We start from the raw sequence: 288,358 nt of genomic DNA, 5'->3' as shown, positions 1-288,358 counted from the left end.
GGGTTGATTTTAACCATTATATGCATTGGTGCATGTCAAATAATAGAAAAGACTTGATAAAACTGTGCCCCCAAATTAACTGTGGGATAGAAAGTTCAAATCAAAATGCATTATCTCATGGAATAATGAAAACCACTATTTAAGTGGGGTTTTTTTATGGTTCATTTTACAAATTAATTTTCAAATTTAACAAACCCATTTTATTAATTGTTTTTAAAGCATGAATTAATTTCTTTTTAATCCCCCTCTTAATGAATGAAAAATAATTAGGCACTGAATATAGTTTGTACTATGGCACTCGTCAGACTCCATAATTTCCACAAATCCATTTGTGTGACTGTACATAATTTGCATTTATTAAACGTTTTCACCAATTTTGAAATGATTCAGGGGTTAAAGTTGAAAAAAATAATAATTCAAAGGCTTAAATGTTTTCTGCGGAGAGGGTCTTCTACTCAGGATGATTGTCCGTAATTTACTCTGAGGAATTTGTTCACCGTAAACCATTTTTAACTATAAGAATAATCATCTCCCAGCATTGCTTTATACTATTATTGCCCCTTTTTTGAAAATAAAGAGGTCAGATTGGATATTTACATTCAGGCAGCTGTCTACACTTGTTGGTGTAGCTACATGGGCTGCTATATGATATCTGTGTGGACATGCTGAGTAGGACATGTTTTCCAGCAAGCTCGTGTGGAGCAAGAGCTCACATTCAGAAATCAGCTATCAGGAACATTTCTTTGTCATTTCATTTCATGCACTTGCGTACATGAAATGAAACAAAATATCGTTTCCCCCAGCCCACAGCAGTGCAACACAAAGACAAAAACACATATATCTAAACTACAAAAAAACTACAAAAACACATATATCCAACATATATATATATATATATATATATAAAAAATCTGAGAGCGAACGCCAGGATGAAGTGCCTTGGCATTCATAATAATGCATCGGAACTGCCGGTCTGCATGGGCTAGCAGTTAGCTTAGCCTGCCCCTGCCCCACTTCCACGTCCTGTCAGACCGCCCTCGGTGTTGTCATATTGTCACCACATTCACCATAGTCACTGTGCAGAACATGTGTGCCGTGTGAGATAATGTCAGTGACCGAGGAGTATGCTATGTGTGACGTTTCTGTTCAGCGTGAGGTATGGCTGCATCACAGAACCAATGACTGGTGGAGACATGTGATTGTGAGTTTAGTAAATGGTTTGGCCTGCACTGAGGCACCCCCACACCCCCACCCCCACCATGAGAGCAAACATGGTATCTCTGCATTTAACCATGAAAGGCTGGCCTCCTGGCTTCCTGTGTGCTTTTTCCATGGTTTGTTTATGTAGCAGCTTTGTGATGTACTGTCATGCTCCTGTCTGATTGATGCGGAGGAATCGGGAAAACATGCTTGTAATCTAATCAGAGAGCTCAAACTGAGAATCTCTGCAGAAATGTGATTTGAATCAAATAGGAAACCCCATCCAAATGTGGTTAGAATATGATTTGAGAAAACTCAGAAGCTATACAGACAACAGAAAAGCAATCAAATTAAAATCAGCTGCAAAAAAAAAAATCAGATTTGGGCTGCCAATCTGAACATCGTCCAAGTTTATGGTACCAATTAAGTGCCAATTGGTTTCCTGTCTCTACCCGTTTCCTCGAATCATTCCCATCACCATTTTTCCAATCTTTATTTCATGAAGATGTCTGTGAATGTTCTCATTCATCCAGGTCATGGTTATCCAAAGGAGTTGAATCAAGTGCAACTGGACTTGGTATATATCCGTGAAGACGTTTCGCCTCTCATCCAAGAGGCTTCCTCAGTTCGTGCCTTTCTGACTAGACCAAGCTAGTCTGACTGGCTGGTGATGAGACTCAGATATTTATTTCATGAAGTGTGGTCCAAACCCTTAAAAAGGAGTGCCTTGTTTGTTCCTCAATGAACACTCTTTTTCATGAAGTGGTTAGCGTGCACTTTTGTTAGATGTAATCTGTGCTACACAAAAAAACGAAATGCCTGGTTCTGGTTAGCAATAACATAGCTGCCTCCTACAACTACCCTATCTCTGAGTCAAGAAGCAAGCTAACATTTTAGATAGCTTAGCTATAAATTTAAAACTGTTAACTTGAAATGTGGTTAAATATCCCTTTTGATTTTCAAAATTCATTAATTTAATAAAATGTTGTCTGTAAGTAATCTGTGAAAAGTTTTTCTTTCTTTGACACCTGATGTTAGAAGGAGTTACAGCCTGACAAAACGACAGTAACAGACTTTCCAGGGCTTTACCAAGCTTTCTGAGGGCAGTTTCCTCGGGCTGGTCAAAAGAATAAAATGTCTGGGGCGTCCGGATGGCATGGCGGTCTATTCCATTGCCTACCAACACGGGGACCGCTGGTTCGAATCCCCGTGTTACCTCCGGCTTGGTCGGGCATCCCTACCTGTCTGCGGGTGGGAAACCAGATGTGGGTATGTGTCCTGATCGCTGCACTAGCGCCACCTCTGGTCAGTCGGGGCGCCTGTTCGGGGGGGGGGGGGGACTGGGGGTTATAGCTTGATCCTCCCACGTGCTACGTCCCCCTGGTGAAACGCCTCACTGTCAGGTGAAAAGAAGCGGCTAGCGACTCCACATGTATCAGAGGAGACATGTGGTAGTCCGCGGGCCCCCCCCCAGATCGGCAGAGGGGTTGGAGCAGCGACCAGCACGGCTCGGGAAGAGTGAGGTAATTGGCCGGAGAAGGGGGGAGGGCAAAATGTCATAAGGTGTAAATACAGTCCATACTGGAGCTGATAACAGAAACTGTAACTGGGAACTGTTATCCCCATTACATTATGCAAAAATGTGATTTACATCCATGATTTAACGAGGTAAATAACAATTTTCTGTGTTACTCTTGTTTCTGGAACGTCACTGTGGGAATGACACTACTCCACAACACAGAGGTGTGGGGATTAAGAGGATGTGATACCAGAGCAACTAATGGCCTTCTCACTACAAGCAACCCCAATACGCCCATTTCATGCCGTGGCCATCTTGGATTTAAAAAAAACCAAGTGGTGGGAATTTAGCCACGCCCCCTTCTTACTCAATCCCAAATCAATGCAGCCGGGGCCACCAGCAAACATGGTTTGGACTACCAACCTCGAGCACCTACTGTCATTTACCACAATATGAAAACTAAGCTGGATCTTTTCTTTTTCGAGTACTTTCTGCCTCTCCTGTGCCAGTGAGGAGAGACACACACACAGGGCTGTATTCAAAGAAGCTGTTTAATCACAATAAAATAAAAAATAAGATACATTTCATTTTTATACTGTACATTCAATATTTATACATTAGATTGCCCCATCCACAATATTTTCATTCTTTGTCCTTTAACTTTAACAAAACTGTTGGTTAATTTTAAACTAAAATATGTTCGGTCAACTGTCATTCTGTTGTAGCAATAAACTGGAACTCGCTACCAACTCAAATCATCAATTGTTTACTAAACTAAGATAGTGATTGCTCATCTCAAGGTGTGGGCTAAAAAATGGGACTGTACTGAAATGAAGTTAAATATGTTTCAATCTATCTAAGGTTTGTGTGCACTATTTTCTTGTCAGCTGAATTTAACAAAGGTTTAAAACAGTGGTCCCTGAAAATGTGTTAGGAGAGCACACACAGTCCACAGTTGGTTGACTGTTCCACTTAGTGAAAGGGGTATGACTCCATCAAAAATGTGGTACTCCTTTATGCGTCTTATTGACCGTTCGACGTGTATTCTCAAGCCAGCAACACTCTGTGTGTCTGTGAGCTCATCACAGCTAAACTGTCCACTTGGGCCTAAAAATGCAGGGATGACAAGTTTTACATCTATTTCATCGAGCAGGTCTTTGATAAGGAAGCCCTTATCAGCCATGACCTCATCACCTGACTCTAAGAGGTTCAGAACACCTGACCTCTTAGTTATCTCCTTATCAGAAATACATCCTGTGTATAGTTTACTTACCAGGCTAACTGACCCTGAGGGAGTGATCCCAATTAGGGATTTCAGTGTAGTGTTACTTTTATAATGGGAGTATGTCATGGTGTTCAAAACCTTCGAACTAGCTGTCTCGATGCGGATCTCTGTGCAGTCTAGTATCACTCTTGTGTTTGGGTAGAATTCCCTGAATACTGGTGGCATTAGCTCGTCTACTGCTGCTCTACTAGGCCATATTGGGAGGGTCCCTGACATAAAGAGCAAATAGTTGGCCCACGTCGTACAGTTCCTGCTGACTGTGGCCGGCGACACATTGAATCGTACAGATAAATCCAGAGCAAAAAAGCCCTGCCTCACACGGCACAAGACCAGGAAAAACTGATCAATCAGCGATAAATGCTCTGCATGGAAGCCAGACACAGAAATGTGTTCTAGGTTATGGCTGTTCGTTTGCATTTGAGTCCATCGCACCATGGACTCTGCAGTAGGCTCTAAAGCTAGGAAGAGTGCTTTGAGGGTGTGGTAATCCTTAAAACCAGTGTAAAACCTGATCAGATTGGGCGCACACTGGAAGCGTTCTAGACCAAAATGCTCACTTTTCAGCTTTTTATTTTCATCCTCCAGGAAAGTGATGCGTTTCTTTACTGTGTCAAGCTGGTCTTCCACAGAAAGGGGCTTCACGTTATAGTCATGATCAGGTAGAGTTGCCCAAACCTCACTGGACACATGAGGATATGTCATACATGTGGGAAGCAATATAAATCCACACATTTTCCTGTTATCAAGATGATGTGTCAGAACAGAGCTATCCACTATTGAAAGACTAGTGAATATATATATATATATATATATATATACATATTATACAATGCAGTAATCTACATGTTTGAAAAATTGTATTGTACTGACAGTAATAACTCACCTATCTCCCTCATGTTCCTCTTCATGTTCCTCTTCATCTTCTTCCGCTATGAAGTCACCAATGCGACTGCAAACAGGAGCAAAAATTTTTCAACGTCAAACTTCTGTCTCCCTTCTAATGTTTTAGTCACAGTGAAACTGGTCACCCCAATATTATTTAACTGGCTGTACATGGTGCAACCTCTGCAGCTCAATGCATACAGTAACGTTAAATGTACATGCAACCTCTGCAGCTCAATGCATACAGTAGGCCTACATGTACATAATGTCTGTTGCAATAATAGCAGGAGGAGTAAACATTTAGCCGTATGGCATCTTAATGTGGAATTTAGTTGTAAACATGAGTGCACAACTGTAAACGTTACTCACTCATCTGCTGACTCGGGTGTCACCTCCCCAGCAGGTTGACCACCACGAACAGGAACCCTAAAAATACAAGCTATTAATGGCAGGTATTATGTTTCATTTCATCAGCATCCTAAATCATTTTCATGACAACATCCAGCTAACGTTATTATAGCTCTGCATGACCTACCGTGATGTCTGTCTGCTAGTAAAGTTAGTAAACTTAGCTACCTCCTCGGCGTAGGTTGATTTGACCATGGGAAAATGGTCGGTAGAGTTCCGGGTTTCAGTTTCGTCAGCCCAAGAAACGTCTTGCGAAAACAGTCCTCGGTGAAGTGCTTTGAGCACAACCTGGTGTTGTCTGTGATCTATAATGACAAATGATATCTGACGTTACTGTCAGCAACATGTTAACTGTTATGGTTGTAGTTAGACCAGAAAGCTAGCTAACAACGTTGCTAGGGAGCTAGCTAGCTAGCTATCCAGCCAGCTAGCTAGGTAAAGGTGAAGGTATTGGTTACCTGAAAATGTGGCCCTGTATCCCTCTTAATTTTCACCACCCATGCCTTACGGGTGTGCAGGCGTTTGGGGAAGCGGTGAAACGTCTAGGATTTATCTCTTTCCCTTCTTTGATAGGAGTTTCAGGATGGTACACAGCAGTACGACATGTTGCTTCCAGCAGTGTTTTCAATGAAGTAAGAAGGGGCGTGGCTAAATTCCCACCGCTTGTTTTTTTTAAATTAAAGATGGCCGCGGCGTGAAATGGGCGTATGGCGTCTTCCCAGGCCATAGCCACATGACCTCAGTCTCCTTATGTGACCCTTCACTGCAATGCACTTTGGAATAAAATGCCAAGTGTACAAAGAAAACATCTGTTCGTTGTTAGAAGACTAGACTAATACTTTGTCTATCTCTGCGTAGATGAAGTGGATTATTAAACCGTTATAAAGAACCGTACTGACTACCGAACTTCTGCTGGAGGGAAAAATGCAGCCTACATTTATTCGGTCGTTTTGGGAGAAAAAGAATGAACAGCGTCTCAGTGACGTAATCAATCCCCGCATGCAAGCGCAACACCGCCCACTTGTGGACAAACAAAGTCATCACTGACTGTAAACAAAATAATAGTACACAGTAACACAGAGTCATACAAATACACTGGTGTCATATCTCAACACTCCCACTTATGAATCATGTGCTTACTGTATACCTTTTCATATTCATAGAACAAAATCCTCAGCATCTCTGTGCTGCTTGATGCTATGATAAGATCATCTACCCAGGTTATAATGATCGTTTTCCCTTCCTTTGACTCCTTGGAGTACACACAATGGTCTGATTGGTTTTGTGTAAAACCATCACCTGTCAAACACTCGTGTAACAGTAAGTTCCAATTGCGGCCAGACTGCTTGAGGCCGTAGATTGACTTCTCTAGTTTACACACTAGTTTTTCTCCCTTCTCAATATAACCCTCAGGTTGTTCCATGTATATGTCATAGTCTATGGGGGCATGAAGATAGGCCGTCTTTACATCCATCTGGTGTAAAATCAAGTCATACTGAGCTGCCTTCTGTAGAAGCACTCGAACACTTGTTAGGTTGGCTGTCGGCGAAAATGTCTCCCCATAATCCACCCCAGCTCTCTGGCTATATCCCTTTGCTACAAATCTAGCTTTGTACTTGTCGTGTCCGTCTATATCTGTCTTTATTGCATACACCCACCTTCCTCCCACTGTTTTCTTGCCCTCTGGCAATTTCGTAAGGGTGAATGTTTTGTTGTCTCTTAGAGACTCCATTTCTTCGTCCATTGCCCTGGACCACTTTTCTGACTCTGGCGATTCCATTGCCTCTTTAAACGTCAGAGGGACACCGCACACTGCCCTGTATGCATAATCTATAGTAGTGAGTGAGCAGTCATCACTGTCGCCCTGACTATAGTCAATCAGGTATCTCAGAGGGTTAAGTTCCCTTTGGGGGCACCTCCCACTGGCTGAGGCTTGTGACGTCACCCTTGGGTGTTCCTCGTCATCATCCTCGGGTGCTGACTGTGTACCGTCAGTCTGTACATTTTTCTGTACTCTAGACTGAGTTGCAGCTGTCTCAACAGACTTTCTCTCTCTTACCCAGTCTTCTGGGTGCAGACCTGGTGTCTGAGTATCATTTTCACTAGTTGCCTTGTGTACAAACTTAACTAGTCTGTGTTTCTGTACTTTCTCTTGGTCAGGGTAGTAGACTAGGTAGGCCGGGCTGTTCTTGTCATGTCCTACAAAACGCCCCCTCTCACATCTAGAATCTAACTTTCCCTTGTCCTGCTGGTAAGCATAGCATTCTGTCCCGAACTTTTGCATTCTAGCCATGTTGCACTTTTTTCCTGTCATTGCCGTGTATGGCGTAGTGCCTGTGTGCTTGTTGAAGCATCTGTTTCTGATGTGGGCTGCCTCCTGTACAGCATAATGCCAGAGGCTCTTTGGTAGACCACTATCTATTAGCATACACCTTGCCATCTCGAATAGTGTGCGTCCTTCTCTCTCTCTGCAACACCATTTTGATGCGGCGAGTATGGGCAGGACGTCTCATGTCTTATTTTGTTCCGTCTCAACAGGGTTTGAAACTCCTTGCCTGTAAACTCAGTTCCATTATCCGACCTTATGCATTTCACTGTCTCATAGGGACCTACATCTGCCAGAAATTTCTCGGTCGCTTGCACTGTGTCACTCTTTGTTTTTAAGAAATAAACACACACTGCCCCTGTGCACACATCTGTAAATGATTGCATGTACCTGAAACCATTAATGGACTCGTTTGCCACAGGACCGGCTAAATCAGTGTTTACCAACTCCAGTTGTGTCTTGGCTTTGTCTGTAGGTTTCCTGTTCCTGTTTTGGGTAAACTTCCCTTCTATGCATACTGCACACTCTTTGTCAGGTTTACACACTTTACCCTTTATATGCATACCATCAGTGATATCCTGTAGCTTTATGATATCGTCATAGTTGCAGTGGCCCATTATCTCGTGCCAAGTTTCTATATCATGGCTCACATGGCACTTTTCAACTACACATTCAGTTTGCAAATAGTACATTTTCCCCTGTACAAAAATGTCAAACCTGGTACCATCCGGTAACATCAGGACATCTCTGCCCTCTTCGAAGAACACACTGGCTCCGTGTGCTGTCGCAGACTTCACAGAGATGAGCTCTTGGGGGGTATGATGGAATATATAGTGCGTTCTGCAGTGTCACTCTACACCGTCGCCCCTCACTGTCGAGCAGACATACCGTAGCATCTCCCCTGCCCTGCACCACACCAAAGGTGCACTTACCGCCCGCCAGCTCCATGCAGTGTTTCTCTGGCTCGAACGAGCTGTCAAAGCTCTTGAACTTCTTCTTATCATTGACTATGTGGGAAGAAGCCCCACAGTCCACAATCAATCCTGGTTTGAACTGTTGCTGTCGTCCTGGTCCTGCTGAACTGGTCTCTCCAGCCTGCACTCTGAAGATGTAGTCCTCTTCTTCCGCAGCATTCCCCGGTCCCTTAGCTCGACCTGCTCCGTGACCACCACCGCCGCCGCCACCTTGCTCGCATGCACACCTGGCTCCATCAGTGCGGTCCTTCTTCTTGCACACTTTGTCCGTGTGACCCTTGACCCGGCAGAAGCTGCACCACATGCTGCGTGAACAGTCCGTTTTCCGATGGCCTTTGTCACCGCATCGCCAGCACACCGTTTGTTCATCATCCCCCTCACAGCGTTTCACTGGCTTTTTCTTAGGCGCTGCGTGGGCCTTCATCACCCTCTCGGACGTCTCGTCCGATACTGTAGCATTAGCTACATCTTCAGCAGCCTCAAAGTTTCTCAATTTGGCCTTAAATTGTCCCAATGTCAACTCACTGTCGCCATGTGTCACCATTAGAGTGAATGGCTTATATCTCTCGGGTAACCCCCTCATCACCATGGCGATCATTAGTCCCTCACTCGGTGCTTCTCCCGCCCCTTTGAGAGCCGTAATGATTTGTTCAGCTCGGATAATGTATTGGGTTATCGTCTCATTATCAGCTTTCTTTAGCCCAGTCAATGTTACATACAGAGTGACAATCCGGGGTCTGCCCTTACCAATGTAATGTTCCCGCAACACCCGTAGACTCTCTCTACCTTTGTTCTTCGTTTCTCTGAAGATCAGTCCCAAGCTTGTGTTGTCCAATAAAGGCGCCAATGCGCAGTAGGCGTCCGCGTTCCGCTCCTCGTCTAGGGCCTGCTCTTCCGCTGTCAAAGATCCCACGGGCTCGGTAAGAATGGTGGTTTTCAGCCCCACACCATGCATGCAACAGAGCATTCGCTCTTCCCACAGTTCATACTCATCGGCCTGTCCGTTGAATGTGGGCCACCTGCTCTTCTTCCGCTCCATCTCCCTAGGTAGCGTTAGCTTAGCTTAGCGTTCCGTTAGCTTCCCGATAGGCTCTCTCGATGCTAACTAGCTTCACACTTGCTAACTTGCTACTCCGTGCTAACCTGCGCGCATCCCGCCATCCGAGGTTATCACACTTCGTGTACTTCTTTTATCAAACTACTAAATAATCCAACGTTATCTGGGCCCATAACCTGTTAGAAGACTAGACTAATACTTTATGTCTATCTCTGCGCAGATGAAGTGGATTATTAAACCGTTATAAAGAATCGTACTGACTACCGAACTTCTGCTGGAGGGAAAAATGCAGCCTCCGTTTATTCGGTCGTTTTGGGAGAAAAAGAATGAACAGCGTCTCAGTGACGTAATCAATCCGCGCATGCAAGCGCAACACCGCCCACTTGTGGACAAATAAAGTCACCACTGACTGTAAACAAAATAATAGTACACAGTAACACAGAGTCATACAAATACACTGGTGTCATATCTCAACACGTTCCCACCTAGCACTTCTGTATTATAAATGGGAGACTCATTAACATTCTTTATCATCGTTTGTGTTGGTTCTGTGGTTATCTTGCAGTCCTCCCTTACTAGTTGTTTTAAATATTAGCCAGGGAATATACCAAATAATTTTACCAAGGAATTTAATGTTCCAATAATGTATTAATTTGTCTTTGTCCAAGTCACCTTGGAGAAAGACATTGAGTAGAAACGATTGTACTTTTACAATTGTAATCTTAAAAAATTAAATTGACTGTAATGAAATGATAACTATATGGAACAACATTCAACCTCAACAAGAAGGGTCACTATGTACATCCGCAGACACGCGCACCAGATTGAATGCATGCATATGCAATTTCCAACCAATTTTTTGACCACACTGATGGTAATACAATACATATTGACTGTTATCCCCAAAGCCTGTTCAGCTGTAAAGAACTAATTATCCTTCAATGGTATTTTTTGAGCTGAATTTCCCTATGGTTATAAAACTGATTGCCTTGATAAATGCAATAAAAAATTTTTGATTATATGGCCAATTTAAAGGAGAAAATCTATGTTGGGTTATTCTTCTGGGATGAAATGCACATTATGATCAACCCACCTAATTTTCCTACATCAAATGGGAGCATCAAAGATACTGAAGCCCTTATTAGGTAGGTATGACATGTGAGGTCCAGTGCATTAGACCAATAAAATGTTGAGTAGGAATTCAACACGCCAGTATTTGCCAACTAAGCTCTCTTGGTAGACTTGAGAACAGCTGGGATGAGGTGTTCTACTAGAGCACTGTCACCTTCAGTCTAACCAACACCACCATCACTGTCCTCTACACCTACATCCAGTGATGGACTGGGACTAAAAAATGGCACTGGACTTTTTTACCCAGACCAGCCCACCACAATCAGCCCGCGGATATGCCACCACCCCGCCCCATCGATGCATATACAAACACACCAGCCCTTAATACCACTACTTATAAGCACAATGGATGGATACTACTGTAACAGTAATACAGAGCTATTTTAAGAGCAGGCCCCACACACACACACACCCAGATAACTTTTTTTCATTTTCGTTTGATGCGCTGGACAGCCGCCATCATTCACTCAAAATAAATATATCACTTGCTGATATTTTTTGCCAACTGGGGCTATGTCTACCAACATTAAGTTTGTGCAGCTATCCTTGTTAGGACATTGCATTGACTTCCATTCATTGGGAACAGCCTAACCCAAACCTTAACCATAACCAATTCATGCCTAACCTAAACCTAACCTCAATTCACACCTTACCCCTAACCTTAACCAGGATGCCAGAAATTACCTTTTGCCTCAATAGGACCAAGCTTTGGTCACCGTGAGGACTACTGGTCCCAACAAGGTTTGTATTTACACCGGAAAAGGTCTCCAAAAGGTAACAAAAACAAACACACTCCTGTAGCCTAGGCAGAAATCACAGAGAAAATCAGGTGCCCGTCCAAGACCGGGTTCTGAAATGCATATGTTAACCAAAATAGGCCATTACAACTATACTCGACTTAATGCACCACAGTTTAAACATATAGGTCTTATACATTATCAGAGGTAATGTTACAGGTACCAAGGCGAACATTAACAACAGCATCGCATAGCCTGGCATGACGGCCACATATTCACACACACACACACACACACACACACACACACACACACACACACACACACACACACACACACACAGCTGACAGATGCAACAGCATCATTAATCAAGCACATGGATAGATGTACACCGGCACCCAATATGCTCAGTAACATTAAAGACAACACTTAAACATAGCCTGGCATGGTGGTCACATAAACCACACACATGCAGCATGCGAACCCCCCTGCCCCCCCCCCACACACACATATATACACACACAGCAACATCAGCATTGAATCCAATTGTAAACCCAAAAAAACTGTAGCACCCAATAAACACTAATATTGAAATGGGCAATAGGCTGCTACAGTCCAAAATTGTAAATTAGCTTACATTTGATGATTACAGCAGGAGACGACGGGCTTGGTGAACGCTGAAATTATTTCATTATAGTCCGTTGATTCAGCCCTGATACCAGTTTTTATCCGACAGAGTTGAAAAGAGTCTTTCAACAGTACAGCTGCTGATGGGGAAAGGGCTGAATTAGCAGCCACATTAATACGTGGCACTTGAGGAGAAACTGGCACACGAGTAGGTATCTGGGTTGAGAATGACTGAACTTGAGCTGAATTCTACCTCCTGCTTCTCATGACGTCTTTTTGTGACAAACTTGGGCAAACTGCCTTGTTTCATCATGATTCAGCCTACATTAAAAGCAGCTTGCTAGTGGAAAGTAGGTGTTTCAGTATAATGAATGAAGACAGACGCGTGGTGTCAAGTTCAGTAACCATGTTAGAACAGATACAAGTCCCTGTGGGTGGGGTCAATAGCTTCCTTACTGCTTCTAGCGTATGACAGCCTGGCTAGTCGATTACCGATCGCCTAGACCCCATAACATTATCCTTTTCATTAGAAAGTGCAAACGCAACAGCATTACATTAACTCCTTAGGATACAAATACATTATGACATAACAATTCTAACATGAATACAACCCAGCCACTGAGGATGCACAAGCCAGTGCATCCTTAGTGCCGGTCCCAAGCCCGGACAAATGGGGAGGGTTGCGTCAGGAAGGGCATCCGGCATAAAATCTTTGCCAAATCAAATATGCGGATCATAAATTACGGATGATCCGCTGTGGCGACCCCTAACGGGAGCAGCCGAAAGTAGTAGTAATTCTAACATGAATACAAACATAAGAACCAAACAACTGTTCCATGAATTGTCATCTAACTTTTCTTTCTTCGTCTCTCTCTCTTTTTTTAAATTAAGTCCGGGTCCCATAATAGAAAACAATTCAACATTTTAGAACAGTCCTTGCTTACAAATTGAGCCTGTCCAGTGGCTTGCACAGCCGTCCCACTCGAGAGTAAGTGTGGGCTCTGGCAGGGGTAGGGTTAGGGCCGTGAGCTGGTGAGCTTGGTGGGGAAGGAGTCTCACCCCCAATTTGCTCATGCCTCAGTTCTGTGCACCTTGCCCTCAGGTCTGGACTATGATCTGGCTCATCCGGGTGAGTGCATGGTGTGTTGTCCTGGTTTGATGTCTGCTCTGCTATGCGCAGATCCATCCTGTTGTGGCGGTAGAGAGAGCCACCAACGTCCACTGGGTAAGAGCGTGGTGTGACTTTTTGGAGGCACATGCCCTGCCTCCAACGTCCTGTGTGGTCACCCGGCAGCAGTTTCATCCTGATTGCCTCACCCACCTCCAGCTCTGGTAGGTCACGGGCAGTCCGGTTGTAGAAGCACTTGGCAAGCTGTTTCCTGTGACGCAGTTTGTCTGTGACCCCGACAACAATGCAAGGCTCAAGTAGCTTGTTGGCTACAGGGATGCAAGTCTTCAGGTGCCTTGACAGGAGGTGCTGTGCTGGGCTGCTGTCCATGTGTTTGGTTGGTGTGTTCCACCAGTGTGAAATGGCCTGCCAGGGGTCGTTGCCATCACGTGCAGCCCTGCATAACAGATTTTTAGCAATCTTGGCGGCTGACTCCACCTTGCCGTTTTCCTTTGGGTGCCTTGGAGAGGAGGTCATGTGGCCAAACTGCCATTCCGTAGCGAAACGTTTGAACTGGAAGTTAAACTGTAGCCCATTATCTGTGATGACCTTGTTGGGCTGGCCGTGCCTTGTGAACTGTGCCTCGCAGCGCTTTATGACATGACGGCCTCTGCAAACAAGTCGGGGAGCAGTTCAATCTCCCAGAAGTAGTGATTAACGATGAGAAGATAGTCCTTTTGTTTGTGGCTGAATAAGTCCATGTTGACAATCTGCCAAGGCCTTGTGGGTAGCTCGTGCGACAGCATGGTTTCTTTTTGCTGTTCCTGAGCATACTTGTTGCAGGTAGTGCAGTTGCTGACAAAGTCTTTTATCTCTGCCTGCATGTTTGGCCAGTATAATATCTCCCTGGCCTGGCGGTAGCATGCGTTGCCGCCAGTGTGACTGGAGTGAATGCAGGTGAGCATACACTCCAGTTCTGTATTCGCAGAGACACAAACCATTTCTTACCTTTTGACTGTACAGCCCCTATGTTTTCATGCATGTAGATGTCATCCTCATTGTTCTGCTCTGAATTGGCATTCTCAACACAGTGACGTTTGCCCTCACTCAGCCTTCTTATGTCCTTCAGACACACTTTAGCAAAGTGTGTCCACTGATGTCAGGACAGTGGAGTCGCTGCCCATCTTTCGGCGCAGGTTGAAAACTCACCTCTTCAAGAACTACTACCCTGGTACTTGCTCTTAGCACTTATTGTATTCACTTATTTAAAAAAAAAATCTCTTACTTGCGCTTTTACTTTAGCACTGGTTTTGCTCTTAGATGCTTGTTTAGAGAGAAGGTGCACTTATGACCTCTGATGACTAGTAATTCTGATTTCCTACGTTAAATGCACTTATTGTAAGTCACTTTGGATAAAAGTGTCGGCTAAATGACTGTCTTGTAAATGACTGTAATGATTATTGGTTCCACAGGATTTGCATTGTTTGCCATACGCAGGGCGGTGCTCTTTGCCTCTTGCGTGTGCATTCCGTTCAGCTTGCTGTACTGTCTGTAGGCGATTGCGGTGAATAATCCCGCCTCAATTGATTTTGTCTGAATGGTTGCCTGGCAAGAGCGTTAATGATGTCGGCCTGTGGGTTTTCCGTTTCCCTTGCTCTCATTTGCATGTCCATGACTTCAGCAGCGCAGCACATTTCAATGGCAAATGGTAAAGTTAATTCCTTCTCCCTTAGTAGCCACCGCAGCATGTCCTCGTTTGCAATTCCCAGCACAATTTTGTCACGGATCAGCTCATCTTTCAATGCTCCGTATTCACATGTAGCGGCTCTTTCTCTCAAACGAGTTATTAAATTGTCCGCTGACTAACCCTCTTCCTGTCTACAACTTCCAAAGACGAACCGTTCGTAAATAACGTTCCTGGCAGGTTTGAAGTAACTCTGCAAAGCATGGAGTATGGCCTTTGCGTCCCCTTGTTGTTGGGCTGTGAGAGTGAGACTGTACCAATAGATATGCCTGCATTCACTGCCCATTAATCTTCTCAAAGTCGCCGCCTGGTCTTCCTTGGGTTTCTCCAGTAGTCCAGTTGCCAGCGCATAGTCCTCGTATTCAGCTCTAAAATTGTCCCAATTAGTATGCCAGTTCCCTGTAAGATTCATGGGTTGCAAGGGGGAATGTTCATCGCCATAGTTATGGAATGTGAGGTCTCGTCTGCAGACATGTTAGCGTTGGCTGGCTAACAACTTAGCCACTTGAACTAATTTAGCAAACAACGGCGTTTGCTCGCATATGGTACGTATTTCACCTGTGATGTTACTTTTCGTGGTTACAAAAATAACAAAAGTGTAGTTTCCGAGCCACTTCTGACACCATGTTTCAGTATAATGAATGAAGACAGATGCGTGGTGTCAAATTCAGTTAACCATGTTAGAACAGACACAAGCCCCTGTGAGCTGGGTCGATAGCTTCCTTACTGCTTCCAGCGTATGACAGCCTGGCTAGTCGATTACCTATCACCTAGACCCTGTAACAGTAGGCCTCTGTTCCTCTGTACAATGTGCAGACTGTAAACTGAGTGAAAGACGAGGAGCTTCTCACAATCTGGTATTTGCAAAATGCACTTCCACTCAAAAAATCTGATCTATCAGCATCATATGGTAAACAAGAAACAAGAATTATTTTATTTTTATTGGTTGCATAGTCAGATAGTTTTCCTCCAATTTTGCCTTTCGTGCTTGGCTGGCTGCCCAATTTCTATTGGCCCTGTAGGTATTCATCACAGTGCGCAGCTCAAACGTTTGCTCAACGCAGCGAAAAGCTGTCATGGCACAGCGCAAGCCACTGGGGGAAAAAATGGGTCTCAGAGTACAGTGGTGCCATTGTGTTGTGTCTGAAAGCCCCATTTGCCCGTCAGTGAATGAACCTGTCCGTTCCTTCATGATTTTCGACCATGTGTTAGGGAAGCATTTTGCCCAGCTGCTCTAGATAAGTGCCCAACAGTCTGAACAAATTATGTCCGTGGTTGTAGGTGTTTTTCAGGTAACGAATGAATTCAGACATGTTACTGAAGACTGAAAAAAGCCTGCGTAGTCGGGCCTTAGAACTTTGAAACTACTGTTCTGTTTCAAATACAGTTTTATTGCCAGTTGACTTGACTGTGTTCTAAGCTGCTTATCCTTTGGCGCTCTCAGGCCAAATTGTGTCCGGGCTGGCTGGCAAAATGTGTCTGGGTGACGTCATCGCAATGCAATCGCGACAGCTCGCATTCCTGACGTTCCTCTCTCGCTGTAGTTCGTAGAGTCGTAATATTGCAGGCAAAAGCGGTTTAATACTGTACTCTTTTTAGCTACATCGTACAAAACATGTGCAGGGTCACCTTTTATATTCGACTTGCAATTGTTTATATTGGGATGTGTTTTTCGAAAAGCACAAAAAAGCATACTTTTAGGCAAAAGTTATCTAGCTAACGTTATGTAGCGTGGACAAGATTTTCAATAAAGATGTTCTATAAACCTATTTTTCATGAAAACAAAACGTCCAATATTCGCTATTATGTTTTTTGACATCAATGACAAGTTAGCTAGGTAGCTAGCAACCCATAAACACAATATTGCGATGACGTCACCCGTACACATTTGGCACACAATTTGGCCTGACAGCGCCATCTCCTGGTGACTAGTAGGTCACAGCAACACCTTCACGAATCTGTCCTTGTTTAATGACGTCATCAGTCGGGTCCACTATTGTTTTTCTTCGGGAAGCATTCTGCTCTTCATGTTTTACAAATTCTTCAACTTTAAGCTGGTCTTTGAAGTTATTGTTGGTATGTAATGTGAATTGTAACATTTATTACTGTTAACGAAGAGTTTTCAGAGTGTATGTGAGCTAATTGTTAATTTAGCATAAATGTTTTGTAAAGGAAAAGGTGACTTGCATTTTGGCTAACAAGTTATTTACGGATCATATTTTCTTTCCTGCCAGACAAATTGTTTGTGGCTGTTTATTGTTTCATTTTATGCATTGTATGTTTGTTTCTCAGTTTTACCCTACTCCATCTGGCTTCAGTAAAGAGTGATCTTGAGCCCTCTTGTCAGAGTGGTCATTTTGGAGAGGAGCTGAATCTGACTGTTGACTCCAGCAAGGTGCTGGAGGTAGAGGACAGGGCAACTACAATAAATTCGCCTATTTTGTGCCAAATTTACCTTTTGTTTTGCAGTGTTTTAAACACCCCTTGGTTACCTTCTAGAAATTTGCATGTAAATCAGTGCATTATTTTCTTTTCTGTGAAGTAACAAATCTACTTGTGGTTGCTCTGGTTCGGGGTCACCACTGCAGATCAGCCGTTTCCATCTCTTCCTGTCCTCTGCAACTTCCTCTGTCATGCCAACCACTTGCATGTCCTCCCTCTCCACATCCATAAACCTCCTCTTTGGCTTTCCTCTTTTCCTCTTGCCTGGCAGCTCCATCTTCAGCATCCTTCTCCTAAAATAACAAGCATCTCTCACAGATGACATCTCAAAGGCTAATCAACCTAGAATTTGGGTACTTGTGAATGTAGACTGCCAAAAGGACAGTGCCCTTACATTACAGGACCAGTAATATAGCTGAAAATTTGGTAAGGCCATTCCACCAGCTTCACGGGGTTACTGAAGGACCACTTTGCGTATGCGAAGCATTTTTTCCATTCCAAATAAATGATGAAATAAATGTATCAAGCGAAGAAAATAATATTTTAATATAAACTGGTATAGATTAAAAAGAGGTATAAAACTTTGGGTAGGATATTCTTTTTAACTGCATTAATACAACCTGCGAGAGACAGTGGGAGCCCAGACCAGTCAGCATACCAGATCAAATTTAGTACGGCCTAGCAGAGTTAGAAAGTTATGTTTAAAAAGATCATTATATCTCCGTGTTACAATAATGCCAAGATAAGTAAATTTGCTATGTAAAAACTTGAACGGAACAGAGCTAAGCTGACATTTATTTGCTGCAGAGTTCATTGGGATAAGTTCACTTTTATGTAAGTTTTTATATCTGGAAAAGAATCCAAAAACCTTCAATAATGTCAAGATCTAGGGAAGTAGATCAAGTGGTCAGATACAAAAACCAACAGGTCATCAGCAAAAAGTGATGCCTTATGTCGCTGGTCTCTCTGAATACCATGGATGTTGTGATCGCTACGCAGGGCTACGGCCAGAGGTTCTATTGCCATTGCAAGGAGCAGGGAGCTAAGAGGGCACCCCTGTCTAGTTCCTCTGTGTAACTGGAAAGAGAACGAGATTATATGATTTTTATGGATTGAGGCCTTCGGGGATGAGTACAATAATCTAACCCAGGGTATAAAATTATCATTATTATTAATTAAACCAAATTGTCGCAAAGTAAAAAAAGGTAGTCCCACTCCACCCAGCCAACAGCCTTTTCCGCGTCAAATGATACCATTACTTCTGGGGTCTGAGAAGGCTTAGAATAAAGAATGTTAAAAACATGATGAAGATTAAAAAATGAGTGCTTGTTTTTGACAAATCCAGTCTGTTCTGGGGAAAGTATATCTGGAAGCACTGTGAAGATACTTCCTTCACATCAGTATTAAGTAGCAAGATAGGTCAGTAAGCTGCACAATCAAGGGGGTTCTTACTGTTCTTGAGTAATATAGAAATTGAGGCCTCACATAACAATTGAGGGAGAGAGTGAGCACTGAATGATTCGCCAAACATTTTGGCCTATAGTGGGGAAAGAAGCATTGAAATTGTCTTATAAAATTAAGTTGGGAAACTGTCTGGCCCCGTAGACTTGCCACTCTGCATGGTTCCAATTGCTTGCATTATTTCAATTTCAGAGATGGACTCCTCAGGTCTATCTTTAACATTCACATCAATGGAGGGGATCTCAGGTTTTTGGAAAAAAGAATCCATTAATGATTGATTTTCAGGGGCACCAGAAGCATAAAGTTTTGAATAAAACATACCCTATGTTAAGTACACAACAAACATGTATGCTTCAGGCTATGCAAAGCCAATTTCACACATTGCTTTCTGAAATTATATTTTAAAATGCTTTCATCTGAAATTATTTTTATTATGTTTGGTCACACACGTGTGTGTGTGTGTGTGTGTGTGTGTGTGTGTGTGTGTGTGTTTGTCTGTCTGTGGCTAATCTCAGAAAGTACTGGACTTCTCAGTCTGAAATTATTTGTGCACCATTATGACTGTATGATGAAGAACCTCTCATGGTTGTTGTGATTCAAAACTTTCGAAAAACATTTGTTCTCACTATCGCTGCTCCCTCTCTTCATTTACTCTCTAGCTTGCTCGACCAACACTACTTTCTGTGAAAGCCTGATCTAAGTCAGTTGTGCGCATGCATGCGTATACACGACTCACATATATGGTTGACTCGGATCAGGCAGAGACATGATCAATTAAAGAGATAAAGAGGGTAGGGTTAGAACAAAATGGTCACATAGCAAAACTTTTCTTTTTGGAAAGTGCAAGTTCATATTGGTTACATTTGTGCGAGGGTCCACCTAGGAGGCTGGGCATCCAACCACGCTTGACGTAGGGGTGAGGCCTACCACATCACTGGTTAATGCCCCATCCAGCTGCACACACCAAGCATGGCCGAATACACCTGACCCAGGCCACCCAATTGCCCCCCCCTCCATGGACAGGGCACTGACAACAGCTGTGGACAGCCAAACACGCGGTCCCCCCGATCATTCCCGCACCTGTGACAACTGTCACAGAAAAGCCACTCAGTGGGAGCAAGTCCAACAGCTGCTTCCCGCTCCTCGGCCCACACCCACAACATCTAGCTGCCACCCTGGGGCCCCGGAAAGCACCTAGCCGCACTCACAACAGCCCTGCCAATATGCAGCAGGAAGGACACCACCCAGCATTGAGGACAGAGCGATCCACATGAGCAGGGCTGCCCCCTACCAACCACCCAATCACGCCAACCTGCCAACAAATGAAATTCTTAACACAAAGCAGTCGTGAGCTGCAATCTCAAGCATTGCAGTGAAGGTTGCTATAGCAGACAACAACAGAAAGAACTTGTCTTTGATTTCAGCTCTCTTCCACTCTCTGTCTTTCATAACTGTCATGGCACACAAGAGAAACATGGCAGAGAAGGTGGTACACGCAGGTCTGCCCATAAGGGGGGGGGCTTTTTGGGGCCCAGTTGCTAGGGGGGCCCATGGAGGCCAGCAATAACCATGTTAATCCTAAACATAAGCAATGATAATGGCAACACTTGCCATTGAGTTTGAACTGGTTAAACAGATGGACTTAAAAGACATTATAAAGGCCTTTGCATGCAGTAAGACAAGGAAGGTGGCTGTATAAGAGGCAAAGACGAAGCCACAAGGTAAGAAATGGCATATTCTGCTAAGAAATGTGTGGTGTAAGTGTAACAGATTTTGTTGCCCTTGGTTTGTTTAAGTGTGTCAAAGAGTTCGATTATGGTGTATGTTAGGGGTCAACCGATATGTTTTTTTGGGGTTTTTTTCCAGCACTGATAATCAAGGAGACCAATAACAGATATTTGGTACTGATTTCCATTTGAAGTAAAAATGAAAATCTTGGCGACAGAATTTATAATGCCACAAACTCCAATACAAAACTTTTTTGAAATGTCTTTTGGCATATGTTTATCAATCAGTAGGATACTTCTATGATATGATACTTCAGTTTACGAATACATTGTATGCTGATGCATTATCCTGCTTGCCACTTTTTCTGTCATGTATTTTAGAACTGCAGCATTTGACTGGAAAACACAGTCATCCTAAGTCTAAAATCTTAAATAGAACCATACCAATCAATATAATTCTATGATATGATACTTCGAATTAAGAATACATTCTGTGCTAATGCTTTGCTTGCCACTCCTCATCCTGTTGTGCATTTTAGAACTGCACTTGACCTAGTCTTGCATGAACAATTATGTACAATGACATTTTTCATAAATGTGTTGTTCTTGACTGTTTCCTTGTCATCAACACTTTGCTAGCCAAATGAAGTATGGAAATACATGTCATGCACACAGGTTAAGGTTTAATGGTAGTGGTGTAAGTCAGATGTTGACAACTACTTATAATAGTTCAAATTATGTGTGCAAATCGGTGGTGGACAGTAATAAAGTCCTTATAATCAAGTACTGTAATTAAGTACAATTTTCAAGTATCTGTACTTTATCTGCACTTATAAGTAAATACTGACAATGAACTAACAATAAAACATTTCAGGCCATTTACCTTCGTAACATCCCATGTTTTAGAACAAACAGGTTTTTAAAAAGTGCAACTTGGAAAAAAGTAGAACAGTAATGTGCAATTGTTGCCCCCAGTCTATGTAGGTTGATGACGGCCCAGGACTTGAATGGCGTGTCACTTAGGCGTTGCAAATGCAAGTTCTGCAGACAAGACAGAGAGAGAGACAGAGGGCAACACTTTACAACAGTGTTAAACAGCTTCATCTATAGGACTGCCAACATTGTTACAACCCTACTGGAAACAATAGCTACGTAAGAAGAAACGCTAGAGCTTGACATTAACAGATCAACAATAAATCATGACACCAGCAAAACAGTCCATCAGCTAATACAACGGATGCAGTTTGGGGTGAACATTTGGAAATCAAATTCAGTACAAATTTAAACCAATTTAAGAGTGGGTATGATTTTTTTTATTTTATATATATATATATATATATATATATATACACACATTTTTTTTGAGAGGTATAATACACAAAATGACAGTTTCTAGTTTGCTTTAGCACTACATCAGACATTGGTTTGTTTCATGATGATGACATGCTCTTGTTTATGGTAACATGCTGAATGGACATGTTAAAGCATATAGCGGTACATAACTTCAGGATGCTTGTTGTGTTATGTGAAAAAGGGGTACATTAGATAATATTTTCTTCTCCCTACTCCTTTTTGAACATGTGATTTCTTTATCATCATAATGTACTATTCATGACTCTTTTATGTTCATGTTTGAAATAAACAAAATAATTAGACCATAATCATGGTATGGACTCAATGCAATGGGACAAAGCATAGCCCTGATGATATGCAGTAAAACATGACTGCATCATCATCACTACAGCCCAAAATGTAATATATGTGTAATATCTTGCTTCAATGGGGGCAGAATTGAATGCATGGGGAATGCATGTGAATGCTGCTATGCTAAGCACAAGTTTCCTTGATTACAGCCAACTTTGCTTACCTTTGCTGTTAGGACTGTGTTGTCGCAGTCCTTCAGTGGAAATATAAGTAAATCTTGCACCCAGCCATTGGTAAAATGTCCATAGGCTTGAGATGTATGGTTTCTGAACTGCTCACTAGTGTACTCACTTATACCATAAACAAGATAGTTGATAATATCCAAGTATGAGGCTGAAGGCAGCAATGCGGGGTCGGCACTCCAACTTTTTACTGTGAGGTCTTATGGATGACTGTTGTTAATAGATAAACATTTAGTCAAATAGCAGTCCATGGAATCCTTGCTGAGTTTGTCTTGGTATGGTATTCTCTCAGTTCACTTCTGTTTCTCCGGTTTGATAATTTAATGGGTTGGATAAATTATTTGAAATCTCGTGTTGTTTACTGTACCGCTCACTGTAGCTATACCGTCAAAATGGTGCCTCAGTGATGTCACAGATAATACACATACATAACTGTCAAAGACCGATACAAGATGATCCCGTATTATAAGGCACGGGATTTTCTCGACAACCCTTCATCTGATCGACTTCAAACTTGATGGGTGTATTGCTAAGGACCCAAGGAAATGCAGTGTTGAGTGTGGAGTTGTTTGGATGAGTGGTTCTGGGGAAAGCTGCAAGCAGTAAAGTTTTCAGTGAAGTTACTCATAATAAATTCTGTTTCTTCGGGCATCTCTACAGACACAATTGGCCATGCCTGCGGGTGGGAAGCCAGATGTGGATATGTGTCCTGATTGCTGCACTAGCACCTCCTCTGGTCAGTTGGGGCGCCTCTTCAGGGGGTAGGGGGAACGGGGAAACGGCGTGATCCTCCCACGCATTATGTCCCCCTGGTGAAATGCCTCACTGTCAGGTGAAAAGAAGTGGCTAGCGACTCCACGTGTATTGGAGGAGGTATGTGTATCAGCTCGGCATAGGGAGTGAAGCAGCAACCGGGACGGCTCAGAAAAGTGGTGTAATTGGCCAGACACAACTGGGGAGAAAAGGGGTAAAAATCTTTAAAAAAAAAAAGAAAAGTGAGGGGTGTACAATAAACTGTCAACTCAGTGCAGAAGCACCTCCTGTAGCACCTCCTTGAGAACACAGGTTTATTGCCGTCACAGGGACATAAGTACGCACTTTGAATATGTACAACTGAGCCTTGCGTTTGTAGTCCTCAGGCAGGGCAGTGTTGCTTACATTTGCTTAGTCAAAGAGATTAAATTTGATATCAGTTTAGGTGATATGCTGTGGGAACATTTGGTAACACAAATGTGAATAGCACTGTAGTCCTTTTAAGAGCCATTCTGAGGAGGTGGCATGCAGAAACTGGAGCTTTGTCAGATGTGAAAACAGTCCCCTCTCTTTCTTTAACTCTCCTCTCTGTTTCGCTCTCTCCACCTCCCCCTTGGGTAGTGCAGTCAGCACAGCGACAGACGGGTGGTGGGAGCTGTGGAGCACCAAAGGCACATTCATAACGAAGTGGAAAGGAAGAGGAGAGAGGAGAGGAGAGCCCATCTCTCTCCTATACCCCAGACAGAGTTATCAGAGTCTTTTTTACCCTCATCATGGGTCTCTGGAAAAATGGACTCTGTGGGATTATTGCACAGATTCTTCTGTTACTCTTCGGCTCGTGTGGGACAAGTAGAGAAGGTGAGCATTGTGCGCCTAATAAAAAGAGACTGATGTGGTCTGGTGGACGAGAGATGATGTGATGTGAGCAGCTGGTGATTTATTTTGGTTTCATCCGCTAATGGCAAATTAGTATCTCATTTGGGATCCCATCTGACTTAAAACCAGACACTTTTACTTTCGGCTTTTACTTTTCTCAGTGTTATGACGAGTAGGATTAAGCAAGTTCCCTCTTCTATATTGTGACTGAAACTAATCCAAACGATGTGTCTGCCTCAATCCATCAGGGGATTTCTAAAAGCACTCGTCTATTTTTTATTCTTTTCCTCTTCTTAAGGTGGTGAGTCTGTCCTAGATGGATCATTCTGTCTTTCCATTTGTTTGTTATTTGGTATGCATTTAGAAATGCACTCTCTATGATATCTGTCTTCTTCACCTTTTCATTTGTTTTTTGGGGTGAGATGTTATCATAAGTCCCATCTATTTTTTCTCTATCCTGCAGTCTTTGTTTATCTACTTTTCCAGTGTTTTGTTTTTGTTTTTTGTTTTTTTTAGATTACTTGTTTACATAAACTGTACCCATTAGGCTTATTTGTGTTTGGTTCAATGTTTACATAGTAGCTACATATAAAAACCGGGATAGAAGTCAATAGTTAATTTGAGGCGTTTAAAAAGACATAAACCCATAATGATCATTTTGATTGAGCCGGATTTAGTTAAAGCTAAAAGAATTTATGGTCAAATATTCTCACTCATTTTTATAAGAAATCCTGACCATTACAGTTTATGGATCATGTAAATACCAAGAGAGAGCTTGTGTAGTCATTTGAGTCTTTATTATTATGAGTTGTTTGTGTACTGCTATGATATTTGTGCAACTCTGTTAAGAAACTCAACCTTCCCATCCAAAGTGGTCAAAGTACAGATTTCGCTCTAGTCTAGTATGCATAGTGATAGTGTTTTATTCAAGGACACTTTAGGGCTAGAATTTGGGTCCTTCAGTTGAATACAGTCAGCCCATTTAACATATCACTACTGTAATAATATGGCCAACATAGCCCTAAAAAGCTAGTAACAGCTATCAAAAGGTGAATGGCATAAAAAGGGAGCATGAGTTCATGGAGAGAGGCAGATCAGTCCTTTTGCAGGTGGAAAGATGAAGGGAGTCAAAGAGGAAGGAAAATAAGTAGAGGAGGGAAGCAATATTAGGGATGCAGGGTAGGTGCAACATGGGCGTATGGCTTTGAACTTTCCAACCCCCCAAGGTTTCCCTATAGCACATTATCCCCACTGTTCACTGTACTGTCTTGTATGTATGTATGTATGAATGTATGTATGTTTTATCTATATATCTATCTAATCTATTGTTGAGAAAAAAGTAAGGTATATCTCCTTGCTCACTTGAAGTTATTCTATATAGGAGTAGGAGTTAAATGTCTCTTCAGTTAATTAACATAACAAGTGGGCGAGAGGTAAATGACAGTGTAGAAAAGTATCGTTGTAACAGGTTGTTGGTTTGATTCTCTGGACAGAGTGGTGACGTGGCTGGAGAAAATTAATAAATGTCTGCAGGTCTACACTGGTCGTGCTTTTTAGTCATGTATCTCTGGCAACATAAAAGGTCTCATTTAAATTAATGCTGGCGTCTAGTTTTGGCCTGTCAGACACAGGAGACTAACTACACAGGCTAGGCACACATTAGACGGATCAAGATGGGGTATCGCACATTAAACAGTTACACTCAGGATCAATTAGACTCCTAATGCTCACACCTTGAATCTCTCAGAAACTCACACAGCCCAGTGGGACTCGTGACTCTATCAAACATTGAATTTTCTGCACTTGTTTGCATTATTTTGCACTGAAAAGCGGAAGAACAGCAAAAAAAATGATCTGGATGAAGCTGCGGCTGGGAAGACAGGGTCAGTATCACACCTGGTCTCCCATCAGCTCACTTTGAGTGGATATGGTGGGTTTTTGTTCGACATTACATTGCTGTTGACCCCACACTACCTCAAAAACTGTTGTTTAATCTCCAGATTGTGAGTTGTGATGTTAAAAATATTAGCAGTTGTTAGTGATTAGTATTAATGAGTCGTTATCATTTTAGTTCGTTTTATGGAAATTTGATTTATTTATGATAAAAACCCTGCTAAAGGACAATAAAACTATGCTGTGATCAGACGAGTATGGCCCGCTAGCTAAACGGCACTTACAGTCATGATGAAGAGAATTTTTCGTCATCATGATTGTAGGTGCCAAATCCAATTCATATCATAAATCAACAGGCAATTTCAACCATTATTGAAAGCAGGCACGTAGCCAGGTAGGTGGTTTTCGTGTCTGAACCCCCCCCCCCGAAACCCCACGGCACCAATAATTATTTAGTTATCGTTTTGATTATTTGTCACCGCCCCTCTAGCCTACTCATACGCTGCATCTACCGTGACTGACAGGCGTTAAACCTATCAGTTAATTTGTTTCCAAACATGATGTATCTTATTGGTCTGTTTCGTAAAACAAATAAAATCACACGCTTTTGATTGGCTCAGGGGTCTGACGAGTCAGCTAAGCAACCTGCCACTGGTTATGCTAGCTAAATGGTCGATCTATAGTTTGCTTTTCAAAAGCAATGGAGCCGCCGAAAGCTACCTGTAAATCAGGCAAGAGCAGTAAAGTTAATATTCGTAAAATCAGTGATTTTTTGTTTCAACGTGTCCCGACTCAAAAAAGAAAAAAAGAACATTACAGATGATCTGGCCAATAACGTTACCGATTTTCCGGAGCAAGTCTTAGCAGACCCACTGCCCTCCTCCTCGGAAACGGAGCCAGAGTTAGCAGACCCGCCGTCCTCTACCTCGGAAACGTTTTCACACGGCTTTGTGGATTATATTGGTGGGAAAATATCAGACGAACAGAGAAGAGAAATATACTCACTGGACTGGACGGCCAATACCGGACAAACATTCCCTACGAAACTAGGAGGTAAACTACGTTTCCAACGTCATTGGATTGACCAGTGTAGCTGGCTAGTATACTCAACAAGGTCCGACGGTTGTTTTTGTAAGCACTGTGTTGCGTTTGCAGTCGAGCATGTGGGCAAGGGAGGGCACAGAAAAGCTGGCAAGCTAATTAATGTCCACTTCTCAGACTATAAACATGCTTTAGAGACGTTCAAAGACCATGCACAAAAGGCATATCACAAGGACGCATGTTTGAAAGCGGACAATTTCCGAATGGTTCTCAACAATAAAATGGATGCAATTTCATTGAGGCTAGATTCTGAGAGAAAAAAGCGAGTCCAAGAAAACAGAAAAACTCAAAAGCATCATTGCAACGCTGGTTTTTTGCGGTCGCCAAGAACTCGCCCTGAGAGGTGATATTGATTCAGGACCAGTGCCATTGAATGAGCCAACTCACAATGACAGAAATTTCAGGGCTTTACTCAGGTTTAGGGCTACATCTGGCGACACAGTACTGTTACAACACTTGAGTAAATGTGCAGCAAACGCTAGCTACTGCAGTCCTGATGTACAAAATGAAATTATCAGCATAATTGGAGATGTGATAACAAACAAACTGGTGCAGAAAGTAAACTCCGCGCAGTGTTTCGCTGTGTTGGCAGATGAAATTGTGGTGTATGGAACACTAATATTGTTCTAAACTGTTTAAGTAGATAACTGGAAAGTGCACACGGCAGACTTATGACAGTAACGTAGTATTGTGGCAGGAATGAGGAAAAACACATGAGACCAAGGCGAGTTTGATGTTTATTCCTCAACTCCAAAAACTAACTGCCGCAGGAACAACCCTGCCCCGGCGAGCCTGGGAACGTAAACCACGCCCCCAGCTCACAGTCCTGCTGGGTGAGAGGCATAGCCCCTAGTGTCCGCCACAGTATATTTATTATTACGCTGTAACAACCTAGCTATCCCGAGTAGAACGGAGCACCAAGAGAACGCCCTGGTGGCGATTCTGCCTTATATACTCTTCAGGAACAACCAACAGCTGACCTCCACCTCATTCAGCACCAATCACATTTGAATGTGCACATTCAAAACCAACCAACCCACACTGGTTAATATTCTGTGTTGGGAACACCACAGCTCCTCCCCTATAAATTCAAACTTCTTCTTTTTTTTTAGGATTCTAACATATCCTTTTTGCTCTTAAGCTCATAACCATGTACAGTATTTCTTCAACAGTAACCATACATTACATTACAGATTTCTTTTCTCTTTTTTTTTCCAATAACCAATCTGCATGTCAGTCACAAGTTCAGTCTATCAGGAGGACGTCTGTCTCTCACAGGACGAGTGTTCCTTTCCACAACTGGCGGTGGTGGTTCTACAGGTCGTTCTTCCACAACCTGTGTTTCAGGATGTTCTGACACATCAGTGTCTACATTGAAATCATCAATCTCCCAAGAAGCTCTATCACAAGAATCCATTTGAGTCTGATTTGGATTTCCCTTGACACCCAACATCTGGTTCACATGTCTTTTCACACAATTTCCATTTACTTCAACACTGTATGTGACAGGACCCAACACTTCACTTATAACTCCATTCAACCATTTCTCCCCTCCCCTGTAATTTTTTACCAACACGTGTTGACCAACCTTAAAAGACCTAACACGGGGAAGATTTGGTTCAGACTCGGTCTGCACTCTCTGAGAGAACTTTGGTTTGATAAGACAACCTGGTTCGCACCTGTCTTCTCAGAAATAGCTCAGCTGGGGTCTTTCCTGTCTTAGTATGGGGTGTGTTTCTGTACCCAATCAGAAAATTTGCTACACAGTGCTCAAGCGTCCTACCACCAATGGCTCTATTCTTTGCAAGGGATTTCTTAAGATTTTGGACCAATCTTTCAGCTAAACCATTACTTGCAGGATGGTATGCAGGTGACTTGATGTGTTTTACTCCATTTTTAGTCAAAAATGACTCAAACTCTTGCAATACGAACTGAGGCCCCTTATCAGTTACAACCTCTTTAGGCAACCCATAAGCTGCAAATAAATTTCTCATTGCTTCAATTGTCTTAGATGAAGTAGTAGTGGTCATGGGAACTATCTCTGGCCATCTAGCATAGGCATCCATCACTACTAAAAACATCTGCTTGTGGTCCTCAGCAAAATCAAGATGTACTCTTTCCCATGGACTCGAAGACCATTTCCATGTATGTATCGGTGCGGTAGCAGGCATACTACGCTGCTGCTGACAAATAGTACACTGATTCACTTCACGTTCAATACTGTCATCTAATGTAGGCCACCAGAATAAACTTCTGGCGAGGGACTTAATTTTAACTATTCCCCAGTGGTGCTCATGTAATTCCGACAATAGCCTGTCTCTTAGTTTATCAGGCACTACCACACGGTAACCCCATAATAAACAATCATCCTCAATGCTAAGCTCTAATTTTCTCTGAAAATAAGGCTTCAGTGACTCATTCTGTACATGTTTAGGCCATCCAGTTAACACCAACTGATAGTTAGGTAATGTCTTGAATTGTCCTCTAACAGAACTTGCTGATAAGCCTGCGACAAGTCTAATTTGGTAAACTGCTGACCTCCTGCTAGTTTAGCAAATAAATCTTGGGTTTTGGGTAGTGGATACTGTTGCACATTCAACCATGGATTGATTGTGACCTTGTAGTCTCCACATATTCTCACACTGTCATCCTTTTTAGGCACACAAACTATTGGAGCTGCCCACTCACTGTAATTAATGGGTGAGATGACACCTTCAGCTTCCACTTTTGCCAGTTCTCTCTCTACGGCTTCTCTTAATGCATAAGGCTTACAGAACTTGGGCACTGCATCTGGAACTACATGTAGTCTGGCTTCAATACCTTTTAACTTGCCTAGCTCAGGTTTGAACACTGATGCATGTCTGGCACACACATCATCCACTGTATCAGGAGCCACTCTGTTGACTCTTGACCAGTCTAGCTTTAGTTGACTTATCCAGTCTCTGCCCATTAATGCAGGACCTCTTCCTTTCATGACTAGTAGTTCTAGCTTTTCTGAGCGTTCCTTGCATTTCACCTTTGCTGCGAATTTTCCTATCAACGGCAATGATTCCTCACTGTAGGTTTTCAGCACACAATTTGCAGGACTAAGTTTCACATCTTTAAACCTGCGTTTAAGTAGAGTTTCAGATATCACTGACATGGCTGTGCCAGTGTCTACCTCCATTTTCACCCTTGTACCATTTACACTGACATACACATAGTAGGGTTTCACAATGTCACCTTTACCCGTGTCCATTGCAAAAAGTTCGGCCCCTCCACTGTCCAATATCTGACCAGTGTCAATGTTCTGTACCTGCATTCATCCGGTCTGTGGCCTTTTCCATTGCAGCGATAGCAGGGCTTTCCATTAGCTGTAGACTTTACCGTAGCCTCTCTATGCTTTAGGTTAGCCTTCTTTTCTACCACCTTAGCTTTATAGCCTTTCTGTACAAACGGATGCGCACTGTTGCCTTTTGTTACCTCAAAATAAAGCGCCATTTCAACTGCGAGCTGTAACGTTAAGTCTTTTGTGTGAGCCGCATTGAGTAACCGATCTCTTAGCTCACTGCTCTTAACTCCACAGACAAACCTATCACGCAGTGCTTCATCTAAAAATGTTCCAAATTTGCATGTGGCTGCTAACTTTCTCAGACTTGCAATGTACTCACTTATTGTTTCGTTTTCCTTTTGGTTTCTTCCGTGAAACTTGCATCTCTCGGCAATAAAGTTGGTTTTCGGGATGTAGTGCTTTTCTAGCATTCCCACTAGTACTTCATATGTTTTACCCGATGGCTTATCTGGTGCACACAAATCCATCAGCAAGCTATGTGCCCTTTTTCCTACTACCGTAAGAAATACCGCTTTGGTTTTCTCCTCTCGAGTGTCCAATCCATTTGCTGCGAAGTACTGCTCTAACCGCTGGCGATAACTATCAAAACGTTCCTCACTTTCCTCGAAGTGGAAATCTTCTGGCTTACCGAATGCCATCTTCTGTTCGACGGTCCTTTCACTCACCGAACGTCTCCCTGGTTGTTCGTCGTTGACTTCTGCCTCGCTGGGGCAGCTTGACATTCTAACTCTGTGACTTCCAACTTAAACATCCCATCCTCATCGCCAAACTGTGGTGTATGAAACACTAATGTTGTTCTAAACTGTTTAAGTAGATAACTGGAAAGTGCACACGGCAGACTTATGACAGTAACGTAGTATATTTATTATTACGCTGTAACAACCTATCTATCCCGAGTAGAGCGGAGTACCAAGAGAATGCCCTGGTGGCGATTCTGCTTTATATACTCTTCAGGAACAACCAATAGCTGACCTCCACCTCATTCAGCACCAATCACATTTGAATGTGCACATTCAAAACCAACCAACCCACACTGGTTAATATTCTGTGTTGGGAACACCACAGAAATGAAAGATGTTTCAGGGCGGGAGCAGCTTTCTGTGTGTTAGATACGTGAAACCGCATGACAGCCAATATAGCATCAGAGAGGATTTTTTGTCCTTTGTTGATATCGAGAAGTTAACCGGGGAGGCAATCGCCAATTCAATCGAAAGTCAGTTGACAAATGCAGGCGTTGATTTACAGTTTTTATGTGGCCAGGGATACGACGGCGCACCTGCCATGAGTGGCCGTTTAAATGGTGCCCAAGCTAAAATCAAAGAGAAGCACAAGCAAGCAGTTTATGTGCACTGTGCCAGCCACAGTTTGAATTTGGTCCTAAACAAGTGCTGCACTGCACAAATGGTGCGACATTGCTTTGGAATTGTCTTGGAAATCTGCACTTTTTTCCATGATTCGGCTTTGCGGTCTGCATGCAGTCTGCGACACGAGACGGAACGTCTTTTACCCGACTGCAAGAAAACGCGACTGACGAAGTTGTGTAAAACGAGATGGGTCGAACGCCACGACGCAATATTTACATTCAACGAGCTTTTAGACCCTGTGCGATCCAGCCTGCAGAAAATCCGTGAAACCTTCACAGGAGACACATCTGTCAAAGCCACTCAGCTCTTTAATTCAATTGACAATGCAGAATTCATGCTGTCCATGAATGTGAGTGAGAAGATGCTTGCAAAAACCTACCAGCTATCCACCTTCCTTCAGAAGGAAAATTGTGACTTGGTGAGTTGCGTTTCAGCTGCTGATGCTGTTATTAAGCAGGTAGATGAGATGAGGGCTAACTCTGAGATGGAGTTCAGGCAGATTTTCCAAAAGACCTCTTCCCAAGCAGCCAAGTATGGGGTTGAATTTCGACCACGAAGAGGCATGGACTGCAATGAGGATCCATTGAAGGCCTGTGAAAATCACTACCGGCAAAAGCTTTTCATAGTCATGCTTGACTTTTATTCATCACAGATGAAGGAACGCTTCAGCAAACACAGAAATGTGATCTCCAACCTCTGCTCCTTACTGCCATCTAAGGTCAGCATGCTGAACGACAGCTCAGCTCAAGCGCTCTCCAACCTGTATCCTGATGAAGTGTCACCGCATCTGGAAGTTGTAAAGTCAGAAATTGACACCTGGCGGGATAAATGGAAAGATGCAACTTATGTTCCACAAAATGCCACTGAGGCATTAAATGCCTGTAACAGTGAGTTGTTTCCAAGCATCTTCCAGCTTCTCCGCGTTTTGACCAGAAGTTTTTTTCCGTCTGGGAAGGATCAAGGACAAAATGAGCAGTACAATGACGGAAAGACGGCTTAATGGACTGACATTGCTCTCGGAGCACAGAGACATTGTGGTGATGCCGGAAGAGGTACTGGACATCTTTTGCAGACAAAAAAGACGATTGGACCTGCTTTTATAAGGTAAGACCCACTTTTATTTATCAATGCATTGATGATTATCTATGGGCCATTAATACGTTGACATTTACCGTACGGTTGGGTATTAGGCTATAGTATACAGTGTGGGAATTTTATTTACCGGTAGCTTTCGGCAGTGTTGCCCGACCCCCCCCCCAAAATATGTTTCTGGCTACGGGCCTGATTGAAAGGTTACTAAATAGGCTAAATTCTTACCCTTCCTTCTCTTTTTGAAAAATCTAAAAAGATTGAGTTGTTTTTTTTCTGCTGTGCCCATTTCTCCTCTACTCGTCTCTTCCCACTTTAACTTGGGTCACGTCACTCAGTGCTGACCATCAGACCCTCCCACACATGCACGGCGCAATCACACACACACACACACACACACACACACACACACACACACACACACACACACACACACACACACACACACACACACACACTTGCTTTTGCTTTAGGTTGTCCGTCGTGTCCGATGATGACAATCCTGCCTCTGTCACTTGTGAGTCTTCTTATGGCTGTAAAGCCCAATCCGCGATCCACAATGTCTGCCACAGACAGAGCAGGTGAAATCACTGACTGGGGATGTAGGTGTGGTACTGGCTTCATGTCTCTACAGACGTCTTCTGGTCCGTCGATCACCGCGGTCCTTCTCGAGGTTTTGCACCCCTTGTTGACAGAGCTGCCGCCAGATGGAGCGTTGGGCGGCAGTGTCTTCCAGCTGGCTTGGGTTCAGGCCGCACTTTTTTATGATGGTCTTCAGCTGGTCTTTGAACCGTTTTTTCTGGCCCCCTGCCAAGCGGCAGCCAAGATGTAGCTGGCCATACAGCACTTTACGCGGTAAGCGCTCCTTTGGCATCCTGATGACGTGGCCGAGCCATTGAAGTTGGTGCTGGGTGGCGGTAGCCTCCATGCTGATGCAGTTGGTCTTGCGGAGTATTTCAGTATGGGGCACTCGGTCACGCCAGGTTATCCTCAGGATGCATTGTAGGCATCTGATGTGGAAGGCCTCAAGCATCCTGAGGTGGTGGCTGTACAGGGTCCACGCCTCACAGCTGTAGAGGAGAGTCGTGATGACAACTGCCAAGTAGACAGATATTTTGGTGTGGAGGTTGAGGTCTTTGTTTTGAAAGACCCTTCTCCTAAGTCTGCCAAAAGAGGAGAACGCTTGTTTATCCATATTCCGGTTGCTGGTCTCACCAAGGCAGAGGTGGATACCTGCGCAAAGAGATTATTTACAGTGCTGCTGGGGGTGCGCATGTCCCAGCAGCACTTCTTCACTGTGAGAGGGTGGGATCCGGTGGCAAGGGGGGCCCAAGACGACCAGCACTCTTCCACAGCTGCAGGAGGCTGCCGGAGCTCCAGTCTGTCAGAGGACCGCCTATCATGCGCCACCATGCACGTTGCTTTTCTCTCAGGGTGTGCTCCCTTAGCCTTTGTCGTCCTACACTTACCCACAAGGCAGTGGGACAGCGGTTGGTCAATGCCAGGGCGTATCCACTTCACATGGGCCTGCGCATTAGACCTCTGGGGACCACTGTAGCTCCGAGATCCCCTACAGTTTAGCCAGGGACCGCAAGGTACCCAGTTACCGTGTGTGCCCACGAGGAGGCACTGCAGGAGTCTTGGCGGTAGAGAGGTTATGTACCGGCAGGGGAGACTTACACACTCGGCTCCTCTTTTCACCCCCGCAAAGAGGGCTAGCCAGCGGCAGTAGCTGAGAGCAGAGAGTAGCAAGCAGAAGCAGCATGCAGCATGCACTAACTACAAGCACTACTACCCCAGTATTACTGCACCGACGCATCACACACGCCCTGTGCTGCACACACACACACACACAGAGTTAGTTTAGAGACCTGCATTTATTTTGACAGGCTGTTATGTTACAAAGACTTGGATATTCACACAGTCACACACGTTAAATTTTTTTGTCAGGCTTCACATAGGCTTAAAAATAAAATTATATTCAGGGCTACACTCAAAATGTTAGGGGCTTAAGCCCTGGCAAAATGATCTCCTGGCAATACTGATGGTCAGTGTCATGGTGTACCTTTTAAAGTTACACTGAAACAATAAATGTTTTGATTTTAGCTTATTTTATCATGCCATGCACCATTTTGATAATTTATGTCTGGCGGCCTGTCCAGGGTGTCTCCCTTCCTGCCGCTCAATGACTGCTGGGATAGGCTCCAGCATCCCCACGACCCTGAGAGCAGAATAAGCGGTTTGGATAATGGATGGGTGGATGTCAAACAGTAAAAATATATATATATATTGAAATTTTTACTTCCTGAAAAATATATAGAAATTAAACTCTTTTGTGGTGACTTTATTGTAGTGTGTATCACACGATACATGAAAATTCCTACCAGAGTAGGACTAAACAACAATTTTTGTGGTCCACATTTAAAAATTTCAATGATTAAGACATTTACTTTGAATGTAAATAAGGTGCCAGAGTGCATAAAAGCCATCAAAATAGAGCTTGTTTATCAAAAAAATTCCGGGGGAGGATCCTGCCGGACCCTAATACAGAAGTCCGGGCTAAGCCTTGAATGTCCTCAAATACTGGAAACGCCCCTGACCTGATCACTTAGTTAAGGTTATCAGGAGCAATAATCATCACTTCAGTTTTATCTGTATTTAAATGTGGAAAATTATTGGGGATTCAGTTCCTAATTGCATTTAAATAGTTGTTCAGCACAGAAAGTCTATCAGGCTCATTCGATTTGAAGAAGAAATATAACTGGATGTCATCAGCATACAAATGATAGGAGATATCGCTGAAACCACTGATAATCTGACCTAGAGGAAACATGTATATGGAAAATAAAACAATCCCGAAGACCGATCCCTGGGGGATGCTGCACGATAAAGCAGCAGCATCCACACAAATTCACCTACAGACTGACTGACTGACTGAGTTCTATCTGTGAGGTAGGAGGAGAACCACTCCAATGTAGTCCCAGAAATGTCCATCAGGTGATTTAGTCCACAGAGTAGTATGTGGCGGTCAGCAGTATCGAATGCTGTGCTAAGGTCCAATAAAACCAAAACTGAACACTCTCCAGCATCTGCAGCCATTAAAATATCATATGAAACCTTAATATGAATATCATATGGAAGGTTTCATATGAAATATATGAAACCTCCATTTCAGTGGAGTGTAGTTTACAAAAAACAGATTGAAATTTGTCAAACACCCTATGCAAATCCAGTGCTTGAAAAATGTGTATTTCAAAAACCTTTTCTGAAGTTTTAGAAAAGATAGGAAGTTTAGGAATAGGCCTATAAATCTTTGGCAGGGAGGGGTCCAGGTTTGGTTTCTTCAAAGGTTGAACAATGGCCTGCTTACAATAGCTGGGGAAAAACATTGCTAAAAGAGAGCAGTTTAACATATTAACTAAACAGGGACCAATGAGATTAAAAACCTTGAAGGACATGGGGGTTGGTAGGACATCTAGTGAGCTTGAAGAATGTTTCATTTTTCCTAACAAAGTTGTAATATCAACTATAGAAACAGGAAAAAAAGGAATCAAAGATGGATGAGTTGGAGAAACCACTAGTGAGTGGAGTGGACGAGGGTGAGATGTTTGCTCTAACATTAACAACCTTATCTATGAAATATTTAAGAAAGTTATTGCATTCACTGTTAGAGAAAATTGGCAACTGTGGAGTACCTTGAGAGACAATATTGTTTATTGTATCAACCAGGATTTGGGATTTCTCTTAATGGAAGATATTAGATTAGAGAAATAAGAAGGTCTCTCAGCCTTCACAATGTCATTGAGGATACCCATAAGCTCTGTGAGATGCAACCTGTATACGTCAACTTTTGTGGCTTTCCACAAGCACTCAGTCCGGATAGTTTCATTTGAGAGTCAAGTCAAGTCAATTTTATTTGTTGCAGCCCAATATCACAAATTTGCCTCAGTGGGCTTAACAGCAACACAACATCCTGTCCTTAGACCCTCTCATCGGATAAGGAACAACTCCTTAAAAAACAAAAAAACAAAAAACCCTTTAACAGGGAGAGAAAAGAGGAAGAAACCTCAGGGAGAGCAACAGAGGAGGGATCTCTCTCCCTAGACGAGAGAGAAGAGAGGAGCCTCTTCATCCAGCACCAAGGAGCAGTGATTGTTAAAAGACTGAACTAAAGTCTCCACATTGCCATCCATTAAAACAATATTGCTGTCACACATCATAGAGAAATTAACAGCTGTAACCTTGTTTATGAAACAGGTGCTGCGTCTCATCTGCAAGGAAGGCTGAGACTCCAATTTAAAACATATATTTAATAACATGCATTTATGATCACTGACAAGTAAATCCTCAGAGCCAACAAGTGTAGAGTAGGTCCACCCCCTCAGTGGTCAGGAGGGGCAAGTCATGCCTAAGCATCTCAACTGTGTCTTATGCACCATTGCTACTTGTTTTGCCTCTTTGTTTTAAGTCTACACTGTTGTACATATGCACATAAATGCAGCACTGATATCCAGTATATAGAGTATTTTCAAACCCCTCATTTGTAAATATACAGTGGTATCTCGATAACAACACAGAACAAGCAGATTAAACAAAATAATTATCCTGAAGAATCTGGGTATTTGTTTGAATGAATGCCCTGTTACGTTTTGGAAATCAAAGGCTGCAGCTCTGTATGGGAGCCCCGTGTTTGTCAGTCCCTGTTATTCTAGTTCAAGTAACACGTTTTCTTTCTGTTCTCCTATATTGTACTTGACTTCATGCTTTAGAATGTAGAGCTAATAATAGAATCGGTATGGACACAAACGGAAAGGTCATGTTTAGAAGGTTTCTGTAGCTTACATACAGCTAATGAAACATGACCATTGTAGACTTAGAAATGCGTCCCTCCTTACTCAACACCTACCATTGGCTGAACATCTCTGCAGCCAATAGAAGACTATGACCATACTAGGCAGCTCTCCTTAGGTGTGAGGGAGTGCATCTGTGTGAATATAAAGCGTAAGGCTACTGTAAAAGATCATATGTGCTCAGTCAATATTTGATATAATGAACGGAAAGTGAATTTGATCATCATGGGGGTATTATTTTCCCACCAGTCAATACACCCTCCACATCAGTATGCTACCAAGTTACTCATTGATAGACATATTGCATGTGAAACTATTACACGTGTTGTGGCAATGTGTCCTGAGTCTGTATTGTTTTGTTTTTTTTCCCCCCTTTTTCTCCCCAATTGTACCTGACCAATCACCCCGCTCTCTGAGCCATCCTGATCTCTGCTCCACCCCCTCTGCCAATCCGGGGAGGGCTGCAGACTACCGCATGCCTCCTCCGCTACATGTGGAGTCGCCAGCTGATTCTTTTCACCTGACAGTGAAGAGTTTCACCTGGGGGACACAGTGCATGGGAGGATCATGCTATTCCCCCCAGTCCCCCCTCCCCCCTGAACAGGTGCCCTGACTGACCAGAGGAGGTGCTAGTGCAGTGATGAGGACACATACCCAAATCTAGCTTTCTACCCGTAGACATGGCCAATTGTGTCTGGAGGGACACTTGACCAAGCCGGAGGTAACCTGGAGATTCGAACGGGTGATCCCCATGTTGGTAGGCAACGGAATAGACTGCTATGTTACCCGGACGCCCAAGTCTGTATTGTTAAGTCAGAAGAAATTTGTTATTTATGTTACTCTATGGCACAGATTGGCACCATGGTCAACCTATCAATGACAGAAGCCAGTGGAGTGATGCTTTTATTCAGGCTGATCTCAAGGCCACACATCACACATCACTTTTTACCAGTGTTGAAAATAATGTTTGTGAAATGGCTGAACATAGTCACAAGACATCATTTATTGTTGTTTATTTCCACATGGTAGTTTTTTGAGAGTGGAGGTCTTTTTTTTTTATAGTGACGTCAGATATGGGTCACTTTCAAAAATGAATGTGAACAGTGACTCCGAAAAATGTTTATGAGCAAAAATGACCGTAATGCTTACCTCTGAGCTTTACACACAGAGTTAATAATGCTGATTAACTTTCACGTGAATGCTGTCAAGCTGTTATGGCCCTGCCATTCTGATTGGTTACTTGTAAAGTTGATCTAGGAAGTGAAGCTTATTCTGTTGTTAAGATCATGGTTGCCTGCTGTGGAAGTACAGGTTAAATTACCCCAAATGCAAATTCACAAGTACTTGAACCGCGATAAAATCTAGCACTGCATTTATTATTTCATCTGGGAAAGGTTGCTCACATTCTGACTCTCACCATTATCTTTCTCTTTGTCCTCCTCTCCGTTCCCTCTCATGACACTTTTCTGTCTCTTCCTCTTCTGCTCTCTTTCTTGCTGTCATTCTCTTTGCCTTTCTCATCTTTCTTTCCCTCTCCCTATCTCTCACTTTCATACCTCTGTCTCTCTCCCATATATCTTTTTTCTCCCTCTCTTTGTGCCACTTCTTTCCTGTCTCTCACTCACCGTTCTTCCTCCTTCCTCCTCTCTCTCTCTCTCCCTTACTCATCCCCTCGCAGCTAATTTCCGCTTTTCTCATTTTTGTAATCCCATAGGTCCTCTCTCTCTCTTGCTCTCTCTCTCTCTATCCATCTCTGCCTAGTGTGGTTTCTCCCATCCTCTGAAGAATTATCTCATCTCTCAGCTGATCTGGAGTCAGTGGAGTGTGTGTGTGTTCTAATCGTTTAATGACAAATAGTCACACTCACCCTGCGCGTGTTTGTGTGTACTGTTTTCTGTTCACATGCATGTCTGTCTTTGTATCTGTGTGCATACGTGTGTGCTTGCATACATACTGGCCTGGTGAACATCAATGCTTGTGTGTATATTTTATGCTTTTGTGTGTGTGTTTAGATAAGGAGCAATTCGCTGCTCACTGTCACCAGTCAGCAATGAGAAAGCTATTCAGTTAAAAATAATGTCATTAGGCCATGCCTTCTACTTCATGCTGGGGCACAACCTATTAGGAGAGATGGATTAATCTGTTTTGGAGAGCATGGGGTATCTTTCCTGGGTTCATAGTCACAGCTGAGTGCCAAAGCTATTGTACAAAACACAACTGAAAGGATCATGCTGACTCATCTTATCATAGCATGTTGACATTCACCACAACGCAAAACTAAATGCTTCGATTGCAACAACAGGTAGTGATAGAGTTGAAGAGTAAAATTATGTTAATTTACAAGTAATCTCTCCCCTATTCTTACTGTGAACACATAATCCCTTTCCACACACACAAGAAAACACATTCATAATTTTACAGATGACAACTGCTTTATTAGTAGTATTAGCATGATGTACTGTATTAGCAGTAGCAATGAGGTGAGGGTAGCGTTGTGCGATCATCTGTGCGATCATCTGTCACCCAGGTTCAATATCCTGTGTTGGCAGTTTAATTATCCTGTGTTGCCAGTTTAACATCATTGAAGGGTTTCTTGAGGAATACATTGAATCTCTGCCAGTAGGAAGTGGTCCGTTATCTCATCCTGACCTCTTCACAGCAGGCAAGGCGGACACTGAAATTCCTTTTCTTTTCTTTATCTAGAAAGTGTCACGTTATTACAGTTTGTATTATTTATCCAACTGGTGATCATCCAGTAACCAGCTGACTTGAGTGTTAAGATGCCCCTCACCACTCAGGTGGTGGTGGCTGAGAGGTTATCGTGGGTGAATGTGATAATTTATTTGCTTCCGACTACCAGGCAGTTTCAGTTTGATTTACTCTCAGATTTGGTTATTTAGGTGATAAAGACTAGAGCCTAAAAATTGGTGGCTTGATTATTCAGTTGGTGCTGACAAATTAGGTGTGTTTGATTTATACTCGGAGGTCAGGAAAAGTCTCCTTATCCCTCACTTCAGACTTACATAGGGATTTACGATGGCAAAAAGAATATTTAAGGCATGATGTTGATATGAAAACTTCACCTGAGTCCTCATTCCATTTGCAGCATGGCCTGTTTTAAAAGACTTCATTGCTATCCATGAGCTTGCTGTTTGTATTAAAAGGAAACAAACCTCTGAATACAATTCAATTGGTGCAAATGTGTCACCAGCTCAGCTCAGTTCCTTGCAAATGATATGCTCTTTGGGAGATATAAGAGGGTAGAGTTAGTTAGGATTAGATAAGGGAAGAGTGAGAAAACAGAGAGGCATATCCCCCTCATATTTTTTTAGTGTTTATGAAAATGTGTGTTGGTGTACTGGAAACATGAATGGTTTTCTGACGATACCAAGGTTACACAATGGCAGCAGTGCCTGCTGGTTTGAACTTGGAGCTGCCACTCATTTGTCCAGATTTATTAACCCAGGGACAAGTGTTTAAGTGATAAAACTGACCAAGTACTGTAGTGCATCTATCTTTACTTTATGACCTGGTGGTATATTTACTTGAGGCTGGTCCCACCAGAATTTTGGCTCCGCTAATCCGTCAAATCAGTCCTGTCATCAGCTCAGATGAATTGTTGCTGGTCCAAGATGTCCAACACCGCTAAGGCCACCTGAGTCTACGCTTTCCATGCGTCAGTGAAAACTGTCTTTCACTAACCCAAAACATTACAGACTACTCAGGCAGCTGGGGGATTAAGTCAGCCGACTTTCCAGTTAGAGTACCAGGGTTCAATCACCGTATACTGTATATGGTGACATGGGTAGTGATGGCCTAGCTCTGTTGCCTCAGTGTAATAGGATCCTAATACTTTTGTCTCGGGTATGTTCTTCTCATTTGGGTTTCCTGGTGATGACCTGTCCACCATGTCTCCCCTTTTCCCAATCAATGCTTGTTGAGATAAAATCCAGCCTAACGGCAACCCTGAATTGGACTAATTTAGCACAGAATAAATTAACTGCATTAAGAGTTCCTTGCTAGAAACTTAATTTCTCTTTTCCCACCTCACCCTGGCCTCAATCACTTTCTCCCCCTCCTCAGATGGACTGGAGAAGACAAGAGGATGGAAACTTGGCTGCCTTTCCGTTATCCAGTTTTTCCAATTGCAAATATTGAAAAAATTCTTTGTCTTTTAGTTTATATTTACTCTTTAGTTCCTCAAATGAAAGTACTGAGTTATGTTTTATACTATCCAATAACTTCTGAATTCCACTGACAGGGGAAACTAAATAAAAGGGATGAAAAGAGATGATTAGTAGGTACTATATACAAAAATGCTTACCAAAGCAGGGGGCAGTAAAGAATTGCAAAACATATGTAATAATATTGTCGCGACCGAAGGCTACTTCCCATGCCACAATAACCAGATCCACCCAATACACAGGCAACACACAAGAACACAAATTATTACAAAGAGTTTATTCATACAAGGCACAAATAACACAGGGCTGTAGTTATAGGCCGGGAGCCAGGACCAGCCCTCAGGATGTTTTCTGCTACCTTTTTTTCACTATTATTTCTTGTTAGCCTATACCTTGGGCCATCAGAAGTTGATAACGAGCACCCCCAACTCGGCCCCGTTTGGCCACAGGGGGCCAAAAACCCAATTTTTGGGCCATGTTCCTGGCAAATTATGTACATGCAAATATTAAGGTACTACAATGGCATAAATAGTCATACAAGACTGAAAATTAGCAGAGAGTATCCTGATAGATAGGGGGAAGCAGGAAAATATGATTCTGGGGCTTGTTGCAACTCAATTTTAAGATATCACCCACACCATCCCCAAAAAGACAAAAAAAAAGTACTGTCCGCCTGACAAATTATCATCAAAATGATTATTATTCAGCACTTTATGGTGAATATGTATGCCTCACTTGTGTATAGACAACTTCCCTAGTTCTTAAGCTTCAATTTGGGCCCAAGATGACCTTTCTATTTCAAAAATTACTCTTGCTGTGGCCGAAAGTCTTCTCTATACCTCAAATCAGAGAACATTTAATTTTTTAGTCACTAGCATTCCAAATGGGGGTAAGTGCAATTTATTGCATTTAACAATATGTTCATATGTACTGCTTACTACTGCTATCTGAAGTGAACATGAAAAGTGAATATTAAAGAACCTGTAGGAAAACAAATGCTTTTAAGTGGTGTCTCATAGGCCTATAGCAATGGGCCTATAGATCCAAAGCAATGCACTCAAGTAGAATCCAACCACCAATAGAGTATAGTAAACATTTTTTATTATATTTTTTTTTTAGAAAACAGATGGCTTTCATTTTATTAACAACAATGAAACATTAATTCCTACCCTCTTACCCCATCCCATCCCACTGTCCCCAAAAAAACTACACAAAATATAGGCAAAGGGAGAAACAACAACAGAAGAAGCCAAAAATTCACCTTAAAAAATAAAAATATAAAATAAATCATAACTAGTGGTTCACTGGGATAGTGCGCGTACCACAACACTAGTCCCTAACGCATCAGCATGGGTTTGAATCCGGCCCACTTCCATATGCTGCATGTCCTCCCTTCTCTCTTTTCCCACTCATGTCTCTTTCAACTGTACTATCTAATAAAGCGGAAATCCGAAAAAAATCTAAAAAAATAAAATCTAAATTGGATTTGATATCTTAATTATCCCCATATTCCTCCTCTTCTTCATCATCATCCATGTTAGTGTGTATTTCCTCAAGGTCATCCTCATCTGTCCCCTCTTCTTCCAAGACATCAACAAGGGCCTGGGGGATGACGTCACCCTCAAACCACAGAGGTTCTAGCTTGCCATCGTCATTTACATGAAACCCATGGTCCAAAGGGGATGGGACTTCTGGGTGGTTTTCATGAGCCCTTTTCCAGATTCCTACTTGGTAGTTCACTCTCTTTATGTGCTGCAAAAGGACTCGCTTGCACGGTGGAAATGTCTATAGAGAGACCTTGTCGCAGCTCGAGGCTTGAGCCACATATTTTCTTGACCTTGACCTCTCTTGCCTCATCAACCTGCTAACTCGAGGACCAAAGCCATAGAGGCGACAGGTGAACTCTTCGGCATCACTGAGGACAAGCTCATCAAGCTCCCAAGAGTTCCCCACTGCAGCAAAGATCTGAATGAACTTTGAATTCTGATTCAGAATCTTGATCGGTCGCACCTTTCCTTTGCATGCTGACGTGCAGTCGGCACCAGTGAAGGCATGCAAGGCCAGCAGAGCTGAAACATGTTCTTGTGAATAATTGTCAGCCAGCTGGTTGATATTGAGCAGCTTATTTCCCATGTCAAAGATGAAGTCAACTGTGAATGATTTGGCGTAGTAGAGGAGAATGAAGAAAATGTCAGTGTTTTGCTCTGACTCTGACTGTTTTGATGTGAGGCATTTTGGTTTGGAAATAATTTATGTAGAGGATCACCCTCACATCAGTTTCCTCATGGTTTGAACAGATCTCAGGTAGAAGTTCTTTTGATATTACTCCAGCATGACATTCTATTTTGAAAGCTTGACCAGCCTCTATGAGGATGACAGGCCTTCTGAGGATCTCTTCCATCATATCTGCAGAGCTCCAGTGCTCGAGAAGTAAATGAATGAATGATTTCTTGTTTTCATCATTTGTGAGGAAAACTTTCCAATCTGCAGGTAGATGAACATTCAGACCACTAACTATGAACCGTTCCCCACAACCTCTGCGATCCCTCTCAGCTGATTTTGGTGAATGAAGACGGTCTGCATAAGTGTCTGTGGTGAATACTGTTTCAGCTGCAGCAGGTAGACATGTGAAGGTGCGCTCTGATATAGTCTTCATTGTCCGGGGCACATCGTTCATGTAGAATGAGGAGTTTCCATCTTGAATGAGAGCACATTGGCTAGGAGAGGGGAGCTGTGCATTCTCAGCATCTTTGATCATGTAGTTCATCCCTTGTGCCTTGTTGGTTTTTACAAAGAAGCCATCGATTGTTGAGATGGAATATGGCGTCAGAGTCAGAGGATAGCACATCAGGTCAGAGATGCTGATTTGTGACCTTAGTAGCTGTGATTTGATGAAAATCTGAAAGATAAATCCACTTGTAGCCTTATACTGGATTACTCTCTGGTTTGATGCCATAAGCTTCCCTTTAGGTGTTGTGGAAGACATTGTCTTGAATTTGTTTCTCGATAGGATTAAAAAAAAGGACTTTCTTTGTAAGAAGACGATCACGGATGAACTCTTCTTTTTGAGTTTGGCCATTTTTCAGAGCATTCAGCACATCAGAGCGCACCTCTTCTGGCATAGCAGCGCCTGAAGTCAAACTTGTCAAGGGTTGAGAAGTCTCAAGCTGAAATGGGTTGATGAAACTCTGAAATGCTTCTATTGTTTGCTGCACTTGCTCCTCAGACCAATTGATTTCACGTGGTCTTAGATCTCTTTGCTGCTTCTCTGAATGCTCACCTCGGCTGCTAATCATATTCCACATGGCCTCTACAAACTCTCCTTTAGCATGGGCAGTCAGGATGTGACGTTGGCTGGCTTCATAATTGCTGGTGATTCCACAGATTCCAGCTGAGTATGTTCCAGAACCCGAGTTTGACTTAAGCCATTTCATAGCTGTCTCCTCTATTGTTTTGTCAACGTGGCAGTGGTTGCCTGGGATATGTGATCTGGCTACACTGATTGCTCCAGCGCGCAAAAGTTTCTCTGAACCAGGATGTTTCCTCAATGTGTTCAAGAAAGCATCCAAAGTATGTGAGGAATCTAGCATAATTCTGCTGATCTGAGCAGAAAAAGAGGTCTGGCATGATGTTTATGGCAGCTTTGTACCCATCATAGTCATTCATTTTGATTGCGCTGTTCATTGACAGGACAAGCCAGATGCAGTCTATGTATTCCATCCAAAACCGGCCAGTTTCTCCCAGCTCCCCCTTTCTCACTCTTTCTCTAAATGAATTGTATTCAGTTATGTGGTGAGATATATCAGCCGATGATAGAACCTCAGTTAGAGTAGATTCGTTCGGGGTATGTTTTTCCAGAAAAAAATGTACCTTCAGCTGAGAGTGCTCCATGAGTTTCTAGATACTTGTCATAGAGGAGTCTTTCAAGACCTTCTAGCACTGACTTGTGTGTGTTCATAGCTCTGTCCCAATTCTTTCCATCAGTGACCCCAGCCACAGAGCCTGTGGTGATCAGTTTTGCTTCCAAAGCCACTTCGACCCATCCGCTCCCTTGACAGTATCTTCGGCCTATACCTTTCAAGTAAGCTCCACAGCAATGGAATGTACCAATGAGGATGATGTGCTTTTTATATTTTTCAGGTTCATTCCATATTAGAGGGTAGGCTTTCATGCAAACACCTAGGTCAAAATCAGTCCATACTGGTCGGCAACCTCTGCCGACCAGTACTAAAGTCCAATGTACTGGCCACAACAAAAAGGAGGGTCAACCCGCTGTCCAGAAGACTAATAGCAGCCACAGAGTCCACAGTCACCCAATCTAGGCTGGTGACGTCACGTTCCAGGGCGTAAATGGAATGGTGCCGTCTCGATCAGGCCGAACGCCCCAGCTATGGAGGTAGATTTGTATTTTTATTATTCAATCAAAAAATATATTGTCAATCAAAGAACAAATGTGTTTGAATGCAAAAAAAATGAGATCAAAAAAAATTGCATTTGAAAACTTGTTTGAAAATATTGTAACGTGCATGGATAGGAAGACACGCTGGCCGCTGCTACGCGGACCTAACCCTTTAGTCTAGCGGTTAGCGATGTCTCCTGCGGGGCGGGCCATACAAGTTCGCTTCCCGGCCGCGGCAGTTCCTGTGATTGCGTTGTCCCCCGAATTCGCTGCAATATTTTTTTTGATTGCTGTGATTTTTGTGTTTGGGCCATTTTATGGGTAGGACGTTTGTGTTTTAATTTGATTGAACGACATGTTTTTGGGTTGATCTTTTGTTTTTGGATTGAAACTTTTTTTTGGAGTTCTTCGCCTTTGAGTTTCGAAGTGAGTGAAATTCAGATTTCATTTTTTGAAGCGCATTTCCAACGGTGGGCGGGTGCTTCCTCATTGGGCAGACGTTTTGAGTGACAATTGTTTACAGCAATGACGTTTGACAGGATCGGACGCTCGCGTCAAACACTTCCTGTCCAAGTGCCGTTCGCAATCCATCGCAGTAACTCGTTCAGACTTTCCACAATAATGTAAGTATTGGTTGAATTAATAGTCCACGGCAAAGTTATTTCATGGAGTAAATATATTGTCTACAATAGCCTAGAGCAACGAGAGCAGTTTCTGTGTAGATGCAGGGTAGAATACCATTTAGTTAGGTTAGTGATGTCGCCTTGTGGTGCAATACACCCCGTATCGAGTCCCGCACTGGGCAAGAAAATAACCGGTTACACCAAGTTAGGTCTAGCTACGTCTTCTTAGCCAACCAGTGCACATTGGATTAACGTTAGCTGCGTAACTCCGTTACAACTAGCTTAAAACTTCAGATTTCACAAATTAAATAGGCTAGCTAACTAGTGGTTTGAAATCAACTGTAACTAATGGTAATCTTTGAGACTGTGGTCCCAGCTCGCTTCAGGTCACTGACCAGGTCCTCCCGTGTAGTTCTGGACTGACCCCTCACCTTTCTCATGATCATCGATACCCCACGAGGTGAGATCTTGCATGGAGCCCCAGACCGAGGGAGACTGACAGTCATCTTGAGTTTCTTCCATTTTCTAATAATTGCGCCAACAGTTGTTCCCTTCTCACCAAGCTGCTTGCCTTTTGTCCTGTAGCCCATCCCAGCCTTGTGCAGGTCTACAATTTTGTCCCTGGTGTCCTTGGACAGCTCTTTGGTCTTACCCATTGTGGAGAGGTTGGGGTTTGATTGATTGAGTGTGTGGTCAGGAGTCTTTCATACAGGTAACAGGTTCAAACCAGTGCAATTAATACAGGTAATGAGTGGAGAATAGGAGGGCTTTTTAAAGAAAAACCAACATGTCTGTGAGAGCCAGAATTCTTCCTGTTGGGTAGGTTATCAAATACTTATTTCATGCAATTTAATTATTTAAAAGTCATACGTGATTTTCTGGATTTTTGTTTTAGATTCCGTCTCTCACAGCTGAAGAGTACCTACGATAAAAATTACAGACCTCTCCATTCTTTGCAAGTAGGGAAACTTGTAAAATTGGCAGTGTATCAAATACTTATTTCACCCACTGTACTATGCTAAATGAATGTATATTACCCAACAATGCTTTATCACAGATATTACCTCTAGATGCAAAATGAATGCAATTCCTGATTCTTCATTGGAAATAAAACATGGTTTAGAGTAACATCCCAAAGTGTGAACCTGGAAATAAGACCCACAGTTATCAATTTAGGGGTGCAAGATCAATTTTAGATATTATTGGATGCATTCATCATTCCTGGCCATGAAACCTGCACCATCTACACACTGACAGCCTCACTTCACCACCAAAGAAGAGTAATAGCTGTGCCATCAGATGCCTGCAATGAATTGGTATTCCAATGAGTTAATATAACCAATGAGTTAATATAATGTGATTAAGTGCTAATGCAGCCTATGATAATGTCACTGCTGTCGCCATTTAGAATTACTGGTCAAACTCTCGGCAGACAATATATACACAATATCCCCAAACATACTTACAAATGCAAGGACAAGATGAATTCTTTTTTTAAAAAAAATTTTTTTAGGCCTAATACATTTCATATGTAAATGTAGCCCTAGCCTCTGCCGTACTAGGCTGTTCTGCGGGGAACCTGATTACTCTCCATTAAGAATATAAATAGATGGACTGTGCAGGGTAGGTAATGGCGACGTTTGGCTTTAGGGGAGATGAAACTGCAAGACACCCCACTTCAACTGGGCAGGCTTGGTGAACCGCACATTAGACTGATGACGCACTATAAGAATCCACTTCGAATGTACACTTGTCGTGAACCACACGCTGGGAGCCCACAAACTCACAAGGCACCCCCCAAAAATAAGCCTACTAATAGCACACAAGGAGTAGGCTAGCCACGGTGACTCAGTCCCCTAGGACCTGGTTCGCCACTACAGTGGTGGCCAAAAATGTTAAAACACCTAAAATGGTGTTCTGTTTTGGTGGCCGAGTTTGGATGGCCCGTGGAACCGCCAGATGAGTCGGATCCACAACAAAGTTTTATGGGCTCCAAGGTAGACCATGCTACACCAAGTTTTGTGGATATAGGTAGATTAGTTTTTGCGTATTAATGATCGAAGGGTCAGTGGTTCAAATCCCGCCACCAATTGTCCACAAGCAAGACACTGAACCCCAAATTGCTCCCAATGGATGTATAGGGTGGCGCCCTGCGTGGCAGCTCTCCCGCCATTGGTGTGAGAATGGGTGACAACTTGATTGTAAAGCGCTATGTAAGTACAGACCATTTAGTTTTTGCATATAAAAATGAATCTCTAATCTGGTCTAAAAAAAGTGAATGGAAGTCAATGTAATAAGAACAATCTAGTCAGAGACAGAATACTGGGAATGAGCTGACGAAATAACATGGAACAGACCCATTCCAGTGATGAAGACAATTCCATAGGTTCAGACTACCTATTCCACGTCTCTCTGGACTCCAACGGAAACACTCGAAGCTACAACACTTTAACATTACGTATTTCTCGCAAGTGATTAAAAATGATCAATAAACTTTTTCAGTGAGTGCAGCCACCTGAAGGTGGGTGGTGGTTCGTTTGAGCACTCGTCAGAAAACACTATTGGGTAAAACAATGAAAATGTATTGCACTACACAGAATGTTTACAGTTTTAGTGCTTACCACAGACTAATGTAACGTTAGTTATTCAGTTATCGTGGTGATGTACAAATGACACATATGCCAAGAACCCTCCCGGCTTTGCTCTCCGTTCTTGAAGCCTATCAAAACACTTCAAACATGCCATCTGATGCACTGTCAACCCCCCTGTGATAACGTTGGGCTAGCTGTCCTGCAGATTTAGCCAAGTGAAAAGAAGTTCAATTAGATAAAATAATGTCAACATTTCAGTGGATTGTTACTTTCAAACCACAATGCGTAGCTAGCCTATTTGTGAAAAATTAAATTTTAAACTAGTTGTAACGGAGTTACGCAGCTAACGTTAATCCAATGTGCACTGGTTGGCTATGAAGACTTAGCTAGGCCTAACTTAGGTTCTATCGAAATGGTATTCTACCCTGCATATACACAAAAACTGCTCTCGTTGCTCTAGGCTATTGTAGACAATATATTTACCCATGAAATAACTTTGCCGTGGACTATTAATTCAACCAATACTTACATTGTTGTGGAAAGTCTGAACGAGTTACTGCGATGAATTGCGAACGGCACTTTGACAGGAAGTGTTTGACGCGAGCATCCGATCCTGTCAAACGTCATTGCTGTAGACAATTGTCACTCAAAACGTCTGCCCAATGAGGAAGCACCCGCCTCCCGTTGGAAATGTGCTTCAAAGTCTGAATTTCACTCACTTCGAAACTCAAAGGCGAAGGGCTCCAAACAAAAGTTTAAATTGTAACCGGTTATTTTCTTGCCCGGTGCGGGATTCGATACGGAGTACTGCATCACAAGGCGACGTCGCTAACCGCTCGGCTTTTTTTAAAAATGTATTATGAAAATATATTTTTGGAAAAAAAAAAACACATTTTTGATTGCATGTATTGTCCATCAATTCCACATTGTTACATTTGTTTTACACAAGATAGTATCCGTCTCTCTTAATACATAAAATAAAGCCATGCTTTCCAAATCATCAACTTAAGTCAGTGCTTTGGAACCAGAACAGAAAATGAAACAAAATCAACCCTTTTGAACGAACCTTAGACTGTGTTTTTAGAAGGTAAAATTACAATACTTGTTCCCCAAATTAAAACACCACTTTGAGATTTTAAATGACACATTCCACATTAAACAGAATGATCCCACCTTCCCCTTAACTTAAGACATAAGAGAAAATTAAAAGAAAACGTAACTCATCTTTAACTCCGTTTATATTTACCCTTCTGATATCATTTTCCGTTCACATCATTTCAGACTTTCCTCCCCTCCCTCCCTCACCAGTTCCATACAATCTCCCCCCTCCTGTTGAGGGAGAGGAGATGGCTGTCCCTGATAAAGAGCCGGGTGAAGTCCGCATCGCCGTGCGTCAATCTGTAATGTGTTTGTTTTTTGACCATGTTCCAAACCGGGATGATTCTGCGTTCAAAGTGCGCAATGTTCCGACGTGATTTGACGGCCCACCGGGCGTGACTTAAGAGGAATTTGCACAGCGCTGCGTTCTTCACCCTGCTCTTCTCCCACACTCCAAACAAAACAAAAAAATACATCCCACGAATCCCCGTTGTCCCAAATTAATCCGAGTTTGTTGACCAAGCACTTTTTCAGGGTTTCAAAGAAGCTCGCCAGCTCCGAGCAGTGCCCGTACATGTGCAATAATGTTTCAGGCAGCAGGCCACAGACGTCACACTCCCAGCCGACCCCCTTGTCAAACTGGTGCAGAATAACGTTTGTGAACACTGTTGTGTCGGATTTTGTAGTTGTTGTCTTCTGCCTCAATGCTGTTCCCTCTCACCCTCCATTATCTCCAGATTTGTCCCACATTCAAATTGGGCATAACTTTGCCCCAGAACGGCAGAGAGGTCGGACGTTGCGACGCCTGTGCCAGAAACTTTTCATAGACCCGTTTGCTTGTCAACCTGTGTATACTCCGCCACTCTCCTCCTTGCTCAACCAACATGGCTGGGAGCTTCCCCTCTGTTCTGTACTACTCTCCGCTCTATGGTTGTCCGCCATTCTTTTGGGATGCTTTTCTTTAAATCATTGTAATAGCTTGTTGTCTCCAATTTTGGCCTTATAGTTGATCTCCTTTATGCTATCATATGGCTTGGGGGGGGGGGGGGGGAACCCAGCATCAGTTCATACATGACGTCCTTCAACTGGACCAAACCTGCTCTTAACATATTACACAGAAGCTTTCCGTCTTTTGAATTTTATTTAGAAAAATTGGCATTTCTCTGATAACGTTTACCGAGTCACATGCATAGTCTATATGCTTTAGAAATTCCACATGAGCGGACAGGACTTCTCTATAGAAACCTGGAAGCCCCGCCATCATCGGTCTCTTTAGTTGCATCAGCAGCACAAAATCGCCTATGTGAAATACATCGTTTATGAAGTATGCCATCAGGCTTTTCCAGCCGTGGGCTGTGGAGTCAGATATTTTTTTTACAGTTTTGATCCTGAACGCCCTCTTTTTGCATTCTATATCTACTAATTGAAGTCCTCCCTCTCTGTACTTAGTCTTTCGTGCTATTTTACTTTTGCCCTCCACAAGAAATTGGTTATGATTTCATTTAATACCCATAAGGGTAGTTCTATAACTGCTAATGCATAGTTTAGTTTTGACAATATTAAGTTGTTTAGAACCACTACTTTATCTTTGAGTTTTAGGTCTCAGTTTCTAATAATTTAGACATTTTTCTATTTTATTAATAATTTCCATCCATGACAGATCACGAGCTGCCACTACATCTTTACCGATGTAGGTGCCTAGATTTTTATATGCTTGCTTTGTATTTTAAAAAGGTGTGGTCTCCTGCTGAGGCTCATCCATGTTAATAAACATGATTTCTGACTTACCTACATTTATGCGGGAGCCAGAGGCTTGACCATACAGGTTTATTACTGCGATTGCCATGTCCTTTACTGTTAGGGTCGTGTCATCAGCAAATTGCTGGACGACACAGGATCCTCCCCCTGGTAACTCAATACCACTAATACCCTTGTCTTTTTTTTTTTTTAATAGAATTCCTAGTGGCTCTGCTATTATTGTGTACAGGATTGAGGATAGTGGACAGCCTTGTCTGACCGACCTTTCCAGAGGAAACGCATCAGTGGTTGCACTTAACCTTACCTGTAGTGTTGCTATATAACAATTTTACCCAAGTTAAAAATCTGTCTCCAAAACCTACCTTTTTCAGTACATTAAACAAATTGATGCTCTACTCAGTCAAAGGCTTTATTGAAGTCAATGGCCAGAAGGACACCCGCTTGATCTGTCTCCTTTAAATACTCCACCACATCTCTTATCGTGCGTACTGTGTCAGTGACTTCTCTCCCTGGCACACTATAAGCCTGGGTGGGTTCTATTATTGTGTGTAATTTGTTTGCAAATATTTTCATTAGGATTTTGTAATCATTGTTCAACTGAGTAATGGGCCTATAATTTGTTAGTTCATCCTTCTTCCCTTTCTTAAAAATTGAAGTGATCAAGCCTAGAGTCATTGACTCCGGTACCTTTGGTTCTTTTTCCATTGTTTTATACAATTTCAGTAGTATTTGTTTGAGCGTGTTGCAGAAAGCTTTATAGAAGTTTGCTGTCAACCCATCACTACCTGGGCTTTTAAACATATTGCACGCTCTATATCTTTCTCAGTTATTTCCTGTTCACATGCTGATTTATCCTCATCATTTAGTTTAGCAGTCATCTCTTCCAATATGTAATTTGTAGCTTGCATGTCTGAACAAGTCACTATAAAAAGTTTGTACCGTTTCCAGAATGTCTACGAAATTGGTCACTACTTTACCTTCTTTATTTTTGATTTCTTGCAAATAACACTGATTTTCTTTTCTTTTTTCCAAGTTGAGGGAAAAAAGCTGTACTTTTCTCCCCTTCTACTACATATTGAGCACGGCTCCTCACTATAGCACCTTCACATTTTATCCTTTTAAATATTCACAAGCCTTTCAACATTGACAACTGGTTGTGCATTTAATTTAGCAATTGTATTCTTAATGATCTTTTTCTCTAGTTTTAAAGTTCAATCTTTTTGCAAACTGAATATTTTTTTTTATTCTCACTTTTAATTTCTCCCACCCCTCTATGATATTTTCCCCAAACTCAGGCTGTGAACATTCAAATGAGATCAATTTAGAGATAGTCAACATAATCCCTTCTGTTCAGCAGACTAGCATTAAGGTGCCACACGCCTCCCCCCTCCTTTGACCCCCCATTCCCACACGCAGGATGGCATGGTCACCAATAAAATTTAAATAGCGCACAGTATCGAAAAGGCCGATCTGCGGTTTCTTGACTAAACAAAAATCTATCCGACTTGGCCGTACAGTGTCCATTTGTGGCTGTACTCGAGTTATGGGATTTCTGGTTCTCCATAAATCAGAAATTATTCTTGGCCATAAACAGATTCAGGGCCGCTCTGGAACAGTCGTGTTTATAGCTACCGTTATCGCTAATGTCAAGCCTGCTCATCTTGACATTGAAATCCCCAACTATGATGTCAGTCTTTAGCTATATTATTTAATTCTCGAAAGAAAGACCTGTCCCCCTCGTGGTTTGGCGCATAAATGTTCAGTAATTTGTAGACCGTCTTCAAAAACAAAGCCCACCTCCCCCCAATGTCTTTGTCTATTAGAGTGGCATCGGCCTCAATTTAGCTACTCACCATGATGCTTACTCCTCGTGCCCGTGGCTTGAAAAGTAGAATCCAGGCCACCTTTTCTTGCACCGAGTTTCACAGTCGGTGTCCCAGTGGGTTTCTTGAAGACAGATTTCTGCATCACACATTTTTACGACTTTAGTGAACTTGTCCATGTCACGTAGTCCACGTACGTTGAATGCTGCTATTTTGACCATGGTGAGTGGGAAAGATAGAGAAAAATAATCCCCAAACAAAAAAACATGATGCACACCCTTTTCAGTCCATTATTAGTCTTGCCCTTTCTGCTTGTTCCCCCTTACTAACTCCATCCCATTCTGAAGCCTTAGGGTTCAGCTGTCGTCTCTCACTCCCCCGCCCGTGTAGAGGCCCTCTGCCCCGGCTGCCCACAAGGCAAGGACGCCAGGCTGCCCGAACTGCCCTCCCTCTGGTTGCTGCGGCTCCTGTCCCCTGATGTTGTTACAGCCTGACCCCTCAGCGACCCGTGCGCCAGAGTGGAGTCGCTCATCGGCATCCTCCCCACCCGCTCAGAGGCCGCAGTCACACCGCTGCTTCCCCTTTTCTCCTCGCTCTCCTCCTCCATCTCATGGCGTGTAGCTGACTGGGGCCCCTCTGCTTCGCCATCAGTCGCAATGCCATCAGGATGATCTCCTGTCTCCGTCTCCTCTGCCCCCCCCCCTCCACTCCCTCGCCGGTGTCCCTCTGTCTCCTCTTTGGGATCTGCTCCAGGCATGGCTGCGCATTCTCGTGCGTAGTGTCCGATCTCCCCGCACTTGAACTCCGGGCACTCCCGTAGGATGTGTCCGGGCTGGAGGCACAGCTTGCAAACTTTAGATTGATTATCGCGCAGCACTCTGAAGTATTCAATCCCTTCCAGCGTCTCAAATTTGGTGCTATAAAAAGGTAAAGAGGAGACGTTTTCATTGAAACGGACTTTGAGGAATCTCGTCCCGTCAAAAACGTCCGTCACTACTTCATCCGCTTGATAGGAGACACCGGCTCCACGCCCCACTGCGCCAGTTTAGTAACAATTTGATTGTCTGACATACAGGGGAAGGTTCAAAAAGGAGACGATCCTGGTGTCCCTCGTAACTTATGATGCCACCACTCTGGAGTTTCTAATCTTGAAGCCGTCCAGCAGTCTTGTTTTCCCTTTCAGGTTACTCATCGTGAGCTCCCATCGTTTTTCGACCTGCAGCCCAATACTCTCCCACACGTGTTGTCAACCGCACGCAGAAGCTCCATCATGGAGATTTTGTCTTCTCCCTCCACATTAACCACCAGGTCTTTGTCCATCTCTCTCCCTTCCCCCTCCCTCCCCGCCGCGACCGCCGTCTCTTTCACCAACGCCATTGCTGTGGCCCCTCCACCACCAATTCTCCTCTCTCCCCCTTCTCCATCACGCTTTCTGCCCCAGTCGGATTCGCGTCCTGCCGGGGCTTCTTTGTTTCCGCCGCCATACCTCCATTTTGTTTGTCCGTCTGCCCGTCGTCGTAAGTCTTGTCCGGTCCGAGTGTCTTTGCCGTTTGTGCCATTTTCGTGCTTCTAAAGCCACAAAAGTTTCCCCCGTGCAGCAGAAAGCTGCTGGGGGGGGGGGGGGGTTGAAGCGTTATTTTCAGAAACTGCTCCCTTTTCCCCGTCGATTTGTCTTTTTCGTTCGCTCCGCCGCCACCACCACGCCAACCGCTCGGCTAAAGGGTCAGTCCCGTTAGTTAGGGACTAACGGGTCTTAGTAGTTTACAAAATCAAAAAAAAAAAGTTCAAAGAAAAACATTTTTTTGATAGGAAAATTAAAACAAACGTCCTACCCATAAAAATGGCCCAAACACAAAAAACATCACCTCAATCAAAAAAAAATATATTTTCAATCAAAGAAAATAAGTTTTCAAATGCAATTTTTTGGCTCTCAAATGTTTTTTTGCATTCAAACACATTTGTTCTTTGATTGAAAATACTTTTTTTTGATTGGAGTTATTTTTTGATCGATAATATATTTTTTGATTGAAGTGATTTATTTTTTGATTGGATAATAAAAAGACAAATCTACCTCCATACCCAGCCGGCACTTCAGTGGGAGCGTAGTCTCTCAAGGCTCCGCCCCCAGCTGTCGTTCGTCTCCTCGTTCCACTTCCCGGATGTACCGCACGTCTGATGAACACCGGTCTCCTCGGCAGTAGGTCAGCTTGCGTTGCAATCGCTCTCTCGGCGCCGGTCCCACCACTGTCGTCCGTCCGGCGTCCGCATCACAACTCCCCGCCGGTATCCTTTTCCCCATCGTTCATCATACTGCTCCTTTTATGAAGGGAAGCAACCTATCCCGGTCCAGTGTTCACTCACTCAAGCTTGCAATCAATCAGTCATTAGAGCCATTGCAATTAGTCTTTAACACAGGCGAGTGTCCATTCTCAGTTCCAAGAAAGTCTCTCACAACAAATCCACATACAGTCCATAAGCACAGATAGACCCCCCGCAACCCCACAACATATAAAACCCACTCATAAGAGTCACATTACAATAATAATGACCACAACTTATATTCACATAATTGACTATGAGCCAGGACACTTGACAATATGCCATGCTCTTTAAGTGTATAGCAGCAGGTTTTCCTGTGTTTACTTTGTTTACTTAGCCCCCCAAAAATTCAGAAAGTATTCATTTTATAATGATAATAATGACTTTTATTTATATAGCACTTTTCTAAAGCAACGTTACAAAGTGCTTTACAAAGAAATAAAACCAGACAAGGTAAAAATAAGAATAAGACCAAATAAGAGTAAAAATAAAAACAGTATGAATAAATAAAAACAAGGATCAAACATTTGTAAAAGGTTTCATAAAAAGAAAAGTTTTAAGACTAGATTTAGAAGAAGCTAGAGACTTAGTTTGTCTTAGTTTGACAGGAAGAGAGGTCGGTAGTGTGGGGGCTCTAACAGCAAAAGCCCGATCACCCTTTGTAGCAAACCAGGACCTGGGAATAACCAGCAGGGCTCCATCTGCAGACCTTAATGGCTGAGAGGGTGCATACCAGGTCAATAAACCAGAGATGTATTTAGGAGCAAGACTGTTTAAGAACTTAAAAGTGAGCAATAACATCTTAAAATCGATTTGAAATGTAACAGGTAGCCAGTGTAGGGAGGCAAGCACAGGAGTGATATGACATGAACTAGAGAAAAGTAAGCAAACCTTAAGATTTGCAAAGCTATAACCAGCAATTGTTTTTTTATAATTGAATAAAACAATTAATTATCCATTAAGGGGTGGCATGGTGGTGCAGTGGTTAGCGCGGTCGACTCACAGCAAGAAGGTCCTGGGTTCGAGCCCTGGGGTAGTCCAATCTTGGGGGTCATCCCAGGTTGTCCTGGATGGAGTTTGCATGTTCTCCCCGTGTCTGCATGGGTTTCCTCCGGGGGCTCCGGTTTCCTCCCACAGTCTAAAGACGTAGTTCAGGTGAATTGGCCATACTAAATTGTCCCTAGGTATGTGTGTGTGTGTGTGTGTGTGTGTGTGTGTGTGTGTGTGTGTGTGTGTGTGTGTGTGTGTGTGTCGGCCGGCCCTGTGTGATAGTCTGGCGGCCTGTCCAGGGTGTCTCCCTGCCTTCTGCCCAATGGCTGCTGGGATAGGCTCCGGCATCCCCGCGACCCCAAGAGCAGGATAAGCGGTTCGGAAAATGGATGGATGGATTATCCATTAATAATAGGGGTCCCCCGGTGTCCTGGCAAAATCCCCAACCTGGCTCTCTCCATCTGGCCACATAATCATCCCCCCCATGTGATTGACTCAATGATTCCTCCCTCTCCACCTCAAGCTGATGTGTGCAAAATGGCTGCCGTGCATCACCCGAGTGAGTGCTACACATTGGTGGTGGCTGAGGTGAGTTTCCCCCCCTCAATGTGAAGCGCTTTGGGTGTCAAGATAAAGCACTATATAAATGTAATCCATCATCATCATCACTAATTTTGACTAATCAATTCATCAACTAATCACTTTAGCGTTAAAGAAAACTGGTTAAATCATTGCTTTAAGCCCTTGCAAATGGATTATCAACATTTTGTCAGGAAAACTTTTGTATTTGGAAATTGTGTTTTTTTTGTTTTTTGTTAGGGTGGTAATATCACTTTGGCAGTGATTTTACCTGTACTTTGTGCAGACTGTACGTACATTGCACTAATATCTATCAGAGTCACAGAGTAAAAATCACCCTTACATTACATAGATCCAAAGAGGTGGCAGGTGGGCTGGAGGTCTCTCCTGTCTCTGCTAGTCTTACAACTGCAAGCCAGATGTGAGTTGACCACATGCAGGACATAACTCACAAAGCAAAACCAATGAACATTAACCTTAAATCTTGTGGTTACATCCAATGCAAGTACCTTGATTAGATGGCTTTGCTTTTGAAGAGGTGTTAAGAAGATGGTTCTATGTTAAGCTTTTGCTAAATTTTACAGGAAGTGGGTTTTCTAGCTGCTTGAAAGGCATCACTTTGTAAATGGAAATTAATACCTGTAAAAAATAGCCTCACAAGGCAGGCAAAACAGAGGTTGGACTTTATCAAAGTAAAACAACTTGCCTTTTAATAAAATCAATGGGATCAGAGGCTAAATGTATGATAATTAATAAAGCCAGCACAGCAAAGCAAGAGAAACAGTAAGCAGCCGCTAAGCAGTCATTGGGTCAGCAGTGAATTTCTTGACTCAACTTGCTCTGGATATACGCAGGCTTTTAAAAAGCTATATATATTTATAAATCCCACACCGTACTATGATCTTGCACTCCTCTGCAGTGCTTCTTAATGCAGTGCCTGAATGCAGTGTTGGGCAAGCTATTTGGAAAGTGAACTAAGCTACCAGTTACTCTACATTAAATGAAGCTTCACTAAACTTAAGCTACCCCCCAGTGAAATGTAGCAAGCTAAGCTACAGCAACATGGCAAAAGTAATTTACTACATCGAAGCTATCTTCTTTTTTTTTTTACATGGAACCAACTTCATTCCAAGTCAATGCTATCTCAATGATCAATAAAACTGTCAGTCAAACAGATGGGCAGGCAAAAAAAATGTTTATTTCAATTGTTTATTATGCGGATTGACAAGACCATACTGGATCAGTCGATGCCTGGGTTAACAACGACCACCACTGGTGCTGTGCCCTCACAGGGTATTGATGGAAATTATAAAATCCACTGTGGCAACCCCTGAGAAACGGGGAACAAGCTGGAGGAGGTGGAGGAAGAAGAAGAAGAAAAAGAAGAAGAAGAAGAGGAAGAAGAAGCTAAAGAAGAAAGATGGAAAAAGAAAAAGAAAGAAGGAAAAACAAGAAGAAGAAGTGCTGTCTGCTCTCACTGCTCCAAAACCAAGGATTGGTAAGTGATGTACACATACAGGTCCGTGCATGGTGTTGGCGTCACTTACTGATCCTTCGCAGTTTTTTTTCAGACTGCAGCAGAAAGCCCCTCTGCGCTTGAGCTTCAGAAATGTTTGGGAAAATGTAACTTGTGTGCACGCTGCCACACCACTTGAGCCATAAAAGCGTGTTGCTACTGAAAAGCTATTTGATTCAGAAAACAGTGACACTACCACCATGCTACTGAGAATTGTAGTTAAACGAGTAATGCCGCTACTTGTAGCGATGTTACTCACTGCCTAAATGTTGTCACAACTCATTAGCCACATTAAGAAGCAGCACTTTCACCTGATGAAACACTGCATAGTCTGATGAGTGTTTAGAAACAGCTATTTGAAGGGGACTGGGATTACAAAAAAAAAATTTTAACAAACGTGCCCAACTTTATTGTGAAGTGTTGGTTTTTCAGTGACAATTCTCCATCTCTACCACATCCATCGCCAACACCTATGTACAGTATTGAATGATTTGACTGCTCCCTGTGAAAAGGGATCGAATCACTGTTTAACAGTGTCGATGTGTTGTTTGATTTATAGGCTGGTTGCCTCTCATCTGCACCTCCAGGATGCTGAGAAGCATCTTTGGCAGCCCAGGGCCAGCAGATACTATATTTTAAAATAAAACATTCAAGTACCTATTCACGCATTTTGGAGCTGGGATCCAAGAACCCTGTTCTGTAACTGACCCTGCCCTTTTTACTTCCCTGGGAAGGAGGGGAAGAGAAAAAACAGATTTCTCCTATAGGGATCAATAAAGTATCATATGAGATGGAGAACTTGATTATCTGTGGATAATCAAGTGTGTACTTGTGTTTTAATGGCTCCTCTGGGCCAATGGCTGTAAAACAAAAGCTGTAGTTAATCTACTGCTGCAGTTTGGTGTGCGTTTATTTCTGGCTGACTGCCCCCCCCACATATACACACCTGTGAATGCCTACACATAGACAACAAAACAACATAGACTTGCACATGTACAAAAAAAGACACACATACAACCAAACATAACACAACACCACATACAAACACAAAACACACATTAGCACACAGCCCCTCAATTCTCGTCAATATTATTGACTTCACAGTAACCACTGCGGAGTCATTCATATTCCTTTTAACCACAATCTTCCTCAGGTGGAAGGTCAATGTTGCGTCCACTGTGAGAGAGGCTCAGCTGTAGATGCACTCCCTGCAGCATCTCATAAAGTTCAACCTGCCACAAACAAGGATGATTCAGTTGTACAACCATGGAGTCCACCCCCACTTCCTCTTTAACTGTCGGGCTTGTGTCAGCGACTTCATAGTACACAGGGCAGAACCAGACCTATCTATCCTCCAGGACCTTTATGAATCCCTGTCCAAGAAGCACACTCGCATAATTACAGCTGACCTTTTCCATCCAGGCCATGACATATTCTAAGTTCAACATTACAGAAAACGATATTAGACAGAAAACCTGAAACAAGCAGCCTTAAACACTGCTTGCTCCCTCAAAGCAGTGGCCTTTATCAACAACTTGCTGCTAAACCCCACACCCACAGACATCCACAATCAAGGCTCTCCCTCTTTCAATGGTTTTGAACCGTCCAGATCATGTACTGCTGGTATTAAGCACTTATTCGCCACTATTATTTTTCTATATGTGCTTTTTGTCTGGGGCCGGGCTTGGACTCAAACACAAACAGACAGACAGACTAACAGAAAGACTCTTTAATGAAGGCTTACTCGTGGTCAGAGACAGGCATTGATTACAGCAGGCTGGTAGAGCAGAGCACAGGGCAGAAGGAACTAAATTGACAGGCAGACGCAGAATGATGTTCAGGTTTGGATTTAGACATTAATTTACAATCAGTCAATCAATCAATCAGGTGATGGCACCAAATGATACACAGAAACAGCTGGATACAGGCACAGATACAGGGTTAGACAGAGTACAGGTGGAACAAACAGACTAGGTCGACACCCCAGGCTAGGGGTTATTAAAATCTAACAGTGGGCCTCCCCTCAGAGAACTCTGCCCCCCACCCCAAAAAAAAAAAATCCAATCAGTCTGGACAATGCCACTCAACAGAAGCATGGAAATGCACAGCCAAATGATTAAAAGGGGCTGCTGACAAGATGGACATGATTGAGACTGTTAGTACATACTGTTCACTTTAGCATTTTTCCTCAGACTGAATGGTAACAAATTGTTGGCACTTATTTTTATCTGTACTTTTCTTCCAGATGTCAGTGAAATGGACAGTAGACCTTGTCCATGTAAATCCGAAATCAGTGTACGCATCATCTTGTTTTTTATGTTTTGGTATATTGCCCATTGCCATGGCTGGCTCAAGCCCTAAAACTGCTGGTCCCAGATACCTCTCTATTTTAACAACTAGCCAGACGAGACATCCACCAAAATGTTTTAAAAGGTGTTTTAAACATTTTGACACTGCAAAATCGCATGCCTAATTTAAAGCAGGAAGGAGCAGCTACATTTATTGAACCGATAGAAATTAGCCTAATACTAATACAACCGATTGTCCTCAAGTTTAGAAAAACATCTCCAATTTTTTTTTTTTGAGTTGGTATCATTAAAAAATCCCATCTCATTCAAACACACAAAACCATGTTTATTTTACACAAAATCCCCAGGCACACTTCCAGATTGGTTGATGCATCCACGGTTAGTCTGTGTTGCTAGGCAGTGATTATAAATTAAACATTCAAAAGCAAAAAAGAATATGCTTTTTATTTCTTGTTACAGAATAACCAGGCATGTTTTTGTTAGCTTTTTTGTTCTAGCTTCTAGAAGAAAAAACGCTTTTTGTGTGTGTGTGTGTGTGTGTGTGTGTGTGTGTGTGTGTGTGTGAGAAATTGTGTGTTCTGTTCTCACTCATTCTGAGAAACAACTTACTCATTCTGAGAAATGAATTTTTCCATGCCTCCCTTGAAAAGGCTTGCACACATTACACTTTGAAACCCCCTGCACTAGATGATGCAGCGACTGGGCGAGTGAAACTGGAGTCCTTAAATACACAAGTCCTTGACTACAGATGAGAGAGAGGCAGGTGATGGTGATTTAGGGTTCAGGTAGAATTGCTGGGAGAGATAGAGAGAACATGTGGGCTGGAATATGTGAATATTTTGCATGGCCTGGAAAAACAGGGCACGATTAAAGGGCAGAACTGGAATGTACTGCAGTTGTGATACTTTTTTATTTTATGTCAAGTCTGTATGCGGTATAAATGTTCATATGTTCTTAGCGTTTCTTTGTTTTGCATTTCTATGTAGTGCAAATACTATTAAGTAATCAGCTACTATCATGTTTCTTTGCTGTTGTAAACTTGGCCTGCTACCTTTATAAAGGCTTTACTGACATTGTCAATTACCTGTACACACTTAAAATCGATATAAATCCTTTAAATATAATACAATTTCTTTAAAAATATTTATATTATACCTTTTTAATTTTTCAGCGTCTAAGCTTCTTGGTGTGCAAACAACAAAATCAAATGTTTTGTCTGTTAACAAGCATTCTTTGCAAGTACCGAATCTGGTTTTGATAAACACATAGATCTACACACATAAATGATCTCTCCATCCATCCATTGTTTTTCCAAGCCACTTATCCTAATTAGGGTCACGGGATGCTGGAGCCTATCCCAGCAGCATCCATCCATCTATCCAGCAGTCATAGCCAGAGTCATAACTGATCGCCCTTTGATGCTAATTAAAAGTGTCACTGTAGTGCCAGTGGTGTCAGAGGGAATGTGAGGGCAGGTTGTCTGCTGCACCCGCTTCAAGGCATTACTGTAGCAGTCCTTGTAAAATTAAGTTGCTCTCCTGCGAGTTCTACATAGCATTATGGCCCTTTTCCACAGCATGATACCAACTTGACTCGACCGCTTTTGGTACCAAGTACTCTGGATTTCGTTTTCCACTGCAGATAGTACCCCCTCAGTGTAGCTTGTCGTCAAAGTGACGCCGTGTGAACTGCTGTGCTAAAAAAAAGATTTCTGTCAGCCACACTCATTATTGGTGGTGACTTCAATGATGCCCCAGATTTGTATGTTGACAGATCTCCCCCAAGAGGCAGAACAAGTAACTTAAACTTAGTTGTTAATGATTTCTGTAGTCGTCAATCATTATTAGATGCTTTTACATTTGTACATCCGAACTCATCTGATTCATTTACATGGTTCAAGGCTGACTTATCTCAGAAAGCTCGCATCGATCTTTGGCTTATCTCTGATTCTCTGGCACCCTTCTTATGCTCAAGCAATATCCCTCCTGCTCCCTAATGGACCATGCTGGAATTGATCTTGTCCTATTCAATGCAAAATCCAGTAAACAAAGAATTCCAGGATACTGGAAACTTAATTCTTCTTTCATTCAACAATCCGTCTATTGTTTAGGCATTAATATATATATGTGTGTGTATATATATATATATATATATATATATATATATATATATATATATATATATATAGCTTCATTACCAGGAATTATATCTCCTCTATTTCTAAATGGGTATTGTTTAAATTTGAATGTAGGACATTTTCCATCAAATTTGGCAACTACTACTACTACTACTTTTGGCTGCTTCCATTAGGGGTCGCCACAGCGGATCATCCGTTTCCATCTCTTCCTGTCTTCTGCGTCCTCCTCTGTCACGCCAGCCACCTGCATGTCCTCCCTCACCACATCCATAAACCTCCTCTTTGGCCTTCCTCTTTCCTGGCAGCTCCATATTCAGCATCCTTCTCCCAATATACCCATCATTTCTCATCCACACATGTCCAAGCCATCTCAATCTTGCCTCTCTTGCTTTTTCTCTAAACCGTCCAACCTGAGCGGTCCCTCTAATGTAATCATTCCTACTCCTGTCCTTCATCACTCCCAGTGAAAATCTTAGAGTCTTCAACTCTGCCACCTCCACCTCTGCCTCCTGTCTTTTCATCAGTGCCACTGTCTCCAAACCATATAACATAGCTGGTTTCACAACCATCCTGTAAACCGTCCCTTTAACTCTTGCTGGTACCCTTCTGTCGCAAATCACGCCTGACACTCTTCTCTGCCAACTCCACCCTGCCTGCACTCTCTTCTTCACCTCTCTACTGCACTTCCCGTTACTTTGGAAAATTGACCCCTAGTATTTAAATTCATATGCCTTCGTCACCTCCACTCCTTGCATCCTGACCATTTCACTGTCCTCCCTCTCATTCACGCATAGGTATTCCGTCTTGCTCCTACTGACTTTTATTCCTCTTCTCTCCAGTGCATACCTCCACATCTCCAGGCTCTCCTCAACCTACACCCTACTCTTGCTACAAATCACAATGTCATCCGCGAACATCATCGTCCATGGAAACTCTTGCCTGATCTCATCTGTCAACCTGTCCATCACCATTGCCAAATTTGTGTTAGGGCTCGGTCTGTTGACCAACCTGGCAACCAGCAATGAGAGCGGGGGAAGGGCGCGTCTGAAACACCTGCAGCCTACCTACTCGTTAACCACTCTAGTATAAGTTTGTTTGCTTTCCAGAACTCGTCGCGAGTTCGCCCTGAACAGTCCCGTGAGTAAATTCTTCGTCTCGAGTTTTGTGACATTTCTGTGTCTCCCGGTGGAGTACAGATTGTAGTATTCTCCGTGTTTTTGCTTGCTTGATTATTCCCTTGTGTCAGTTCTCCTTGAGAGCTTGTTCGGAGAAGAACTCTCTTTGTGTTTTCCCCATTGGATTTTCCCATCGTGATTTTCTAGTTGAGATCAAGTTTTTGATATTCTAATTTCTCCTCTCTCACTGTGGATCTTATTACTCGGTTGGACTTCTACCCTAAAGGAGCAGTTTGTGTTTTTTTCCCTTTCGGACTTTAAAGGAGCAGTTTACGTTTTTTCCCTTTCGGACTTTAAAGGAGCAGTTTACGTTTTTTCCCTTTCGGACTTTAAAGGAGCAGTTTACGTTTTTTCCTTTTCGGATTAAGGGGGCAGTTTACGTTTTCCCATTTTTAAGAAGCTATTCTCAAGTTCCGCCTGAAGCGCCTCCCCCTTCTGTCCAGGCCCGGCCGGCTCTCCTCTACGAGTCCTGCCAGGTTGGTGCTTTACTTTGTCTTGTGTTGTCGCTATTGGGTTAGTTCTACAAACCTTAACAGTGCGAACTCGCCTTCACTATGAACCCAGACAACCCAGACGCCAATCCTGTCCAGGCTGCTCTCTATAAGCAGATTCAGCTTACAGCCTCCCACGGCCAGCAACTACAAGAGGCCGCTGTTGCCATGCAGGGCCTCCGGGCTCAGGTGCAACCCCTCCAGGCTTCGGTGGATTCTCTTTCGGCCCAGCAAGCGGCGCTCGCGAGCCAACAAGAGGAGGTTCTTAAGCAGTTGCAAACTCTCACAGCGGCTATCACCATCCAGCCAGCTGTCCCACCAGTTCCGGCCGCCCCTCCTCCAGCAGTGCCCGCAGCCGTTGCCTTAGACAATCCTACCGTTTATGTTTCGGATTTCCGGGAGCCCAGTATCTCCAATCCCAAGCCTTTTGATGGCAACTTTGAGACCTGTGCCACGTTCATCATGCAGTGTGAGCTTGTCTTCGCCCACCATTCCAGGGGGTTCACCACAGATGCTGCAAGAGTTGCTTACGTGACTAACCTGCTGACTGGCCGCGCTGCTCAGTGGGCCACTGCTTCCTGGTCCATGGGGGCCAGTTTCTGCTCTTCCTACGATGACTTTGTGGCTGAGCTTCGGAAGGTATTCCATCATCCAGTGTACGGTCAGGATCCGGGTGTCCGATTGAGCAGGATCCAGCAGGGCAGTGGCAGTGTCACTGACTACTCAGTCGAGTTCAGGCTGGCTGCGGCTGAGAGTGGCTGGAACGACCAGTCACTTCGGGTAACCTTCCGTAGGGGCCTCAGCGATGCCGTCAAGGATCAGCTAGCCACCCGGGAGGATCCTACCTCTCTCGACGACCTTATCAGCCTTGCCATCCGCATCGATGGACGTCTCCGCGAGAGAAGGCGCGAGCGAGGTCTACGGGGAACCGTTTCTACCTCTCAGCCATCCAGAGCTTCCGAAGGGGGCTCTTCTTCGTCGCACTCCACTTCCCCTGTGGCAAGCCTCTCCTCCTCCCAGACAGTGACAGAGGAGGAACCTATGCAGCTTGGGCGTACACGACTGACTCCCGCTGAACGTGAGGCCCGGTTCAAGGCAGGTCTCTGTCTTTACTGCGGTCTTAAGGGACACCGGATCAGCGAGTGTCCTACGCGGCCAAAAGATTAGGCTCACTGGGACCCCGGGAGATCCTAGTGAGCCGTCTTTCCTGTTCCCGCCATCCTGCTCCGGCTAACCATCTTGTGAGCGTTACCCTGGCTTGGGCAGACCAGCGGCTCACTGTAGGCGCACTCATCGATTCGGGAGCTGATGGGTGTTTCTTGGACTCTACGTTTGCTGCTCAAGCTAACATTCCATGTGAGGAATTGGAGAGGCCAATAGAGGCCTTTGCTCTGGATGAGCGCCGCCTGGCCAGTGTTACCCGACAGTCCTGTCCCGTGTCTCTCACTATTGCTGGAAACCATGTGGAGAGCCTTCAGTTCTTCGTCATCCAGTCCCCTTAGTTCCTGTGATCTTGGGGCGTCCCTGGTTGGCTCAGCATGAGCCACACATTGCTTGGTCGTCTGGTAACATTTTGGAGTGGAGCTCCTCCTGTCACGCCCGGTGTCTTCAGGCCGCACCTGGTCCAGCGGTCCAGACTGTTCCGATTGCCCCTCCTCCCGATCTTTCCTCTGTTCCTCCCGAGTATCATGATCTCGGGGAGGTCTTCAGCAAGACGCGGGCTCAGTCTCTCCCTCCGCATCGGCCATATGATTGTGCTATCAACCTCCGTCCTGGGGCCTCTCTCCCTAGCAGTCGTCTTTACAGCCTTTCCATTCCCGAGAAGGCTGCTATGGACGATTACATTTCAGAATCGTTGGCGGCAGGGCTCATCCGACCCTCATCCTCCCAGGTGGCAGCTGGTTTCTTTTTCGTTAAGAAGAAGGATGGTGGTCTCCGACCCTGCATTGATTATCGCCAACTCAACGACATCACCATCAAGAATAAATACCCCCTGCCTCTGATGAGCTCCACCCTCGAACCCCTGACCCAGGCGACTGTCTTCACTAAGCTGGATCTCCGGAACGCCTACCATCTCGTTCGGATCCGGAAAGGGGACGAGTGGAAGACAGCCTTTAAGACTCCCCGTGGTCATTATGAGTACCTGGTAATGCCGTTCGGCCTCACCAACGCCCCGGCGGTGTTCCAGGCACTCATGAATGACATCCTTCGCGACATGCTCGACCAATTCGTTGTCGTCTACCTTGATGACATCCTCATCTTCTCCAGGTCCCTCGAGGAGCATGTCCAGCACGTGCGGCAGGTTCTCGAACGCCTCCTTCGTAACCGGCTGTTCGTCAAGGCTGAGAAATGCCTGTTCCATTCTGAGTCAGTGGACTACTTAGGTTTTATCGTGGAGGGAGGCAAGACTCGAGCTGATCCTCGCAAGATCAAAGCGGTGGTGGAATGGCCGGATCCTAAGTCACGTAAGGAACTGCAGAGCTTCCTCGGGTTCGCGAACTTTTACAGGAGGTTCGTCCGAAACTACAGCTCTGTAGCAGAACCCCTCACCCGTCTAACCTCCCCCTCTCAGCCGTTCGTCTGGTCCCCAGCTGCTCGCTCTGCATTTCTGTCGCTCAAGGAGAGGTTCACCAGTGCCCCCGTCCTACTCCATCCCGATCCCAAGAGGCAGTTCATAGTTGAGGTGGACGCTTCGGACACCGGATTGGGGGCTGTGCTCTCCCAACGATCAGAGACCGACCAGAAGGTTCATCCTTGCGCGTTCTTCTCCCGCCGGTTCCTTCCCGCCGAGGAGAACTACGATGTTGGTAATCGGGAGCTTCTCGCTGTAGTGGCTGCACTTGAGGAATGGCGCCATTGGCTGGAGGGGGCAGAGCATCCATTTACCATCTGGACTGATCATAAGAACCTGACGTTCATCCGGGCAACCAAACGTCTCAATGGTCGGCAGGCACGGTGGGCCAGTTTCCTCAGTCGGTTCGACTTCACACTGACTTATCGTCCTGGCTCCCGCAACACCAAGGCAGATGCTCTGTCTCGTCAACACCTTAAGGAACCTGTAACGGTGGAGCCAAGTCCCGTCCTCCCTGAGACCAAGGTCGTTGGCGTGGTGACCTGGGGCCTTGAAACGGTGGTCAAGCGCGCCTTGCGCTCCAGTCCAGCCCCGAGCAACGTGCCGCCTCGCCGACTGTTTGTTCCGGACTCAGTGAGGTCTCGGGTCCTCAAATGGGGCCACACCAGTCAGCTCGCTTGCCACCCTGGAGTCCACCGCACTTTCACTTTCATAGCTCGACGGTTCTGGTGGCCCACTATGAGGAGGGACGTCAAGGAGTTCGTCATGGCCTGCACCATCTGTGCCCGCAGCAACGCCTCTCACCAGGCACCGGCTGGTCTGCTGCAGCCCCTTCCTATTCCCAGTCGGCCCTGGTCCCATGTGGCGTTGGATTTTGTCTCTGGACTTCCTCCGTCTCAGGGCAACACAGTGATCCTGACGGTGGTGGATCGCTTCAGCAAGGGTGTTCACCTGGTGGCTTTGCCTAAGCTTCCTTCTGCTTCAGAAACCGCTGACCTCCTGATGAGCCACGTCTTCCGTTTGCATGGACTTCCCAAGGACATTGTGTCAGACAGAGGGCCCCAGTTTGTTTCCCGTGTGTGGCGTGCTTTCTGCAAGGGGTTGGGCGCCTCGGTCAGCCTTTCGTCGGGATATCATCCGCAGACTAACGGACAGACTGAGAGGATGAACCAGAGTGTGGAATCTGCTCTCCGTTGCGTCGCTGCCAAGAAGCCAACCTCCTGGAGTCAGTTTCTCCCCTGGGTCGAGTATGCGGTCAACTCCCTGGTCAGCTCCGCCACCGGCCTCTCGCCCTTTGAGGCATCCCTGGGTTACCAGCCGCCCGTCTTCTCTGCACAGGAGTCCGAAGTGGAGGTTCCCTCCGTGCAGACTCATCTGGACCGCTGTCGTCGTGTCTGGGAGATCACCAGGGCTGCGCTGCTCCGTGCTACGGAACGTGCCAGACGAGGAGCTAACCGTCGCCGATCCACAGCACCAGCTTACCAACCCGGACAGAGAGTCTGGCTGTCCACCAAGGATCTCCCCCTTCAGTCCTCTGCCAAGAAGCTGAATCCCCAGTTCGTTGGACCCTTCGAGATCCAGGAAGTACCCAGTCCTGCAGTTGTGCGTCTTAAGCTCCCGGCCTCCATGAAGATCCATCCGGTTTTTCATGTGTCCCGAGTAAAGCCTGTCTCCGAGAGCCCCCTTATGCCTCTGGCCCCAGCTCCGCCTCCCCCTGAGATTGTGGATGGGCATCCACAGTGGAAGGTCCGTCGGCTGATGGACGTCCGACGCAGGGGACGGGGGTTCCAGTATTTGGTTGACTGGGAGGGCTATGGGGTGGAGGAACGAAGCTGGGTATCCCGCCAGCTCATCATGGACCCTGGTCTGCTCGCTGAGTTCTATCGCCGTCACCCTGAAAAGCCTGGCAGGTCGCCTGGTGGCTCCCGTAGAGGGGGGGGTACTGTTAGGGCTCGGTCTGTTGACCAACCTGGCAACCAGCAACGAGAGCGGGGGAAGGGCGCGTCTGAAACACCTGCAGCCTACCTACTCGTTAACCACTCTAGTATAAGTTTGTTTGCTTTCCAGAACTCGTCGCGAGTTCGCCCTGAACAGTCCCGTGAGTAAATTCTTCGTCTCGAGTTTTGTGACATTTCTGTGTCTCCCGGTGGAGTACAGATTGTAGTATTCTCCGTGTTTTTGCTTGTTTGATTATTCCCTTGTGTCAGTTCTCCTTGAGAGCTTGTTCGGAGAAGAACTCTCTTTGTGTTTTCCCCATTGGATTTTCCCATCGTGATTTTCTAGTTGAGATCAAGTTTTTGATATTCTAATTTCTCCTCTCTCACTGTGGATCTTATTACTCGGTTGGACTTCTACCCTAAAGGAGCAGTTTGTGTTTTTTTCCCTTTCGGACTTTAAAGGAGCAGTTTACGTTTTTTCCCTTTCGGACTTTAAAGGAGCAGTTTACGTTTTTTCCCTTTCGGACTTTAAAGGAGCAGTTTACGTTTTTTCCTTTTCGGATTAAGGGGGCAGTTTACGTTTCCCCATTTTTAAGAAGCTATTCTCAAGTTCCGCCTGAAGCGCCTCCCCCTTCTGTCCAGGCCCGGCCGGCTCTCCTCTACGAGTCCTGCCAGGTTGGTGCTTTACTTTGTCTTGTGTTGTCGCTATTGGGTTCGTTCTACAAACCTTAAGAATTTGGCAACAATATTCAAAACTAAAATAACAAGAAATGCTAACATTTCAAAGGAAATAAATGATATTTTAAATATACCACTTCCTAGTGATGACGATAAATTAAAATTGTATTCTTTACAAGAGGAGCTGAATACACTTTATGTTGAAAAAGCAAAAGGAGCATTTATCAGATCAAGGTTAAAATGGCTGGAATTTGGGAAAAATGTTTCATCGTATTTTTTTAGTTTGGAAAAAGACGTGGGGATACTAAAAAGATTTCTTCATTATATGTCAATAACACTGTTACTACTGATGAGGGAACAATCTCTACTTTTATTTTCAATTTTTATCAATTATATACTTCTTCTTTTGACCCTCAATCTTGCAGCTCCTTCTTTGATAGAGCTTGCTCATTTATTCCTAAAATAACTCAAGAAAGTATTGAACTTTGTGAAAGTCCTTTAACTGATGATGAACTTGATGTTTGTATCAAGAATATCCCCGTCCAACAAAAGCCCTGGACCCAATGCGTTACCATTTGAATTTTACAAAACTTTCTGGGAGGACATTAAAGATATGATTTTGGCTATCGTTGAGCTACCTGAATCAATGTAACAAGGCCTTATTGTTCTAATCCATAAGCCAAGTAAAGATAGTTTATATATGGATAATTGGTGTCTAATATCATTATTAAACTCAGATTATAAGAGTTCACTTCACTGTATGCTAAAAGACCGAAACCCTGTATGAACGAAATTATATCACCAACTCAATCTGGGTTTATGAGGGACAGACACATAAGTAATAGTATTAGTTTAATCCTAGATTTATTAGATTATTCTGATTTAATTAATGAAGAAGCAGTTATACTTTTTTTTTTAGATTTTTACAAAGCCTTCGACACTGTGGAAGACCCATTCACAAGTGAAACTTTACTTCATTTCGGCTTTGGGGAAATTTTCAGAAAAATGGTTCACACGCTCTCTCTTTAGTTAATGGTACTTCACCTCGTTTTGATGTTAAATGAGGTATCAGACAGGGATATCCGATATCTCTGTTTTTATTTTTAATTGCTGCTGAACTTATTAACCTATGCGCTTTACATTGTACAAATATTTAAGGTATAAAAATAGGAGAAAATAACTTATTAATTTGTCAACTGGCTGATGACACCTGTCTCTTTTTAAAGAATGAAGATCAAGTGCCGGTCATATTGGAGGCTTTAAAGAAATTCTCTAAGGCTTCAGGCCTTGCTATTAATCAGAGTAAGTGCAAATTTTAACAGTACATAATTCTGATAAGACTTCAATAAGTGGTATAGATGGGGGCAAAAAAACAACAGTAAGATATCTTGGTATCTTAATAAATAAGTCAGTGTCAGATAGAGTATCTGCCAATTTCTCACCTAAGATAGAAAAAGCAAAAAAAGTCTTTAACTGTTGGTTGCAAAGAGACCTTACCATACAGGGACGTGTACTGCGGTCAAAGGCAGAAGGCATCTCAGGAATAGTATATCTTGCCATCTCACTTTATGTTGATCCAAAGACATGTGCAGCCTTTGATTCTCTCCTATTTAACGTTATATGGAAAAACAAAACTGAGTATGTTAAAAGAAAACGTGTATTAGAAGCTACTCTGTAGGGGGCTTTAATGCATTAGACTTTCAAACAATCCATCAGATTTTCAAGGTCAATTGGATTAATTTATTAATATTATGCTCTCTGATACCATGCTGCTTGTTTTTTACTGCGTTCTGTAAGGTGTCCTTGAGTGCTCTGAAAGGCGCCCACGAATAAAATTTATTATTATTATTAAGTAATGTTTATCTAAAAATTGTCAATGGTTTTATCTTCCCAGTTTATTATTTCATAAGTGTGGTGGCCCAAGATTTCTGTTATCTTGTAATTACAAGTATAACAGATTGCCTCTCAAGCTCGCCAATTTTCACCAACAAGCTGTTGAAGCTTGGACGATTGCTTTCAAGCATAATTTTTCTCCACATTCATGCATAATATGGAACAATCAGCATGTATTGTCTAGAAACAAGTCTAGATATATAAAAGAATGGGTGGATAAGTGTATAGTTTTTGTTTTAGATGTACTCACTGAGAGAGGCAACCTCTACAGATATGAAGATTTTGTTCAGATGAAGGGTACAAATATTTCTCTAAAAGAAGATAACAATGTTATAAAAAGTATATCACCAAAGTTACTGTTTCTGATCAGAAGTGCATTAATATATGGCCCTTTGAGTGGATAAATTCCCAAGCTCTTAATTGGTGGGAAAGACCTGTCAGATTCTACGTGTATAATCACCATATCAGAAAAATACTGACCTCAGATCAGAGTTATTTTCCCAAATCGACTCCTTTATGGAAACTAAGTTTTCCAGAAATCTTAGCAGAGAAAGTTTGGTCAGACCCTAATAAATTCCTCATTCCAAATAAAACAAAAGAAGGTCACATCAAGGTATTACATAAGATACTACCCTTGCAATAAATTATTGCATAGATTTAAGGATGATATTCCTCCAGGATGCTCTTTCTGCTAAACAGAAATTGAATCTATTTCACACTTATTCTAATGTACTTACTCTCAAGAGTTCTGGGTTGAAGTTGCTTTGTTGATTTTTCCAAGCTTTAACAGATTGACATCAATTCTGGAAGACATGGTCTTGTTTCGGAACTGTAATACAGACTCAAAGTTCACTAACAATGCTCTCAAGCTTATCTGTCTTGTCGGCAAATATATACTACATAAGGCTAAAGTGCTTCAGATCACACCTAATATCAGGCTGTTTTGTGTTGAACTGCAACATCTCTTTGACCCTGTTTCTAAGATAACAATGAACAAAAATGCTATTAAGACCTCTCAAATAATAGGGAAAATACTTGGTAATAAATATAAATAAATTGCATATTATATTTAAGCTTGCATTTCCCTCGTACATTCTGATCTTGTCAGTATTGGTTTTTGTTTTACTTTTTTTTTCTATCTTTTAATGTATTTGATGTTTATGTCTTATGTATAAATACAAGATGTTAAAGTTGACCAGTTCTATACGTGTCAAATTGACTGATGTATTTCTCTCTATAATATTTTGTAATTCTTGAAATGTGTTCAATAAAGAAAAAAGAAAAAAGAAAGCATATCAAAGAGATGGTGTTTTAGATTCTCTGTGACTATGGCATGATTTTGTAGGTTGCCATTTAATTGAGTAACGCTGGTGTGGTGAATAAAAAAAAATGCGGCTACTACAGTAGCTTGGCTGTTTAAAAATGACTGGTTTATGCAGGATGCCCCGTGTTGAGCAATGATGACGCAGTGATGACTCTAGTGATGAATCTCCCTGACCAATCAGTGGTCTGCAGTGTTTTCACGTCACGTTTTAGTATTAGCTTAGCTTGTTTGGAACCTCGATGGAGGTAGTTTAAAAAATTTTTTTTTACCAGGTACCAGCTTTTAGATGGTACCCACTCCAACTTCTGCCTAATTGGAAAAAAAAAAGCGACTCGAGTCAAGTCAATCCAGTACTATGCAGTGGGAAGGGGTCATTAGTGCTCAGAAGATCCAAGCTGGCCTTAACATGGCACCTGCAATAGTAGATATACGCCTGTGCAGTAAAAAAAATTTTCAAATTCACATGTGTAGCAGTCCTCGGTACAGCCACCTCTACTGCTGCAACGCAGTGTTTGTCACATTTTCTTAATAAACTTTGATGAAACAAAACTTCATAAATGTTTTCTTAATAAATAAATACTTTGTACTTTGTTTTGCTCAATCTTGTCATTCTGTTAGCTTGTGACAAGCACCAGAATCATTCTAAAACACATTAGAAATGAGCATTTAGTAGCTTATTTAAAATAAATAAATAAAATTTATGAGGAAGCATACCCCCGGACCCCCCTAGTGGGTCTGTGTTTTTCTCTGTTCATGCAGTCTTCTTCTGTTTTTCACCCCTAAACAGCTCGCATGCCTGTAATGTTCTGTCTGTTCCATCCCTCTAATCAAGAGAAGAATTTCATTGACAACCTGCTTATATATATATGAAGGTTTGCCAGGGAAGTATGCTAAATTCTGCTATACAGTCACACATTTAGTCATGGAGGATGCCCGATAAAAACCATCGTGTGTTACTGTTGGACACTCAGCAATACAAGTTAAATTTTAGGCAGCTTTTTCAACTGCAAACTGGGGAGAGAATTTTTAATTAATGTCTTCTGACCAGAGGGAATTTGGTGAGGTGATTTGGGCTGTCAACCTTGTTGTTACACCGAGCTTTAGGCCATGACCACCACTGCCATATTGTAGCTTAGAGCTCTTGGTGTGCTTTTGTGATGAAAGTTAACTTGGCAGATTTAGGAGGAAAGTTTTCAAGCTAGCTTGGGGCAGAACTTTGCTATTTTGTTTATTTCATGTGGTTAGCCATTACTGTCACCATCCGTTTTTGTTAGCCATTCATTCATTCATTCATTCATTCTCTACATCCATATAATCCACTTTAGTATCATGGGAGACAGGGCCTTCTCCCATCAGGTGGAAGGCAGAAATGTTTTCTGGGCTAGGCACATGTCCAATAATAGGACACACACACACACACACACACACACACACACACACACACACACACACACACACACACACACACACACCTATAGACAATTTAGTGTCTCCAGTTCACCTCATCTCCAGAATAACGTAACCAGAGGAAACCTACATCAAATATAAACACAATGCAGAAGAGATGGGTTCAAACACATGGTCCTTTGCTGTGAAGGTCACTGCTGATAAAAACAAATTGTATGTTTTTCAATTACATTTAGCAACTAAAGAGAACAGCTTGATGAATCTGTACACTATGCAAATGTTTCCAGATGAACATGTAACCCTGTTGAAATTTATTCATTATTATAAGATATCATTTTGAATAAATAATTTCATAGTTTAATAAATAGAATTTACGGTTAAAATGTTAAGATTCATTGACCAGCAATGAAGTTATGATTTTGCTCAATGAGAGAAATGCATATTGGGTAATGTTCATGTTTTACTGAATACCGCATTTAAAATTGTTAAATATCTGTTGTGTAATAATATATGTGAAATTCTTTAAAAATGGCTGTAAGAATAGGAAGAAAGAGGTACACAAATGTTTTGTGAATTTAATTTATTTCTGAAACTCTGGGTAATGAGCCAATCACATTGGAGGTCAAAGGACAAGGAAGTGAGTGGAGGGGAGAAACGTTCAGACAGTGTATAAGACGAGGGAGTTGAGAGAGAGCGACGAACGAGTGTAACCGGTGATTTTCTTGCCCGGTGCGGGATTCGAAACCGGGTGTACTGCACCACAAGGCGACATCACTAACCGCTCGGCTAAAGGGTCAAATCCGTTAGCTAGGGACTAACGTGTCTTATTAGTAGTTTACACGAGTAAGGCGTGGGAAGCGTGTTGTCTGCCGAAAAGGGAAACACGAAATGTTATGTTAATGTGTACACCATTTTTAGTGAAAGTCTTCAACCAGGACTCTTATACTAAACTTTAATGGTGATAGTTCTGTCCGTTTTGAGTGAACTACTCAGCACAAGAAGACAGAAAGAAGTTTAAGTTAGCTGCTGACTTAGTGGTTAGTGCTTTTGCATGGACTTTGCTAACAAGCTAGCGACCAGCGACCTCGACTAGTAAAGCCTGTGTGGAACTGCGAAACGGACGACGAACAAAGACCCCGACGGAGCCGGATAGCGTTGCCGAGTGGTGGACTTTGCCGAGATCGTCAGCTGCGTGAGTCTTTTCTTCATCGTGAATCTTCTTGTGATATCCTCCTGCTGCCGCCGCCTTGGACCTTGTGTATTTGAGGCTACATTCCATTGAGTAAAGGTACCGCTCTTTTGTTTTTTGCCTGCGTGGTGAAGCAGCCATTTTGTTTAAGGCTACAACGTTCACAAGCTACACTCAGGCCTGCATCATTTGAACTGGGTATTTGAAAGTAGGCTAGGTTATTGCCGGCTATTTTCTTTTCTTGGGCCCTTATGTTTTCAATGTGTATGTGAATACATTTGACTGGGAGATTTCAAAAGATATTTGAAAACGAAGCTTTTAAACACTGAACAATATTTTCCAAGTAAATATTTTATACTTTAGCAAATTTAGGGGGCAGTCCGGGAGACCGTCGCCACAATCGGGACGCGAACCCCTATCTTCTGCACCGCAAGCGACAACGTTAACCAGTCGACTGAAGGGTCCGACCCGTTGGCCAAGGACCAACGTGTCTTCTTATCCATGCACGTTACACTACACCACTCCTTCGGGAAGCGCGTCCCCGCGCCTAAGCGTATCAGCTCCTTCACGCCTCAGAGCGCCTACGCTTCCGATGGCCTTACGGTCGCTCCATCCCACTTCTGACACCAGTGTAGCGAATTCGGGGGGCAGCCCGAGATACCGTCGCCACAGCTGGGACGCGAACCCCTATTTCCTGCACCGCAAGCGACAACGTTAACCAGTCGACCAAAGGGTCCGACCCGTTAGTCAAGGACCAACGTGTCTTCTTATCCATGCACGTTACAATACTTTTTTATAACACAGTTGTGGTGAATGACTACTTTTGATATTTTAAGTTATTAAGACAAAGAGTATTTTCTGTTTAAAAGTGGAAGAGTGTTTAAGGGTTACAGGTAATTCTAGACATTTTAATTTAATTCTAAAGTGTATGAATTAATGCTTAAATAGTGATTTTGAATGAAAGAGTATTGCATATAGCCTAATAAGTAGTAATTAGACACATACAAGTTAAACACTGATATGTTTATTAGTGAAGCCCCACTTATTTGATTGATTGGATAGATGTGTTTAAAGAACTCAGGATAGTCACCTCTCACTATAGCCAAACCCGCTAGAGAGGCGCTACAGATATTGCTTGGCATTTTCCAGCTATAGAAGGTGGGAGTCAAAGGACTAACCAGGGTCCTAGCTGTGTTCAGACCACACATTGAAGGCTGGACATGACCAAACATGTTTATCATTGACTGTAGCTGAATCAGAGAGCTGCTCATCCTTACAATTTAATAACCATGTCTTATCTTCTTCCGCTAGCTTATCTTTCTCATCACTTATACTTTTTTACCTGATAAAGAAAAAAATTGCCAAAAGAACCTCTAAAATGAGCAGACACCAAGCTCCATTTTCAAATGCTTGCGAGAAGAGGTCAGATGAGACAAAAATGAGGCCAGTATTTCATCCTTGAAATGTTATGAGTTGAGTTCACTCCCTCAATATTCACAAGCAGACTAATTCAGTTCAGACGCTGAGTTTAGTTAGTTCGCCAACAATCTGTAGCAAAGTAGTCTGTAAAAATTTCACAACCAAACTACACTCCCTGCAACATCATCAAACCCTCTTTTGCTTTCTATCTTAAGATTAAGCTAATTCTTGATGCACTGAAAAAAACTCCTCTACAAAGCTACAAAATGTTGGTAGTTAATATAGGTATTGTTTGATAGTTTAAAGAAGCTTGAAGTGCATACTTAATCAAAATGATGCCCCTTTCCTTGGCCCTGTCCGCAATGGCATCCGTAATGTCTTGCTGTCTTCGTTTGTGTATTTCCATGAGGAGGGTTGTACTGGGATCAAAAGTTATCTGGGACTTTGTCCAGATACCAACTGTCCTTGCTGGTGATTTATGAATCTCCAGCCCCTTTTTTATTGTTTTATTGCAAGTCAGAGAGTAGAAATGTTTGAAGTAAGTAGAGATTGTTGAATGGATGATATAATCACACACTCAGGACTCTCTCTTCCTGACTCACCCTGACCCTGTCCTCTTGCCTCTCTCTGACTAATATCTGTTGCTCTGCCTCTGCAGAAGCTGTGCTTTGCTGGATCCAGACAAGATTATGAATATGTGAGGGAAGAAGATGACAAATGTTGGCTGCTGATGTTGGCTCCACTCCATGTGTGTTTTAAAACTGGCATGTTTTAACCCTAAAAGCTTGGTCATTTACTTTCCCCAGGGCTGAAATTCTTGCTAAAATGTTGCTCATGCTGGCCACCAGCTTTCAAGATAATGGCAAATAAAATCAGCATAATATTTAGTTAATGCACAAATTATACAGCAAAGTTCCAGCAGTTCTTTCAAACTTCTGCATCACACCTCCATTGGCAGATAAGATCGTGTGGCAAACATCAGATTCTAGTCTGTTTTCTGTCATACTCTGTCTTGAAGTTATAACTAGCTAAGTGACAGCGTCTGCTTACCATGCTCTGTGATAAATAAAACATTTATTTTATGATCCTTGCGATAACCAATCTTATATGGGATGGTAGGGAGGGAAAGTAGAGTCGCCCATTGGTGGTGGGGTTCCTAGTGCAAAATGGTTTGAATTCTCAATAGGGAGTGATATAAAAAATATAATGTTCGACTACATTGAAATATTTATTAAGTTATACCACTTAGCGATATGATTTGACCTTCAGTCTACTACTACTACTACTACTACTACTGCTTTTGGCTACTCCCGTTAGGAGTCTCCGCAGCAGTCATCCATTTCCATCTCTTCTTCTGCATCTTCCTCTGTCACACCAGCGCCCCTGCATGTCTTTCCTCACTACATCAATAAACCTCTTCTTTGGTCTTCCTCTTTTCCTATTGCCTGGCAGCTCAATAGTCAGCATCCCTCTCCCAATATACACAACATATCTCCTACCCACATGTCCGACTCCAAACTATCTCAATCTTGCCTCTCTTCCTTTGTCTTCAAACCGTCCAACCTGAGCGGTTCCTCTAATATACTCGTTCATGAGCCTGTCCTTCTTCGTCACTTCCAAGGAAAATCTTAGCATCTTCAACTCTGCCACCTCCAGCTCCATCTTTTCATCCTTCCTGTCTTTTCGTCTTGAGTCGACCAGCGCTAAGAATGCACTGACTTGTGCATCCTTATTGGCTTGGTTGACTCGATCTTCAGTGATTCTGATTTGTGCAGTTTTACGCAAATCTTTAATGATATTTTTTATATAATTTTGATTACCTGATTTCATCATCAAATCTTATTTAAATGTAATGTAGGTAAATGGTAAAATCATAAATGGTAATATAATGTGATCTTGTGCTTTCTGTTTTAGTGAAGGGACTGAGTAATTGACTGGAATTCATCTCACTGTGTCAAAGTGAATTGGTGAAGGGTGTTCCAATTGTGGCTTTTATACCCAGGCACTTTTGTGGACCACTACACACCACAGGTCTGCACACTGTGGTTTACATCTTGTGATGGGTCAACACCAAAGCTTGGGCTATCAACCATTCTGATTGGTTTTGTTTAATTGTACATCAAGTTGTATCTCATTTTATGAATTCCTGGTGCTTTTTAGGCAGCAATGCAAATGTTTGCTAATGCAGGGTGTGTAGAAGCCCCCCCCCCCCCCCAAACTTCAAGTTGGGGATAGAAGTTTTGCAGATTGTCTGAAATAAAACTGTTATTTTGTTCCCGAGGATAATGGTTAGCATTCTGTGGCACGGACTGGCATCAGATTATTATCTTGCTCTGTACGGTGTGGCTTGAATGGTAAAATTACTCTGAGAGAGTCATACTGAGAAACACTGAACAGTGAATGTCTTGGAAAGTTCAAGAGATTTATTGAACTTATAAATTGTCTGCTTGTTGTTATTTGTTGATGTGGTGGACGTTGCTCATCAGTATTCAAGGTCTTGAGCTCAATTGAGGACCCTGTGGACACTTTGTTTTTTCAGCTAAATATTAAACTGAATTTTCGAGCTAGATGGATGAGTTCGAGAAGAAGAAAGTGAAGCAACTCTCTCTCTCTTTTTCTCTCTGTATCTTACTGTTTGTTCCCTGTTATCCTGTGCCAAGTTTATAAATGATGATTAAACACTTGTCATGACTACCAACGCCTCTGACTACCATGAGAAGGTTTTGTCCCAGCTGGAAGAGTACTGGTATTCTTAAATACACAGACGGTACTTTGAATTTGTGGCACAGGCCGGTTGGGGAATCATTTCATTATCAAATATTATTTCAAACTGCATTAAGTGTCATTGAAGTTTGACATACCCAACTGGCACTTTTCAAGATTAAGAATTTAATGGGTTTTTTTTATTTCATATTGAGTAATAGGGAGTTTCTTTTTAATATTTTAATTTATTTATTATTATTATTGAGAGGTTAAAGTGTGGTTGAATTGACCTTTTACCAAATTTAATATGGGGAAATCAATAATCTTGGCAGTCTCCCAGTGTGGTATGATCCATATTTTCCCAAGGAAAAAAGAAATGGCATGGTTAGGAGATTTCTGCGAGATGGTTGTTACATTCATGGTTTTCCTTTCATTGTAATGGAAAGGTGAATCAGTTCACATGGACCTCTTCACTGAAGAGGTCACTTAGATGAGTGATGAAATGTTTCTCTCAATAAACATTGTGTCCAGATGAACTGATTAAACTTCCTGTGATTTCTTCACCTGGATTATTGAGCACACATAAAGACATTGTAATGTAGTTAATGTTAGCTTGCTAATAGCATATTGCATAGAAGTGGATTGTGCATACTTTTTTTTAGACGAGTGAAAAGAAATCAGGTGTGACTGGGCTTTGCTTTCTCTACAAAAGGGTGTGTAAAATGTATTTGTTTCCTGTTATGAGGAAATCTTGCCTAGTTCAGTCTGCCTCAACTTTGGCCTGCGAAATGGCCATGCTCAAACAATAGTAGAGAGTGAAAACAATTGACCTCCATTCAATGAATTCATGCTAGTGGAGCTCCCAAAGTTCCTTTAATGAATGGCGAGAACAGGATGCATCCACAAAATTTTAACGACTTTCCTTCTCCAAATGAGAGGCAAAACCAAGGCCTTGGTTTACCTTTGATTAAGCATGCTAGCTGAATGAAGTCCACAGTCAGTGGTAGCAGAGTTCAATGAAGCTTTCAATCCTGTCTGTTCTGCGCCACAGCATACAAGTAGGCCACAATTCGCCCTGCCAGTAGTGTGGTCAAGCCTGACATTATTTTGTAGTAACTTGAAGTAGTCATAAGAAGGCCCACCTTGACACAGGGAAAAGCTACTGACCAATTTTTTTTCTATGAGTTAAATGCTATCTTTTGATTGCATTCATATGAATTTTGAAGAGGTAATTTATTCACAAGGAACCAAATGCTAACAAGATACTAACTGTGTGTGCCAATAGAGTGGCCCAGCCAGCCATTTTATTTGGAACACTGCTCTTACGTGTAAATTACTGTTTCAAAATTCAGTAATTTACACATAAGCCGGAAAAAGTCTGTGGAGATGAACCTGGTGAGGACAGTGGAGGAAACTGTGTGCAAGGGAGCACATACGTATGCACAGGCATATGGTGAGCATGGGACATTAAAGACTGAAACTGTAAAGATACAGCTGAAAGACAATGCTCAGCCATTTGCTGTGTACACCGCAAGACATGTGCCCCTCCCCATGCTGCCAAAAGTAAAGGAAGAACTCCAGGGGATGGAGAGAAATGGTGTCATAGAGAAAGTGACACAGCCCACTGAGTGGTGTGCATCGATGGTGCCAGTATTAAAGAAAACCACAGGCAAAGCGCGTATCTGCGCCGACTTCAAGTGGCTGAATGAGGCTGTCAAGAGAGAACAGTACGTTCTACCAACAGCAGATGAGATTATAGCAAAGCTCAGTGGAACCACGCTCTTCTCCTCACTGGATGCAGCCAGCGGGTTCGTCCAAATACCGCTATACCCAGATAGCTGTAAACTCACCACCTTCATCACACCGTTTGGCAGGTTCAACTTCAAGCGACTGCCATTTGGCATAACAAGTGCACCCAAAATCTTCCAGAGGAAGATGACGGAGACCCTACAGGGGTTGGAGGGTGTCGAGGTGTTTATGGACGACATCCTTGTCTATGGTGCTACAGAGGAGGAGCATGACAGTTGCCTTGGGAAAGTGATGCAGCGTATAGAGCGCGCTGGTCTGAAGCTCAACCAAGAAAAGTGCTCCTTCAGGCAGAGTGAGCTGCGGTTTCTTGGGCACCTCATCGACTGATCCGGGGTCCAGCCGGACCCGGATAAAGTGGAAGCCATACAGCAGCTCTCACCACCCACAGACGTGCACGAGTTAAAGAGGATATTGGTAATGGTGAACTATCTTGGAAAATATGTTCCCAAACTTGCAACCATGGGAGAGCCTCTGTATTAACTTTTGAAACACAAAAACACATGGACATAGGGTCACGCACAACAAGCAGCATTCAAACAGATCGAAAGGCTGCTGACGTCCGCGCCCGTGCTGGCCTACTATGGTGTGACCAAACCCACTGCCGTGTTGGCTGACGCGAACAGCTACGGGTTAGGGGGCGTACCGCTTCAACTCCATGGGGAGCAGTGGAAACCAGGGGTGTATTGCTCCAGACGTCTAACTGAAGCAGAGACTGGCTACGCCCAAATTGAGAAGGAGCAGCTGGCGGGTATGTGGGTGTGCAAGAAGTTTGACAGATATCTTGTGGGACAGGAGCAGTTTAAACTGATAACTGACCATAAGCCGCTAGTGCCTCTCATAAACAGCCGCAGCCTGGACAACGTCCCCATACCTTGTCAGCGCCTTTTCATGAGGCTCATGAAATTTAATGCAGTAGCAGAGTACGCTCCTAGAAAAACACTGCTGGTTGCAGACACCCTGTCACACAGTCCACCAGCAGGCATGGGCAAAGTGAGTAACAAAGACAGCGAGATGGCTTTCTACGTAGCCAGTGTAGTGGGGGCAATTTCCGCATCCAAGAGTAAGATGGATGAAATTAGAGGGGCGACTGCAGCTGAGGTCGAACTGATGTTTGTCATGCAGTTTATAAAGAGAGGATGGCCTGAGCACTCACAGACTGTACCTAACGATGCTAAAGCATACTTCCATCAGAGCTATCAGAGTATGATGGCCTCGTTCTAAGAGGAAGCAGGATTGTAATACCGAGGTCAATGAGAGCAGAGATCCTTCAAAATATTCACGAAGGGCACCAGGGCCTCACAAAATTTAGGGAGAGAGCATATTCATCCGTGTGGTGGCCCGGACTCGCTACGGAGATTAACAGGCTAGTGATTAGGTGCGAGGTGTGCTGTGAAATGAAAAGAACTCAGCAGATGGAACCTCTATTTCCACACCTCTCCCAGCACGATCCTGGAAGAGAATTGTCATGGACCTCTGTGAACTTAATCACTGCAGTTACCTGGTAATATCAGACTATTACTAGAGGTTTCTAGAAATACTGCACCTTCCCTCCACAACTAGCGCACAAGTCATCCAAAAGCTCAAAATAGTTTTTGCCAGGTTCGGTATCCCAGATGAGGTGGTAAGTGATAACGGACTTCAATTTTCAGAGAGCTCGCCAAGCAGCTCGACTTCAAACAATATACATCCAGTCCTCACCACCCACAAGGCAACGGCCATGCTGAGAGGGCCGTGCAGACAGCTAAGAAAATTCTCAAGCAACAGGACCCAGTGATGGCTCTATTGAGCTATAGGTCCACACCCTGCTCCACCACAGGCTGCAGCCCAGCCGAGCTGTTGATGGGGAGAAAAATACGCACCACACTCCCCACTTTGGAGAAAAATCTCCTGCCAAAATCGCCTAGCAGAGCAGCTGTGGAAGAGAAGGACAGGAGAGGAAAGGCCAAACAGGCCCACTACTACAACCTTCGCCATGGAGCTAAGCCACTGCCTGCCCTGCAACCAGGAGACACAGTGCTCTTCAAGTTAGACCATGAAAAATCGTGGTCTCTGCCAGCGCTGATCTCAAGTGAGAGCTCTACCCCAAGTTCCTTTGTCATCATGACGCAGAATGGAGAGGTGCTGTGACGGAACCGCCGTCACCTCCAACCAGGGCTGGTTCCCCAACCCACCACAGCAGCGCTGGATGAGAACTCTGGGACAGATAACCACTCTGACACAGCCACCATGATAGAGACTGTTCCTGTCAGTCAGAGTGGCTACTCCGACATCCCCTCTGCCCAGTCAGGCTGTGATCAGATCTGGACGGGCGTCCAAGCCAGTTAACAGGATGAACCTGTAGACACTATTGTATCGATAAATTGGCCTTTTTTGGGGGGGGGGGTGATAAAAAAACGGGGGGGTAATGTGAAGAAACTGAAGAAATGTGTGTTGACATTTATGTTTGCATTGCTCATGTTGTGGGAAGTTAATTGAATTGAAATTCATTGATAATTGTTGTGAAACTGTTTACAGTTTTATTACAGTGCCTTTGTTGAGTCAGAATAGGGACCAGTAATAGTATGTCGAACTGTCTCAATTTAAATAATTTTTGCGTTAGGTTATGTGCCATTGATAATGGTCATTCTCTGAGTTTTCCCAGCAGGTTATTAAAATAACACTCAAAAAGGAGGAAGATGTCATATATGGTAATATATGTGAGCATATCCTGTAGTATTTACGGTAATTGAAAGCGCTTGCGCTAGCACTGTATTGTTCCGGGAGTGCTGTATGTTGTTGCCTGCCTCGTAGTTTCATTAAAACTGACTGACGCTACAAGAAGCCTCCTCTCCGTCATTCACCAGTGACATAGTATCCATAAAAATAAAGTTTCTTGTTTTTTGTCAGATGTGCAGTGTATTCTACATAGCATTCATTCCATGAAGTACAGAGAAAGGAATACTTCTCATCATTATTTGAGGAATGGAAAAAATGTCAAGCAGTTTAACACTCCCCAGAGCTGTTTTCAACATGGCCAGGGTTAATGCCTAGGTTCAGTAATCAGGGGTCCGACAGGTGTTCCAGCATGTGCCTCCAGTTCCCTTTGCATCTGAGCTCCCCTAGCCATACAGCGAGAGATACAAACTTTAAATGTCAAAACTCGAGTCTGGAAAATTCCTACCTTGTTTTTACACGCCTCTGCTCTTTTGATCAAGTGTCCCCTGGCGAGGTTACACCCTCAACTCACTCTTTCTCCTCTGGTTTTGTGCAAGCACAGTGCTGGAGGTGGTGTCCTATTCATTTCACTTCCTTTATGTTCAAATGCTTTTTATGCAGAGAGGGCCCCCAAAACCCGTAATCTACTCTGTCTCTGTCAGCCACCAGTCCCACCAGTCTGGCTGAATGGCGGTTTTTTTTTGTGGTTTTTTTTGCAGGGAGCCAGGGGAGCAAGACACCCCAGCAGCTTGTGATCTAATCTATGCCAGATTGCAAAGGTTGTGGAAATGCCTTGTGTAATAATGAATAATTTATATCCATTCATCCAATTCAAAGTAGTTTACAGCCACTGGGTAACTTCCAACATTCAATGAAATCAAGTCCCTTATCATAGAGAAAATGTTAGTAATTAGTTATTAATTAGAATTAGTCATTGTTTCGTGGCAGTGGTTATCACTTTTGTCATTTTGTCAATTTATGTCTACTTTCACAGCTGGTGGTGAGTATCACTTTGACTTTTGAATACTTTAAATAGGTCTCTTTGGGAAATGTGTCTTAGGGTTTTAAGCTAATTAAAGGAAGCACACAAATACCAGATTCATTTAGAATACATGTGTATTTCTCATGTTGTGCTGCCAGTATTATTGAGTATTATGAGGGAGGATAGTGTTTGCTAAGTTAAACTATTACATTAAAAAAAAACAGGCAAAAATTATGCACTCAGTGCATGTACTAACCTGCTCCTCTGAGTCACCAATACAACAATTACACACACACACACACACACACACACACACACACACACACACACACACACACACACACACACACACACACACACACACAGCATCCATACACGGAGAAGTTGATGATATAGGGAGTGGTGTATTACTTGATAGTTTCTCCATGTCCTTACAGAATACTTATGTCTCATTACAGTGATATTTTGTTAGCCATATTGGATTTTGGTCACAATATTTGATTTGGGGCAAAATCTGAGGTGGCCCCCTCGCTTAATTGAAAGAGAAGGGTCTATACAGTATGCAATGAAAAAACCCTGACCTGAATAGTGTTCGTTTTTCTGTGCCCTGTCTTATGTCATAGACTCTTATGTTGTCACTATTATATGTTTTAACCTGGAATTCAAAACCCATATAACCTTAGAAGTTATGTTAATTTATATGGATTTCTATCTATCTATCAATCCATTAATCTAACTATTAGTGTGTGTATATTTAAACACAGGTGCTTACAACTTAAAATATATGTTATATGAAGTAGTTGTGCTTGTAGTATTTATAAACCAAAGAAAAATGTAAAGCAAATCAATAAATATAGTGTGGATGAACTCAGATTGTAACTACATTTTCTGCTTTATTATTTGCTACCAGAGGTGTGTGACAATCCACTAGTGTCCAGTCTACCACCGTCGTCCTTCAGAAGCTCCTCCCAGTTCTCCAACAGTCATGGACCAGGCTTCGCTAAGCTCAACAAGAGAGAAGGTGAGTAACTAATACAAACCTACTACTACCATCCATGATTGGGATATGTTTACATTGTAAAGGTGACTGACGGAGGGCTGATATATAAACGCACAGTAGATATGCATGGTAACTCACTGTGGCTTTATGTTGTTTGGTAACTGACGCGCTACACCACTGGGGATGCATGAATATTAAAACCATTTCACCGTCTTTATAATTACTGCTTGATTGGTCCTGAAGGTGCAGACATCCTCTGAAGGTAGCCTGTCCTCAAATAGATCCATTTTTTTAACAAGTTGACCACATGAAATGAGCATGCGAGTGTCAACTGAGGCAGGCATTCAGCTAGAAAAGGAACTGGAGATGTCTGTTCTTACAAGGCAAGACAACCAAGCATGTGACGTTTAAGAGCAGTCACAAACGGTTGTGCAGTATGTGTGAGTCGATCAAGAGTTCAGTTGCGTGCACCATGCAGAGAACAAAGCCAACACAGAGTGCCTTTTTTTTCTTTATCCACAACGGTGTCCTTTAGTTTGTATCAGTCAGCCAAATTTCATTTCTGCAGCATTATACCGCTACATTGAGAACAGGCTGTTGTCCCACACTGGCATGACATATGGTAGCAGGGATTGATTTTGTTTTGTTTTTTTTGTTTTTTAAATAGCTTTGGTCTTTTCGACCAGATAGCGTTGACTGAACACTCACTTTTCAGCACTACTTCCTTCATATTCATTTACTAGGCACACACACACACACACACACACACACACACACACACACACACACACACACACACACACACACACACACACACACACACAGCCACATGCATCTTTGAGCTGCCAAATGTAACCCCAGTCTTTTGTGCACTTCTGTTGAACCCTGAGCAGTTCCACTCCGCTGTATAAATTGTTCAAGAGGACCTTTATAGTAATAATGAGTGCCCAAAAAGTTCTCCCTGCTTCCACCCCAACACACATGCACACATGCATGAGCGCACGCACGCACGCACACACACATACGCGCACGCACACACACACACACACACACACACAAAGAAAACAAACGGGAGGAAAGAGCATAGGCCTAATAAGAAAAGGGGAACAGATTATATATCAAATACAATGAATGGCATAAGATATGATGTTTAACAGGGCTGTCTAGTGTTTTGTACGAAGGACTGCAGTTGAAACATTTGCAATTTCACTGTGGGCTAAATATAGACAATGGTCATTGATAATTTTGACTAAAAAAGAATGTGATAGACCTTTATGTAGTCAGTGTTCTAATAATCAGGAATCAGGAATATGTTTCCCTTATTTCATTTTTAACATATGCCTGCACATTGTTTTTAATGACAATAAAATTGAATTGAATTGAATTCTTGTAAAACTGGATTTTAAAATCAATATAATACACTCAAGTACCCTTTATACAGTGGCTATAAAAGGTCTACACACCCCTGTTAAAATCGCTGGTTTTTGTGATGTAAAAATATGAAACCAAGATAAATCATGTCAGAACTTTTCCCACCTTTAATGGGAAATTGCAACCTATAAAATTCGAGTGAAAAACAAACTGAAACTTTTTAGGGGGGAAAAAAAAACCCTTACGAGTGTGCACACCCCTAAACTATTATTTTGTTGACACACCTTTTGACTTTATTACAGCACTCAGTGTTGTTTTTGGGTAAGAGTGTGTCAGCTTGGCACATCTTGATTTTGTAATATTTTCCCACTCTTCCTTGCTAATCATTCTAGATCTGTCCGATTGCAAGGGTATCTCCTGTGCACAACCCTCATCAGGTCACCCCACAGATTTTCTATTAGATTCAGGTCTGGACTCTGCCTGGGCCTTTCCAAAATGCTGATCTTCTTTTGGTGAAACCATTCCTTTGTTGATTTAGATGTATGCTTTGGGTCGGTGTCATGCTGAAAGGTAAAATTCCTTTTCATCTTCAGCTTTCTAGCAGACATTTGAAGGTTTTCTGCTAAAATTGACTAGTATTTGGAGCTATTTGTGATTCCCTCCACCGGTTGAAGGAGAGAAGCCCCAAAGCACGATGCTACCACCACCATGCTTCACCCTGGGTATAGTGTTATTTGGTGATGTGCTGTGTTGTTTTTACACCAAACATACCCTTGAGAATTATGGCCAAAAAGTTCAACCTTGGTTTTATCAGACTATAACACATTTTTCCACATGGCATTGATAGATTGGATGTATCTTTCTGCAAAATTTAGCTGGGCTTGGATGTTTGTTTTTTTTCATGTAAAAAGGCTTCCATCTTGCCACCCTACCCCATAGGCCAGACATTTGAAGAATACAGGAGATTGTTGTCAAATATCGGGAACAATCAGAAATTCCTGCAGCTCCTTTAATGTTGCTGTGACCTCTTGACAGCCTCCCTGACCAGTTCTCTCCTTGTCTTCTCATCAATTTTGGTGGGACATCCTGTTTTCGAGTCCTCACTCTATGGAAGAGCGTTGCATTGGGCTTTTAAAGGGGAGATGGTTGTGCTTGGATGCCACACATGGTAGACTACTCTACCAGCCAGAAAAAGTTTGCAAAATTATAAAATCTGGTGGTGAGGAATGCAGTCCCCTGCCCTCCTGAATGTGTCAGACCAGATGCCCCCCCCCCATTGAACCCAATATTGAACACCTGCAGCAGCAGTCCAACAGCATCTTGATGTGATGCAGCAACTCTAAGCATGATAAATCAAGTGAACATTGTGTGTGTTTTATGAAACAAGTAGAGGATGAATACACTTTTTTTTATTTTTTTACAAATTCTTTTAGTGTACAGCTTATTTCACTTTATGATACCCTGAGTGTTGCTTGCTCTTCCCTTGGTTCCATGGCAACATTATCGATAGAATCAAAGAAGGTTGCATGCATCAAGAGCATGCATCAAGACATTACCGATAGAATTTATAATTTCGTTTTGTGACTGTAAGACATGGTCAGCAAGGACATGTGTATGTGTTGAGGAAGGCTGTGGCTGTGGTGCACTCATACTGGATTCTCTCTCCCAAAACTCAACCTGTTCGCTGGAGGCACCAGGGTCTTCATCAGAATCTCTGAAAAAAAAAATCTACATTGTAACAAAAGACAAACTAATCTTTTTTTATTGCAACTTCGATTACAATTAGATTTGAATTGGGTGACTAACCGAGTTTGATCTGGGCAGGTGTATCTGTGTCTCCTAAGTCATCTGACACAAAGTCACTAATGGCAGTTTGGCCCAGGATAGAAGCCATGCGCTCATCAAGTGGAGAGCGTGCTGGGGTCCCTTCTCCTCCTCCAGTAGTTCGCACACAAACACTAAGTGTAGTAACACGCTTCTTGGCCCCATGTTTTTGATGATTTGATCTCTCTTCTTAGCCTCACATTCAGCAACTGGTAAAAAACAAAAAAAACAAAAACTGAAGTTGAAACTGAGTTTTTATTTTGGAAACAAGCCTTGCTTTTCCTTCAAGGCCAAAAGGACACTTATTGCTGCCACTTTTATGTCTGTGTTGGACTATAGCAATGTTATATACATGCATGTATCTTCGCAATGCCAAGATTTGCTGGATACTGTCTACTGTGGAGCACTGAGGTTTATTACAAATTTTAAAACCCTTACTCACCATTGTTCCTTGTATGCTCGGGTTGGATGGTCTGCCTTGTCCACCTGTAGACTTAACCATTGGCATATCTATAAGGCTATTCTTGGTTTGCCCCCATCCTACCTACATCCGTCAGAAAAGCACAGGAAGTTATTGGCTCGTCTCCTGGGACTTATTCTTACTATCTGTCCCTAAGGCCTGCACTGAATTGGGGAAAAGGGTGTTTATGCTGTTCCCTCTGCTTGGAATAAGTTGCAAAATGAGTTGAATATTCAGCAGCTGATCTCATTGGATACATTTAAAGTATTTCTTAATGATTTGGAGGCAGGCACATTTGGCTGCAGATGTATTGACTGATTTACATTGCCCCTGTATGATCCCTGATGTTGAAAATTTGTATGAATATTTTTGATATTTTATGATTCTGTAATTTATTTATTGTCAACTGTTACATGTTTGTATGCCTGCAATCCTGTCTTGGCCAGGACGCTCTTGTAAAAGAGATTTTTAATCTCAGTGAGTCTTTTCCTGGTCAAATACAGGTTTAAAAAAAAAACATAAAACACTTGAACTCAGACCACTTTTTTTTTATTTATTTTTTTTATCTCCACCAGGGTCCATGTCTCAGAACGAACGTTATTCACTGCTTTGGTTACTCTCTGCCTTTCAGTTTGTTTCATTTTATTGGTAATGCCACAGCTTAGGCCTCTCAACACTAAGCGAAATGCTGGCATTTTATATGCAAACCAGGCAGTTGGGGGTGTGTTGGAAGCCATTTATAGTAAATTGTGGGCATGATCACAAGGCTCACACATGTGCGCACAATTTCAGGATGATTGAGATGTATGAGGAAAAACACCTGGGAATGGACGTACACGGGGTTTTATAAATCTGACAAAAAGACTGTGTATGCATTCTTCCTGTTTTGTGTGTACACAGATTTCTACACCTAAATATCTTTATATATTTGACCCCAAAGGTCAGACAGCAGAAGACATTGACCAACTGAGACAGTTCCTTATAGAAAAACTGTGCCAATATTAGAGATATGTTGCAGATGTACATCACAAATCCCCAATAGACCGTGGCCTTTCAATAGAAGGATAACTCAGAATTATGACTGACACACATACTGTAAAATCTTAAAGCTGGGGGGCTCTGTGCCGGTTGAGATGAAAAACACGGATTGCTCTCGACCATCATGGTAGGAAAAGTGGGCGATTTTATGATTGGCCTCGAGAACAAAATCAGATGGTAAGCCTGTGATGTCCCAGCGTTTGACACATACAAACATCTGAACAATCCTCACCGCAGAGGAAAAGCAACAGGAAGTCAAGCCTGTAGATTACTGTTGCCCCCATGTGTTTGATGTCATCTCTTTTCTGATCCAAGTTTGATTTGAGCGAAGGAGAATTGGTTATATCCGAGAGTCTAAGGGTTTCTTTTCGTTTTTGCTCTATGATAAACAGCAGATATGAAAAGATGCAAAGACACTCGCCATAAGCAGGTTGTGAAGGTTACTGTTACGCAGCAATCAGAATTGCAGCCGAGAATACTGAGTGACAAGTCTGGTTGCAACCAACACCTTATACTTTGTATTTGATAATGGATGTTGATGTCATGAATCAGCTGGTAACCAGTCTCTAAACTGCTGTACTACTGCATTTTCTGATGTTAATGTCCAGGGGGACTTAGTGAGAAAAAAAAGTAGTAAAAGCTTTGGCACCAAGTTAATCAACAGCACAGTAACTATGTAATAAGCAGTGTGCAAGTAAGAACAATAGTTTTGACATATCAAATATTCCAGTGGTACCAAGGGGCCATTTCTGATAGAGAAAGACTATGGAAACAGCAAGAAGAGAAAAAGTAGGACGTTTTTGTTTTGTTTCAATTTTTTTCATTTTCTCGTTTTTATTTTCCCACAGAACTACAAGGGAGGCAACAAATAAAAATAAACAAAACAGGAAAAACATGTCATCAGACAAAGGCATGCAGATTTTGACTCTGATGTGACCAGCAAAAAAATTAAAAAAAAGGAAATGGGTTCATTTTTTATTTATATAAAACAGCAATATTTTACATGTAATTTATCAGTGTCAGCTCAAGCATGAATGAATGAATGAATCACAATTTATTATATATTTTATAATTCCATTATAATTCTGTTATCCTCTTTCAATTGTTGTATTCTGTAAATTGTGTAAACACAACATCCATTGCACGTTGTCCATCTTGGGAGAGATATCCCTCCTCTGTTGTTCTCCCTCAGGTTTCTTCCTATTTTTTCTTAAAGGTTTTTTTGTTTGTTTTTAGGGAGTTGCTCCTTATCCGATGCAAGGGTCTAAGGACAGGATGTTCTGTTGCTGTAGAGTCCCTTGAGGCAAATTTGTAATGTGTGATATTGGGCTATACAAATAGAATTGACTTGAGTTGACTTGACTTATTTCGACCATGTAAATAAGCAGGATATAACATACAGATAAGCCATTGCCCATAATCTGAAGTGGTCAACAATCCACACACAAAATTCAGCGAAGAAATCTCTGTATGCATCAGATTATTTGTTACATGTTCGAAAAGGAGTCAAAGGAAGTATACCCTTATTTTTTTCTACCCCTTCTCACCTCCTCTTAAGTTAATTCAGCTACTACATTTCAAACTCAGTCCCCACTGTACTGTATAGTTCAAATTAAATGCAAGCTGTGCTGCACAATATAAACTTTTTGACTACTGTGAACAATAAGAGAAAAAAAAACACATCAAAACACGAAAGCAAGAGAAAAAAGAAAAGAAAAACATCCTAATTAGGGATCGACCGATTATCAGTATGGCTGATTATTGGCTTAGATATTCATCATTTTCCATATTATTGTTATCGGCATATTTTTATCGGCCAGACGATTAAAAAAAAAACCGCTGCACAACATGCACGCTTACGACGCAGCCTTCACTCTCCCAAAGCACAGCACAACATTCACTCCAACAGCACAGACACAGAAGAGAAGTATTGACTAGTGGGACCACTTTTCTAAGGTAAGAGGAACATGCCAGATGCCATAAAACCCACTCGGTTGGTAAGGAGCTTAGGAGCTTAGTGTGTTGCAGCTCTAACTTTGCTTGCTCCGATTTCAACTCGGCTTCATGTTTTTAACTATCATACTCTAGCTGCAATGTGTAGACAAATAATAACAGATTGCAGGTACCCTACTACTACTACTACTACTATTGACTGCTCCCGTTAGGGGTCGCCACAGCTGATCATCCGTTTCCATCTCTTCTTGTCCTCTATATCTTCCTCTGTCATGCCAGCCACCTGCATGTCCTCCCTCACCACATCCATAAACCTCCTGTTTGGCCTTCCTCTTTTCCTCTTCCCTGGCAGCTCCATATTCAGCATCCTTCTCCCAATATAGCCAGTATCTCTCCTCCACACATGTCCAAGCCATCTCAAACTTGCCTCTCTTGCTTTGTCTCCAAATCGTCCAACCTGAGCTGTCCCTCTAATTTACTCTTTCCTAATCCTGTCCTCCTTCATCACTCTCAATGAAAATCTTTGCATCTTTAACTGTGCCACCTCCAGCTCCGCCTCCTGTCTTTTCATCAGTGTCACTGTCTCCAAACCATATAACATAGCTGATCTCACAACCATCTTGTAAACCTTCCCTTTAACTCTTGCTGGTGTCCTTCTGTCACAAATCACCCCTGACACTCTTCTCCACCCACTCCATCCTGCCTGCACTCTCTTCTGCAGTCCCCGTAACTTTGGACAGTTGACCCCAAGTATTTAAACTCATACGCCTTCATCACCAATACTGCTTGCGTCCTCACCATTCCACTGTCCTCCCTCTCATTCATGCATAGGTATTCCGTCTTGCTCCTACTGACCTCCACTCCTCTTCTCTCCAGTGCATACCTCCAACTCTCCAGGCTCTCCTCAACCTGCACCCTACTCTCTCTACAGATCACAATGTCATCTGCACTAACCCCTCTCTGTATCTTTGAGTTGTCCCATGTTTTAGTTTAACCAAGATATAACAATTAACACAGAGAATTTTCGTAGCATTACAAAAATATGTCCCAAAACCAAAGTGTTCTAGAGAATAAAAAATAAAAGAATGTTTTATGGAGTCAAAAGCTTTGCAGAAGTCCTGGAAAAATATGAAACCTTTGTCTAGAATTAGATCAGAATAGTCTATGAGGTCTAAAACCAAGCTAATAATATTGTTAATGTCTTCCACTCATAAATCCAGATTGATTTTAATCAATCATTGAGTTTGAAACCTGCTTGAATCTTTTAGCTAAAATAATAGCAAATGCTTTATAATCATTATTGAGTAAAGTTATTGGTCTCCAATTGTCCAGTAGAAGCAGATCTTTTTTGGTTTGGGGCTTAAGCATATTACTCCTTGTGTCATTGTGGTAGGAAGAGATGAATTCTGGATACTTTCTGAATCGACCTTATAAAGAAATGGTGTGAGTAAATCAGAGAATAATTTGTAAAATGCAGCAGTGATACCATCATTACCAGGCGATTTATTGTTTTTGAGTGAATGGATGCCCTCTTTAATTTCACCTTCTGATATTGGAGCTTCACATGATAAACAGTCCTCCTTACTTATAGGATCAAATTCATCAAGATGTTGACTAAAACAAAGTAAAGTTACTTTCATTGAACTTTGATCTGTATAGATTAAAATAGTAATTATAGCAAAATTTAGATATATTATCTGCATTATCAGTAAAAGACCAATTAATATTCAGCTGTGACAAAATATTATATATTGCTCTTTGCTTTTCTATTAAAAAAAAAGAAAAAAAGATGACATTTGCTCTCCATGTTCCAGCCATTTTCAACCTGGATCTTACAAAGGCCCCCTAAGCCCTCTATATACAAGTCATCATTCTGGTGGCAAATTAGTGAGGGAAGTAATTTCAGAAACCAGCTTCTCTTCCATGGCGTGTCTGCCGTTAGCATAATCACTTCCATACTGCCTGAAATATTTACCACTTTCATAGTTTAGAAGCTCCAAATTACAACCAAACAATCCCTCAGCTTGTGCTTTATTCCAATAAAAGATAATTATCTGTTCCAATTCCATTTTAACAATAGCATGTTTTAGCAGAGTTATTCATTTTCCAGAAAGAGCAACCTCTTATACTACCATAATCAGACACAAGTCTGACATTAATGTAGATGGCTTTGTGGTCTATAAGTGGAGTTGCCATCACCTTGACTGTACACAAATCCTTAGGCAAGATTTTTAGAAACAAGCCAATAATCTAAGCGTAGTAGAGCCACCTTTGTTCCTCCAAGTATAAACTCTTGTCAGTTTTAAATTCCTCTCTCCATATATCTACAATATCAAATCTACCCATGAACAGCTTTAAAGAGGAATTTTGATTAGAACTTTGACATGGGGGCCACCTGTCAACAGCTTCATCTAAAACAACATTAAAGTGTCCCCCTATTAGCAAGTAAGCACCTGGATAATTAGATAGCCACTAGCCAATAGCTTACATTCTAGGTCCATTAGTAGGACATCATTACTAGACTTTGAATAGTACCCATATATATTTGTTATGATCAGGGTAGTATTAAAGCAGTTTATGACTTGGCAGATGATCAATGTAGATAAAACCCAATTACTTTCATATAACTATAGCCCACGAAGGGAAATTGAAGGTAGATACCCATTGACATGGCAAATGGAGTCTTTCAAATATTTGGGCATCAACATGCCAAAAGATTTGGCAAAACTATCAGAATACAATTATTCGCAATAACTAAAAAAATTAAGGAAGACATAACAAGATGGAACCTAATTCCTTTCCTTAGTCTCATTTCAAGGATCGAATCCATTAAAATGAATATATTGCTCAGACTATTGTATCTCTTTCGGACCCTACCAATAGAGATTAACCAAAACCAATTCAATGAATGGGACAAAATGTTGTCAAGGTACATATGGCAAGGTAAAAGACCTAGGGTTCATCTCAAAACTCTGCAGTTGGCCAAAGAAAAGGGGGGATGGGGCCTACCTTCTATTAGAGATTATTATTTTGCAGCACAGATGAGAGCTATGATATGCTGGTGTAACCCATCATGTGATGCTCAATGGAAAAACATTGAAGAGAGGATACCTTCCATCCCCATACAGGCAATCTTAGCTGATAACAATCTACAAAGTTATATAAATACTATGGATAACCCATGGGTGAAATGCACTCTCAAAATATGGAAAACTATTACAAAAGAAAACTAGAGGGAGATATTGTAATTCTTAAATGGTGTGCATATGTCTCAGATTTTGCATCAAATAAGGTAGATACTAGATTTAAGGACTGGACAGCTAAAGGGATAACAGTTCTATACAATATAATGAAAGAAGGAACACCGCTGAGTTTTGAAAGGCTTAAAAAGAAACACTTATTTAAAAAACAGACCTTTATCGGTATCTGCAGATGCGACATTACGTTAATATGAAGATGAAAAATGTAACCGAGGCAATAGTCAGGGCTGTAACTTCAGAATTCTGGAACCCTGTAGGCATTTTGGGGTAAAAGTGTTTTCTTGGTTGTTCCTTTAGTATTTTTTTTGTGCTGAATCCATTTCTGCCAGATACCAAGCTGTAAAAGTTACAGTTTAGTCATAATTATTGATAATTAGCATAATTATTGATTAAGCGCCATACATTAGAAATGGCTATACATTTCATATTTGTTAATATTCTATATATGGTTGTTTGGTATCATTGTAAAGGGGATCTTCTAGGCTTTCATTTAAGCCCATGGTCGTATCTTTCTGACAAACACAGAGGTCACATGACCTCTTTAAACCATAAATTACACACATTTTCCCACAATTTTCGCCTACACTATATAGTTTCTTTTATCCCTGTGGGATCAAGGGATATCAGGGACCCAAAACCCAACAACCTCAATACTTAGTGGACTCTGTGGATTCAGGAAATGTATAATATACCCATACTATTTCTTTGTGAGAGGTTATTGTGAGCCTTAAATAAGAAGTCACCGGCTCAGGCCCATTCACCTCCATTCATTCTTTGGACCAGCATTACGTAAAAACTACCACACCAGTTGTCTAGATATAATGATAATATTACTAATACTAATGCAATTATAATCATAGGCCAGGTAAACATTTTTCATCCATTTAATTAATCAATAAAATTCACTGAACATGGCCACTAATTAAAAATATGGATAGTAATGATCGAATCAAAACAACATATTCATTTTTTTGTGATCACATTTTTTATTTTCTTCAGTGCATTACATATTCATGCAAAGGTCACTTGACTTTCGGCACTGACAAGATGCAGTGCATGGGTTTGGCTTGCAGCCGCATCAAGCTGTCTTGCATCCAGTTGTGCAGCCACAGGTCACTAGCTCCTCACAGGCATCTGGAACTGCAGGCAGCGACATGAGTTCAGGAACAAGCACATTGTCCTTTATCTTCCATCCCATATTTTCAGGGAGTGGCAGAACCGGGTACTGCAAGTGGGCCTGGCGCCAGACCAAAGTCTGGAAGTACACACACTGAATGTGAAAGCTCAGAGCATCTCTGGTGGGTGGCAGTCTCTCTATGGTCATGCCCTTGACAAACATGCCCAAACGGACTTCATTGATGTTGTTTGTGTTCATTGCACCATATAATTTGCAGAAGAACACTTCTGCATCCTGGATGGTGGAGTCACTAAGCTCAGGACCTTCACCAAGCCCCTTGAGTAGATGGCTGTGCTGTCCAAACACAGTCCAGCAGGTCTTCTTTGTGTGTCCTGCAATGTATGATGTTGAGTCACTCCCAGTCAGTGCATGGAAACCTGAAGCAGCTCAAGGACCTGTTCTTCCATCTGCAGCGTTTCCACAACTGCATGAATGGGGATGTACTTTCTGTCCTTTGCTGTCCCTGCTTTCATCCAGATTTATTGGCATGGCATTCTGTGGAAGTAGGCGATCAGCAGAATCAAGACGTCGGTGTCTCTTGCAGACACAACAATGGTTGCCGCTCTGCTTCTAATGCAGTGAAGAACAATTCTTGTATCTGCTTCTTCATGTTTAGCTTCCAAGCTGTCTGTATCAAGGGTTGGGTCAGAAGCTTCGACCCTCTCTTCATCGCTGAAACCAACTGCAGCAACTATGGTTTTGTTTGCTGGTGCCCTCAGAATCAGCTGTTGGGAGAGAAAGCGAGCAAGGTCTGCCTTGTTGTCTTCATGAGCAATGAAGTTCTCCCACTTTGCAGGAAGTGGTAAATCTCTGTTTGTAACTGGTCTTCTGATTGGCACTGAGCCTTTCCCACGCCGTTTCTGTGTTCCGCCTTTGATTGAGTGCTCATGGTAGCGATTGAACAGGACATCAATTCGCTGGAACTGTGTGCCACTTTGAAGAACAGATTCAACAAAGGTGTCTGCCAGGTCTCCAAAGGTTTTGGCTTCTTGTGGTTTTCCAATGGAAATGATTGGAGCTTGTCCATCAATGACTAGCATTGGTTCACACTGTAGATCTCTGGCTTTGAGGTGATTGGGACATGGTATGTCAGCTGTCAAGATCTTAGCAAATATTGCCTTTGAACCTAAACGAAGCTGCCCGTTAACCTCTGCAGAAGACAGAGGTACAACAAACAGTTCATGCATCATTATGTTGTCCAGGTTAACTGTACGTCCTGCTTCATAGGCTGTGATGAGACGCTGTAGGATGTTCCTGTCTGCCTTGACAGTTTTTGCCTTTCCAGTTTTGGGATCTGACTGTTTTATTTCAAACAGTGAGGAAAAAGTCAAATACTTGTTCTGTATCAGTTTGTCCCTGAAGCCCACTCTTCTCTCCTTAGATGGCATCAGCCTCTCCTTGACAAAAGCATCCAACTGATCTTGCCCTTTCTGTCGAGCGTTCAACAGGTCATCTTCGATATCCTGTGTAGCCAAGTCGTTGTTCGCAATGTTTTGCAGTGTTTGGGGCAGGTTAGTGGAAAAGAGACCAAATCTCTGCAAGACAGTGAGCAAAGAATCTTCATCTTTTGAGTCCCGTTTCATTCTGCCTTTTGTGGTTTCATTGTGGATGCAGTTGTCACCGGTTCCCAGACCCAGGGCCACCCTGGTGTTATGGGCAAGATCACTTTGGAGGTTGAAAGACAGAGCCCATTGGCTGAGAGCTGAAGATGTCTTTGTGATTCCAATAATGCCTCCTCTCTTTTTGCCGATACAGCCTAGCCACTCCTGATTTTGATCTGGGTCCACTTGGTTGAAACATTGTGAAGAGTGTTTGACCACTAAGTTTCCAGCCTCAAACTCCCTCTTGACTTGCTGTGGACGTTGGTGCATCTCATTCAGGTAGATGGTCCCCCAGCAAGCATAGTTGGTATGATTGTACCGCATGAAGTAAGGCAACATTCGCTGGAATGCATAAAGGTGCAGGTCCCAGATCCCATCTCTCTGAGCGCGAATGAACAACAGAAGGATGTGGACCATCTGCATGTAGCCCCACCAAAATCTGAAGTTTGGGTTGTCATTGGCTGCAAAGTAGGCTTCTGTGGTGGCTTCAAACTCTTTGGAAGCAAGCAATGTCACAAGATCTTTTGCAGGGCCGGTCGTGGTCTTCTCCAATTGCTCTTTGAGGTCCGGATTCCTGTCTCCCAGGAAGCTAAGCAGCTCAGGAATAAGCATCCTCCACATGGATTGGAGAGTGATTTTGTGGGCTCTGATTCCTTTGTTGTAGGACTTCCCTGTCATGACTAGTTCAGCAGTTTTGGGGCCAAGTAGGTTGCTCTCAACCCATGCTTCCAACAGTCCAGATGATTGGATGTGCTTGCCGATGACTGCCATGAATTTCATTGCAGTATGAAGGCCACCTAATCTGACAATGAATAATGAATGGAGGTGAATGGCATGAGCCTGTTACTGCTACTTTAAGGCTCACAATAACCTCTCACAAAGAAATAGTATGGGTATATTATACATTTCCTGAATCCACAGAGGCCATTAAGTATTGAAGTTGTTGAATTTTGGGTCCCTGATATCCCTTGATCCCACAGGCATAAAAGAAACTATATAGTTTAGGCGAAAATTGTGGGAAAATGTGTGTAATTTATGGTTTAATTGGTGTAATTTATGGTTGTGTTTGTCAGAAAGATACAACCATGGGCTTAGATGAAAGCCTAAAAGGTCCCCTTTACAATGATACAACATAATCATATATTAGATATTAACAAATAGGAAAATTATAGCCATTTCTAATTTTGGGCGATTAATCAATAATTATGCTAATTAATAAATAATTATGACTAAACCGTAACTTGTACAGCTTGGCATCCGGCAGAAATGGATTCAGCACAAAAAAACACTATAGGAACAACCAAGAAAACACTTTCACCCCAAAATGCCTTCCACCTCATTTTCTGAAGGGTTTTTCCCAAATTCGGTCCCTGACTACAAGTACTTGTCTGATAGAACTGTTTACAAAAGCATATAATTCAGATTCTGATAGCAGAATCATTTCATGCATTTATAAGGGTCTCTTAAATCTTGAAATACATTTGACTTTATACATTAAAACAAAATGGGAGAAGGAAGGAGGGACAATTATATCTGAGGAAGAATGGACAACAATATGGAGGTATCAATGGAAGTGTACTAGTTCTCAGAAATGGAGGGAGTTTGCTTAGAAAAACCTGATGCGATATTCTATTACACCCTCTCAGAAATCACATTATGATAGTAACCTCCCTGTTTGCTGGAGAAACTGTAGAAACCAAAATGCAAACCACTACCCTATTTTCTGGGATTGCCCTGTTATCAAAGACTATTGGAGAGCGATACACAATGCCCTACAAGACATTTTTAAATGCAAAATACTCCTAGATAGTAAGACTATATATTTTGGGTATATACCCCAAGAATGGTTGAAAGGCGATAAATATTTAATGAATATACTGTTGGTGGCTAATAAAAAGACTCTTACCAGGAAATGGTTATCACAGGAGAGCCCAACTTTAAACACATGGATGGAATTACAATGTACATTTATAAAATGGAGAGCATAACAGCACCTGTCAATCATGAATTGGGACAATTAACCTTATACTGGAAAAATTGTTTGACTACGTAGCACCCCATAGGCCTGATTTTATTTTCACAAATCAGTGATTATGTTGTAAAGAAAAAAATTACTCCCTACCTGTACATATTTTTCCACCAGCATAAAGAGCAAAGACATTCCCAAAAATGCTTTCCTAAATGAACCTGGTAAAGAATATTCACATCTATTTAATCTGTCAGACCAGCCTGACTAAGGTATGTCATGGAATCTCTGGATGCATTGTTGTCCCAAAGTAAAACACCAAAATATGGAAGTCATTCTGGATTCTTTTAGCTGTTTGTACCAAGATTATTAATTTAGGGACATCTTTTTGGTTTCCAGGTTTGAGCTGTAGAATGGGTCACTTGCTGACTCCTTCAAGGACTGATGATGTGCTGACAGACTGTACAATTATTAATGTCACAAGTGCCACAGAGATGATGCTGTGCTTTTGTTAATTCATGCTTTAGTTCTTGTTTATTTATGTTTGTTTTTTGTTTATGTTTTTTCTCTTGTTTTCTTCTCTCTTTTTACTGAATATCCTTTTGCGAATATACCCAGCATCCCTCCTCCACACATGTCCAAGCCATCTCAATTTTACCTCTCTTGCTTTGTCTCCAAACCGTCCAACCTGAGCAGTCCCTCTAATCATTCCTAAACCTGAAGCTCTAGAGAATAAATCAATAATCTTTACCTGAGAGGCATTTTTAAGAAATAATGTTGTATCATCTGCCAATTGACTTATAAGATTATGATCAGCAACAGCAACTGTCTAACCTACTGGATTTAATATAATGGCAAAAAACCTGAGCCATCAGGAGGAAAGGGTAAACAGAAATGGGGCAGCCTTGTCTTACCCCTCTCTGTAGAGAAAATCTTTGAGTTGTTCCATGTTTTAGTTTAACTATTACCTATTACACAGAGAATTTTCATAGCATTACAAAAATATGTCCCAAAATCAAAGTGTTCTAGACAATAAAAAAATAAAAGGATGTTTTATTGAGTCAAAGGCTTTGTATAAGTCCTGGGAAAATGTGAAACTTTTGTCTAGAATTAGATCAGAATAGTCTATGAGGTCTAAGACCAATCTAATATTATTGTTAATGTCTACTACTAGTACTACTACTATTACTATGTTCGGATGCTCCCATTAGAGGTCGCTACAGCGGATCATCCGTTTCCATTTCTTCCTGTCTTCTGCATTTTCCTCTGTCACACCAGCCACCTGCATGTCTTCCCTCACCACGTCCATAAACCTCCTCTTTGGCCTTCCTCTTTTCCTCTTCCCTGGCAGCACCATATTCAGCATCCTTCTCCCAATATACCCAACATTTCTCCTCCACACATGTTCAAGCCATCTCAATCTTGCCTGCCTTGCTTTGTCTCCAAACCGTCCAACTTGAGCATTCCCTCTCATATAATCATTCCTAATCCTGTCCTTCTTCTCCCAATGACAATCTTAGCATCTTCAACTCTTCCACCTCCAGCTCCATCTCCTGTCTTTTTGTAAATGCCACTGTGTCCAAACCATACAACATAGCTGGTCTCACAACCATCATGTAAACCTTCCCTTTAACTCTTCCTGGTACCCCTCTGTTGCAAATCACTCCTGGTACCCACTCCTGGTACCCTTCTGTCGCAAATCACAGTTTTCTCCACCCACTCCACCCAGCCTGTACTCTCTTCTTCACCTCTCTTCTGCACTCCCCGTTACTTTGGACAGTTGACCCCAAGTATTCAAACTCATATGCCTTCGTCACCTCTACTCCTTGCATCCTCACCATTCCGCTGTCCTCCCTCTCATTCATGCATAGGTATTCCATCTTGCTCCTGCTGACTTTCATTACTCTTCTCTCCAGTGCATACCTCCACCTCTCCAGGCTCTCCTCAACCTGCACCCTACTCTCGGTACAGATCACAATGTCATCCGCGAAAATCATAGTCCACGGAGACTCCTGCCTGATCTCATCTGTCAACATGTCCATCACCATTTCAAACAAGAAATGGCTCAGAGCCAATCCTTGGTGTAATCCCACCTCCACCTTAAACCCATCTGTCCTTCCAACTGTACACGTCACCATCGTCACACTTCCCTCATACATATCCTGGACCACTCCTACATACTTCTCTGCAACTCCCCACTTCCTCATACAATACCACACCTCCTCTCTCAGCACCCTGTCATATGCTTTCTCTAAATCTACAAAGACACAATGTAACTCCTTCTGGCCTTCTCTATACTTCTCAATCAACATTGTCAAAGCAAACATTGCATCTGTGGTGCTCTTTCATGGCATGAAACCATACTGCTGCTCACTACTTGTTACCTCTCCTCTTAACCTAGCTTCTATTACTCTTTCCCATGTCTTCATGCTGGAGCTGATCAACATTATACCTCTGTAGTTGCTACAGTTCTGCCCATCACCCTTGTTCTTGAAAATCGGTACCAGTATGTTTCTTCTTAATTCCTCAGGTATCCTCTCACTTTCCAAGATTGTGTTAAACAATCTAGTTAAAACCTTCACTGCCATCTCTCCTAAACATCTCCATGCCTATGTCCATTATAATTCTGTTATCCTCGTTCAATGTTGTATTGTGTAAATTGCGTGAACACAACATCCATTGCACGCTGTCTGTCTTGGGAGAGAGATCCCTCCCCTGTTGCTCTCCCTGAGGTTTCTTCTTATTTTTTCTCCCTGTTAAAGGTTTTTTTTTTAGGGAGTTGTTCCTTATCCGATGAGAGGGTCTAAGGACAGGATGTTGTGTTGCTGTTAAGCCCACTGAGGCAAATTTGTAATTTGTGATATTGGGCTATACAAATAAAATTGATTTGATTTGATTTGATTTGATGCCTTCACAGGTATGTCATCAGGACCAAGTGCCTTTCCACTCTTCAGCCTCTACATAGCTGCCCTCACTTCTTCCTTGCTAATCCACTGCACTTCCCGAGTCGCTATCCCCCATCATCCAACCTTCTCTCTCTCTCATTTTCTTCATTCATCAGCCCCTCAAAGTACTCCTTCCACCTTCTCAGCACACTCTCCTCGCTTGTCAGCATATTTCCATCTCAATCCTTGATTGCCCTAACTTGCTGCACATCCTTCCCATTTCAGTCCCTCTGTTTAGCCAATCGGTACAAGTCCTTTTCTCCTTCCTTAGTGTCTAACCTTTCATACAACTCGCCATATGCCTTTTCCTTTGCCTTTGCCACCTCCCTCTTTTCTTTACACTGGATCTCCTTGTACTCCTGTCTACTTTCTTCATCTCTCTGACTATCCCACTTCTTTGCCAACCTCTTCCTTTGTATAATTTGCTGTACTTCCTCATTTTACCACCAAGTCTCCTTGTCTTTCTTCCTCTCTTCTGATGACACACCAAGTACCTTCCTAGCTGTCTCCCTCACTATTTCTGCAGTGGTTGCTCAGCCATCTGGCAACTCTTCACTGCCACCCAGTGCCTGTCTTAACTCCTGCCTGAACTCCACACAACAGTCTTCCTTCTTCAACTTCCACCATTTGATCTTTGGCTCTGCTTTCACTTGCTTCCTTTTCTTGGTCTCCAAAGTCATCCTACAGACCACCATCCAATACTGCCTAGCTATGTTCTCCCCTGTCACCACCTTGCAGTCTCCAATCCCTTTTAGATCGCATGGTCTACATAAGATATAGTCCACCTGTGTACACTTTCCTCTACTCTTGAGCGTCACCCTGTGTTCCTCCCTCTTCTTGAAATATGTATTCACCACAGCCATTTCCATCCTTTCCACAAAATCAACCACCATCTGTCCTTCCACATTTGTCTCCTTGACACCATACCTACCCATCACCTCCCCATCACCTCTGTTCCCATCACCAACATGTCCATTGAAGTCCACTCCAATCACCACTCTCTCCTCCTTGGGTACACACCACCACGTCATCCAACTCACTCCAGAATTCTTCTTTCTCTTCCATTTCACACCCAACTTGCAGAGCATATGCATTGATAACATTCATCAGTTACACCTTCAGTTTCCAGCTTCATCGCACGCTTTTCTGGCAATGTCTGCATTTCTTTTTGTCAGATGCTCGTTTAAGAAAAAGTTTGTGCTTTTCAACAGTCTTCTTTGTTTGAGTGGTGCAACCTTGTGTTTTCTGTTTGCAAATCTGATTATTATGGCCGGTTTATCCTTTATGTTTTTTTCCTAGGGAGAGGGTGACATGCATCAATGTTGTTATTATCTATTACAATTCCATTGTCTCAATGGAAAGAGGTAACCTGGTTCTCCACGGAGATCACTTCCTGTTCATTGAGTACTCCGCAGTATCGAGCTGGTCTCAGTACCGTGGCGTACTGCCATTTACCCTCCAAACCACAGACAATAATGTCGTTCATCCTTGTATATTGTTCCAAGTCATCCATGCAGTCATCTAGAAGGACAATTTTATTATCCCTCTCATTGCTCAGCTCCCTTAAGGCTTTAATTTCCTTCATCATGCGCTCAAGAAGGCTTTGTTTGCCCTATTGGTAAATGAACAGCTAAAACAATCAGCAATTGTTTTAGCTGATCAGTTTCTTAGCATAGTTCATCAATCAGTTTAAAGTCTTAGCAGCTTTTAACTGTTCCTTTAACTGATCGTCGTTGCCTTTTCTTACGTCGTTGCCATTACCCACACCGTTTCTCTTGGCCATGCCCCTGGGCATGTTGCTGGCCTTGTTGCAGTAGGACAGCCGTAGATCAACACCTTTGCTGTGCTGTTAGTCGTGAGCTGCTAGCTGTTGCTGACTTGACCCGACCAATGAAGATTTGCACTTCTCAGTCGATGCAATCGTTGTTCAGGTAAAAATCCATAAAATAACGCAAACCATAAAATAATCCAAAGGTCTCACGGAGTCGTTAAAAATGGTCAAAATTAAAAAAGTTGGCAGAGCTTTAAACAAACAAACCACCGCTGGCAACCGGAACTCCATCAATGTTGTTGATGTTCAGCTTCAAACATGTTCAGCTGTTATATTATGTGCATTTTATAAAACAATTATAATTGTAACATGGTGTAGGCATTAAAAGAAAGGCTATGAATGAAAGGTAGAAAGTTAATTGTGCATTTAAGTTTGCCCTGTATACCAGATGGGAAGCTCCTGATTCCCTTATCAGTGCACAAACCATGCCCCACTTACACTGCAACAAATGGGTGTATGTCATTCACTCGAGTGCATGATGTGTGCATGCGTATGAATGTATGCTTGTGTGTACATCTGAATTTTTGTGTTATATTTGCAGGCGCAGTAACTAAATAGTATTGTTTTAGGTTGGGATTTGTATTTTGGGTCATTAATACGATTAATACAGTTGATGAAGAGCCAGCAGCTGTCCTGTATTCATTTCTGTCTCTGTTCCAGGGGTATTACTTTTTTTTTTGAGAGGTAAGCGACACTGTTTTTTTTCCCGTAAATTCTTTGTAGCTTAAACTTACTGTGTAGCACGCTAACATATTCCTATGTCATTTAATTTGTGTAGGGGCTGAAGAGCACATCTCATTATTGACTGGAGGATTTTGATTTTGATTTTAACTTTGTCAGAATAAACAGAGATTGCCTCCAAAGATATCCTGGTCTGGCACAATTCCTCAAACACAACGCACGCGAGACACCACCGGTTACACTTGGGGAAAAAGAAAAGAAAAAGGAATTGCTTGTTTTATTTTTTAACATTTCTGGTGCATGACTCTTAAACAATGCAATTCTCCTTGATTGCTATTAACTCATGTTGAACTCCTGAAATGCCTTTACTTTCGTTAATGGTACCATAACCTTTCTTCAGCAAGACTGACATCATGATGAGGCATGCTGATGTACTCTAGCTTCCAGTCTAGCTTCTAGCTCCGAATGGGATGTCCATTATATTACCTCCCTCAGTTTTTCTCCCTGTTAAAGTTTTTTTTGGGGGGGGGGAGTTGGTCGTTATCCAATGTGAGGGTCTAAGAACAGGGTGTTGTATTGCTGTGAAGCCCCCTGAGGCAAACTTGCAATTTGTAATACTGGGCTATACAGATAAAATTGACTTGACTTAACAACGGGCTCAAACCTATACAGTCCCATCTGCTCACTGTAAATATCATTGTATAAATGAACACCTCCATCTCTTGCACAGCTCCAGCTGCTGTAAACAGTCCTCATCATTCTTGTTTGGAGTTAATTTGCAAGCAAAATGAAAAGAGATACTGTTACTCACCCTCAAGTCCCTTTCACAGTTGTGTGGAAGAAAAACTTCAAACTATCATAGTTTTATTGATAATGTTTTATAATACCCCTGTTCCGGATTATTAACCTGTTGAATTTCTAATTTCTGCCCCCGGTGTGGGAAGATGGTAAATTCAAGTTTGCAGCGGCCTCACCCAGTACTGGTGTGGGAAGATGGTGTTGCGAATTCACGTTTGTGGCAGCCTTACCCAGTACAGTCCATGCAGTGTCTTTGCTCATGTCTGCGTTTAAGAGTTGTCTTCGTTTGATAGCTGGGAGAGCTTGGTCTGCTGCGTCTTGTGGGCCCAGGGACCACGGCTCTGCCTGGAGCTGCAACCGAGGAGGTAACACCGAGGGCGGTCTGACAGGACGCAAAAGCAGGGCAGGCTAAGCTAACTGCTAGCCCATGCAGACCAGCAGTTCCAACAGTCATCCTGGCTGGCATTCGTTTCAATGGACAGTGATTTTTTTTTACATTTTTTTTTTAGTTTGGATATGTGTTAGTTTAGATATATGTGTTAGTATGTGTGTTCTTGAAGTTCTCATAGTATTTGGATATGTGTTTTTGTCTTTGTTGCACTGCTGTGGGCTGGAGGGAAATTATTTTTCATTTCATGTATGGAAGTACATAAAATGAAATGACAAAGTGTTCCTGATTCCTGAATTATTGTAAGCACGCAAAAATACTTTGCAAAAGTCTACCTTATACCTAGTATGTTTTGCAAAGTGTAACAATATAAAACAAAGATAAGCAGAGAGTTGGAAAGAGATACTCAAAGAAAATGACAGAGATTGCAGGCATAGGCATTCATGTTACCATGCTGGAATAGTAGACTGTGTCAGTGAGTCTATCTTTTCTGCCTGTTTGTCCATTTCTTCCTGGCTTTATCTGTCTCCCTCTGTTGTCTGTCTGACTGCAGGTCTGTCTGAATTAATATGTCTTCCTGGGACTCAGTTGATCAATCAATCAATCAATCAATCTCTCTCTCTCTCGCTCTTTCTCTCTCTCACTCTCTCTCACTCTCTCCCTCTCACTCACTCGTTCAGTTGTCTGTGTTTATGAGGCAGAATAACAGTGCTTTATTGATGACCAAATAGTCAGTCCATTACTTTTCCATTTGTTTCTCATTGTGAGGCTGCCAGTCTGACTATTGTCAAGTCAGGCTCGAGTTCCCCCTCAACAGCAATACTTAATGACCATTAGGAGATGCTTAGCCAACACTGTCTGCTTTTATCCGCTAACTGGGCATTACAAACAAAGATGGACAGGCCTTTGCTTTTACAGTGGCTTGCAAAAGTATTCATACCCCTTGAACTTTTCCACATTTTGTCATGTTACAACCACAAACATAAATATATTTTATTGGAATTTTATGTGAAAGACCAACACAAAGAGGCACACAACTGTGAAGTACAAAGAAAATTACACATGATTTAAAAAAAATTTTACAAATAAAAAAATGAAAAGTGCAGTGTGCAAAAGTATTCAGCCCCCTTTTCTCTGAGTGCAACCTGTTGCCTTCAGAAGTTGCCTGATGATTGCTGAATGATCGAATGTTGACCTAATGACTAAATAGAGTCAACCTGTGTGTAATCTAATCTCAGTACAAATACAGCTGTTCTGTGACGGCCTCAGAGGTTTGTTAAGAGAATATTGGGGAGCAAACAGCATCATGAAGTCCAAGGAACACACCAGACAGGTCAGGGATAAAGTTGTGGATAAGTTTAAAGCAGGGTTAGGCTATAAAAAGATTTCCCAAGCTTTGAACATCTCACGGAGCACTGTTCAATCCATCATCCGGAAATGGAAAGAGTATGGCACAACTGCAAATCTACCAAGACACAGCCATCCACCTAAACTTACAGGCCGAACAAGGAGAGGACTGATCAGAGATGCAGCCAAGAGGCTCATGGTGACTCTGGAGGAACTGCAGAGATCCACAGCTCAGGTGGGGGAATCTGTCCACAGGACAACTATTGGCCATGCACTGCACAAATCTGGCCTTTATGGAAGAGTGGCAAGAGGAAAGCCATTGTTAAAAAAAAACCATAAGAAGTCCCGTTTACAGTTTGCCAGAAGCCATGTGGGGGACACAGCAAACATGTGGAAGAAGGTGCTTCTGTCAGATGAGACCAAAATTGAACTTTTTGGCCTAAATGCAAAACGCTATGTGTGGCAGAAAACTAACACTGCACATCACTCTGAACACACCATCCCCACTGTCAAACATGGTGGTGGCAGCATCATGCTCTGGGGGTGCTTCTCTTCAGCAGGGACAGGGAAGATGGTCAGAGTTGATGGGAAGATGGATGGAGCCAAATACAGGGCAATCTTGGAGGAAAACCTGTTGGAGTCTGCAAAAGACTTGAGACTGGGGCGGAGGTTCACCTTCCAGTAGGACAACGACCCTAAACATAAAGCCAGGGCTACAATGGAATGGTTTAAAACAAAACATATTCATGTGTTAGAATGGCCCAGTCAAAGTCCAGACCTAAATCCAATTGAAAATCTGTGGCAACATCGGAAAACTGCCGTTCACAAACGCTCTCCATCTAATCTGACTGAGCTTGAGCTATTTTGAAAAGAAGAATGGGCAAAAATGTCAGTCTCTAGATGTGCAAAGCTGGTAGAGACATACCCCAAAAGACTTGCAGCTGTAGTTGCAGCAAAAGGCGGTTCCACAAAGTATTGACTCAGGGGGGCTGAATACTTTTGCACACCGCACTTTTCAGTTTTTTGTTTGTAAAATTTTTTTAAAATCATGTATAATTTTCTTTGTACTTCACAATTGTGTGCCACTTTGTGTTGGTCTTTCACATAAAATTTCAATAAAATATATTTATGTTTGTGGTCGAAACGTGACAAAATGTGGAAAAGTTCAAGGGGTATGAATACTTTTGCAAGCCACTGTATGTAACTACTGCAGTGTATGGACAGTGATCTCAAAAATAAAATTCATTAATCAATTCACTATTACTTAATTGCATTTTGTCTACCAGCAAGTACTTCAGCAGTATTATGATTGTGTGTGTGTTTTTTTTGTGGTTTTTTTTGGTTTATTTTATTTTTTCAAAGCAATTTACTGTGTGTGATGTTGAGCAGTACAGTGGCTTCGTGGTTTAACGTTTTGCCTTTACTACAAGAAGGTTCTGGTTTGATCCTATCCCTGCAGTGTGGTGTTGGCGTGGTCTGTCCACATGAAAACTCCCCTTGAGTTTCCCACTACGGTCTGAAGACACGCATGTCAGTTGAATAGGAGAGTTGAAATCACCTTTTAAGTATTAACTGGGGTGAAAGTGATTGTGCATGGGGTGCCTGTGACTGACTAGCAAACTGGCAAAGGGTCTCTCCCTACCTTACCTGAACCTGAGATAGGCTCCAGACCCCAAAACCCATAATATGATTAAATAGACAATGACCTACGTATATGTCAATGTTTATGATGATATCAGTGTCGTAAATGTCTATGATGCCACCCACATTCGCTGTGTGTTTTGTTTTGTTTTCTGATAGGTGGTCATTCTCCTGATTCAACTCAAACTCACCTCTCTACTCTTTCTAGTAGGGAAATACATGTAATAACATGAAGCAGAAACATACCTGAAAGCAGTGTAGGTTGCATGTGTCTGATGCTGTATGGGTTCATTTACTGTTGGAGAGAGACGGGTAGCCGAAACACCCCCAACCCCCCCCCTCTCTCCAAATCTCTCTCTCTTCTATTTATGTATGTGTGTTTAAGCACTCCCTGTAGGGGAGCAGCCTTATTCTTTAGAACCTCTCCATCTGGTGCTTGGGCTCTGAAATGTGGCTCTAGTTTGACTCAGCACTTTCACTTTATACCCTCCACACACTCGCACACACCCACACCCACCCACACCCACCAGTGGCTTCAGAAAATATTCAGACCCCTTTACTTTTTGCAAACTGTATTGTGTTGTAGATTTAATTTTAAATGGATAAAATTGCCATTTTTGCCCATCAATTTACACTCAATAACGCATAATGACAATGAGAAAACATGTTTTTAGAAATTGCTTTAAATGTATTAACTATGGGTCCGCGGTGGTGTAGCGGTCTAAGTATTGGCTTTCTGTCAATGCAGTTGCCCACTGGGGACCGGGATTCGCGTCCCGGTCTCGTCAGATCCGTCTACGGCCGGACTCGATGAAGCAGCAATAATTGGCAACGCTGTCTTCGGGAGGGGGCGGAGTCGGCTTGTGTTCGTCACATGAATGCGTCTCTGTGTGTGTCGGAAAAAGCAGTGGCTCGGCCTGGATTCGCCTTGTCACGAAAAGTGGCGAGGCGTCTTCTTCGAGACTGCCGGCCGGAGAGATGCAGTTGGCGAACGCATGCAGTAGGGTGTTTGAACCAAGAATAGGGAGCGATTGGCCACTAAATGGGGAGAAAAAGGGGGAAAATCAGAAATAAATTGAAAACATTTTTTTTATTAACTATCAAAAACGGAAATATTCGGACACTTAAATCTGTACTTTGCAGAAACTTCTTTGGCAGCAATTACAACTTCGAGTGATCATGGGTAAGTCTCTACAAGCTTTGCACTCTGCGATTTGGGCAGTTTAGATTGGATGGGAAGTGTCTGTAAACTGCCATCTTCCGGTCCTTCCATAAATGTGCTATGGGCTTTGATTGGACACTCAAGGACAGTCAGAGACTTGTCCTGAAGTCACTCCAGTGTTGTTTTGGCTCTATGCTTCGGGTCATTGTCATTCTGAAAGGTGAACCATCACCCCAGTCTGAGGTACCGTGCACCCTAGAGCAGGTTTTCTTCAAGGACCTCACTGTATTTAGCTGCATTCACCCTTTTCACCAGTCTCCCTGTCCCTGCCGCTGAGAAGCACCCCCTTAGCATGACCCTGCCACCACCATGCTTCACCATAGGGAATGTTATTAGCCAGGTGATGAGCAGTACTTGGTGTTGGCCAGACATACAGTTTGGATTTCTGCCCAAAAGAGTTCAGTTTTTGTCTCATCAGACCAGAAACTCTTTTTCCTCATGCTCTGAGTCCTTTAAATGTTGTTTGGCAAACTCCAAGTGGACTGTCACATGCCTTTCACTCAAGTGGCTTCTGTCTAGCTGCTCTACCATAAAGGCCTGATTAAAGGAGTGCTGCTGAGATGTTCGTACTTCTGACAGGTTCCCCTATCTGTGCAGAGGACGTCCAAAGCTCTGTTAAGGCCATGACACACCAGGCCAATGGTTGGCTGTCGGTTAGCGTATGTAGCTCTAATTTTTGCGGTGTGTCCCGCCCCGTTGGCACTAGTCGGACCCCTCTCGGCAGCTTTTCAGCCAATTCAGCATTTTGAATCAGCGGTGGAGCCTGTCGGTGAGAGAGAGATCACTCTGATTGGCTGTTCAGCTTGGTGAATCAGTGCATGAGAAGAGAAAGGGAAGTTACGAAGCAAGCAAACGACGAAGTCAAGAGGCCACACACAGGAGGCTCTTCTCATTTTTCGTCATCTCACCTGAACATTTATTTCAAGAAGCTAATATTTTCACAGTTTTATTTGCCATCCCACATTTTTATTTCACGTATTCTCAATCAGAAGTAGCTATATTACAACACTGTCTGTAGTGAGCAAGAGTTGAGTGAAAATGGTAAGCAAATGCTGCTTTGTTTACGGTTTGTATATCCACAGTCCTGGGTCTTCCAATTTTGAATGACGAATACATTTTGAATGATGAATACAGACTACCGCCACCTGCTGGTATGGAGAGTTATTTCCTTTCACGCAGGCACAGAACGTAGAACGTACATGATAGTTGGTCGTTGGCTGTAGTCTTTGCGATGTGTTCAAGTGCTACTTTTTGTCCCAGACGCAGGCAACGTGAGGCTACGCAACAGTCAACCTTCGTCATCGCTAGTTCTCTGATGTCAGTTTGGTGTGTCTGGGCCCTTAGAGCAACCGATGGGTTCTTGGTCATCTCCCTGACCAAGGGCCTTCTTGCCCGGTTACTCAGTTTGGCTGGATGGCTATCCCAAGGAAGTGTCTCGGTGGCTCCAAACTTCTTCCATTTCACAATTATTGAGGCCAGTGTGCTCCTGGGAACACTCACATCTGTAGAAATGGTTCTGTACCCTTGCTCTAATCTATGTCTCACCATAATTTTATTGTGGAGGTCTACAGAGAGTTCCATGGACTTCATGGCCTGCTTTTAGGTCTGATAACCAGTGTGAATAGTGGAATCTTATAGACATACACAGGTATTCCTGCACCTTTCTAAACTATGTCCAAACAATTCAGTTTGGACAACAGTTTGGTGTGCCACAGCAAAGGGTCTGAATACTTATGTAAATGAGAGACTTTAGTTTTGGCTTTTTAATAGATTTGCAAAAATTTCTAAAAATGTGCTTTCACTTTGTCATCGTGGATTATTGAGAGAGTAGTGATTGGAGCAGATTTCAGTGGACATATTAGTGAAGGGAACAGGGGTGATCAGGAGGTGATGGGTAGGTATGGTGTCAAGAAGAGGACTTTGGAAGGACAGATGGTAGTGGATTTTGCAGAAAGGATGGAAATGGCTGTGGTGAATACATATTTCAAGAAGAGGGAGGAACACAGGGTGACGTGTAAGAGTGGAGGAAAGTGCACACAAGTGGATTATATCTTATGTAGGAGGTGCAATCTGAAAAGGATTGGAGACTGCAAGGTGGTGATGGGAGAATGTAGCTAGACAGCATTGGATGGTGGTCTGTAAGAGGACTTTGGAGATCAAGAAGAGGAAGAGAGTGAAGTCAGAGCTAGGGATCAAATGATGGAAGTTGAAGAAGGAAGAGTGATGTGTGGAGTTCAGGGAAGCATTAAGGAAGGCACTGGTTGGTAGTGAAGAGTTGCTGGATGGCTGGGCAACCACTGAAGAAATAGTGAGAGAGACTGCAAGGAAGGTACTTGGTGTGTCATCTGGTCAGAGGAAAGAAGAAAAGGAGACTTGGTTGTGAATGAGGAAGTACAGCAAATTATACAAAAGTAGAGGTTGGCAAAGAAGAAGTGGGAGAGAGAGAGATGAAGAAGGTAGACAGGAGTACAAGGATATGCAGTGTAAAGCTAAGAGAAAGGTGATGATGGCAAAGGAAAAAGTGTATGGTGAGTTTTATGCTAGATTGGACACTAAGGAAGGAGAAAAGGACTTGTACTGTTTGGCTAGACAGAGGGACCAAGATGGGAAGGATGTGCAGCAGGTTAGGGTGATGGAGGATAGAGAGGAAATGTGCTGACAAGTGAGGAGAGGTTGTTGAGAAGGTGGAAGGAGTACTTTGAGGGGCTGATGAATGAAGAAAATGAGAGCGAGAGAAGGATGGATGATGTAGGGGTAGTGAATCAGGAAGTGCAGTGGATTAGCAAGGAGGAAGTGAGGACAGCTATGAAGAAGATGAAGAGCGGAAAGGCAGTTGGTCCAGATAACATACCTGTGGAGGCATGGGGGCGTTTAGGAGAGATGGCAGTGAAGTCTTTAACTAATTGTTTAACACAATCTTGAAAAGTGAGAGGATACCTGAGGAGTGGAGAAGAAGCATACTGGTACCGATTTTCAAGAAGTTAACCATTGAAAATCACATTTCGGTGGCCTTATGCATACAAAATAGGGAGCAATTGTACAGAAAACGGCTTGTGTTCTATTATAACAGGTGTCTGAAATTCTCATTTGAATAGAAATGTAAAGCGCTTTGAGTGGCTATTGCGGCTAGAAAAGCACTATATAAAATGCAACTTGATTGATTGATTGATGTAAAGAGCTGTCACGTCACATGCAGGCATCCTCCCACAAGGACCCCCACAAGGACCTATGAGGACAGTCATACTCGACCCTGAGTGATGATAATGACAGAGATATAAAGTTGATTAGCCACAGCATGAAGATATGGGAAACAGTGCTGGGAGCTAGGTTAAGAGGAGAGGTGATGATTAGCAAGCAGCAGTATGGTTTCATGCAATGAAAGAGCACTACAGATGTGATGTTTTCTTTGAGAATGTTGATGGAGAAGTATGAAGAAGGTCAGAAGGAGTTACATTGTTCTTCGTGGATTTAGAGAAAGCATATGACATGGTGCCAAGACAGGAGGTGTGGTATTGTATGAGGAAGTCGGGAGTGGTAGAGAAGTATCTAAGAGTGGTGCAGGATATGTATGAGGGCAGTGTGACAGTGGTGAGATGTGCAGTAGGAATGACAGATAGGTGGAGGTGGGATTACAGCAATGATTTGTTCTGAGCCCTTTTTGTTTGCAATGGTGATGGACAGGTTGACGGACGAGATCAGGCAGGAGTCTCCATGGACTATGAAGTTCGCAGATAACATTATGATCTGTAGCGAGAGTAGGGAGTAGGTTGAGAAGAGCCTGGAGAGGTGGAGGTATGCACTGGAGAGAAGAGGAATGAAAGTCAGTCAGAGCAAAACGGAATACATATGCATGATAAGAGTGCGGAAGAGAGGTGCAGAAGAGAGTGCAGCTAGGGCAGAGTGTGTGGAGAAGAATGTCAGGAGGGATTTGCGACAGAAGGGTACCAGCAATAATGAAAGGGAAGGCTTACAAGATGGTAGTGAGACCAGCTATGTTATATGATTTGGAGACAGTGGCACTGACAAAAAGACAGGAGTTCAAGCTGGAGGTGGCAGAGTTGAAGATGCTAAATTTCAGTGGGGAGTGACATAGACGGGCAGGATTAGGAATGAGTATATTAGAGGGACAGCTCATGTTGGATGGTTTGGAGACAAAGCAAGAGAGGCAAGATTGAGATGGATTGGACATGTGCGGAGGAGAGATGCTGGTTATTTCTGACTAGCCTTTCTGACTAGACGAAGCTAGTCTGACTGGCTGGTGATGAGACTCAGATATTTATCCTCTTGGAGTCGTTGTCAGAGCTATAGATGTCCATGGCTCTTTGTGTCCCGATGTTTACCAACGCCCGTCGCTAACAGAGCCATAGATATGCGTGGCTCTCCTGTGCTCCGATGTCCCGCCACGCCCGTCGCCATCGGAGCTATTGATTTGCATTTGTTTAGCAGCGACGGTCGTTGGGGGTGTTAGTTTCGACTTCATTATTCAGTGGTCATGAGAGTCGTTGGAGCCGTTAGTGACCGACTGTTGTATATGTATATAGTCAATCCTTGTGTATATATCTGAAGATTGTTGTGTTGTGGTGTTGTTATTCTATGTTAAGTATACTGAGAGAGCCACGAAACCAGAGTCAAATTCCATGTGTGCAGATCTACATGGCCAATAAACATAATTCTGAAAAAGCAAAATGTGGAGGGTTCTGAATGCATTTGAGGCCACTGTGTGTGTGTATATATATATATGTATACACACACACACACACACACACATACACACACACATATATATATATAGTGTTTTTTTTTCCAAAACCATCAATGGTGTTGTGAGTGCTCAACTAATGAGGGGCAGAATGTCAACACAGATACAGGAAAAGAGATTTCAATACATTGCAGTACAGCTGATGAGTGCGAGACACACTATGTACGGTGCATCCAGAAAGTATTCACACCCCTTCACTTTCCCCACATTTTGTTATGTTACAGCCTTATTCCAAAATGGATTAAATTCATTTTTTTCTCATCAATCTACATCCAATACCCCATAACGACAAAGCGTAAAAGGTTTTGTAGAAATTTTTTACAAATTTATTAAAAATAAAAAACTGAAATATTGCATGTACATAAGTATTCACACCCTTTACTCAGTACTTGGTTGAGGCCCCCTTGGCAGCGATTACAGCCTCAAGTCTTCTTGGGTATGAAGCTACAAGCTTGGCACACCTATATTTGGGGTATTTCTCCCATTCTTCTCTGCAGATCCTCTCGAGCTCTGTAAGGTTAGATAGGGAGCTTCGCTGCACAGCTATTTTCAGGTCTTTCTAGAGATGTTCAATGGGGTTCAAGTCTGGGCTCTGGCTGGGCCACTCAAGGACATTCACAGACTTGACCCGAAGCCACTCCTTCATTGTCTTGGCTGTGTGCTTAGGGTTGTTGTCGTGTTGAAAGGTAAACCTTCGCCCCAGTCTGAGGTCCTGAGCGCTCTGGAGCAGGTTTTCATCAAGGATCTCTTTGTACTTTGCTCCATTCAGCTTTCTCTCGATCCTGACTAGTCTCCCGGTTCCTGCCGCTGAAGAACATCCCCACAGCATGATGCTGCCACCACCATGCTTCACTGTAGGGATGGTATTAGCAAGGTGATGAGAGGTGCCTGGTTTCCTCCAGACGCGACATTTGGCATTCAGGCCAAAGAGTTCAGTCTTGGTTTCATCAGACCAGAGAATCTTGTTTCTCAATGTCTGAGAGTCCTTTAGGAGCTTTCTGGCAAACTCCAAGCGGGCTGTCATGTGCCTTTTACTGAGCAGAGGCTTCCGTCTGGCCACTCTACCATAAAGGCCTGATTGGTGGAGTGCTGCAGAGATGGTTGTCCTTCTGGAAGGTTCTCCCATCTCCACAGAGGAACGCTGGAGCTCTGTCAGAGTGACCATCGGGTTCTTGGTCACCTCCCTGACCAAGGCCCTTCTCCCCCGATTGCTCAGTTTGGTTGGGCGGCCAGCTCTAGGAAGAGTCCTGGTGGATCCAAACTTCTTCCATTTACGAATGATGGAGACCACTGTGCTCTTCGGGACCTTCACAGCTGTAGAAATGTTTTTGTACCCTTCCCCAGATCTGTGCCTCGATACAATCCTGTCTCGGAGGTCCACAGACAATTCCTTTGACTTCATGGCTTGGTTTCTGCTCTGACATGCACTGTCAACAGTGGGACCTTATATAGACAGGTGTGTGCCTTTCCAAATCATGTCCAATCAATTGAATTTACTACAGGTGGACTCCAATCAAGATGTAGAAACATCTCAAGGATGATCAGTGGAGACAGGATGAACCTGAGCTCAATTTTGAGTGTCATAGCAAAGGGTGTGAATACTTATGTACATGCAATATTTCAGTTTTTTATTTTTAATAAATTTGCAAAAAATTCTACAAAACCTTTTTCACTTTGTCATTATGGGGTATTGGCTGTAGATTGATGAAAAAAAAGGAATTTAATCCATTTTGGAATAAGGCTGTAACATAACAAAATGTGGGGAAAGTGAAGGGGTGTGACTACTTTCCGGATGCACTGTGTATATATATATATATATATATATATATATATATATATATATATATATATATATATATATATATATATATATATATATATATATATTCTTTGGTGAGTTTCCTGTCTGTTTAATGTCGATTTGGCACCTTATGTGAGGTGAAGAGGAGGCCACTTTTGTATGAGTGTGCCCTTGTGCACACCCAGGCAGAATGTCAGATTAAACCACATAAATGTCTAGAAGAATCCAAACTTCAATGCCTGGGCTAGCTACAATATAAGGTTTTTTCATTATTTAGGCATCCATTTTCCCTTATTACTGATTGTTTGTTTGCCTGTTTTAATTTCTTACTCCCCGAGCCACAGGTTGTTTTGGTAAAGCTGCAGTTATTTTGATTTTTATTAATTTTTATCATTTTATCATCTCACTCCCTTTTTCCACTTTTCCCCCCCCCATCTCTTTTTCTGTCTGTGTCTCTGTCTTTGTCTTTCACTTCTCTCGCCATCGCTTTCTCTTTTTGTCTTTTTTTAATTTTCTTACTTTATAACTCCTCTGTTTTCTTCTGTCCAACCTTCTCTCTCATTATTTTTTTCTTCAATATCTGTTATCTCTCTCTTTCCATCGCTCTCCCTTTGTAGGTGCTGGTGGTTGGTCCCCTCTGGTCTCAGACAGGGAGCAATGGTTGGAGATTGACCTGGGAGAGCGGACCCAAGTCACTACTTTTGCTACACAGGGCCGCTACGGCAGTTCTGATTGGCTGACATCCTACCTGCTGATGTTTAGCGACACAGGACACAACTGGAAACAATACCGTCAGGAAGACAGTATAGGGGTGAGTCTGCTGTGATTATCAGCACCAGAATATATACTGTTACAAAAATAAACAGTACTAGAAAATGACCATTAGAACAGTATTGGTAAAATGGTGTAAGCGCAAATCTTTTTTTTTTTTTTTGCATTTTCCCCCTTTTTCTCCCCAATTGTACTTGGCCAATTACGCCACTCTTCCGAGCCGTTCCAATCTCTGCTCCACCCCCTCTGCTGATCCGGGTGGGCTGCAGACTACCACATGCCTCCTCCGATACATGTGGAGTCGCTAGCTGCTTCTTTTCACCTGACAGTGAGGAGTTTTTCCAGGGGGATGTAGCATGTGGGATGATCACGCTATTCCCCCTCCCCCCTGAACAGGCGCGCCGACAGACCCGAGGAGATGCTAGTGCAGCAACCAGGACATATACCCAGATCCGGCCAATTGTGCCTGACCAAGCTGGAGGTAACTTTTATGGACTTAGTTAGCTTCCATGCTTGGTAATCGCAACTTTTTTTTTCCTTGTGTGTTTTATTTCATTGGTAATCTGAAACAAACAAGGCACATCTTCATGTCTTATTCAACAGCATCCTTCTGCCTCAGGTTGAGCAAAAGCAAAGTAAAACAAAAATAACAAAATAAAAACAGGTATAAATGAGGGAAATAAAATTAACAAGGAACGAGAGAATAAAATAAAGTACACAAAAAAAGCAGGGCTATCTCAAATTAACTTAAATATCTCTAATAAAGAAAAGAGTTTAAGGGCTTTCTTGCCATGAACAAGTTTTAGTGACTTACTAAAGCATTTTAACTCATTCAGCCAATGATTTAAACTAGGTTTAGCTTTGAAGTGTCACCATTTATGTATAAGAAACTTTCTCAATAAAAACAGAATATTGAGAACAAATTCAGGGTTCCTGTTTTCAAAAGAACATCAAACTTGACTGTTTTCACTGTAAGGGGTGACAACTCTATCTCCTTGGACTGTAGCCAGCCCTGCATATCACTCCAGAAAGTCTGCACTGATTCACAATGGAAAAACAGATGTTCCAAATTTTTCATTTCCCTTTCACAAAACACACAATTATTCACATCTAAGTTAAACCTCATTCTTAGGAAATCATTTGTTGGGTAAATCTCATTTAACATTTTGAAATTAACTTATTTTACATTAGGAGGAAGTGGGAATTAGATGCATCTATTTCTTATTTTCTTAACCTCTTCATCTCCAAATTCCTTGAAAATGTATTTTCTCCAAACTGGGTTGGGATCACATTCTTTCAATAAAAAATATCTAATAACTCTGTTTGTACATTTATTGTCACAAAAGTCTATTCCTTCGATGCAAAGCTTCCCCAGCCCTGGAGAGATCTTTGTGTACAGAATGTCCTCTTTAACCATTGAGCTCAGAGAGACTGGTATGGCTTTTAACCTTCTATTATAATTCTTCAGAGTACATTGGAGTTGGAATTTATCACAGAACTGATCATGTTGTAATAGATTTCCATGTTCATCTATAAAATGAGCAACAGCCCAAATCCTTTTGGATCTCCATTCCTCTAAGTATACAGATTTTCTATTGAGCAGTATGTAGTATCTATTGTTCCACACTGGTGTGTTGTGTAGTGTAAAGTTATGTTTATAAAGTAATTTCAAAAGAGGCGGGTTTGCTGATGGAAAGCAGAAAGTTTGACCGGTAACGAGCTACAATCAAAATCCCAACATAGTAAAAAGTCTATTCCACCCATTTTCTGAAAGATTAGATTTGGGATAATAAACCAAAAGGAGTATCTATTCTTAATAAAAGATTTTAGCCATTTCAATTTCAAGACACCCTTCATGATATCAAAGTCAATCATATTCACACCCCCATCTTCATAGTTTTTAACCATGTCACTTTTCCTTATGTACTGACATTTATTTCTCCATATCAATTCGAAATTGACACTTTATTGATTTTATCGTTCTCGCTAATATTGGTAAGGAGAAGGCCGGGTAAACAAATCTGGACAAACTATCCATTTTGGATAATAAAACGGTCCCAAAGATATTGATATTTCTCTGCAGCCATCTGTTAGGATTGAATTACATTTGTCTATAGTATTTCAGATATTCATCTTGTCAGAGGTAGTTTTATCCTTCAAAATGACTGTCCCCAAATATTCAACCTCCTTCTTAACCTGTATGTTATATAATGGTTGCAGGGAATGTTCATGTAAGTTAACATTTCACATTTGTCTAAATTTTATTTTAGGCCTGAAGCATTTGAAAATTGTTTACTAGACTGTAAAACAAAGGGAATTTGCCTTTCTTTTTTTTTTAAATAAGGTTGTATCATCAGCCAACTGACTTATTATTTATCTTCCCATCACATTTAATCCTTCAATACCATTGTTCTTAATCATAATGGATAACATTTCTGCAACCATTATGAACATTAACGGTGAGCTGCCACATCCCTGACGAATTCCCCTCTTAATATCAAATCTCGAGCAGGTGCCGTGTCCTAGCGCTACAGAGCTATTGATACCATTGTACAGTATGTTGATCAAATTTATAAATTTCTCTCCAAGTCCAAAATAACGCAGAGTATCCAGTATGAAAGGATGTTTGATAGAATCAAATGCTTTATCGAAATCATAGAATAAAACAAACCCTTTTATTTGAATTGTATCACTATAATCAAGTAAATCTAATACAGGTCTTATATTATTACCTTCCTTTCAAAAATCCTGATTGTGTCTCACTAATTATGGTGGAAATAAATTTTTTTAGCCTAGCAGCAATAGCCCCAGAGAATATTCTACAATCGGTATTAAGCAATGTGATGGGTCTCAAATTATCTTATATTCTTTTATCTTTGCCAGATTTAGGGATCAGGGTGATTAAACCTTGTTTCATGCTTGACATCAGTTCTTTCTTCTTTATACATTCCTTTAAAGCTTTAAGTAACATTTCTTACTTACTTCCAAAAAACTGATAGAAGTTGGCTGTGAGCCAGTCCATCCTTGGAGATTTGTTTGAAACCATTTTCAAGATAACAGAATCCAGTTCCTCAATTTTAAGATCTGACTCACATAAATCCTTGAAAGAATCCTCAATACATAGGGTAACATTCTTAATTTTATCAAAGAAAGTATTAGCATCTACCCAAGAATAAGCTGAGCAATACAACTTAGAGTAAAATGTAAAAACGTATTTTTCTATACTCCTAGAATCTTAGACTGATTTTATTTGTCATTGCCTTATATGCATGTCTAATACGTACAAGGGAACAAAATTGTGTTTCACAAGGACCTCAGTGCCACATAAAAACAAATAACACACAATACATATTAAGAACAAAAAAGTGCATTAAAAACAGAATTACTTCACAGACCTAAACATCACAAGCACACCTGACACGAACAGCAAGATGGTCAAAAAGTCATTTTATGGAAGGTCTAAGTGTTCAGGCTGTTGAGGAACCTCACAGCCTGGGGAATGAAACTGTTGCATAGTCTGGTGGAGGCAGCACAGATGCTATGGTACCTCCTGCCAGAGGGTAGGATAGTGAAATGAGTGTGGGAAGGGTGGATGGGGTCCTTCACGATGCTAAGAGCGTTTCGGGTGCACAGTGCATCAAAGATGGCCTGGATGAATGGGAGAGCAGTTCCTATGATCTTTCCAGCTGTCTTTACTATCCGCTGTAGGGATTTGCGGTCAGACGCCTTGCAGTTCCCATGCCAGACAGTGATACAGCTGGTCAGAATGCTCTCTATGGTGCCACTATAGAATGTAATGAGGATGGGTGGGGGGAGACTCGCCTTCTTCAGACGCCGCAGGAAGTGAAGACACTGCTGGACCTTCTTGGAGAGTGCAGTGACATGTGAGGACCAGGAGAGGTCCTCTGTGATGTGAACTCCCAGGAACTTAACACTGCTGACTCTCTCCACGTCCATACCATTGATGTCAGAGGGGTATGGTGAGCGCTGGTCTTTCTAAAGTCAGTAATGACCTCCTTAGTTTTTCTTATATTTAGGGAGAGGTTGTTATTTTTGTACCTTGCCACCAGTTGATTCACCTCCGCTCTGTATGATGATTCGTTGTTGTTGTTGATGAGACCTACCACTGGTATCATCAGCAAACTTTATAATGAGGTTGGAGGTGATTGGTGGTTGGATACTGTGCAGTCATGAGTCAACAGGGTGTACAAGAGCGGACTGACCACACAGTCCTGTGGAGCGCCGGTGCTCATTGTGATGGTCCTGGAGGTGATCTTGCCAATTTGCACTGACTGTGGCCTCCCCGTGAGGAAGTCCAGCACCCAGTTGCAGAGGGAGGTGTTAAGGCCCAGCTGGCTCAGCTTTTCGATCAGGTGTTGTGGTATGATTGTGTTAAAAGCTGAGCTGAAGTCAATGAACAACATCCTCATGTAGCTGTTCTTTCTCTCCAGGTGGGACAGGGCTGGATGAAGAGCAGAGGTTATGGCATCTTCTGTGGAGCGGTTAGCATGGTATGCAAACTGGAGAGGGTCCAGAGTGGAGGGGAGGCTGGACTTGATGTGCTTCATGACCAAACTCTCAAAGCACTTCATGATGATGGGAGTCAGTGCAATGGGGCGGTAGTCATTGTGGCAGGACACAGATTTCTTTGGCACTGGTATGATGGTGGTAGACTTGAAACATGTGGGGATGACTGCCTGGGACAGCGAGATGCTGAAGACGTCAGCAAGGACATCTGCCAGCTGCTCAGCACAGTCTCTGATGGCTTGGCCTGGGATTCTGTCTGGACCACAGCTTTGTGTGGGTTGACTCTGGAGAGGGTCTTTCTTACGTCATCTGCAGTCACCTGCAGAACCCGGTCATCCATCAGGGATGTAGTCGTCACCACCAGCACATTGTTCAGTCTCTCATATCGTGCGTTGAAGTCATTCAGTGCATCTGGGAGGGTGGGGGCACCACCACAGGTCTGAGGAGGAGGCTTGTAGCCAGTAAGGGCCTGGCTACATCTTTTTGCCTCCCTGATGCCATATGACAGGTTGGCCCTTGCTGTCTTGAGGGCTGCCTTTTACCAGATCTGAATACAGCATTCCGGGTCCTCAACAGTGCCTGCACTTCTGCTGTCAGCCAGGGCTTCTAGTTGGGCCACGAAGAGATGGTTTTGGTGACTGTGACATCGTCTATACATTTATTGATGTAGGCTGTCACTGTCACTGTGTAATTCTCCAGATCAATGTGCTCACCAGAGGAGGCTGCCGCTTTGAAAATGCCCCAGTCGGTGCTCTCAAAGCAGATCTGGAGAGCTGAAATAGACCCCTCTGGCCAGATCCTGATCTGTCACTGAACCAGTTTGGCAAGTTTCAGAAGTGACCTGTATGCTGGAATTAGCATAACAGAGATGTGGTCTGAGTTTCCAAGGTGGGGGCGGGGGAATGGTCTGTATGCATTCTTCTCATTAGTGTAAATGAGGACCAGTTTGTTGTTTTCCCTGGTGGCAAATTTTGCATGTTGATAAAATTTAGAAAATACAGTCTTTAGGTTTGCATGATTGAAATCCTCAGAAATAATGAAAAATCCATCGGGGTACGCAGTTTGTTGTTTGCTGATGCCGTTGTGTATCTTTGCACTATACCCCATTTATCATTAGACTCATAATGAAATTCCTCTGCTGTCTACCTTTTCTAATTTACTGAAATAGGAGGAGTTTCCCCTGCCTCAATCCATTTCACTCATAATCTTAAAAAGGCACCCTGAGCCCTTTCGATAAAGATCATCTAACTTGACTTGCAACTCCATTAATCTATTTTTTTCCTTGACTGTTTAGTTCAGATTTATTACAGCACTGACTTATTTCCCGGAGCAAATTACTTTCATATTCTCTTTTTTCCCTGTTTAACTCTTTGCAAAAATTTACAGTATATTCTCTAATTTTAAATTTAGTAAATTCCCATTTACCAATATTACCTTCAATTGATTCATTATCTTCCATGTCTTTTATTATTTCCCTAATTTTATTTCAATATTCTTCATTTTGTAGTAATCTGGCATTACATTGTCAATACCCTTTGTTTCTGGTTTCCCTCATTATGGGTTCTAAAACTAGGTCTATTAAACAATGGTCAGACAGGTGCTTTGGAGATTTTAGTTTGCGAAGCATGTCTCGGGATGTTATCACTCACTAACTAATAGTCAGTTCTAGATTTACTCCCACCATTAGGCTTAAATGGCTTGGTCAAAGAAGGGCTTAGTCTGAAAATATCAGAGGCAACAAGAACAGCTCAGAACGGAGAGAACTGGAGGAGACTTGTTTGGCAAGCATGTCATCCTGATAGTGCTGGCAACCCTCGCTAACGAGGAAGCCTTGAAGAAGAAGAAGTTAGGCTTAAACCATGAGTAACTTTTTACCCCCGGATTTGAACTTCTTCATATATTAATTAAGTTGTTATCTGTCATAAACCCTTCAACGGTGTTGCTACATTATGGTTTAGCTAGTCTAGGAAGCCATCTTTCTTCCCATTCGTCTGGTGTCATGTTCCAGTCTCCTCCTACTAAAATAAAATCAGTACGGTACAGCATTTTAAGATCTGAAATCACATTAGTTATATTTTCCATTAATGTTTTGTTTTGGCCATCATTGTTATAACCATATACATTAATTATTATCAGAAGTATACTTTCAATTTTCAAAACCACCAACAGCCAGTGACCATCTCCTTCAGCTCTGTTAGTCATTTCTCCAGGGCATTTGTTAAAGCAGATCGCCACACCTCCTGACTGGTTAGAGCCGTGACTGAATAAAATCCTGTCTCCCCATTGATTAGTCCAAAAAGTTGCATCCACGTCAGAAGAATGAGTCTTGCAAAAGCAAACAATAAGATTTTTGCCCTTTACAAAATAAAAACAGTGCTTTTCTCTTTACAATGTTTTTCAAGCCCCTAACATTTAATGAGCCAAGTGAAATTTTAACATTTACCATTAAAACTAGAACAAAAGTGAACAAATATGAACTTCAAGTGTAGCAATCGATCAGACCACACAGTAAATAGGTGAACCGTAACTTTTATAGGACTCAGTCGTCCCATTAGTAATTTTTCCACTCTGCCTCAATCATAAGCATATAATTTTACCTGCCAACTCCAATTTGTCATCCTTCAATGTATCCATGAGGGCCACAGAAAAAAAAGCCAGTTTTCCTGCCCTCCTGGCTTGTTCAATTTGGGGCCACGGCTTTCTCCTCTCTTCCCAATCCTCCCATGGTAGCACTTCAGCAAAACGAATGCCTTTCTCCTTGCAGATTGGAGAGTCTTTGCTCTGACGCCAGATCTCTTCCTTCACCCATCTTTGTGCAAACAAAATGATGACATGTCTGTTCTTGTTGTCCACCTTTCTCTTGACTCTATGCACAATATCAACCGCTTCTCGCATCTTTGGCTGCATATCTGGGACAATCTTACCAAGAATTTGGATGACTTGCTCTCTGATACTATCTTCGTCTTTTTTCTCTTCCAAGCCCTTGATCCAGAGACACCACTTCATTCTGTATCTTTTTTGTTCTGCTCTCTCCTTAAGTTCGCTGTTCTCTTTGCATAGTTGTTTGTTTTGTTTCTCCAGGTCATTGACTTTCTTTCTGCATTCTTTCATCTCTTCAGTGTTAAACTGAACTGTCTTTGCTAAGCTAGTAACCATGGCGCTACTTTGTTTTATTTGCACTCATAAGTCGGCTAGCTGCTCATCCACTCTGTTTTCAAGGCTTAATATCACCTCTAATATGGTTTTGTTTGAGACTTTTGGATTCTCACCCTCATCTGTTGGCTTGGGTTTCTTCTCCACCGGCTTCTTACTTGGCGTTGTCAGTGCAGAGTCGCCTCCATGCGCCCTCTTGTTTAACAGAGTTATATCCATTGCGTAGTCATGCTTCGCTTTTCGACCACCTTTTCTTTCCACATTAAGCGGCTTTTCCTGTTTGAGGTCCATTTTCAATTTGGCAGATTTAATCAGCTTTTGTGTGTTCATCTTGACACCTTTGAATGGAGAATCACCAACTTTAGACTAGATTTTAGGACCAGATTTGACGAGCTCCAAAAAAAAACATGACTGCTCAACCTGCCATCTTGCAGCCAAGTGGTCAACATAGGGATTTGAACTGGTGATTCCCGTGTTGGTAGGCAACGAAATAGACCACTATGCTACCCTGACGCCCGTGTAAGTGTAAATCTGCTGTAGTAAATTTACGTGCCATGTAGGAAGCGGAGGAACTGAAGCACACAGGGAGACCATGCTATCTGCAGCTAGGATTCACCTGGGCTAGGATTCAACCTAGGATGCTTGCTGTGAGGCAACAGTGTTAACCACTAAACCACCAGGCTTCTCTACTCTTTGAATGGCATGGGACCGACAATAAAAATGCACTGGCTTGTGCATCCTCAGTGGCTGGGTTACTGTTTGAGCAGTAATAATATGTATTAATAATATTGAGTGAGATAGTATCAGTGTAAGGCTACTGTACTTAAAGCGTAGGCTACTGGAGTAGCACATATGAATGAGTATCAACACAGAGTGCCAAAGAAAGGTCTGTTGGAAACAGAGTCAGCGGGAATTTAGTGAGACGCTTGTTCTACTGTAATAAATGGCACAGTTAAAATGATAATACATCAAGTCAAGTCAAGTCAATTTTATTTGTATAGCGCAGTATCACAGATCACAAATTTGCCTCAAGGGGCTTTACAGCAACACATCATCCTGTCCTTAGACAGGATGACCCTTGCATCAGATAAGGAACAACTCCCTAGGAAAAAAAAACAAAACCCTTTAACAGGGAGAAAAAATAGGAAGAAACCTCAGGGAGAGCAACAGAGGAGGGATCTCTCTCCCAAGACGGACAACATGCAATGGACGAATGGATGTTGTGTTTACACAATTTACAGAATACAGCACTGAAAGAGGATAACAGAATTATAATGGAATTATAAAATTTATGAAGAATATGATGAGCAGGAGAACAATGTAATAATGTTTATAAGCTGAATCCCATTTCAGCTTATAATTCATGATATGTGAAGCAAAAGCACATTTTTTTAAAGATTCATTCTTGACATTTTTCTGTTCTTCCTCTACTAAAAAAAAACGCTTTGTAAACTGTTTTAGAGTTACTTTTTGAATAAATCAATCAAGTTATTATTTCTATTTGTAATATTATTATGAGTAGTAGTAGTAGTAGTAGTAGTAGCAGAAGTAGTAATAGAGTCAGCAGTATGTAGATTACACTGGTCAGATGACCAGTAGCAGGAATAACGCATTGCTTAGCATCTCCTGTTATTACCATCTCTCCCTGTTACAGGAGCGATATGTTCCCTCAGCCCTATGTTCCCTCAGCCTATCCCTCACCCCAGCCCAACTATATCGATTCATGAGGGAACATAGGGCTGATGAACAATGTCAAGCTAATGTTCGTTGACACTATTGACATGATGAACTATAACCAAGGACTTTATAAGTCTTAAATCGACTTTGTTATAATTCTGTGTCCTGCGTTGCCCTGAAATGCAAATCACAACAAATAGGGAATCACAATAGCCAATCACGAAACACAACAGAAAATAGGAAAACACAACAGCAAATAACACAATGCAATGACAAATTGCAAATCAAATTAACAAAAGAGAAAACACAATGACAAATCAAAAAACACAACAACAAATTTGAAATCACAATGGCAACAGAAACCACAATGACAAAACGGAAAACACAACCGCTAATCAGAAAACAAAACATTAACTCCTACCAAAAAAGGTGGGTGCCTGTCGACAAGCATCATCACCTATTGGACGTATTTCGCACTCAAAATACGAAGTGATTCCAGTGTTGCATCAAAACCTGTGACCCATCAGATTGTGACCCTGCTTTTAACACATGATATTTGCAGTTAAATTTAGGCATACAATTAGCGTTAAGATTAGGCATTCTGTTGGCAATGGTTAATTTTTGATGTGGATTTGATGTGTTAGGATTTGGATTACCATCTGAGGGATGGCTGAAATAGTGCAGGGCAGGGTCAAATAATCTGATGGGTCACAGATTTTGGTGTAACACCCAAACTGTGTTTACCTGTTGCTCTCACATGTAAATATGAGCACTACAGATGATTCAACGTTGGTGATTATCAGAGATTATTTTGATGCAGGGCATACATATGAGGTGATACTTGATATGGTGTCAACTTTTCACATCACCATGTTTCACACACTCTGAAGACACATTTAAAAGAAGCAGGGTTGTATAGAAGAAAGAACTATTCCCAACTAGCTAAAGTGAGACGTGTCATTCTTTTTGCCACAATGAGGGCAATACATTTTAATATTTTTAATTCCCCTGTGGTTCCTTTGGTGTTCTCCTTCCTGTGGCCAGTGCGTCTGGTCAGCGACGATTGTTGCTGATAGGCACCCATCTTTAAAAAAAAAAAAACAACAACAATGAAAACCTTTGGTCTGGAAAAAAAAAATCAATTTCCATGACTTTTCCAAAACTTTTTGGATTCGATTGTTTTGGCCTGGAAATAACAATTTTCAAATACCATGACCATTCCAGGTTTTTCCATGACTGTAGGAACCCTGACTTTGTTGTCAGATAGTGTCGCGTAGCAGTTGGAGAGCCTGAGGCAAGGGGGAGAGGCAGCTCCATCTGAGTCTCTTATGACCGAGGAACACCACTTCAGCCCAGGACGACTGGTGGTTAGGTGTCGAGCAGGAAGCAAGCCGTGGGCTAGCTGTGGCATTAGCATTGTACTCACTGACAGGCAGCTCATCCAGACTAATAAACCTGTTCCCCAGCCGGACCTCTAGTGAGACATTAGTGGAACTGTGGTTGTTGTGCCTGACTCTTCTTTTACCCTGGACAACGTCTGTCCAGATCTCAGGGTTTGACACTGCATGGGTAGAACAGGTCTTTGGTCTTGCTCTCTGGTCTAGCCAATCGCACATATCCAGACCCGATGTAGTGTCGGTCTCAAGCGGGTTCGGGCTGGACCAGGGAATAATGTAGCGACCGGGGGAGGCGGTCACTCCAACTGTCAGCGGCTCCACGCGGGGGGAGCGCAGGGGCTCATTGGGCTTTTAATGTTTGCTAAAATTGTGTTTATATGATGTTTTCATGTTGTGGTTATTGTTGTGTTGTTTGTTGGGGGTTCGACTCGGACTAAGTAGAAGACCGTTTACTGACTGACTGACTGTAGGACCGTGACTCAGACTGGTGTCGCCAGTTGTGACATTGGAGGAGACATCGTTGTGTGTAGTCAGTTCTGGTCTGTTCTGGACAGTGTGAAAGTAAAAGAGCACGTCCGGGGTCGTGCAGTGTATGGGACATGGGAGCTGCCATTAAAACGAGATCTCTCTCTCTTGACTCATTCTCCCATGCCGGCTCGCCACAATAGTGTCCGCATAGTCATCGGCACGGGGCTCGTTATGTCTAAAAGCCGCTTCACAGCACGTTTCATGTCCCTGGTTCTGATTGTCAGCCAATTCCGGGACATCAGCTTTGGGAGTTGCAAACAGAGTGTCAATAAATGTTTCATCCTTTTGTATTTGGTAGAGAATAGAGATTCTTTTTTCAAGCTCTGTGATTTTGTGGGGGAGTGTGGTACAGCTGGTGCGTTCAGCGGAGGCAGAAGAGAAGACTGAAAATGGGACACGGCTGTATTTCCAGAAGTCAAGCAAAAAGCTCAGTGAGAAGGATAAATAAATAAAAATGAAACTGCCGATTACAGCCACGGCAGAGGGCTGAGTCCATACAGTTTCAGTGAAAGCACTATGGAGTCGGAGACTCCAGTGCAATTAAGTCCGTGCAACAATCGATGATCCGATAAAATCCAGAAAATAGTACAGACAAACCATAAAATCAATTAAAAGTTGTTAGAAGTTGTTAAAAGTAATGTGAAGTTGGTAGATTATTTAAAGAAATTATTTCTTTAATGTTGTTAAAAAATGCAAGCAAGTATGACCAATTTCATTTTTAAGCCGGTTAAGTCAAGTCAATTTTATTTGTATAGCCCATTATCACAAATTATAAATTTGCCTCAGGGGGCTTTAGGGCAATACAACATCCTGTCTTTGGACCCCCGCATCGGATTAGGAACAACTCCCTCAAAAAGCCTTTAACAGGGAGAAAAAATAGGAAGAAACCTCAGGGAGCGCAACAGAGAAGGGCTCTCTCTCCCAAGACAGACAGACATGCAATGGATGTTGTGTTTACACAAGTTACAGAATACAGCATTGAAAGGGGATAACAGAATTATAATGGAATTATTAAATAGATGAAGAATATGAGGATGAGGAGGATGCCAAGCAGTGTCCAGATGCCACCGGAACAGCCTAGGACCCGAGCCATGCAACCACTATCACGCAGTGATGGGCAGTCAGGGGAGGCAGGGTAGGTAGTGCCTCACCCAGGCTGATAAGAAGGAAAAAAATCATGGTAGTTACCTTTTTTATCTATTATTTATTTATTTATTTTTAAATTTAATTTGTTAAGATTGTTGTAAAAAAAAATCATGTAAAACTTGTTGTTTTGTCAATAAAAGGCAAAAGGCATGCCCTATTCAGAATGGCTTGCTCCCAAAGCTAGCATTCATGAATGCAGGCTGCTGAGGCAGAGTCTGCTTGTGCCTCTCTGGCACAAATAAATATAGTTTACTTCCTATCCAGCCATGGACCTCACTGTATGTTACTGCTATGGAGACCTGACAGGAGGACAGACTACACATGCACACAGGGGAGACTCGCATCACACCATTCACATACACAGGAGAAGAGACAAGAAAAGACATTAGTCACACATAGTGAGAGAAGGCTATATAACATTGAAACAGTATATGGATTCACATATTAAAAAACAAGCTTACTAATGATGACCAGGTTTCACCAAATAAAAAAAAAACTATATCCACTATAGCTAAACACAATAAGAACACTTAGTGGAAAAACCCACTTTGTTGGCTCAACTTTCTATCTTTGGCTACTGTAGAATGTTGGTAACAATAATATTAAAATATTGTTGGTATCATCTATACTTCACCATTGTGCAAGGTAAGACCAAGTGTTATGTTCATATCATATCATTAATTTATGCTTTGCTCTATGTGCTGAGACCAATCCCATCATAGCTGTATAGTTCTTTACTTGATGCAAGACACCTCCTGCATGACCCCCCCACACACACACACACACACATTATTCGAAAACTCAAATTTCGAGTTGTAAAATTATGCACTAGTGCAACCCATAGTATCAACATACATTTGCGTTTGTACAAGTAGGACAATAGAATCAGGAAATGCCCCCTAAACTGGCATTTTTAATTATACAGCATGAACAACAGCAGATTAATTATGCTTCATGCACGGACCGCTTGAGCACCCCTAAAAAGAGTCTAAAATTGTCAGGATCTTATTTCATTCTTTCCTTCTCCTCCTATAGACTTCTGTCCTTTCTTTCTCTTCTATCTCACTTGCTACCCTCAGTTTATCAGGCCTCTTCTCACTTTCTTTCTCTCTGCTCTTCTCTCCTTTCACTTCGGCATTTCAGCATAGCTATCAGAATCACAATACTTTATTCATCCCCGAGAGGAAATTTGGTCCTATTACAGACACTCACGCTCTAGTAAAGAAAAACTAAAAACTAACAACAAAGTAGAAACAAAGAGAAACAAGAAAAACAGAAATAAAAGATAAAATAAGAAGTAAAACTAAGAAAAAAATATAAACATATATGCACCATAAATCAGCTAAATCTGTTACACAAACGTTATCTCTAAAAATTTCAGAGAACTTCCACCATCTGAGAGTTTAATGGTGAAAATAGATGAAAAGATGTCTTAACAATTTTTAAGAGGTCCAGCCCGCAAAATTGTCTCGCGGGGAATACATAATATGCATCTCCAATGCTTGTCTTTTTAAAGGCATTGCGTTGATTCCAGATGGGACTTGTTCATTGTGCAATGGGCATGCGCAAGTTTACAATGTGCAAGCATAAGCAATCATGCTATGGAGTGCGTATGCTGTTTCTCCAGTTATAGAAAACACCTGGAAAATAATAAAAAAAAATATAAAATTGATTAAATGTGATGGAAATATCATTGAGCTTATTGAAAATTGTAAGGTTGGGTTACAAGATTTTAATTTTACCCACTAAGGTGTCATTTGTTGTGTAATTAGTATGATCAGCAAGCAGTTAAAAGTTACACAGTCCATTTAGAGACTGTTTAGACTCCCACTGATGGTTCATACTGAATGATATTTTCAAGGACTTTTCTAAGGACATTTTCCATGATGTTTACTTTGTCATGAGTTCCTAAAAGAGTGTAAACCCTGTTAAAATTGATGGATGTTGTGATTGGTAATTAGAATAGAACAGAATATGCTTTGTTACTAATTTTGTACATACAAACTACATACAAATGGAATTTACTCTGCATTTAACCCATCCTAGCTGTGTAGCTAGGAACAGTGGGCAGCTGCCGTGCAGTACCCGAGGACCAACTCAAATTATTTCTTCCTATTGCCTTGGCCAGGGGCACAAACAGGAGTATTAACCCAAACATGCATGCCTTTTTGATGGTGGGAGGAAACCCATGCAGACATGGGGAGAACATGCAAACTACACAGGTCCTGGGTTTGAACCCAGAACCTTCTTGCTGTGAGACAACAGCACTAACCACTGGGCCACCATGCTGCCTTAAATGGACAAATCAAACATTTCACAAATGAATCATTGTATGAATGGATAGAATGGATATTTAATTTTTGGATGGATTTTGCGTGGATAGATGGATAGGAACATGCTAACATAATAATGTTTGTCCAGACCATCCCAGGTAAAATTGATGCAAGCAGACAGACAAGAAGTCAAAAACAGACAGACAGCTAGCTAATTTGTTTTGAGTTATGTTTTCCCAGGTCTTTTGTATTATTAGTAATGAAGACAGAGTGAGAGACAACCATGTAGACAGACAGACATACAGATAGAAACACAAGCAACTTGTCACTGTTAATTTTTTATTTGAAAAGAAAGCCATTTTATTTTCTCAAATGTATTCTTACAATGAATTGTACAAGTTACAATCAAATTTGTTCTCTCCATTTAATCCATCCTATTGTATAGGAGCAGTGGGCGGCTGCAGTGCCCGGGGACCAACTCCAGTTCTTTCCATTGCCTTGGTCAGGGGCACAGACAGGGTATTAACCCTAACATGCATGTCTTTTTTCAGGCCTTTCCAGGTAACATGAATTTAGACGGACAGACAGAAAGGGAGGGAAGCATGCATACAGACAGTTAGACAAGCAGACAGACAGACAGCTTACATGCAGTTGTCTATGTTTCATTTTAGGTCTTTCCAGGTAACAGTAATGCAGACAGTGTGGTGCATTACAAGCTACAGCAGCCAGTGATAGCGCGCTACCTCCGCCTGATCCCTCTGGACTGGAATCAAAATGGACGAATCGGACTCAGGCTGGAGACCTATGGATGTCCTTACAGTAAGTTTTAGTTAGTTTAATGTTTTTATTTCAAGTTCAACTTTATTATCACGTGTATTGGAATACAAGGAAATTCTTTTGCTCTGGCTCTCTGCCTTAACACAAAGGACACAATGACACACCATCCCGAAAAAAAAACTACTAACAACATCTAACAATACTGTACATAGACTATGTACTCATGGATTCATACATTATATACACAATATAAAAAAGTACACAATAACCCAACAATGTAAGGTGCATATGGGGGATCAGCTGTTCAGCACCCTGACTGTCTCTGGAAAGAAACTATTACTGAGATGGTTGGTGTGTAATTTAATGCTCCGGTAATGTTTTTTAGATGGAAGGAACGAGAACAGAACATGAACAGCGGGGTGGCTGGTGTCCTTAATGATGTTTTGGGCTTTCCTTTTGCAGTGAGTGGTGTAAATATTATGAAAAAGTGGTAGTTCTATGCCAGTGATTTTTACTGCTGTCTTTACAGTTCTTTGAAGCAGTCAGGTTGCCAAACCACACTGTGATACAGTTTGTCAAGACACTGTCCATAGGACTGGGATAGAAGTTCACAAGAGTTTTGGTACTCATACCAAAGCTCTTGAGATGCCTCAGAAAATACAATCTCTGCTCTGCCTTCTTCAGGATGCAATTGGTGTTGAGAGACCATGTGATGGTATCTGTGATGTGTAAACTAAGAAATTTAAAACTGTTCAAAATTTCAACAGATGACCCATTGATGGAAATAGGAATAAGATTTTCTCTGATCTTTCTAAAATCAACATTTATTTCTTTTGTCTTATTGACATTTAGAGAGTTTGTTATCATGGCATAATTTGGTTAAATCTTCCACTTCCATTCTGTAGGCCCTCTCATCACTGTCCCTTATTAGTCCAATCACTGTGGTGTCGTCTGCAAACTCAATGACACTGTTATTGTTACAATTGCAACACAGTCGTGTGTAAACAGATTGTACAATAAGGGACTGAGACAGCAGCCCTGAGGCACGCCGATCCTAAGAACAAATGTAGATGAGTATGTTTTACCTGTTCTTACAGTCTGGGGCCTGCCTGTCAGGAAATCAAATAACCAATTACAGATAGAGTTGCCCAGACCAAGACCTCTGAGTTTCAGCACCAGTTTGGGTGGTATAATTGTATTAAAAGCAGAGCTGTAGTCACTAAACAACTTTCTGACAAAGATATTTTTATTTTCAAGGTGTACTAAAGCAATATGTAGAGCAAGTGAGATAGCGTCATCTACAGATCTGTTGGAACAGTAGCCAAACTGTAATGGGTCAAGGGTGACAGGAATGTTACATGTTATATATGATATAACCTATCTTTCCAGACAATACATAATAACAGAGGTCAAAGCAACAGGTCAGTAATCACTAAGGCAAGAGACAGGTGTTTTTATTAGGTGCAGGCACAATAGTCATTTTCTTAAAACACAGCAATATAGTGGCATAACAGCCAAAACTCTGCCAATGTATTGTTTATAAGGGTGGGGATATCTGCAGTCAGTTGAGACTAAAGAGGTCACTTAGAAGAGTGATGAAATGTTTGTCTCTCAATAAATGTTGTGTCCAGATGAACTGATTCAACTTTCTTTGATTTTCTTACCTGGATTATTGAACATGCATAAAGACAGAGGTTAAAGTCCCCCACCACAGTTGAAATGGCCTCAGGGTGCAAGTTCTCCTGCCTGCTAATGACTCCATACAGTGTGTCCAGCATCGCTGTGGTAGTAGCATGCAGCAGTATGTAGACAGCAGTGTTTTTCTGTTTATGTGTGTTCACATAAAGTTTGTTCATTTAAGCTATGCATGTCTGCCTGCATGTTCTTTATACTCTACATCATGAAAACCAGCCACTTTTGTCATTGTACAGTTACAATTAAATTTGTTCTCTGCATTTAACCCATCCTATTATATAGGAGCAGTGGGCAGCTGCAGTGCTCGGGAACCAACTCCAGTTCTTTTTCTATTGCCTTGGTCAGGGGCACAGACACAGGAGTATTAACCCTAACATGTATGTCTTTTTGATGGTGAGAGGAAACCAGAGCACCTGGAGGAAACCCACACAGACATGGGGAGAACATGCAAACTCCAAACAGAAAGGGCCTGGGATGGCCTGGGATTTGAACCCAGGGCCTTCTTGGTGTGAGGCAACAGCGCTAACCACTGGGCCACCGTGCCGCCCATCATTTGTCGTAATGGACTCTGAAAGTTTTAAGATTAATCTTAACAGTGCTGTAGAGGCTCTGGAAAATGAGAATGCTGGCAACATTCCTGGTCTCATCTCAGATATAAAATTTTTTTTTTAAAAAAAATCTGAACATTTTCTTTTGGAGAATTACAGCTAAATTTAATTTAATGTGTTGATAATTTTAGAATGCACCATAGAAGGGAGATTTGAATAACTAGCCACACGTTACATGTCTAGGACAATTGGTGTTACTGCAGCTTGTTTCCCTTTCTGTGTCATAAGAAATGCTCCAGTACCTATCCTAATTTTTTTTTCAAATTTGATGACCGACATTTTGAGCTGCTATACCTCCATGATTTCACATTTGAACTTGGTCCAAATATTTGAATAATTATATTCCTCTAGCGTATTTTAGTTAATTAACTACCTGGTTAGTGTGCTTGCCTTTGGAAACCTGCATTTGTTTCCAAGTTTGAAATGGGAGTTGGATCTTACACATGGCTTGCTCGTGTAGACGTTTTTCTTATTATAGGCTGCAGATGTAGCACAGGTTTTACGTATATACAGTATGCTGCTGACCTGATTAGAAGTATAGATCAATTAGGGCATCCGGGTGGCGTGGCGGTCTATTCCGTTGCCTAACAACATGGGGATTGTTGGTTCGAATCCCCGTGTTACCTCCGGCTTGGTCGGGCGTCCCTACAGACACAATTGGCCGTGTCTGCGGGTGGGAAACTGGATGTGGGTATGTGTCCTGGTCGCTGCACTAGCGCCTCCTCTGGTCAGTCGGGGCGCCTGTTCGGGGGGAACTGGGGGGAATAGCATGATCCTCCTACGTGCTAAGTCCCCCTTGTGAAACTCCTCACTGTCAGGTGAAAAGAAGTGGCTGGCGACTCCACATGTATTGGAGGAGGCATGTGATAGTCTGTAGCCCTCCCCAGATCGGCAGAGGGGTTGGAGTAGCGACCGGGACGGCTCGGGAGAGTGGGATAATTGGTCAAGTACAATTGGGGAGAAAAAGGGGGAAAAAATCACACAAAAAAAAAGTATAGATCGATATACGGGCATGTGAAGGTATTTGGTAAGTACCAGCAACAGCAACATTAGCTGCTTGTCTGTCTGTCTGTTTGCCTGCCTACTTTGCCTTGAAGAGTTGGGGCAAATTTGTGACACCATCCATATGTTCATAGTGTCCATCCAGATGGTCCCATTTAAAATTATTTGCTTCCTTATTTATTTCCCTTTGCTACAAAGGAGGAGTAGATATGCCAAAGTGTACTGCCTCACTACTACCTTGTTTTGGTTAACTAAAAACGTCTGATGTTCATCAGTGCATGCTTCTGACACATTTTTGCCTTTAAGCATTGTCATGTTTGCCTTGTCTTTATTTAACCTTTCTCACGTATCCTTTTCATATTGTTTGTACTTAAACCATGAAGTGTGGTGAGATACCAGATTAATTCGATCCTCATTAAAGTGGTGTTCTTTGCACAGCCTCTTATATAAGAGTTTAATGATCCCTTGGGGTTAGCAGAGAATGGTTTCGATCCATCGATCTCTAGGTGATGGCCCCTACAGGCTTCTGCTGCAAAGCACTGCTGTTTGTCACCAATGTAGGACATTAAACCCAAAGTCCTAGCTTAGGAGGAAACAACATATTGTTCACAAATAAGTCTTTAAGTACACTTCTCAAAAACAAACCATATTGTGCTCATTCTGTGTGGAGGATAAGATTAATTTTCTCTTGCTTTTAGTGGTTAATCCATAAAATTCCAAATTTTATTTTCATGATATATTTGCGGAATAGAAAGATTACATAAACAAACCAGTTTGTTGAATCCATGATGTCCATGAATAGCATGATGCCAACACATCTAGAAGGAGGTGGATTTGGAGAGAGATTTAGAATTATTTGTTTTGATTAATAGACTAGAACAGAATAGCTTCTCAGTTGTTCACAAGCATATCTGAACTTCAGTTTGATGTCTAACATGAATATCCGCATTTCAGTTCGGCAGCCACTTCTTGGCCAGTATAAGCAGGCAGTGCAGTAAATCAGATCCATCTAGCCAACACTTCAGAATCAGAATCATGTTTATTTGCCATGTAGGTTTGCACACACATGGGATTTGACTTGGGTTTCGTGGCTCTCTCGGTGTGCTTAACATAGAATAACAACCCTACAACACAACAATCTTCAGATATGTACACAAGGATTGACTGTATGCAGGCGAAATAAGAGGCAATAAAGTGCAATGGTGCAGAGAATATATCAAGAGATGCTGAAATAAATGTTAGCAGGTTACTTACATGCCTGAGGTAGATGGACATTCATAATTTCTCTTTTAATATCAGGTTCTCAATCCTTTTAGCTCTTATCTTCATATTGCCTTTTTAGGATACTAAAGAAGGAATCACTTTTTCCCCTTGAAACGATCCAGAACCCCTAATTGCTTACATTTTAAGTGCTTTATAATGTTAAATGTTTTATCATTGCTTTTTCTTCATAATTGATTATTAACATTGGAAAAGTCAACATACAATTTGGATGGAGAATGAATGCATGAGAATAAAGCTGTCAGCTAGTGTGACTTATACCAAGTGAGGGGGCAGCTGTAGCCTTTTGTTCAGAGATGCTGCACAAGAATCCTTTCACTGCCCTACTGCAAAAGTGCAAAATGGATGACACATCAAAGGCATAACACATTAAATTGTTTAGCAGAGATTGAACAAGACTACTGCCCCACCAAATTGTAACGTTTTAAAAGGACATTTCAGTTGTTCAATCACAGAATGTATAATCAATTCAGCTGGACACAACGTTTATTGAGACGTTTCATCACTCATCTAAGTGACCTCTTCAGTCTCAACTGATTGCAGGTATCCCCACCCTTATAAACAATACAGTGGCATAATGACCGAAACCAACGATTGGTTTCATATGCAAATTACCATGACCATTAATTATAGTCACAATGGCCATGTGTGCTATACACAGAGGATTGGGGAATAGTTGAAATCACAGCATTGTAAAATGGCGACAGGTGTACTATTAGCCCCCCACCCCCCCGGTTCAGGGATGGCCGTTCTCTCTTAACATAGATGGCCTCTTTGACTCCCTGTTCAAACCAGCGTTCCTCCCTATCAAGGATGTGCATATCCTCATCCCTGAAAGAGTGGCCACTGGCCTGTAGATGGGTGTAGACTGTGGAGTCCTGGCCTGACGCATTAGCCCTCCTGTGTTGTGCCATCCTCCCATTTTCCCAATAAACAGTGTCCAGATGAACTGATTTAATTTACTGTGATTTCTTTACCTGGGTTATTGGGCATGCATCAAGACATTCAGTTGTTCAACACTTCAAGATCTAAATATTGTGTGTTTGTGTTTGATACTTTAGTTCTGAATGCCTTGCAAATGCTGAAGCTCGGAATAAATACACAGCATTTTCAATGCATTTTGAATGAATGTCGGAGTAAGAGCTCTTTCTGTTAGTTCTTTTTGTTTAGTATAGTTTATTGGCAGGAATGATTGTCTCAATTCTACTGTAAGGTGAAGAAAGGAGTGACAGTAAATAAAAACTTACATTATTCCTCCAGAATCTCCCTCTAATCTTGTTTCTCATCGTTTTTGAATCTAGTCTAAAATTACAACTATACTGTCTGTTCCTGTGCTGTAATCCAGGCTCAGATGTGGTGAGCTTTGATGGAAGCAGCAGCCTGCTCTATAGGATGAGTCCCAGGCGGAGGCAGACGGCCAAAGACACCATTTCTCTGAAGTTTAAAACCCTGAGGAATTCTGGGATACTTCTCCATGCAGAGGGCCACAGAGAACACAGCCTGATTCTGGAGTTAGAGAGAGGAAAGCTATTCCTAGACCTCCGACAAGGTAAGATGTAAAAATCACTGCTGTCACAGATTCTGGGATGATGTGCCAGTGTTTGACAGATGTTAATATCAGTTTAAAAAAACAAAAAAAAAACAATATCTTTAAATTGAAAAATGTTTAGGAGTTTAACTGACATTGAAGGATTTGCGATTATATAACTCTTTTACAATCTGGGGAAAGTAACTTTAAGTTAACCCGTGCAGTTTTGCATTTTAGTTGATTTTGGCCAGGCATTTGGAGACAAGTGGTAGTGTTTCTCAAGCTCATTTTCCATAAATCCCATTACACTGTCACAGAGTACACATCACCACACAATGCATGTTTTCCTGGTTTATGCATTAAAATGGCAAGACACAAGAGAAGGAACAAGACCACAGAAAACTATTATTTTTACCGAAACGGTAACGTCAAAATGTATTATTGAATTTGAATTAATGGCGTACATTTCTGTAGCCTTAGAACAGTTTGTGTTAGTAGAAAGAATGTTAGGGCTTAGGTGAACGCGCAGACCCAAGGAGGCAGGAGACAGTGCAGTGGTGCTAAAACGGGTTTATTCGGCTTAGCCAAAAGGTCGGCAACAGGGAAAGGCAGGAGGCGGTGACTGAAGGCAGGCTGGCGCCTTCCCAGGATCTGGGCTGAAGCAACGAGGATCTGGAAATGGCAAGGGGGAGAGTTTGGTCAAGGAATAAACAAACCAACGGCGAGAACGCTTTCTCGGGAAACTTCTTCTGGATAGGGTACGCAGGCACTACCGATGAGACGGAATTATTTGGCAAAGTTGTGAAGACTGAACCAGGCTTTTATGGAGGAGAGGTGGGTGATTGCACATGGGGATCAGGTGTGCCTTGCTGCACTCAGCCCAGAAGTAGGTCAGCCCCGCCTCCATGTCGCAGCCCATCCTGCAGGTACTCGGAGAGAGGGAACACTCAGACCATAACAAAGAATGTCCCATCCTGTCCAAAAGAAAACAAAACTCCCTCAATTTTGAAGCCACAGTGTTTTATCAAAGAAAGGCAGTATCCATTCAGTGAAACTTGTGTTAGGGCTTTATTCCAATGGACCCCAGTGGACTACTATAGTCAAGTATGATTAATGGCCCACACAAAGTGGGGCAGAATATGTTTGCTGTGTGTGTATGGGTGTAAATGGCGTTAAATCAGTATTGTGACAGGTAACATATCAGACTGTCAGACTGAATCGTTACCATATGCCAGAATGCTCATCAGCCATCCCACATAACTGATGAAGAAGACACTATCTCCGTCTTCATCCTTCTATCCAATCATCTCTTTCTATTCTTTGTCTCTCTGTCTATATTCTTGTTTTCAGTCATCCCTCTCTTCCACCTTGCCACTTCTCAGTGTTCATCTCTGCACCCATTACTTTCCCTCTCCATCTCTAACTTTCTATATCTGTTATATCTGTTCATCCTCCCCTCTCTGATTTATTATAATCTCACTATCTGCTCATTGCTAGCATGTCTAACCCTGACAGCGTGGGTGGCGACAATAAACTTAGTCTTAAACCAGCATCATGGTGTATATAAAATGGAAATACAGGGTGAAAAAAGAAATATAACCTTTATTATACGGTAGAACATTTAATTAACTCATTCAAGTTAATTTAAGATGATGTAGAACTTTGCACTGAGATTAAATCTTTGCATTGAGATTCAAAATTAGATCAGAAAATGCCTGATATGACCAAATTTTAACATTATTTTGGATTTTTTTAACTCTGCTTTTCATGCACATTGTATGCATCACAGATCAGGGCTGCCAAAACCCCAAACCATTTCAGATGTTGGTGCTCAGTGTTCAGTAAATAGCCTACAGCAATACTTAATAGAACACAGTGATCCCCACTCTATTTGCCTGTGGTGTATTTGAAGATTAGGAATAAATACACTGGCCTATAAAATAAATGCTTGCTTTGCATGAATTATCCCATTTCCTCCCTGCTTTACATTTGTCAAAATGTCATCCTACTCCACCACAAAGTAGCTCTCACAAGCCCATAATCAAGCTTAATGCTCTCCTGTCACTGATACACCTCTGGGTGGGACGTACACTCAGGCTTGGTTCATGCTGCAGCAGTGCATTATGGGTAAAATATGTTAGGTGAGGAATTAAAATGGTGTCAGGGGCAGACAGTAAATATGTACAATGATAGCAGAGAAGGGAGGGCTAGATATAATTTATGTGGAAGTGAAATTCTGTGTATATTTCAAGTCCTTGGGATTTGATTCTGTCTGGACAGCATTCAAGGCTTTGTTGGTACAAATAGGGCATTTGGTTTGCAACATGGTAAACAGTTAGGTATACATCAAAGATTTTCTTGCTTTCTTTGGTTTTCTTACCTGGATTATTGAGCATGCATAAAGACAATTAGGTATACACTTGACATGAGTAAACCATTCAGAAAGATACAAGACAAGTGAAAATGAAACAAAGGCTTTGGTTGAAAATTGTTGGACAAGAGAAAAGAGAGTTTTGGACTGGGGAGTTTACAGTTTGTGGAATGAATGGGAACTTTAGTTCCCAGTCACATTTTCCCTTCAATGGGTAATGAGCTTGGTTGATGATTACCCGGGCGGTTGATGATTACCCGGGCTTCACATGTGACATGTTCTCCATAAACTACATGGATATCTGTGAGGGCGATCTGCTGATAGTATAATCTGCTTGACAATTTCATAACCAGTTGGGTGTGCAGATATCCAAACCAGGCCACTTTAGAGCAGGCCGGGACTGATGTATGGTAAAGCATTGCCAAGATAAGAAATTATGCATACACTGGAATTGTAGCTGTATATTGGTAAAGGTTTGACCAGAACGGTCTTTGTCAGGCAAACAGCCAAAGGAAGCAAATGTAGATGTATAAATAGGTTTCATATTCTTACTATGCTCCCCATCCTTAGGAGACTTTCCAACTCTCTCAGTACCAACGTATCTAAATGCTCTTATATTTTGACCTGCTTTTTTAAAAGGGGTGGCCACTAGACTATGCCTCGCCTCATTTGAATGTTACTTCTTTGAACATGAAATTTGATGCATAAAGCTTGAGTGCTTTTACCAAGAGAAGACAGGCCACATGGACATCAAATCAGATACTATGTAAAATTTAATCGCAACCCGTATAAGGGTGGTTGAAAAATCATAATTTACGTGTTAAAACACGTTGATTACGGGCGTCCGGGTGGCATGGCAGTCTATTCCATTGCCTACCAACATGGGGATCGCCGGTTCGAATCCCTGTGTTACCTCCGGCTTGATCGGGCGTCCCTAAAGACACAATTGGCTGTGTCTGCGGGTGGGAAGCCGGATGTGGGTATGTGTCCTGGTCGCTGCACTAGCACCTCCCCAGTTGGTCTGGGTGCCTGTTCAGGGGGGAGGGGGACCTAGGGGGAATAGCGTGATCCTCCCACGCGCTACATCCCCCTGGTGAAACTCCTCACTGTCAGCTGTCAGGTGAAAAGAAGCAGCTGGCAACTCCACATGTATTGGAGGAGGTTTATGGTAGTCTACAGCCCTCCCTGGATCGGCAGAGGGGATAGAGCAGCGACTGGGATGGCTCGGAAGAGTGGGTTAATTGGCCAAGTACAACTGGGGAAAAAAAGGGGGGAAAATCCTCCCCAAAAGAAAGCACACACATTGATTACATTCGCCACACTTTGTCTCTGTCGGGAATCAGGATTCAGGAACACTTTGTCATTTCATTTCATGTATTTCTTTACATGAAATGAAACAAAATATCATTTCCCGCAGCCCACAGCAGTGCAACACAAAGACAAAAACACATATTCAAAAATTACAAGAACTTCAAGAACACAAATGCTAACTAACACATATATCTAATCTAACACATATATCCAAACTAAACAAAGAAAAGAAAATCGCTGTCCAAGGGAACTAACTCCAGCCAGGATGACTACCGGTCTGCATGGGCTAGCAGTTAGCTTAGCCTGCCCCGCTTCCGCATCCTGTCAGACCGCCCTCGGTACTTCCTCCTCAGGCGCAGCTCCAGACAGGGGCCGTGGTCCTTGGGCCCACCGGACGCAGCAGACCAGGCTCCCCCAGGTGATCCAACGCCAGCTCTCCCACCCAGACATCCTCAACACACCTCCCTGCACTCCACATGATGACACCAAAAACCCCACAGTCAACACCAGGCAAGGCCGCCACCAGACCGCCCTTGGTGTTATTGGAACTGCCGATTTGCATGGGCTAGCAGTAAGTTTAGCCTGCCCTGCTTCTGTGTCCTGTCAGACTGCCCTCGGTGTTACCTCCTCGATCACAGCTCCAGGTAGGGGCGTGGTCCCTGGGCCCACAAGATGCAGCAGACCAAGCTCTCCCAGCCGATCTAGCACCAGCTCTCCCAGCCATCAAATGAAGACAAATCTTAAATGCAGATGTGGACAAAGATACTGCATGGACAGTACTGAATGAATTTGTGCCCCCATCTTCCCACATGGATACTGGGTGAGGCCACTGCAAACATGAATTTGCACTGCCATCGTCCCACACTGGAAGCGTAAATTAATTTTGGAAGCTGTGAGCAGTTTCATGTAGGAACTATTTTCTTAGACCGAACTACACCTACATGAAACCGCCCACAACAAGGTCTGTGGATTATCTCGAGTAACTGGGTCATGATTTCTGGAAAGAGACATTGCTGTTGAGTTTTCCAAATGTATTTTTTTGGCGCTTTGAGCAACACAAGCCGAGTGCCATCCAGTTCCATTGTATTCGAGAGAAGGCAGGCATCTCTACAGCCGACATCTCCAAAACTTGCCAACTCACACCAAAATGATTTAGATGGATAAATAGCACTGCAGGTAAGAGGGGAAACGTTTATTTTTGATTTTGGGGTGAACTGTGCCTTTAAGCGCTCGGTTACTGGAACGATTTCAGGATGGCAACAGTGCAATATAGTCAAGAGATCAAACATTTTATAAATTATGAACATGCATACAGTCCAGAGAGGCACAGCATCCACAGTCTTTTCTGCCTGCTCTCTGAAAGAAACATATGCAGACACATGACACAGAAATTACATATTAATCCTATATAAACATGTGTATATGTGTAATCACTTTGATGTCTCCCCTCTCTCTCTACTGTAGCCCTTTGCAAAGTATCAGACTCAATGGATAAACACTGTTACCATTCTGTCTTTGTCTGTTATTGTCTCTCTCAGATGTTAATTCCATCTCTAAACAGTTCATTCTAATTTATAGTTAATAAATGAGTGCATTTAGCTCCATCTAACTCTCCCTCTCTCAACAGAAACTCTCCTCTTTCCCAACGCTGTGGGGGGTGCAGAGATGAGTCCAAAACATCCACTCTGCTTATGGTTATCTGTCATTCACTGTGTCCTGCTATGTTTTTGCTCCATTTAACTAAATGCACAGCATAACTTAATGGGCTCAAATCTATCTGTATCTACGTACATGCCAGCAAGCAGATAGTGTCTTGTCTTGTGAGGTTGTTTCCTTTATGGGCTTGATTCCTTTCCATACCCACTCAGATACTGAGATACAGAACAAAAGCAAGTAACGCAGTTGTGGCAGGGTGGGGTGTGGACCAGTTGCCCTGTGCTGTCGTAATTAACTCAGGACAGATGAATTGGTTCCACACCCCAAATGAAGATGAGTCTCTCTATTGAAGAGACTTTTAATGAAATATTGGTTTTAGTCTTTTTCATATGTTTTTAACTCTGGTATTTTTAAAATGTTGTTTTGATAAATGGGCTGTTGTGCCCTCATTTATGATCTGTGTCCGTGATTCTGTGCCGGGGAACCCAGGTAGTGGCAGCATATTGCCACAGCAGGCACACCTGCATGATAAGCCCCACAGCATTCACATAAGCAGCAACATAAGACATGATGCAGACATTCATTATACCTGAGTGTAGATCACAGGCGGAGTTTATTCGGTGCCACTAAGATGGAGTGAATAAAAGTCACCCCAAGTCAGCCATTTTTCATCTAAAGGGCCCGCATCTGGCCAGAGGAGAGACATGTAAGGTTGGAATAGATGAGATGGGAAAGTGGCTCTCAATCAGATCCTTGGGGGGACCCCCAATACTACTGGTTTTCTATTATGCCAGGTATTTAATAGCATTCACCCATTGTTCCAGTTATAGAAAAAAAATGGTTAGATAGCTGGAATGCCGGAGGACCAGATTGAGCATCACTGATATACATCATGAGCTATGGTATTAACCCTAACATTGGCACTAGTTGGGATGTCTAGGAGACAGTGTGACTGTAGCCAGGAGATAATGTTACCAGATTCCCAGTTGTAAAACCAAAATAGAATGGTGATTCTACAGATTTAGATACCCAGGTGAAAACAGAAATTAACAAAACATAAAATAAACACTAAATAAAAAAATATTCCTCCTGCTGCTCTTTCTATCCTTTTTCCTCAACTACCTATTTGCCTCTTCTCCCTCCACCTCATCCACCCTTCCCTTCCCTACCCCTGTCTTGTTCCAGGTCAGAGGTTGTCTGCTGACAGTCAGCGTCTGGTCTCCCTCGGCAGCCTGCTGGATGACCAGCACTGGCACTACATATCAGTGGAGCGCCTCAACACTCACCTCAACATCACTGTGGACAGAAGCACACAGCAGGTGCAGGTCCCAGCAGGGCCTTCCCACTGGGACATTGACCAGGTGGGGTAAACTAGGGTGTCCAGGGGATGGAGGTACCCAGCACTTAGAATACATAGAGACTGACAGACAGAAAAACAAAACCGCCAGACAGGCAGCAACAGATAGCTCAAAACAGACACAGACAGACAGACAAACAAACAAAAATAAACAGACAGACAGACAGACAGACAGATACAGACAAAGAGAAAGAAATATAGTCAAAAATGTTAGTGTTGACAGATAGAAAGAAACAGGTAGGTAGAGAGAGGAATACAGAGAACTAGATGGACAACCATCTAACTGGACAAACAGAAAAATAGAGACAGACAACATGCAGGTATAGAGAGTACAGACAGGCAGACACAGACAGGACAAACAGATATACAATCAACTGACATAAACACGAGCACAGTCAGATGCATGAACAATGAAACACTCTTGCAACATGCTCTTGGTATCATGCGTATCACTTCCATCTCCTCTGCATTACTGTAAAACTTGCTGATGAATTCAAATAATGTAATAATAACTAGTGTGTGTGTGTGTGTGTGTGTGTGTGTGTGTGTGTGTGTGTGTGTGTGTGTGTGTGTGTGTGTGTGTGTGTGTATTGCCCAAATGCAGCTTAGCGTGGGAGCAGAGCAGAACCACAGGTCTTTGAGACCAGTGTCCTCCCAGAGTAACTTTCACGGCTGCCTGGAGAACCTGTTTTACAATGGCCTCAATCTGATACACCTGGCTAAACAGAGGGATCATCGAGTTACCGTTGTGGTGAGCTAGTTTATCACCTGGTACTTATAAATATATATTTACCTGACAGACCCGGTGAAACTGACAAACCATGGGGTTATTACTGTCCAGTCTAGTAAATACAGTCATCCCTGCATTAACCTGATAGGTCTTCATAAGCTAATTTAGTGTCTAATAAGTTTAGATCTATATTAACCTGTTAGAGCTAGTTAAACAAAGAGGTCATCTGGTAAAGTTTCTGGTAAGATATATAATAGCCAGATAGTCCTAGCTAAACAGAGGAATGTAAGTTTAATACTAATGGCAAGTTCATTTACTGTTTAATACATAGTTATATACTGTTTTATAAGTTATAGATCTGTTTTAACCAGATGGACTTAGCTAAGATACCATCAGGATTACTGTAAATATGAACTGCTTTATTGTCTAATAGTTGTAGGTCTACATTAACCTAGGACCCAGCTTAGCTAAACAGAGATGCAATTGGGCTCCTTAACAACAAGCTGTCCTGTTTAGAAGTTATGGACTAATGTGATCCACCTAGCAAAAAGAAAAGACCACAAGGTTAGTATAACTGTAAACTGGCCTCACACCCCAGTACAGTTTCAGATATGTGTTAATCTTATCCATTTTTGCTAAAGAGAGATAACTTTACAGCTCACAGTTTACATTGAAGTGTGTGTTTGTGCATGCATGTGTGTTTGTAATTGCATATTTATAAAACTCTCCACTTAAAAACCGAGCTAAACAAGACTGTGCAGGTGTAATTTTAAATGTGAATGAAGGCAGGCATTGCACAGTCCATTTGAAATAGCAATCTGATACTTCCGATCACCGCGGGATCTACCTTAAGGGCAGGGGCCCCTGAGCGCAAAAGGGCCCTCCGCGATGGGGGGGGGGTGTGCACCTTTATTTTATTTTTTTATGTCGGCCTCCACGAAAATATCGCAAAAAACTTGACCCGTGTTCTTGATCTTGATCAATATCCAATCAGAATTAAATAAAAGTTGTTTCCAAGAAATTCAAGTCACATGATTGATTGTTTTATTGGTGAGATCGCTGGGCAGGTGGTGACTGGTGAGTACGCAGCATTGATTGGCTAATGGTCAAGGTGGGTGGGCATAGAGAGCAGCTGGTTTACATAGCACAGATTCAAGACCAGTTTTTCTTAGGCCAAGTCAAGGTTAAAAACAATGGAATTGATTTTACCTGACCCACTATCAATTAGGTTGTGTCAGTGAGAAATGTGTGGGAAAAATTGCTAAGCAGCAAAAAATGGACAGCGTTACCCAAAAGCCAAACAAGGCTGCCAAAAGAAAGAAAAGAAAGGAAAAGGGACTGAAAGAAGTGGCCACATTAAAAAAAAAAAAAACCCCACTAATAAGTAGCTTTTTCAAAAAAGCTAAACAAAGTGAAGAAGAGGGCATTCTGATGGAGCACATCGAGCTAGCTAGCAGTAACGATAGCCTGGAAGCATCTATCATCGGCTGCAGAAGTGCACAGTGTGATTCTGAGGACTTGAACACAGAGTTTGCAAAGAAAAAGTAAAAAACGAATAACTTCTAAAGGTAAGAACCATTTTATTGTGCTGCCTGTGCATTCAGCAGTATTATCTGTTGTGATGGTGTGTTGCTTTATATTTTGTGGATAAGTTTATTTGATATGCTATATGCATAACGTATATTGCATCACTGTGGTGTGATGCTGTTATATTGTGTGAGAGTTGGTTTGTCAAGTTCATTAAATGTTGGTTTTTGCAGTTCTGTATGAAGTTGCCTAGCAGGGCCGGTTCTGTGGGGGTAGCAACGGGAGCAACCACACCGGGCCCAGGTCTGGAGGGGGGCCCAGAAAAGAAAAAAAAATTTCTGCGCTGATTCTGCTGTAAGTGCAGTTATTGTTAATTGTGCGTCTCAGCAGTGCAAAGAGGCCCTGTATGTTGCTCCTCCTGGCAGTTTCCCTATTGGCTGATAACTATTTATTTTCAAAAATGTATCAAAAGTTGTGTCGTCATCCCCCTCCCCCATGAGTTAGTATGGCCTATGGTGAAGATGTGAAATTCGGTTCTACTAACCAAAAAAATGTCTGGAAACAAATCTGGTTGTAAGAAAAGAAAATTACAGAAATGTAAGGTAGAAAATACAAAAAAAAGAGGCAGAAAACGCAAAGAAGGTATACGGTGCTTGGCTTAATGTTTGGGCAGCAGAACACTTGGAGGATACTGTGGATAGCAATGAAGCTAGCACATCCACCACATGTGCTAACTCAGCAGCAGAGGATACCGGAGCGGACAGCGACCGTGGCGCTTATGCTAGCACCTCCACCGCTATCGAGAATGCAAACGACCACTGAGAATCTGTCGAGGAAGAGGGAAGTCGCGAAAGTGATGGGGAGCGTGAGTTTGACTTATTTGATCCTGCACAGTGGCCAGACAGAATGCATGATGATGACATCAGAACGGACATAGTCAGAAATAAACCACTGCAGGTGACCGATTTTGATTTCCCTAAAACGGATGGCTGTCGTTTCACACCAGCTAATTACACCAGGACAGTCGGTGCCCTAAAAGTACCTCGGCCATGGTTAGTCTACTCAAAGTCTGCCAATGCCGTCTTCTGTTTCTGTTGTAAGTTGTTTGGAACTGACAAAGGGATCTTCACTACTGGTTTTTCAAACTGGGTCAAGTTATCAACGAGACTGACAACACGAGAATTATCGTTCTCATCTTGAGAATTTTTCAAAGTGGAAACTCTGGAATTCACTTTGGCTACTGGTACAACGATTGACAGCCACCAGCAAGCAGAGCTTCTCAGTGAGAGACAACGGTGGCATGAAGTGCTTAGCAAAATTTTGGGTTGCATCATGTTTCCTGCATTACAAAACCTTGCATTTAGAGGAAGTGTCGATCGCCTTTACCAAGAAAACAACGGCAATTTTCTTAAGCTTGTGGAATTTTTGGCCAAATATGATGCGCCATAAGCACGACATCTCAGTCATTCCAAGACTACCCACTACCTCAGCAAATACATTCAAAATGAGTTCATTGGACTCCTAGCTGAGGCAATGTTGGAAAAAATCATGCAGAAGGTCAAAACAGGTGGATATTACAGCATCATGATGGACTGCACACCAGATGTGTCGCACAAAGAACAGCTCTCTCTCATTTTGCAATATGTTACAACAGACCAGAAGGTAGAGGTGTATGAGAGCTTTTTTGAATTCATTGCTGTGAAAAGCACAACGGGCGAAGCACTTGCAGATACACTGCTGGAAAGGCTGGCTAAATATGGCATTAACATTGATGATTGCAGGGGACAATGTTTCGATAACGGGGCCAACATGAGGGGTGTGCACAGGGGAGTACAAGCAAGGGTGAAGCAGGTTAACAAGCGGGCTTTCTTTGTGCCCTGTTGCCCTCACAACTTGAATCTGGGCATTGAGCATGCAGCTGAGTCCTCAAACGAGGCCAAGAATTTTTTTGGAGTGCTAAATCGGCTATACAAATTATTCGGAAAATCAACGAAACATTGGGGGATTCTTGAAAAACATGTACGCATCACACTGAAACCTCTCTCAGAGACCAGATGGAGTGCTCGGGCTGGCGCAACAAGAACGGTAATTGAGCAGCTACCCCAGGTCATAGATGCACTCATAGCCGTCAGTGAGGATAGCGCCTGTGATTCCGAGACCACGTCTAAAGTCACAAGTCTCGTACAGGCAATTGAAACATTTGACTTTTTGGTCAGCTTAGTTGTTTGGCACAAAGTCCTCAATACAGTCAATCAGGCCAGTGTCGTCCTGCAGTTACGACATTTGAGCATCGATGATGCAGTAAGAGTTGTCACAGCTGTAAAAGAAGAGATGGAACAATGTCGACTGAATGGTTTCCAAGATGCTGTTGAAAAAGCAAAAGAACTTGCAGGGAATATTGACATTCCACCGGCTTTCCCTGAACATCGTACATGATGCCGAAAATGACTTCCCGGTGAAATGTCAGTCGATGAGCCTTTGACAGGGGAGGAAAAGTTTAGAGTGAGCTTTTTCAACTGCTTGATCGACACAGTGATAACTGAGACAGAAGAGCGTTTTTCATATTTGAGTCAGTGCAATCATCTTTTCCATGTTTTGAAGGACATTACAAATGTTAACCTGATTGACAACCACAGAGAGGCCTGTGAAGAGCTCGCGGAGTTTGTGGGGGTATTGATGGTGGAGAACTGGACAGTGAATTTGGATTTTTGTCACGTCTGCTCCCAGCTGATGTAAAAAAAACCTCTGAAGTGCTGGATTTTTTAGTTGAGAGAGACATGAAAATGGCATTTCCGAACACTACTGCCGCTTGCCAGGTGTTTCTCACAATTCCATTCTCAGTCACAAGTGCAGAGCACTCTTTCAGCAAATTGAAATTGATCAAGACATATTTGAGATCAACGATGTCCCAAGAAAGACTGTCTGCATTGGCTGTGTTGTCCATCGAGAACCATGTGGCAAGACAGGTGGATTACAATGACACAATTGCAACATTTGCAGCAGTCAAGACACGACGCGTAAAGTTTTAAGGTAAGATAATGAGGAGGACTTTAGAATAGCCGGCTGTGGCATGGTTGCTTGTAATTGTGTCCTGTGGTTGATATTATTTTGAATTGGTTGTTTCTTCTGGTAGCCTGTGCTCACCCCACACACAGCTGTGTGGTGTATGCGTGCGTGCGTAGGCCTAGGCTTTATGGGTGTTGGTGGTTGTCACGGTCGTGCATGTCTGTGTTTTTTTTGGGTGGGGGTGGTGAGTGATGGTTGCTCCCCGGCCCAGAATAGCATAGGACCGGCCCTGTTGCCTAGCTCACTTAGTCAGCCTTATTTTGAAACATGCATTCAGCTGTGCTGTGTGATTACCTTAGGATGGCATTGTTGTAAGCCTATTCCTAGTCAGTCACATTATTATGTATTAGTAATAACTGGAGTGCTGTCTGCCTGGGTGGTTTTCAGTGTCATACACTGCCTTGGGATGATTTAATCCATTGTTTCCTTGTCTTGTGATTTGTGAGTGAAATGGCAGTACTTGGCTATTGAATTGTATTGGGATAATACAACAACTATCCCATTTTCTCACGATCTATTTTTAACTTAAGAACAAAATCAAAACAACAAAAACTGCCTGTTATTGGTTTTCTGATTTTAGCTTTTTAAAACAACAATGAAATAACAAGTTGTTATTGGTTTTCTGATTTTGGATTCTAAATCGGATAGGAAATGATCAAATGATACACGAAAGCTCATAAATAATGAAGGTGGGGTTTAATGGCTGCGGTGGTTGGCATGGGGTGGGTGAGGTGTGTGTGTGTGTGTGTGGGAGGCGGGGCTTCAGTGCCCAGGGGCCCCTGGGGGTACTAATCCAGCCTCACTTCCGATAGGGAACCTGGACCATAATAAATCACTACAATTGCATTACAAATTATTTAGTGTTATCACCACCATTCAAAACAATGGGGCAGCTTTGTCCCATTAATGATATCCCTAAACCTTAAAATGTTTTCTCTTCTGGTGTTCTCTTTGTTTCTGTATCTCCATGTCTCTCTGCCTTGCTGTCCCCCTATCTCTCTATACTACCTCTCTCATTGTCTCTGCTCCTGCTCCCTTTTCTGTGTTTCCCTGTCTCTTTCTTTCTCACTGTCACTTTCAGCTTTTGACCGCTCATGGCTCCTTGGTAACATTGGGTCTTTAAGTTTTTTGTTTTGGTTTTTTTTTTTTATTATAATTTTCAGTTTGCTCTTCTGGTGCTCATTCTAAGCTTGACCATTACCAGCACGGCAATAATGTTCTTCTCTTTAAAGAGAGTTTCTGATGATATCTCAATGACATAAAACCAAACAATCACAAGTTATCAATATTCATGTTTCATTTTTGCATGTTTCTCTACTGGACCCTTACTCCCGACCTCACCTCCTTCACTCCTCTTTCTCAGGGAAATGTGACCTTTATTTGTACTGAGCCACTCTCCATTGCTGTGACCTTCACCAGTCCAAAGAGCTTTCTCCAGCTGCCGGGGACCACAGACCTGTCATTGGGAGGGATGTCAGTGGGACTCCACTTCCGAACGTGGAACAAAGCAGGGTTGTTGCTGACCTTTGACCTCCCAAAACAAGAGGGTGTGGTCTGGCTGTATCTTAGTAAAGCCAGGCTCCATTTACATGTCCACAAGGATGGCAGAGCCCCAGTGGAGCTCAGTACAGGTCGGTCTATCCCCCAAATCCTAAACCCTAACTTCCACATTAACCTAATGCATTGTCTACTTGTTTTGAATGTTGAATTATTTTTCATGTTCTTCTCTTATGCCTCATCATTGTCCCATACTTTTAATTATTTTCTTGTCTTTTTAATTTTGCTCTACTGGTATTTTTTCTGCTATTGCTGCTCTTTAACGCTAAAATTTTCTGGAGCTCTGATATACCCCTATAGAAATAAATTACGTCATATTATGACAACCTCGTACTTTTTTTTTTGTCCCCCTTTTTCTCCCCAATTGTATCCGACAAATTACCCCACTCTTCTGAGCCATCCTGGTCACTGCCCCACCCCCTCTGGCGATCCGGGAAGGGCCACAGACTACCACATGCCTCCTCCGATATATGTGGAGTCACCAGCCACTTCTTTTCACCTGACAGTGAGGAGTTTCGCCAGGGGAAGTAGTGCATGGGAGGATAATGCAGTTCCCCCTCCCCCCTGAACAGGCACCTTGACTGACCAGACGAGGCGCTAGTGCAGCGACCAGGACACATACCCAAATCCAGCTTCCCACCCGCAGACACGGCCAGTTGTGTCTGTAGGGATGCCCGACCAAGCCGGGGGTAACACGGGGATTCGAACCGGTGATCCCCGTGTTGGTAGGCAATGGAATAGACTGCTACGGTACCCAGATGCCCCAACCGCTTACTTTTATCCCTAACTTCTAGCCTTTAACCTCTCACACCTTTGGGCAGCATGTTCATTTGGGTTTCAACTTGGGTTTTAGCTGTTGTTTTGGCATGCTTCTCCCCTGCAGGAATGTTCTTGTGCAAGACACTAAATCTCCAATATCTCCATGAAAACTGTTCAATAACTGGCTGAATGCTTTAAGCTCCTACGGAGGGAGACAGTCTGAAAGAGAATTCACTCACCGAGTCAAAGTATCAAAACCTGAACCTAACCCCTAACAATATCTACAACTATATCTTGAAGGTCCTTGTTTGTAAGGAGGACAGGTTGGTCCCTGGAGGATCCAGCATGTCAAGCATAAAACAGAAAGTAAAAAGTCTTATGTCAGATGAAGGTTCAACTGAATTTTTCTATTTTTAGCTGGCAAAGAAAAGGCTAACCTTAAAACGGAATGGGAAGCTTTTGTCAATTGAAACAGTTACAATCAAAAGTCTTTTTTGCATGTGTGTCTTTGCTTCCAGGTTCAGGTCTAAATGACGGTCAGTGGCATTCTGTGGAGCTGAGCTCTAGTCAAGGTCATCTATCCATCACAGTGGATGGAGAGGAAGGAGCCACCGCTCACGCTAGCCCAACTTTTCCCATCAGCTTAGGAGGTTGCCTCATTTTTGGTGGTAAGGGGGAAAAAATTTGCATACTGCTGACGCTTTCTAAAGGTTTAACAGCATTTTTGTCTACCCCGCTGACTAATATTATAATAATAAAGATAGTTTAATGTCTTACCCCCCCTTTGTATTGCCTGTTGCCGTTAAATATTTTCACACACTAATGCACAAGACACAATAGTGTATTAATAAGTCTAATTATTAAAAATGCTTGACAAATACACTTGGTATGTCTCACTTGTTTTTGCAGGCAGTTGAGTCATTGGGCCTCATTCAGCAATCATTCATACGTTCAAATTTGTTTTTACTCACCCATGGAATTTTTTTAGCTCTCAAGATTGTCTGACAGGCAGAGCAAAATCTGATGGTTATTTGTAATTCCTTCTCCCTAACATCTATTGTGTACCAGTTGCAACAAGAAATCACCTAGGCTTGCAAAGACATCAGTGTAAGTCAATTGGCATCTAAATTCAGGGGTTACCCAGGTTCTACACTGGTCTCTAAGACAAAGTTCAGAGCCAAAAAAAGCCATGGGTGTGTAAGAACTATTTTGTACATACATTGATTAATGACGCCCAGTGTAACTAAATTTGTCAAATGACAGAGGTGATTAGCTTTATTGGCACTGAGCTAGTATTAAATGATGCTAAGGGTAGGTAGAAATTATTGCTGAGTTTATCCTATTCAAATTTGCCATGTCTGTTTTTTGAAAGGTTAAAATCTTGTTGGAAGTTACTTCCTGTATTATGGAATGGAAAAAACAGTCCTCTGCTGTCATTTCAAATATTAACGCGTGAATACATATCTGAAAACATGCATTTTCGTGGAATCTGTTTATCTAAATATGTCGATGTGTTTCTCATAAATTGTCGCTAGATTGTGTCCAGACTTCGAAGAGATTTATTTTTCCTCCCACATTTAACTATAGTTTGACTGCAGCCTTGTGGTCAGCTTGTTTACTTGGTTAGGTGCTGTTGGGATCGCCTTACAGTTTTTTAATTAGTCAATCATACTTGCGACTTTTTTTGTTCTCCAACTGGATCAGGGTTGTCATAGGGTGCTGCCTAAGCAGGGGGGCATGATTTGGCTGTGTCTTAAGTAATAAGGCTCAACTCCATATGCAAAAACACAGGGCTTTGCCAGCCTCGTGGATTTGGTCTATACTTTAACTCCTCTAACCTTAATCTAATGCATTGTCTACCTTTTTTTAAATGTTCAATAATTTATTTTTTTAGGCCTCTCAATTTTCCCTTTTTTATTTCCTTGTCTTTAATTTTTCTATACTGGTATCTTTGCTACTCTTATACTCTGTTAAGTGTTCTTGAGGTCTGGTATATATTTATAGAAATAAAATACATCATAATATGATAACCTTTCACGTTTATCCCTAACTTCTAACCTTCTCTTACACCATTGGTCAGCAGGTTCATTAGGGTTTCTTCAGCTGTCTCTGTTGTTTTATTAATAACTTCTCTCATAGCTTCCTCTCTTATGAATTGAATGACTGCTGTCGTGTGGTTTTCTCTCTGTTGTCTCATTGTCAGATAGCTGTCAAGTGGTTTGCCTTGACATATGGTATTGTGTCCATTGTTTAATTGATTGACTGCTGTAATGAGGATTCTGCCTATGTGTTTTGATTGCTCAGCAGCTGCCAAGTACTTCCCCTCCTCCTTTCACCAGTTGGGTGACTACTTTTATGTAATTTCCTGCCCAGGTTGTCCCACAAAAGACAGCAGTCAGGAGTGTAGGAACCCCTTCAGTGTCTTCCAGGGTTGCATGCGTTTCCTGACCCTGGGCAGCCAACCTGTGGACTTGATCAAGGTGCCTCAAAGGCTGCAAGGAAACTATAACCAACTGCAGATTGACATGTGTGGCATCATTGACAGGTGAGATGCAATGCAAAATCTGAGTGTTTATAATCTTTGACAACCCTCCGATCATATCTTCACTTCGCATGTTGGCTCACAGTTGTGGAACTCCAAGTCTAATCCAAGTCTCTGGATTTTAAAGGTGAGCTGTGGAGTTTTTGGCAACTATTGAGCAAAGTGGATCCCCGTGCCATAACAAAAACACTGTCATCACGGGAGCTTCCAAGCTATTGTGCTGGATTCCAGATGGAAACATTGGAATCTTGGAATGTCAACAATATAGCCATCTAAATATAGGAAAATAAGAATTTCTAAACAGCTTTGAAGGTAATAACCTTTGTCAACGTAGTTACTAAAATCTAACATCTGCATTTGTAAATGGAAATTATGAACGTAAACAAACACATATTTACATGGAAAACTCCTTTGTCAGCTTTAACATATTTTGTTTTTGATTGTAAAATTTAAGCTTTTTTGATTCCAATTTCAGGCTGTTCTACTAGGGATAACATTGCTGATGTGGGCAAAAACAAACAGTTTAGATTTTTTTTTTTACAGAAATATATTAATTTTGCTTTGAGACAAAGGTTCATCACAGTCCAAACTTAATGCGTATAATCAGAGCTCAAGCATAAATACAAGAAAATTAATGGTCAACATGTTGATTGAATCAGATGTTGAGATATCTCTGCAAATTGCAGAAATTGACAATCTGCCAACCACCACCACATGTACACATACAGGTGTATTTACATTGGGTTTCTTTGGATGTCAAGTCAAACTTGACATACCAGCTATAACTACCCCTGTAAGTCTCATGTCTACTGTGTAACAGCTGTCCCTGCGCCCTCCCGGGACTCACGCTCTTCGTCCCAGTCTCCTTAATTGTCTCCCTTATCTTGGCCACTTCCCCTGCCCTAGTTTCTCTCTCCTGTTTGTGTGTGCATGTGTCTTCAGGATTGGAGGCAGGTGTGGGGCAGGCAGAGCAGAGGTCCACTACCTGCATCTCATCTACAGCAATCAACCCTACTCCTTATATACCCAGCCTTGCCACAGCCACCTTGCCAGATCATAGTGCCTGTTCAGTTCAGTCTACGTGGCATACCTTTATGGTGAGACATTGCCTGTTACCTCATCTAGACCTGGCTCTTCATGGTTCCCACACTCCTGCCTGCTCTACCCAGCCCCTGCCTCTGGTTGTTAGTCTGTCTGTGTCGGCATATTGGGTTCAGCCTTGCAGCTGGGTCAACAGTACGATCTAGTCAGTATGAACCCAGCCAACACTGACGAGTTCCAGCAAGCCCTTGCCACTCAGGACATATTACTCGGGCAGCATGACAAGACCCTGAGAACCATCATGGACCAAGTCAGTGTCGTTGTGCAGTCCCTCATGGACATCCAAAGCAGTGTGGCTGCCCTGAGCCTCCCCGTAGCGTCCAGTTCCATTCCTCTACCCCGCAAACCATCAGTCCCCGCTCCTGAGCGATACGACAGTGACCCCAGGGTTTGCCGAGCCTTTCTCTTGCAGTGTTGTCAACCTCATACCCACCAGTGAGCGGGAAGATCACCTACCTGATTGGGTTGCTCTGAGGTCCTACGCTTGCGTGGGTAACCGCAGTGTGGGAGAGGCAAACCACTGTCTGCTTTATGTATGCCAGGTTCACTCTGGAGATGGGGAAGGTTTTCGATTATTCAGTTCGAGGTAAGGATGCAACAAGGCGGCTCATGTCTCTGGCAGGGAAACTGTAGTGTGGCTAAGATGGTATTGCATTTCGGGCTCTCGCCGTGGAGAGCGGCAGGAACGAAGAGGCCCTCCAGCGGATGTTTCAACACAGGCTTAACGAAAACATCAAGGATGAGTTGGTGTGCTGGGAGGATCCTAATGGGCTCAACAAACTCATCGCTTTGGCCATCCGAATCGATAGCCACCTTCGGGAGTGCCGAAGGGAGGGGGATAAGCAGTCTGCTTTTGTGTCCTCCGTGCCTATTTCATCTGTATAATTTTCTTCGGTTCCCCAGACTCCACCTGACCAGGAACCCATGCAGCTGGGCCAAACTCAGCTTTTGAGAGGAACATCAGCGGCATTTCAACTCGAGGAGTTGTCTATACTGCGGCCAGGGTAGCCATTTTATAGCCGCATACCCTGCACCCAGCAAGAGTCGGCTCACAAGTAGTAGGAGAGATAGGAGAGATAGTGCTGAGCTGAACCACTTACCTCTCTCTCACCTTCAACTAGATGCCACTTTGGGTGTGGCAGGGCCAGTCTTGTCCTCTGTCTACTTTTGTTGACTCCGGTGCTAATGTGAGTTTTTTAGACTGGCACATGGCCAGACAGCTGGCTCTGGACACCACTCCCATTCACTGCCTCTGGAGGCCAACTCACTAAATGGCCAGTGCCTTCTGCGTCACGGAGAAGACCATTCCTGTCCTCCGTCTCCCCGGCAACCACCAAGAAAATACCACTTTTCACATCATTGATAGATCCTGTAGTTCTTGGGCACCCATGGTTGAGACTCCACAACCCATACTTCAACTGAACCATGGGTAATATTAATGCATGTGTTGTGAGCTAGAATGTATAGAGTTAATATTTCATTTTGTTGTTATACTGCTTGTTGGCATTTATTTAGTTTTTTTTACCACAGTCAGTAGAAGGGGATGTGTACTGTTCCTTTAAGAGACAGGCTATGACTTTACTGTCGGTAGCAGAAACGCGCAGTTTTTCTTCTTTTTTTTATGTATCTGTTGCACGAGAAGAGTCCGGTTGCTTCAAGTGTCCATAAAAGAATAAGCACAGGGGACAATAAAGTTGCCAAATGAAAAGCAGATTCTTGTCACATTTATCAAGGGGGCAACACATGGAGTTCATTTTGCCATCGTAACTTTGCACTCAGCCTCTGCTCCAACTCAGCAGAAGCTGTGCAGTCTCTTCTTGAGCCCCAAGAGCTCTCCATGGTTCCCTCAGTATATTATGAGCTATCTTTAATTTTTAGCAAACACCAGGCCCTGTCTCTACTGCCCCACCAGCCCTATGACTGCCACAGACTTGTAACCCAGAGCACCTCTGCCCAGAAGCCAGCTTTAAAACCTCTCCCGGCTGGAACAAGAGGCCATGGAAACATACATTCATGACTCCTGGCTGCAGGTATTGTATGCCCCTCTTCTCCAATGGGTACATGATTTTTCTTTGTAAGAAAGACAACTCACTCAGACCATGCATTGACTTTCACGGCCTTTATCAGATTACCGTTAGGAACAAATATACATTGCCGCAAAGCAGCTCTGCCCCCCCCCCCTCCATGGAGCCATGGTGTTTTCTAAGTTGGTTCTCCACAATGCCTACCACCTTTTGCGCATGAGAGAGGGAGATGAATTGTGATGCCGTTTGACCTGATGAATGCTCCCGTTGTGTTCCAAGCCCTGTAAATGATATGTTAACAAACGATTGGGCATTTTGTGTTTTTATGTCCTGGTGATATTTTAATCCAAGGACCTTGACTCTCACCAGCTCCGTGTTTGCCAGGTGCTCCAGTGCTTGCTGGAGAATAAAACTTTATGTGAAGGCTGTGAAATGTGAGTTCCATGCTGCAACCTACCGTATCCTATTTAGGCTACATCATTTCTCAGGGACAGGTGCACATGGACACCACCAAAATCACAGCGGTAGCAGAGTGGTGGGCAACAGTCCTTGGGTTCGCTAATTTTTATCGCTGCATCAGAAAATTGTAGCCCCCCTCATGGCCCTCACCTCCACTACCACACTGTTCCACTGGACCCCGGAGTTGATGCTCACCCAGCCAGACCCGGAACTGCAATTTGTGGTATTTAGGGGTGGGGGGAATCGATTCAGAAGCGTTTTTTTTTTCTCTCTCAGTCTTAAGTAGAGTCCTTGCTGCTGGCAATGTTGACTTGCCACGCACCTGTTCCGGCTTCCAGAAAACACGACAGTGGCTAGTCAGTCGCTGCTAACATTAGCTCTTAGTAGCCTTTCTAAAAATGGAGCAGCAACAAATTCAGCCAGTCCCATCATCACTGAAGGCAAGCATTTGAGCACATTTTGGATTTTACAATCTCCCGGGGAAGAAGGAGCTTGACATGACTCATTCAATTTGCAAAATGTAAGTATTTCGGGAACACTACAAATCTTAGGTCTTTCATCGTACGCCATCATCCAGAGTTGAAAGAAGTGGAACAACGACCTCCTGCAACATTAGCAAACAACCAACGCACACTGCACCACTTTACCAAACTCTGTCAATTCTGAACGGGCAAAAAAATAAAATAAATAATAATAATAACTAGATACATAACCTATTTCATTTCGAAAGACCTGCACCTCTACAGCATATTTGACAATGTAGGCTTTAGATTTATGATCCAGACAATTGAGCCAAAGTATGACATGCCATCGCGTCGTTTTTTGTTTTTGTTTTTTTTTTAACCGAAAAGGTTAGGTTTGCCTTTGTGTGTTCACATTATTGCAATCAATTGATATAACTTTTTCAGATATAAAAACTACATAATTTTATTCACTTTAGTCTGCTTTCATGCCATTATTTGCCACACTGCTTTTCTTAGTGCACAGCGGACAGGAGAAGATCCTGAAATTAGCACCCCTATGTACCAAATATAGAATCGATTTTTAATCGCAAATCAATTTTGACTCAATCGAATCATGAGATACCGAAAGATCCCCCCCTTCCCAGAGGTGGTGTCGTGCTATGACATCGGAAACCAGGAAATCCTGGCATTGAAGACACCACTGGCTGGAGGGCGCAGAGCACCCCTTTGTCTGGATCGACCACAAGAACCTGGCTTATATTCAGATGGCCAAATGCCTGAACTCCAGGCAAGGCAGGTGAGCCTTATTCTTTGGCCAGTTTAGTTTTATTCTAACTAATCATCCATGGTCAATGTCAAGCCCGATGCTCTCTCCCAGCAGTTTGTGACATATGACACCTGAACCCATCCTGCCCCCTTGTGCATCGTGGCTGCCATCTTGTGAACTCGATCCCGCAGCCGTCAAGCCCAGCAGACTCAGCCAGATCCCGGCGGTGGACCTCCCAACACCCTGTTAGTCCTCGAGGCTGTTCGTTCTGATGTTCCCCAGTGGGGCCACTCCAGCAAGCTGGCCTGCAATCCTGGAATTGCTCAGACCCTCTTTTCCTTTGGTGGCCCTCTATGGAAAAGGACACACAGGGCTTCGTCACGGCGTGCCTTGTCTGTGCCCAAGGTAAATCCTCCACATAACCCCCCTGCGGGCTGTTACATCCCTTGCCCGTACCTAGACGCACATTGCCCTGGACTTTGTCACTGGTCGGCCCCTGTCCCATGGCCACACGGTTATCCTCACCTTAGTTGACCGTTTCTCCAAGTAAGTGCATTTCGTCCCTCTGCCAAAGCTCCCATCCTCCAGGAAGACTGCCAATCTCCTGGTTCAACATGTCTTCCACCTGCATGGTAGCCCAATGGACAGTGTTTCAGACAGAGGCCCCCAATTCATATCCCAGGTGTGGAGGTCATTCAGCTCTGTCCTCCCGATTGAGCGGCAAGGTGGCCCAGTGGTTAGCGCTGTCGCCTCACAGCAAGAAAGTCCTGGGTTCGAACCTTGGGGGTCATCCAAGGTCGTCCTGTGTGGAGTTTGCATATTCTCCCTGTGTCTGCGGTGGGTTTTCTCTGGGTGCTTCGATTTCCCCCACCATCATGCATGTTGGGGTTAATACTCCTGTCTGTGCCCCTGACTGAGGTATGGCAAGATGAACTGGAGTTGGTCCCCGGATGCTGCACGGCTGCTGCCCACTGCTCCTAGCTACACAGGATGGGATAAATGCAGAGTGCAGAGAAGAATTTCCCCTTGGAGGTTAAAGTATATCAAAATCAAAATACCCCCCCCCCCCGAGTCCAACAGCCAGACTGAGCATGTCAATTAGGAGCGAGAGGCAACCCTGCATTGTATAGCCGCCTCCAACCCATCTTCCTGGGGCCAGCATCTGCATTGGGTTGAGTATGCCCACCTCAGTGCCTCTTTGGTGATGTCCCCTTAGAGTGTGCCCTGGTCTACCAACCTCCCCTGTTCCCTGCCCAGGAGGGTGAAGTCACAGTGCCACCTCCCCTGTTATAGCCGTTCCCTCCCAGGACTCACCCTCTTCATCCTAGTCTCCCTTATCTTGGCCACTCACCCTGCCCTAGTTTATCTCTCCTCTTGAATCGGTGGCAGGTGTGCGGCAGGCAGAGCAGAGGTCCATCATCTATGGCAATCAACCCTACTCCTTTATATACCCAGCCTGACCAAATCCACCTTGCCAGGTCATAGTGCCTGCTCAGTTTAGTCTACGCTTCAAGCTTTGACGATATTGCCTGTTTCCTTGTCTAGCCCTGGCTCTTTGTGGTTCCCACATTCCTGCCTGCTCTACCCAGCCCCTGTCTCTGGTTGTTAGTCTGTCTGTGTCGGCATTTTGGGTTCAGCCTTGCAGACCCCGTTAAGATACTGAACACAACATTAGCATAAGGCTGTGTGTCTACCTGTGACCTTTCAAAGAAACATGATTTTTATTTTTCATGAGAATAAGTGTACATGTATTCCCGTAGCGAAATGCTTGTTTTGCCATTTCAACTTGGACTTCCACTGTTATACTGATGACACCCAGATATACCTCAGCACCAAATCCCCTCACAATCCACCCCTCTTTCACATCGACTCCTGTCTGTCTGCAATTAAAGTCTGGATGCAGCAAAACCTTCTCAAACTCAACAGTGACAAAACTGAGCTCCCCTTCGTTGGCTCCAAGTCCACTCTCAGCCAAATCAACAACCTTGCACTCACCATCGATGGCACTACGGTCTCCTCTTCCTCCCAGGCATGCAACCTAGATGTGATCCTTGATCCCACCCTGTCCCTTGAGCCACATATCCGCCAAATGGTCAAATCCTCCTTCTACCACCTTCGCAACATTGCGAAAATAAGATCCTCCCTCCCACTCTTCCAATCCCGTCTGAAGACACACCTTTTCTCCATTGCCTTCTCGTGATACCCACTGCCCCATCCATTCATCTACCCCTGGTCTGAGGCAGGCTGGGAACCGAGCGCTCGACCTGCTCCCTCCCTCAACTCCCTCCCCAAGCACATCGGACACTGCTGCAGTCTGCCCACATTCAGGTCATTGGTCGGGACTCACCTCTTCAGACTTCATCGGTGATTTATGCGGTTTATGTTTGTTTTTCTTTCCCTTTTGTATCTGTCCAAGTCAGAGAGTACTGCTGGCATCATGTGTGGCTGCCGCTTCTCCCTCTCGTAGCCCCCCTTCCCATCCACCCTTGTATGTCTGTGTTATGTTTATCTGTCGTCTTGTTTCACCCCGTTTATTGTAAAGCGACTTTGAGTATTAGAAAATCGCTATATAAGTTTAATTTATTATTATTATTGTTGTTGTTGTTGTTTTGGTGGCTTAACACAAGTGGGAAATAGAAGCACTTGGAGAATTCCACATGCAAGAATGATATGTAAAAAATCAGGGGCACTAGAGACGACTGCTTCAATAGCGCTGTGTGAAAAGTAGGTGCTGGGTGCGGGGAAAAGATGCTCATTAGCTGTTGGTATGCAGTGAGAAGATTTGCTTATTAATATAGCAAATTTTTCATTATGTCAAAGAGGGGGTTTTATTCATGGATTAATTTTCGTAGGTTTTGTTGCTCCTCTCTGCCTTGACAAGCAGACAGCTTTTGTTCCCTGTCCCTTCTTTATTCTTAGCGGTTGGTGGAACTAAATGTGACACTGAGCTGTATGCCTCAGCAAAAATTGAAATTGTTTTTTCCGCATTGGAAAGAGGTGGTGCACTAGGCTGTGAAAAGAGGTTAGGTCACTGTATTGGTTCAAGATTGCACAAAACATGACCTTTCCATCAAACAGTACAAACATACAGGATGCACTCTTCTACAGGTGGACAGCTTTAGTCTATTGAGTGCAAATTCAGTCCTTTCATGCTTGGCTTCAGTAAAAATAACAAGTGTACTGTGTCCTTTTTCTGAATTTCCTCTGAAAAGCCTGCTAAGCATTCTGTATTTCATATGCACAGTGTCCTTCATATACAGATGAATGATTTATTTCAAATATGTAAATAAGCAGGATATAAAATACAGATAAGCCGTTGCCGATAATCTGAAGTGATCATCAAACTTGAACAAATCTCCATATGCACCAGATTTGTTACATGTTTGAAAAGGAGTAGGAGGAAGTATACAAATTTTTCCCTACTCTTAATTTAATTCAGCTACTGTACATTTAAAACACAAATCCCACTGTACTTTATAGTTAAAATTCAATGCAAGTTGTGCTGCACAATACAAACTCAACTAATGTGAACAATAAGAAAATGAGAAAAAAACATCCTAGTGTCATGTACCAAGAATAAACAGATCTCAATGCTACATATAACACATATATCCAGAAAGAAAAATATAATGAACACTTAAATATCGTTAACACAATTCTGTGTCATCCCTTTAATCCTGATAATCAGTCCTTTGTACTTCTTGAACTGCATAATGTTTGTACTTTGAGTTCCATGCTCAAACTGTTACACAATTTTACCCCACAGATTGAAATGCCCGTGCTCTTCAAAGTTGTATGAACACAATTTCTTGAAGGTTAATTTCCCTCTCAAATTATATTCCCCGTCTCTATCTGAGAATATTTTTTGTATATTACTCGGTAGTAGATTGTTTCCTGCTTTGAACATTATTTGTGCTGTGTTAAATTCTATTAAATCCCTGAACGCGGTATCCTGCATTATTAACTATCCTTATAGTAGTATAATGGTTGTAGGTTGGTTTTGTAGGTGTTACCCCATACCTCTGCACAGTACATCAGATATGGTAAAATAAATTAACAATCCAGAGTGTGCAATGATTTATGATCCAGAATGTGTCTTGCTTTTCCCATGACTGCAAAGCTCCTTGCCAGCTTTGGTCGCACATACACTCACCGGCCACTTTATTAGGCACACCTGTCCAACTGCTCGTTAACGCAAATTTCTAATCAGCCAATCACATGGCAGCAACTCAATGCATTTAGGCATGTAGACATGGTCAAGACGATCTGCTGCAGTTCAAACCGAGCATCAGAATGGGGAAGAAAGGTGATTTAAGTGACTTTGAACGTGGCATAGTTGTTGGTGCCAGACGGGCTGGTCTGAGTATTTCAGAAACTGCTGATCTACTGGGATTTTCACGCACAACCATCTCTAGGGTTTACAGAGAATGGTCCGAAAAAGAGAAAATATCCAGTGAGCGGCAGTTCTGTGGGCGAAAATGCCTTGTTGATGCCAGAGGTCAGAGGAGAATGGCCAGACTGGTTCGAGCTGATAGAAAGGCAACAGTAACTCAAATAACCACTCATTACAACCGAGGTATGCAGAAGAGCATCTCTGAACGCACAACACGTCGAACCTTGAGGCAGATGGGCTACAGCAGCAGAAGACCACACCGGGTGCCACTCCTGTCAGCTAAGAACAGGAAACTGAGGCTACAATTCGCACAGGCTCACCAAAATTGGACAATAGAAGATTGGAAAAACGTTGCCTGGTCTGATGAGTCTCGATTTCTGCTGCGACATTCGGATGGTAGGGTCAGAATTTGGCGTCAACAACATGAAAGCATGGATCCATCCTGCCTTGTATCAACGGTTCAGACTGGTGGGGGTGGTGTAATGGTGTGGGGGATATTTTCTTGGCACACTTTGGGTCCCTTAGTACCAATTGAGCATCGTGTCAACGCCACAGCCTACCTGAGTATTGTTGCTGACCATGTCCATCCCTTTATGACCACAGTGTTCCCATCTTCTGATGGCTACTTCCAGCAGGATAACGCGCCAGGTCATAAAGCTCGAATCATCTCAGACTGGTTTCTTGAACATGACAATGAGTTCACTGTACTCAAATGGCCTCCACAGTCACCAGATCTCAATCCAATAGAGCACCTTTGGGATGTGGTGGACCGGGAGATTCGCATCATGGATGTGCAGCCGACAAATCTGCAGCAACTGCGTGATGCTATCATGTCAATATGGACCAAACTCTCTGAGGAATGTTTCCAGTACCTTGTTGAATCTATGCCACGAAGGATTAAGGCAGTTCTGAAGGCAAAAGGGGGTCCAACCCGGTACTAGCAAGGTGTACCTAATAAAGTGGCCAGTGAGTGTATGTTATGTGAGGTTTCCAGCAGATTTTGTGGTCTAGTATCACACCTAGAAATTTATTTTCATATACTCTTTCTAGTTGGACATTGTCAGTCACTGTTTTTACTTTCATGTTTATTCTGTAATTTCTAAACAACATAAACTTTGTTTTGTCCAGATTTAAGGATGATTTGTTTTTGTCAAACCAGTTTTAGTTTTTCCATTTCTATTGTGGTCACTGCCAAAAGCTGCTGTAAATACTCACCAGAACAAAATATATTCGTGTAATCCACAAATAAAACAAATTTCAATGCATTTATCATTTAAGTACAGAATGAACAGTTTTGGACCTAAAACCGACCCCCACACCACAAGTAATATCCATGCATGACGATTTATGTTCGCCTATCATTACAAACTGCTGCCTGTTACTTAAATAGCTTCTTAGCCAATTCTGTACTACTCCTCTGATACCTTTCCAATTTGTCTATTAATCTATTATGATCAATAGTGTCAAAAGCTTTTTTAGATCTATAAATATTCCCACAGCAAGCTTTTTTGGCTCTATGCAATTATTTCTTCAAATAATTCAATGAGCACCAGAGATGTCGATCTGTTTGGTCGAAACGCGTACTGGCTGTCGGTCGGTCAGCAGATTGTGCTTCTCAATGAATTTGTCTAGTCTAGCAGCAAAGTTTTTCCAATATTTTGGCGAATTGTGATGATGAAATTGGTCTGTAGTTTGTAAATTTTATATAAGAGTATGACTTTTGCCATTTTCAGTTTGCTTGGAACTTTACCAGATTGAAAGGACACATTATAGATGCTGGTTAGTGGTTTAGCTATTACTTTCTTAATTACTTTCCTAACTATTGTCATATCAATGTCATTCCAGTCAGTAGATTTGTTGTTCTCACATTTGTCCACAATGTCCATGATTTCCTTCTCTTCTACCGCTCTTAGAAAAATTGAACTTGGATTTCTGTCCCCATAAACATAATCACCATCATTCCCCTCTGTGATATATTGTGTTTCATTGATTTCTTTTTTCCTGCCAGTTTTGGGCCCACATTTACAAAGAATCTGTTGAAGCCATTGATCACATTTTCCATGTTATTTAGTCTTATTATCTGTAAAGTATTGAGCGCAGCTCGGGCTTCTGGATCTGTTTCTAATAATACTATTCAACACATTCCATATACCTTTGGTGTTGTTTTTATTGGTCTCTAACTCTTTATTATAGTATTCCTTCGTGTATATCCTCATAATGTCAGTTAGCTTGTTTTTGTATTTTTTTGTATTTTATTTCTGCTTCAATGGTTCTGTGCTTTATGAATTCTTTATAGAGTTTATTTTTTATGACAAGCGTCACGTAGTCCCTTTGTGATCCATGGACTATCTTTATCTTTGTTTACTGTTGACTTGTTTTATTGGGCAACTTTGTCATATAAGGATTGAAATATGTTTATGAATGAATCGTAAGGTTTATCAGTGTCTTTTTCTTTGTATACTATATTCCAGTTATGTGTTAGTAATTCATTTTTGAAAACAATGGATTCTTCTGTTCTTATGTTTAATGTTGTTGGGACCTTTATTACTAAAATTACAGTCATAGGTTGTAAAAACTGGTAGATGATCACTGATATCATTTATTAAAAGCCCGCTCTTAGTGTGGCCTTCTATAATGTTTGTGAATATATTGTCTATTAAGGTGGCACAGTATGTTGTGATTCTGCTAGGTGTAGTGATTTTAGGATATAAACCCAAACTATACATCGTATTAATGAACTCTTCCGTCTTATTGTGCTTATTTGGAATTGACAGGTCTATATTAAAATCCCCACATATGAACATATTTTTTTGTGTTGATTTTGAATACGTTCCTTCAATCCAGTCCCTAAACATTTCCATATTTGACCCGATCAAGTATTTTCTAATCCATATACAAAAAACCCCCCAAAATACTCAAGTTTTTTTGGTAATTTTTCTTTAAATTCCTATATTGTGTGTCTGCTGACATATACCACCATTTCCCAGGTGATTTATAACACAGATTTCTCTGGTTTCGGGGAATTATGTAATTTCTGTGTTTGCTGGGTACAACATAACTGTCCTCGGAAGCACTCATTCTTATCAGCAAGACTACATTTGCATTGGAGAAATTTTAGAAATTGCATCCCCTTTATTCATAGAATTTTATTTTTTTGTGATCCCCCCCCTTTTTTTTTTCTCTCCAATTGTATCCAGCCAATTACCCCACTCTTCCGAGCCGTCCCAGTTGCTGCTCCACCCCCTCTGCCGATCTGGGGAGGGCTACAGACTACCGCATGCCTCCTCCGATACATGTGGAGTCACCAGCCGCTTCTTTTCCCCTGACAGTGAGGAGTTTTGCCAAGGGGACGTAGTGCATGGGAGGATCACGCTGTCCCCCCCCCCCCGAACAGGCACCCCAACCGACCAGAGGAGGCGCTAGTGCAGTGACCCGGACACGTACCGACATCTGGCTTCCCACCCACAGACAGGGCCAATTGTGTCTGTAGGGAAGCCTGAGGTGACACGTGGATTCAAACTGACAATTCCCATGTTAGTAGGCAACAGAATAGACTGCCATGCCACCTGGACGCCCCTTTAGAATAATCATTTTATCTATTAACCTTTTGCATTTGTTTTTTGTTTTCTTTTGTTTTGTTTTTTTTAATTCTGAACTTCAAGATTTCCTTTGTAATGTGTCAATACATGGGTTATTTGACAGTGGTAGATTGGATCCTGAGAGTTAGGTTAGTGTTTTTTCATCAATCAGAGGAGGTTTTATGGCCCCTGGACAATTTCTAAGCCTCATATGATTGTTTTTTCATCCAACTATATACGAGTGGAAAGGAAATTTTATTTTATTTTATATTGTTTTATTTTTGTTACTTGACAGTTTAAAGTATGGGCAAGGAGCAGAGACAGTGACTGCTGAGATATTACCCTACTCAGAACAAGCACACATGCATACGAGTGGACACGCGAACACACCCACACACCTGCACAGAAGCTGCAACAGAAAGCTGAGCTTTACTGTTCAGCAGGGGCCAGAAGTCCTGAAATAACCACAGTAATGATTCTTTTCTGCCAACTGCCAAGTCAACATCCCACTTCCATCAGTTTATCTGCTTGGTCTTGTTTCTCTGGTCCAGTGGCCACCACCTTGATTGAATTATATAATATTTTGTCCCAAAGGTTGTTGCTGATGGAGCGTGGGTATTGGCTTCTTGTAAAAGATTTCAGTTTTCATGAGTTTGATAACTTTTCCTTTTCAGCTTAGGTCTGATCGCTGGTATCCCGAAAATTGTCATTACCGCCATCATCACTATCACCACAGTCATCCTCATTACTGTCATTATCAAAATGACAGTGATTGCTGTCGACTCTACTGCACTGTTCTTGACAACAGGGACAGACTCTTCTTTGGGAAAGCACATCAGACGAATATGAGAATCTGAAACCACAGTCACAAACTCCAGATACCTAGATGTGGACAAATGAAGACCAACCACAATAAAACAACGGACTGTTCAATCATTATCCCAATTTTGTTCATTTACTTTGTGCGTATTCTTTGTTTTACATGTAGCTACACTCACTGGCGTAACATATTTATTATGGGCCCTGGTGCAAGCAACCCTCGTAGACCCCCCCCCCGTCTCTCTCTCACTCGCTCACACACACACACACACCACCACCACCATAGGTGGGTTTAGTAAGTAATTTTAGTAATTTATTTGTATAGCACCTTTCACAGATATACAATCACAAAGTGCTTCACAGCATAAAATATAACAAATAAAATAGAAATATCAAAGTAACAGACAAAGTTTACACAGATTAGTTATTGTAAAGGTCAGTACCTCAAAGATTGGCTACACTTCAGAACCACGGAGAGCGGACGCACCACGGACAGAGTTTGGAAACCTAAACAGACGGTCTCTAAATCAGATCAGTCGAGAAGGCAATGAAACAAGTCAACAAAGCCACTAGGCTGTAATATAGCTAATAGCCTTGTCATTCGACAGTAACGGGAGCACACATCAGACTCAAAACCTGGTAGATTGCATGGTTTGGCACGCACGCAGCACACATTGCAGCTTTCCTTTTTTTCCTTGCTCTCCTTCCTCTTTTTACATCCACTTTTATGTGTGTAACTCATGCTTGCTTGCTTGATTTTATTTTTCTAACGTTACTTAGGTAGGCTAGATAGGTAAATGATATTGTGTGCGCTAAACAAGCTATCGTCACATGCTCAAAACAGACACGTAACATTGGACTAGGACAATGCATGCAGAAATATTGACGGGTCCCCCCTAGCGACGGGCCCTGGTGCCACTGCACCGGCTGCACCACGTATATTTATGCCAATGGCTACACTCTGTAAATAAATCCTTTTTGTTAAATGGTTTGAGTCTGCTGCCTACATTTTAGCCACGTTTGTCAGGCTTCCGCACAGTTGGTGGCAGTGGTGGGATGGTGAGACCGTGAGGCCATTGGAAGTGCGTGCGCCCAGAGGCGTGAGGGATCTGATATGCTGAAGCGTGGGTACGCACTTCCTGAAGGAGGGGGGTAGTGTGACGACCACGGATGACTAGACTCGCTAGCCCTTGGCTAATGGGTCAGACCCTTTAGTTGACTGGTTAGCGCAGTCGCCCGTGGTGTGGTTACCCAGGTTCCGTTCCCAGCTGCGGCCCCTGAATTCGCTACAGGACTATTGGGAATATTGCTTTTTTTTCTAATTACATATGAATGCTGTCTAAGTATCTCTTTAGTTGGTGTGTTGGGTTGCACCTAATCTGTTAGAGTACACAAACACAGAGGATTAAATGGTTGTCATGTGAAGAGGCCTGTAAGGGAGGATAAACCAACCAATCTCCTGGTCCTGTTTACCTAATGTTTCGTTTTCTGAATAGAGGTTTGTAGAGAGTTTCAGGCTGCCATAAATTTCTGGCTTACATCCACATGGAAAGTGTGAATCCGATGTGAGTGATGAATTTGAAGGATGAAAATATGCAGTGCATTAACGCCTTATTGAAAACATAAGTCTCTTTTCTTATCTTTGACTGCTGGTTGTTTACCTTTTATGATGACCCTCAACTGCAGGTCACAGTGTAACCATGTTTTGATTTACCACTTTATCGGGGTGAATCAGACCTGAATTCAATGTACTATGCAAGCCTCAGTCCTAGCTAATATTTACATGCAATTGAAGTTGAGAAAATGGTGCCAAATATCACTGTACCCATCTGACAAGCCTGCTGAGTAAGGCTTTTTCTTTCTAACACTGAATCGAGATTTAAAGTACATATGTGCTCACTCACACACACGCACACACACACTCTCTCTCTCTCTCTCTCTCTCTCTCTCTCTCTCTCTCTCTCTCTTACCAGTCACAGTTCACTGACCTCATTTTGCCTCTGCCAGTATGTTTACACAGTTCCCCCATAGCTCCATCCATCCTTAACATCCATATGTCGCTCCCTACTCCCTCTACTCTTACTCTCAGTATGTCCTCTGGGTACCTCCTTCTCTCCTGGCCTCTCTCCTTCTGCTCACCATGCCTTTTTTTAACTTCTCTCTTTTATCGCTCCGTCCCTCTTTCTCATCCCCCCCCCTCTTCTTCTCCCTTCCTCTCTCTTACCAACCCCCATGGTTAACACAGACACAAGGCTGACCCAGCTTTATCAGAGGCAAATATGACAATGAAAGGGAAGCAGAAAGCAGAGAAGTGCGCGTGTGTGTGTGTGTGCTGGATTTGTGTATAGTGCGGTCTCCCACTCCCTCTTGCTAATGAATTACATGGTCAAGAAACTGAGATAGAAATTTCACCTGTGTCTGAGAAACCATTGATTTCAGGGCAATATTCCATTTCAACACTATCACAAGAGGCTTGCATTACCAACCTGTTTATGCTTATAATAAAATATGTGCCCTCTTCGGCCATGAAATGTAGGGGGACTTTAATGAGCTGTTTTTCCACCAACACCCTGCTTTACAAACAGTCATTTACTCTATGCACATCACAATATTCTGCAACTGCCAACTGAGCTGCTCAACTGGGATTAGGCACCTTGCTCCAGGACACCTTGACAAAATTTGCTGAGGGAGAACAGGACGTTTCTATCATTTACCCCGTTTTTTTTATTTTGGTGAGCCTGCAATCTTGAGCTTACTTACTCTAAATATGAGGCTAGCATTGCCTAAAGAATTAGAACGTCTTTTATATGGTAGTTTCACAAACCAGGAATTTGACTTGATGTATTTCTCATTGAGACACAGATCAGAGAGAGAGAGAGAGGTACATGTTTGGTGTCCTCTGAATATGAAAAATGTGGATGTGGATTTCCATGTATAGAGAGAGTATTAAATTATTTAGTTTAAGTCTATGAATATGAGAGGAAGTATGTGACAGATTTACTGAGGGAAAGAAATGCTATTTATATGTAAGAGGTAACATGACACGTTTACAAAAGTTAAGAATATGAGTGACTCTACTATTATTACTACTTTTGGCTGCAATGTTATCTCAAATGACAGTTTTTAATAAGACTAAGAGTAATGAGCAACCTAGCAATGTTGTTTTTTGAATAACCCTTTATGTCTCATATCATCTCAATTTTCAGTTGTTTCCTGTCCATCGATAGTCCCACTAGGGAAGATCGATGACTATGTCACCACTAATGCCACAGCAGTCAAACTTACTGTTATTTCATAGGCATCATTCTCGACACAAGAATTCTCCTTTCTGTCTCTTCTCTGTTTTCTTTCTTTCTCTCTCCCATCCCTCTTTCTGTCTCTCTCTCAGGTGCTCTCCTAATCCCTGTGAACATGGAGGGAGATGTAGTCAGTCATGGAGCACTTTCCACTGCAACTGCTCCGACAGCGGACACAGTGGGGCCACTTGTCACAGCTGTGAGTATTTGATGCTTTCTCTTTGGTCTTTATTGTTCAAGGGCCACATATGGCCCTTGAACAACATGGATTCATGGGGTATGGATTCACAAGGAAGGATACGCAGGATTATTTACCCCAGACTTGGCCATCCAGACAATCTGAGAGGAATCAGTGCCTCAGTCTTTTCTGACAGGATTAGAATGATCTAAAAGTGTGAGTGGTTTATAGATTTGGTCATATCTACCCTGATCAACTCGCAGGCTGATATGCATGGGCCAGTGGAATGATAAGTAATTATGCTATCTAGCAGAGTAGTTACCACTTGGGGTTGTCACTAGTTCCAAACAAGTCCTGTGCTCTGTGAGGTTCAGCAATTCATTCCAAAAGACACACTCGACATTGCGTCAAACTATTGATTTCCTACAGCGGGAGCATTGAAGCCCAACTTGGTTCTAACGATTCATCTGACACAAAGTGCAGCTCACATTTCAGAGTGAGTCATGACTAATCTTTTTAACTTTGAGCTATTATTACTCTGACCTTTGGAGGCATGTCCAGTCACATTACAACTTTGTATGACATGCAGGCAGATGATGTCTGATGTTTTTCATGAAGACATCAAACTGGTCCTTGTGTCCTGTCTGGAATACAGTTAGTCATTAGGACAATTTAGCTGAACAACTAAATTGAACTTACCATTTACCTGGATAGCCAACAAAGTGTGACCTATGAGGACAACTGACTCTTCTCTGTCTTCTCATTAGCAGAACTAATATCAGAAACATGTTGCTTTAATTACCACCACTTGTTAACAGTTTTCAAAACACCCACCTTTCTGGACGGATGGTAGCATGTTTTAACGGGCCATCTGGTTTCCCACTTAACCCCTACCCTCGACTGACTGTTTAGTATAAACTCAATTACAACAACAAAAAAATATTTGCAGTCGTGTATAATGCAATCTGTCCGGACTTTTTTGAGGCAATATTTGCTTCACAAGACAGGAAGTGTAATTTACATCTCCAAAAAATCCACAAAAAAAAGAAAGAAAATCCAAAGCAACATACCAAGAGAGAGTCACTCATAACAACATTAGCTCCCTTGCCAGGATCACTGCCAATTGTTTTCCTTATGATGCTGGGGTTTTAACTGTGAACCTCAGGGTTGGGGCAGTAGAGTATGCATCCACTGCACCACCTGACCGCAGGCTGTGTAAGGTGGCATAGCAAGAGTAAGACATAAAGCAGCGGTCCACATGGTGCACGCTCGTCTGATGAAGCCACTTGTAAACTATTGATCTATTATGATCTGATCTTTTAAGTCGTGTGGTGTGTCCCCAGCCTTAGCTGATGCTCAGTTTTAAAGAGCTAATACTATTAGCTCTTCAAGCAAGTAAGTAGGCATTCAAAGGGCTTCGTTCATAGACACTGTCCTGCTGCCCTGGTTGGGTTGGGAGTGTCCTGTGTTCAGGCAGTCAGTCTTTAATGATGTAAGAGGCTGCGCTACACTGAACTGTTTCATTGTAGATTATGCTGAGAGAGACAGTGAGAGAAAGAAAGGGAGCCAGTAACAGACAGATGAAACATAAGGGAGATGAAAGAAGGAAGCCAGAACATGTAGAGAAATAAATATAAGGACATGTAAAGAAAATTTCTCCTTCAAATTGGTTTGATTTTAAATAAGGCCACCATGTGGGAAACATGTGGTTGGATCTCTTCTAGGCTCTCCTGCCTAGAGAGATGGTGGATGTATCTGTCAACTTCTTTTTAGTAAGAAAAAAAGAGGGCAGTCTATCCAACTTAATATGTTTTATATATTCATTCAGACAGTTGTAAAGATGAAAGGGAGACAGTGAAAGAGCAGGCAGAGGAAAAGAAAGGCCCTGGCAGGAATCAATCCTTTAAAGTGCTCCTCCAATTAAACAAAAAAAAAATTTTCTTATATTTGTGTCCCCTAAAATGTGTGGCCTTGACTATACTGACTTGTATTTTTACAAATTTTGTCGCTAGAGTGGTATTTTCACATTTCTCTACTCTAAGGCAAAGCTCTCAATTTACCAGTCAATCTTCGTTCCAACCTCACCTGTGGTCATGAGCTTTGCGTAGTGACCAAAAGGGTGAGATCGCAGATACAAGTGGCTGAAATGAGTTTCCTCCGTAGGGTGTCTGGACTCAGCCTTAGAGATAGGGTGAGGAGCTCGGACATCCGGAGGAAGCTCGGAGTAGAGCCGCTGCTCCTTCGCATCGAATGGAGCCAGTTGAATTGGTTCGGGCATCTGGTTAGGAAGCCCCATGAGCGCCTTCCTTTGGAGGTTTTCCAGGCACATCCAACTGGGAGGAGACCCTGGGGTAGACCCAGAACTCGCTGGAGAGACTACATGTCCAATCTGGCCTGGGAACGCCTTGAGATCCCCCGGAAGGACTGGAGGGCATTGCTGGGGAGAGGGACATCTGGAGTGCCCGACTTAGTAGCTTCTTGCCACTGCGACCTGACCCTGGAGAAGCAGCTGATGATGAGATAAGATGAGATGATGGGCGGGCAAAGAAACTTGAAACCTCCTGCGCAGAGTGGCAGTACAGAGAGGTAGTTTGCGCCAGCAAAGGGAAAGTTTCGACAGAAAACATGGAAGTAGTGTAGTTTTTGGATGTAAACCGGACCCCAAAGCTTCCTTCCTCTATCTACCAAAAAAATAAAAATCCCACCATACTGCTGAAATGGTTGGAATTTATTTACCAACATCGGGCTCACATGCCTACAAACCTGGAGTGACTACGTATCTGCAAGGCTCATGTGAGGAGTGTTTCCATAACCTAATGCAAGTCACTGGGTTTTCACAAGAAATTAGTTTTGAAGTCTGATGCTGTGCAGACTTTATCCTGGGACTGCAACAGTGAGCATGAGTCAGTATGTAAGTTATGTATTTCTTTTACTCAACCAACAGTCTAATGAAAGCTTTCTGCATGTAACTTGTTTCAATTGTGACTTATAAATAGCATTAATTACGTTAGCTTTTTGCTAGCTGCTGCTAGTTGTTTGGTAATAGAAAAGCTATAAACTGTATATAGCTAGCATTTCAAAGTTCAGCCATGTGAAACAATGACGGTGGCAGTGCGCCGTAAACCTCTTTCCTTGTCTGGACTTTGTTTCCAACCAGGCTCGCAGGTCCCCCCTGCTGCGGCGGTGCCACTAAAGGCGTCCGTTGTCGTGCCTGAGGGCTGACAGAGCATCGGCAGCGGTGTCGGGAGCCGGGGGGGGGGGGGTCCCGGGGGTTTTTGAATTTTAGACTACTGCCAATGAGCCAGTTCCCAGGCAAACTTGGTTGGCTATCAAGATAAACAGATATTACACGTAATATAAAAGTCTCAGCCATACGGAATATAACTTTCATCAAACTTTGATCATATATCTGGCATATAATTATGTAATAACAATGTGAAAAACTGTAACATCGTAGCGGATATTATTGTATGTTTCACAACCACTGCAGTGGCAGCCACTGCCTGTTAAAGCTAACAAAGACATAAAAAATGCTAACTACACTTACCATTCTGATACATCTGCTGTTCACCAATATCAGTGCGCAACAGAGTCTGAGTCTGGGTCTGACTGAGGTTAAAACATGTGTGGCTGAATCTCTCCGATGTTTGCCCTAACACTAGCTATCTTGATGTGCACCACTCTTTCACCGGTTAACCTAGAGCAAGCAGTGGTGGTGGGCAGGGTGCCAGGTCTGTGATATTTACATATTCATAGATCCTGAATGTCTCAATGAGGGAGAAAGTAGATGTGCTTCCAGCCCATTTTCAGTTTTTTTTCTTTTTACTTTTTATGTGTGAAAACCATGTTAAACTCTCATTAGCTGTTATTGTAAGGCAGTTCACAATAGATAAGTTTGCCCCCCCTCCCCCCACAAAATGTGTTGGTTGTTGCTAAATGTAGCATGCTGACTGGTCAGTGAGCATGTTGTGACCACTCATGGGACACAATAAGATTCTACAGTAGTAGTAGTTAGTTATGGTTGAACATTGCTCATGACTCATCATATCGACGGTGTTCTAGCTTGCTGTTCTGTACCTGAGCTAGAGTCCACAACCCAGCTTAACTGGTATCATTGACATAAACAGCAGTATGTTCTGTACTCATCTGCCGAAGTTCAGTAAAGTTCTTAAATGGAAGAGTCCTTGTTGTGTTCACCCACGCACATCCAGACAAAGTAGCCTAGCTCACTTCTACAGGTCCAGGTATGACACCTGATGTCAGAAGTGGGATATCCAAAACTTTTCCAACCATGAGTACATTCACCTGACAGAGAAAAAGCTAACAGAAGCTTACGGGAGCTAGTGGCAGTTAACGGGAGCTAGTGGGAGAAGCTAACAGGAGCTAGTGGCAGCTAACGGACAGTAGATGGAGAGACACTAGAGACTCTGAGCATGAAACCCAACGCTTGTTTCCCCACCATGATGAGCAGAGGCTGAATATCTCTGGCTGCAACAGTTAGCACACTGCTGGAAATGCATAGACCTAAACTGGCCACATATGACAGAAATAATGACTGGGACTCTTTCTTGTTGTCATTTGAGCACCAGACCAGGAAGTATGGATGGAGTGCTACTGACCGAGTGAACAGGCATGAATGCTTAAGAGGAGCTGCTCACTGCCAGAACGTACAGGAGAAAATTATGTTCTCTTATTGGAGCAGGTCACTCGGCATTTTGAAAAAAGGGACCTCCTACCACAGTAAGGAGAAAGTTGGGAGAACTTCAACAAGGTAAGGAGGCGTCAGCTGAATTTGCAGAAGAGGTGTGAAACCTCATCACACTTTCATATCCAGGAGTGGATCTCCAGTTGCAAGACCAACTGGCAACTGATGCCTTACTTAAAGGCCTAAGAAACCAATAGTGGCTTATGAAGTTATGAACTCAGATCCATGCTCCCTTGCAGAGGCTCAAAGGTGTGTAGAGGCTCATGAACATAACTTCAGAGCTACTGTGGGACGTGAAACTGAAAGAAAGAAAGAACAGAGCAAGATGCATTTCTTTGGCTGATGATGGAGACATCTGTGAGGACTTAAATGCTACCTCTCATAGGGTGCATACTCCTCAGTGTGTAACTGCTTATCAGTTTGCTGCACTGACGAACCAAGTCAAGTCCCTTGTTCATACGGTAGGGAACTTACAGCTGCAGTTTGTACATTTCCAGTCTACATATGCAGAGCACCAGCAAACTAAAGCAACAACAACTTCCCCTGCCGCCAGAGAGGAAGCAGAACCATCATCAGGTGCAGCTCAGCTGAATGCACTCCCAGACCAAAGCCCAAACTGGAGAATCTGGTCCATGTTTTAAATGTGAAGAACCAGGATACTTCAGAAGAGATTGTGTGAGGTCACAGAGCCCACAGCTGCACATAACCATGGTGACAAGGACCCAGCCCAATGGCTGCGGTCAGAAAGGACACTAAATCCAGATCACCAACCACAGGGGCTACATATTGGCTGCACCAAAAACAAGGGTGAAAGTCTAAAGGTTCCTGTGACTGTAAACAGCATTCCAATACAGGCTGTGGTAGACACTGGAGCTCAGATAACAGTAATCTCAGAGGCGCTGTATCAGCATTTTTCTGGAGGTGATCTGACAAGTCTACATAAGACCTACCTTCTAAATACAGATGTTGGAGATGGCCTGAAGGCAAAATGTGGACTGAATGTCACCTTTAAAACTGCATCCAAAACAGTTGACTGGTATGTACAGGTAGCCCCGATACGGGACTCTGTCCTCCTAGGATTGGATCTGATGAAGTCTCATGAATGTTGTCATCCACACCCGTGGCAAAGTTTTCATCGGTAGTGAACATGTGCCCTCTAAAATAGTAAGAGGGAAGGGGTTAGACTATTGTGTTGCAAGAGTGATCCTAGGAGAGACCACCACTGTACCACCTACATCTGAATGTGTGGTGTGGGGTGAGGTAGAAGACCCAAAGCCAGGTGTCCCAGCTGTACTAGAGCATTTGAACATCAAAGAAGCTGTGGCCTCCAGAAGTGTTGCTACTGTCATGGGGAAGCGGGTGCCAGACAGGCTATGCAACTTCTCGACTAGCAAAGCAGCCTTACCAAAACATGCATGCCTTGGATTCTTAGTTGAAATGTATCCTGAAGAGCCATCATGTTCCCCTGAGCAAAGTACAGTATTCAGCATAGAAAAAGAGTCAGAGAGTGTGCCATCACTGGTGGTTGAAAGAGTAGCAGCAATCTCTCATCTACCTGATCATCTCCAAGACCTGGTTGGGGCCACTAGTGAGACACTCAGTGAGTAGCAACTACAGTGTTTTATCCAGCTGATGTTAACTTTCCAATCCCTCTTCACTAAAAATTATTCTGACTGGGTTACCTGTCTGCTTTCATGCACAAGATTGAAATAGGATCAGCTAAGCCTGTGCACCAGCCAGTTAGAAGGACACTGCTTGGATTCCAAAGTGAAGAGGAAACATATCTTCAAGCCATGCTTAAAGCAAGTGTCATTATTACATCATCATCCTGAGTGGGCCTCTCCATTCACCTTAGAACGAGAGAAGGATGGAGGAGTGCAGTGGTACATAGATTACCTCTGGCTAAACAGTCTGACAGCCAAGGATGCATATCCCTTGTCCAAACTGGACTGTCTTGATGTTCTTGGGGGAGAGCTACTATGTTCTCAACAGTTGATCTTCAGTCTGGCTATTGGCAGACAACACTGGATGGCAAAAACTGCAAGAAGACAGCATTCATCATCAAATGGGACCTCTGTGAATGCACCCGCGTGCCATTCAGGCTCTGCAATGCCACAAGCACATTTCAGAGGATGATGGAGCTCATCCTCAGGGGACTTAAGTGGAAACATTGCTGATCTATCTGGACAGTGTTATTGTCCTTGGTAGAGGAGTGGATAAGAGCCTGGGCTGGCTTGTACAGGTCTTCAAATGTCTCCACAGCTATGGGTTGAAACTGAAGCTGTCTAAATGTTACTTGCTTCAAGAGGATTTTTTTCTTCCTGGGCCACATTGTGAGTGGTGACGGGATCCACCCAAACCCAGTTCTGGTCAGGGATGTACAGCTCTGGGAACCCCCCAACAACCTGCAGAAGCTGCAAGCTTTTCTCGGGCTGTGTAACTACTACCGCAAGTTTGTTCCAGCTTTTGCAGAACTGGCAAGCCCTCTCCACAGCCTTCTAAAGAAGGGGGCTACTTTCCTCTGGATAGATAACACCAGGATGCTTTTACACAGCTAAAGGAAAAACTAACCACTACACCAGTGCTGGGATACCCCACTGTTGGAGGCAAGTACATTCTTGACACTGATGCATCGAGCCACAATATTGGAGCTGTTCTGTCACAACTCCAGTGGGGAGAAGAGCAAGTTCTAACATATGCCAGCAGCCATCTTAAGCTAGCTCAGCAGAGGTACTGTGTCACCAGAAGTGAGTTACTTGCTTTCGTCTGCTACACCTACCAATTCCGCCACTACCTACTGGGCAGGAAGTTCCTCCTGCAAACAGATCATGTTAGCCCTACCTGGATTTTTCAGTTTCATCACCAAGAAGGTCAGTTGGCTTGCTGGCTGGAGGAGTTCAGCCAATATGACCTCCACTTCGAGCACCGAGCAGGCCGCCAACACTCCAATGCTGATGTCATGTCGAGGTGAACCAAAGAACATTTAAACAAATGTGACTGTTACCAAGCTGGGGAGAACTTGTCTAACCTGCCATGTCAAGAATGTAAGTACTGCCAAAGACTTCATGAGCAGTGCTCAAGGTTTGAGGATGATGTTGGTGTTTTGCCGCTGGCGGTGAGATGTATCCAGTCCAGCAGTGAGACCAGTGGTGATAACATTCAGCCGATGGAAGCAGGCCAACTACATACACCTATTCTGGAGACTCCAGTAGTTAACTGGCTGCAGTCAGTCGGCTCTGAAGAGCTTGCCAAACTTCGGAAAGCTGATCCTATCTTCTCCATCCTCCACATGTGGAAAAAATCGGAGACACTCCCTACTAAAGATCAGGTGATGCTTGAGAGCCCTGCAGTGAGGAAGTTCTGGCTCTACTGGCCTCAGGTCATGCTGCGACAAGGAGTTCTCTATTATTCCTGGCAGAGAGTATGAGCCCAACACCCAACCTTGTGGTTACTAGTTCCAGCTTCCATGCAAAGAGAAGTCCTGCAGGGCCACAACCCTCCTCGCTCTGGTCATCTGGGAGAAGCAAAAACCCTTGATCACCTGCGCCAGAGCTACCACTGGTATGGAATGCATGAGGATAATCATCTGTTTGTAAAGGGGTGCCAGCATTGCAATGCATGCAAAGCCACCAAGTAAAAAGAGCCAAGCTACAAAGCTGGAGCACCTTTGGACCGTCTCCATTTAGACATCCTCGGACCATTTTGATTCTGTTTCTGATTCCCAGTATCCAGCTCTGGAAATGAGTACATTCTCATCATAACTGACCAGTTTACACGGTGGGTCGAAGCCTTTCCTGTTCCTGACCAAGGGGCAGAAACAACAGCAAGGAAGCTTGTGTACAACGTTATTGCTCAATTTGGAGCCCCCCTCAAGTTGCACATTGACCAGGGTTGCAATTTTTAGAGTTCCCTGTTCCAGAGTTTATGCTAGCTTCTACAGATCACAAAGACAAGGACCACACCCTGCCTCTAACGGACAGGTGGAGAGGTTCAACAAAACCTTACTCCACATGATCTGATACTACGTGAACCAGAACCAAAAGAACTGGGATGAGCAGCTGCCACTACTTACCTCAGCCTACCACAATTCACAGCATGCAGTCACAGGGTTCACACCTAACAGGCTCATGCTTGGCAGAGAAGTTCATCAACCACAGGATATCCAGTCTGGGGCTGCAGAACTCAAATCTGACCAAATGGAGGTAGCAGATTTCCTTTACAACCTGGGAGAAGGACTCACAGAGGCAAAAAACACAGCAAGGGAACATCTCTGCACTGCACAAGAATATCAGAAGAAAATGTACAATGTTTGAGCCCAAAGAAAATTCCTACAGTGTTCGAGATTTGGTGTATGTAAGGGATGACACCAAAATGAAGGGACTAAGCCCCAAGCTTCAAGCGCCTTGGAAGGGCCCCTTGATCATTTCCGCATGCCATGGCCTTGTCCACTACGAGATTCAAGAGTTGAGGCACAGCAAGATAATACATCATGATCGGCTTAAACCATATGATTGTGAAGTAGTTCCTGCTTGGGTCAAATGTCAGAGGAGCCAAATGCGGCAGCAGTGCCAAGACCAAGCTATAACCCATCTGAAGAGGATCTCTCATTGGTACCAGAACTGCCATTACAGAATGACATTTATAAAGATCCAACAGGGGAAGGAGCTTCCCAAGAGTCATGTGATCAAGAGGCGCTACCTCAGCCCAAAGCTCTGAGATCTCAGCCAGAAAGAAGATGAAACATCAGAAACATTCCAGAAAAGACTATTAAAACTTCCAATGGATGTGAAGTTAATAAACCAGAAAGGTTCAAGAACTAGTTATTAAAAGAGAGGCTGTTTAGTTAAATTACAAAGTTGTTAATTCAACTAGTGTGTGATGGCCTGCCTGTCCAGGGTTACTCCCCGCCTGCCGCTCATTGACTGCTGGGATAGGCTCCAGCAACCCCGTGACCCTGAGAGCAGGATAAGTGGTTTGGATAATGGATGGATGGATAATTCAACTAAGTTCATACTAAAACATCTAGACTTAAGAGAATAATTACAAAAAGAGGGGTGTTTTACTTTCATTTAGATATGTGCTTTGAGTTTGCCAAGACGGTGATGTAAGCAGACAGTAATAATTTAGTTGTTAGACATGTTCATTTGAGTCACCTGTTCTGAAGGAACTCAGTACTCCTGGAGGGGGGTAGTGTAAGGCAGTTCACAATAGATAAGTTTGCACCCCCCCAAAAATGCTTTGCTTGTTGCTTAATATAGAATGCTGCTTTGTCAGTGAGCACGTGTTGTGATAATGCATGGGAAGCATAATAAGATTCTACGGTATTAGTAGTTATGGTTGAACGGTTCATCGCGTGGACAGCGCTAGCTTGCTGTTCTGTGCCCGAGCTATAGTCCATAACCAAGCATAACTGGCATCACTAACGTAAATGGCTGTATGTTTTGTACTCACCTGCCAAAATTCAGTAAAGTTCATAGATGGAAGATTCCTTGTCATGTGAAGTGATTTCCACCCACGCACATCCAGACGAGGTAGCCTAGCTCACTTCTAAAGGTCCAAGCATGACAATATTAATCATCCCAGAGTATTTTTAAATTTTAAGACATGTCTGGAGGGGTACTTAAAGCAAGACTGGAAACATGTATGACGTTAGGGGTGCCACCAAAATCAGATTAAACAACGAAACGTTAACTCAATGGGGAACCTAGGTCATCACAGCAGCATATAGTAGGTAGGTAAAGACAAGTACAGCATGCATAAGGTTATACACATGCTACCAGAGTACTACAGTAATTTACAGACAACTTTTGTATGTCTTGTGTTTTAGGTGGGGGGGGGGCATGTTTGTGTTTTTTTGCCTGTCTGTTTGTGTAATGTTTGCATCCATGTGTATGTGCAGTTGTCTACATGAACAAGCATGTGTGTCTGTATATGTGTTCTAGTGTTCTATGTGTGTGTGTGTGTGTGTGTGTGAGACAGAGAGAGAGAGAGAGAGAGAGAGAGAGAGAGAGAGAGAGAGAGAGAGAGAGAGAGAGAGAGAGAGAGAGAGAGAGAGAGAGAAAATACACCCCAAGAAGTTTGTAAATACATCACAATCAGACAGAACAAAGGAAGACAAATGGATGATTTTGACTGATTTAATGTTGTTGTTGCTCTGGGTTCAGCATTATACGAGCAGTCCTGTGAGGCATACAAACACAAAGGAAACATGTCAGGACATTATTTCATTGACCTGGATGGCAGTGGACCAATCAGACCTCAGCTTCTCTACTGTAACATGACAGGTAACACGCACACACACTCAGGTAAACTTAGGTGAATTTGACTGTTTCACTGATACATATACATATATGCATGCATATGCATAAACATAGTACATGCACACTAACACACAAGCACTCATACATATACATGCATGCATGCATGTAAATTTACATGAATGCACACATGTAAATTCATATGCATGCACACATATACACACTCAGATACGCAAGCACAGACATGCACACACAGAAACACATGCACATACATGTATGCAGAAACCCATGCATGCATATACAAACTCACATACATGCACATTCTAAGATGTGTATATCTATGCAAACAGGATACCCTTCTCCTTAAGCCAGTCTCCACTAACTGCAGCCAAAGCAGCTTAAGTCCAAGAGTCTGACCCAATGTACCCGCTGTAAGGAAGTGGGCCATTGTATTCTTGGTTCTTGACATACAGACTTGTCATTGGATGTTGGTGATAATGGCTTGGAGCTGTGCTTGGTGTCAGGAGGTCAGGAGGGTCTGTCACAGTTCTGAGTCTGGTGAGAAAGCGAATGCAGGATTGGACCTGCCCCGGTATAGTGGCGACACAGACTCCAGAGGCTGGGTGGCTTAATCGTTCTTCTGCAGCTTGGCGCATTCACATACAAAGAACTCTCCTCCCCTTTCTCTATTTCTCTTCTCCTTCGCTTCTCTTTCTCCTATGTTTCTCTTCCACTGCCTTTTCTCCTCCTCTTCTATTTCTGTATTTTTCCTGTCTTTGTGCGTCCTCTCTTTTGTCAAATACTTCTGTTTTTTTCTTCTAATTTCCCCTCTGCCACTTTCCCCTCATTATCAGTCCTATCCCTCATCATCCCATCTTCACTCTCTGTCCTTCTTTTTTTTCTTTTCACCATGTTTCTCTCTTGTTCACATTCTCTCTCCTCTCTCTTGCACTCTCTCCTGTCTCTCTCTCATTGCCTGTCATTTCTGTCTCATTCTCTGAACATGTTGCTCACCTCATCTCTTTTTGTCTCTCCATGTCTATCCTCTATCTTCTCTTCCACTCTTGCTACTCCTTGTTCTATCTTTTTGTGTTTGCCAATCCTCCTGAGTAAGGCTTTTTGAAATGGTGAATCTCCCATAGAATCGAACATTTAAAGTGCACATCCTCTCTCTCTCTCTCTCTCTCTCTCTCTCTCTTTCTCGCGCGCGCACGCGTGCGCAATTCCCCCCCCCCCCCCCATCTCCTTCAGAGGAGAAGACATGGATGGTGATCCAGCACAATAACACAGAGCTTACGAGGGTACAGCCAGTGACTGGAAAAACTCAGCATTCAGCCTACTTTGGTTACTCATCTGAAGAGGAGCAGCTCGCTGCAATCATCAGCCAATCAGAGGGTTGTGAACAGGAACTGGCCTACCACTGCAAGATGTCCCGCATTTTCAATACACCAGGTAAAACCTGTTGATATTTTTTAAATATATGCTTACTATGGGGAGTTGCTGAGCACGTGCTCCCTCCTTTTTTTTCTTTTCTTTTTTATCAAAATCCCACTTCATATTCATACATTGAAATTTTGACTTTGTTTAGTCTGCTGGCAAATCCAATTTGTTCTACGATCTAATCTTCAGGACTGACTGTCCACATTATTATCTGCAAGGGATCAGGTCAGATTTGTGTATTCATGCATTACTAACCGATCAGCATTGTTCGCTGTGATAACGATGTAGGCGTGAATACATCCAATAGCCAGAACCAGAACAGCAGGATTCTGGCTATAGAGAATGGCAACGTATCCCCCTGACTCTTCATGCTATTGCAGTATCTAGAAAGTGGCCAGACTGAGACACATATAGTATCTAGAAATTAGATTTGAATCACATTTCAAACTACCTATGAATGTGGTTTGAATCTGATTCACAAAAATTGGTTTCCTTGTGGGTTTTAGCAGTCCAGACATGGTAAGATTATTCTGATTCCAATCTGGATATGCCAAAAACTAAATATGATCTGCAAGTCTGGCCCCAGCCATATTCACAGTTTTCTACAGTTGGCCACTGAGTACCGCCACTGGAGCAGTTTGCCCAGTGGCACCTCAACAATAGTTGTTGAAGAAAATGAGTGCATTTCTAGCTCACACATCAACATTTGCACAGCAGGGACTTGAACCAACAACACTGACAAGTTTGCCATGAGTTAAGGCTACTACCACCTCATGTTAGGGCTCTTGATGAAATCTGTAGGTCCCCTGTTAGTAGAGACATACCTGTTGACTCGCTCCTCAGCATTTTGGGACATGAGGGCTTAAAATTTGCAGTTTGGGCCTCTAAGGTCTGACACCCACTTCCAGAGGAATTTAAACTGCTCAGAGGAGAAGTACCCTGCTCATAATCTTTTCATTATTTTATAAGAAATGCAGCATCTATTACTGTAGATTTCGATCACCGTACTCTGAATTGTGTCCTAAATCTTACATCAATTATGTCTGGGAGAAGTGTCTGGGGAAAAGATATTTAGTTTTTAATCCCCCCCCCTCCCCCCCACGGGCAGCGATGAACAAGAACAGCAACCCCATATCATTGTTTCTGGATTGATTTGTGTGTGTGTGTGTGTGTGTGTGTGTGTGTGTGTGTGTGTGTGTGTGTGTGTGTGTGTGTGTGTGTGTGTGTGTGTGTGTGTGTTTCAGAGGGCTCTCCTTTTAGCTGGTGGGTGGGAGGTCCTGGTTCTGGACAGGTCCAGACTTACTGGGGTGGGGTGCCCCCAGACAGCCAGCAGTGCACCTGTGGCCTTCAGGAGAACTGTCTGGACCCCAAACACCATTGCAACTGTGATGCTGATCGCACTGAATGGTACCATTGCTGTAATACATTCTCCAAGTGAAGTCATCTTTTTTAGTTATACACATGTCGGTTTTACATTCTGAGATCAGTACAGATCCTACGAGGAAAAGATGGGGGTGGGGTGGGGGGCAAAGACTCGATTTACATAGGTCGACATAGCTAAGATAAATCAGGCATGAGGAACACTTCATTTGTCATTTCACCTCATGTACTTGCGCACATGAAATTAAACGAAATGTCATTTCCCCCAGCCCACAGCAGTGCAAGATAAAGACAAAAACGCATCCAAAATCTACAAGAACACACATATTCAAACTAATACATATATCCAAACTAAACAAAAAATCACTGTCCAAGGGAATGAACGCCAGCCAGGATGACTGTTGGAACTGCCAGTCTGCATGGGCTAGCAGTTAGCCAAGCCTGCCCAGCTTCTGTGTCCTATCAGACCGTCCTCAGTGTTTCCTCCTCGGGCGCAGCTCCAGACAGGAGCTGTAGTCCCTGTGGCAACCGGACGAAGCAGACCAAGCTCTCCCAGCCGATCCAGCGCCAGCTCTCCCAGCCAGACACCCTCGACACACTCCCCACACTCCACATGATGACATCAAAAACACCACAGCCAATGTCAGGTGAGGCCACCACCAGACCACCCTCGGTGTTATCGGAACTGCCGGTCTGCATGGGCTAGCAGTTAGCTTAGCCTGCCCCGCTTCCGTGTCCTGTCAGACCAGCCTCGGTGTTACCTCCTCGGGCGCAGCTCCCGGCAAGGCCGCAGTCCCTGGGCCCACATTGCAGCAGAACAAGCTCTCCCAGCTGATTCAGCACCAGCTTTCCCAGCCATCAACCGAAGACAAAACTTAGACACAGACGTGGACAAAGAAAATGCATCGACAGTACTGGGTGAGGCCATCGCAAATGTCGATTCACACCGCCATCTTCCCACACCGGTACTGGGTGAGGCCGCTGCGAACGTGAATTTGCACTGCCATCTTCCCACACCGTTTATGCCTGCATGTAGTAACAACTGAGATAAAAAGTAGTTATTGTAACTTTACTGATCAGGCAGAAGGTTAAGCCAATCAAAACAGTTTTTTAATGTTTTTGAGGCCAGTGTGTTTACATACACTGTGGGAGCACTAATGTAACTTCCAGCAAAAGACTACTTCATGGCACTGACTTGTGTCCACTTGTTTAATTTTAATCGCAAAGTTTGCTCAAAGAATTCACTTCCAAGCCATTTCAAGAGAGGAAGGCTCCATACTATGTGTTAGGTATTCAGTTCATGAATAACCTCACCTCACCGAGGTCATCTGTCAGGATGCCCCAAAGGTTTCGGTTGCACATGTTTGTTTAAAGCATGGGGCGCTACTCCACATACAGTTTTATGGTTCTGCGCTAACTGGAGATTTTGTCCCTTTCCATTGTCAAGATGCATTGATCATCTGCAAAGCCACGATGACCCCCAGTCCATAGCATCAGTCTATCAATGAATGCACCTACAACTACTGCTACCCATAGGAATAGCAGGATTTATTATCGAGGTTTACTCCTCTAGATCTGCCCTGTTCGGCTCTGTTATCTCCTGGCAACGTTAACAGGATTACCGCGAAGAGGGTATGGCTCTTCACCACGCACGGATGGTCATTCATCATGGAGAGGCTATATTTTGCGCTTCACATGATGTTGGGGTGTATGGAGACCAGTCTAGGATGGCAGGAAAGGCCATCTAGGAAATGTACTACTCCTATACTTAACCCCTTAACCCCAAATGAATGAAATAATAAGTCTTACACACAGAAATGATTAAACAGATTTTTGAATATTATTTTAGTGCATTCAAACCTTGTGCTTGTTTGCTTGTTTTATTTCTACTTGTATAAAACCTTTACTTGTCATTGTGTGAATGGAAGCCTGAAAACCCAAAAATGTTCCACTGGAGGGCTGGGCCGGGATGGAGGGCAGGTTGTAGGCTGACCCCTAGACATATTTGCCAACCTTTCTATTTATCCTGGTTGCCCCTGGTTTTCACTGTTGTCTCCTGGTGTCCTCACGGGTCAGAAAGTCTCCATGTTTCTCCTGTTATGGAGCTGTAATTCAATTTAAAAAATATACATGGATGCTTATTTTCTCTTGTCATTATCAAAATACAAGACGGTCTACCGAAAACCGTGCGATTCACTCTGCCGGCAACACCCCCAGCTCCTCTCCCCCATCCGCGATCCCCACTCCAACTCCCAACACAACCTCCCCAACCCATTCAGTCATGATCTTTTTGCTTTAATCCATGTTCATGCAGCTCTTTAAACAGGTTATTTTTGAACCGACGCACTTTACAAAATGACAGAGAGAGAGAGAGAGAGAGAGAGAGAGAGAGAGAGAGAGAGAGAGAGAGAGAGAGAGAGAGAGAGAGAGAGAGAGAGAGAGAAAAACACAGTCAGAATACAAGTAGAATGACTCCTTGAGCAACTGACTTCATTTATTTAAAAATAGACCACAGAAAGGATTTGGGTTTCCACGTTGCATGTTACACTCAGTCCAGCTTGAATGTAGAGTTGAGATATCTGCTTGCTCTTTAGTATGCCTGTTTCTTCTCCCTAAAGTATTGATATCTTCCTCCGCTTCCTTGTTTTCATCCTCTTTTTATTCTCTTACATCTCATTCTATTTCCTCTTCATCTCTTGTTCATTTTTTTCTAGTTCCTGTGTTTCCTCTCTTTTTTTTTACTTTTCTCTGTTCCTTTTCTTTTTCTACTTCTTTTCTTCTTCCTCCGATTTCCTCCCTGTCCTCTTCCTTCTCCTGTCATTTTTCCAACTACTAGGGCTAATGACTCAGGATTACTGTCCCATAAAGAGACCCTCCCTGTCCGCTCTGTGGTGTTGGGGGACCTCAGCAGACCGGGGTCAGAGGTCGCCTACATGGTTGGTCCTCTCCGTTGTCATGGTGACAGTAAGTCAAGTTCAGAGCCCCAGTACCCTGGATTGTGGATTATGATATTACACAAAGGGTCTCAGAAGCATCAGAGCAGGGCCAAGACACTAAACTGAATCATTTGGACACCTTTGAAAACGTTTTTATTTTTTTATTTTATTTTATCAACTAGAAGTAACTTCACTTTCCTCATTTAAATGATCATAATTACAGCCCTTTTGGTGGATTAGTAAATTAACAAATTCCAAATATTAAGATTTTTAACACATCAACTTAACATGACAACATTTCTGAAGTAATTGCTTCGTTTCTGTGCGTTAGCTCAATGGTTTACGTTATTTTTTTCTCGCTGCCCAATCACATTTGTGTTTTTACTTGTGCTGCAGAGAACTTTTGGAACTCTGCATTTTTCGACAAGGAGACTTCGTACCTCCACTTCCCCACTTTCCATGGAGAGCTGAGTGCAGACATCTCCTTCCTCTTCAAAACCACAGCCTCCTCTGGTGTCTTCCTGGAAAACCTAGGCATCAAAGATTTCATCCGAATAGAACTCAGCTGTAAGTATAAACGAGTGGCAGTTTTCCAAAGGAGTTGAACCAAGTGCAACTGGACTTGGTATATATCCTTGAAGACGTTTCGCCTCTAATCCAAGAGGCTTCCTCAGTTCGTGCCTTTCTGACTAGACGAAGCTAGTCTGACTGGCTGGTGATGAGACTCAGAATTTATCCTCTTGGAGTCGTTGTCAGAGCTATAGATGTCCGTGGCTCTTTGTGTCCCGATGTATACCAACATCTGTTGCTAACAGAGCCATAGATATGAGAGGCTCTTTTGTGTACCGATGTTTGGCCGCGCCCGTCGTTAAGAGCCACTCATATCTATGGCTCTGTTAGCGACGGGCGTTGGTAAACATCGGGACACAAAGAGCCATGGACATCTATAGCTCTGACAACGACTCCAAGAGGATAAATTCTGAGTCTCAATCACCAGCCAGTCAGACTAGCTTGGTCTAGTCAGAAAGGCACGAACTGAGGAAGCCTCTTGGATGAGAGGCGAAACGTCTTCACAGATATATACCAAGTCCAGTTGCACTTGATTCAACTCCTTTGGATAACCATGACCTGGATGAATGAGAACATTCACAGACATAGTGGCAGTTTGTTTTTTTGTTTCTTTTCATCATGAATAAACTCAACTCATTTTTAGGTAAAACCTTGCGAGGAAAAACCTGGCAGTTAAAGATTTCACCTTGGTTGAACTTCAGCTGGATATTTGGAGTTAAAGGGAAAAATCAAAGATTTTCAACCCTATCGCTGACCTTCTGTGACAGAAATAGTACATGAAAAACACCTGCAGTTGTTCCCGATCATTTCTTCATCTGTGGGGCGGCAGTGAAAGAGTTTTTTTTTTCTTCTTCAGAAAAACGAAATACAGCCTGGCAGGGTTTCATATACTCTAACATCTAAACACACTGTTCAGAACACATCCTCGTTCTCTCGGCTAAGCTACATTTCTGATGGCGTAAATGACATCCCACAACAGTAGCGCAGAGGATTTTGTGGACAACGATACAGACACTAGTGTGCAGCATGTAATGTTCTCTTGTAGAATAAATGAGACTTGGTTAAGTTTATAAATCGCTAGCCATGCTAGCTCTTTATTTCAGGTCATGTAATCCTTTCTCTCCACTGTGTTCCTCACATGTCTTGGAAGGACTGGGGTGGCCTGAGAGGCAACTGGATGGGGCAGTTCTGTTGCCCACCATATCGCCTGCCCCCTCCTCATCATGATCATTGCCCTGCTGCCAGAAGTTCAGATGTCTCACAAACATGATGGCATTACACGATTTTCTACTCTTGTCTGTTTTATACAGGAAAACCAGAGAGAGGAGACGTGAGTTGTGTTTGTTCAGCAGGCTGTTCTCCGTCTTTCTCTTTGATTTTTTTTTTTTGGGGTCAGCTGATACATTTGTTTTTCTCCAGATATGAAGATAGCTTGGTTGCTTCATTTGCCTTTTTCATCTCTTTGGCTATGTGGCGACTGAATAAGGCTTGACAAAACTGACGATTCCTGTCTAAATCCTGAATCCTAGTGTGCTTCTAGTCCAGCTGCATAACAGTCTGGGACAAAGTATGAGATAACTGTTCACTCTGAAGCAGACTGCTGTCCTGGCTGAGCAGCTGCTGTAGTTGGCCCTTTATCTGCAGCAACTCATCTTCTGTAATCTTGAGCTGCTTGGTCAGGTTGTTGCAGTGCATACGGATGTTATGCATTAACTTCTACTGAACTCGCGTCTCATTGCAGTGGTGGGCAAAGACCTGAGGAAGACTATCCTGAGAGTCATGAAAGCATTGCAGCTCCACTGTTTGTCGATGCTGGAGATGTCTCGGCGCTTTGTTTTCAGACGACGCTGTGCTCAGCTGCAGCCTCTGCTGAAGACCCTCCAAGGACTTGATCAGGGGCAACTTTAGGACTTTTTCACTTGCTATGCTTTTCTTCTACTTGACTCCTTTCTGTATTCTTTTAGCTTTTTTTTTTAAACTGGGTAACCTTGCCTCTGTTTTTGTAATAGGTCTGTGGGGCTCTTATTTATAAACAGGTCTGCTTGGCCTTCAAAGTCAGAGGTGTAGTGTCAACTGTCCGAGTCTCTTCGTTCATTGAAATTGCATGAATGAGCTTTTATCTTGAGGTCTGTTAGGTAGCTATCAAATGACTCCCGTTGATGCTGCATACACGAGTGAAATACATACTCGTCAAAGGTTCCATTTTTCTTTGACAGGAGTGCTCATCAAATTTCTTTAAAACCTCATCATACTTACTTTTGTCTTCTGCCTGAGCAAACACAAAAGTGATGAAGACTTCTAGCACTTCAGGACCGGCAATGGTGAGCAACATGGCTATCTTCCTTTCATCTGATCGTATTTCACCTCCGACAGCTACAACATACAAGCTGAGATCGCTGCTTGAATGTCCTCCAGTTAGCATCCACATTTCCCGTCAGCTTCAACGGACCTGGTGGTTTTATAGCATCAATTTTTTATTTATTTATTTATTTTACTTCTGGCGTTTGACAAAGAATACCCGTCCTGGTGCCATGTAACCATGTTTAAACATGAACCATGTTTAGTTAAGTTTAGTTTAATTTAGTAGTTGATGTTTTTAGCTTGAGCTGGAGAAAGCATGACGGAACAACGTTTTTGATTTGATTATCAAAACTCCGTTCCAGTTCCAGTTCTGGTTTCGGTGCTCCGGTTTCCTCTCATGGTCCAAAGACATGTAGGTCAGGTGAATCGGCCATACTAAATTGTCCCGAGGTGTAAATGTGTTGGCCATGTGATGGACTGGCGGCCTGTCCATGGTGTCTCTCTGCCTGTCACCCAGTGACTGCTGTGATAGGCTCCAGCCTTCCACAACATTTAGTAGGATAAGCTGTTCGGATAATGGATGGATGGATGGATGGATTCCCCCCCCCCCCAATTTGTCTCCAACGGCAGTGACAATAAATTGAACTGAATTTATCTTGTGACATATCTTCAGACATATCCTTTTGAAAAGCCCAATTCTGGGGGTTTTCCTAACACTCATCCAATCCCCCCTTTTTATTGTTTAATCTTTTCATCTGCTAGTCATCTTCCCCACCTTAAGTGACTGTGAAAATGACATTTTGTAAAATGTCGGTGTTTACTTTGAATGCTTTGACATCCCCATCCAGTTTCCTTTATTCAAAGCTCCTGTCTGCTGATTCCTGGCTGAGGAAAAGAAGCAGCAGACAGAAGTATGGGTGTGCATGCATGCATGCATGTGAGTGTATGCGTACCTTCGCGTAAAAGTAGAATATCTTGTTTTAAACTCAGCACACAACATGCTGACATGATCTCACATTACACTTATCCACACATTGCATACACCATCATTAACCATCTGTCTTTTTGAGTGTTTTGAACGTCGGTGACCGTTCATCTTACTTTGTGCCAGTTTGGGACTCCAGGAAGGTTTTGTGTGCCAACATTACACCAGCTGTGGCTTATTATCAACTGACTGCAATCCCCTGACTATAAATGAAATCCATCTGCCGTTTATCCACACCTGGGTTTGCAACTGAATTCCCTACTTTATGGAGGATTTTCTGAGACAACAAATATCACCATCAGTGGAAAATCGTCAAAAATGCACTACAATGCATAGTCCATCCGTCTATTATCTTAACCGCTTATCCTGCTCTCAGGTTCGCGGGGGATGCTGGAGCCTATCCCAGCAGTCAATGGGTGGCAGGCGGGGAGACACCCAGGACAGGCCATCACAGGGCCCACAAACACACACACACACACATACACACACACACACACACACACACACACACACACACACACACACACACACACACACACACACACACACACACACATTCATACCTAGGGACAGTTTACTATGGCCAATTCACCTGACCTACATGTCTTTGGACTGTGGGAGGAAACCGGAGCACCCGGAGGAAACCCACGCATACACGGGGAGAACATGCAAACTCCACACAGAGGACGACCCGCAATGGCCCCAAATGTTGGACAATCCCGAGACTTGAACCCAGGACCCTCTTGCTGTGAGGCGACCGTGCTAACCACTGTGCCACCGTGCCACCCTACAATGCATAGTCATCATCCATAAAATAAAAAAAAAATTAATTTGTGTTTTGGACACTAATGTACAGGTATAAACAAAGAGATTCACACACACCGGTCACACAATTTTTCACACAAATTTTTTTTTATTTTTTTTAATTTATGCATCATGTAACTTCTTTTGTAGATTGTTTAGTATTTGAAAGTATTTGAAGGTAATTCACATAGTATGTGAATTTTGTCCATTTCACTTATAGCAGGTCTGAAAAAAAAAGAATCTTTGGAGTGAAAGTACCAAAAAAAATCATCAGTAATCCCTCCTCTTCCTTTTTCCAAGTTAAGGGTGCCTAACACATAGCTTCGCCATGGTGTTTGACAAAACAGGAAATGCAAGTACAGATAAACTAGCAGTGATATAAGAAAGGCATGTAAAGAAAAGACAAAGCAAGGAAATTGTACAAACACAGAGAATTTGGATCAGCATGTACAGTCCATCCAATATATGGGTGTGCATGCATGCACCTTTACATTCCTGCACATATGTGTGTGATGTGAGTGTAGAGGAAGGCACAGGGCAGCACTAATGATAGTACCAGTGACATTCCACCCCTGTCACAAGTAGAGGACAGACAATGTGTTAGCACGCAGGTTGAAAACTCACCTCTTCAAGAACTACTACCTTGTCACTGGCTCATAGCACTTATTGTATTCACTCATTTTAAAAAAAAATTGTGTGCTTTTACTTTAGCACTGGTTTTGCTCTTAGCTGCTTGTTTAGAGAGAGGATGCACTTATGACCTCTGATGACTAGTAGTTCTCCTGATGTCCTACGTTAAATGCACGTATTGTAAGTCGCTTTGGATAGAAGTGTCGGCTAAATGACTGTAATGTAATGCAATGTAATGTGAAAGAAGTGGCTACAGGGTAGTACAGAGTGGCTGGTAAGAAGGGAGGAGAGGTCTTAACCCCCCCCCCCCCCCACACACTCCATCCCTTGACCCCAGCCTCGTCTGAGGTTCTCTTCTCCTTTGACGTGGGGAATGGCCCCCTGGAGGTGCGCTTGGAGGCAGGCATCCCGCTCAACAACAACAGGTGGCATCGGGTGCAGGTGGAGCGGAACGTCAAGGAGGCATCACTACGAGTCGATGCGCTCCCCGCCGTCTCACAGGAGGCTCCCGCTGATGGACACATCCACCTGCAGCTCAACAGCCAGCTATTCATAGGTAGGACGGAGTGGGTTTGTGTGTGTGTGTGTGTGTGTGTGTGTGTGTGTGTGGGGGTGTGTGTTTGTGTGTATGTGCATGGCTGCAATTTGCTCCCTTGTTTGTGTTAGGTCAGTGTCTCTGTGTTTGGGTCTTTGAGCTTGACCTTGTTTGTGTGTGTGTGTGTGTGTGTGTGTGTGTGTGTGTGTGTGTGTGTGTGTGTGTGTGTGTGTGTGTGTGTGTGTGTGTGTGTGTGTGTGTGTGTATGTGTGTTTCTCTCTCTCAGTGTCTGTCTCTCTGTCTCTCTCTTTCACTCACACACTCTTCATTCAGTCTTCTGTCAGTATAAATATCCATTCAGGGAACAAGGAAATGTTCACTCTGTCTCTTCTAGTTAATCCAAAATATTCACCTGTCACAGAGAATAAAGGCTCAAATATAAGCAAGAGTAGCTGAGTGAAGTCAAATTAGGTGTTAAAAACTCAAACACTTCTACGACGTTGCAGAGAAGTGGAATATATGTAAAAACCATGAAGACATTTTATGACTAAAATGTGCTAATGAAATCATGCAGGTGCATCTTTACAGTACATAGATTGTAAAAAAAAGAAGAAGCAAATCCCAGGCAATGGGGAGGGGGCGTTAAATTCAACATCTCATCGTGTAGTCAAAACTGATACTTCTACCCCAAGTACATCTGCAATGCTCAGCACATAAAGGACTATGTGCTTGCCTGCTGTAACCTTGGATCACTGGAGCAGACTTGAGCCCAGTCCATTAGTTTAAACTGTCCTTCTCCAGCAAATCTCGTTGAAATGCTCTACCCCTATAGAAATCTTCTCATTTCCACAGTCTTGTGAGTCTCTTAAAATGATACTCTTTTACAATTTTAGATTAGATTAGATTGGACTGAATTCTATTGATCTCTGGAGAAACGGGGTCATCGCAGTGCAAATAACTGGATATCGTGTATGAATAAATAGGATATAGATGGTAACACAGTTTATGAGAGGGAAAAACATAACATGACATAATTATAAAAAATAGACGATGTTGAGAAAATACAGAAACGGAAATATGAATATGAAAAATAAATGAATCTAAAGGATATATATGCAACATGCAAGAAAGGTCATAGAAATTTGAATCATCAGCTGTATGCTGTATGAAATTTAAATTAAATTAATTTAATGAGTTTATTAATTTAATGAGAGGGAAAAACATAACATGGCATAATCATAAAAAATAGACCATATTGAGAAAATACAGAAATGCAAATATGAATAATAAATGAAAAATGAATTAATCTATACATATCCAGCATGCACAAAAGGTCATAGAAAGTTGAATCATCAGCTGTGTGCTGTATAAAGTTTACAGAGCACTTGTCTGCATAAGGGTGGCTGTTTATTGAAAATTGCCCGTTTTGTACGCTTGACACAACACAATGTTGCCGAGTCAATGCTCAGTGGACAATGAGAAGAGATTTCATGCATTCAAGTTCAAGTACTTTCTGTTGTGTTATGTTAGGAGGCACAGCGTCCAGACAGAAGGGCTTCAGGGGCTGCATCCGCTCACTGCAGCTTAACGGGGTCACTCTGGACCTGGAGGAGAGAGCTAAGATCACACCTGGGGTCCGGCCCGGCTGCCCAGGACACTGCAGCAGCTACGGCTCGCTCTGCCAGAATCAGGGCCGCTGTGTGGAGAGGCCCCGTGGTTTCTCCTGTGATTGTGGCCTGACAGCCTACTCTGGTGCCCTGTGTCAAAAAGGTACACACACACCAACGCTGGAGTCTATTAGATAGGAATATATACAAACACGAACACTTGCACACATTGGACCCTTCTGTCATAGAGGTGTACATACACACACGCATGCAAAAAGTCCCACACACAAACATATACTCCAGCCTTGTGTCATACACACATGCACACGCGTGCACACGCGTGCACACGCACGCACACACACACACACACACACACACTGCCATGCATAAAGTCACTGTAATCATTTGTGCAACACAAGTGTTTCACAATCTCTCCCATATATAACCCACTAACTAGGATGTATAAACGCACACTGAGCACAAAAAATAAATTGGAATGCTTGAAAATTAAATTCATTAAATGCTTGCAAGTGTATCATCTATTAAGGAAAAATATGTTAGAAAAGGTTATGATTCCTCATTGATTGTTCTCTGCAGTGGTTATGGGTTATATACCCATGATGCAGTAGGTGATACAAGGAACAGCTAAATATGGTGGCCATCCTCAAGGTAGCTGTAACCTTGAAGGAAAACATGTTCAAGCGTCTTATTAAGCAGTGTGTGGCAATCAACACATCTTAGCTGTGATACAATTTCCATGTTCAATTTCCATGTTAAAAAAATGGTTATGAAATGATCAGTACATTTTCTACGTATTATAAATTTGGTAAAGGTTTTGTTAAAAAAAATTAATTGTCATCAATGTTATCAATTTACATTAATAGTATGTAAAAAAAAATCTTAACATAAAATTCACCCTCACAAGAGGGTAAATCTCTCAGCGTGTCATTAACCTGCTGTTTTGAGGCAATAAACCATAGCATAGGGGTTTATACTATGGCCATGAGTCAATTAAAGAGCTGTTTCAGACCTTCGTGTTTTATAATGACTTTTATATGGCTTTCTTTTCACATGGCAACTAGTGTATTCCATCTGCCTTTGTTTTCTCTGGCTCACTAATTAGGCAAAGCCAAAAGGTGCAAAGATAGTGTAAATATATAAATCATTTGCTTCATTCTCCCTGGGGGGCTAATTATAATCATGAGAGAATGCAGAGATAGTGTAAACCTATAAATTGTGTTATCCCTTGGAAGTAATTCATATGTGTTATAAAGTAAGGGAAACAGATCTTACAGGTCGAATAAATCAACAGTCGTTATTTATCAAGCAAAATATTTACATAATTGTTTTGAATTCCTTCGGATATATAAGTAACTTGAGAAAAACTGCTGTAAGTGCAATAACTTGTGTTTTGTTATGAATATCTCTGGTGTGGTCCCCACTCCATCAAAGATGTCTGCCAGTTTCAAAATTGTGCAGCCAGCCTTTTTAGGACAGTAGTCGCTGCTCCACCCTGCTGCTCCTGGGAGGGCTGCAGACTACCACATGCTTCCTCCGATACATGTGGAGTCGCCAGCCACTTCTTTTCACCTCACAGTGAGGAGTTTCACCAGGAGGACATAGTGCATGGGAGGCTCAAGATAATCCCCCCAGTAACCCCTCTCCTCTGAAAAGGCACCCCGACTGACCAGAGGAGGCGCTAGTGCAGTGACCAGGACACATACCCACATCTGGCTTCCCACCCGCAGACATGGCCAGTTGTGTCTTTAGGGACGCCTGACCAAGCCAGAGGTAACAGGAGGATTTCAACCGGCGATCCCCATGTTGGTAGGCAACAGAATAGACCGCTACGCCACCCGGACGCCCCACCCCCCAAAATAAAAAAAATCAGTTTAATAGTTTCATTGTGCAAATGTGATAACATAACACGCTGAAAAAGAAAACCTAAGAGCATCTAAGAATGTATTTCAAAGAATAGGTAAGAATCTAAGAGGATTTTAAAATATCTGTGGGACAAGAGAGCACAGGAAACAAGATGGCTAAAGAACCATCCAGTTTGAGGCCAAACTCACTGATGTCACTTCCTTTCCCTCAGAGGTATCAGCCATCTTTAAATCTGGGACCTCAGTGCACTACATTTTCCAGGAGCCCTTTGATGTGGGCAGGAACAGCAGCACACCACCGACCTCCATCTTCTCTGATATGACGCTGAGAGGCGAGAACATTTCCCTGAACTTCAGGACCAGTCAGAGTCCAGTTCTCCTCCTCTACATCACCTCCTATTACAGAGAATACCTTGCCCTGCTGGTCAACAAGTATGGTGAGGAGGACACAGGGAGGACTTTCATACCCGAAAGGGTGGCTGGGGGAGAGGGGGTCAGTCATTGGGTTATCCGAAGGGAACATCTCATGGTCATGTACCTTGATTTTACCACGACGCTAACACTATTACATTGTGACAACGAGACCAAATTCAGCTCAGTTAGTAAAAGGTGTGATGTGTCAATCATCCGGACCCTCTTTTACAATCGGCTTAGACATGTCATTTGTATACAGGTCTTAGATCGAGATTAGGAAAAATGCATATTAATACCAGGTGTAAACGCACACGGCATGTGTTGCTATCACAATGTGATTGGGTCTGCCAGACCCCCTCTGGTGGTGATCTGGGTTACGTTGTGGTCAGAACTCAGGCAGGACAGGCAAATGGAAATGCAAGCCACGGAGTGTGATCAAATTTGTGAGAAAATGTATGCCAAGTGGGTAGAAATGTCATCGCTGCAGCCAGTAATCAGATGTATCCAAAAGTTTTTCAGCCTGTTAGCCTTCACTGAACTCTTGACATGAGCCACTCCCATCACTCATTCATATTCTTCCTTTTCTGCACAGGCGTGGTAGCAATTTAAGCATTTACAGCAGCAGCAAATGAGACAGCTACATGACGAGTCATAAATAAATATTTTTTACACTTTGCAGAGGGTAACGTGTCGTGAATATTTTTAATGTTATTAGATTAATTTTCCACCTTCAGGTGTTAATAGTGTGCACAAAAAAATAAATATAGTTTTATTACAACATGGACTCAAAGCAGATAAAGAGAAGCCTTATAAATAATTGATGTAAATGCAAATGCCATGACATTATCCAGATAACACGCACATACAGGTTGCCTGTTAACACCAGAAGCAAATTGGACCCCATAGCTGTACACTGTCAAAGTTTGATAGAACATAGCTTTAAGTTTGTCATTTCCAGTCATTGCACATCACAGAAAGCTTTAATTTTCATTGCCCAGCTGAGGGGCTTGCTCCTTGTTACCTCCTGGTTTTGTCCTCTTTTTGTCTATTCCCTATTAACTTCATAATGTTAGTTAGTTGATGCTGGGTCTATGATGGTGTCTGTGCCAAAACAAAATGTTGGATGTGTGGGACTCTGAAGAAAAATGGCAGGTGATCTTTTTTTTTCTGTTAATAACTGGGTGATTTCACTCAAGCGGATGCCTGTCAAAAGAATCAGGCAACCAAGCCAAGGTTAAAGTAACATACAGGGCTCTACCTTACACCCGACACAACGTGGTGCCAAGCACAACACAAGTGTCTTTGCTGGTTTCAGACTGATGCAGTTGTCATTTTCCTCATTCAGCGTCCATATTGTTTAAATAGCAAATGTACTTGCATCTTAGCGCCCATGGGCATGTTGTTCTTGAAGTGAGGTGGGGTCAAGTACATTGTTGGCGCATTGTTGTCTTGAGGCAGCAGAAAGCGATTGCGTGATTCAACAGCAAAAACTTGGTCCTAAGTCAATGGTGCAGTATTTTACCGTTATTTTAAGGGCACATTATTAAGATAGTAATTTGCGCCTACATAGGCGAGCTTACAATGCCCTACTACTTGGAAAATCCGCCATTATGATAGCAATCCGCCGAAGTGGACACTGACCTGGCTGATAAAGGGAGTGGGAGATGACACTCTGATTGGTTTATTTCATGTTACGCACAAAACACACCTATGATTAATGAAGAGACTAAGTACAACCTTTTGAACCTTGCGCCTTAGTTTGCACTGAGATGATCCACCATTGAACTAGCAAAATTGGATTTTGACATGCCCTAAATGCACTTGTGCCATGCGCTTTAGACCATGCGGTTACATCGTTAAAATAGAGCCCTTAATCTTCTTGTGCTCCCATTCCCACTCTGCTCCTCCATTCTCTCCTTTTCATTTTCCTTTTCTTTTCCTTTTTCAGTCTTTCCTTTTCCTTTTCACTAATTTCTCTTTCCAACCCTCCCCTCCTCTCTCCCTTCCTCTCCACTTTCTTTTCGCTTCTCCCCACTCCCCTCCTTTCTGCTCGTCTTCACCCTCCTAAACCCATCCCTCTGTCCTCCCCTCTCCTGCCCATTTCTCCCCTACCTCTCTTTAACCTCTCCATCTCTTTTTTCTTCTTCTCCCCTTCCTTCGTTTCTCTTCCGTTCTACTCTCCTTTCCTCTCATCTCCCTGCTTCTTTTGTTTGTGTGAATGGTTTCTTTATGACCCTGAGGAGAACTATTATAGCAATGTGCTTATTTTGAAAAATGTTCTGGCTATATAGTGGTTGATAGGTTCCATATAAAGACAAACATCAGTATGTTTTATTAATTTGCCATACACCTCCATGTCTAAAGAACTTGTCAATTCAGCCTTTACAATGCTCAGCCAGGTAATTTGAATTTTAAATGACTAATTTGAGGAATAACCCTAATATAGACAGCAATCCAACTAAATTAGCTGCAGATAGATTGTGCCAATAGCCTAGTGCTAATGACGCAGAGAGAGTTGATAGATGGCATTGCAAAAGACTTAATTCAAGTAATCGGACAGATAAATGCACTTAAACTGAAGCGCACAATTAAATCTATGGCAGGGGTTTCTGTTGGAGGGCTCCAAGATAGCCTCTCTGTCTCGCTTTCTCTCGCTCCCTCTTCCTATCCCCCTCCTCTCTCTATCTGCCTCCCTCACTGTCTGTAACACTCGTTGACCTCCAAGACTGCATGCGTTCACCTTTCACCATTATTATGCAAGATATGCTCTAATAACCAATGATTATTCTCTCTGGGTGTGGGCTTCTGCAGAAAAATGGAGAAAACAAGACAAGTTTTAATAAGGCTCAGTGACTTTGTGCAAAGAGACAATTTGAAGCATCATTTGCCATCGCTCATCTTTGTCTCAGCGTTGGCAAAGCCAGTCACAAGAAAATCGCAAGGCTTTCATCTCAGTGACTTGGAAATTCTAAAAACCTATTTGATTCAGTGTAGCATTATTGATGGAAATTAGCTCTAATCCTCTTAATATTGAATGCTTTGTTGTTCATTTTTTCAGCTACTGTGTCTTTGAGCATTCATATTCCTTTTTTAATAAAACGATTAATATACAGCGTGATCAAAGCAGAGGAAAAGGGCATTTTCATTAAAAGAAAATACATAGTAAACATTTTCGATAATTCTCAGTAATTGTACTTTGCTCAAAGCAAAGATACTTCATGTACTGTGCATATTGTTATGCTGTTTTGTTTTGTTCTGTGTGTGTCTCTGTGTGTGTGGTGCTCTGTTTTGTTTATATGATGTAAAGACAAGCTGGAGTTGAGGTATAAGCTGGAGAGCAGCAGGGATGCTGAGGTGCTGAGGAGCGGAGTTAGAAACCTAGCCAATGGACAGCTACACTCACTCACCATCAGAAGACAAGCAAGAGCTGTTTCCATCCAGGTAATACATGCTTGCTCTCTCTCTCTCTCTCTCTCTCTCTCTCTCTCTCTCTCTCTCTCTCTCTCTCTCTCTGACCCACACACATGCACACATACAGTGGAGTGCATAAATTTGGGCAGCCCTGGTCAAAATGCCTTTTACAATTAATATTTAAGTGAACAGAAGCTAACCTGACCTCTAAATGGTACAAAATTAAACATGACACAAATTTTAAAGCAACTTTTACTTTTTACTTCAAATTTTGACAGTTTCAAAATAATTAAAAAAGGAAAAAGGTTCTGTGTAAATGTTTGGGAACCCTGTTAGTTAGTACTTTGTAACCCCTCATCAGGCAGCTATAACAGCTTGCAAATGCTGCCTGAGTTTTTCCCACGGTTGTTAACACGGCACAGAAAAGTCACTGCAGTGTGATACTTTGGAGGGCATGGAGTTACTTCAGAATAAGTAGTTCAGCCCTGGAATTATAGTCACCCAACTCACTGAAGCCCTAACAAGTAAATCACCTGGGCCTGGGTCTTAGAAATCATCTTTTTAGATAGTAACAAAAGAGTAATCCAAAAGGGTTCCCAAACTTTTGCAGAGGGCCCTTTTCCTTTTTTATCATTTAAAAACAGTCTACTACTACTACTACTACTACTACTACTACTACTACTTTTGGCTGCTGCCTTTAGCGATCATTTAAAATTTTTCATTTTAAATTATTTAATCATTCATCATATAAAAAAAGTAAAAATGCAGTGTGTTACTTTAAAATTTGCAGAACTTATGTTTAACTTTGTACCATTTAGAGTTCAGGTTTGCTTTCAATCGCTTAGGGGTTAACTGTAACAGACATTTAAAGCAGACATATCCATAAACATACAATGCTACCAATTCACTACTGTTCAAGATGCTTTGGTATGATTGTCAAAAAAAAAAAGTCACACACATTTGGTTAATTGACAAACTATGCTATGATTAACTGTTGGTATAAACAAGACTATGAAGACGTTCATCTTGTTGCTGCCATTGTCTCTCTGGTTATGGTAGGTTGACTCGTATTGAGCAGCTAGGTCAGCAGTGCTTCCCTCCCAAAGGAGAATATATATTTTCTCTACCTATCTTGATATGAAGGCATGTGGAATTATTTTGGTTGAATTCATACGTGGGTATTTGATTTATTTTGTGTTAAGAGAAAGTGCAGCACCTTCCAAAAGTTTTTTTACATCTTGATGACCATGCTTTCATGTGTCAGACTGTATTGTACTTTATTCATTTTTCTAGGTTTCTTTATGTAAATGTTCCAAGTAATGTGTTTTACTTGATTTTTGTTGCTAATTGCTTGATTCAAAGGTTTCAGTATCATTTGACTGAGGCCACTCTTTTTAGGGTTTGGCTCCAAGCTATAATGACTCCTGATCTCTCTTGAAGTGGAGTCAACCGAAGTCAGTTTGGTTGACTCTTATTTAAAATGTGTCCAGAATTTTGGGGCTCTTTTGGGGTATATATTACCAAAGAGAATTGGTGTAATTCTGCCCCATGTGCATATTGGTGCATTTCTCGATTTAATCAAAATATTATCAAATTTTTCAAACATTCTGCATGTTAGGAATGCTGCTAGGTGTTCGTCCCATGTAGTATTGGTATGTTAACTGAGGGAACAGGCACCTTACTTCCAGGTACAATACTCAATAGGCTGGATCACACCATCAAATAAATTGCTTCATTTTTTATATATATATATATATATATATATATATATATATTGTAAGTAGGCTGGTATAGGATTTTCTTCTTACTGCAAAGACAATTTGTTGAACTTTTTATGTTAGTACAATGACCGTGATTTTCAAACCACCTGATGCATTTATGAACACACTCAGGTAGGTGTAAAACATGGTGTAGACAAGATAGAGGCCGCCAAGAATGAACTGGTGTCTTTGTCCCTGAAATCTGGGCCTTTTCGGATTGACCATAATCGAGGTCTTTTAAAGTTTGCTGTCATGATCCACTCCTGGCTGTGCTTCTGTAGCCGGGCCCGGTGTTGCTGGTAATCCAGCGGCTGTGTCTGACGGTGACACCGGGTCATCTGCATAGCAAAGAGACTTGATTTGTGTGTCATGCAGACTTTTCTTTTTTTTTAGTTGTACTACTTAAGTCAGTGATTATAATATTAAACAGGGTTGGACTCACCAGAGACGAGCCCCGTCTCCAACCTCGCCTTCGGGTGAAAAACATTAGTTCTCAATGGACATTTATTTTCCAGTTTAATTGTTCTAAATTTCACCCCCAATGCAATGTTTTAAAGCAGTTTGTCGGAAAGACCTTTGTGCCAATTAGAACAAATATTGTTTTTTGTTTTTTTTAATCAACACACATTTGCACATTTTCTAATTAGGGCATGCAGGGCATCTCCCTTTCCTCCTCTCTTGTTCTCTGTCTACATTCACACACACACACACACACACACTAACATGCTCACATACAGATTGTGACAGCCACAGCTCCATCTGCCCTTAAAGGAACTGGGACCACTGAGCCTGTTGTTCCCAGGCCCTGTTATAACCTATTGGCCCCAAACACCAGTGGACCACTCTTCCCCACACACCATAATTTGTTCATTTGGCATTTTTCTTTTTTGTTTTTAGCTACTACAACACCCCCATACCATCCATTCCACACATCCACTCACTATACTACTGTTGAAACTGATTTCCACATTACAGTGAATATGTATTTATTCATTCCTTTATTTTGTAAATAAATACTTGTTTTTTATGCTACCATATAGTACCATAGAATACCATGCAGTTTAAAGACAGTTTCCAGAGGCGGTCAGACAGATCAATAGTACACACACACGCACACACACACACAGACACACACACATAATGCAAATGTCTGGTATACTTTTTTCATTTTATTTGATTAATTGCTTTTTTTCTTTATTACTTATCCACCTTAGGTAGAGAATGCCTGGGCACAATAACTTCATTGTATAGATTCTCTTTTATACAAATGACAATAAACTGAACTCAAATTAACATTTTTCTTCCTTCGCAATAGCCCATGTGGGTGCAACAGGGTTATCAAATCAGTCACAAAAAAATCAGTCTCATAAAATCAGTCTCATAAATACATGAACCGTTAATTTTGGTGTTTAATATTTTATAACTTAACTGCTAAAATTGACGGAATAAGCAAATCAGTCTCATTAAATCAATCTCGTGAACCAATCTCATAAAATTATTAACCATTAATTTTGGTGTTCAATAGCTATAATCGAACTTTCAAAATGGAATGATCATTATTGCATCAATTTGAGTACCAGTACTTGGCAGAGGATGACCTCAGTGAGTACTGTCACAAAACAGGCAGGACAACGACTTCAATGAAAACAGTTTATCAGAACAATCAATTAAAAAAAAGAAAATTGACTGATACTAATCAGTTGCAATCAAACTGAGCAGCAATGTGATGATCAAGGCACAAAAGGTGATATGAGGTAGTGAGGCTGTGCAAATGTGTGTGTGTGTGTGTGTGCATGTGTGAGAGAGACGCACATGCGGGTACTGTGCACTGAAGAGCGAAGATGTGTGGAGGTGCTTGTGAGAGAAAGGCTTGCACAGCTGCGCAGGCGAGATGGCGTGCAGAATGGGACTGTGATAAGATTAAGACAAAGAGAGGGGTTAGAGAGAAAGAGAGAGCAGTGCATGTGTGATCTACCTGAAATAGTTTTGCAAAAAAAAAAATGAAAGTAGCAAATGAACAAAAGAAAGTAGACGGCCTATCTAACAAACTCCATGTGAATCGATGTGTGCAACTGAATAGCGAATGAATTCAAACAATAGTACTTTTCTCAAGTAACAAGGGAAGATTCAGACAAAAGAAAAAAATTAAAAACTACCAGCATATGTAACACCTCCTACTTGAATCACAGTATGTACCTAGATCACAGATGATTTCAACTAACAAGACTTTTCTCATGTGAGATAATTTGACCACTAAACCAACTCTGCCACTACACTACGAGGCTAAATCTTGCCCGGACGTCAGCCTTACTTGAGATTGCTCTTTTGCAGTGATCAGAATCATTGTGGTCTGATGAACAATGCAGGGCACAGGTTCAGGAAAACAGTTTCTTTTCCTGGTTGTCCGGTGTGGAAGTGCAACTTCACAGGAAAACAGTCTCTTTTCTTTCCCAGCTCATCAGCTGAAAGATCTTCGATGCTCCATCGGTCATCAGATGATCTTGGAGGACTCTAAGTGGTGTTTGCGTTGAAATTAAATGAAAAGAAAAGGGATCCAGTCGCATTCTCTTTCTGTGAGAACTGTGTGGCTTGCAGGAAAAGTTAACTGGTAGTAACAACCGGTTAGCAGATGAATAAGACTAGATTATCTTCCAATAAAACAGGGGCCAGTGGTAATGTGAAGACACGTGGTCCTTCGTTCTTCGGTTCTTCTGCAGGAAAAGGTATCTCTAAATGTGTGGTGTACATGGATCCACGTGAGAAAGAGCAAATTTCAATTCCACTATGGTTTTAAGGGTGTAATTGCATCACCGGATATAGTATTGCTATATCCAATAATGTTGCGGTGGATAGAGATCACCTGTGAGGTTGAGCAGGGAGTTATGGGTATTTTAGTCCACTGGCGGCACCGATCCCTACACCCATGAGCTCGTCATAACGAACTACTTCACTATATCTCTCTCTGTGTTTAACTGTTTCCTTTTCACTTCTTGTTCTCCAATAAACACACAAGCGCACAACCACACTCAAATATGGGTAGAGACTGTGCTGAATTCAGTCAATACTGTTATTCGTCCGTCGCAGCGACTAGGACCATCTAGTCATCCTGTGATGGATGACTGATGACTCGTGCAATGATTAAAGTGAGGAAGAGTTGCGTATCATCAACCCCACTCTCTCGTCCGAAACCACCTACTACCAGTAGCAAGACTAGCGAGGCGACTGGCAATGGAGACAGATGCAGATTTTTCCTCAAGGTTTCTTCCCGAAGCCTTTTCCGTAGACTAGTATACCCGCAAGGCAGCGGAGGTTTTGAATCAGAGTTTTCCTTCTCCTAGATGAACTGGCTAACAAGGCTAACGAGCTTCATCTACCCAGGTTTGAAATCAGAGTTGTCCTTCTCCTAGATTGGCTGCCAACCAAGGCTAACGAGTCCAATCGACCGATGCGGTTATACTGCCAGGAACCCAGTCACACCCACAGCAGACTTTGTGAAAACAAGAGGTACTACGAGAAAGTGCTGCAGCAGACACATTTGCATAGGAGCGGCCATATGCTAAGTCAATACTACAATTCACAGAAACCCCAAGAATCCAGAGATATTATTGCCGAAGTATTTCAAATATGTTGATAGTGGATACTTTCTGATCATGAGACTCAAAGATTTCATGTTTGGAGCATATCCAACTCCAGAATGGGATCACTTCACACTGCTAGAATCGGGAGTTAATGTCATTACAGGTACTGTAGATAGATATTAGGGGTGGGACGATTCTCAAATCTCATGGTTCGATACGTCTCACGATTTACGGCTCATTATTTCGATTCAATAAGACACATTACACTACATTATAGTCATTAAGCCGACGCTTTTATCCAAAGTGACTTACAATAAGTGCATTTAACGTAGGAAATCAGGAGAACTACTAGTCATCAGAGGTCAGAAGTGCATCTAAACAAGCATCTAAGAGCAAAACCGGTGCTAAAGTAAAAGTGCAAGAAAGAGATTTTTTTTAATGAGTGAATACAATAAGTGCTAAGAACAAGTAACAGAGTAGTAGTTCTTGAAGAGGTGAGTTTTCAACCTGCGCCGAAAGATGGGCAGTGACTCCGCTGTCCTGACATCAGTGGGGAGTTCATTCCACCACTGTGGGGCCAGGACAGAAAAGAGCCGTGACCGGGTCGATCGGCAGCAGGGGCCTCTGAGCGACAGGGCAACCAGGCATCCCGAGGCAGCAGAGCGAAGTGGTCGGGCGGGGGTGTAGGGCTTGACCATGGCCTGGAGATAGGAAGGAGCTGTTCCTTTCACTGCCCTGTAGGCTAGCACCAGAGTCTTAAACTGGATGCAAGCAGCTACTGGGAGCCAGTGTAGGGACATGAGCAGGGGAGTTGTGTGGGAGAACTTAGGGTGGATGAACACCAGACGAGCTGCAGCTTTTGAACAAGCTCCAGAGGTCTGATGGCCGACACTGGGACGCCAGCAAGGAAGGAGTTGCTGTAGTCCACTCGGGAGATGACCAGAGCCTGGATGAGCACCTGTGCCATCTCGTCGGTGAGGAATGGGCGAATCCTCCTGATGTTATAGAGGAGAAATCTGCAGGAGCGAGCAACCGATGCAACATTTGCAGCAAACAACAGTTGGTCGTCCAGGATCACACCCAAATTCCTCGCAGTCCGAGTTGGTGCCTCTAAAGTGTTGTCAATGGTGATGGCCAGGTCTCTGTGCGGGCAACCTTTCCCTAGGAAGAACATCAGCTCTGTCTTGTCCAGATTGAGCTTCAGGTGGTGTGTCGCCATCCACTCCGAGATGTCAGTCAACCACGCAGCAATGTGTGTCTCTACTTGTGTGTCAAAGGGAGGAAAAGGCAAGATCAGCTGGGTGTCATCGGCATAACAATGGTAAGAGAAGTCATGAGAGTGAATAACAGAACCCAAGGATGTCGTGTACAGGGAGAAAAGGAGAGGACCCAGAATCGAACCCTGTGGAACGTCTGTAGTCAGTCTGCGAGGCTCCGACACATATCCCCTCCATATCACCTAGTAGGAGCGGGTGCCTTGGTAAGCAAGAGACAAAACACCACTGCAGTAACACACCACTGCACTTCTCTATTTTTCATTTATTTTAAGAATTAGGCCCAACATTTTGGCATTAGCAAGCCACATATTCAAACATAATGCAAGTGCAAAAGTTCTAACAAAATTTTGTACCGTCTTAACTTGTTGTGTAACACAATTGCTTTACTTTAAAACTTTAAACTTTAAAAATTACTAGAATGACCAAGGTGGTCATTTTGACAGTTTTGGATTGTCAAAGTTTAATAACTTTTTGGGGGGAAAAGATAAAGACCCGCCGCTCCATGAATGCTCCTAAAATTGCATATATTTGCATTGAAATTAGTTTTGGATCAATTGCACAAAAAAAGTGATCAGATCTATCTAAAACGATGATGAGCGGTCAAAATGACTGCATGTAATTTGCGCGCATCATGTCACTATTAATGATGTGTGTTGTTCGTGTCATTTGTTTTGCAATGTTCAGTTCTTTTTTTACATTTCACGTTTTACAGGCCTTGTTACATTTGTTAGATTAGCAGTATGTGTTTTCCATTTTGTTTTTCAGGTATTATTTCCAACATGTCTGTGTACAGCCACCATTTCAGATGCGCCATGACTACCACCGAGGCGTTGCAGTATTTGCAGTCGTTGGACAGCGGCGATTTTAAATTGTTTGAAAAAATAGTATTGTAACGATCACGGATGTGTAGATTCACTAGCCCATTGGCTAACGGGTCGGACCCTTTAGTCAGCTGATAAGCACAGTCCCCTGTGGTGCGGACGACCCAGGTTTGTGTCCCGCCTGTGGCAGATTCCTGGCGGCCCCCTGAATTTGCTACAGTATTAAAGTTGTTAAAATAATTTTTGGTGTCAGTCATTTCCTAAAAGACATACTAACATACGTATTGCATTAATATCTCAATTGGGTACTTACCATGACAGAATATAGAGTTTAAAAACCGGCAGTCATTTTGACCGCCCATGGTCATTTTCGGTAGGAGTTAAATCCCGGTCGTTGAAGGGTTAATAACACATGATCTCGTGAAAGGGGGAGCGTCTCGAACTGTGAAGCCCGTATCGAATGATTTGGAATTCGATCCAGTATTATCCCACCCCTAATAGAGTCAGATTCAGACAACTTTATTTATCCCAGAGGGCAATTCGGTTATGTAATAAAATCATCTCATATTCAGAAAATATCTAGTCAGAAATGGACAGCTGTCATATCTGCAGAAGATGCACTAGTAATGTCCCATGTCAGGATATTGTGTAGATATGACCAGTAACCATATTTGAAGTACAAAAATTAGTAATTTCTGCTATATGGCTATTTCAAAATATCACCAAAATTATTTTAAGTCATATCTGATGAGGATATACTAGTCACGTCCTATGTCAGGATATTTTATACAACGAATTCTGGGTCTACCCTGGGGTCTCCTCCCAGTTGGCCGTGCTTGGTAAACCTCCAAAGGAAGGCACCCAGGAGGCATCCTAATCAGATGCCCAAACCACCTCAACTGGTTCCTTTTGATGCGAAGGAGCAGCGGCTCCACTCTGAGCTCCCTCCGGATGTCCGTGCTCCTCACCCTATCTCTACGGCTGAGCCAGACACCCTATGGAGGAAACTAATTTCAGCTGCTTGTAGCCACGTCTCACCCTTTCGGTCACTACCCAAAGCTGATGACCACAGGTGAGGGTTGGAACGAAGATTGACTGGTAAATTGAGAGCTTGGCCTTTCGGCTCAACTCACTCTTCACCACAATGATCTGATACAACGTCTGCATTACTGCTAATGCTGCACCAATCCCCCTGTCAATATCCTGCTCCATCCTACCTTCATTCATGCACAAGACCCCGAGATACTTGAACTCCTTCACTTGAGGCAACAACTCATCCCCAACCCAGAGGGAGCAATCCACCATTTTCCGGTAGAGAACCATGGCTTCAGAATTGGAGGCGCTGACTCTCATCCTGGCAAATTCACCCTCAGCTACAAACCACTCCAGTGCGTGCTGGAGGTTGTGTTCTGATGAAGCCAACAAAACCACATCATCTGTGAAGAGCAGAGATGCAATTCTGAGGTTCCCAAAACGGACATACTCCTCACCTTGGCTGCGCCTTGAGATCCTGTCCATGACTATCACAAACAGACCGGAGACAAGGGACAACCTTGGCGGAGTCCGACACCCACCGAAAATTTGTTTGACTTTGTGCCGAGAATGCCAACACAGCTCTCACTTTGGTTATACAAGGACTGGATGACTTGTAGCAACTGCCCCAGTCCCCCATACTCCCACAGTACCCCCCACAGAGTGCCCTGGGGTACATGGTCATAAACCTTCTCCAAGTCCACAAAACACATGTAGACTGGCTGGTCAAACTCCCATGCCCCCCTCAGCATTTCTGCAAGGGTAAAGAGTTGGTCTGTTGTTCCACAGCCCGGACGGAACCTGCATTGTTTCTCCTGGATCTGAGGTTCAACAATTGGCCGGAGCCTCCTTTCCAGCACCCTATAGTACAGTGTTTCCGAACCCAGTCCTCAAGGAACCCTTATCCTGCAGATTTTCTTTGCAACCCTGAATAGGTACCTGTTTGTAGTTATTCAACCAATTAGCAATTAATAATGTCAGATGTTGCACACCTTGCATAATTAAGTGCTGTGAGATAATTGGTTGAGTAAATACAAGCAGGGCTACCTATGCAGGGTTACAATGAAAATCTGCAGGATAGGGGTTCCTTGAAGACTGAGTTGGGAAACGCTACTATAGTAGACTTTACCAGGGAGGCTGAGCAATTGAGCAATGTGGTGCCCCAATAATTGGAGCACACCCTCCGGTCCTCTTTTTTAAATATGGGAACCACCACCCCAGTCTGCCACTACACAGGTACTGTCCCCGACCTCCACGCGACACTGAAAAGGCGTGTCAGCCAAGACATCCCAACAATGTCCAGAGCCTTCAGCATCTCAGGGCGAATCGCATCCACACCCGGCGCTTGCCACTGAGGAGCTTTTTAACTTCCTCGGAGACCTCTGCCAGGGATATGGGTGGGGCTTCCCCCGAGTCTTCAGACTCTCCCTCCTTCACTGAGGACGTGTTAGCCGGGTTCAGGAGTTCCTCAAATTGTTCTTTCCACCACTCGACAGCATCCCCAGTCCAGGTCAACAGTTCCCCTCCCCAGCTGAATGCAGTCTGAGTCAAGCCCTTCTTCCCCTTCCTGAGTCACCAGATGGTTTGCCAGAACTTCCTTGAGGCCATCCGAAAGTCCTCCTCCATAGCCTCAAGGAAGTTCTGGCAAACCCGAGTTTTTGCTTCCGCGACCGCCGAAGCGGCAGCCCTTCTGGCCTCCCGGTACCTCTCTGCTGCTTCAGGAGACCCCTGGGCCAACCAAGTCCGAAAGGCTTCCTTCTTCAGCCTGGCAGCTTCCCTCACCGCTGGTGTCCACCAGCGGATTCTTAGGTTGCCGCCTCGACAGGCACCAATGACCTTATGACCACAGCTCCTGCCTGCCGCATCGGCTTTGAACATGGCCCACTCAGACTCCATGTCCCCAGCCTCCCTCAGAATACACGAGAACTTCTTCCACAGATGGGAGTTGAAGACCTCACAGAAAGGGGCCTCCGCCAGATGTTCCCAGTTCACCCTCACTACACGTTTGGGTTTGCCAGGTCTATCCAGCAGCCTTCCCTAACATCTGATCCAACTCAACACCAGGTGCTGATCAGTTGACAGCTCTGCGCCTATCTTCACCCGAATGTCCAAAACATCCGGCTGCAGATCTGATGACACGACCACAAAGTCTATCATCAATCTTTGGCCTAAGGTGTTCTGGTACCAAGTACAGTATGAACTACCTTATGTTCAAACATGTTGTTTGTTATGGCCAATCCATGACTCGCACAGAAGTCCAATAACAAGGCATCGCTTGGGTTCAGATTGGGTAGGCCGTTCCTCCCAATCACGCCCCTCCAGGTTTCTCCATCGTTGTCCATGTGAGCATAGAAGTCCCCCAGCAGAACTATAGAGGGTATGTGGGTGATGTCACAGATGCGGAACTCACAGTGGTCACGCAGCACTGAGTGGCAAAAAGACTGAGCGGCAGTGTTAACGTCCAGCTTGAATACAGTGAAAATGCATCTAAAATGGGAAGAGCTGTTGTGCAATAGAATGCACTAATAGATTTCACAAGAAATCGAAGTTATCTTTTTACAGACTCCCGAAAGATAAGGTAAAGAGAAACAAATGGATCGCTGCAATACGCAGAAACAACTGGAATCCAGGCACTGAATCATGGATTTGCTGTTCCCATTTTGTGTCAGGTAGGCTAACGTTAGGCTATGTTGGATTTTTGGGTAACGTTAAATGGTAAAATCATAAAGTCATATCCTGTATTGACTACTCATCAATTAAATATTTTGCATCTTTCATAAGTTTTTGTCAGCATATTTTTTAAAAAAATGTCCTTGTGTTGTGTTTTACAAACAAAGGGCAGCATGGTTGGCTTAACATTACAGTTTTCACAGTTGTAACTTAATAATATAAATAAATATTTGTACAAACCTGTCCACATATAACCAGAATGTTCATCGATGTCCTCGTCACTTTAATTTCACCAACAAATCCCGCCTCGAAGTAGGACCAAGCGTCAAGACTTTTGTATACCTTCAGGCTTTGCTTTGTATATTTACCTGGCATAGAAATCAAGTACATATACACTACCGTTCAAAAGTTTGGGATCACCCAAACAATTTTGTGTTTTCCATGAAAAGTCACACTTATTCACCACCATATGTTGTGAAATGAATAGAAAATAGAGTCAAGACATTGACATGGTTAGAAATAATGATTTGTATTTGAAATAAGATTTTTTTTACATCAAACTTTGCTTTCGTCAAAGAATCCTCCATTTGCAGCAATTACAGCATTGCAGACCTTTGGCATTCTAGCTGTTAATTTGTTGAGGTAATCTGGAGAAATTGCACCCCACGCATCCAGAAGCAGCTCCCACAAGTTGGATTGGTTGGATGGGCACTTCTTTGAGCAGATTGAGTTTCTGGAGCATCACATTTGTGGGGTCAATTAAACGCTCAAAATGGCCAGAAAAAGAGAACTTTCATCTGAAACTCGACAGTCTATTCTTGTTCTTAGAAATGAAGGCTATTCCATGCGAGAAATTGCTAAGAAATTGAAGATTTCCTACACCGGTGTGTACTACTCCCTTCAGAGGACAGCACAAACAGGCTCTAACCAGAGTAGAAAAAGAAGTGGGAGGCCGCGTTGCACAACTGAGCAAGAAGATAAGTACATTAGAGTCTCTAGTTTGAGAAACAGACGCCTCACAGGTCCCCAACTGGCATCTTCATTAAATAGTACCTGTTAGAGCCTGTTTGTGCTGTCCTCTGAAGGGAGTAGTACACACCGGTGTAGGAAATCTTCAATTTCTTAGCAATTTCTCGCATGGAATAGCCTTCATTTCTAAGAACAAGAATAGACTGTCGAGTTTCAGATGAAAGTTCTCTTTTTCTGGCCATTTTGAGCGTTTAATTGACCCCACAAATGTGATGCTCCAGAAACTCAATCTGCTCAAAGAAGTGCCCATCCAACCAATCCAACTTGTGGGAGCTGTTTCTGGAAGCGTGGGGTGCAATTTCTCCAGATTACCTCAACAAATTAACAGCTAGAATGCCAAAGGTCTGCAATGCTGTAATTGCTGCAAATGGAGGATTCTTTAACGAAAGCAAAGTTTGATGTAAAAAAAATCTTATTTCAAATAAAAATCATTATTTCTAACCTTGTCAATGTCTTGACTCTATTTTCTATTCATTTCACAACATATGGTGGTGAATAAGTGTGACTTTTCATGGAAAACACGAAATTGTTTGGGTGATCCCAAACTTTTGAACGGTAGTGTAAGTATCAGGAAACTCAATTTGTGGCCAAATGTTAATGTCCATGGACCACTGGTTATTTGGTAAGCTGTATGGGTCACTGTCAAGTCCAACTTTTAATTTAAGCAGATAATCTTGCGTTATAGTTCCGGTTTCACTGTTTCTCCTACTAGAAGCAGCCATGTTGCGGGATGTTTTGCCACTCACTGCGATTGAGGGGGTGTGTTCCAGTGGGAAAGTGACGTCAATGCATACCCTCTATAGAGTCCCGAGGCAGAGCCCTATTCAGGATGCCACCCAGAGACTCCAAGAAGGCCGGATACTCCAAACTGCTATTCGGTGTATAAGCACACGCAACAGTCACAACCTTCCCCCCAGCAACTTGCAGTCTTATAGAGGTGGCCCTCTCATTCCCCGGGGAGATCTCCAACATGGTGGCGCTCAACCAGGGACTTGTGAGTATCCCCACACCCACCCAGCGCCTGTCACCTTGGTCAACTACGGAAAAGTAATGAGTCCAGCCCCTCTCCAGGAGTTTGGTACCAGAGCCCATGCTATGTGCGAAGGTGAGCCCAGCTATATCTAGTTGGTACTGCTCCACCTCCCGCACCAGCTCAGGCTCCTTCCTTGCCAGAGAGGTGACATTCCACGTCCCAAGGACCAATCTGCGATGCCGGAAGTCGGTTGCCCCGGTCCCCACCTTTGCCTGCCGCCTGGCCTGCATTGCACCCTACCCCAATGCTCATCCCAACGTCTGGTGGGACCACGGGGTGGTGGCTCCATGTTATTTTTTCGGGCTGGGCCTGACTGGGCCCAATGGGCCAAGACCCAGCCACCAGACACTCACCGGTGAGCTCCCTTCCCATGTCTGGGGAGGTGTTTCCCCTTTTCCGGGTGAGGTGCTGTGACTCTGCTGGTGTAAATTCATTGGGTTTTTTGGGAATCACTCTTAGTTTGGCCCCTCCCCTGGGATCAATTTGCCTTGAGAGACCCTACCAGGAGCTATTGCCCCCGACAACACAACTCCCAGGATCACCGGGACACACAAACCCCTCCACCATGTTAAGGTGACAATTCTCAGAGGGGTTTATGGCTTTTAGATGATTTTAATCTCTTGTATTTTAAATGTGCTCTGTTTTTATTGTAAATCACTTTGTAACTATGTTTTGAAAAGTGTCTTATAAAGTTTATTATTATTATTATTGTTGTCTTTGTGTATGCTCAATGATCCAGGTAAGGAAATCACATAATGTATCAGTTCATCTGGATACAACGTTTATTGTGAGAAAAGTTTCACTCATCTAAGTAACCTCTTCTGTCTCAACTGACTGCAGGTATCCCCACCTGTATAAATAGAGGTCATCTATGTGAAGAGGGAAAGACCATCACTGAACCAAATGTGGGGCCTAAGAGTTACAATGAGAGTCTCACAATGCTGTTATTGCAACTATTCCCCAATCCTCTGTGACTAGGCCATTGAAACTCTAGTTAATGGTCAGGGCAATGTGCATATGAAACCGATCATTGGTTTCGGTCATTATTCCACTGTATTGTTTATAAGAGTGGGGATACCTGCAGTCAGTGAAGACTGGAGAGGTCACTTAGATGAGTGATGAAACGTTTCTCTCAGTAAACATTGTGTCCAGATGAACTGATTCACCTTTCTGTGATATTATCATTATGATTATTACTAGTCAGCATGTTGCCTGCCACTTTGAGGATGTGAACTTGTACACCATCTTGTCTTTGTCACATTCTTCATCACTGATGAAGTTGGCATCAGCACCTATTAAGTAAGCCAGGTCATCTGTTTTGAGAAGTTTGTCCCCAACCTTGACCTGCTTTTTTGAAGAGCTGTACAGTGGCTTGCAAAAGTATTCATACCCCTTGAACTTTTCCACATTTTGTCATGTTTCGACCACAAACATAAATATATTTTATTGGAATTTTATGTGAAAGACCAACACAAAGTGGCACACAATTGTGAAGTACAAAGAAAATTATACATGATTTAAAAAAAAATTTACAAACAAAAAACTGAAAAGTGCGGTGTGCAAAAGTATTCAGCCCCCCTGAGTCAATACTTTGTGGAACCGCCTTTTGCTGCAACTACAGCTGCAAGTCTTTTGGGGTATGTCTCTACCAGCTTTGCACATCTAGAGACTGAAATTTTTGCCCATTCTTCTTTTCAAAATAGCTCAAGCTCAGTCAGATTAGATGGAGAGCGTTTGTGAATGGCAGTTTTCCGATGTTGCCACAGATTCTCAATTGGATTTAGGTCTGGACTTTGACTGGGCCATTCTAACACATGAATATGTTTTGTTTTAAACCATTCCATTGTAGCCCTGGGTTTATGTTTAGGGTCGTTGTCCTGCTGGAAGATGAACCTCCGCCCCAGTCTCAAGTCTTTTGCAGACTCCAACAGGTTTTCTTCCAAGATTGCCCTGTATTTGGCTCCATCCATCTTCCCATCAACTCTGACCATCTTCCCTGTCCCTGCTGAAGAGAAGCACCCCCAGAGCATGATGCTGCCACCACCATGTTTGACAGTGGGGATGGTGTGTTCAGAGTGATGTGCAGTGTTAGTTTTCTGCCACACATAGCGTTTTGCATTTAGGCCAAAAAGTTCAATTTTGGTCTCATCTGACCAGAGCACCTTCTTCCACATGTTTGCTGTGTCCCCCACATGGCTTCTGGCAAACTGTAAACGGGACTTCTTATGGTTTTTTTTTAACAATGGCTTTCCTCTTGCCACTCTTCCATAAAGGCCAGATTTGTGCAGTGCACGACCAATAGTTGTCCTGTGGACAGATTCCCCCACCTGAGCTGTGGATCTCTGCAGTTCCTCCAGAGTCACCATGAGCCTCTTGGCTGCATCTCTGATCAGTGCTCTCCTTGTTCGGCCTGTAAGTTTAGGTGGACGGCTGTGTCTTGGTAGATTTGCAGTTGTGCCATACTCTTTCCATTTCCGGATGATGGATTGAACAGTGCTCCGTGAGATGTTCAAAGCTTGGGAAATCTTTTTATAGCCTAACCCTTCTTTAAACTTATCCACAACTTTATCCCTGACCTGTCTGGTGTGTTCCTTGGACTTCATGATGCTGTTTGCTCCCCAATATTCTCTTAACAAACCTCTGAGGCCGTCACAGAACAGCTGTATTTGTACTGAGATTAGATTACACACAGGTTGACTCTATTTAGTCATTAGGTCAACATTCGATCATTCAGCAATCATCAGGCAACTTCTGAAGGCAATTGGTTGCACTCAGAGAAAAGGGGGCTGAATACTTTTGCACACTGCACTTTTCATTTTTTTATTTGTAAAAAAAATTTAAAATCATGTGTCATTTTCTTTGTACTTCACAGTTGTGTGCCACTTTGTGTTGGTCTTTCACATAACATTCCAATAAAATATATTTATGTTTGTGGTCGTAACGTGACAAAATGTGGAAAAGTTCAAGGGGTATGAATACTTTTGCAAGCCACTGTAACACAGGAAGAGGGGTGAGTCTTAAAAAGTGACCAACAAAGCATTACATTATAAACAAGTTAATTTCAGACCTTTCCAAACCAAAATCCCAACTAGAATCTTAAAAAAAAATAGTAATAATAATTTCATCAAACATTTTATGCATGAAAAAAGTAATATTATTCTGGTCCAGCTGAGGCATTTGTTCAAGGTCAGGTATACATTATGAGTACACATCACAATGGCAGATATTCCTAATGAGTGATGATAATAATAATAATAATAAATCAATCTTATTTTGTGCTTTTCTAACACTCAAAAGTCGCTTTACAATAAATGGGGTAAAACACAATAACAGATAAACATAACACAGACATACAGGGGTGGATGGGGAGGGGGGCTACGAAAGGGAGAAGCAGCAGCCACACACGATGCCAGCAGTACTCTCCAACTTAAACAGATACAAAAGGGTAAGAAAAAAAAAACAGCACTGTGGACATGGGTTTTCTGTAGGAGTTTGCTCCCGTAGCCTATTCCTCTCCCGAGGTATCCACTAGGTAGTGGCACTATTTAACCCATAGCCAGGGGGCTGGTTTGTGGGCATCAGGGAATATCCACCCACCAGTTGGCCTGCGTACCGCACATCCAGGGGCCAGACCTCCTCTGAGTCCCTTGTAGTTCAGCCAGGGTCCAAGGTGTACCCAATTACCATGTGTCACCACAAGAAGGCACTACATAGGGCTTGCTGTTGGAGAGGCTATGTACTGGCAGGGAGAGACTTACACGCTCAGCTCTCCTGTTGGCATTTCTGCTAGCCAGCGGTGAAGGTTGAGAGTGAGATGTGACAGGCACAGAACACTACACCAGCACACTAGGCGCTTCACAACAACCTGACTTCTTACACAAGAATGTCAGACACATCCATCCAGGTTTGACATTTTTCAGTCATCCTGGTCCAACCCACACTGCAAAGTTACGTGACACTCGTTTCCAGTTCCTTTGGCTCAGTAGCTTTTACATGAGATATTTATTTGCAGACTTAAGGCTAACTGTGCGCTCACACCAAAAGGTTTGTGAGCAGCTCTTGGCGATCCGATTGTTGGCTACTCGCTGCCAGCCCATCACCAGGGAGTAGGTCGTTCAACTGGCCCTGGAGATATCCAGTTTGTTTGTGCCCTATATCAACTTTGTAGCAGAGCTACTCAATATGCCAGACATTAACCGTGACAAACATTATCAATTTAATTTCCCATTTATTATTTAGCAAGCAAAATGTGCCATGTTCAATCAATCAATCAATCAATCAAGTTGCATTTTATATAGCGCTTTTCTAGCTGCAACAGCCACTCAAAGCGCTTTACATTTCTGGTCAAATCTGAATTTCAGACACCTGTTACAATAGAGCACAAGCCATTTTCTGTACAATCGCTACCTATTTCATATGTGTAAGGCCACCGAAATGTGATTTACAATGATTAACTTATTCACACGTGTATTACAAACAGATTTGACATGGGCCGTTTGAGACTATTGACATTAAGCAGACCAGTGACAGACCTTAGTTGGTGTGCAGATAATGGATTGTCGACAGCAGTAGAATGGTCACCAAAAACTACAAAGTTATTTTCCTGCGCCTAACATTACCATTTCCATTATTACCAGATGGTAATGAATCAGAGCCTCTGAATAGCACACAGGCTTTGCATATTAACACAGCGGAATGAGTCTCGATGTTAACTGTTCCAATCGATTTAATCATTTCAGCGCATGCCAGGCTAACCACATGCATCAAAATCAGATGTCCCTCAACAAGTCAAACAGACTGGAGAATGGATGACGTTGCTGACTAGTGAGCCACTATTGCAACAGTGTTGTCAACCAGCGCTTGCTACCATCAACGCTTCCGTTGGCCTAACATGATATTCATCATCCTGTGACTTTACAACTATTTCATTCATAACTTGCTTGATTTTCTACTAACAAAAGATGTGGGATGAGTATCTTAACAATACGAATGGTTATTTCTCCCAAATTTACTGATTACACTGCGGCTGTATCCACGTGTCACGTTTTGTTGCGTAGTGGCTGGGCAGCTTGCTCACATACACTACCGTTCAAAAGTTTGGGATCACCCAAACAATTTTGTGTTTTCCATGAAAAGTCACACTTATTCACCACCATATGTTGTGAAATGAATAGAAAATAGAGTCAAGACATTGACAAGGTTAGAAATAATGATTTGTATTTGAAATAAGATTTTCTTTACATCAAACTTTGCTTTCGTCAAAGAATCCTCCATTTGCAGCAATTACAGCATTGCAGACCTTTGGCATTCTAGCTGTTAATTTGTTGAGGTAATCTGGAGAAATTGCACCCCACGCTTCCAGAAGCAGCTCCCACAAGTTGGATTGGTTGGATGGGCACTTCTTGTGTACCATACGGTCAAGCTGCTCCCATAACAGCTCAATGGGGTTCAGATCTGGTGACTGCGCTGGCCACTCCATTACCGATAGAATACCAGCTGCCTGCTTCTGCTCTAAATAGTTCTTGCACAATTTGGAGGTGTGTTTAGGGTCATTGTCCTGTTGTAGGATGAAATTGGCTCCAATCAAGCGCTGTCCACTAGGTATGGCATGGCGTTGCAAAATGGAGTGATAGCCTTCCTTATTCAGAATCCCTTTTACCCTGTACAAATCTCCCACCTTACCAGCACCAAAGCAACCCCAGACCATCACATTACCTCCACCATGCTTAACAGATGGCGTCAGGCATTCTTCCAGCATCTTTTCATTTGTTCTGCGTCTCACAAACGTTCTTCTTTGTGATCCAAACACCTCAAACTTGGATTCATCCGTCCACAACACTTTTTTCCAGTCTTCCTCTGTCCAATGTCTGTGTTCTTTTGCCCATCTTAATCTTTTTCTTTTATTGGTCAGTCTCAGATATGGCTTTTTCTTTGCCACTCTGCCCTGAAGCCCAGAATCCCGCAGCCGCCTCTTCACTGTAGATGTTGACACTGGTGTTTTGCGGGTACTATTTAATGAAGATGCCAGTTGGGGACCTGTGAGGCGTCTGTTTCTCAAACTAGAGACTCTAATGTACTTATCTTCTTGCTCAGTTGTGCAACGCGGCCTCCCACTTCTTTTTCTACTCTGGTTAGAGCCTGTTTGTGCTGTCCTCTGAAGGGAGTAGTACACACCGGTGTAGGAAATCTTCCAATTTCTTAGCAATTTCTCGCATGGAATAGCCTTCATTTCTAAGAACAAGAATAGACTGTCGAGTTTCAGATGAAAGTTATCTTTTTCTGGCCATTTTGAGCGTTTAATTGACCCCACAAATGTGATGCTCCAGAAACTCAATCTGCCCAAAGGAAGGTCAGTTTTGTAGCTTCTGTAACGAGCTAAACTGTTTTCAGATGTGTGAACATGATTGCACAAGGGTTTTCTAATCATCAATTAGCCTTCTGAGCCAATGAGCAAACACATTGTACCATTAGAACACTGGAGTGATAGTTGCTTGAAATGGGCCTCTATACACCTATGTAGATATTGCACCAAAAACCAGACATTTGCAGCTAGAATAGTCATTTACCACATTAGCAATGTATAGAGTGTATTTCTTTAAAGTTAAGACTAGTTTAAAGTTATCTTCATTGAACAGTACAGTGCTTTTCCTTCAAAAATATGGACATTTCAATGTGATCCCAAACTTTTGAACGGTAGTGTATATAAACTCAACGGCCTGTGTTGTTTAAAAACACAAGGCGAAACAAATAACAGCTCGATATCACATTAGCCAATATTTTATAGAGGTTGTTAATTACTTCCAAACAATACTTGTTTAATTTAAAATGGTCTTTATGTATGCTCAACAATCCAGGTAAGAAAATTTAAAAAAAAGGTTAAATCAGTTCGTCTGGAGACAACGTTTATTGACAGATACATTTCATCACTCAACTAAGTGACATCTTCGGTCTAAACTATGTAACTGTAGGTATCCCCACCCTTATAAACAAAAGTACAATACAGTTGCATAACGACCAAAACCAACAACCAGTTTCATATGCAGAAATGGATGTGACCATTAACTAGAGCTTCAAAGGCCATGTGTACTACCAACAGAGGAGTGGGCAATAGTTGCAATCACAGTATTGTAAGATGGCGAAAGATGTACCCCCCTCTCGGTTCAGGGATGGTCGTTCCCTCTTCACATAGATGGCCTCTTTGACTCCCCGTTCAAACCATCGTTCCTTCCCATCAAGGATGTGCACATCCTCATCCCTGAAAGAGTGGTCACCAGAGCCATGGGTGCAGACTGCGAACTCCTGGCCTGACACACCAGACCGACCCGTCGGCCAATGTCGTGCCGTCGGTGAGTGTCTGTGACCCTAGTTTTTGCGGTGTGTCCTGCACCGTCGGCACTAGTCGGGACCCCTGTCGGCAGCCTTTCGGCCAATTCAGCATGTTGAATCGGCAGAACCTGTCAGTGAGAGAGATCGCTCTGGCTGTTCAGCTTAGTGAATCAATGCAGAACATACATGCTAGTTGGCCGTTGGCTGTAGTCTTTGCGGTGTGTTCAAGTGCTACTTTTTGGCCCAAATGGCAGGCGACATGAGGCGACACGACAGTCTGCCTTCGATGCTTGGTGTGTCTGGGCCCTTAGCACTCCTGTGTTGTGCCATTCTTTCAATGGCCATCTTTCCATGTGTTATTTTACAATGCTGTGATTGCAACATTCCTGAGTCCTCTGTGGATAGGATACATGGCCATTGAAACTGTAGTTAAAGGTCACACCCATATTTGCTTATGAAACTGGTCGTTGGTTTCGGTCGTTATGCAACTGCATTGTACTGTATTGTTTATAAGGCGTGGGGATACCTGCAGTCAGTTTAGACTGAAGATGTCACTTAGTTGAGTGATGAAATGTATCTGTCAATATAAAGTATCCAGATGAGCTAATTCAACCTTCTTTGATTTTACAGTGGTGTTTTAATTTCAGCTGTTGTGCACATTGTAACTGAGCAAGAATCGAAAATTACTTGTGCGTGGAAACACACAAGTAATCTGATGTAATTTGCTCTCAGTACACAATGCAACAAACAAACGACAATGGATCATAAAGCTCTAGAAAACCAGAGAAAGCAACACCGAGTTTCATCTTCTTGTCAATATGGAACAAATATCTGATAGACAGTACATAGCAAAATGTTACAGGACAAAGAAAACCGAAGGGAAGAACATGTGAATTCCACAGAGAACGGACCTGGGACGGTCTGGGGTTCGAACCCAGGACCTTTTGCTGTGAGGCAACAGTGCTAACCACTGAACCACTTGTTCCCCTCCAGCTCGATCCTTTCACTTGATGTTAAATTTTCATATGCCCCTTTGCAGGCTCCTAGTGAATGAAAATAACAAGAAAAACACACAACACATTATGAACTCAAAATGAATAGTAAAGCAAGTGTTTTGCCTGTCTGTATAGATCTGCATAGCATGCCAAAAGGAATCAGTCATAATTAAGTATCTCAGCTCACCTCGCCGAACTCCTAGATCCTCAGAGGTGTCCAGTTCTAGCTAGCAGACTCCAAGCTTGTGCTAGTGCTGCTGTGACTCCGATGTGCCCATGGAGTCGTTTCATCCCTGGACATAGATCTGGACCTACTGCTTTTCTAGTTCAACATTTCTTCTTTTTTTTTTATTTTGGTCCCTTACAGCCAAAGCAGTTTCTGCAGACTTCACCGTGAATGGTATGCAGTCTGACTGCATTCAGGCTAAAAAGTGATGTTGGTTGCCACAGTGCAGAGCCAATGACTGCCACGGTGCAGACAACACAACCAATCATATTTCCCTTTTCAATTCAAATATGGCAGGAATTGTACATGGTCTATGCTAGTCTGGGCGTGAATTATGGAAATATTTTTCAAAGGTATATTTTCTGTATTTTCTCCATTGTGTTTATCTATGATTATAGATATATGCATGTGCACACACGTATGTGCACGTGCATGTGCATGTAATTCAGTTAAACACACTGAAGAAAACATAGAAAAACTGAAAAAAATATGTAGTCTATAATTTGCGCTTACGAGTCCAGACTGCATAAAATAACAGTACAATTCCCACCACATTTGAATTTGAAAATATATAATATCCTCTCTCTCTCTCCCTCTCTCTCTCTCTTTCTCTCTCTCTCTCTCTCTGATAGATTGGAAATATCTATCAGAATGGACTACTACCTCTATAAATGCAGTTATGAGTAACTCATTCTGTCGGGTAGGAAATATCTTTCTGAATGGACTAATACCTCTATAAATGTGGTTAAAAGTAGAGTAGCTCATAATGAGCACCCAACACGTCCACACACACACGCACACACACACACACACACACACACACACACACACACATTTATCACTTATCTTTTTTATTTTTTTATCCTACAAGCCCACACTTCATCAATAAAATGTAACCTATTTTTTGCATTTTAACCAAATGTAATTTTCGTTTCCATTTGTAGGGACAGATTTCAGACAGTCGTGATGTGCCCATCAGAGACAGATGTTGCACTGCACCTGAGGAGAATAACAGTGGTTGGACATTTCTCAATAGAAGATAGAAGACTGAGTACTAGTTCAAATTATTTTGTAATCAACCATTTACAGGGTCAGAAATTATCATCATACTGTCAATTTCATGTGAGACATATTACATGCAGCAGTGTACTTAAATGCATTTATAAAGAAGTACTGGAACCCTATCTTATCCTCTATTACTAGAAGCACCAATAAATCTTCTATAAATTTTCAGAATTCATATTTATAATATGCTGTAAAAAATGCAGATGAACCTACCAGATTTTCAAAACACATAAAGTAGATTGGCAACAAGATCATCAGCAGCTGTGAATGTGGCGGCCATTGCACTTAGTTTGCACACAACTCGCCAAAGGCTCAAGTTCAAAGTTGATGACAACACCAGGGCTAGCACTGATACATCGCAAGGCCCTGGGGTGATCTGTCACTACAGATCAAAATTCGAATGGCTGATGATACGGTAACTCAAAACTGCAACCAGTTTGCAGCTTTGGCCCTTGAGGAAAGGCTAGCAACACAAACTACTGCTGGTCCCATTGTATGAGGAAGTCGGGAGTGGCAGAGAAGTACGTAGGAGTGGTGCAGGATATGTGTTTAGCTGACGTAGGAAATCCCTGCTCAGCCCCACAGGACAACAAGCAACGGAATTCAGACACATTTCAAGCGCACTTCAATTTAACTATGAAAAACAAATTATGATTTTGATTTTGACAGGTTCCAGCAGAGAAGGCACTGATGGCCCTGACAGCCCACCACTACTTGAATGTGACATTGAACCAACAATTTTTGTTTAAAAAAAAAGTAAATTAAGTCCTTTTTAATCAAAATAGGAATTTATATTGAAACCCTTTTTTTTCCCCAGCTTGACCAGAACGTAGAAGAGAAGTTCAATCTGACATCTGATGTAGATTTCAACGGCATCAATTCACTAGTTTTGGGCAAAGTGCATGGTAAGTAAGGCTGCTGTAACAGGCGAACAAACAAATAGATGAATGAATAAATGGAACATAGTATACTGTAAGGATACATGAATGACAATTTGACTACTACTACTACTACTGCTTTCGGCTGCTTAGTTAAGGGGTCGCCACAGCGGCTCATCGGTTTCCATCACTTCCTGTCCTCTGCATCTTCTTCTGTCACACCAGTCATCTGCATGTCTTCCCTCACCACATCCATAAACTTCCTCTTTGGCCTTCCTCTTTTCCTCTTCCCTGGCAGCTCCATATTCAGCATCCTTCTCCCAATATACCCAGCATCTCTCTTCCACACGTCCAAACCATCTCAACCTCGCCTCTCTTGCTTTGTCTCTCAACCGTCCAACCTGAACTGTCCCTCTAATATACTCGTTCCTAATCTTGTCCTTCATAACTCACAATGAAAATCTTAGCATCTTCAACTCAGCCACCTCCAGTTCCGCCTCCTGTCTTTATATTAGTGCCACCATCTCCAAATCATATAACATAGCTGGTCTCACTATCATTTTGTAAACCCTCTCTCTAACTGTTGCTGGTACCCTTCTGTCGCAAATCACTCCTGACACTCTTCTCCATCAACTCCACCCGGTCTGTAGTCTCTTCTTCACCTCTCTTGCGCACTCCCCGTTAACTTTAAGTAGTTGACCCCAAGTATTTAAACTCATCTATCTTCATCACCTCTACTCCTTGCATCCTCATCATTCCATTGTCCCTCTCGTTCAGGCATATGTATTCCGACTGACTTTCGTTCCTCTTCTCTCCAGTGCATACTTGCACCTCTCCAGGCTCTCCTCAACCTGCTCCCTACTCTTGCTCCAGATCACAATGTCATCCACGAACATCATAGTTCATGGTAACTCCTGCCTGATCTTGTCCGTCAACCTGTCCATCACTACTGAAAACAAGAAAGGGCTCAGAGATGATCCTTGATGTAAACCCACCTCCACCTTGAACCCATCTTTCATTCCTACCACACACCTTACCACTGTCACACTGCCCCCATACATATCCTGCGCCACTCCTACATACTACATCTCTGCAACTCCTGACTTCCTCATACAATACCACACCTCCTCTCTCAGCACCCTGTCATATGCTTTCTCTAAATCCACAAAGACACAATGTAACTCCTTCTGGCCTTCTCTATACTTCTCCATCAACACTCTCAAAGCAAACATCTCATCTGTAATGAATGACAATTTGAAGCAAGATATAAATAAATAAAGAGATGCATAGATAAATACACACATACATACTGTAAATTCATTTATAAATACCACTCAAGACCACCCAATTGAAGATCACCCAAACAGAGTAAGCATCAAGTTGTTCTGGAGATTTCACTGAGTTGGGTAGGTGGACTCCATCAACAGCTTATTTGTGTAAAACAACATCCAGAAACAGAAAAACTTTAAATATATCTTGTAGCTCCTACCAACTTGATTAAAGTATTGTTCAGATTTTGACAGATGCTTTGTTTTCATGAAGTCATTTGTATAAAATTTTGAGATTTCAAATTAAAAAAACAAAAACAACAGAAATGCCATATTTGGAAAACGCTAATTATCACAAAGAAACTTTTCATGCTGGCTTAAAGTCGAAAAGACATGTTGATAATGAGTTTATATAATAGAGCATAGGATTTTTTTTAACTTTATTTAATTTCAGCCCTGTGATGGTCTGACGGCCTGTCCAGGGTGTCTCCCCACCTGCCGCCCTATGACTGCTGAGATAGGCTCCAGCATCCCCGCGACCCTGAGAGCAGGATAAGCGGTTCAGATAATGGATGGATGGATATTTAATTTCAACTAATCATTGTCAGCCCTTCTTCATTTTCTCTTAAAAGTCTCTGATGGCAGGGCGTCCGGGTGGCGTGGCAGTCTATTCCGTTGCCTACCAACATGGGGATCATTGGTTCAAATCCCCTTGTTACCTCCGGCTTGGTAGGGCATCCCTACAGACATAATTGGCTGTGTTTGTGGGTGGGAAGCTGGATGTGGTTATGTGTCCTGGTTCCTGCACTAGCGCATCCTCTGGTCGGTCGGGGCGCCTGTTGGGGGGGAGAGCTGGGGGGAATAGCATGATCCTCCCACGCACTACGTCCCCCTGGTGAAACTCCCCATTGTCAGATGAAAGGAAGCTACTGGCGACTCCACATGTATCGGAGGAGGCATGCGGTAGTCTGCAGCCCTCCCTGGATCGGCAGAGGGGGTGGAGCAGTGACTGGGATGGCTTGGAAAATAGGGTTATTGGCCGAGTACAGTTTGAGAGAAAAGGGGGGGGGGGGCAAAAAAAAAAGTCTGATGGCAGCTTAGTATTGTGCACTGTAAACCGGAAGGTTATGCATTCACCTGATATCAGCCAAAGTAAACAAACCTTACAGAATTTGGATTTCGTTTTTTTTTTCAACTTAAAAAAAAAGGGAAGAAACATGGCTAATGAGGCATTGTTCATTCAAGTTGACTGAATAGTCATTTTCTTAGGAGGTTTCAGGTTCAAATAGCCATCTCACATTCAAACATCATGTTTAGGGTCAGCAAAGAAGAAATGTCCCATCCTCCCTCAGCAGTTACCCTGATGGTAAATGCAACTTTACCCTAAGATACTCCTGCAAAGCTGCACACTGGCCAACAGTAGGTGTGTGGTCATGCTGTGTCATATAAAACCAGGTTTCTGCTTTACATAAAAGCTACTTAGTTTAAAGGCCGCTGTAAGAAAAATAAATCTTGCAGGTTTGAAATTGCAGTTGTCAGCAATGTAATTCCCAAATATTTTTCAATTAATTGGGAAGCCATACAGACCCATCCAGTGCAATGACTTATAAGCTTTAGCTTGTGTGGGGTCAACCTAAACCCAGGAGCAAGCCTGATTGTTTTTGTTTGTTTTTTTGGGGGGGGGGGTTCCCCCTTTTTCCTTTTATTATTTTTTATTGTTGTTTTATATAGATAAATCATGAATGATGTAAAATTCACTAAAAACTTCCTCTTATTCTTTCTCTTTGTCACACTATTTTCTCTCTCTCATTCTCAGTCTTGCTTTCTCCCCTCTGTATCAGTCTGACACCTCACCTCTCATCATTCCCCCTCTCTTTTAATGTTACTCTACCCTTATTTCTCTCTGTAATTGGGCTTACATTTATCTGTCACTTCCTTTTTTCTTGTTGCACTTTGTTCCCTCTCTAACTGGCCCCAGTGTATGTCTCTCTCTCTGTCCAGAATCTGATGTGTTGGATCCAGATGTGGCCCAATTGGCCAGTTTGGGTTTCACTGGTTGTCTGTCAGCTGTCCGGTTTAACACCATCAACCCTCTGAAAGCTGCTCTGCTCCACCCTGACACCAGTTCTGTCATCATCACTGGCCCATTGGCCCAATCCCACTGTGGCTCCTCCTCTCCAGCCAATCCCTATTCATCAGAAACCACACATCACCAATCAGGTGAGACAGAGGCGAGGACGAGTTTGTCGATTTGGTTTGTTATGGGCAGACTGGTGTGACTGTTAAAGAGTAACTCCATGCTTATTCTCTTATTTTAGTGTTATATTTCTTTGCTGTTCACTTATGATTATTCATATTGTCTGCAGTTGAACACAAATGTATTCATCTTTCAAAGTGTGGCTCAATTCTCCTTCTAAAAGTCCTAGGTTAGATCCATGCCCTTATGGAAGGAGGTTTCATGTTCTGTCCATTTTCAGGTTGGTTTAATCCAATTACTGTGGTTCCCTTCTACAGTCCAAAGACATTCGTGTAACATGAATTAAAAACCCTGCGCCTGAAATGGATTGGTAACCTGGGTAGATGTGAGGTTGTGTGTCATCATGTGGTCGTGCGTGGAGCGTGGAGCTCTTCTGTCATTTTTGATTTTGTTCTGTGTGACAACGAGGTCTCTCCACCTGAATGACCTGCCCATCGAGTACCTACACCCACCTCTTCGTCAACCATGTGATGACACTTTGGTCGATTGGGTGGTAAAATTGGAGGAGAGAGGGACATTTTATTTACATATTTTTCCCCAGTGGTCATAATACCACTGCTGAGTGCTGCAGCACAGGAGTCTTTTGGAGGAGTGCTGCGGAGTTTAGCAACCCCTCTGGCCTTGACTAATGTTACTGTAATTTTGCTCTGTTTTATGTCACTCCGTTCTTTCTCCGCACCTTTTGTCTTTTTTTTGTCTCCATCTACTTGTTCACCTTTCATTCTTCTAACCGAACCTCTCTGTATTCTGCTCCCTCCCCTCTGGCTCCAGTGCTTCTCTTCACTTCCTTTTTCCATCACTTCTCTGACTTTGTGTCCTCCAATATTTCTGTCACAGCCTCACAATTTTGTCTCCGTTGACTCTCTTCTTTTCTTTCTTTCTTTCTTTCTTTCTTTCTTTCTTTCTTTCTTTCTTTCTTTCTTTCTTTCTTTCTTTCTTTCTTTCTTTCTTTCTTTCTCTCTCTCTCTCTCTCTCTCTCTCTCTCTCTCTCTCTCTCTCTCTCTCTCTCTCTGTATCTCTCTCTCCCTCTCTCACTCTGCCCAAGACAAGTCTGGTTCAATGGGTACAGGTCAACCCTTAGTCAATGCCATCAGGAGTGACTCGGGTCTAATTGGAGGTACAGTAACAGAAGAATGTCTTTTCTTGTTACACTGTCATGGCCCCAGAACTTAGTATTGGTTACTAATTATGCATATTTCTTTATCACTTTTTTTACTTTCTGTTGAAAAATGCTATATAGATAAAAGTATTCTCACTGATATTCTTAATGTTATTATCTCAACCCAATGAGCTTATGATTTTTGTGAGCAGGTGGGCATGTGCAACAGAACAGCCGATTATGTTTTGGTGGTGAAAATCTGTCTTTCATTTAACACTTTTCAGGGGAGAAAAAATCCATTTCGAAATAAATGGCAGAATGATCCCCTAGAGTAGAGAGGTCTGATGTCTGCATTCGTAATACCATTTTTAACCACTGTAACCACCTTGCCAAAACTTTCAGCCAACTCGTGATTTTCCTAAGGAATTCACGTTCTAGTTATTACCTCCTTGGCCAAGGTTATACCTGGAAAGTGTGGGTGTGGGATGTCTACAGGGAGGAACCGTTGTTCAGAACAAGGCTCTTGTTAATATCGTTAGCTTTATTTGTTTTCTTATTGTTTTTTTATTCGATGTGAAGCAGACCACAGAGCTGGAAATGAACTCACTTACTGATTAACCCACTCATTCACATAGACACCGACAGCTAGTCCATTTCAGTGGGGGGGGGGTCAAAAAATCGATAGCGTGTGTTCAGTGAAGCTTGAGAGGGTTGAAAACGAAAACAAATTATAGATAAAAAAAAAACAATTTCAAGCATGACATAAATGCATGCATAGATGGCTTTCTACTCGTGAAACATTGCCTGCTGAACACAGATAGTATAAGGCTCTGTGTCCAGCAGGGACCTCTTACACAGAAATACCGCTAACGCTGAAAGTGAGCACTCGGATAACATGGTGTGATAGGAGTAGACACTCGGTAGTTGTTGCTACACAATTAGAAAAGTGTCACGATGGGGGTGTCCGGGTAGCGTAGCAGTCTATTCCATTGCCTACCAACACGGGGATCGCCAGTTCGAATCCCAGTGTTACCTCCGGCTTGGTCGGGCATCCCTACGGACACATTTGGCCGTGTCTGCGGGTGGGAAGCCGGATGTGGGTATGTGTGCTGGTCGCTGCACTAGCGCCTCTTCTGGTCGGTCAGGGGGAGGGGGAACTGGGGGGAATAGCGTGATCCTCCCATGTGCCATGTCCCCCTGGTGAAACTCCCCATTATCAGGTGAAAAGAAGCGGCTGGTGACTCCACATGTATCTGAGGAGGCATGTGGTAGTCTAAGCCCTCCCCGGATCGGCAGAGGGGGTGGAGCGGCGATCGCAATGGCTTGGAAGAGTAGGGTAATTGGCCGGGTACAATTGGGGAGAAAAGGAGGGGGTAAAAAAAAAGGAAAAGTGAAAAGTGTCACGACAAAAGAAATATTCATCCTAGTTTTTCTTTTTACTTACATTGTGTGCGAACTAAAACATCATGATTCGGATATGTTATGCATTTTCTAGTGGTTTACCTTCAAAGATTTTGGTCATCTCAAGATCAGTTTTGTTTTGGTTTTTTGGGGTTTTTTTGTACAGAACAATCTGTACTTTGTAATTATTATATAACGTTTATTCATCCCAACTCAGCATATTTCCCACCAAGATGCATATTGTTTCGTCTGCACTTACCTACGGCAAAAGGTTGCACCAGTATTTCTGGAGAAAGTTTCTTCAGGCGAGTTTTGGGCGAGATTGCCCTGCATACAGAAACAGTGATTCACTTCCAGGGGAGGCTAATGTCCACACCACAAACACATCTGACTGCTGTTTCATAAATCAATCCATCAATTATTTTGTTTGGACACCAAGTGCTGCATCGTAATTGGACCAAATCAGTTGGTAGCCCTGCAGTTTACTGAGTTGATTTGGTGAAGCTCCTGTGGTAGTCACCGTTGAAATTATCAGCAGTTGTATCTCCTCTGCAGCTGTGCTTTACAGAATGGAAAATTTTAACTTGACCCCTAAGAGTAAGGTTCAGCTTTCTAATGAAATCAAACTATGTGGAGGCCAAAATGACAGACGTAGGGAAATAAACAACAAAGTTTCTGTTTTCCACTGTTTCTTGAATCAGTTACCTCCCCGCTGCTAATGTTGACAACACTTCTTATCAGAAGCTGACAAAATTGCTCCATACCACCAGCAAAAATCACAAGGTCTGCAGTAACTTTAAATGTCTCTGGTTTGCAGGTGTGATAGCGGTGGTGATATTTGTGACTGTGTCTGCACTAGCGATAATGGCCAGATTCCTGTACAGGAGGAAAGGGACGTTTCAGAGCCAGGAAGTAATGACGGTCAAAGCAGACGACACCGCAGAGCTGCCTTTCAACAGCCAGGCTGGCTCACAGAAAGTTCTGAGTGAGAACCAGAAGGAGTATTTCATATAGGTGGAAAGACTTGGTGGAGTTGGAGTGGAGAGAACAGTTGAGGGAAAAGTCCTGCAATGTCGCTGTGCTTAACATAGCACGCAGAAAATCTCACCCGATGGCAAGACGAAGGAAGAGCAGTCAATAAATGTTCCCCCTCCCTTTGTGGTTGTATTTTTGTAAATAGTATTTGATCTGGATGAAATGTAAAGTGTTGATCTTCAAAAGTGTTGACACTGTCAGATGAACAATTGTAAATATCTGAAAATGTAGATCTTACATTGATGTCTTTATAAGAATGTCCATCAAACATTTTCTGTAATATTGAGATGTTACATATGATTAAAGGAGGAGTCAATATTTCTCATGCAGTGGGGAAGTTTGCTTCATGGATATTGGAGATGTCTGGCCCATTCCTGTGTAATCAGTTTCAAGACTGCTCTGTCTGTCTGTCTGTGCATCTGTAAGTGTGTGTGTCTTTTTTCTTTCCTTCTTTCTCAGCTATTTGTGGTCTGAGCAAATAGATTTTTTGTTTCTTTAGAATTCAATGTCTGACTTTTCTATTCCATGCAACTCCCTCCTACCAGGAGCAACAGTTGGCAAAGGTCTCAATTTGAAGCTTTCTCGACTGTCTGAGAGCGGCAGAGCTGTTAAGACTGCACCACAGACAGACCACACAGCCAGCCAGCCAGCCAGTCAATCTGTCTCCTCCACTCACTCCAGACGGAGGTATTTAATGGACCTCTCGAACGCTAATCTGTTCGTCTGAAAGGAGAACCGATTAGCGTTCGAGAGGTCCACACAAAACAACACCCATACAGCACAATCTCCCGTGGCAACCAGATAACCGCTAGGCTGCTGCAAACATGGCTCCACCCCGGAAACCCTAAGCAATGCCTACGTCAGCACTCTGAATGTCCACCTTAAAGGAGCAGCAGCCCCTGGTGAATCTACCCTCATTTGTGTATCGCCACAATATTGTAACGTGCATGGATAAGTAGACACGTTGGTCCTTGACTAATGGGTCGGACCCTTTAGTCGACTGGTTAACGTTGTCGCTTGCGGTGCAGGAGATACGGGTTCGCGTCCCGGTTGTGGCGACGGTATCTCAGACTGCCCCCCGAATTCGCTACAATATCATATTTACCGTAGTGCTGAATAATCATAACGTCAGCGAGTTTGAGTAACTTGCCTTACAAACATCATAATTGAGCACGTACGGGTATTTTGGTTACCAACAACATTCAGTTAGACGAATTTTAAAAAGTCGGTGCTTTATTAAGTGATTGTTTAGTATTGTAACGTGCATGGGTAAGTAGACACGTTGGCCGCTGGCTAACGGATTGGACCCTTTAGTCAACTGGTTAACGTTCTCGCTTGCGGACCGGGAGATATGGGTTCGTGCCTCGCCTGTGGCGACGGTCTTCCGTACTGACCCCCGAATTCGCTACAGTAACTTTCCTTTCAGTGAGAGGATTTTTGTCCCTATGATGAATAGTTTGACGTGACATCAATCTGTCTGACTCAGAGCCACAGCTTTTGTGAGACTTTTTTTCGGCTCTTCACAGCGACAGTCTTTATGCTCTATCCACTGCAAGACCATTCCTTTGTTTCTTCTAATACCTGGAAAAAGCAGCAGAGTTTACAGGGTTCGACAACAGGTAACAGTCCCCCAGCTCGATCCAGCTGGTATCTTTTCTCCGATGAATGAAACTGAAACACCAACCGCGTAGCCGCGGGTGTGCCTGGATGTGCCTGTGCCATCTAAATCTCACGCTGATACACCCGAATCATAAAAAATGTATGAGTTAGCTGCAAAAATTAAACTTAATATGTTTTCTTGTTTTTTCTTGCACCTGTGGAGTTAGAAAACAACGAGACAGGAGACGTGAGAGTAGACGTAGTCGAGGTAGTTTACTAGCTCCAACTTTACATGTCATATATTCGACAACGACACTGAACTCTCTGGACCGGAAGCGGAAGTGCATTCTCTCTTAGGTGAATGTCTCTAGTTATATAGATGTGGGTCACCACACAGGCCCCCCCAGAATTCACCCACACAAAACAATGCAAAACAGCAAAAGCGCAACTCATGAACATAAAAATAGACTCTACAACAGAACAGTCAATGACATAGTGCAAAGTCACGGGGAAAACAAGTGACAAGTCGGGGGGTGGACCCTGCGGCCATAACGGCTGCGCTTCACAGGAGGGGAAACAGATGGGGCCGAAACCCGGGCCATAGGCGGGGCCGAAGCAGGAACAGAGGCAGGTGCCGGGGCCGACCTAGGAGGGCGTCCCCGCCGCGGGGGTAGGGCCAATTGCATTGGCTCCCCAATGTCCAAGTGAGCAGGCTTGAGACGGTCTATAGCGACCCGCTCCGGCCTGCCCCCCATGTCCACCACAAAGTTCTTATCCCCCGCCTCCAGGACGCGGAAGGGCCCGTCGTATGGGGGCTGCAGCGGGGACCGATGGCTGTCGTGCCTAATGAAGACGTACCTCGCCGATGGCAGATCCTTGGGGACGTAGGACCGGGGGAGGCAGTGTTGAGACATCGGAACGGGAGCGAAGGCACCGGCAGCGCTCCGGGACGCACTGAGGTGAGAGGCGGCCGACCAGGGAGTCGTAGCATCCGGAAGAAACTCCCCCGGAACTCGCAGGGGCTGGCCATACACCAGCTCAGCGGAGGAGGTCTGGAGGTCTTCCTTCGGGGCCGAACGCAGGCCGAGCATGACCCATGGGAGCCGGTCCATCCAGTCGCAGCCAGTGAGGCTTGCCCGCAGAGCGGCTTTCATGTCCCGATGGAACCGCTCACAAAGTCCGTTGCTCTGCGGGTTGTACGCCGTAGTGCGGTGGATCTTCATCCCCAGGTGCTCAGCGACCGCCGTCCAGAGCTCCGAGGTAAACTGGGAGCCCCGGTCGCTCGTGATGTCACCCGGTGTGCCGAAACGGGCCACCCAGCAGCCGATGAACGCCCGTGCTACCTCTGCTGCCGTCGTGGAGGACAAGGGAATAGCCTCTGGCCACCTGGTGGCCCTGTCCACAATAGTGAGGAGGAACGTATAACCACGGGAGGGGGGCAGGGGACCCACCAGGTCAACATTGACGTGGTCAAACCGCCTCTCTGGAACCACAAACGGCGCCAAAGGGGCCTTGGTATGGCGGTGCACCTTGGCGCGTTGGCACGCCACACAAGAGCCGGCCCAGGCTCTAACATCCTTACGGAGCCCAGGCCAAACAAACTTGACGCTCACCAATTTGGTCGAGGCCTTCACTCCCGGGTGGGAAAGGCCGTGGACGGTGTCGAAAACTCGGCGCCGCCAGGAAGTAGGCACCAGGGGGCGCGGTTGACCGGTGGAGATGTCACAGAGGAGGGTGGTGTTGGCCGCATCGAACGTCACGTCCTCCAGCCGTAGCGCCGTAGGGGTCGACCGGTAGTCTTGAACGGTCGCGTCCTTGGCTTGGTCCGCTGCCATAGCGGCGTAGTCGAGTCCCAAGTGAACGGCGTTAACAACCGCCCGTGAAAGGCAGTCGGCGACGGAGTTATCCTTGCCCGACACGTGTTGTATGTCCGTGGTAAACTCGGAAACCGCCGCGAGATGACGCTGCTGACGCCCAGACCACGGTTCTGAGGTTTTGGCCATACAGAACGTCAGCGGTTTGTGGTCCACGAAAGCGGTGAACTGTCGGCCCTCCAATAGGAACCTAAAGTGTCTGGTTGCGAGGAAGAGACCCAGTAGTTCCCTATCAAAGGTGCTGTATTTGCGCTCGCTCTCACGGAGTTGTTTACTGAAGAACGCCAACGGCTGCCAGCCCCCCCCCACCCACTGCTCACACACGGCCCCCACGGCGTAGTCGGAGGCATCCGTTGTAAGGGCTATGGGGGCGGCAGGCGACGGGTGAGCTAGCAGCGCAGCGTTGGCCAGCGCGGTCTTGGCGGCCACAAAAGCCTCGTCCATCCCCGAAGACCAGTGCAGCTCGTCCTTAGACTTCTTACCCCGCAGGGCCTCATACAGGGGACGCATGATGTGGGCGGCACGGGGCAGGAAACGGTTATAAAAGTTCACCATGCCCAGGAATTCCTGCAGCGACTGTACAGTGCGGGGGCGGGGGAACATGGTGACAGCCTCAACCCTGGCAGGGAGGGGAACGGCCCCCTGTGGAGTGATGTGGTGCCCGAGGAAGGTGATGGACGACTCCCCGAACTGACACTTAGCTGGGTTGATGATGAGGCCGTGTTCGCTGAGCCTGTCAAACAGCTGTCTGAGGTGCGTCATGTGTTCCTCCGCCGACGCGCTGGCCACGAGGATGTCGTCTAAGTACACAAACAAAAATGGCATGTCACGGAGCACAGAATCCATAAGGCGCTGAAACGTCTGCGCCGCCCCTTTAAGGCCGAAAGGCATACGTAAAAACTCAAAGAGCCCAAAGGGTGTGATGACAGCCGTTTTTGGGACATCCAGTGGGTGGACCGGCACTTGGTGATACCCCCGCACTAAGTCGATTTTGGAATAGATGGCAGCGCCCGCCAGGTGGGTAGAGAAATCTTGTATGTGCGGTATGGGGTACCGGTCGGGGTCGTGGCATTGTTTAGGCGACGGTAGTCCCCGCACGGGCGCCAACCCCCGTTGGCCTTAGTAACCATGTGAAGAGGGGAAGCCCACGGGCTGTCAGAACGGCGGACAATGCCGAGGCGCTCCATAGTCGAAAACTCCTCCCTGGCTATTGCGAGCTTGGCCGAGTCGAGGCGTCGGGCCCGGGCGTAAACTGGGGGCCCCACTGTGGTGATATGATGTTCCACGCCGTGCTTGGCCACCGCCGAGGAGAAGGTGGGTGTGGTCAGCTCGGGGAAATTTGCGAGCAGGCGTTGGTATGGATCCCCGGTGGAGAGTGTGTTAGCGAGGCACAGCGCTCCAGCGCCCCCAAGCGTGCAGGGGTATGACGCAAAAGAGACGGCATCAATCACGCGACAGTTTTTAACATCCACCAGCAGGTTGAAAGCACAGAGGAAATCCGCACCTAGGAGCGGGGTGGATACAGCAGCCATCACAAAGTCCCAGCCGAAACGTCGGCCGCCAAAACACACGTCCACATGTCTGATACCGTACGTCCGAATGGACGTGCCGTTGGCGGCGTCCATCTGGGGGCCGTGACTGTCGGTCATCGTGTCCACAGCTTGTGCTGGTAGTATGCTGCGTTGAGCGCCAGAGTCAACCAGCAGCCGCCGGCCCGACAAGGAGTCTCTGATGAACAACAGCTTGCAGTCACGGCCGGCGCCCATAGCCGTTAACAAGCGCCGGCCTTGGCGTTTCCCTGAACCCTGTAACTGCAGGGTTTGCGACACCGTTTTGCTTTTGCCCCAAACCTGGCATGGTAATAACAGAGCCCGTCGTCAGGTTGGCGGCGGGCTGTCACCGCAGCCGCGGTGTCCATATAGTCGTACACAGGTGGTGGTGGGGCGGTCTGGTGGGGTAGCAGGGCATGCACAAACTGTTGCCGGTTGGCCAGGAAAACCCTGTCTGCTTCAGCAGCCAGAGAACGGTAGTCCTTGGAGGCGGCGAGAGGAGAACTGGCCAGTGCTGTGCGTACAGGTGCGGGGAGCTGCCTCAGAAAAATGTGTGTGAAAAGAAAGGCCGGATCAGCCGATCCCAGCACAGACAGCATTTTTTCCATTAAATCAGACGGTTTGCCGTCGCCGAGGCCATTCGGGGACAGTAAACGGTCTGCCTTCTCCAGCTCCGACAGTTCAAATAGTTTCAGGAGGAATGTCTTTATAGCATTGTACTTGCCAGCAGCTGGCGGAGCTTCCAACAGTGTCATTGCTCGCGCCGTTGTCGATGCGTCTAACGCCGCCACTACGTGGAAGTACTGCGTTGCATCCTGCGTTATCCCTCTCAGCTGGAACTGGGCTTCCACATGTTGAAACCACGGCCGTGGATTATGCTGCCAAAAGTCGGGTAGCTTCACAGTAGCGGTGTAAATGCTAGCGTTAGCAATAGCCATGTTGTTAGCACCGGCGTCGTCGTTGTCAAACATACTCGTATTAGTTGTTCGATCACGTCGGGGTCACCAATGTGGAGTTAGAAAACAACGAGACAGGAGACGTGAGAGTAGACGTAGTCGAGGTAGTTTACTAGCTCCAACTTTACATGTCATATATTCGACAACGACACTGAACTCTCTGGACCGGAAGCGGAAGTGCATTCTCTCTTAGGTGAATGTCTCTAGTTATATAGATGTGGGTCACCACACACCATTGAAATTAATTGAAAAAAACCCAGACGCGACTAATAGAAATAAAACAATTATTTTTCCTTCCTTCTTGTTTACCATATTGTAACGTGCATGGATAAGAAGACACGCTGGCCGATGACTCGCGGATATGACCCTTTAGTCTAGCGGTTAGCGATGTCTCCTGTGGTGCGGGTGATACGGGTTCGCTTCCCGGCCCCGGCAACTCTTGTGGTTGCGTTGCCCCCCGAATTCGCTATAATATCATGATGGTGATTGGTCCGGTTTTTTTTTTTGAGTGGCAGTGCATTTGGCAAATGCTAGCTAGTGAGCAGCCCCGCCTCTTTCACTCAGTGTACAGCACGCGCATTGTAGAAGAACAGTGGCCTGCTCTATGCTAGCTAGCTAGCTAGCAGCTTTTAAATGTGGATAAATATAAAAATCTTGGCGAAACAAAGCAGTTAGCTTAAGTTTGTCACAAAAAGACGTCGTGAGGAGGAGGAAGAGAATTCAGTTTAAGTTCAACCATCATTCTCAAACTCAAGACACCTGCTCCCGCACCAGTTTCTCCTCAACAAGTGCCAAGTAGTGACGACACCAAGCCCCGTCGTCTCCTGTTGTAATCATCAAAAGTAAGCTAATTTACAGTTTTGGGCTGTAGTAGCCTATTTCCTATTTCAATATTATTGTTTATTGGGTATCATTTTTGTTGGGTGTACAATTGTTTTGGGTTTTTTTTGCGGATGTTGCTGCGTCTGCCTTGTTGCGTGTGTGTTTGTGTGTGCGTGCGCGCGCGCGCGCAGGTGTGTGGTTTATGCGGCCGCCATGCCAGGCTATGTTTAAGTGTCATCTTTAACGTTACTGAGCATGTTGTTGTCGGTGTACCTCTATCCAAACGCTTGATTAATGATGCTGTTGCGTCTGTCAGCTCTCTCTGTGTGTGTGTGTGTGTGTGTGTGTGTGTGTGTGTGTGTGTGTGAGAGAGAGAGAGAGAGAGAGAGAGAGAGAGAGCGAGAGCGAGAGCGAGAGAATGAATATGTGGCCGCCGTGCCAGGCTGTTAATGTTCGTCTTGATGCCCGTAACATTACCTCGGATGATCTATAGGCTTTGCATGATTAAACTGTGGTGCATTCGGGATAGTATAGTTTTAATGGCCTATTTTCGGGACCTATTATATGACTGGTCTTGGACGGGCTAGGCCCACCTGATTTTCTCTGTGCCCACCCACTGTGATTTCTGCCTTCGCGGTTGTGAAACACAGCAAGTTTTGCCTTCAACGTCAATTTCAGTTACCATAAACTTCCAACGTCAAATTCCATTACCGTAAATTTACATCTACGAAAGCTGCTCCTTCAAAACTTTTCATCGGAGTGGTCTTTTTTGTCTTTACCATGTGACGTTTGTGATGGGAACACTTGCAGAGAAGAGTTAAAATGAATGTCTAAAGGAACTGAATGCCTGATGGTTTCTGGAGTGGGTGATATTAAGCTAACTCCACTCTGCTTGAGGCGCCAAGACTGTTCGGGACACTTTTCTATTCACCAGCATCAATGCTTCAATAGGCTTGTGTATATTTTTCCTTATTTGTTGTTGTTTTTTGAGAAAAGGTGTAGGAGCAGTGATAAAAAACAACGCTTTTCATATTTGACACTGGTGTTTCCTGGTTGTGCTATGGCACGTGGCATGCGCCATTTGACTTAACGCTCTGCATCTGCGCCGGTGTGCGCAGCTTGATAGATGGGTATTGCGACAGGGTTTAAAGAAGAAGCAAAGTTGTGGCTAACAATCACATATTGCTTATCGAACTTGTGTAAGACCTTCACCAGCAGATACTGCATCAATAATTACATTTGCATTAAGTGATTTCTGACATCTAGAGGGAAACACGCCTGCACATCTATTGCACATGGTAGATGTTTGAATCTCTACGTCAGTCGCTCTTTTTGTTTGATTCTTGAATACTTTACGCTGAACAGGCAGCGGTAGCAATTGGAAACTGTGAGTTGTAAGCAACTTATCCACAGTTTTGTGGTGAGGGGTGTCTGGTTAGAGAAGGACGGACTCAACCAGAGAGGAAAGCGCTCTTTGGTGAACTGGCAAAACCAAAGAGTGGGCTGAAAGTTGAAGAAAACTGTAATATGTAGGGCAGTGATGGCGGTGTCCATATATAAAGGGGTGTACATGTAGAGGACAGTGATGGTGGTGTCCGTGTGTAAAGGATATAAAGGGGTGTAGATGTAGAGGACAGTGATGGTACTGTGGGTTAGACTGAAGGTGTCAGTGTTGTCCTTCCCCCAACTTCTCACAAGTCTACCCAGAGAACTTAGTTGGCATGTTACCTTTCTACTCGACTAATGTTTCAAGTTAATTTGTCATATATGAAAGTAAGTTTGCACTTGTTGTATGATGGTAAGGTGACATATGCAGTGGCATATGTCGAACCCCAGGCCGTCCCAGGTCTTTTCTGTGTGGTGTTTGCATGTTCTCCCCGTGTCTGCGTGGGTTTCTGCCGGGTGCTCCGGTTTCCTCCCACCATGAAAAACGTGTATGTTAGGGTTAACACTCCTGTGTGTGCTCCTGACCGAAGCATGGCAAAACGAACTGGAGTTGGTCCCTGGGCGCTGCACGGCGGCAGCCCACTGCTCCTAGCTAGACAGCTAGGATGGGTTAAACGCATAAGTTGGATTTCTCCACGGGGATTAATAAAGTAAGTATATCTGTATTGGTCTAACGTGCTAAACCCTGTGTCTCGTCTACATCACGTGGACATCAGCGCTTTCCATGCCCCCATATTACATATAGTCCATGGGCCAGACGATATTTCGGTACACTCAAGGTGGCAAAACTTACTTATAATTTTTGAAAGGATCCATGTCTGTAGATGATATTTTGGTATGATAACCATTCCTGAGTGGCAGCTGTATCACAGTTATCAGCTCATGAAGTTAACCACCCGCTAAACTAAATTGCATTTTAGACGCTGGTGCATATCCTGGTTTAGCCTCATGGTCAGGACATTTTTCAATGTTCTATAATATTGTCTTTGGTATCATTTTAAAGGGGACCTTCTTAGCTTTCATTCAAGCCCTGTTGTGGATATTTCTCACAAATATAGAGGTCACTTGAGCTCTTCAACCCGTCAATAACACACATCTTTCTGCAATGTTCGCCTAAACTATATACTTTCTTTTAGCCCTGTGGCATCTAGGAATATCAGGGACACAAAACACAAAAACTGGAATACTCACAGGACTGTAAAGATTCAGAAAATGTATAATATACCCATACTATTTCATTGTGTGAGGTGATTGTGAGCCTTAAATGAGAACTAGACCAAAGCCAGTTAGGTCACAAACTGGTCTCTATACATTTGTTTAAATACACAATCAAAATACATGATGAAAAGGAATACCATAGTGAGGTAATGAACTATTTTAATATTTTAAACAACATTTACATATACTTAGTCAATGATACATGTAATCCCATATCATTAGTGGGTATATGTAATGGTAATGGGTAGGGTAATGGGTATATGTGAATATGGTTACATTATTGTTATCAAGCTCTGGGTAACCAAGTCCAGAATCAACATCCTGTGCATCAATAGACTACTACCACAGTAATACCATCAGAATCATCACACTGTCATTCATCAAACTGCTCGTTTCTCTCATCATCTGACTCCCCAAGTTCAAAGTCCAGTTCTGGACCATCCTGCTGTTTTTGGTTACTGCAGGTCTGTAACCTGCACATGTCTGTGCATGGAAGTCCATTTGACAGGCACATGCAGCTTGGCATTTTGCATGAATGCACACACTTGCATGTTAGCATTTCCAAGACCACATCTGGTGCAGGTGGGGAGCGCATCCAGTAAATGGCCAGCTTGCCTTCATCGTCTGTCCATCCATACTCAGTAGGGCTTGGCACCACAGGGTTAGCCTGCAGACAGCACTTCCATATTGCTGCCTGATAGTTGGCTCGTTGAACATGCATAAAGAGACAGTCTCTACATGGTGGCAGCTGGCTGGACTCAACCTCTCCCCTTTTGGTGCAGAAGAGCTGGTAACGCAGTTTGTTCACCTCAGCAGTGCTGCTATTAGCAACATACATCCGACAGGTGAACTGCTCAATTTTCTGGAACAGCTCATCACTCACATTCCATGCCTGTCCCAGTTGACTAAAAGTCTCTTGGCAGGAAGTGTGCTTTCTCACTATCTTCAGGGCATTCAGCTTCCCTCGACCAGCGAATGCACTGACAGTGTCGCAGCCTGTGAAGGCATGTAAGCCAATTAGGCTGTCACAGATGCTGTCTCCAAGTGAACTTGCCAGTTTGGTGATGTCGACAAACCGTGTGCGGTTCTGAGTCCCACACTTCTGGTAGATGGGACAGGTGATGTCCTTCTGGAAGCCAAGACAAAGCACCATGACATCAGTGTCCTCAGCTGTGATGATAACTGACTTTGAGCCCGCATTTGCTGCATGCAATGCATGCAGGAGCAGACGGGTGTCAGCTTCTTCATGTGTGGAGTGCAGTTCTGCTGCTTCCTCACACCCATCTTCTGTCAACTTGTAGCAGGTTTCCTCACAGGTCATGTACAACACCTTGCCATGCAGCATAGCTCTGTATCGTGGGAGTTTCCACTCTTCCACCAGAAACTTGATGAGACTGGTCTTGTTGGAGGAACTGCACAGAAATTTTCTCCACTGCTGGACGTGGTGTCCCCCTGCAAGATTCTTGTACTGGAGAGTGATGTCTCCACCCCGGTTCAGTCGTTCAGCATCTTTGATCGAAGTCTGGTGATAGACATCAAAAACAACATCAATCCTCCCACTCTGTGCTCCCTCATGGAGGACCTGGGTCAAGGCTGACTCTGCCACCTGTGCAAAGGTTTTGTTGTTGCCATTCATTTTTTGGACCAGGCTCATCCCATCAATGATGGAAGTAGATGGGATTGGGATGTCTTCTGCAGGAGATACATTCTTTTCAAGCTCTCTGGCAAGTGCAGCCTTGTTTGTTTTTCGTAAGGACCCATCAGCATTTGCCAGTGCCCATGGTAGTGGGCCCAATGGGTAGGCAAGGACATCCTTCAGATTCACCTTCCTGCTTTCAGCCACCAGGATCATGTGACTGAAAAGGTTTCTATCTGCCTTCAGAACCACATCCTGTGCTTTCTTTCCATGAGCTTGTTTTGTGCTGACATTGGAGAATGTTTTCAGACTTTGCTTGGTCATCTTGTCGTGGAATTTCACAGGTGGTGGGTCTGCATCTAACCTTGTTTGCTGGAATGCTTGGTAGGCCTCTTCTCCTTTCTCAAGAGCTCTCAAGAGATCTATGGTCACATCAGGTGGAGCCATGTTGCCAGTGGAGAGGCTAACCAAATCAATCTCATCAGGGGACATAGGATTGAGCCAGTTATTCTCCATAAGGTCCATGAGAGACTGGACATCTGCTTCATCTCTCTTGATCCTTGGACTCTGTAGATCTGGATGAGACCATTTGCACCTGCCTTGACCTGTCAGGTCTCTCAGCTGTCTGAGGTACATGCTTCTATACTCAGCTGTTAGATAATATTTGGTCACAGCTCCTGGCTTCAAGCTGAATCCCTTTGTCCCTCCAGCTGTTTGGGTGTCTTTGTTCACCGTTTCTTCTATAGCTTGGTCAACAGGGATTCGGCCAAAGGGATTGGTGGAGCCCAGTTGGACTGAGAAGCCTCCTTCCATGAATTCTGTGTACACATCTGGGTGTGTGATGGGCAGCTCAGACATCTGGGCGTAGTAGTAGGGGAGGTAGCGTGCATAATTCATCCTGTCATAAGCAAAGCACCATGGGATCATTGCTCGAATGCTAGCCAAGTGTAGCATCCAGTCTCCCTCTCTGGATGCTCGGATGAGCCCCAACAAGATTTCAACCATGTCCAAATAGGACATCCAGAAGTTCGAGAGGCTGCCGTTTCCACCTCTAAGGAACTCACGGTAGACTTCAAATAGATCCATGATGCGTGTACAAGAGCTGTTCTCGACGACCTCCTTCAAAGCATGTTGTGAGACTTCTTTCCCAAGGCTGTCAATGGCCTTCAGTGTCTCATTCAGGTGAACCATGTCATTCCTGTGAGTTTCTTCCAACCAGGACAGGAAACCATTCAAGGTCAGTCGCATGAGAGCCTCATACAGGAGCTTGTGTAGTCGCACTGCCCTGTTGTACTTGCGGCCATCCATAACACCAGCAATTGAGCCTTCTGCAATCATGCCAGACTCAATGCAGAGGTCTTTGAGTCCAGCATCTTGGAAACGCTTTCCTATTATTGCCAGCAGTGTGCAGATGGTGTGGAATACCCCAAGCCGAACGATGATATCATGGAACTTGTCATGGTGTTTCCATGTGATCTCGACAGCCTTCGCATACAGGGCTTGGTCAAAGACACAGACAATCTTCCTCAGGCCTAAGCACTGCATGATGCTCAGTGACTGGTTAAGCACCTCGTTGACAGTAGACATTTGTGTCGCTGGAGCATTGATGGTAGGCAGATAGCCTATATTGTCGGGGATGACCGTCATCTCTCCTCGAGTCAGGATGTTGAAGCCTGTCCAGCTGCTGACTGACTGTTCTTCTTGTTGTGACATGCGTGCTAGGACCCAAAGAAGGTTTTTCTCTCTGGCAAGCTTAGTATTGGCTGCAGTATCGGCATCTGACTTTTTGCTTTGTGGTGGCCCTACCCGTTGTCCAGCATTGTAAGTTGGTAACATTGGTGGGGGTCCATCAATGTTTCTCTTCTTTGTTTTGGGAACAGTGGGCATGGGTTGGACAGGAAGTGGGTTGACTGGCTTTGCTTGCACAGCAATCCCATTGACTCTGTGAGATGTTCCCTCACCACTGACAGTTTCTTCAAGACAGTCGATATTGTCCCAGGCTAAAGTTGTGAATATGCCAGGATGGATGTTAGCTGGAAGGGCAATGCCACTCCCTGATGATGAGAGTTTCTGGAGACACAGGGCAGTGTTGATCTCTTCCATCTGTGAATAGGACACACTGTGACCAAGTCGGTTGAGGATGTTTATCAACTCTACATTTCCTGTCAACGATTTGACACTGAATGGCAGAACAATGTGCTTGGAAGGCTTGGTATTTCCACATGTCACTGCATATACTATGTCATGGCCAAATGACTGCAGAAGGCACTGCACTCTCTGGGATGCATGATCAGGATCATTTGAGCCTGTGAGTAGAGAGTACAGCAAGATAATGAGCGACTCTGGAATGGTAGGACTTTCTGCTTCTGGTTTGACTTCAGGCGGCCAGGTTTGAGGAACATCTTGACTTTTAATGTCTGCTCTCAATTTGATGGCTGCTTTGGCTATAACATCTTGTGCACTGACACTTTTCAGGGTCTGCAGCTCCCTTTTGAGAGACTGATTTTCTTTGGCAAGTTCCCTCATGGACAAGTTATCGGGATAGAGGAGGAATTTTCCTTTCTCATCAGGGAATATCTGCAAGGCTCCAGCAAACTCACTCTCCAGGTTTCGCCTTATGTGCTTCTTGGTTGATTCCTTGACTTGGGCAATGCCTTGGGAGTTCATTGAAGCTACCAGTCTAGAAGAGAGATCAGTCATTGTCATCACTTGAGGATTGCCAAAAAGCTCCATCCTGATGAAGAGGAACAGCTCATTGTATGCCTTATTCACAGCAGCTTCATACTGGGCTGCAGCATCATCATCTTCATTGCTGGCAACCTCTCCTTTGGAAACCTCTTCTTTGGTGTAAAGTCTATAGCATGACCTGTGGTAGTGCCCTTCAGCTGCTACAAGGTCTCTACTCACAATGGCAAGGATTCTGCTGTCCCTTTTCTTTGTGGCTGCACTCCTGATCTTTGCATCAGCTCGCAGTTCTCGACACTGCACCAGTACTTCTCTCGTATTCTGTCTCTTGGAATATTTGCTGTTTTTCTGACAAAATATGCACTCTGCATCATAAGTCCTAGATGTACTTGGAGCATGTCGAGCTACTCTCTTAGATTGTTTCTCTTCAGCAGAGACACAACTTTTCTTTTCTTTTGCAAGGAGGCCATCAAGAATTTGCTTCATAGTGAAGATACTGCGACACTTTCTGTGGTAGTAGATTGCTGGAATCTGTCCCTCAGAATGTCTTTTGCCAGTTTCAAAACTGGTGCATGATTTCGTATCTGAGCTGCCCTGAGCAGAGTTCTCCATGAGTCGACACTTTGTAGTGAAACCAGCTTATCTGTATCATCAGAACAGTGGATAATGCACTCCACCCGTGGGCGCTTTGGTATTGGGTAAAAACTTGCTTGTTCACCAGTGGCCATATTCAGTCAGTTTTCACCTGCCACATACAAACAAATACATGTAACTTAGGTGTATGAACACTACTAAAACAAAGTTTACTTTGCTTCACCAGCGTCATATTACCATTATTTATCTTACATAGCCACAAATAGATACATTACCTAGTTGCTATGCAACAGCTGTATTTTGTCCACATGAGGCCGCTAAAATCAACACAAGATGAAAGTTCCTCGTAGCCACTTTAACTAATCATATTAACATATACATTAAAAGAACATGCTAACATTATGGGAAATTAGCTTACAATCTTCTCCAGAGTGAGACAAGAAGATAGATACCAGTTTCCTCTATATGTGTTTAGTAGAAAGCTATCTGGCTGCACGTTAGCCTAGCTTAGCACAATGAATGGAAGTACACAGTACTGGTTATCCTTGGTTGTTGGCCAACTAAGAACTGTCCCAGAGTTTAAGCTTGGCTAATCAGTACCAGGGGTGTTGAAATGCTATATTTGTAAAAATCTGGGCAAATACACAATCGTGAGAGGCACAGAAACAGGTTTCCTGAAAGAAAAATGAAATAGCTGCTCATTTGGAAAGGTTATCATGTATTATTTTACTTCTGTTAGTGTACCAAATAAAATGGCACCAGTGAAGTTGTGTCACCTTGGGTGATATCGATATCTGGTCTGACCCATGGACTAACTGGCTTTGGTCTAGTTAGTTTCTTAGTAATAATGCCCTTCTAATTTAAGGTTCACAATCACCTCACACAATGAAATAGTATGGGTATATTATACATTTCCTGAATCTTTACAGTCCTGTGAGTATTCCAGTTTTTGTGTTTTGTGTCCCTGATATTCCTAGATGCCACAGGGCTAAAAGAAAGTATATAGTTTAGGCGAACATTGCAGAAAGATGTGTGTTATTGACGGGTTGAAGAGCTCAAGTGACCTCTATATTTGTGAGAAATATCCACAACAGGGCTTGAATGAAAGCCAAGAAGGTCCCCTTTAAAATGATACCAAAGACAATATTATAGAACATTGAAAAATGTCCTGACCATGAGGCTAAACCAGGATATGCACCAGAGTCTAAAATGCAATTTAGTTTAGCAGGTGGTTAACTTCATGAGCTGATAACTGTGATACAGCTGCCACTCAGGAATGGTTATCATACCAAAATATCATCTACAGACATGGATCCTTTCAAAAATTATAAGTAAGTTTTGCCACCTTGAGTTTACCGAAATAGGAAATTTTGGGCTCTGGCCCATGGACTAATAGGCCTGTCGGAGGGGCTTGATCTTAATGTGTGGGTTCGCCTGTATGTAAGAAAAAGCATTGATTTTTCTCTCTCAAAGCGGCCATCATGAGCAGTCTTACCATCCTAGACCCATACTAACATGTTTTCACCTCAAAAGGAATGTAAAGAGGGGCAGGGGTCATCAACTTGTCCGTACATGGACAAATGTGTCCGTGGCAACACTTATCTCTGTCCATGGCACAAAAAAAAAAAATATATATATACACTACCGTTCAAAAGTTTGGGATCACCCAAACAATTTTGTGTTTTCCATGAAAAGTCACACTTATTCACCACCATATGTTGTGAAATGAATAGAAAATAGAGTCAAGACATTGACAAGGTTAGAAATAATGATTTGTATTTGAAATAAGATTTTTTTTTGCATCAAACTTTGCTTTCGTCAAAGAATCCTCCATTTGCAGCAATTACAGCATTGCAGACCTTTGGCATTCTAGCTGTTAATTTGTTGAGGTAATCTGGAGAAATTGCACCCCACGCTTCCAGAAGCAGCTCCCACAAGTTGGATTGGTTGGATGGGCACTTCTTGCGTACCATACGGTCAAGCTGCTCCCACAACAGCTCAATGGGGTTCAGATCTGGTGACTGCGCTGGCCACTCCATTACCGATAGAATACCAGCTGCCTGCTTCTGCTCTAAATAGTTCTTGCACAATTTGGAGGTGTGTTTAGGGTCATTGTCCTGTTGTAGGATGAAATTGGCTCCAATCAAGTGCTGTCCACTGGGTATGGCATGGCGTTGCAAAATGGAGTGATAGCCTTCCTTATTCAGAATCCCTTTTACCCTGTACAAATCTCCCACCTTACCAGCACCAAAGCAACCCCAGACCATCACATTACCTCCACCATGCTTAACAGATGGCGTCAGGCATTCTTCCAGCATCTTTTCATTTGTTCTGCGTCTCACAAACGTTCTTCTTTGTGATCCAAACACCTCAAACTTGGATTCATCTGTCCACAACACTTTTTTCCAGTCTTCCTCTGTCCAATGTCTGTGTTCTTTTGCCCATCTTAATCTTTTTCTTTTATTGGTCAGTCTCAGATATGGCTTTTTCTTTGCCACTCTGCCCTGAAGCCCAGAATCCCGCAGCCGCCTCTTCACTGTAGATGTTGACACTGGTGTTTTGCGGGTACTATTTAATGAAGATGCCAGTTGGGGACCTGTGAGGCGTCTGTTTCTCAAACTAGAGACTCTAATGTACTTATCTTCTTGCTCAGTTGTGCAACGCGGCCTCCCACTTCTTTTTCTACTCTGGTTAGAGCCTGTTTGTGCTGTCCTCTGAAGGGAGTAGTACACACCGGTGTAGGAAATCTTCCAATTTCTTAGCAATTTCTCGCATGGAATAGCCTTCATTTCTAAGAACAAGAATAGACTGTCGAGTTTCAGATGAAAGTTATCTTTTTCTGGCCATTTTGAGCATTTAATTGACCCCACAAATGTGATGCTCCAGAAACTCAATCTGCTCAAAGGAAGGTCAGTTTTGTAGCTTCTGTAATGAGCTAAACTGTTTTCAGATGTGTGAACATGATTGCACAAGGGTTTTCTAATCATCAGTTAGCCTTCTGAGCCAATGAGCAAACACATTGTACCATTAGAACACTGGAGTGATAGTTGCTTGAAATGGGCCTCTATACACCTATGTAGATATTGCACCAAAAACCAGACATTTGCAGCTAGAATAGTCATTTACCACATTAGCAATGTATAGAGTGTATTTCTTTAAAGTTAAGACTAGTTTAAAGTTATCTTCATTGAACAGTACAGTGCTTTTCCTTCAAAAATATGGACATTTCAATGTGATCCCAAACTTTTGAACGGTAGTGTATATATATATATATATATATATATATTGATGAAAAACTTTATTTTTTTCCCATGATAATATAAATTGTCAATATTTAGACAAGAAATGGTTGCAATTTAATGTTTTCTAAGACTAATTAATTTGGCCACAGCACAACAGTAACCTAGGTTACATCACGTTAACAGTCGGGATGACATGCACATTAATATGTAAAACTCATGCAATTGCGTGCATTCTCCCACTGTGAGTTAGGTCACTAACTAGACAGCTGGCTAGCCTAATGTTACATCCCCGAAAATGACCAAACGCACTTTTAATCCTTCATGGGAGAAAGACTTTTTTGTTTTTTGTTTTTGAGAGATGGGTTGATGGAGTGTATGAGATGTGGTCAGAAAATTAAACAGCTAAAGTCAATGGCAGCGAGGGACCACAGTGAGAAATGGTGCAAGAAACGAACAAAAATGGATGGTATGTCTTATGTTGAAAAGGAACGGTTTGCTAACAAGGCAAAAGAGGGCAGGACGGGGCAAGTTAAGCTGATGACTAGCTTCATCAGTCAAGAGAAAGTTGAACTGGAAAATGACCTCACTTTAGCTTTTGGACTTGCCAAAGCAAAACCGCCATTTGCAGTGGATGACACTTTCAAAGAAATTGCAAACATTGACCTGAAATCGTCTGCATTCACCTGGCTCCACAGCAATGCTAGCACTGTAGCCAGAAACATAGAAAAAATAGGGGAGAAGTTGGCAGCTGCCAGCCTAACTCGTGTAGGGGAAGCCCCTTTCATGCATGTAATGTGCGATGAAAGCACAGACTGTACTGATAAGACCCAGTTATTGAGTTTCCAAAGATCTGTGTATATCAAGGCAAGAGAAATGTAGTGCTAACAACATTTCCAATGCCATCATTGACCGCTTTGATCATGAGAACTATCCAACCAAAAAGGTAGTCGATTTTACATCAGATGGTGCTGCTGTGATGCTCGGACACAACCAGTATGGAGAGGGCAGTGTTGCAGCTAAGTTAAAGCAGCAATTTGGGGAGTTATTTGGGCAGCATTGCATGACACACAGACAGGCACTAATACCTAGAGATGCAGAAAAAGAAATACTAGTCTTTGTAGAGGACACTATAAAAGCTACATTGTCACATTTTAGTGGCCTAGCAAGAAAGGAGTTCTCCCACATCTGTGCTTTAAATGATGAAGAATACAGCCACCTGGTCACTTACAAAAAAATAAGGTGGCTGAGCCTTGCAGCCTGTGTAGACCGCTTCGTGGAACTTCGAGCCAGCCTCGTACAATATTTTGAGAGTACTACAAATGGAAGCGAGGGTTCTGTTTGCTATCGAGAAGTTGTGGAACATGCTGCAGAATCCCAAATTCATTCTGTACTTACTGTTTCTTAACATGGTGTTTCCACCGCTGGCTAGAATGAACGAGGCACTACAGAAGGCGAACGTGAGTTTTTATACTCTGCCTATGATAACATCCAGAAATGCCTGCGTGTAATTTTGAACCCATTCCTGTTTAACAGAAACGATGACACCTCGTTTATTGATCCAAGAGACTTTAAAATTCCAAACACAAGTTTGAATGAATTCATTGACAAATGCAAATGTGAACACCATCTCTCAGATTCAGAGATACTGAACTTCAACATCACATTAGTCAACTACACAAAGAGGCTACAAAGTGCCTTCCGGACGAGTTTCCCAGAAAGAGAATTGGTCAAACAAATGCTCTTTCTTGATCCCCTGAACCCCAAACCAATAGAGAGCGATATCGCAAACATCACGCGGAGGTTTGCAAAACGTGTCTGTTGCCCAACTGCAGTCACAGTACCTCGTCTTTTGCGAAGATGATGGCATAAAGATATTATTCATGTCTGACCAATGCAATCGTGACATTGTCAAATTCTGGTGCCATCTGTTTGAGAACGGCGAGGAGTACAATGAACTGAGCAAACTTGCAGTACTCCCGCTCACATTAAGCCCAGACACCTGCAGCTGTGAGCAAGTAATTCAGTCATATGAATGCTATTAAATCTCAAACACGAAATAGACTTGGGAGCATGCCACATTGATGCCTGTCTTTGGATTGCCACCTGCCCGTAAACAACGGCTGACTTTCCAATCTCCAAGTTTATATCATAACAAGGTAGGGCACTGTTTTTTAATGTTAGAAATACTATCATTTTAAAATCATGTAGCATATTGAAATATGTACTATGGTACATTGCAAGGTCTAGCATGCAATTATGTATTTCTGGTCATATTTGACCACTTCAAATGTTCTATGTCTGTGGTAAAAATGGCATTTTGACCAAAAAGTCCGTCACAAGCTGACACGGTGATGACCCCTGAAGAGGGGCATCCGGGTAGCATAGCAATCTATTCCATTGCCTACCGACACAGGGATCGCCAGTTCGAATCCCGTGTTACCTTCGGCTTGGTCGCGCGTCCCTGCAGACACAATTGGCCGTGTCTGTGGGTGGGAAGCCAGATGTGGTTATGTGTCCTGGTCGCTGCACTAGCGCCTCCTCTGGTCGGTTGGGGTACCTATTTGGGGGGGGGGGGACTGGGGGGAATAGCGTGATCCTCCCACGTGCTACGTCCCCCTGGCAAAACTGTCAGGTGAAAAGAAGCAGCTGGCGACTCCACATGAATCTGAGGAGGCATGTGGTAGTCTGCAGCCCTCCCCGGATCGGCAGAGGGGGTGGAGCAGCGACCGAGACGACTTGGAAGAGTGGGGTAATTGGCCGGATACAACTGGGGAGGAACAAAAAAAAGGGGGGGTGTAAAGAAAAAAGTTTAACCCTTTAAACAAAAGTGATGACCTCCAGGACAGTAACTTTGACTCTATGAAATCAAACAAGGTTGATGCACAAAAGAAGCATGCATATGGAGAAGAACCATGTTCATTTTAAGTTTGTTACAGACCTTAAAGGCTTTGCTCCATTACAAGAGTTTTTTGATCCGTATAGCCACCACAGTTTGATGTCTTTCAGAGATTCCTTGATTTTGTCTCTGTTATTCTTTGAACGCAAACAACTGTGTATTTGCTTAACTTAAATGTATCGCCATTAAAATAAAGACACTGAGGATCAATGCTGCATCAGACGGTCACAGTAGTAGTTTAATTGTGCATGCAGAGAGGAAAAGTGCAAGAAGAAAGGAGAGCTGAAGAGGAAAGTGGAAGAAGAGAAAATGGGGAACAACAGGAGGATAGGAAAGTAGCATAGATGATGGGGAAAAACATTAGAGGAGGGAAGGGAAGAGAACAAAGGAAAATGCAGGAGTAGGAAAGAGAGAGGAAAAACAAAGGTCAGAAGAAGAGTGATAGTGAGGTGATTATTCTGCCATGAGTATTGTACATAAACACTTTTAATTACCAACACCCTGCTATCTGAGTGAACATCCCACAGGTCTAAAGTGCATCACCACAAGCAGGAATGGCTTCAAACACCATCCGATAAGTGACAGTGTGAGACCTTTTGTGTCAGTCTATATCTGTTACAGTCATGCTGGGAAATGTAACCAGAATATCAATGTGACACATGTCAGTGCTGAAAGACTTCCCGGTTGTGCCCTGTGTCAGCTTCAGGCCCCTGCCCGCTGTGTCGGTGACATGCTGACAGGACATAGCTCTCTGTTTCCACACAGACAGAACGCTGTGCAGTCGTCAAGGGTCACTGACAAAAGGAGGTCAGAGGTCACGACTCACAAAGCGCTCCACACAGGTGGAATACGCCCCATGACAACTTTCCACTGGAGCTGTGGTTAGCCGAGGGAGGTGGCTCATCAACTTCAACACCAACCACAGGAGTAGTTTCTCTACTGTAAAAATGAACCTACTCCCAAGGGTTATTTGTTATACAAGTATGTTGCAAATGCCTACCTCAGCAGGTTATTGAGATAGATTGCAAAATATTGTCTCAGAATTTATATGGAAAGGACAAAAACCAAGGATTAGAACTACAACACTCTAATAACAGATCAGGAGGTTTAAATGTCCCAAATTTTGAATTGTGTTATTTAGCTTTTATGCGCTATTGACAAAATGGTTTGAAGAGGAGTTAAAGACACCTTGGGTCCAATTAGAAAAACATATCAACACATACTTTTAAAGATGTGCTTTTTTCTGGATTATCACATAAGTATTGTAGCATTCAATTTGCACATGGTAATATTTTGAAAAATGATGCCAATGGGAAACAAAAGGGCATATAGACACACCAATATTCAAGAATAGTTTCACACAAATAGGTGGAAAACCCATACAATTCCCACAGTGGCGAAACTGTGGTATTCACACCCTCTCAGATATCTACAACAATGATGGATTAAGGTCCTTCCAGAACCTGAGAGATAAATTAAATTTACCTGGGTCATCTTTATCTATTTATTTACAGTTGCATGCTGCTATGCACACATATGGGGTCCCTTGGACTCAGTTATTACCTATTCACCTACTTGTAGAAATAATAACAGGTTTTAAACATAGCAAGGGCTTTGTGTCAAATTTGTACAAAAAAACTCCAGCAACAGCTGAGTTGTTCGTTGGCCATTGTGACTGTATGGAACATAGATCCTGAAGCTACGAACAGAACATAGATTGGAGGAAAATTTGGAATAATATTCCACTCACTTCATGTAATTATAACCATCAGTCGCTAAATTATGATGTAATTCATAGGTTTTATTTATCGCCAAGAAATCGTTGCCAATTTAAATTGACTCCCAATTCCTGTATGTTTACTAGGTTCACATAATGAGATGGGAACATACCTCCATGTTGTAGGAATGTCCAGGGGTTAATGCCTTCTGGATTAAAGTAGCAAGAGCTTCATCAGATATAATGGATGTAACTATACCCTGCCTTCCAAACATTATTTTATTGAATGGTGATTCCTCTCCTGCTTTATCAAGTCATCAAAAAAAAGAAAAGAAAAAAAAGACATTGTTCTGCGAAATAACAGCACCAAAACAAATGGTAGTAATGAGATGGAAATATTTGCATGATCTGAATATACACCATTGGCTTTCATTGTTTTATATTACTCTTTCCTTAGAATTATCAAGAGGAAGAGTATGGGGTATGAAAATTGAGGCAACAAGCTTGTGCTTGGCAAAGTAAAAAGTAAAATCACAACTATAGCCACATTGTAGATTGTATAGTTACTTTGTGTAGGGATTATGGATGTGTATGTGTATGGATGTATATGCAAGCAAGCAAAAAACAAACAAAATTTTATATATATAGCACTTTTAAAAACACACAGTTTAAAAGTAATTTACACTCTCTACACAAAATATGAACAAATACATAAAAATAAATTGAACTATAAAACATGGCATAGGGAGTAACAGACCAAGCTAAAATCGAACCAAAACAGAAGGCAGGGGTGGGGATCTATAAAAAGGCTTACCTGAAAAGATGGGTTTTTAGAAGCTGCATAAAACAGTCCAAAGATTCAGCAAATCTAATGGATTGGGGAAGATTATTCCAGAGGCTTGGGGCTAAAACTGCAAAGGCGCGGTCACCTTTTGTTTTGCAGTTAGAGTGAGGGATGGCTAAAAGACCGAGGTTTGAGGATCGGCGTGGTCGGAAAGTGGAATGAGGAATGAGAAGATCAGAAATGTAACTGTGGGCAATATCATGCAGTGCTTTACATTTAATCAATAAGCTCTTATAGATTATTCTGAATTTTACGGGGTAATATGGGACTTACAGCTAGTTCTAGTTAGTAGTCTAGCAGCTGCATTCTGAACCAACTGTAGACGGTTTAAAGTAGCTCGGTTGATGCCAGAGTAGAGGGAGTTACCGTAATCTAGATGGGAGGAAATGAAAGTGTGAATGTTTCGATATCCTTAAAAGACAGCAGATTTCTGATTTTTGCAATATTTCTTAGCTGAAGAAAACAGGATTGGACAAGCTTAGTAACATGTTGATCAAAAGACATTCTGGTCAAAGATGATACCAAGATTTTTATAAGATTTATAAGATTTTTAGTGGTAGGTTTGATTTTGAATGAAATGGACCATTAAAATGATCAACTGCAGTGACAAAGTTCTCAGGACCAATTAAGAGAACTTCAGTTTTGTTGGGGTTTCATCATCATCATCATCAGGTCAAGTATCCTCGGGGTTTAGATGGAGGAAATTAAGGGACATCCAGTCTTTGGTGGCAGCTAAGCAATCATGGAGGGAGGACAGTTGTTTCAGGTTATTGGGTTTGGCAGAGAAATAGATCTGAGTATCATCGGCATAACAGTGGTATGATATGTCTTGAAATTGACTAAACAAATGACCCAGAGGAAGCATGTATAAAGAGAAGAGGATTGGCCCAAGAACAGACCCCTGAGAGACTCCACACAGTAGGGGAGCTGACAAGGACACAAGATTGTTAATACAAAGATTAGAATATCTATTAGTCAGATAAGAACGAAACCAATTGTAATGCTGTACCAGAAATTCCAACCCAGTTCTCCAACCTATCAAGTAAGATGCATGATCGATGGTATCAAAAGGAAGTGGTTAAATCTAGGAGAATAAGAAAAGAATGTTCACCTTCATCAGCATGCATAAGAATGTCATTGGACACGCTTAGTAATGCAGTCTCAGTACTATGCTCATGACGAAAGCTGATTTGAAATTTATCAAAATTGTTATGACCCTCAGTCAGCTGCAGGATTTGGTCTGCAACAAATTTTTCAAGGATTTTGGATGAAAAATAAAGTTTGGAAATTGGTCTATAATTCTCTACCCTTGCCAGTTCAAGAGAGGGTTTTTTGAGGAGGGGCTGAACACAGGCAATTTTAAAGTAGTCAGGTACAGACCCATATCTGAGTGAACAGTTGATAGAGAGAAGGCTGGGATCTAAGCCAGGGAGGATGGATTTTGAAAAAAATTTGTCGGAACTATATCACAGGAACTGGAGGAGGACGCATATTACAGTATTAACAAAGAACTGTATAGAAATGGGAGCAAATTCTGACATTAAAATCGAACGGCTGAAAGGGGCGGGGGGGGAACAGTGGGGGTAAAATTGGACCTTAGACCATTTTACCCTCAGTTTTAAAGTGCTTTACACTCACTACACAAAATACGAACAAAGAAAGACAAGAAATTTTCAGTCATTAGCATAACAGGCAGAAATGGTAGGAAAAGAGGGATTCACAAGCTGATTGATAGTACTAAACAGAAACCTATGGTTATGTTTATTACTCTCAATCAAGTCGGAGAAGTAAGCAGCTCTCAAATCTTTAATAGCTTGATTTAATTTCAAAAATAACTCCTTCATATGGAGTTGATGAACTTTCAAGAGTAGATTATTTTCCATCTGCATTTGACCTTCCTATATTCCCTTCTTTTTTGACAGTTGATTTCATTGATCATATGCACAGGTGTATGTGTATATGTGAATATGTGTATGTATTTTGTTAATTATTTGTTTTGTTTTCTGGATTTCCAAGAATGCTACAATTGACACAAGCTATGCCATGATTATATTCATATAGTCTAATATGATGCACGATTTTATGTATTACTTTCCATTTGACCTGATAATTCGGCCTACAGTTGCCGACTTGTCCCTACAGGTTAATTTGTACATTTAACCAACATCATAAAACTGGGGTATATTCATGTATCTCTTATATCGATGGCTAAGGGGGAAAACGGGGAATACAAAAAGAAAGGGAAAATGATATCTTATTATAATTTTATAGTTTAAAAGGACTAATAACTTGGGTTGCTGTGGTAGAGTGGGACGGGGTCAAAAAGATGGATGGGAGGGCAGGGGTTGAAGAGTATGTTCAGGATCATAGGAGGTTTAAATGGAGGTTGGAAAATTATTTATAATAAATTGCGATCGATTTTTTGGCTAGGGCACAACACACCAATGCACTTATCTTGGGTTCTCTCGTGTACATATTATTATATATTATTCACATCATTTACTTTCATATATCATTCCATCTCACTATGTGAATGTAAATGTATGTACATTTATAATCCATATGTGATTACCTTAGTGAAAAGCTGCAGATGCATTGTGCAATGTCAACACAATATTTTAGTTACTTGATTTGGATATGTAATGGTTCCTCCATAATGAAAGAAAATGTAAAATAAAAAAACAAAAACAAAAAACAAAAGGAAAACCAATAAAAATTTTGTCACAAAAAAGGAGTGGTTTCTAATTTTTCCATGCAGCACTGGATGTGTTGATGTTGTTTGTTGTATTATTTAATGGAAGACGTTGCCAACCGTGTGCTTATCAAGACATTCCAACAATCTGCAAGGAAGGAGAACGCAGAACACTCTTCCCCTCTCATCCCCCCTCTCATCTACCTGTTATCATTTCGTCAATTTAAAATAACTGTTCCCCCTCCTGAGCCATTAGAGACCCCTGTCTTCCCATCATTCATCTCTTCTTAGCTGTCATCACGGCAGAGGGAGAGAGAGAGGACGAGAGAGAGAAAAAGCGTACTTTGGAAAGAAGCGAAGTGAAGAGACCGGCCATGTTTCCATTCAAATGTTATGCTAATTTTAGGCTAACTTTTGAAAAGTAGGTAGAAGTTAGTGCTTAAACAACCCAGACTAGAGTTGTTGTTTCACCTGGGGGACATAATGCATGGGAGAATCACGCTATTCCCCCCCAATGCTCCCTCCCCCCTGAACAGGCGCCATGACCGTCCAAAGGAGGCACTAGTGCAGCGACCAAGACACGTACCCGCATCCAGCTTCCCACCTGCAGACACGGCTAATTGTGTCTGTAAGGTCGCCTGACCCAAGCCAGAAGTAATACGGGGATTCGAACCGCCGATCCCTGTGTTGGTATCTGATTATGTTTCGACAGTGTATAGTCACTTGCACCATAAAATCAATATATTACTAACAGACTGCTCTAGTGCCTTCTTTGGGTCCAGTACCTGATGAAGCGGCCCAGAGATTTTTTTTTCTATGTGCAACAGTCCAGTTCTGTGAGCACCTGTGCAAGAGATCCCTTACAGAAAGTCTCTGCAGACTGCATCAGTCTGGACACTGCCCCCCCCCTTTTATTACATTTTAGCAGGGCTGCAACATTAAAAGATAACCCAGAATGAAAGGATTCTTCCAAGTGAATGTTGGGCTATAAATTTAGCTTTTTAAAGAGTAACTAAAAAAATCGCAGAGAAGTATGTAGGACTGTGCGGTTGGACTGACAGATGGGTTCAAGGTGGAGGTGGGATTACATCAAGGATCAGCTCTGAGCCCTTTCTTGTTTGCAATGGTGATGGATGGACAAGTTGACTGATGAGATCAGGCAAGAGTCTCCATGGACGATGTTGACATTGTGATCTGTAGCGAGAGTAGGGTGCAGGTTGAGGAGAGCCTGGAGAGTTGGAGGTATGCGCTGGAGAGAAGAGGAATGAAAGTCAGTAGGAGCAAGACGGAATACTTATGCGTGAATGAGAAGGAGGACAGCGGACTGGTGAGTGTAAGGGCTGCTATAGCTATCCTGATAAACTAAATAAAAGAGAAGAGCCTTATGGCTGACATGTGTTCCACTTGTCTGTTTGGTCCAAGAGTGATTCTTCCTTTGCGTTTTAAGTATTTATTTAAACTTGCTTGAAGACATACAGTGAACTAATGAATTGCATCCATGAAATAATAACTTTTAACCTGACCTAATACACGTATACACAAAGCACAAATGCATGTAGGCTATGCACGGTCAGAAAAACCGTGTGGCTCCACTCTTCCATTCTAAGCAACCCACTCTTCCACTTACCTCTTCTTCCAGAGCGTGTTAACCCAGGAACATCCTTCTCCAGTTCTTAAAGTGACATGCATTTATCTAAGACTACAGAGCAAACTTAATACATACATAAAGAAAACAGTTACCTAAAGTATACTATTACTACTACTACTTTCGGCTGCTCCCGTTAGGGGTCGCTACAGCGGATCATCCGTTTCCATTTCTTCCTGTCTTGAAGATGGTAAGATTTTCATTGGGAGTGACGAAGAAGTACAGGATTAGGAATGATTATATCAGAGGGACTGCTCAAGTTGGACAGTTTGGAGACAAAGCAAGAGAGGTGAGATTGAGATGGCTTGGAAATGTGTGGAGGAGAGATGCTGGGTATATTGGGAGAAGGATGCTCAATATGGAGCTGCCAGGGAAGAGGAAAAGAGGAAGGCCAAAGAGGAGGTTTATGGATGTGGTGAGGAAAGACATGCAGGTGGCTGGTGTGACAGAGGAGGATGCAGAAGACAGGAAGAGATGGAAACGGATGATCCGCTGTGGCAACATGGGGCTTGCCGGGTCCAATCCCTGTGTTACCTCCGGCTTGGTCGGGCATCTCTACAGACACAATTGGCCGTGTCTGCGGGTGGAAAGCCGGATGTGGGTATGCGTCCTGGTTGCTGCACTAGCGCCTCCTCTGGTTGGTGGGGGCACCTGTTCGGGGAGGAGGGGGAACTGGGGGGAATAGCGTGATCCTCCCACATGCTACATCCCCCTGGCAAAACTCCTCACTGTCAGGTGAAAAGAAGCGGCTGGCGACTCCACATGTATCAGAGGAGGCATGTGGTTGTCTGCAGCCCTCCCCGGATTGGCAGAGGAGGTGGAGCAGCGACTGGAACGGCTCAAAAAATAGGGTAACTACCCAAGGAGAATTTGGGAGAAAAAGGGGGGAGGGGCGCAAAAAAAAAGACAAAGAGGGGGGAATAGGGCTCCTCTGGATATAGGGGCTTGGGTTAATGATCTGATTCAGCCCATGTACCCTAATAAGGAATAAGGCCAAAAATTATAGGCTGCAGCATTCTTACATGGACCAGCAGGGAACCGGTCCAGCACCTCCCTCACCTCATTGCCTATGATGAGGTGCCTCTGCCATTATAACCTGGCAGCCCACCCCAACATACATTTTATTCCTACACCAAGATAATGATTGGATAACCTATAATGGCGAATTGTTGGTCCTGAAGGACATTGGGCTAATCTGCAGTGAATAACAAGCACTTCCAGAGTCTTTCACCTTTTATTAAAACACAGGGCTCTCTGAAAATGAGAGGGAATTCTTGCTCTATAGTCTAGCTGGCCTCCTCATCTCCTCTTCAGACTCGCTTCTCTGTCCACTTCCACCACGTATTTCACCATGCAGTGCATACACACCTTTCAGATGCAACCAAGTGAAAGCCTGTTAATCCAGTTCTCGATATCACCGTCTCATTTTCTTGTCTAGTTGGTAGAAAGCAGTGAAGAAAAGGGTGAGAAGGCTGTGTTTTTGTAGAAGAGCATACAGACACCTAGAACTTTTAATTGGGAACAGACTGGCTGTCTCCTTAGCAGCCAGCTTTAAACCCATTTTCTAACAGGGTAACAGCCAGAATTGATTGTTTATGACATTAGTTCAAGTCAGCTTAAATTAAGCCCAGTTTAATGTTTCACCAAGTAAGTTTGTATAATTAATTTGGCTCTGTGTGGTCCTCTCATGGGAAAATAAAAGAGACATGATGTCACATTCTAAAAGTAGGAAGACTAAAGAATGAATAAGAATATCTAGAAAAAGAGTCAGAGTCTTGGAGTGCTTTGGTTCATATATGAATATGAGATGAGTGAAGAAGTAAAGGGATTTGGGAAATAATAAATATTCAGATTATCCCATTCTATTCACCACTGCAACACCAATGCATCCATCAAGAGTCACCTTACGTAGCGTGTGGGAGGATCACGCTATTCCCCCCAGTTCCCCCTGCCCCCTGAACAGGCCCCCCGACCTACCAGAGGAGGCGTTAGTGCAGTGACTAGGACACATACCCACATCCAGCTTCCCACCCGCAGACACAGCCAGTTATGTCTGTAGGGATGCTGGACCAAGCCAGAGGAAACACGGGGATTCGACCTGGCGATCCCTGTGTTGGTAGGCAGTGGAATAGACCACTATTGATGGATGGATTTAAAAGATAATGATGAATATGTTGCCGGTCTTCTTCGGTCCTCAGCGTTGTCTTTCAAATAACCATCAGTCGAATAACCTCAGGTTGTGCCATGGCTTATATGGGGTCAAAAGGTCTGCAGTTTAGGTTTGTGGTTGGACTCAGTCATACCTAGGCTCTTCCAGTGGCATCTGGACACTGCTTGGCATCCTGCTCATATTCTTAACACATTTTATAATTCCATTATAATTCTGTTATCCTCTTTCAATGTTGTATCGTGTAAATTTTGTAAACAACATCCATTGCATGTTGTCTATCTTGGGAGAGAGATCCCTCCTCTGTTGCTCTCCCTGAGGTTTCTTCATATTTTTTTCTCCCTGTTAAGGTTTTTTTTTTTTAGGGAGTTGTGCCTTATCCTGTGCAAGGGTCTAAGGACAAGATGTTGTGTTACTGTACAGCCCCTTGAGGCAAATTTTTAATTTGTGATATTGGGCTATACAAATAAAATTGACTTGACTTGACCACTATGCTATCCAGATGCCCAAATTTGTTAAATCTAAAAAAATAATAATGAACAAATTTAAAAAAAAACAACTCAATAAAACCATCATAACACTTCCTGCTAAGGGAGGAAATTGGGTCATTTTAAATCTCATTTACCAACTGACAGGACACCCATAACATATGCCTCATTCTGACATTGGCAACAACAGTAGTTTGTTATCTTGTTCAGAGACCAGTAAGCTATGTTCTAATCAATAGTGTTCACTCTTCTCTTGCAAATCTCTGTTTCCTTCCATTTCCATCCATGCTTCTCTCGCTGTGCCCCGTCTCTCTCCTTCTCTGCCTGCCTGGGCTTGTCCTTAACCCCTTTTGGAGCTTTCACTTTGCTGAAATAAAGAAGCATTAATTCCAACAGAAACACTAAATCATGTTTAACCTCTCCTTCTTTGTTAAAAGAAGATGACAAGTATAGTGACTGTGACAGCTGTTTCAACAGAGGATAATGAAGCTGCACTAGTCACTTGGTACACAGAGTGCTTATAAAGAAAGCATTAGCTATAGCCATCTGTCTGAGTCATGTGTTTCGGCACTAGCTAGCACATAGAAAACAGATGTATAATAAGCTTACTTCCCTGAGGACGTGGCTGTGTTGGAGAGTTCTTCTGTAATGAACACAGTCCAGTTTTATGTCTTACATGCATTCATCCAGCTTGCAACTTCAGACTGTTATGGAAAGATTTGAAAGGGTGTCATCTCCTTTATGTCACCATCAGACAAGAGATGGTGCCATAAGAGTTTCTCAGTGACACAGAAAGATAGGCAAGGTGCCCATCATTCTCTTAAATCTAATGAGGAAGTTTTACATGGTTGGCAGTAGATCAAAATAGAATATAGTAAAAGAATAAAGTAAATTGGTGAATTTACAAGGTAGTGACAAACCGACATTTGAAATGGTTAGATTTCTTCCAAGTTTGGAAAACCTTGAAAAATTATACAAAGATGCAGATGGCCGTCTAGAAGCACTTATGAGCACTAAACCGGCCTTCCAGGGTTAACCTAAGATTCTGCTAAAGATGAGGTTTCTAAAGTGGGAAAATAAATATTTCCAAGTAATGAATTAAACATACAGCCAGATAAAAATATAGTTTTGTTGTTGCTGAGGGAAACATGAATAATGCATTCACAAATGGGTTTATTTAAATCGAGATGAATCGTGCTACATTAGGTTCTGGGAGGCAAGGAACGGCAGAACAGCTGGGAAAGCATGAGGCAGCCTTACCCCAGCTTCTTTCATTTGCCTGCCATATGGTTTTGATGTTGTTGGAAAGGTAGCAGAGAGCATGCCCATTCCTGTGGGATGGAAAATGTATCTTAACTGGGTTCTTGGCTCAATAAACGGCACCACGACAGACACATCACAGTGTATACATGCCACGGATAGTACTGAGAAACTTACATTGAGTAAAACAGCTGAATAAGTGTCAATTACTCGATCACCTTTCACAAACGATACAAGTGTAACTGACTAACAACTGCTTTCTGTATCTGCGTTGTGTAGTTGCATAAGGCACACACACCAGAGTTGGAGATCTGGGGGGTTTATTTTTCTTGACAAAAAAAAAAGAAGAAAAAACATGGGCATCAGTCACATACTATCCTGTCCTCTGCATCTCTCCATACAGCTCCGCGCTTACGTGCTCACTCACAGTATGTCTTGTAAGATGTAATATATTGCTTATTATACATACTGACCACAGTATAAAACATAACAAATAAACATATATAATAAACATAAAAACAGTATAAAACAGTATTCAAAATATTGTAAAACAAAATAAAGTACAATGAAAACAGTATAAAATACATTTATCGTAGTACACCTCATTAAATTATTTTACCCACGTCAACCCATTTTCTTTTACAGTGCAAAAATATAAAAACACAGGCTAAAATAAATACTTCAAACCAGCATACCTTCACAAGAAAAAGAAAAAAAAACACAGGCATCAGTCACGTCTTGTCCTTTGTATCTCCCCATACTACAAAAAAATAATAATACAAAACTCACTTGAAACACTACAAAACATTGCATCACCTACGAGGAGACGCCATTAAAATCCAACCATTGCATGGTGCTTATTAACCCATGAGACCAGCGTGTAGAGAGGAGCCCCGTTGAAGCTAGCACGATGCTAATTAAATTAGTCAAACACTTTTATAATGTCTAACTCAATATTACAAGTCATTTATACAATGTAGGATAGGCCAATAAGTTTGTTGGCACCTCACATTACTGTATCACTGTAATACAACTTTAAGCAAAAAAAAAAATGAAGAAAATATGTAAGAGAATGGAAAGAGCATTAATTTAGGCGACTGGTTAAGTAGTCCTCCATGGTGCAGGAGACCCGGGTTCACATCCCAGCTGCGGCGGTTCCCGGCTGCCCCCCAAATTCTTTATATTGGTGTCAGAAGTGGGATGGTGATACCATGAGGCCATCGAACGCATGTGCACCCGGAGGCGTGAGGGAGGTGATATGCCAAAGCGTGGAGATGCGCTTCCCAAAAAGGGGGGGGTAGTGTAATGATCACGGATGACTAGACGCACTAGCCCTGAGCTAACGGGTCGGACCCATTAGTCAACTGGGTAACGTAGTCGCCCGTAGTGCGGGAGACCCGGGTTCGTGTCCCGGCTGCGGCGGTTCCCAGCTGCCCCCCAAAGTCGTTACATTGACTACATTACATCAGTTCTTCTGACACCAACTTCCTGATGGAAACTGTAAAATCCGCTGTGGCAACCCCTGAAAAACAAGGAAAAAGCTGAAACTAGTCGAAGAAGAAGAATGGAGCATTGGATAACATGGCTCACCAGCTCTGAGCATATGTGCTCACTGAAGCGAGGCTCAGAGGTGTCACACCAGAACAGCACCCCCAGGGAACAAAAGGAAACCGCTAGGGTGGAACCTATTTAAACATAGGAACTAATTTTGGGGAGGTTCACAACAATTTAAAAAAGATTTCAGGGAAAATAAAGAAACAATAAAATAAGAAATTTGGCTCAAGCAAGCAAACAAGTAGGAAGTGCTGAGGTCAGAAACATTGTATTTACAATGCTAATACAGTGCTAGCAAATGTCTAGCAAATACAGGCTTATGGGTTACCTCACTTTTTTCTTGTCTCATCTGCATTTTAAACTTTAGTGGAATGTCTTGTATCTTGCTTTTCTTCTTGTTCTAACAGAAGGGAATCCTAGGGGACTTCTAGGACTTCAGAGAAGGCCCAACATATCAGCATTTTAATGCTATATTTAAAATCTCATCTTCAGCCGCTTTTCCGGGGTCGGGCCGCGGTGGCAGCAAGCTAAATAGGGCACCCCAGATGTCCCTCTCCCCAGCAATGCTCTCCAGCTCCTGCTGGGGGATCCCAAGGCATTCCCCGGCCAGATTGGACATGTAGTCCCTCCAGCAAGTTCTGGGTCTACCCCAGGGTCTCCTCCCAGTTGGCTGTGCCCGGTAAACCTCCAAAGGAAGGCGCCCAGGAGGCATCCTAATCAGATGCCCGAACAATCTCAACTGGCTCCTTTCGATGCAAAGGAGCAGCGGCTCTACTCCGAGCTCCCTCCGGATGTGTGAGCTCCTCATCCTATCTCTAAGGCTGAGCCCAGACACCCTACGGAGGAAACTCATTTCAGCCACTTGTATCTGCTATCTCACCCTTTTGGTCACTACCCAAAGCTCATGACCATAGGTGAGGATTGGAACTAAGATTGACTGGTAAATTGAGAGCTTTGCCTTCCGGCTCAGCTCCTTCTTCGCCACAACAGTCTGGTACAATGTCCACATTACTGCTGATGCTGCACCAATCCGCCTGTCAATCTTCCACTGAATCCTACCCTCACTCATGAACAAGACCCTGAAATACTTGAACTCCTTCACTTGGGGCATATTTAAAATCTTTCATTTAATAATAGTTCTCTCTTCTAATCCAAATTTTAGCCCTAGTTTCTATCAAGTTTGCTTCAGTAATGAAAGGGTTACTGCCCTGAAACGGCGAAAATCGAGTTATCCAATCAGATTTTGTTGTTGTTTTCTCTTGGTAGAGAAAGGGTTAGCTGGCTGGCTCCCTATTGGTTAGGACTGCTAGAAGTCCTTGTGCTTGTGTGTTTATTTAGAAAGTGACAGGTGAATCACCGAATCATATTTTGCTGTTGTAGTGAGTGGGATAAAAGAAATATCGCCCTAGGACTTCTAGAAGTCCAGACCTATCCAGACGTGGGCTGACTCATAAAGAAGAATGATGTTCAGTTGCTGAGGAGTCATTACTTGTGATTGACCGACTCTGTCACATTGGCGATCCAAATCTACTGGTTCACTTAAACCAATCGAACCGCACATCACTAACGTTAGTCTGTGTATCAGATGAGTGCGATGAAGTTTGGTTAAAAAAAGAAGTTAAAGATGGAGCATGGATACAGGAGGAGACGAGAGCGACGTTGTAGCTAGCTTGTTAGCGTTACCCTTCTCAAGACGTGCTTTCGTAGAAAAGCTACAAGTGATAGGAAATGGAAGGCCAACGTCCGCTTTTGTCTCACCTATGCTTCACCACCTCACCTGTCTGGTGTTGACCATCCCTGTATCCACCTCTTCAGTTGAGCAGTCGTTCTCGGCCCTGAAGTGCATCAAGATGCACACCAGAAACACAATGGGACAGGATCGACTGGGACCTTTGGCACTGATGTCTGTAGAAAAAGGTCTTCTGATGGAACTTAAATCCGAGGATAAACTGCATGATGCTGCCATTGCCCACTTAACAAAGAAGGACCGATGGATGGATTTTATATTCAAGTACCCTAATAAGGTCAGTTGCCTAATTTTACTTTATTCCAAATCAAAGCTGCCGTATTAATTTTACATATTGTGGTGGCACTTCATAGCTGGTTAATACCACACTTTGCTTATGTAATGTTAGGCCTGCTATACTCGGTATTATGGCGTAAGGTTTGACATATTTTGCACATGATTGTATTGCGACTTTGCTCATGGCATATTCTGCATGTGAAGGTTGATTTTATCGTTATTTCTATTCTTTGCTCATGAATTGATTTGACTTTGTCTGGTCAGTTTGTAAAGAAGAGGTTTTATGATGCTGCATGCTAGTGCTGTCCATGGTGATGTTGTAGGCCAGAAGCGGAGGCCATGTCATGTGCATTTTCATTGTTTTCCAAGTATGGAGAGAGACAAAGGTTATTAAATATCCAATGGATTTGATTTTGGTAGATCTTGAGGCACTGAGTTACTGGCGGTGTGTGTGTGTGAGCTGTGTGTGTCGGAGGTATTCACCTGTGGCGCTGCGATGGGTGCACTTTGTGTGTGTGTGTGTGTGTGTGTGTGTGTGTGTGCGTGTGTGTGTGTGTGTGTGTGTGTGTGTGTGTGTGTGTGCGCGCGTGTGTCGGAGGTTTTCACCTGTGGTGCTGCGATGGGTGCACTGTGTGTGTGTGTGTGTGTGTGTGTGTGTGTGTGTGTGTGCGTGTGTGTGTGTGTGTGTGTGTGTGTGTGTGTGTGTGTTAGAGCTGTTCACATATTAAAAAATACCCCCAAAATTTGGCTGATTTACAATATCATTGTGCCGTTGAAAGCCCACTGTCAGACCCCATGGTTCGCTACTGAATGATTATGTATATATTTCTGTAAATATGTAAAAAAAAGAGGTGTTTTATGAATGTATTTTCATAATAAAAGAGAAAAAAAGCACACGTACCACATACAAGGCTGAGTCCTTATGGCAGCGGCCTGGATTCGAATCTGGCCCAGGCCCTTTGCTGCATGTCATCCCCTCTCTCTCCCCTGCCTTTCCTATCTCTCTCGACTATCGCTATGTAATAAAAAAAAGAAAATGCCAAAAAATGTTTTTTGACAATGCACACTGGAGAGATTTTAACAGTAAGTCTCGGTTTAAAACAACTAAAATAATTAAAGGCTAAACTGGTTTTGAATGTTTTAATGACAACACGTTCCTAAGAATCCCTATTCGCCATTGCACAAAAGTGACCTAGCTACTTTGCAATCACCGGCAACTTGGCTTATCTTTTATTGATAGGGAGAGCGGATGGCAGGCTCCCCTTAGCATGTTCACTTTATAAAATCAGACACGGGTAAAACCGAATTGTTGACAGATGAGGGACACAGCCAGGAAGAGTGAGGCTGGGCTAATAGCGTTGCAAAGGGGATTATGGTGGCTTTGGTACTACTTAAACTATGGTCAGAAATTTGTTTTGATTTTATCATATTTACTTTATCTGGTCTGATATAAACTGATGGTGACTTGTCAAGACTGGTGAAGGTGGTACCACTTTTACACCAGTGCTGCTATCCTTTAATTCTGTTGATAACTGGTATCACCCATTCAGTACCGGATCAAAAAAAAAATGCACGTTCATTTTGAATCATCAAAATTAAGGTGTCATACATACCTTAATTATGCAGCTAAAAGTAGTAGTAGTAGTAGAAAATTAAGGTATCATACAGGTCAGTACAGTATGGAGTACCACCAATGTTATACCTTAATATGCCACTATGGCCAGCCTATATCAGAGGCTAGGCCAGTGACCAGAGGTGTCAGGGAGTGGGCCTTCTTCATCTCCTAGGTTTTGAAATGCATTGCCCCATGAATTTAGTTAAAAAAAAACAACTCCTATCATATTATAAATAAATTTCTTATTAAAATACACACTGACATGGAGGTTGTTATATATATATAAGCTTTTTTTTTCTTTCCCCTATTTCTCCCCAATTGTATCTGGCCAATTACCCTGCTCTTCCTAGCTGTCCCGGTTGCTGTTCCACCCCCTCTGCCAATCCAGGGAGGGCTGCAGACTACCACATGCCTCCTCTGATACATGTGGAGTTGCCAGCCGCTTCTTTTCACCTAATAGTGAAGAGTTTCACCAGGGAGACATAGCACGTTGGAGGATCACACTATTCTCCCCAGTTCCGTCTCCACCCTGAACAGGCACCCTGACCAACCAGAGGAGGCACTAGTGCAGCAACCAGAACATAAACCCACATCCGGCTTCCCACCCGCAGACACGGCCAATTGTGTCTGTAGGGACGCACGACTAAGCCAGAGGTAACATGGGGATTCGAACCACCAATCCCTGTGTTGATAGGCAACAGAATAGACTGCTATGCTACCCGGATGCCCATATATCTAATTTTTTACAGTTTACTCGTGATTTAACCGCATGTGTGAAGCTCTAATACCATATGCCACAAGGAAAATCACCAACAGCAACAAGCCTGGTGGGGAGATCAACTCTACATTGCTGACAGTGTGATGATTATGAACTGTATCAATGATAGCTGTTGTCTTGTAATATGTTTAGGTCTCATTGTGATTACCACCCATACTGTGTTTAAATAAACCTCTGTATCTATAATTCTATCTATCCATAAGCCAGACAGATTACAGGTCCCCTGCCCTGATGTGGACCTTTTCAGTCTCTGTTCTGGTGATGCATCAGTAACGCTGTTTATGACCCAAGGTCAGAGCCAAGCATCCAGGGAGCCAATCCAGTGATGGATTATTGTTTTCCAGAGTCTAGAACACCGCATGACAGTGACAGGTTTTAGCAAATCCACAAAAGGACCTTTTCTCTGAATGTCTTTTCATTGACACTTCCGAGAAGCTGAATTAGATAAAAAGGCCCTCTGTGTGTTAATGTGAGAGTTGATGCTTTGATATGGTTGCCTGTAGGGTAGATGAATGGGCCGCCCCACACTTTGGAAGCAGCAATCTCCTAGCTGTTGAATAGTTTTCATCCACTTCACCTTTACTGTCTTCGTCTTGTTGCTCTTAAATGTCATAGTAATGTCTTGTGGTGTAAACAAAAAGGATTTTAACACCACACCCTGGTCTTATATCTCTTCCTAGCACTCATTCATCATATACGGTTATCTTAAAATAACCAAAACATTTATGCAGAAAATCCCAAATTTACATATTCATACCACAGTAATGATTCAGTGTTGCCTAAATGTTTCCATGAGAAACAAATTCCTAAGATGTGAAAACTAACTTAGCTAATAAACAATCTCATTCTGATGTTTTGTAGCTCTATTTTCAAGCCAGTAGACTGACTGTTGCTCTTCTTGCTGTTTTGTTCGCTATTATCGGTATGGATAGGTGAACCAGCTAAATGCCTTAAAGGACAATTTGCAAATATATAACAGAAATATATTAAGACATTTTACAGTAATTAAAAGAAAAGAAAATACAATACAATATTGTAAAATACCTTGGGACATGATTTCTTAAACACTCATTGTCTGCTTTTAGGGAATAGTTTGATGTTTAAGTCTGGTAACTCAAATTTTGTGTCTTTTTGTCTTGTTTTGTAAACGGTCATACCACTGATATGCCTCAGCTAGGGGGGATAGTTTATATTTTGTGCTGCTTGTTGGTCACTCAGCCTTGTTGTCTTGAAAAAAAGCAGTTTGATCCTATTTGTCCCACGCGTCCCTCCAAATTACTTGAGACTCAATTGTTCAATTGTGTTCAAGTTTAAAGGTGGAATTTGTAATAGCGTCAAACAGCGACCTCTACGCAAGTGCATCTCAAGCATATATGCCCAGAAATCAGACCAAAACAAAAAATTTAAGCCATATGTGACTATTTTTTTGTTCTAGGTAAGTAATACTATCAAGTCTCAGGATAGTACATCCCCCCTTCTTAGGTCTGCAGCCAACACTTAACTGAAAAAGAAAATGCTTGGCATTTTTCCTTTTTGAAATATCAGTCACTAGGTGCATGCTTCCTTTGTGCAGTGATAACAGTCTTTATTACCATCACCAGCACTTGGATGTAAGTCCTGTACATTTTTTGTTTGCTGCCTCCATGGCTTGGGCTAGAGACAGAGCACTATCAAATGTGAGATTAGTCTCAGACAATTATCTTCTCTGGATTCGGTCATCATTTATTCTACATATGACCTGTCTCATAACATTTGAGCCAGTGTCTCTGCATAATTACAGTCTTGTGCTAGTTTCCTTAATGCAGCAACATAGTCAGCAACATATTCAGTGGGCTTTCTTATGCAGGAGTCAAACTTAAATCGCTGGACAATTTCACTTGGTTTGGGGTTAAAGTGGCTTTTAATAAAGTTACCAACTGTGCAAATTATCACCAGGCTTTGTTGGACTTAGGTTTCTCATCAAACTGTAGGTTTTGGCACACACCACACTCAGCAATATGGATTTCTGGTCTTCATCCTCAATGTCATTTGCAGCAAAGAGAAGTTCAATAATTTCACAGTATTCCTTCCATGCTTGCACTTTTGAATTAAATGGTGGCAGTGTTTCAATTGTTGCCATCTCTCCTGCATGTGTCTTCCCCCCTTCACCAAGTCTTTTGTCCTGCTGGAGTCTCCAACAATCAAGCAATCAATCGCTCAATCAGTGCACAGTGGCCAGGTTGCTGATTATCCCCAGATTACAAGTCAATAGATGTTACACTTTTTTTTCCCTCATTACACTTTATAGTTCTAGAAGTAAATGTTCACAACCAAACATAACACAATCATCCAATTTGCTGCTTAGGTCTTTGGCAACAATTAGTTAAAAAAAACAAAAAAACAAAATGCTTACCCCACCAACCCCCATGCTCCCATCTGCCATCAGTGCATGGGGCCCAAACACAACCGCGCCCACCCCTCTGAATGTGATTTATACAGTTTTTGATCACACAGCTCCTCCCAACGCCACTGCTGCAGTATGTCGCCACTGCTGCAGTATATCTACGGACGCCTGCTTCAGACACTCAAGTCAGCATATATCCCAATGCAGTTCCTTCACTGGGTTAAGGAAACCCACCCAGAGTGGTACACCGCCCTACTGGAGATTGGGAGCACTGAACATAGTAAAACGGATGACATGGTGGGCCCTGCTGTGTACACTGGCTGTAAGATATGCATTCCCGGGGGGAAAGAGATGGATCTAAGATGTATGATCAAAGTTGGCCCACAAAGAAAGACTTATACAGCCCTGATTGAAGTCTACCCTTCCTTGCATCTCCCCCAAGACCTTTTAGTTGCCAAAGTTCTTGCTGATGTAAAGGGAGACTGTGCCTCTGTCAGAGTGAAGAACCTGTCCCAGCATGCTATTATGATCAAGCCACACACACATCTGGCCAATGCTTCCCTGGTGGACAATGTTGTGGAATTTTCAAACAAAAAGCAGGGAAGACATCAACACGGTAGAAGTGGAGAGGCATGCCGGAGTCTGGATCAAGCGGTGGCAGGTGGTGGGGTGGACCTAAGTGAAGCGGCAGTGGAGAATGAACACCAATGCTCCCTCCTTAAAGAGATTGTCAAGAGGAATGTATGTGTGTTCTCCCAGCACCCCATGGACTATGGCCACACAAAAACAGTGCAACATGAGATCCCCCTGGTCGATTCTAAGCCCTTTCGACTCCCATATCGCAAGATTCCCCCTTCACAGTGGCAAGATGTGGGGAGGTTGTTGATGGAGATGGAGACAGCAGGAGTCATCAGGCCTAGCGAGACTCCTTATGCTTAACCAGTAGTGATCGTAACCAAGAAAGACGGGTCACTAAGTGTATGCATCGACTACAGAAAGCTAAACTCCTGTAGCACAAGAGACACATTTCCCCTGCCCAGAATAGAGGAGGCCCTGGAGGCTCTGGGGCAAGCAAAATACTTGTCCACACTTGACCTCATGTCTGGTTACTGGCAGGTAGAAGTGGCAGAGCATGACAAGCACAAGACAGCATTCAGCACTCTGATGGGGCTGTTCAAAGCAAACGGAATGCCCTTTGGGCTGCAGAATGCTCCATTCACCTTTCAGAGGCTCATGACCTGCTGCTTTGGGGATCTTGAAATTTACTCATCTCCTAATTTATCTTGATGACCTCATAATTTTCTCCAAAACTTTTGACAAGCATCTGGAGAGGCTGCAGCTGGTGTTTAAAAAGCTTTGAGAGCCTGGCTTAATGTTAAAGCCCTCCAAGTGCCAACGGAGGTTCCGTATTTGGGGACTTGGTGTCTGTGGAGGGGATCAGGACAGACCTGGAGAAGATCAGTAAGTTTAAGGACTGGGCAAGACCCACAAATCGGAAGGAAGTGCTGCAGTTCTTCGGATTTGCTTGATATTACAGGTGGTACGTTAGTGGATACTCCGCTTTAGCTGCTCCTTTATACCGTCTCACCACTGGTGACCCCAGAAAGAAAAAGAGAGGGGGAAAGAAAAACCCGGGTCCTGACCCATGTTTTTTGTGGACTAAGGAGTGTGAGGAGGCCTTTCAATCATTAAAAGAAAGGCTGACAACCGCTCCAGTGTTGGGCTATCCAGATTACAGCCTGCCTTTTGTGCTTCAGACAGATGCATCAGGAGAGGGGCTTGGCGCTGTCTTGGTTCAAGTCCAGGGTGGAGCTGAGAGAGTCATAGCCTATGCCAGCAGAGGCTTGAGTCCAGCTGAGATGAGGTATTCTGCACACAAACTCTGAGTTCCTCGCTCTGAAGTGGGCAGTGACAGACAAGTTCTATGACCATCTCTATGGCAGTAGATTCTCAGTCCTGACGGACAATAACCCCCTCAAATATGTGATGTCTTCAGCAAAGCTGGAAGCTACAGGCCAGCGGTGGGTGTCTCGACTGTCTGCATTTGACTTTGACATCCAGTATCGGAGGGGACGCAGTAATGCAAATGCCGATGCCCTCTCCCTTATGTCCAACCAGGAGGTCACCCAGGTCTTACAAACTTGCCCTCAGCGGGTGAGGGCCAGTGAACAGGGGCATGTAGAGGAATGATTCGCCTGGGAACCAGAAAGCTCCCCAAGTGAGAACACTACTGCCTCAGAGGAACCTGAACCTCAAAAACCTCAACCGCACAAGTCTAGTGAGCCCTTTAGGGATGTGGGGACGGAGTCGCTGCCCACCATGACAAAATAGGAGATTCGGATGGGGCAGAAGGAAGATCCTGACATTGGCCCTGTATTGCACTTTAGAAGTCAGGACCAAGAACCAAACTGCAGCAAGAGGGTCAGTGGTGGTGGGCAGGTGTGCCTTCTCTTGAAGGAGTGGGGGATGTTAGTGATAACGGATGGTATCATGTACCACCGCATCAAAGATTGCACAAGGGGAGTATTAGATCATCTAGTATTGCCAGAGAGGCTACATACATCAGTCAAGACTGCTCCTCACGACAACTCAGGGCACTTAGGATTTGAGAGGACATTGCAGATGATAAGGGAGAGATTTTACTGGCCAAGGATGTTCCAGGAAATCGAGGTTTGGTGTGAGCAGTGCGAGAGGTGCTGCCTCAGAAAGACCCCAACTACAGGCCTCAGAGCTCCCCTGGTCAGTATCCACAGCAGTGCCCCCATGGAGCTTGTGTGTGTGGACTTTTTGACTCTGGAGAAGTCAAAGGCTGGCATAGAAAATGTACTCATTGTCACTGACCACTTCTCCCGCTACACCCAGGCCTACCCCACTAAAGACCAAAAGGCCAACACAGTGACTAAGGTAATGTGGAGAAACTTCTTCTGCCGGTTTGGCTTCCCTGCTAAACTGCATGCAGACCAAGGGCACAATTTTCAAAGTGCTGTTGTGAAGGAGCTATGTAAGTGTACTGGCATCAATAAAACTCACACAACACCCTACCACCCCCAGGGATATGGGACCACCGAAAGGTTCAACCGGACCCTCATGAACATGCTGGGGACATTGGAGCCTCCCTTGAAATCCCGCTGGCATGAGTATGTGGACACAATGACACACCCCTACAACTGCACACGACACGATTCGACTGGATATACACCATACTACCTGATGTTCGGCAGACATCCCAGGCTCCCAGTCGACCTGATCTTTGGGCTCCCTACCACCAGTGAGCCATGTGAATATAGTGAGTACGTCCAAACTCTGCATGACTGTCTGTCGCAGGCCTATGCCCAGGCTAATCAGACCTCTCGGCATTCTAAGGGACAACAGAAAAAATACTATGACCAAAAAGCAAGGGGTCAAGTCTTCAGCCCAGGGGATAGAATCCTGGTCAAAATGTCATTTGGAGGGGAGGCAGAAACTAGGAGACAGATGGGAGTCATGTCCATACATTGTGGTGAAGAAGCAACCCGGTATATTTGTGTATGTGCTGCGATCAGAGGATGGTGAAACAGAGAGAGTGGTCCACCGCAACATCCTGACACAGTGTATTTTTCTCCCAGTGGAGCAGGTTGGTGAAGTGACAAGAGAGGGGGGTGAGTCCGATGCAGCAGAGGACTGGGAGATAGACGATACAGAGGAAACTGTGGAGAGAGCTCTACCTGGAACTATGAACGGACAGAATGATCATACAAGAATGGAGAAAGTGGACGTGGAGACATAACAGGCAGGAGGGGAGGGAAATATAACTCAGTGGCGACAACTCACCTCACGAACTCAGTGCTCCAAGGAGGGAACCCCCCCCCCCAAGAGATCGACGTCCCCCAAAGAGACTATCCTATGAGTCACAAGTAATGAGATCGGAAGAGGACCAGCGGAAGATAGAAAGAGGGTGGGAGTTGTGGCAAAGGGCCAAAGCAAGAAGAGTGGCTGGGCATATATAACACAACAACACTAGCACACCCACCTTGATAAGAGGTACATGCACACATTCCCTATGCAACACAGTCAATCACTCATTACCTGTTTAATGTAACTGCTCTAATTTTCTGTGTTTAGTGGGTTTTCTTGTTTGGCATGATGGCTGAGACGCCATCAATTAAAGAAGGGGTAGCTGTAGGGCAGTAGCATAGGTGGGCCACTGGAGGTCGATACTGCGTTGTATATTCCCCTGAGAGTTCAGCGATTGTCGCCGTTTGTCCCTTACAGGACACTGTAATCTGATATTTGTTCCGTGTGGAACGCCATTTTCCCTTAGTTTGTTTACTGCCTCATAAGGTAAAGCATAGTGGCCCATGGCATCCCTAAGATATAAAAAAAAAAACACCCATTCAAGTCCATCTGTTGAGCTGGTTATGGACCAGTAGCTGTTGTGAGCAAATAAAATGCCACCCGGCCTCAACCGCAATTCAGAACCCCCGTGTCCGGTGCTTTCTTCCCTCCGCACAATACCCCACTACACACAAAGAAACACAACGCATAGTCCCAGGGTGTGTAGAGAGGCTCCAGCACCAGTGGGTTACATACATATTCATTCATTTTTTTATAACCCACCAGGTATTGGGAAGATGGAGGAGGACACCAGGGAGTTAGCCATTACACAGCCCCTCACACACACTATCATGCACAAGGCATTCATACTGATGGCTGATAAAGGTCTTGTAATTCACCTAACATGCATGTGTTTAGACAGTGGGAGGAAACGAAGCACCCAGAGGAAACCAACACAGAAGGGAGAACATGCAAACTGCCCTCAAGAAAATAGCTTGGATCAAACACTGTAAAACCCTCTTGCTAACAATGCAAACCAGTTAGCCATAGTGCTACTATGTACTATATGTGTTGTCGGAAATGAAATTCATCACTGGTCCATCACTTATCTATTTTGCCATATGAACCAGTAGAACCAGAGCAGATTTGCTGAGCACTGGTTTCATGTAATCCCATACTCATCAAACTAGAGGTTTGGCACAAAACTACTTTCATTACTTGTCCAGAGTCATGCTTTTATCACATAGACTATTCACAGATCCTACCAGCAGCCTAATTAAAGGAAATAAATTCACTCTTTGAAAGCTATGTCACTAGCAGTGCTGACTGGATCTGACTATATTCATTTGGACATCATTTAGAAGTTTAATCCCATTCATGTCAACCAAAGATCAGAGGCTTTTTAAATTTTTCAAAGCAGTTTCAGTACAAAGATAATTGCCCCAAGTGAAGGCAAAAGGCAATAACTTAATTCTGCTTGAAAAGAGATTTTGCCCTTTCTGGTAGGCAGTGTTGGGCCACTGAGAGACAAGAGGATAAGAACTTTTTTTTTCTTTCTTTTTTTTTTACCTAATCACATTTTCTTGCAAGTTCTTTGGCTGGGAACAGACAAAAACAATAAACATTTGGGACTATTTCTCAGTTTTATATAAGGGTGGTGACTTTGTCATTGGGCCATAGAATACTGTTGCCTCCCAGCTAGACAGTCCTGATCCCAGACCTTCTGTGCAGAGTTTGCATGTTCTCGTGGGTTTCCTGCAGGTGTTCCTGTTTCCTGTCATAGTCCTAAGACATGCAGGTCAGACAAAATATAGCCTCTAAATTACCCATAAATACAAATGATGTGTGAGTGCTGGTGTGTTGAGGAGCCTTTGATGGACTAGTGACTTGTCTGAATCATCTCCCTGCCCTTAACCTTATGCCTTGCTGGGAAAGGTACAAACCCCTCATGACTCTGAGTTGGATTAAGCAGGTACAGACAACGAATGAACTCTGATTTTGACATAACTGTGTAATTGTTGTGTAATCTTAGAGCTGCCAGCCATTTGGTATGAGTAGGTCTCAGTGTTTTCACATATCACAATTTAGAATGGCTCTCTGCACTTCACGTATGTTCTGTTTATCAGTCCAAAATTTGTAAGGAAAATATACCTCAGGATTACAGTTAATCGGTGCTTCACATGGCTGTATGATGTTGTAAAGGACATTTTTCATCATTCTTACACATGATACACAACCTAAATTCGGGACTATTTCATTAAATCATTAATAAATGTTATTATAACTCATCCATGCACTCATATCATCATGTCTGGATTATTGTAACTCCCTGCAGTCAGGGCTCAGTCAAAAGTTCATCTCCCGTCTCCAGCTCGTCCAAAACTCAGCTGCCAGACTGTTAACAAATCCCAAGAGACATGGCAACATCACGCCCATTCTTGCAATGCTTCACTGGCTACCTGTTAGATATAGGATTGATTTTAAAGTTGTACTAATTACTTTTAAAGCTCGATATCGCCTGACTCCTACATATATCACTGATTTACTCACACCCCATGGGCTTGGTCACTGCCTGCGCTCCTCAGGCAGGTCCTTTTTAACTGTTCCCTCAGCCAGCCTCATTACTAAAAGCCACCAGGCGTTTTCTATAAGAGCCCCACAGCTCTGGAAATCCCTACCTGAGGAATTAGGCTGGCAAACTCACTGCCGTCTTTTTAAACTTTAAACACTTTTTAAAACTTTTACAGGGAGGCTTTTTATAGTAAATCCATTGTTGCCCTTTTTAAAATGTTTATATCTTATATTTTTCTTTCAACACCTTATTTTAATTGTTTTTGTCATAATCCTTGTTTTATCGGCTCTAATTCTCTACGTTTTAATTATGCACTTGTGTTTTTATCCTGACCATGGTTTACCTTGTTCTGTGGAGCGGATCTGGCATTATGTCCTATATTTTTATTGTATTTTGTTGTTTAATCTTGACTATGTGCATTATTTTATCCTGTTGTGTAAGACACCTTGTAACATGGTTCAGAAAGGTGCGATAAAGTTTATTATTCCCCCTTGTTTTGAGTCTGTACTCTTGCATCATTGCTGTTTAACACTGTAAACAGACAGCTGTCGTCGGCCATACCACAGTACATCTAATACACCAGCAGCTGTTTAGTCATCAATGTTTAAAGTTAAAAGTGTGTCTGAGGTTTTGTCTCTCATTAATTATTCAGTCTGTAATAGCCTCCTCTTCTCCCGGCAGATTGCTGAGTGAGAACGTTATACTTTGTCTACTCCACAGCCACCTAACAGATAAGACACCTCTGTCAGCATGCCATGGCCTGACCCAGAGGCTCATGAGCAATCTTCCACCCTCTGAAGACAGTTGGGTCATGATTTGATTTTGATTTGTCAGGCTTCTATGGGCCAAGAAAAAAATTGTGATCTTTCTCTCTCTCTCTCTCTCACACACACACACACACACACACACACACACACACACACACACACACACACAGACCCCACCTCTACTCCGCCTGAATTTAAATCAGATGCTCTCTGTAAGAGAATTGCTATGGATATAGTAATCATTATATTTTTATCTGGCCAGTATCTGTAAAAAGTAAAGAATAAAATAAATGTTTCATAGGCCTGAGGCATGTTATGTCATATGCCCGGTCATGAGGGAGAGGGGGATAGTTGGAATTTGGCATGTAAATGTTTTTAACTTTTAAAAAGTCAAACAACTAGGGGTGTCAAGGTGGCATGGCGGTCTATTTCATTGCCTACAAACACGGGGATCAGCGGTTCGAATCCCTGTGTTACCTCCGACTTGGTTGGGCGTCCCTACAGACAAAATTGGCTGTCTGTGGGAAGCCGGATGTGAGTATGTGTCCTGATCGCCGCACTAGTGCCTCCTCTGGTTGGTCAGGACGTCTGTTCGGGGGAGAGGGGGAATAGCATGATCCTCCAACGTGCTACGTCCCCCTGGTGAAACACCTTACTGTCAGGTGAAAAGAAGCGGCTGGCAACTCCACGTGTATTGGAGGAGGCACGTGGTAGTCTGCAGCCCTCCCTGGATCAGCAGAGGGGGTGGAACAGTGACCGGGACGGCTTGGAAGAGTGGGGTAATTGCCAGATACAATTGGGGAGAAAAGTGGGGACGGGGACCCCCCCCCCTAAAAAAAGTCAAACAACAACTAGTCAAAGTGAAGAGTTAATATTGATTGTGATAGTGACGCAAGAAACCAGATGTTCCTTCAGGTGTGCTCTACCTCAGAAAACCCAGCGTCTATAAATCAAACCCCCTGGATTTAACTTTGAGCTCCATTTCTTGCGATTCCTATTATCTGCAATTTATAATTAATTGTTTGTTTAATGAATGTAAGTGAAGGGTTGAGATACATTGACCACACTCACTCAAACTCAAAACCGCTGGTAACACTCGATTCAGAATTCAAAACACTAAAAAAAAAAAAAAAAAAAAAAACACACAAAACACTGTCCATTATCCAAAACTATGTGGCTATGAAAACTATGGTTGGAGTTCATTCACTTGGAGGAGAATGGCATTTCATGTGGTCTTTAAAGGTGCTATGAGGAGTTTTTCATTCATTATTTATTGTCTCAACTTAATTTTGATGCATCGTATGACCAATATAAGCACTTGAGACCATCAGCAAGAATATTTGATATGCTATATATTGATTCCATATGCTGTGCTGTGCACAGATGGGATACATTGCATTACATTTAGAGGTACAATACTACTGTATACCTTGCAAACAGCTGTTTTTCCAAAACGCTTTCAATTTCTACATTTTTCCAAAACACATTCGTTACATTTCACACTCTTCTCTTCAGAAGAAGTGCATAAGCAACCAGAGGGTGAACGTAGATCTTTGCGACAAGGGCCAATGCTTATGTGAGTAAAAGTCTTTCTTCCATGAAAGCACAAGTACTTTTGTCCACAAGGATGCATAAAAGCCAACAAAACTTCTTGTAGCGGCTTTAAATCCGTAATTACAATGCGATAATTTTGTTGCTTTGTCTGCATTTCACCACTCATGATATGCACATCCAGGAAGCACTGATGGTCTATATTGTCTAATAAAATTTGAACCGTTTTGGTGTAACTCATATTTACAGAGAAAGCCATCTTTCCCTGTTAAGAGACCGTCCCACAGGTACCACATGTACCAGTAAGTATCACACGAGGATGCAACCGTCTACATGCCGCTACAGCCGCGCCACTTCTAATACACCTGCACACCCACTCTCTCTTGGAAAAACAAAATACAATATATTGTTTGCCCATGGCTTGCTCTTGTCTGTTATGGTTTATTCAATCAAAGACGAACTATGGAAACACTGGAATTCAGTTTATGTTGGCATGCTAGGATAGTTTGTCCACAAACATCTTTGACAGCTCATGCAGCCGGCTGCTCGCTACTCCTCCTTGCTGTAGCTATCTGTATGGCCAATACAGCAGCCTCTCTTTGTTAGATTTTCTAAGTGCTGTTCTGGTCATACAAGTATGGCTAAATTCCAGATTCTTCCAAAACATCATCAGAATCACCCAAAAGGTTTTCAGTGGAAACACTGAGATCATTTTGCTGTTGAAATTATTTCAGGGACAACAGCCACATGTATTGCCCTAAATACGGCTGCTGTGCCTTTCCAGGAGACACAGGACCTGCTTCCCATTGATAAAGAATCAAAATCGAAACTTGACTCTGCATTAGGAAAATGTCATCAGATCGCAGAAGTAAGCGTGGTTTGCACAGCTGGCTACGGCAATATGGAAACACTGGAAGCCACAGAAAGTTGAATCAGTTCACCTGGAGACAACTTTTATTGAGAGAAACGTTTCATCACTCATCTAAGTGACCTCTTCAGTCGAAACTGACTGCAGGTATCCTCACCCTTATAGACAATACAGTGACATAACAACCGAAAACAATGATCGGTTTCATATGCAAATTGCTGTGACCATTAACTAGAGTTTAAATGGTAATACTATTCACAGAGGATTGGGGAATAGTTGAAATCACAGCATTGTAAGATGGTGACAGATGTACTCTTAGCCCCCCCCCCTTCTTGGCTAGTGTCTGTTTAGTTTCCCCAATGTACAAGTCACGGCAATCCTCCTGGCTCTTAACAGTGTACACTATATTACTCTGTTTGTGCCAGGGGACCCGATCCTTGGGAGCGACCAACTTCTGGCACAGTGTGGTTTGGGATTTGAACGCAACTGAGGTGCGGTGTTTGGAAAATACATGTCTCAACTGTTGCAACACTCCCACCACATATGAAATCAATACTGATTTGCACTTAGGCAGCTGTTGTTCCTCTCCTCTTCACTCGGCTGGTGCACTGTTTGGGTGTCTTCCTGGCTTTGACAAATGGCCAGTTAGGATAACCGCACTAAACCAGAGCCTATTTAATGTGGGATTTCTCCCCTTCTGCAGCTGCTGTGTTGGCGGGGACGTTGTCAGCTCGGTGGTACAGCATCCTGATGATTCCTAGTTTGTGCCTAGTGGATGATGAGACTCAAACCTTAAGTACTGATCAATATGTGTTCATTTACGGTAAACCTCAACAATCAAATGTCCCCCATCACCAATTGCAATTTCACAGTCTAAGAAGGCTAATTGTAATTTTTCACATCTGCCCTGGTGAACTTGGTATGGTTGTCCACAGAGTTAACTTGGATAGGACATCAGAGCCCTCTTTTCAGCTTTCTCCATATACAAGTTGGCCACTGTAGGTGAGACTGGGGAACCCATAGCACACCCATGCTTCTGCCTGTAGTACTGCCCCCTGTATGTGAAGTATGTGGACTGAAGACATGGCTTCAGGGGCAGACACACTTGATCAGTGTTAAGGGTGGTCCTATTGCTAAGGGTGGGGTCGTCCTGTCATTTCATATGGACTATCTATTACAACTATTCCCCAATCCTCTGTGAATAGTACACATTGCCATTGAAACTAGTTAATGGTCAAGGTAATTTGCATATGAAACCGATCATTGTTTTTTGGTTGTTATGCCACTGTATTGTTTATAAGGGTGGAAATACCTGCAGTCAGTTGAGGCTGAAGAAGTCCCTTACATAAACTTAAACGTTTCTCTCAATAAACATTTTATCCAGATGAACTGATTCAACTTTATGTGATTTCCTTACCTCGAATATTGAGCATGCATAAAGACGGAAACACTGGAAGGTTTCCAGATTTATTATGACTAATAAATGCAGACATGGTTCGAAATAGGTGTAGGGATCCTTTAATAGAAGCAGTGTGATGTGAACCTTATCATTTCAGCCAATTTGTTTTTGTAAGAGATTGTCATTCATATGAAATCTTGCAATTACTGACAAATTAAAAACAGATATATTCGTAGATATCTGGCAGTCTGTTTCCAGACTCATTGGCAGTTAGTTGATAATGATCAGGAGCTTTTTAAATCCAGGATTCTTTGGGGAAATATGGGTATCGCATTATGTCTGACACATTTGATAATTCCAACTAAATCCAATTAGCTGTGTAAACATGTGGGGTGTCCAGTTTGGTCACAAGAGAGTTTCTGAAGGGATCCGCTAGAGACAGCTGTGTACACCACACAAGATTTGATGGGATTTTCTGTACTTTTTTCATTGATTCCCTCAACTGATGCTCCCAAAGAGGCTGTCAGAAAAGTCAGTGGAGGATTCATTTTAACAGCTCATCTAGGCATATTAGTCATTACCGTCCCAAAGGCAGCCAAGCCTGTTACCCTGGTAACTTCCCTCTTCATCCTCTTTCCACACACCTCACTCACTGCAACTAAATGTCAAACTGGGCAATATGATCTGATTCTGTTTCATGTCTAGCCTTATCAAGCTTGTATCAGGGCTACTTTAGTCAAATAATCTTGTGGCACTTGTAAATTTTGCCAGTTTCAATAAATAAACCCTTTTTTCAGGGTAAGAAAAGTGCATTTCCTTAAATAATTAAATTGGATATTGTCTTAAAAAGTTCAGTGGAATGGTAAGGATGCAAGGAGTAGAGCAGATGTGGGCATATGGGTTTAAATACTTGGGGTCAACTGTCCAAAGTAATGGGGGGTGCAGAAAAGAGGTGAAGGAGAGAGTGCAGGCAGGTTGGAGTGGGTGGAGAAGAGTGTCAGGAGTGATTTGTGACAGAAGGTTACCAGCAAGAGTTAAAGGGAAGGTTTACAAGATGGTTGCGAGACCAGCTATGTTATATGGTTTGGAGACAGTGGCACTGATGAAAAGACAGTAGGTAGAGCTGGAGGTGGCAGAGTTAAAGATGCTAAGATTTTTATTGGGAGTGACGAAGAAGGACAGGATTAGGAACGAGTATATTGGAGGGACCGCACAAATTGGACGGTTTGGAGACAAAGCAAGAGATGCAAGATTGAGATGGCTTGAACATGTGTGGAAGAGAGATGCTGGGTATGTTGGGAGAAGGATGCTGAAAATGAAGCTGCCAGGGGAGAGGAAAAGAGGAG

At 43.0% G+C, this 288,358-nt stretch overlaps 1 protein-coding gene across 1 annotated transcript; it reads left to right on the top strand.

Moving 5' to 3' along the window:
- The first annotated feature begins 87,264 nt into the window (after positions 1 to 87,264).
- On the top strand, positions 87,265 to 236,337 carry LOC130123240 (contactin-associated protein-like 5). The gene is made up of 23 exons (XM_056292381.1): positions 87,265 to 87,391; positions 120,051 to 120,244; positions 135,577 to 135,724; positions 141,614 to 141,817; positions 148,320 to 148,495; positions 149,096 to 149,242; positions 155,178 to 155,445; positions 156,649 to 156,798; positions 158,504 to 158,675; positions 175,665 to 175,771; positions 186,620 to 186,739; positions 187,964 to 188,164; positions 189,397 to 189,559; positions 192,369 to 192,496; positions 192,865 to 193,035; positions 198,096 to 198,314; positions 199,824 to 200,063; positions 201,996 to 202,220; positions 205,505 to 205,638; positions 229,238 to 229,325; positions 232,568 to 232,786; positions 233,869 to 233,940; positions 236,141 to 236,337. Exons 2-23 carry the CDS (start codon positions 120,188 to 120,190, stop codon positions 236,335 to 236,337), a joined length of 3,606 nt encoding a protein of 1,201 aa, XP_056148356.1. The 5' UTR covers positions 87,265 to 87,391; positions 120,051 to 120,187.
- The last annotated feature ends 52,021 nt before the right edge of the window (positions 236,338 to 288,358 follow it).

Source organism: Lampris incognitus, chromosome 13 (genome assembly GCF_029633865.1).
Source record: "Lampris incognitus isolate fLamInc1 chromosome 13, fLamInc1.hap2, whole genome shotgun sequence".
Lineage (NCBI taxonomy): Eukaryota > Metazoa > Chordata > Actinopteri > Lampriformes > Lampridae > Lampris > Lampris incognitus.
The sequence above is the reverse complement of the archived record's forward strand: the minus strand, read 5'-3'. Positions and strand labels throughout refer to the sequence as shown.

What these genes read in the sequence shown, in the direction of transcription:
- LOC130123240 (XM_056292381.1), top strand. Translation starts at nt 120,188, where the DNA reads ATGTTTAGCGACACAGGACACAACTGGAAACAATACCGTCAGGAAGAC. An exon ending in CATCCGAATAGAACTCAGCT is followed by an intron (nt 193,036 to 198,095) that starts GTAAGTATAAAC and finishes CCTTGACCCCAG; the next exon opens with CCTCGTCTGAGGTTCTCTTC. An exon ending in AGTTTTGGGCAAAGTGCATG is followed by an intron (nt 229,326 to 232,567) that starts GTAAGTAAGGCT and finishes CTCTCTGTCCAG; the next exon opens with AATCTGATGTGTTGGATCCA.